The sequence below is a fragment of the Myotis daubentonii genome, chromosome 8 (assembly GCF_963259705.1).
Source record: "Myotis daubentonii chromosome 8, mMyoDau2.1, whole genome shotgun sequence".
Taxonomy (NCBI): Eukaryota; Metazoa; Chordata; class Mammalia; order Chiroptera; family Vespertilionidae; genus Myotis; species Myotis daubentonii.
Genome location: NC_081847.1, coordinates 55,136,564 through 55,344,202, shown reverse-complemented (window position 1 = coordinate 55,344,202; position 207,639 = coordinate 55,136,564). Strand labels below are relative to the sequence as shown.

Below are 207,639 nucleotides of genomic sequence, written 5' to 3'. Positions count from 1 at the left end.
TGATCGATCTTTCTAACTCTCTATCCCTCTCCTTTCCTCTCTGTAAAAAAATCAATAAAATATATTTTAAAAAAAAGAAGTGGTGAAAGTGGACATCTGTGTGTTATTCCTGATCTTAGAAGAAAGCTTTGTCTTTCACCACTGATGTTTGCTGTGTTTTTCACATGTGGCATTTATGATACTAAAGTAGTCTTATTCTACTCCTATTTTGTTGTTTTCATGAAAGTGTTGAATTTTGTCAAGAGCTGTTTCTACATCAATTGATAGGCTCTTGTTTTTCCCCCCTTCATTTTGATGATGTGGCATATTACATTGATTTTTTTGTATGTTGAACTTTGCATTCCAGGAATAAATCCCAGTTGGTCTTGGCATGTAATACATTTAATATGCACCTGAATTCAGTTTGCTAGAATTTTTGTTGAGAATTTTTAAACAATATTTTTTTTATTGACTTCAAAGAGAGTAAGGAAAAGGGAGAGATAGTAACATCAATAGTGAGAATCATTGATCAGCTACCTCCTGCATGCTGCCCACTGGGGATCGAATCCACAACTGGGGCATGTGCCCTGACCAGGAATCAACTCTGGCCTCCTGGTTCATAGGTCGACACAACCAGAGCCACATTGGCTGAGCTGTTGACAACTTTTGCATCAATATTTATTATGTTGGTCTGTGGCTTTCTTTCCTTGTAATGTCTTTGTCTGTCTTTGGTATCGGGGTTATGCTGGCCTCCTAGAATGAGTTAAGAAGTGTTTTTTCCTCTTCAAGGTTTTGGAAAAATTTGAGGAGAGTTGCTATTACTTAAAACATTTGGTAGAATTCAACAATGAAGCCACAGCTCCAGGGCATTTTTTGTAGTTAGGAGAGTTTTTATTACTGATTCAATCTTCTTATGAGTTATAGATCTACAGATTTTCTAATTTTTTCATGATTTAGTCTTAGTAGGTTCCTGTTTTGAGGAATTTGTCCATTTCATTGAAATTTTCCAATTTGTTGGTATACAATTGTTCATGCTCTTATAATCCCTTTTATTTCTGTAGATTCAGTAGTAATGTTCCTACTTTCATTTCTCATTTTAGTAATTTAAATTTTTTTCTCACTTCATCTATCTAAAGATTTGCCAATTTTGTTGCTCTTTTTGAAGAACATGATTTAGTTTCATTGATATCCTGTAGTTTTTCTATTATCTATTTCATTTATGTCTGCTCTGATCTTTATTTCCCTCATTATGCTAGCTTTGGGTTTAGTTTGTTCTTTTCCTAGTCACTTACATTGTAAAGGTACATTGTTCTTTAACATCTTATTTTTTATCTTTATTTTCTTTTTAAATATATTTTTTATTATGGATAGTATTAGGAATCTCCCATTTCCCCCTTTTTGTTTTTAATGTAAGCATTTATAGCTATAAATTTCCCACTTAATATTGCTTTCACTGTCTCAAGTTTCTATATGTTGTCTTTTCATTTCCATTCACCTCTAATTTCCTGTTTCTTCTTTGATCCATTGATTAAGAACGTGTTATTAAATTTCCAGATTTGAATTTCCATTTCTCATTTTATTTCTGTTGATTTCTAACTTCATAAAATATATTGTATGCTAGCTATGTTTTTAAATCTATTGAGATAGAATTTGAGACCAAATACTGACTTCTGCGCATGGGCCATGAGGTTTCAATCGCACTGTACGTGCGCGCCCGCACGTGGTATTTTGTGGAAGAGCCACACTCAAGGGGCCAAAGAGCCGCATGTGGCTCGCGAGCCACAGTTAAAATGTCCCATGTGCATTTGAGAAGAATGTGTATGTTGTTGAGTAGAGTGTTCTGTATGTCTGTTAAATATAGTTCATTTGTTGTAAGTCCTCTATTTCCTTACTTCTGTCTGGTTTTTGTATCCATTATTCTGAAAGGGGTTCTAAAGTATTCAATTGTTATTTTAGAACTATTTCTCTGTTGATTATGTCAGTTTTTCTTAATATTTGATGGTTCATCATGAAGTGTCTAAATGTTTATATATCTTGTTTTGCTGAAACTTTTATTAGTATATTATGTCCTCCTTTGTCTCATGAAATCTTTATTATTTAAAGTCATTTTGGTCTAATATCAGTGTAGCCAATTTTGGTTACTATTTGAATGGAATCTCTTTTTTTTAATTAATTTATTTTTTTTATCTTTAAATTATTTGTTAAGGAATTACAAATGTGTCCTCATTCCCCCCATTAACCCCCATTTTTTTTTAATTTTAAAAAATATTTTATTGATCTTTTACAGAGAGGAAGGGAGAGGGAGAGTTAGAAACATGAGAAACATCAATCAGCTGCCTCCTACACACTTCCTACTGGGGATGTGCCCACAACCAAGGTACATGCCCTTGACCAGAATCGAACCTGGGAGCTTTCAGTCCGCAGGCCGATGCTCTATCCACTGAGCCAAACTGGTTAGGGCTGGAATCTCTTATATCCTTTTACTTTCAATCAATTTATTTCTTTGGATCTAAAGTAAATCTCTTGTAGACAGCATATAGTTGGCAGTGTTTTTCATCAATTTTGTTGATCTCTCTTTTCATTGGAGAGTTTAATGCTGTTACATTTAATGACTGACAAGGATTTTTGTGATTTTGCTATTTCTTTTCTATATGCTGTATATATTTTTGCCCCTCATTCCTTGAATTACTCTTTTTATGCTTAGTGTGTGTTTTTTGTAGTTAAACATTTAAATTCCTTTCTCGTTTTCTTTTATATATCTCCTTGTATATATGCTATGGCTACTTTCTTTTTTTTTAAATCTTCACCTAAGGATATTTTCCCATTGATTTTTAGGTAGAGTGGAAAAGAGAGGGAAAGAGGAAGATAAGTATCAGTGTGAGAGACACACATTGGTTGCCTCCTGCATTTTGTTCATGCGTAATTTTCTTGACATTCTCTCTTTTTTTTTTTTTTTGCTTTTTGTGCAGTTTAACACAGTTTTAAAGTCTCTGTCTCGCCAAAACCGGTTTGGCTCAGTGGATAGAGCGTCGGCCTGCGGACTGAAAGGTCCCAGGTTCGATTCCGGTCAAGGGCATGTACCTGGGTTGCGGGCATATCCCCAGTAGGAGATGTGCAGGAGGCAGCTGATCGATGTTTCTCTCTCATCGATGTTTCTAACTCTCTATCTCTCTCCCTTCCTCTCTGTAAAAAAATCAATAAAATATATTTTAAAAAAAAGTCTCTGTCTAGTAAATCTACCATCAGGTCTTTTTCAGAGACAGTTTCTGTTTATTTTTTCTTTTGAATGGGCCATACTTTACTATTTTTTGTACGCCTTGTAATTCTTATGTTGAAAACTCAATATTTGAATCGAATAATGTAGTAACTCTGGAAATCAGACTCTGTCCCTTCCCTAGAGTTTGATGTTTTATTGTCTTTTGTTATTTTCTTGTTGTAGGCTGTCTCTGTGCCCAGAAACAGCAACATCCCTTCCATCAAACTCTCTCTCAATTCTGACACCCTCATGTCTTTCATCTTATCAAAACGCCCAAAGATGCCCTAGCTGGTTTGGCTCAGTGGATAAAGCGTTGGCCTGCAGACCGAAGGTCCTGGGTTCAACTCTGGTCAAAGACACATACTTTAGTTGCAGGGCCCTGGTCGGGGCTCATGCAGGGGGCAACCAATCAATGTGTTTCTTTCACATTGATGTTTCTCTCTCTCTTTCCCGCTCTCTTCCACTCTCCAAAGCCAGTGAGTGAGCCATCTTCATGCAGAGTAGAGGCATAGAGGAAATTTTATGTTTGGAGGTGAGTGGGGAGGCTTTATTGGACTCTTGAGAGTTCTACACATATTCTTTCCCAGAACATCTTACTTTAAAAGCTGTACCCAATACTCTCACACTCCATGTTGAGAGGTGCTATGCATAAGTGAATCTGAAAATATATATAGAAGATGATGTCACAGGGGCATGCCTTCCATAAAAGTTACCATTATCCAGAGCTAAATATTGTAGGTTAAAACTTCTCCTGCTCTGCCTTCAGTTGCTGAAAGTCCATTTTAAAAGAAGATAGATGGGCCCTAACCGGTTTGGCTCAGTGGATGGAGCATCGGCCTGTGGACTGAGGGGTCACAAGTTTGATTCTGGCCAAGGGCATGTGCCTTGGTTGCAGGCACATCTCCAGTGGGAGGTGTGCAGGAGGCAGCTGATCGATGTTTCTCTCTCATCGATGTTTCTAACTCTCTATCCCCTCTCCCTTCCTCTCTGTAAAAAATCAATAAAATATATAAAAATAAAAAAAAATAAGATAGATGGAAACCATATTGCTTCCATATTTACTAGGAACATTTGGGTTCTGGTCTTAGCAGTAGTTGTACAGTCACTGTCATCTCAGGTTATCTGGCACAATGAGATGTCCCACATCCATCTTCCACTAGATTCCTCAGAATTGTGAAAGGAGGTGAGGTTTTCTTGTCTAATATCCTGTGTGCACTTCACAGATGGGTAAAGTGAGACACTGAAAGGCTGTGAGTTAGAACTCCTGCTTCCTATGCTGTCATGCCTGGTTAGGCAAACTTGAGCATTTTTAGGGAAAGAAGCTGCACACAGGCTGCTTCTTGGATGTTTCTAGAGACGGGTCCTGATGCATTCAGGGCATCCATGACCTAGAGGAATGGAACAGTGTCTCCCATTTGCTGTGCCCTGCAGACACAGAGTAACTCTTGGCATTCTGCTTTGCCAAAATCTTGGACCAATTTTTATAGTTCCTGTTCTAGCAGAGAAAGAAGCAAGGCTGTTGCTGTTTTACTAAGATCCAAAGTTTGGATGCACAGGTGGTCCTAAGATTTCCAACTGGCCCTTTGGTATCACTCTTCAGGAAGTATATGTGGTGGGACTTTTGGTTGCTATCTGAAGGCCCACATGTAGATCACCAGCTTATTTTAAAACAATATAACTCGGGCATAGCCAGGTGGAAGGGCTACATGGGGTGAGGTGTTGGGAAAAAACCCAGAGCTCCCATGTCCTCCAAGCGTGCCACACCCCAAATCTCCACATGCCTACCAACCTGGAAGGTCCTTGAATGTGCTTGAAGTAACTAAAGTTCTAAGTCCTTTTAGTGAATTTGGAAGCATTCTTTGTATTTGGGAAGTCTGGTGTTTAGTTTTGTTTCTTTTCATATCAAAGATGAAATTAATCCTTAAAGATGTGCAAAGTGCTGCATTCCAGTTGCTAATGCAGATCCTATTAGTGTTATTTTTTTACCTAAATGGAATTGGTCCATGTCCACATGGCAACACCTTCCACCACTTTCAGGAAATGCAGGGAGGAGTCAATGACCAAACTACCCCTCCCTCGTGAATAGGGCTCCAGTAGAAACACTCTGAGAACCCACGAGTGGAAAACATCAGCCAGGTTCACATTTAGTCTCCCTTTCTTGACACAACCTTAATTCATTCCATTATTGGTCCAAGTACCATCTCTTCTCATTCCTGGCCCCTTTATTTTTGTTCTACTTAATACTATTATGTGGTGTTTTATCCATCCTTACAAATAGTCTTAAATCCTTCCTGTATGGAATATAAACAAAATTTCCTGGGTCTAAAAAAAATGTCAGCCCTGACCGGTTTGGCTCAGTGGATAGAGCGTCGGCCTGCGGACTGAAAGGTCCCAGGTTCGATTCCAGTCAAGGGCATGTACCTTGGTTGCGGGCACATCCCCAGTGGGGGGTGTGCAGGAGGCAGCTGACCAATGTTTCTCTCCCATCGATGTTTCTAACTCTCTATCCCTCTCCCTTCCTCTCTGTAAAAAATTAATTAAATATATTTTAAAAAATCATTCTTGCCGAAACCGGTTTGGCTCGGTGGATGGAGCGTCGGCCTGCGGACTGAAAGGTCCCAGGTTCGATTCCGGTCAGGGGCATGTACCTGGGTTGCGGGCATATCCCCGGTAGGAGATGTGCAGGAGGCAGCTGATCGATGTTTCTCTCTCATCGATGTTTCTAACTCTCTATCTCTCTCCCTTCCTCTCTGTAAAAAATCAATAAAATATATTTAAAAGAAAAATCATTCTTGCCATTTGTTACTTTTATACGGAGCTTGGCTCTGGAGCACAAATGGAAAGAAAAAAGAACAAGCAGCATATTGTACCAGCATTTCCTACAATCCCCATTTCTTTGATACGTGGAAGACATGGCACGCCTGCATTCGGTGTGTACTGACATCACAACTCAAGAGCCTTGCCACCACACTCACCTCTTGGCACTTGGGATCTACGTACCTTCTGCAGTGTTGATGCAGAATTAGTGGTCAGTAGAGCAGGCTTCTCAGTGCTGTGGGTCTAGTATTAATCAGGTCTTTCCAACCACTTCTTTTATCTAGCTCTTACACTCCCAGGCCAATATTTCCTCTGCCCTTTATCACCCCAGGACCAGGTACTGGGCAAGTAGAAACTACCCTTGCAGCCCAGAGTCTGCTGAAATTATTCCAACCATCCAATCCTAATCCTGCTCAAACTTATCTACTATGCCTTGCCCATTCCTTTCTGGAGAAACCACAGCATAGGCTCTGGACAATGCTCCCCCTCCCTCCACCCCAATTTGTTCTGCCTCCTGACCCACCTTACACTTCCTGGTGGTCCTGCACAATGTGGTTCCTTCTCTTAGAAGCTGCAAGTACCAAATATTTCATTCAAGGCAATTGTCTCCAAGTCTGTCATCTTCACATACCTGATTAGAACAAATCCCTCATACATTTTAACACAGGTTCAACCCCCTTCTTCAGTCAGGAGAGAAGCAACCTGTACTCCGAGGAAATGGCTCCCCACACAAGGATACACACATCCTTTGAAGGCGAATGGGATCACACATGTGCTACCCAAATATCAACATGCCTAGAGCATCTGCAGGGGTCTGCCTGTGTCCTGTAATCCAGTTTCTTCAGTCGGGCCATTGTGCTGGCAAAGGCAGAGCTGCTTGGTGCCATGTCCCTGCTGGGGCACTGCATCTGGTCCCAGATGCCTATGAAGGAAACAGCGTTGGGGGCTTGCCAGCAATGCAGAGATGAGAGCAATATTTCCTTCCTGAAACACTTTGCAAAAATGGAAATTATGTTCCAAGTTCTCTGTGCTTTATCTTAACAGTGCACCCGTCTCTGATTACCTAAATATCATTTTACTTTCCCCAACAGCTCCTTACTCGTGCCTGAACAATACTCATCTGACCTCTTTTCTTTCTCTGAAAGGCACATCACAGCCATCTTACACTTAGGAAAACTAGACAGCACTTTACCACCCTGCTTGGGGCCATTTTTAAACAGTGAAATCGCCATCAAAGACACAAAATCGTGGAAAATGTGGCACTAAGTAAACCTCGAAAAGCAGTTGTTTACAGTATGAGAGGAAACAAGAAGGTAGAGCTTTGTCTTGTCTGAACTTAACTAAGATGTGTGCACTGCATGATTCCAATTTTCATCTCTCTGGGCATATCTAAGAATGACTGTGAAAATGCTCCAAGTATTGATTTTGGGGTTACAAAGAAATTTTAGTGAACCCTGGCCAGTGTGGCTCAAATGTTGGATGCTATCCCATGCACTAAAAGGTTGCCAGTTTGATTCCTGGTCAGGGTACATACCTGGGTTGCAGGCTCAATCCCGGTCTGGGGTGTGCGGAGGCAGCCAATCAATGTTGCACTCTCACATCAATGTTTCTCTTTTTTTATTTCCCTCTCCCCCTTCCTCTCTGAAAATTAATTTAAAATCTTTAAAAAAAAGAAATTTTAATGAGTAGGCAAACCTAAAAATATGGAGTCCGCAAATAATGAGATCAACCTTATTGTCATCAATCTAAAAGGTTTTTATGCACTTTCCACAGGCCATCTTACTTTCCACAGTACCAGTAATAGCAGGGCTGAGAGAGGTAACTGGTGTAACTCAGCTGCACATCCTACAAAGGCTTTCCTGTGAAAAACTAGAAATGACTGTGCTTCTCAAAGCAGAATTTCCATCAGGTGCAGAGTTGAAGCCTCACACCCACACCCTTTGTGATCATTAACAGTCACCTCAGTCCTTTCTGTCACCTCCTCTCTCTGCCTTCAGTTCCTGCTCTGCTTCTCGGAGCTCCCACTCCTGTACTGGGGTGAACTCCTCCTGAAGGGCCCCATCATCGTCCAGGTCGTCTTCACTCACCAACCCCCACGGATAGTTCTTGGGGGAGAGATCATCGTCCACACGAGGTTTGGCCTTCTTCTTCCTTGTCATTTGCCTTGTCAGCTCAGCCACCTGCTCTGGCCCCAGCCATGCTGGGCTCTCGCCCCTGTGTCCTTTCTCTCTCCTCTTCTTGTACTCCATGATCTGCTTGTTGAGAGCCTCATGATCAATCCCATACAGACTCGAGTGCACGGCAGGGCCCAGGGCGTCACACGGCGATGGAGCATCTGCGGCCTCAGGGTCCCTGGAAGGGAGAAGCACAGATGAAGCGCCAGAGCAACTTCATGGGAGCTCCTGGGCTAGTGCTTCACCTTCCCACACCCATGGCCTCTGAACTGTCCTAAGGTCTACCTAATGGAAACTGTGGAGGATAGGACAGTGAGTTTTGGTTTTGGCACTCTCCAGTCCAGGACCACTCAACCAGCACTCTTGGTGCCTGTGTGTGGCACAGGCCTCGACAATTCTGATGCAGCCATTTGCATGGTCATTAGACACATTTTCATTCTCCTTCCCCCCAATTAAACATGCCCAGCACACTAGGCCATATTTGGGGCCGTTTCTTGATGCAAACTTAGTTCATTCTATTATTGGTACAGTGGCACCTTGGCCTCACCAGGTGCCACCAGAGCTGCTGCAGGCCACTCACACCTTGCATCTGCCCAAGAACTGAGCACACGTCCACATGTATCACCTGAAGTCACTTTGTGTGAGGTCTTCTTGTTCATCAGGGGGTCCAAAATCAGCAATTGCCAGTAACCGATCCACCTGGAAAAGAACAGAAGGCAGTTCAGCAACCACACCCGCAGTGCTGTGTCAGAGCTGCATGCACCCTGCACTGGGCCATAGGCCTTCCGGGTGCACTTTACGTCACTTCTTCCAGCAATACCTTCCCAAAGACGAGACCATACAATAGCCAGTGCTTTCAAACACCTATTATTTTAACAATCACATTTTCTTTGATGATGAACAGTTTTTAAAAACCATTGAAATTTGTAAATGTTAGTAAAATTTACTAACAACAATTGGATATTAATTGAATTATGTAAGTAACATTTACTGTTTTGTAAAATGCTTGTTTTGCCACAGGATTTGTGCTTGGGGAAAAAGCCGGCCAGCACCAAGTCAGCCTTCCTGGGGCAGTGTCCACTCTAGTGCAAGCCCAGACAGCCCGTCACTCTGCAGCAACTGAAAGCAGTGTCACCCAGGGATGCCGATAAAAATTATAAATGTGCAAAGCAGCAGAACCAGGAGTTAAATTAGTGCACAGAAAACACCAGAAATAAGATTGACACAAGAAAGACAAACTGGGAGAAAAGAGTCCCAACACACGCTCTGACAGGAACTTGGACCAGACATATAACTAATCTGTACAACCCGAAGATAAGCAGAAATAAAAACAAGCAGGACTGGCCCTGGCCAGTGTGGCTCAGTTGGTTAAGCATCATCCCATGTACCAAAAGGTCACTGGTTCGATTCCTGGTCAGGACACATGCCTGGGTTGTGGGCTGATCCCCAGTCAGGGTATGTATGGAAGGCAACTGGTTGATGTTTCTCTGTCTCTCCCCCTCCCTTTCTCTCTCTCTCTCTCTGAAATCAATAAGAACATATCCTTGAGTGAGGATTAATAATAATCTATCTATATAAAAGCCTAAGTGACCATTCGACCAGTAGCTATGATGCACAATGTCCACCAGGGGGCAGACGCTCAATGCACAAGCATGGAAACATGGGACAGACTGATGAATCTCAGGAGTGAAGGGTGAGGGGAGAGGGGGGAAGAGATTAACCAAAGATCTTATATGTATACTAGAAGCCTAGTGCACAGATTCGTACACCTGTGGGGTCCCTTGGCCTGGCTTGCACCCTCCCGCAATTTGGGACCCCTCGGGGGATGTCGGACTGCTGGTTTCAGCCTGATCCCCGCAAGCCAGGCCAAGGGACTCCACCAGTGCATAAATCCGCAACAGTGATAATAACCATAGGTGGATTGCAATCCAGGAAATGAGAGAAAACAGTAAGCACAGGAGGGTAGCTCTGGCTGCCTCAAGTTTATAAATCAAGAACTGGAGATTTGGTTCACTACTTGAGTTAGAGAGATAAGCATTAAAAAAATACTAAAGCCCAGGCCCAGCTGGTGTTGCTCAGTAGTTCAGCATCAACCTATGAACCAGGAGGTCACGGTTCCATTCCTGTTCAGGGCACATGCCTGGGTTATAGGCTCGATCCCCAGTAGGGGCAGTGCAAGAGGTGGGTGATCAATGGTTCTCTCTCATCATTTGTGTTTCTATCCCTCTCTCCCTTTCCCTTCCTCTCTGAAATCAATAAAAACATGGTTAAAAAAAATTAAAGCCCTAGCCAGGTGGCTCAGTTAATTGAAGTGTCATCCTGTATATTCAAAGGCTGCGGGTTCAATTCCCAGTCAGAGCGTGTATAGGAGGCAACAGATCGATGTTTATCTCACATCAATGTTTTCTTATCTTTCCCTTCCTCTCTCTCTGAAATCAGTAAGAACATATCCTGGGGTGAGTATTAAAAAGAAAAAAATTAGAACCAGAAAATAAGGTTACATCTGGTGACTCAGGCTGGGAATGAGCATGGGAATTTGTCTTTTCATTTGTGCCCTTTCAAGTATTACTTTGGTAAACAGTAAGCATTACCTTTTTAGAAACCTCACCTATGTAAAAGTTTACTTCAAAAGTCTATGATTTAAAGGCCTCACCTCAGCTAGAACTGCATGCTGTTTGTCCTGAACAAACACTATTGGTGGCATGTTCCTCAGAGTCTGCTGGGACAGCAAAAGATGCCTGGAAAGAGACAATGCAGATTAGTGCTGTGGCAGGTGACATTCACAGGAGAGGTGTGAGAGTGCCAGAAACAAAAATACGTGATAATCTCACAAAGACATAAGAAATAAGATTTGCTTATCACATTATTCAAGAATGAAAATGTCAGCCCAGAAAGGCCTTTAACCAACTGCACATTACAAAAGGGATAAGAAATGCATCATCACCACAACTGTTTTAATTCTCTAAATGCAATTATTTATTGAGATCCCTGTAAATACACTGACCTAAACTTAGAGGCCCTCGCCATAGCGGTCTGGCTCAGTGGAGAGAACGTTGGCTTGCAGAACAAAGGGTCCCGGATTTGAATCCAGTCAAGGGCACATACCTTGGTTGCAGATTCCTCCCCAGCCCAAGCCCTGACCGGGGCCCGTGCAGGAGGCAACCAATTGATGTGTTTCTCTCACATCAAATGTTTCTGTCTTTCCCTCTCTCTTCCACTCTTTCTAAAAAAATCAATGGAAAAATATCCTTGGGTGAAGACTATAACAAAAATATAATAAACCTAGATGCCTTCCTGGGCATCACTTTGGCCTTGGCCTCCATGGTTGGCCACTAACCACCCATCAGTGTTTCATCCTCTATCCAATGGACATGCATTGGCAACGACACCAACACAGTCCCCAACCACCCAGATGTCACACAGAAGTGATCTCTGTATTATTCAGTCATGCAACAAGCCGATGAAAGGTAAATAAGGGTGCAAGTATCCAGTGAAAATGTGGCTGTGACGTAAAGTGTATTTACTCAGTGACAGCAGATCTAGGTACACAGTTATGAAAAAACCTTTACACTAAACCCTGGCTGATCAGAGTTGGGAAAACATTATGCTTAACTAAATTTTCTAACTACCTAAAAATCAATTAGAAAACAATACTGTTATCTCAACACTTGTTGGAAATTTCTCACTTTCTTGTTTCTGTTAAATGTAAAAATCAAATTAACTGACCATTCTTTAGTACACACCTTTACAGACTCTTACGGATCACTGTGACAGGTGTCAGTGATCACCATGCAAGAGAGCTACACAGATGATGTGAAAATACCAGCTCCTTGTACAACTCTGACTTCTCAACATCTGCCTCCTTCTCCTGGCAACGCAGGATGCTATATGGTGAGAGGTAAGAGCCACAGAGAAAGCAGAGGGAAGCAGGAAGGAGGGATTCCAATTCTGAGTGCTGGTTGGGTGGGTTTCTGGACTTTTTATAAGCCTGAGGAGAAAACTGAATAACTTCTTTACTATCACCCAGCTCACCAGTTCTCAAAACTTCAGGATTCCTTTACACTAAAAACATTACTGAGGACCCCAAAGATCTTTTGTTTATGGGTTATATTCATCAATATTTACCATACTAGGAATTAAAATAAAAAATTTAAAAATATGTATTTATTAATTCATTTAAAGTAAACCCACTAGGCCCCTGACCAGTTTGGTTAGAGTCATCTGGTAAGTCATGCAGGTTCGATCCCTGGTCAGGGCACATACAAGAATCAACCAACGAATGCATAAGTGGGACAACAAATTGATGTTTCTCTCTTTCTCTTTCTCTCCCTCTCTCTCAAAAGCAATAAATAAATTAAAAATAAAGTAAACCCACCAAACATTCACATAGACATTTTTAATGGCAATAACTGTTATTTTCCAAAAATAATTACTGAAAAGAGTGGCAATGTATTACAGTTGCAAATTTCTTTAATGCCCCGCTTAATGAAAAAACAGTTGGATTCTCATATTTGCATCTGCATTCAATCTGTTCTGATGTTATTTTGGCTGAAATATAAGAAGAAAATCTGGCCCCGCATAGATTTGTTACTGAAAAATGGAGGACTATATGAACACCCTTAAGAAAAATGTGGATCTTTTTGATACTAAACAAAAACTCAACACATGATCGTTTTTTAAAGGTCAGTTGCAATGTGGAATCGGAAACCAATGAACATGCCTCACTGTCACACTAAACTCCCTGGTCTCTCTTGGACTTTGACCTTTCCCTACGCGTGGCTCTGTAACCTCACACGCACTGGCCATCTGGAAGCACTGGGTCAGCAAGGGACGCAGGTTGTTGGAAGGTTGACTGACACATTTCACCACACAACACTGCCTTTGTTGGCATCACCACCAATCTCATCAGTACTTAACAGTATTTATTGGAAAGCTGTCAAACTCACAGCGGTAGTTATGCTTTCTAAACTTCTGATTTTTACTTCAAAGCCTGAATTTTATCATTGGCAACATGTATGGTCAGTTGATTTCCCTGAAGTGACAGGTTCATTTGGCCCATTTGCAGAAAGTGTCTGTTAAATACCCAAATCTCAAAAACTGTAGTTGGTTCTCTTGCTCCGTCAAGTGAAAAAGTGTCTATTTCATCACCTGCAGCATTCTTCCCAGGGACAGCCACCCTACCTCAGCACACAGCAGGGGCTCCACATATACTTCCCACCACATACAATACTAAAAAGACAAGTATTCTTGCCCACTCAATGTGGCTCAGCGGTCGACTCATGCACCAAGAGGTCACCATTTGATTCCCAATCAGGGCACATACCCAGGTTGCGGGCTTGATCCCCAATCAATGTTAAAGTTTCTCTCTCATCAATGTTTCTTTCTATCTCTCTCCCTCTCCCCTCCTCTCTCTAAAATCAGTAAAATAACATTTAAAAAAAAAAAGACATGCACCGAAGGGTCAAAATTTAATAATATTAGTAACTTTTACTTACCCATCAAGGATATTCCCTTTTTTCTTTCTTTTTTTAAAATCCTCAACCAAGAATATTTTTCCATTGATTTTTAGAGAGAGTGGAAGGGAGAGGGGAAGACAGAGAGAGAGAGAGAAACATCGATGTTTCACTGATTGGTTGCCTCCTGTACGCACCCCAGCCAGATCGAGCTTGCAACCAAGGCATGTGCCCTTGACTGGAATTGAACCCAGGACCCTTCAGCCTACAGGTTAGCGCTCATGTGAGCATGTGGCATGAAGCTATGATGACTACAGGTCCTCTGGTGGCTTCAGTGCAAATGTCCACACAGTGAAAAAAGAAAATAACATCTTATTATGAAAATAGCTTTAACCTCATGAACCCCCCAAAATATATTGGGGCTCCCTAAGGATCAAGGACCACACACTGAGAAACACTTGCCTAGATTATGGCTTATATGAAAATGTAAATTATACTCTGAAGTTCAAGACAATGCTTCCAGCCCTGACTGGGTAGTGGTTAGTTGGAACATCATCCATACACCGAAGGGTTACGGGTTCAATTCCCGGTCAGGGCACCTACCTAGGTTGCAGGCTAGGTCTCCAGTCGGGGTGTGCACACCCGAGAGATCGATATTTCTCTTTCTCTCTCTCTAAAATAAGTAAATAAATAAAAACCACCAACAAATCCTCGGGTGAGGAAATAAATAAAGAAAGAAAGAAAATGCTTCCAAAATTTCCCTCAAAAGCAAAAATACATCATGAAACAGGCTGGTAAATTCCAGGTGCTGCAAAAGCAAACACACCTGGCAAGCAAAGCATCCTCACCTCATATGTGCTGAGAATCGCTTCAGGGTATCCTGGGTGTGTGCATTCTGCTCAGCAGAACCAGTCGTCCTCCAGTACACACGGCAGGCGGAGAAGTCTGAGGTCAAAGACACCTGACACCCCCCAACCCCCAGCAAATCCCTTTCAGTTTAAGTGGGTTTTCCACAAACAATGCACAGGAGATGGAAATTAATGAGATAGCATGTCCACCTCCTGAGATGCTAGTGCTCCAGCTGCACTATCACAAGCCACCATCTCCTGCACACACTCTCAGCTGAGGAAGCGGGGCCAGAAACCGAACCCTCACCTCCCCAACCCCGACCCCACAGCACTCACTGAAAACACCTGAACTGCCACTATTCTCCTCACTACTTCCCTTTGGCTAAACTCACTCTGAGTCAGCGGTTCTCAACCTGTGGGTCGCGACCCCTTTGGCGGTCGAACGACCCTTTCACAGGGGTCGCCTAAGACCATCCTGCATCAGATATTTACATTACGATTCATAACAGTAGCAACATGACAGTTATGAAGTAGCAACGAAAATAATTTTATGGTTGGGTCATAACATGAGGAACTGTATTTAAAGGGCCAGAGGGTTGAGAACCACTGCTCTAAGTGGACAGATGGCAGAAAGTCACCTCCTTCATCTTTACTCCAAGACAAAGGCAGACATATCAACTTCTCATCTGACCCACAGGTCTTCGATTGCTCCATGTCATCACACTTTCTGGGCGTCTGACCACACACTTGGTGCTATCTGGTCGGATACCTCCTTTCCCTGATTTGGTACCACAATCATCCCCTCTATCTGTCTTCAGTACTTAAATGGCCACCCTTAGCATCACTTCCACAACCCAAACTAAAGACCTTGTGAGTGACCTGGTGCCTTTTTCCCAACGGTTAGGCCAGCAATCCTGTCCCATTTCTGTTTGGCCCCTGCAGTCTACCTTGGACAGCTCCACATTCAGGTCGTAGATCTCTTGGCTCACTTCAGGGCTGCACAGCAAATCGCTGAGCGCTTTGTAGAGGAGGCCATTCAGGGCCCTCAGGCGCACGTGGTCTTCCTTCCTGGTTTTCTTTGAGGTGCTCTTTGTTAGGAGTTCCAACTTGGATGGCTTGTAAGTCTGCATTAAGAAGAACAGACACAAAGGCTAACATTAGATTATACATTAAACTTGTGCTAACTTACAATAAAGGCAGCTGGGAAGAATTTGAACACCTTGATAAACAAGAAACAAATATTACACTCAACCACCTTAGCTTTAAGTTTATTTTACAGAGCTGGATTCTTCCAGATTTTACCTAGCATTCCTCCAAGATAAAAATTACTGCCCGGCTCAGTGGTTGAGTGTCGACCTATGAACCAGGTCAGGGTTCAATGCCCGGTCAGGGCACATGCCTGGACTTGATCCCCCTGATCCCCTAGTGTGAGGCGTGTAGGAGGCAGCCGATCAATGATTCTCTCTCATCACTGATGTTTCTATCTCTCTCTCCCTTTCCCTTCCTCTCTGAAATCAATAAAAATATATTTTAAAGAAAAAAATTACTGCCCTGGCTGGTTTGGCTCAGTGGCCAGAGCATTGGCCTGAGGACTGAAGGATCCTGGGTTCAATTCCAGTCAAGGGCACATGCCCATATTTCAGTCTTGATCCCAAGCAGGGGGCATGCAGGAAGCAGTCCGTCAATGATTCTTTCTCATTGTTAATGTTTCTATTTCTCTCTCCCTCTCCCTTCCTCTCTGAAATCAATAAAAAGATATTTTTAAAAAATTACTGCCAGTACATATTTTTCAAGAAAAATTTTTACTGAAATATAATCCACCCATAAGATGCTCCCTCTTAACATGTACAATTCAATGGTTTTTAGTATACTCAGTTTATTTTTTTCTATCAGTGTCCCCAGAGTCATTAATTACATAAACTTGTGCAATATATCTATATAAATGTGTGTTTTATACACACACATTAAAAACTGAATGGCCCTGGCCAGTTTGGCTCAGTGGATAGAGTGTCAGCCTGTGGACTGAAGGGTGCCAGGTTCGATTCTGGTCAAGAGCACATACCCCGGCCCCTGCTGGCCAAAAAGTGGGTCTCATTGCCACTCGCCGGACTGGGCATCTACAGGAAACCAAGACTGTACAGGAGTAAGAGAACTAGAGCGGGGGCCTCAATAAACTTTGTTTTCCTGTCAAATAAAAAAAAGAGCACATGCCCCGGTTGTGGGCTTGGTCCCCAGTGGGGGGGGGCGTGCAAGAGGCAGCCAATCAACGATTCTCTCTCATCCCTGATGTTTCTATCTCCCACTCCCTCTCCCTTCCTCTCTGAAATCAATAAAAATATATTTAAAAAGTAAAATAAAATAAAAACTGAATGGACATTACTATGTCAGAATTTGATTACAGATAGGACCTTCTGGAAAACTTTCGTGTCAGTAATTTTTTTTGAAGGTCCAAATTCCATATTACCAATTCAACCAGTCCCACCCCTGCAGACCCTGTCCTTCCAACATGGAAATGGAAGAACTGCCAGGCTGGAGCCTTGCAACTTCTGGAACCTCATGCCCATCAAGGCTGTGAAGGTGCTCATTGCTGCTACTCTACTTACCAAGTGAGAGCCCAGGGAAGGGCCTTCATACCAAAACTTCTTTCTATGGTGAGAAAATAAGAATTATGTTAGGCACTGATAGTAAATTAGAGAAAAGTTACATATGCTAACTTGAGCTTATGATACCAGAACTATTTCTAAGGAGCTAAACTTAGACACTGATATTATGAGACTGGGAATCTACTGAATTGACAACAACATGGGCTGCGGGGGAGAGAGAGAAGACAGTTTCAATTCAACCTCATAATTTTTTTGTAATGTTTTTACTGATTTTAAAGAGAAAGGAATGGAGAGGGCTATAAAGAAACATCGATGAGAGAGATAATTCAGCTGGCTCCTGCATGCCCCTCACTAGGGATTAAGCCCACAACCTGGGCATATATCCTGACCAAGAATGGAACCAGGATCTCTTGGTTCATGGGTTGGAAGCTCAACCACTGAACCACATTGGCTGGGCTCAACCTCATAATTTTTACTCACAGTCTACTTGTAGTTCCAAAGGTAGAGAAAGAGGGTCTTAACAATACACCTCCCCAACTGCACAGGAGCACTGCACTCTACCTGATAAAGCTATCTCCAGGAGGTATAGATGAATGACTGGGGTTGAAAAACTAAGTAAACAGGTGCTTCTCAGTGGTGCAGGGGGAGGTTCCAGATGAGCAAGGAAAGGAAACTAGAATGGTCCATGTGATAGTGAGTTAGAGTTGGAAATTTATATGAATTCAAGTTTCACTTACAACAGATTCAGATGGTGACATACAGAAATGTTTACAGATGGTATATATACATGAGTTAACATAAACTCCGATTTTTTCTTTTTTGCTTCGTCAGCTGAAAGGGCCTAAAAGACTGACACCCCAATAGAAATGAACATACTCAGCTCTCAGATCATGGCTTCTAAGGTCATTCTCCATCAAGAGGAACCAGAACTCCTTGGAGAAATGGCTGATTCTAGAACTGCGGCTTCCTATAGTGCCACAAAGTAAGGAAGTGCTAAAAATAACCCTGATCGGTATCTCAGTGGTTAGAGCATTGGCTGGCACACCTAAGGGTTGCCATTTGAATTTCCGGTCAAGGGCATGTACCTGGGTTGTAGGACCGATCACCAGCCCATGTGGGAGGCAAACAACCAATGAGTCCCTCTCACGTCGATATTTCTCTCCCTCTACCTCTTCCCCACCCTCCCTCCCTTCTACTCTCTCTAAAAGTCAATGGAAGAAATGTCCTTGAGTGAGGATTACAAAAACCAAAAAGAATAAAATCCTATATAATAAAAGGCTAATATGCAAACTGTCCCCATGGGTGGGAGTTAGACTAACTGGGAGACACGCGCTGACCACCAGGGAGTGGCGGTGGCAGGCAGCCAAGGGAAGGGAGGCCCCAGCCGGCAGCCGCTAGGGACCCTACCTGTGCATGAATTTCATGCATTAGGCCTCTACTATGAAATAAAAAATGTAAAAGCCATCACAAACCCCATAATGATTATACCCAGGGGATATAGGATCCAACTGAAAGAACTTCCAATGGTCAAACTGGAACAAGTTGAGCAAAACAAAGGAGTACTGGATTATAACCTACTAGAGGCCCGATGCATGAAATTCGTGCACTTGGGAGGGGGGGTCCCTCAGCCAGGCCTGAGCCCTCAGGGGATATCCGACTGCTGGCTTAGGGGAGCAGGCCTAAGCCGGCAGTCAGACATCCTTAGCACTGCCGCGGAGGTGGGAGAGGCTTCCGCCACTGCTGCTGCGCTCACCAGCTGTGAGCTCGGCTTCTGGCTGAGCGGCGCTCCCCCTGTGGGAGCACACTGACCAGCAATCCTCATTGACCAGCTCCTGCATTGAGCGTCTGCCCCCTGGTGATCAGTGCACATCATAGCAAGCAGTCATTCTGCCATTTTGTCAATTTGCATATTAGCCTTTTATTATATCGGATGAGCCCATACTAACAGGATTCATAAATGTGGAAGAGACACATCACCCATGCAGAATTCCAAATAATTCATGAGCATAACTCCCACTCACGAGTGGGCTGCACAGGGTGACTTTCCCCAAAGACGACAGTATAGAATGGATGGTAAGTACCCTTATAGTGGATACATCTGATAGAACAAGCTCAGTCAGTGATCAAAGCTAACGTCAACAGTGATAAACCACGTGACAGCATGTGCCCCAGACAGGATGTTATGTAAATGGCACTTAACCTCTATGGTCTTCCTCCCAAAAACCTATAACCCCAGTATAAACATGAGAAAGACATCACACAAACCACAACAGAGAGGCATCCTACAAATAGCTAACCAGTATTTCTTAAAACTGTCAAGGTCTTCAAAAACAGGGGCAGTTTAAGAAACTGCCACAGTTAAGAGATGACAATGACCACGTTACCTGGTCCCTGAATGGGGTACTGGAACAGAAAAAGGACACTAGATAAAAACCGAAGGAAATGTAAATAATGCATGGACTTTAATTAATAACATGACAATACTGGTTCATTAATTATTACAAATGTACCAGACCAATAATGTAAGAAGTTAATACAAGGGTATGGTTTTATGGAAACTCTGTGCCATCTTTGCCAAATTTTCCATAAATCTAAAACTTTTAAAAAGCAGTCTATTAAAACAAAAAATTATCTACCACATATGTCTACAAAAGTGGGATAGGCCGAAACCGGTTTGGCTCAGTGGATAGACCGTGGGCCTGCGGACTCAAAGGTCCCGGGTTCAATTCCGGTCAAGGGCATGTACCTGGGTTGCGGCACATTCCCAGTAGGAGATGTGGGGGAGGCAGCTGATCGATGTTTCTCTCTCATCGATGTTTCTAACTCTCTATCTCTCTCCCTTCCTCTCTGTGAAAAATCAATAAAATATATATACTTTTTAAAAAGTTGGCATAGGTATTAACATATTTCATTATCTCTATCTCTTACCATAAAAATCTATCCTGACAAACTTTCAAATTTATTTCTCAAATTAAGCCCACCCGCAAGGAAAGCATTAACATGGAAAGAAAATTTTTCATGTTTTTCTAATTTTATTTTCTGATGAAACTACTCTCCTGAAAAACGGTACTGGTAACAAGAATCAACATAAACGTATAATATATATCATTTTGCTTCATACTACCGGCAATTTTTAGAAGACTATTATCTCAACTGTAAAAGAACAGATAAAAGGGCAGGAAAAACGCAAATGTTAACAAAGTGGAATTGCTGGTGGTCTTTCAATAATCATTCATTTAACGAGCAAAGGCTGCCCTTGCTGAAGGGGTGCCATGGACCCCGCCGTCCGCGGATCCCAGCGTAGTGGGGCACCGCCGCCCGTCCGTGGACTCCGCCCCCCGCCTCGTGGACCCCCGCCATCCCTCCGCGGACCCCAGTCCGGTAGGCACCACCCCATTCCCTGCTCCCTACCGTGAGTGAACCGCTCCCATCCCTCCCCCCCTCCCCCTAAACCCTCCCCCTCCCCTCCGCCCCGCACCAGGGACTCCGTACTTGGTTTTCGAGGCAAATTTCTGGAGCAGGTTCTTGCCGCAGGAGACCGGGGAGCCATGCAGGTCTCGGACACCGCCAGGAAGAAGCCCCGCCTTGCGGCCGCCGAGTACCGTCCAGAGCCCCGCAGGGTGTCCCCACAGCCCGCGGGCCGCCAGCCACATAGCCCCCGAGAGAGCCCTGGGGCAGAGCACCGTGAGGTGCAGCGACGTGGGGCGGGGCGACGTGCAGCAACGCGGGGCGGGGCGACGTGCAGTGGGGCGGGGCCCCGAGGTCGAATAGGAGGGACGTGAATCCGCGGTGCGGAAAAAGAGGTGGAGTGACTCGGGCGGGGCGGAATGTAAAATATGGGGCGGGGCTACGTGCACGTGGAGCGACGTGCGTGCGGAGTGGGGCGGGGCGACGTGGGCGGGGCAGGGCCTGGAGGACGGGTAGGCGCGATGAGAAGCGGCGGGGCAGGGCGACGCGAGGTGTGGTGACGCATGTGCGGGGCGGAGTGACGTTGGGTGGGGCGTCGCGGGGCTGGGCGACGCGCGTGTGAAGCGGTGTGGAGGGCGCGGGACGAGGTGACGTGAGGGGCGGGGCCTAGAGGACGGGCGGGCGGGACTTGAAGCGGCGGGCGGGACCAGACGGCAAGGTGAATTTTTACCTCTTGGAAGCGTGCAAACCAGGAGACGGCTGGGAGTACAGTTTATGCAACCTTCCTAAGGCCGACGCTCTATCCACTAAGCCAAATCAGTCAGGGCTCTTCCCCTCTCCTTTTCCCTGGTGGTTCTCAACCTTCCTAATGCTGCGACCCTTTAATACAGTTCCTCATGTTGTGGTGACCCCCAATTTCATTGCTACAAATTGAACATAATTAAAGCATAGTGATTAATCACAAAACAATATGTAATTATATGTGTGTTTTCTGATGGTCTTAGGCGACCCCTGTGAAAGGGTCGTTCGACCCCCAAAGGGGTCTGGACCCACAGGTTGAGAACCGCTGTTCTAGGGGTTTTAAGGATGGAGATCTTAGGGGAGGTCCCAGGGGAAGATCTCAATAGAATATTGGACAGCTTTCCAGTCATGTCCTTTCTGGGTCAAGGTCTCCACTGATTGGTCGGCATCAGGAGAGGGGGTCATTAGTCAACATAGCTGGTCCTGAGGTCAGCCGTAGCTAGTTTTGCTGCTTTTCTGGGCCTGGAGCTGAAATACAGCTAAGGCCTAGATATTATCTCTCGGGAAGAAAGGTCAGGGTTCCAAACCCATGGCCAGCCATATGCTAGGGAGGAAAGGTCACTCTGGGGACAAGGTCACCCTGGGGAGGAGGTCCCACGTGGTAGTTGTCCTTTGCTAGGCATCCAGGGCTTTCCGCCCTAGTGACCTTCTGTACCTGACCCATCGTCCTTGCTCTTCTAACATCTGTCTACTGCCTGCCACAAATAGTCATTGCTTGAATGTTGAAAGAAACAAATGGCCGAAACCGGTTTGGCTCAGTGGATAGAGCGTCGGCCTGCGGACTGAAAGGTCCCAGGTTCGATTCCGGTCAAGGGCATGTACCTGGGTTGCGGGCATATCCCCAGTAGGAGATGTGCAGGAGGCAGCTGATCGATGTTTCTCTCTCATCGATGTTTCTAACTCTCTATCTCTCTCCCTTCCTCTCTGTAAAAAATCAATAAAATATATTTAAAAAAAAAAAAAAAGAAAGAAACAAATGAACAGTGATTAGAATATGAGGAAGGCTACCTAATCCGAGAAGCTATGGGAATTTAACAAAATGGAAAGCAACAGCCCACTGGAAAACGCACAGACCTAGCCCAGGTTTTTAATGCAAATTCAAATATTTGCAGCTTCTGGATGTTAAACACATAACTGTGCTCAATTTCATTATGAATGATAACTTCCCTCATAGTGCTGCCTTGAGGATAAAGTGAGAATGCAATTAAGACACTTACCAGGCTCTCAATAGATGATCAGTATTGTTACTATTCTAAGTTTTTCAGATAAAATGAGAGTAAACCAACCTATGTATTGGACTCGAACATAAAGACAACACACAAAACAATATTTTTCTCATTAGCCATATTATGGGAAAGCCATAGTTAATCCCTCTGAATTCTCAGCCCACATAAATCACTTAAGTAGCACTTCATTAGGAATGGGAAGGCCATTGAGAGAAGCCAGGATACTTCCAATCAAATTTTCCATCATCTGCCATCTGGCTTGATGAGTTGCACTTCCAATGTGAGGTGTCAGAGTGACATTCTTCAACTTCAACAAAGGATGATCTCTGAAATACAGATGGGGAAGGCTACAGGAGGCTTATAGCATACTCTAAATTACACCTAGGTATGACCACCATTCATCTAACCCTAGTATGAGGAACCTTACATTTTGTGGTGCAAAACACATATTCTAACTGCATCCAGGCCATTAGCACATAACAGCACAACATGCATGGTGGATTAAGTGGTAGATCAATGGGCCCACAAGACAGAATAGGGCATTAGGGTCACAGGTGCTGGTCCAGGGTCATAGGACAAGCAGAATGCACCTTTGATAAGGAGTGGCATCCAGAGGGAAACTAGCAGATTAGAGGGAGTTTGTTCCCAGGAAGAAGGCAAAGGATGAGAATCAGCCTGGAAAGATGAGGTTTTTAGTGAAGTGGGTCAGGCAGACTAAACATAACGATGGATAACACTAGAACCCATAGTAGCCATGTGACCATCCAAGCTATTGAGGTTCAAGGGGCACACACTTGGGATCTATGGACCCCCAAACCTATGGAAGTTCTTTGGGGGCACTTGTCGCGATGACTGCCCCAGTCCCCAGGACTGATCCACTTAAGGCATATCCTGACGTACAGCTGGCAGGGATAAGAACTCTTCTGAAAACATTTGTCCTCCCCACAGGCAAGCGGTGGGCCCTGCTATCTGACAGCACACGTTAGAAAACACAGAGTGACTGGCTTTGTCCTAACTCAGTGGTCGGCAAACTCATTAGTCAACAGAGCCAAATATCAACAGTACAACGATTGAAATTTCTTTTGAGAGCCAATTTTTTTAAACTTAAACTATATAGGTAGGTACATTGTTATTAACTTAGTTAGGGTACTCCTAAGGCTTAGGAAGAGCCACACTCAAGGGGCCAAAGAGCCGCGTGTGGCTCTCGAGCCGCAGTTTGCCGATCACGGTCCTAACTGATTTGGAACCCAGAGATAACTGACTCATGACCAATTGTAACACCTGTCCATAATAATATCTGGGGTGGAGGCCAGAGCCAATTTTTTGTTTGTTTTGCTAATCCTCATCCGAGGGTATATTTTTTTCTATTGATTTTTAGAGAGAGTGGAACGGAGGGAGGGAGGGAGAGAGAGAGAGAGAGAGAAACATCAATGTGAGAGAGACACATTGATTGGTTACCTCCTACATGTGCCCCAACTAAAGCTGGGGGTCAAGCCTGCAACCCAGGTTATGTGCCCTTAACTGGGAATCAAACCCACAACCCTTCAGTGCATGAGCCGATGCTCTACCACTGAGTCACACAAGCCAGGGTGAGGCCAGAGCCAATTTTGTTGAGAAAGCATAGAAAATACCTCTGTAATTGTTATTGATTTGTTATGTGATGAAATTGAATTATACCATAACCATATTGTGATATGGTGTAACACTAGCATTGTTGATAGAATTTAACTACCTCATGCAAATAAGTCATATGATAATACTGATATTATTGATCAACTGTATTGGGAGATTGAGTTAAAGCCCCCTCAGAATATGATACCAATGGGAAATGAATGGCCCAAAGAAAAACTAGATTTAGCTAAATAGCAGCTAATTTATTCACTAATAGTACCGCATAAGTTCATCATAAGTTACAAATAGTGATAGATCAATGGGCAAACAAACTACTACAAAAATACAAAAATGCGTGTAATGGCTTTATAGGATGGGTTAGCTGCTGCTTAAATCTACCCCTGCCCCAAACTGGCTCTTCCAAATGTTAGGCATAGTCATACTAATACTCTGGCTGTATAGTATAAAAACTATAATAAATGTAGATGCTTCAATAAATGTGATCATTTTGCTGTAAGACAGCCTAGGTCAAGGATCAGGGAATGGCCCATGTAGTAAAGGATTAACTCAGCAAGCAGGCTTAGAGTGCTCAAACCTGCACACTCCAAAGATAGGCTCCTGGGAGATAACCTCTGAACGCTTGAGATATACTGCCTATATAAGTGTCACCTTATCCTTGGGACCTGGAGCACAGCAAGATAGCTTATGCTAACAATGGTATTTGTGGTGAACGCCTGTTTTGCTCACTTGGTATCCTGGCCCACTCTATGTCACTGTAACCTCTGGAGAGGCTGGAGACTAAGTCACAAAATGTCAGACATGTGGGCACTCCATGCCTATGTGACCCCTTGATACTGAGGCTTGGGTGTGCTGTCAAACGCCATTGCTGGAGTAACTACTATCCATACAACTCCACTGAGAGAGGACAACTGGAAGCTCACGCCTCCTTCTCCTGGACTCCAACTGATACACTGGTTACTTTTGCTGATTTTAATCTGTATCCTTTCACTGTAATAAACTGTAAGTGTGAGTATAAAAGAGTTTCTGAGTTCTGTGAGTCTTTCTACCAAATCATTAAGCCTGAAGGTAATCTAGGGGGCTCCTTACACTATTGGTGAGTGAACTTTTTCTTTTAAAAATAATCTTGTAGTAAATCCTGTGTAAGGCAAAGAATACTTATGGAGTATGATTAAATAACCCTAAAAATCCTTTTTTTACAGTAAGCAACAACAAAATGTCTCCCCCCCCCCCAAAATCAAGATGAAACCTCAAGTCTGTCTTATAAAGATAATATAGAAATTAGAAATTAATATGGATGTGTAAAGATTAAATTATTCATAAAATAATTGCTGAATCTTGTAGCCACAAAAATCATTTCACATGGGACGCTGGGAGCACCACCTATTGGAATAAATTGAACTTTGGGATATAACCCTGGTAGTTGCCCTGTGACTTGTTAGTGAAGCTAATAAAAACCTCATTTTAGCAAACTAGACAGTAGGGGTGGTCACATGACTTCTAGGTTTCTGACTGGACAACTATCTAAAATGTTCATGCTTCTTAATTTATACTGGAATTACTTTTTGTCCTGGATTAGTGGTGCTTAAACATTTGTTCTCAGGATCTCTTAGAAATTGAAAACCCCAAAGAACATTTGTTTATGTGGGGCCTATCAACATTTACTGTACTATAAGTTAAAACTGGAAAACATTAGTACATACAATAATACAGAAGCACACATTCCTTTAGCTGTCAGAGTGTCATTACATATCCATGTGTCATTAATAGTACACTTGTGAAAAAATATAAGTGGAAAGTAAATCACGTTTGACAGTATTACAAATATAGTTTTGACTTCCCCTCTAGAAGGGTGTCAAGACCACCTTTTCAGAACCTCTATAATGCCATTCAGCTGATAGGAATTTGCTTAGTGGATAGATATCAAAGTTGGAGGAATCAATGCGAGCTTAAAGACTAACAGCATCAAGTTTCAAAATAAATGACAGAATCAGGACTGTGGTCCTAACCGCCTGGATCGTTGGAGGTGTGGAAGCAGAGGCCAGACCATCTGCGGAACTGGACAGGTCCCCAGAGGCCAGTAGGCCCCTCCAGCCAAGACCCTACAGTTCTATGACAACACAGCTTCAAAAGCCAGAGCAGTGATTGTCTGAGGACCCCACCCCTCCATTTGGAAAGGACTCTAGATACTGTCTGGCTTCCTTACCTGGGCAGAGGCTCTGGGTACGACACATCCAGTGCTGCTGCTCCAATGACTCCAGTCTGAAGAGCTTCCACCAGGGCATCCTGATCGACTAACAGACCTGAGTTAACGACACAAGTCCTCTTCGATCACTACAGTGAGGCAGTGCTCAGGAAAGACACGCTGGTCACATTAGCTGCTATACCACACGCATCCTGACCCTGTCCAAGGTCTGACAAAGAGACCGTGAACTTCATTCTGCTGATTCCCTGTTGGATATTGTGAGCCTACCAGGGGCCATGCAGTGTGCTAAGCCCACACCGACAGAGTTGCACCAAACCCTCCAATAACCCGCAGAGTCTGTACTCATTTGACAGGCAAGGAAGCCATGTCTCCTCGATACCAACTGGCTCATTTCACCACACCACCTCCCCAAACAGTCCCCAGATACCCGTTTTATATTCACACCAAAAAACTAAACACCACAAGTGCAACCTATAACTGGCTACAAACACATACAGTACCACAAAAATGTCAAATAACTAAACTAGCACTACATTACTTTCTTAAAGTGAAGGCTCAGAAAATTCATCCTCCTACATCTGGCTTAATTACACCTAGAAGATCAAACTGTGATGTCCCCACCCCAAGTAGATGCCTGAACTTGGATTTGGAAACTCCCATACTGCTGTGTTCTCATTTTTTTAAAAAAAATACTAATTTGAGGTTCAAAAAGATGTGAAGACAAAAAGCAGACATATTTCTAAATAGAAGCTCACCACCCCACCAGTCTAAGTGGGTTTTTCAGCCACTCAGGGAAAAGGTTGACTAGAAATGCTGAGAGTCCAGCCTGGGGGTTCCCTCCTACGTGGTTTCCTAGCCACACAGACAGCAGGCCGGTACCTCTGCCGATGTTGACGAGGATGGCCGTAGGTTTCATCAGCCTCAGCTCCCTCCTCCCGATCAGCCGCTGGGTTTGGGGTGTCAGGCTCATGGCCAACACCACAAAGTCTGATCGCTGAAGGAGGTCATCCAGCCTCTCACAGTAAGTGGCCCCAACAGCTTCCTCCTCCTCTGATTTCCTATGAGAACAAGGAGGACAAATCACCTTCTCTAGTGAGAAATTCATCAAGTTGTGTGAGGGAGGACTTTCTGAGGGGAGCCGGGGATTCAGCCCCGGAAACCCCCCGGGCACCTGGCTTCTCAGAGCCGAGCCCTCAGTGTCTGCAGGATTTCACATCAGACCCACAGCTCCTTGAGGCCAGGACCTTCCTCTAGTGCATCTTTGAACCGCCAGAGTCTGGTACAAGCCTGATCGTGCGTCGGACGTGCTTTAAGTCATGTCAGAGCATCACTGAATGTGGGCAAACACATGGCAGTTTCCAGAAAAAACAAACAAAATAAAAACCAAACAGGAGAGTGCTGGGGTGTGCTGTCTGTTAAACCGGAGCGAGGACCCAAGGGTCAGATGTAGGCAAGACTGTGTTTTAACTTCAGTTCAATCTGAATTCCTGCTTTGGCCACCCCAAACAGCTACTTAATTCCTCAACAGAAATTCCAAGCTTCAGGAGGTCACAGCATCCCAGGTAGCCACCACTGCCATACAAATATGAAATATAAAATTATACGAACTTGTCCTAACCTATCTTAGCTGGGGACAGTTGGAGGAAAGATGAATGGCCAACCCACCCAGCTCCCTCCTCAATGCTCTGTCCACAGCACTCACCTTGTCCTGGAGAACTCTGGCCTCTGCCTTTGCCCTCTCATCACACTGAAAGTTGTCTCCATTTGTCTTGGTGCAATTCCCAGTCCATTGTGCAGTGATTGAAAAGGGGGATGGCCCTAACCAGTTTGGCTCAGTGGATAGAGCGTCAGCCTGGGGACTGACGGGCCCCAGGTTCAATTCCAGTCAAGGGCGTGTACCTTGGCTGCGGGCACATCCCCAGTAGGAGGCGTGCAGGAGGCAGCTGATGGATGTTTCTCTCTCATCGATGTTTCTAACTTTCTATCCCTCTCCCTTCCTCTCTGTAAAAAATCAATAAAATATATTTTTAAAAAAAGAAAAGGGGGATGGGCTTGCCCCGGCTGGTGTGACTCAGTTGGTTGGGCATCATCCCATTTGATTGCCAGTTCGATTCCCACCCAGGGCACATGCCCAGGTTGCAGGCTGGATCCCCATTAGTGGGCATGCAGGGGGCAGCTTATCAATATTTCTTTCATCAATGTTTCTCTCTCCCTCTCCCTTCCTCACTGTCTAAAAAAAAATCCAGCCCTAGCCGGTTTTGCTTAATGGATAGAGCCTGCAAACTGAAAGGTCTCAGGTTTGATTCTGGTCAAGGGCGCATGTCCAGGTTGTGGGCTTGATCCCCAGTGGGGGACTTGCAGGAGGCAGCCGATCCATGGTTTTCTCTCATCATAGATGTTTCTGTCTCTCTCTCCCTCTTCCTTCCTCTCTGAAATCAATAAAAACATATTTTTAAAAAATTCATACAAATATTTAAAAATAAATAAATAATGTTAACTCCTTAAAAAAGAAAAGAGAAAGGGGATGAACTCCGATATAAAACCTCCCAGCTCACTGTGCCGCCATGAATTCCTCATCAGCCAGAATTCCATTCCATGTGGAATTCCAGTCATGGGAAGCCACGCAAGGTGGTGAGCAATGGCCACCCTCTGGCTGATTTGCAGGGGGAACTGGGCATTCAAGAGCAGGCCACCAGCCCCTTCAGGTATGCGTAGCTGAAGTGAGAGACAACTTGGGTTGTTCGGAGACAGCATCAATAGGACTGAGTGTTGGGCTGAAGGAAATGGCTTTCAGATTGAATAAGTGAGTGGGTGAGCATATAGCTCAGTACTAAAGGAACCAGTCAAATTGCTCAGTGGTTATGGACTGCATTTCCCATGATCAAAAATCACTGGAGAAGTAATAATAATAAAATAACAATTATAGGTGAGTTAAAATCTCTTTCTGGTGAAATTTTTTAATGGAAACAAGTCACAGTCACATTTCTAGGTAATCGTAATAATACCATGATCCCTTTCTGGACAATCAATCCCACTTTCTGGAAGAAAGAGTAGGGAGTCTTATGAAACATGGGGAGTCATACACCCAAGCCACGTTCAAGGCAGTGATGGTGTACGTTTTGCTCCGTTCACCTCAAGTCCACTCTGAATCTCACCTGCGTTTCCTGTTGTGGTACAGAATGTTCATTTCAAATGCCCGGGCCCGCTGAGCGACCTTGTAACCAATACTGCCCATGCCGATAATCCCCAGGGTGGACCCCGTCACTTCCTGGCCCAGCCAGTTTGTGGAAAAGCTCTTTGTATCTGGTGAGGTGGCCAACTGGTGACCTAAGATACATGAGAAGACAGTGGAGAATGGAGATGGTGCCACACAAAAACCCACAACCCTTCCTGGGACCTTTTGCCAAAGTCACAAGGGTATAGGATGCTGGTGGCAGACCATGGCTGTCATGCATTTTTATGTGACAGCTAACAAACATTTCTGCAGGGAATCAAAGGGAACAAATGGCAGTGTCCTCATAGCAAAACCAGCACTTCCTGGTGAAATGCTTTAAAAGAGAAATTCTTTTCCCATCAAGGAAGCATTTCTGGTTAAAATTGTTTTTGGGCCCAGTGGTTGAGCATCAGCCTATGAACCAGGAGGTCACAGTTCAATTCCTGGTCAGGGAACATGCCCGGGTTGCAGGCTCGATCCCCAGGGGGGCCATGCAGGAGACAGCCGATCAACAATTCTCTCTCATCATTGATGTTTCTAGCTCTCTCTCCGTCTCCTTTCCTCTCTGAAATCAATAAAAAATATTTTTTAAAAAAGAAAAAACTTGGTTTTGGGGTGTGTGTGATTGTATATGTGTGACTATGTGTGTATGACTGCGTGTATGTGTGACTGTATGTACATGTGTAACTGTGTGTGGGACTGTGTACATGTGTGAATGTGTATGGTTGTGTGTATATGTGTGACTGTATATATTTGGGACTGTGTGTGGGACTGAGAGTATGTGTGGGTGACTGCATATGTATGTGTGTGAATCAGCATCAGAAACAGAAAGAGACTACATCCTGCTTCTCTCTCTTCAAACCCTTCACAACAAAGCTCCATCAGGAGGCTGGGCGAGTGTTGAGCTACCCTGCCTTTCCTGGGGATGCCTCTAGAGATGTCCAGTGTGTGGACAGATGGGATTCTGCCTACTCACATGGAGGCCTTCACCCCCTGGTGGCATGCTGACCAGTCAGTGAATGACCCCCTGGCATTTCCCAGTGGTGCTGAATTAGCGCGCACACACACACACACACTTCCCACCTGTTATGTGAGTGAGAAGCATTTGGTGGGGCTGCCAGCAGACAGACTGCTGAACTACTTGTGCCTGGGACTGGGCCTGGGCACTAAGTGGGCTGCAAATGACCAGGAGGGGCTCCAAATACCAAGTGCCACCAAGTCCTGGATGCATTGTAAGGAAATCAGGGCCAGGAAAGGATTTGAAGTTTGAAGGTAAAATTATATTTGTCATCTATAATAATAAAAGCATCATATGCTAATTAGACCGGACGACCTTCCGGATGAAGCCGGGGCTGCAAGGGAAGCCCAGGTCCTGGTTGCCAGGGGGAAGCCGGTGCCAGCAGCTGGGGGAAGAAAGGCCTACTCTTGCACGAATGTCATGCATCGGGCCTCTAGTGTATTAATTAGTGTCTGCCATCTGACCTCTCAGAAAAACCAGCATCTCCAACATGATTTACCTTCCACCACTCTCCGGGCTGCCGCCAGCAGTAAGGCCATGCCCATGTCTGCGGTGGGACTGGAAACAGCCTGCGGTGTGTTGGCCACCTTCACACCAAAGCTGGCGATGAGCTTCAGGTCCAGGTGGTCTAAACCGGCTCCTGCATTGGCAACAATCTTCAAGGCGGGCAGGCTCTGCAGGAGCTCCTGGTCAATAGCTGGCTTTCTGTTCCAGATATATGCAGCCTGGATCTTTGGACCCACTTGTGTTTTATTTTCTAGCAGGTCTTGCATGGTAATGAGATTAAAGTATTTCTGCAACTCTCCAACATGATCTTTACATATACCAGATGGCCCTTCAAATCCAGACACCAAAACCCCTGGTAGGTCCTGATCCCCCATGGCCTGCAGAAAGACAACCATGATTTCTGCTATCAAAATAGAGTCTGTAAGAGAACAACCCATGTGCTCTCCTGCTACTCTTCAGATTTTCTACATTACAACAAGGCTGCAATTCATCATGAAAGTCAATAGACCCAGAGCTCTGAAGACACCAGTGTCTCCATCACACCCTCCTGGTAACCATGCATTGGTGTAACCCCAATCCTGGAGTGTGCGTCTAGTGAAGAGAAATGGCAGAGTGATGTGTTGGGAGATCACTGCCTGTCTGCCTTCTCAATGCTGGGAGGCAGCCTGTGCAGAGGCCATGACTGAGCTTGGAAGCAGATCTAAGAGGCCTGCCAACAACGAGGTGAGCCTTGAGATGACTGCAGCCCTGTTCAATACCTTGTTTAAAGTTTCATGAAAAACCCTGGGCCGGAACCACTCAGGTAAGACACTCCCGGATTTCTGACCTGAACATCTGGGAGATAACAGATGTTTGCTATTTCCAGCCACTAAAATTTAGGATAATTTGTTATGTATGCAGCAATAACTACTAAAATTGTCTGTGAACAAAAATGGGGTTCTATAGAAAGTAACCTCACACAGTGATTGGGTCCTAAACTCCTAACTGGGCAGGTCACTGCAGTAGTCACGGGAAGGCATATCACTTTTTAAGTGAAAGGTTTATCTTGGCCTTACACAACCCTGTCCATTGTTTTTATGTGTCTAAGTTAACATACCTTTGAAATGCTAGATTAATCCTATTTTTGAGAACCCCTGAAGTGTGACCACCCTCAAGAGGGGCACAGTTTAGTCAACTCCCCTGTAATCCAATCCCCCACTTGCTCTCCCCCACCTTCATTGAATATTCCTTACATTCCCTCCTTGGTTCCAGATGCAAAAAAAAACCTGAAAACTGTCATTCTGGGGAGCACTTGAGATCTTGCCTCCAGCAATAGTCATTTTTGTCTCAAATAAACTCTTATAAATATTCTCTACAGGTTTGGAAGTTCTTATGTCGACATGACCTTTTTTTTTTTTTTTTTGTACTGTGACAATAAAAGATATTTGTTATGTGTCAAATGAATGAAATAAGGTTTTGCATTCCTTGTTACTGCTAAAAATAAGATATTTTTGACATTTCATAGCTTTCCTACAAAAGTAAAACCTGTTGTGTTTCAAGAATTGAGGTTAATGAATGCATCTTTGGGTCATGACTAAAAATGTTTAACATTTGTTTAAAGCTGAGAGTGCAATTGGTTTAAAAAAATTTTGGACTTCAAGATAAGATTTTCGTTTACTTTTGCAGAGAGGAAGCATGATTCCTGATCACTTTGTATTCAACTTTCCATTAGCATTGGTTAAAGAGCAATGACATATATCCATCACACCATTATTGTCAGTGGTTTTATGTGGAAAAGACTCAAGATTCTCCAAGTGCCTCATGGCTGCTCCAAATAATAAGAGGGGGTGAGATTCCCAGTTGAGAGAAATGAAAGTAACAGTGATGGGAGCATCAGGCAGATGCAGGGCTCATGCCTTTCTTGGTCTCTTTCTCTTGCACTGGACTTTAACCATCTCCAATCATGGGCCAGAGTCCAGCAAAGGAGCATGAGATATTTTATTCGACTGACAATTATCTGGTCAGTGCATGACTAGATAAGGGGACCCAAAAGATTAAAATATGCCAAAGGGTTTACAGATTCCTTGACAATTGTGAGGTTTCTTGAGTTACCAGGTATCAACAAATCCAATATAACTTAAAACCAATTCTATCACAATATATCTCTGCAAAAACAGGTGCTAAGCTCCTAAAAAACTGGATTCATGTAAGGGTGTAAACCAGTGGTTCTCAACCTTGGCTGCACATTAGAATCACCAGGGAATCTTTTTAAATCCTGATTTCTGGGCCTCATCCTCCGGAAAGTCTGTTTCTTTGTTATGGGGTGGGGCCACAACATTAGCAACAAAGAAACAGAATTTCCGGAGGATGAGGCCCAGAAATCAGGATTTTAAAAAGATTCCCAGGTGATTCTAATGTGCAGCCAAGGTTGAGAACCATTGGTGTAAACTATGAACTAAAATATGATGTGGGTACCACAAATTTTACCCATTTAAAGCTTAATGTGCCATTGCCTACAACTTAGCAAAAATAATAAACACCTGTCCAAATTTACCTCTAAATTCTGGCAGAGACCCTGAAGCCGCCTTCATCCTGCCTCAAATGAGGCAACGCTGCATTTCCCCAGTTAAATCCTTTAGGGTCCTGCTATGCAGGTCAGGATGGGTTTAGGATTTAAGTGCCTGTCACAGGGGAGGTTTGGGGTCAAAGCCGCCACGCCCATGCTTCAGAGCTCCATCCAGTCTTCCGCCCTCGCCACAACCAACTAGGGGCACACTTACCTTTCCAAGGACTCAAGATCTCAGGGACGCTCTGGTGGAGCCCAGTCTCCCAGGCAGGTTCCTCGCAGAGTCAGAGATTACAGTGACTTCCCACCTGCCTAACACACCTTACCCGCGTCCCCGCCCCCGCTACATTTAGCCCAACCCCAGTCCCGCCTCTGCCTGGAACAACACACACCCCCCTAAGCAAGGGTGCCAATGCAATTTGATGGGGAAGGAATAATCTTTCCAAAAAACGCTGTGGGACAACTGGATAGCCACATGTAATTGAATGAAGTTGGTGGAATGAGAAGTTAACTACATGAGGAACGTTCTGCCAAGAACAGACGGGGGCCAGGTCAGAACAAAGTCTTGCACGCAAGGTTTATTGTTCAGAGGCAGAATTTATTTGAGGTGATAAATAGTCGGGCCACGTCAAAACAAAGTCTTGCACGCAAGATTTATTGTTCAGAGGCAGAATTTCCTTGAGGTGATAAATAGTCCATGAGGGCATGGAAAGAACAAGGGAAGGAACAGAACTGCTGGTTGAGAGGGTCTTTGAACAATACTGGAAATTAATAGTTTAATGTATAACTTAGCTCAGATGATCTCATAGGCATGCCTGTTTACCATTGTCACTTGCTGTACTCCATTGTCGCTTGCTGTACTCCACTGTTACTTGCTGTACTCCCCAATAAAAGCCATGAGAACTTTGGAGGTTTTGCTACCTGCCTGAGCGAGCAGTAGCCCTCTGCTTCTCTAAACTCAATCCTGCTTGCCGAGCTCATCTCAGCGTCACCGTTCACCTGCAGACCACCTGCAGTTGGACACCTAACAACACACACAACAATTAACTCAAAATGATCATAGATCTAAATGTAAGAATTAAAAATATAAGGCTCGTAAGAGTAAACAGGAGTAAACATTCATGAACTCGGTTTCTTAGATATGACACCAAAAGCACAAGCAACGAAGGATAATTTAGACACATTGGACTTAATCAAAATGTAATACTTTCGTGCTGCAAAAGATACCAATAAAAAGTGAAAAGGCAATCCACAGAATGGGAGGAAATATTTTCATATATGTCTGGTGAGTCTTACGCGTGAGTTTTTCTGTTCATGAACTGCTTTTGCCACGTTTCTGTCTGGGAAGCATGACAGCAAAATGACTAACTTGGGGCCTCCGCGGTGAAGCTCGGCGCGGTCTGACACAGCACAGCCCCTCTGCACGGCGGGGCGGGGCGGGGCGGGGCGTCCGCAGGCAACCAGACCCCAGGCGACCACCTACGCCACGCACAGGCCCCTCAGCCCCGGCGCGCACGGCGGACGCACGCACGGCGGGCACGCGCACGCGCACGTCAGTGCGTTTGCACGCCGAGGGCAGTCGCTGCGCGGGAGGCCGGGTGTTCGAGGAGAGGAGGTAGGAGCGATCCGGCTCGGAGAGCGGGGTCCCGGGAGGGAGCCGGGGGTCCGGGCTGGGGGTGCAGGTCGGGAGCCGAGGTCGGGAGCCGGGGTCGGGGGAGGAACGGGGGCAGTGGGGTCCTGGGTGGGAGCGGGGGCCCGGGCGGGGGGCGGGGGTCGGGCCCGGGAGGAGGGGAGCGGTGGTCGGTGGCCGCTCCCCGGCCAGCGCCGCGTGCTGTGACTGAGCCGGAAGCAGCTCGTCCACCGAGTCCCTCTCCCGCAGAGGCCGCTAGAGTCGCCAACATGTCGTACATGCTCCCGCACTTGCACAACGGCTGGCAGGTGGACCAGGCCATCCTTTCGGAAGAAGACCGGGTGGTCGTCATCCGGTTCGGGCATGATTGGGACCCTACGTGCATGAAAATGGACGAGGTTCTGTACAGCATCGCGGAGAAGGTACCGCATGCGCGGCAGTCGGCTCGGTGTCTGCTTTCTTTTGCTTTGCCAGTTGACAGGAAAATTTAAAAGTGAGGTTAAAAGCTGGCTTCCACACTCATTGTTCATGCCCTAAATTTTAATGCGCCAGCAAATAAACAGAAGATGTAGGATTGACCTGGCGATGTGAGGACGCGCTCCCTGAAATTGTACACAATAGGTTATGCCTTTTTCTTCCGGGAGAAATTGCCATACGTTACAGAAAAGTTAATGGGCCCTCTCCCTAGATAAATCACTTAATAATTCCTAGTGATAGGTTGTTTTTTAAAGATTTGCATCTATGGTAGTAAGAACACAATATTTTTGCATACTTTGGCAAGTGTTGGAGCTCCTTTTAAATAGCTTAGCTTAAAAGGATTGTCCTTTTTTTGGTATCATGTTTGTTTGTTGTATTTATAAAGCCGAACATGTATGTTAATAGCATAGTAGCTCTTCTTGTCGTTTTTTGTTTTGTTTTATAACAGATGATTTAAATGCAGGGGCTTGTTTGCTGACAGTAAGTAAGGGTGCAGTTGTAGGGTGTTTCTGTGTAATCAGAGCCTTAATTCTTTTAAAAATTGCTCATTTTAAGAGAACTTTTAATTTGGATTTTTGCAATTCTAACATTAGGGCAAAAGGCACATATATTAGGGTGTTAATGAAATTATTAACTTACTACTGTTTGATGAATGATTTGAAAGGTCATTTGAAGAGTAAAAGTGGAAACACTGAAACCATCTTTTCTTTTCTTCCTTTTTTCCCCCAAATATATTTTATTGATTTTTTACAGAGAGGAAGGGAGAGGGATAGAGAGTTAGAAACATTGATCAGCTGCCTCCTGCACACCCCCTACTGGGGATGTGCCTGAAACTAAGGTACATGCCCTTGACCGGAATCGAACCTGGGATCCTTCAGTCCACAGGCCGTCACTCTATCCACTGAGCCAAACCGGTCAGGGCCCAACTTTTCTTTCATGGGAATAGGAGATGGTAATATTGGCTGGGTTAAAATAACACCTGTGAGTAAATCACAACAGAGTATATATTTAGTACTTAGGATGGAAAAGCTGATTTTTACTACCTCCTATTTGGAAGGAGAGGCAGAGTGATGTAGGGGTCATGACATTGTGGACCTTAGGGACTGTTCTTCCATATCTGTCATCATAAGTACCACTTGGCATACTTACCAAGTGCATTGCAGAGATTCTGATTGTATGGGTCTGGGTGAGGTTCAGAAACGGCTTCTTTGAGAAGCTGCTCTGGGAATTGTGTGACTTTCAGAAACCTCTCAACAGAGGCCTGGGACCAAGTATGAGTGCTGTACTTTGTCAGACATGCCCAGGACCCTGAGGAGCTTGGGGAGGTAGGTGACTGGGGAACCCAGGAGAGAGAGCCTTGAATGAGGTGGTGCCAGGGAATCATTTATTCATTGTTTAAGCTACTGTATAGTGGTCAAGGGCAGATACTGCTGAATTCAGTGAAGACTTTACCAAGCACCTTTCCGATAAGCAAATCACTAGCATGTTGACTTTGAAATAACCTAGGGTGTGTGTTCTGGATTCTACCTTACAGGTGGTGGCATAATCACCAGGTGATGTCCAGATCTGCTGCCCTCAGCGCCAGGCTAGGGTGGCTAGAGACGTAAGGGTTGGTTGGCTCTTCATGTCTGAGCAAAACTTGGCAAGATGTTCTTAGCTAGGAGACATATTTTATGTGTTAACGTAAGTTTTTAGGGACTTTTACCAGAGTGGTTCTTTTCTGATGCCTTTATGTCAGGGACTGAATTGCTGTGTCACTAGTGGACATACTCTTCTTGTATTGAACCTGTTAATAAGGGCAGTTTAATTAGACTCACTTTGACTATTTTCCTTTAGTTTTTTAAGTTACCCTTTTTTCTTTTGTCCAAAAATGTGGATTTTTATTTTAATAAATTTTCAATATTGTATTATAATATAGCTATTCAAAATGCAAACTTGAAATGCATTATAAGACTATTAACATTTTGCTTTCTTCAGAGTATAAGGGCAAAATATGAGTTTATAAATCTGGAAGTTCTTTTGGGGAAGCTCAACAGAAATTTTTGAGATTGAAGGTTTTAGTATAAAGAACAACTTAACTCTATTTAAAAATCTCCCTCTGCAGAAATGGCAGATAATGGGGGATCTTCCTCATCTTGTTACGAGCCCTGTTTGGATATCCCAGCTGTTTTAAAGTGAGTAAAAGTTCCTGGGTTGAGGCTGGAATGTGGTGTATTGACTTGATGCTCTGACAGTGCCAACCCCTCTTCATGCTGGTTAGTTTTGAGCTATACTGAAACAGAGATATGCTTACCGATTTTACAGCTGTCTGAAATTTGGCAGAGTGGTAATAACAAAGTTTCCTGTTTAGCAGCTGATTTTATGCACAGCTTTGAAGAGAGACTGTTTTGTGCCCCTCTGAGCTGTCTGCCATTCTGTAGGAACAGTTTGTCACAGCTCCGTTTCCTAAATTCCACGATGGTTAAGAATAAGTGAGACATTTAATTTTTGTGTTAAAAAGCCCATATAAGTAGAGTTTAAAATCTGTAGAACCTCAGTGATATTGATGGGTGAGCATACATTCTAGATGAAATTATATGTAAGGCAAATACATTGATGAAACTTTTTAGGAATGACGGGGGGTCTTACTGAAGCATCACGTCAAGTCAGTGAACCAGTGGAGTTGGTGCTCAGTCTGAGAAATCGATAGGAGCCAGCAGAAGGCATGTTTTTGTACTCACTCTGGGAGTTGTGTCTGCATATGATCACCTTGCAGCAAGCAGCTATGAGAGGCAGGATTGAGCAGTGGTTATGGGCCCAGACTGAGCTGGATTCTGCCACTTACTGCCTGCCTGACATTAAATAACTCGTCTGTAAGAAAGGGATACCAGTGCCGGACTCATAGGTGGTTGTGAGGGCAGAGTTAATATCAAGTAGTATATTCAATGACCATTAGCTACCATCATTATTACTATCTCACATCACAAAATTTGCAACAGTTATTGTAAATAGAGCTAATCAGGGCACATAGTTTTTTGTTTTATTTATTTGTATATATATATATATATATATATATATATATATATATATATATATATATATATATATATTGATTTCAGAGAGGAAGGGAGATAGAGAGATAGAAACATCAGTGATTGAGAGGAAGTCATTGATCGGCTGTCTCCTGCATGCCTCCAACTGGGGATGGAGCCTGCAACCTGGGCAAATGTCCTGACTGGGAATCCTGTGAACCATGAAATCTTGGTTCATAGGTCGATGCTCAACAACTGAGCAACACCAGCCAGGCAGGGCACATAGTTTTAGAAAATAAAGTTACCATGTAATCCTTGGATGGATTTGAAATGAATTAAGTAGCAGTGTAGTAATTAGCCAGTTGACAGCCCAGAACATTTTTCTGGTGTATTAGATAGGTTCTCAACTGAGGGAGGAGCACCATGAAAAGGGCCAAGTGGTGATTGATCACTGACTTGCTGAAGAAAAAGAAGGTGTGCTCATAAAATGTGTGGGCAACAGAGATGGAAAGGATATTTACTATTGTAGATGACCAAAAGAATATGTATTTCAAAAATAACTTGATAATAGAAATGAATTTGTACATATGATTCTTGGTTTAAAAAAATACTATTTAACAACCAGTTAGATTACTAATAGTAGGCAAAATGTATTTTAAATACGGCAAATACGTTTACAGTACTGTTTAAAAAGATGGTTCTTGTGAGTGAATGGGAAAAGAACTTGAAAAAATAAGAAATTCAGTGGTTAAGTAAACGTCAAAGAAACACACCTTAAAATAGTTCACTGTCGTTTTTTAGGTATATCAGAGACAAAAAGTTAAAAATGAGTTGAAGTGTGGGGTGTGCTGGATGTTGTGATGTTCAGGTGGTAGAGCTGGCATCACCCTGAGGAACATGGCTGGCATTGTGTGAAGAGCCTGATGAACGATAGTCAGATGGTCCTGCCATTCTTAGTAACTGACCCTTCAGGAGACCATTGCTGTCATTTATAGCAAAAGTGGAAACAACCACAGTGTCCAGTGATAGGGGAACACTTAGGCCAGGCACAGTGCCAGGTAGGAAACTGACCCTCTCGTGGTCCTCATGACAGCTCCTGAACAGGTGCTAGCAGTTATCTGTCCGGACTTGGAAATTGTTGGGAAAGGGAAACATTTACTCTCACTTTAAAACACTAATATATTATGACTGTCATGTTTTTTAAATTATATAACTTGTTTGAAAATTACTGGGCTGGATACAAAAGAGTGATTTTTCCATTTCATTTCTATATTTTCCAAGTGAACATTTTTTAAATGGAGAAAAGATAGACACCTAGCTTAATTTCAGTTGTATATTAAAAAAATACACAGGGGTTTTAGTTACCTGCAGATTCATTAATGGATGTGAACTGTTTAGGCCAGTGGTCGCCAACCGGTGGTCCGTGGACCACTGGTGGTCTGTGAGGTCCGGAAGGTTGGCAACCGCTGGTTTAGGCGACATAGTTCTCTATGTGAAAGGCATCGCAATACAGAAACCCCAATCCACGTGAGGAGTAGCTTTGTCAGGTGGGAGCTTTTCCAGAGGAAAACCTGGGAGGATTCAGAGTGAGGGGCAGCATGCTCACATAGCCGCCCCGCTGGATGTGGCATGGCCCCTTCCTGCCAGCAGTGGGAGAACCTTCTGTCAGGACCCCACCTCTGAGGAAGGGGGTTAGACCTGACACTTCCTAAGGCAGGTTTGAACTCAGGATTTTAGAGTTAAGTCCATACTGTCCAAAACCATGGTTCTTAGTGACAATAATGGGTTTCTTGAGTTTTGAAATATAAGTTTATTGTTAAAGTTCATTCATTCAACGAATATTTACTAGTGCCTTGAATGTGTCAGATGTTTGGATCCGAGGATACATCAGTAAAGACTACAGACGTGGTTCCTTGCCTCATGTGGCTTGGGATTCATCTGAAAAATCCTAATGTGATTTTAGCCTGACTGGCATGGCTCAGTGGTTGACATTGACCTATGAAGCAGGAGGTCACGGTTCAATTCTGGTAAGGGTGCATGCCTGGGTTGCGGGCTGATGCCCAGTGTGGGGAGCGCAGGAGGCAGCCAATCAATGATTCTCTCTCTTCCAAGGGAGAGGGGAAGAGAGAGAGAGAGAAACATGGATGTGAGAAACATTGACTGACTGCCTCCTGCATGCCCCCTACTGGGGGTGAAGCCCCAAACTGGGTGTGTGCCCTGACCAGGAATCAAACTGGTAACCTTTTGGTGCCTGGGACAGTGCTCAACTAACTGAGCCACACCAGCCAGGACTTGCATTATTATTGTTGTACTAGAGCAGTAGTTCTCAACCTTCCTAATGCCGTGACCCTTTAATACAGTTCCTCATGTTGTGGTGACCCCCAATTTCATTGTTACAAATTGAACCTAATTAAAGCATAGTGATTAATCACAAAAACAATATGTAATTATATATGTGTTTTTCCATTGTCTTAGGCGACCCCTGTGAAAGGGTCCTTCGACCCCCAAAGGGGTCGCGACCCACAGGTTGAGAACCTCTGTACTAGAGGCTTGATGCACAAAATTTGTGCAAGGGCCTTGGTCCCAGTCCCCGCCTGCCGCTGCCACAGCTGCCCACTGCGGCTTTGTCCGGAAGGAAGAACGTCCGTCTAATTAGCATATTACCCTTTTATTATTATAGATTTACTTGTATTACAACTATAAACCTGCTTTTGCCCACCCCTGTATTTATAAGGAGCCTTTAAAATGTCATGTTCTTTATTCTAGAAATTCTATTTTAGGAATTTAGCCTTAGAAAATAATGAATGTGTGCACCAATTTAAGGATTAGAATGTTCACAGGGGAATAATTGATATTAATGAAAATGAATTATTTATAGTCATGAAAAACCAGAAAGAAACAGAAGAAAGGTAAAGTAATGGCATAGACATTTGATGAACTAATTATTTAATACTAGAGGTCCAGTGCATGACATTTGTGCACGGGGCGGTGGGCGGTCCCTCAGCCCAGCCTGCGCCCTTTCACTCCGGGAGCCTTTGAGGGGGAAGTCCGACTGATGGCTTAGTGCTGCTTTGGAGGTGGGTGGCTGTACTCGCCTGCAGTCAGCCCGGCTTGTGGCTGAGAGGTGTTCCCCATTTTGGAGCACACTGACCACCAGGGGGCAGCTCCTGTGTTGAGCATCTTCCCCATGGTGGTCAGTGTGCATCATAATGACAGGTTGTTCCGCTGTTCAGTCAATTTGCATATTACACTTTTATTATATAGGATAGCCATAAAAGAATGCTTATATAAGAGAATGCTTGTAATTTAAGCAATGTAGTAAATATTGTAGTATGATCACTATATGATCACATTTTGTTAAAACAGTTTAAAATATATATACCAGGAGCCTTGGCTGCATGACTCAGTTGGAGGAAAAATGGGAAAGAACGTACTAAAAATACTTTTGCAGTAATTAAGTTTTTGCTGGGATTGAAGGTGATTTTATTTTTAGTTCTTTGGGTTTTCTAAATCTTCTCTGATGAATGTGCATTTAAAGAAAATTAGTTATATACGATATTATTTGGAGTAGTAGTTTGTTACTATTTACAAGAGTTCAAACCCAAGTACATGGGGAATGTATGACTTGTTGGAAAGCAGTTGTTCAATGCATGTGATTAAGTATTAGTAAAAGTATACATTTGGAAAAGATCATATAGATTATTGCTAGATCAGCATGAATAATATGTCTGTGGATATTTTGTGAAGGCTCTTGTAACTTGCTATTCTAAAAAAATGTTAAAGGGAGTTGTAAATAGCCAATTATTTGCTCGGTATCCTGAGCTTGTTGAATTATTTTTCTGTGTTAACTCTACTGGGAAAATGTTGGAGAGCTTGAAAATTGTTTTGTTATATACAGATAATTGTTTTCGTTTTTAATGTGCTTTTACAGAATTTAAAAAATTGATTTTTATTTTAAGTTTTTTAAAATATTCTTTACTTTTAGGTTAAAAATTTTGCAGTTATTTATCTTGTGGATATTACAGAAGTACCTGATTTCAACAAAATGTATGAGTTATACGATCCATGTACTGTCATGTTTTTCTTCAGGTACGTCCGCTTCTCTCAAACTTGTTATTTAAATTGTCCTCTTTATATTTTTATTGATTTCAGAGTGGAAGGGAGAAAGAAATAGAAATATCAGTGATGAGAGAGAATCATTGATTGGCTGCCTCCTGCACATCCCCCCACTGGGGATTGAGCCCACAGCCCCAGGCATGTGCCCTGACTGGGAATTGAACCAGTGACCTCTATGTTTCCTGGGTCGATCCTCAACCACTGAGCCATGCTGGCTGGGCTCCTTTTCTCTTTTTTTTTGGGGGGGGGGGGGGTACTCCTTTTCTCTTAAAGTTGTTGTTTAAATTGAAATTGTTGGTCTGGATATTTAATGTAAACGAGATGCCTTTAGATTCTCTTACTTGGAAGGAAGTCATTATGTAGTCATATCACATACAGATTGTATCACCAGGCAATTAATGTGATCTTTCAATAATTTTTAAACAATTGTAGTTTTATCATTTACTCAGTGATAAATTACCTTTTGAAGTAACTTTGCCCAGAAACCTAGATGAAGTGTAATTAAAGGGAAAACATTCTTATTAACTTTAAGGTACCTTTAAATAATCTGTTGATGAAAAATGTCTGTTTTAAAATAACTCTATGTCTATTTTAAAATATGATATCATGACACTATTTAATGTTCTTTGTGATACCTAAGAGGAAAAACCTGTTCTTAATTTATTTGCTTATAAACACAAGATCATTTTATCAGCTAAAACATTCTGTGTGGACCCTAGTCAATGAGTTATTGGCATGAAGAATCGAATTTCCCTAATTGCCTCAGACAAATTTGTATCCACAATGTACGGGCTTTGCTTCAAAGGAAAACGCAGGAATGTACTGGCTGCATACCCAGGGGTCTGATGCAGGTGCCACATATGTTTGATGGGATTTATGTAATCAAGTTAAGTAACATCATGAGTACAAAAATAACTCTGTTCTGGAAGGTTAATTAGGAAAGAAATAACCCTTTAATATTGCTATACTTGCCAAAATTTCATAGTTACTACAAAAGTTGGTGGGTAGCAGTATTAACGTTCACTTCACAAGTAGAGCCCCTGTTAGTGAGGAAGGTCCAGGTGGACTGTGTAGGGTGTGTATTAGCTTCATATTCTGTGGAACAAGTTAGCACAAGTTCTGTGGCAGAAAGCACCATTTGTGAGCTCAGGGTTCTGCAGGTCCTCGTCCGGGCAGGTTCTGCAGGTTTCCTTGGAGTCTCTCAAAGGCAGTCAGGGAAGAAGCCATATGGCTCACCTAGGTAGTTGGCTGAATCCCGTTTTGTGGTCGTGAGTCTGAGACCTCTACTCGCTGGCTGTGGCTAGGGCTCCATCTGCTTCTAGACAGGCAGCTTACTAGTAGTGCATTCTGGGCAGTGGAAACATGGGGGGCTCAGACAGACATGGCAGCTGCCCTGCTGGTTGCCACATGTCAGAGTCAAGTCTGAGCCAAGTAACCAAAGCTGTAACAGTGGGAAACAGACATTCTTCATGGGGTCCCTTGTAGAGGCTTAAAAAAAAATAGTGATTTTTAGTTTCACTTATTCATGCATGTGCACTGACTGGGTATCAAACCTGCAACCTTGGCATACTGGGACAACTCTCTAACCTACTGAGCTACCCAACCAGGGCCCTTCTAGACGCTCTGATAAGCCTTGCCTGTTTCCTCTGCAGGAACAAGCACATCATGATTGACCTGGGCACTGGCAACAACAACAAGATCAACTGGGCCATGGAGGACAAGCAGGAGATGATCGATATCATTGAGACCGTGTACCGGGGCGCCCGCAAAGGCCGTGGCCTGGTCGTGTCCCCGAAGGACTACTCTACGAAGTACCGATACTGAGTGCCTGTCCCCAGGCGCGGGGGTTTGCCCAGGGAGTCACTTTCACGCGGAGACACTGTGGACTCTGAAGCCTTTGAGGAGGAGTCTGGGGAGGGACAGGAGGGCTGCACAGCCTCAAGCTGGAGTTGGCCAGGCTACTGTACTTTTATATTCGCAAATATCTGTAAATATCTAGCTGAACTAAACAAATACACAATCATGGGAAAGTCCTGATGGTTTATTTTTTATATGGATTACTGGTTTTGGAAGTAAAAACTTGATTCTTTACCATTGGAGTGAAGTTCAGGGGGTCTGTGGGCTGCTGTTTTTTTTTTTTTGTAATACGTTTTTTCAGAGATTTTCAGAGAGAGGAAGGGAGAGGGAGAGAGAAACATCTATGATGAGAGAGAGTCATTGATCAGCTGCCTCTTGCATGCCGATCTGGGGATCGAATCCACAACTCGGGCACATGCCCTGACTGGGAATCAAACTGTGACCTCCTGGTTCATGGGTTGATGCTTAACCATTGAGCCACACTGGCCAGGCTGGGCTGCCCTGTTTTGCACACTTGGCAGTGGAAGCTATGTGTGTCCGGGGCTGCTGGAACAGAGGACCGGAAATGTGTGTCTCACCAGTCTGGAGACGGGACATCTGGGACCCAGGTGCCTCTTCCCTAACCCTGTCCCCACCCACACCGCACTGAGCCTTCATATTCTCCAGGCCTTTTCCCTGAGTTGTGTTTGTGTCCAGGTGTCCCCTTTTTATAAGGACACCAGTCATTGGCTCAGGGCTGCTCAACTCCAGCATGACTTCATCTTAACTGATTACATCTACAACAGCCCTATCTCCACATAAGGTCATTCTGAGGCCCTGAGGGGAGAAGGGGCACAATTCAACCCACAGCAGAATCTAATGGCTTAAGTTCAGAAGGAATACACACTACAAGAATAAAGTGCAATAAAATAATTGGGATGGGGGAGGGCCTTCCTTTTAAATACAGAGTAAGCTGCTGCCCTGTCCTATTTGGCTCCGTGGTTGGAGTGTCGGCCCACGGAACAAAGGGTTGAGGGTTTGATTCCTGGTCAAGGGCACGTACCTCAGTTGCAGGTTTGAGCCCCAGCCCTGGTTGGAGTGTGTATGGGAGGTAACCAATCGATGTTTCTTTCTCTCTCTCTCTCCCCCTCGCCCTCTCCCCCCACCTCCCTCCCTTCCAACTCTATCTAAAAATCAATGGGGAAAAAGTATTCTTGGATGAGGATTAAAAAGGAAGCTTTTTGTTCCTTCTGATATTACATCTCATGTACTTTAAACATACTGTATTCTCTGTGGAGTCTATGATCCATGACCCTTCAATCAGTCTTATCATTCTCAAGCTTCTCTTCTAATTCTATCCCAGAAGCATGCTGGTGGGTGGTTGGGATCATCCAAGCATGTGTTAGGAGCACTGGTGCTTGTGTGGGGAGCACACCTGGAGCAACCAGCCCCCCAAGGATATTTTTCCATTGATTTTTAGAGAGAGGGAAAGACATCGATTGGTTGCCTTCTGCACAAGCCCCAACGAGGGCCTAGGCCAGGGAGGAGCCTGCAACCGGGGTACATGCTCGTGACGGGAATCAAACCCAGGACCTTTCAGTCCAGGACCTCTCAGTCCTCAGAGTGATGCTCTATCCACTGAGCCAAACTGGCTAGGGCAGGGGTGGGCAAACTTTTTGACTCAAGGGCCACAATGGGTTCTTAAACTGGACCGGAGGGCCGGAACAAAAGCATGGATGGAGTGTTTGTGTGAACTAATATTAATTCAAAGTAAACATCATTACATAAAAGGGTACGGTCTTTTTTTTTTTTTTTTAGTTTTATTCATTTCAAACGGGCCGGATCCGGCCCGTGGGCCGTAGTTTGCCCACGGCTGGGCTAGGGCCAACTGTAGTTGATTTTGACTTTTAAATGAAGACTATGATTTATTTTATATGCAGGAATAATGTTATTTTTTACAGTAGAGCCTACAACTGACCCCTTTTGGGGGTGATAATGTTTATTTTACTCTGGCTCAGATAAAAGGGAATTGGATAATTATTTGAAAGCGTTTCTCCATAACCTACAAAGATCTAATTGCTAACTGCCTCCAGTGGGGTGAGAGGTGAGGGTTACCTCGGGAGTCAGCAGTGCTTCTGGTTCACCTGCCTTCTTGGTTTAAATTAGTTTGGTTTGGAGGGTGTTGCTATCAGAGCCTGTCTGGACTAGACAGATTAACATTAGTCTTCAATAAACACTGTGACTGGAAATGGTGACTTGATACCATTGTAATAATAACCTGGTTATTACTTAATAGGAAAGGAGTAAAGGGAAGACTAGATAATAGGCATGCCATTTACACAGCTTTGTTAATTTAATACTCTCCAAGTCTGTTCCCCACCGATTGATGGGGGAAGGAAATGGACAAAGGCAGTTGACACACATGCCCAGTAAAGTCTGAGTGACTTGGGAAGGTGTCTGTCAGTCACACCTGAGAACAAATTAGTGGCCAGAATAGGTGTGGCCACTACAAGGGCATGAAACCTGAATATTTAAACTTCTGAACAAAAGAAGTTCCCTCTCTTGGTCCTTGCCTCTGATGCATGCCTGCGCTCCTGCCCCTCCCATGGCAGGGGGCACCTTCCCCTGCATTCGCCCATGGGCCTCAGCACTGGGCTCCACACAATGGACTGACGGACTTTAATTAGCCTGATGCTGAACTGGACCAGCTGCAACATGGATCTGAAGCTTGGGACACTGGCCTTGCTCTTGGTTTTGCTGAACTCCCAGCTGTACCTTTTTCAGAATTAGGTTAAGGGACATGAGACTTTATAACACAAGGAAAGTAACTCCAAACACAGCTTTTTACCACATCTCATTCTCCCATGGGGGCTTCTGAAAATGCTATTTCAGCGGTACCCCAAGAATCTCATGCCCACTAGTGTCTGGGAAATCTGGCCCACTGATTTTCTGGTAACAAAGTGATGCAGCCATTTAAAAAGCAACTTCTGCTCAGCTGGTCTGCTCAGTGGTTGAACGTCAGCCCATGCACCAAAGAGATCACTGGTTCGATTCCTGGTCAGGGCATATGCCCAGGTTGCAGGCTCAATCCCCAGTGGGTGGCATGCAGGAGGCAGCCAGTTGATGGTGATGTTTCTCGGCAATGTTTCTATCTCTCCCTGTCTCTTCCTCTCTCTCTAAAAAAAAAAAAATCAATTAAAAAACATATAGAAAGCAACCTACACCAGAAAACTGCTTATGATCTTTAAAAAAAAAAAAAAGATCTATATAGAATTTAATTCAGAAAAAAATTTGAATCACAGCTCATGCTTTTCTTGTGTGATTTACAAAATGGTGTGGATTGAGGGAGACATTCTGCCATTCAGCAAACATCTTTTTTTATTTTTATTTTATTGATGCTAAGTGAAAGAAGATGGATGTAGAAGTCCTTATATTGTCTGATTCCACTTATTGGAAACATCCAGAAAAGACAAATCTACAGAGATAGAAGGTAGATTAGTGGTTGGTCAGGGTGGGAAGAGGTACTGACTGCAAACAGATAGGTTTGGGGTGGGTGGGTGCTGGAAATGTTCTAATATTAGATTGTGGTGAGGTTGTACAACTTAGTAAATGTATTTAAAAATCAGCGAATCATACACTTTAAAAAATAATGTTTTTATCGATTTTAGAGAGAGGAAGGGAGAGGGATAGAGAGAAGCACTGATGAGAGAGAATCAATGATCAGCTGCCTCCTGCATGCCTCCTCTTAGGGATCAAGCTCGGAAACCTGGGCATGTGCCCTGACTGGGAATAGAACTGTGATCTTCTGATTCATGGGTCGATGCTCAACCACTGAGCCACGTGGGCCAGGCAGCAAACACCTTTTGTTGTGTCAGTTATCTTTGGAATTACATTCTTATCACATTGCCTGTGTTTTTTTTTAATTTCTAATATTACCAAAATGATTTTTTAACTACGAAAATCAGAACTCAAGTTATGTAGGTTATAACTCAAAAAGCAGTTTTCATTTGATCACATTTTCAAGTGTAAGTGCAGGTGTAAGAAAAAAGATTGGAAAGAGGTAAGATTTACTTATATATGAATTAATGTACAGTTAAAAAAAACTGGAATCTAAGCTTTCAATGAATATACCTGTAATTACCAGAACATTTGTATAGGAAAAATTCAGTTTATAGAAAAACATAATGTTAAGTGACTTGCATTTTAGTCAGATGGAGTCAAGGTGGACTCACCATCAAGGTGAGTGAACAGTGTGCTTCGCATCAATTAGCATTGACATTCCATCACCCGGGTCACAGGTGTCCAGAGAGCTCACTCCTGTCTGTGTTGAAGTAAACATGGGAAAAGTGTTACATTTACTGTGGAAGGGGAAAACAGCCAGATCTTTTAGAATACAGAACAGTAGTTTTTAACATTTTGGGTCATGGACTCTCCTCCCAGTCACCACCCACCCCCAACAGGAACTTGTTTAGGGGGTTTGCAGAATCCACTGAAACCCATGACACGAGGCCTGACCTAGTGTCACCAACAAGCACAGATTTAGCCAAGCAGATTACAACTTATTTAGGTCTTTCTTTTAATGTAAAAAACATTAACAGTTTTGAACAAACATTTAGATACCTGGCCTTCTCTTGTGCTGCTTTAAATGATGACTATATGTGCATAAAAAGATGAAGTCTTGCCCTGGTCAGTGTGGCTCAGTTGGTTGGAACATTGTCCCATATACTGAAAGGTTGTGGGTTCAATTCCTGGTCAGGGCACATACCTAGGTTACAGGTTTGATCCCTGGCCCAGACACCTTTGGGAGGCAACTGATCAATGTTCTCTCTCTCTCTCTCTCTCTCTCTCTCTCTCTCTCTCTCTCTCTCTATCTATCTATATATATATATACCTCTGTCTCTATCCCTCTAAAATCAATTTAAAAATATTAAAAAGAGTGAAGTTTTGATACTTAACCATTTAATTTGATGCCTCATATTTAGTGGGTTTGACCAAATTTAAAACCCTGCTGGAGTGCAGGTGATGAAGGGAAGGGACAAAGTTGTCAAACAGCCATCCTGTGCCTGGCAGTGTGCCAACTCAGGATCCTGCAGAAATTGGCCCACTGGTCCTTCTTTCAGGCACTGGCTTATCACCAATTAGCCCTCAGATGTGGAGGGCTTAGCGTCCAGTAGGCCTAGACAGGACTGCTGGGCAGGTGGCCCTGTCTGATGCAACCTTAATAGGGAAAGGTGTATTTTCATCCTACAGGCAGAATTTCAGAGGAGTGCTCATGAGTAGCAGGACATGGGACAGCTATCTTTCTACTGGAATTCCAGATGTAGATAGGATAAGTGAACTAGCTCTGATTTAGCAGGATAGCTACAGATAATTTGCCAGATGACTTAGGATGACAATTGTCAAAGAAATGGGAAAACAAGAAAAACGAAGGCATCTAATTATTAAAATATGCTCATATAGTCAGAATAGTATGTCAGTAGAACATGCATACATATCTTAATAAAGTTGTGCATCTCCACATACATCACATGGACATAAATTCAGTCTGAGATCTGAAGCTAAGCATTTATTTGCATCTCAAGATTCAGTGCAAAATTCCACTGGAAAAGAAATGTTTGCATGGTGGGACTGGGTGGGATCCTCCAGACTCTGGCAGTGGGTTGAGGGCTTAATGCAACATTTCTTCTTTAAATGGTTCCATGAATATGTGGTTTCAAACAGAAACTGGTAGTTATAATCTCCAATGTCTAAATCATCATAATTTGTGTTTTGACTAAAGATTAATCTGAGGGGTGAGGGCCAATAGGTACTTGAGTAAAATCCAATATTTATTATATTTAAAAATTTTTAGATTCAATTTTTAAATAATAAAGTGTTTCATTTAAAATGTACACTTTTAAAGGAAGTATGACAGAGTGTTTAAGTGGGTCTATTTAGAAAGGAGCATTTGTGCGAGGCTTGTTCTTCCTGAAGGTTTCTCATCTAGTACAGAGGCAGAATTCCCACAGTGACCAAATATGGGATTGCATTTCTCAAGATGAAAGCAATCACAAGGTCTGCACGAAGTAAACTTATTTAGTTTCCTAGTAATGGTCTTACCGTTTGTTCTTTGATAGCATTGTTGATCCCAGCTTGCACCATTAAGGCATTCACATTCTTCTGCAAGTCCTGGAGGCGGTTTCCCATTTCTCCCAGTTCCACGTTAAGGAGCCCAGAGCCCGTGGCCAGAAAGCCCTGCTTCAACCTGCAGCCCAGCTGGGGGTCTGACACATACCCTGGGCGGGCAACTTGTAAGACATCTGGGGGTCAGTGCAGAGACTTCCCTGAGGTTTGTGTAGGATGTCTCTAGCCTCTGAATGTGAGCTTGGCTCTGAAACTTGGCTCCCCTGCGAGGACACAGACTCAGGGATGTGTGTTACTCTGGTATGTCTTAACTAAACTCTAATGAGGATGTAAACATAATGGACATTAACTCAGTTTAACTTTATCATATCTCTAAGAATCATTTTTTCCCATCTGTGGGAACCCAGCTACAGAATCAGAAATTGCAAGTTCCATGTGCAAATACTTTGCACAATTTTTAAGGAGCTCAAGTAGGGCAGATGTTACCCTTGTCTGAATTTGCTCCAACTGGAAACAAACATTCTATTCTAATTGTGTTTGAATTCATGTCTTAACAAAACAGTGAGCTGCTCAAGTTATAAAACCAAACCAAACAGATAGGGGAGCCAGGTGTAACACCCTATGTCGGAGGCCTTCTGTGTTCTGTCTGCCGGTTTCTGAGTACATAGAGTATGACATTACCTAGCAGACTGCCGATTTTTATAGGGCTTGGCCCACTGGGGAGTCATGTGCAGTGTGTCCACATATTTTATTGCCACACAAAATGCCCTGTTCTGCCGGTCAAGCAGGAAGAAATTACCTGCCTGGTAATTACATCAGGATGCAAGGAAATCCGAGGTCAACAAATCTCCACTGAAAAGAGATTCCATGGTAATTTAACAGTTCAAAGCATCTCAGTATTTGCTATAAGATGGAAAAGGATATTTCTGAGGTTTAATGTTGCAGTTAGAGCTTGAAAATGTTCTTGAAGTTCCTGAAATAGACTTTCTGCCTGAAAAAATAAACCATAGGACAACTGAATATATATAACATTTACTCTTGATATGGGGCATTTTAAGCATCATGGACTAGAATCGTCCACATATATAGTTAATTTCTGACAAGGAAAGTCTTTTCAACTAGTAGTGAGGGACATTGAGGACCAAGTACATAAATGACTAAGCAGGCCAGCCCCTACCTCACACCACACACAGAAACTCACCCAACAAGGATTCTACACCTACACGTGAGCACCAGGACTACAATGTCCGGAATACAACAGGCAACACCTTAGTCACCCTGGGCTCCTCAGAGCCTTCTCACAGGAGCGGACAGCCTGGACACAGGCGGCCTCTGCCCCCTTACTTACTAGGGGTCATTAGTTGGGATCAGCATGGCAGGAATGTCTCACAGAAATGCCACCACTGCCAGGAAGGCAGGCCACCTTTACATGTTGCTTCATACTTTGCAAATGAAATCTCAAGGATTATCTCCACAGAGTAGGGAACTGAAAGATCAGATGGAGGACTAAAACCAGGACTACAGGCTTTATTAGAGGAGAAGCACCCGCCGGGCTGCCTCACAAGGGGAAGACAGCAACACGTGCAGGGGTGGGCACGCCTTTTGAGGGGTGGAATGGGAAGGGGTGGGGGGCTTAGTGTACTCGGCGCACACTGATTGGTGGCTTACTGCATTGTCCATATAGGACAAGGGCTTAGGGTGTTTGGCAGGTGTGGATTGGTGGTCCAATGTATAGTCCATATAAGGTACCTGGTTAGTCACTCAGGTATTTCTGGGCTGCAGGTTATGTCATACCCCGCCCACCAGTTGGGGGAAGGGAGGATCTATCAGGAACCTGCAATCTAGAACCTGCATTTCTGTGTGAAGACTGCTGCCAGCTGCCAGCAGCTGTTTCCTTCCTTGAGTGGGTTTTGCCTTCCTGGGGAAAAAGGTTTAAGTACCAACATCTGACAAATTCTTTTTAACAAGACATAGGCACCAGCCTTTAATCAGTGGTTCTCAACCTTCTGGCCCTTTAAATACAGTTCCTCATATTGCGACCCAACCATAAAATCATTTTCGTTGCTTTCATAACTGTAGTGTTGCTACTGTCATGAATCGTAATGTAAATATCTGATATGCAGGATGGTCTTAGGCGACCCCTGTGAAAGGGTCGTTCGATCGCCAAAGGGGTCGTGACCCACAGGTTGAGAACCGCTGCTTAAATGTGCTTCCTGGTCTCTGCCAGCAGGAGTGTGGGTGGGGGGCACTGCCGGGCTGCCCCCTACAGCAGGGCACCCGCATGTCCCCACCCCCATCCCTGGCCCGGGAAGGGGTGAAGCACCGGGAGGGCCAGGAGGGAGGTGAGGGGGGCGGGGTCCCCACTCACCATTTCCCGCAGCGCGCCCCCCGGGTCTTCGTGTCCCTGCGCCTCCATGTGGTCTCGGGTGGGCCAGCGGTCCAGGGGGTTCAGGTGGCTCTGGTGGGTCAGCGCCGCCGTGATCCTATCTGGTACCCGCAGCGGTGGCCTCTGGCAGGGCTCTGGCTGCGGAGTGAAAACCTGAGAGCCTGAAGGAGCTGCAGCCGCCAGCAACTTAGGTGCCAGTGAGTGGTGAATTCCTGGGCGGGGCGCGGCTGCCCAAGCCGGGAGACGCTGAAGCTGCAGGGCAGGTCCTGGGAGAAGGCCTGGGAGGGTGGCGGCTTCATCCTGAAGGTCATTGTCATCGTCCCTGGGGCGGAGCTGGGACTCTCTGCAGGGACAAGGCCTTTGGTCTGAGTGGTCTCACAGCTCTGGTTTGCTTTTTTCATCACTTTGGCGATGAAAGAGGTAGCCATAGATCTAGCATGAACTCCTCCTCCCCCTCCCCCCCCCTTTTCCTCCTCCTCTTCCCTCTCCTCCTCCTCCCCCTCTTTCCCCCCTCCTCCCCCTCCTGCTCCCCCTCCTCCTCCTCTTCTTGTAATAATAACATATCCACAACATAAAATGTACCATCTTAGCAATTGTCAAGTGCACAGGTCAGTGGTTTTAGGCACATTCATTGTTGTGCAGCACTCACCACCGTCCACCCACACAGTCCTTTCATCTTCCCAAACTGAACCTCCTGTCCCATTAAACACTCACTCTCCCCCAGGCCCTGGCACCCACTGCCTACTCCGTCTTCATGTGAATGTACTTAATGCTACTGTGGACGGAAGGGGCCATATGCTGACCTGACAAGCTCAGGGGAGGCCTGCATGGCAGTCTTGCAAACTCAGAGACCTAAAGTAACCACAAAGGATGGTCTGAAATTAAACTTTAACTAAAAGCAGTTATGGTGGGCAGTTACGTCCTGGGCCAGTATCTTCACTGACAAGGTCAACCTTTACCTTAACTGAGCCTATCTGTCTTTTTGCATCTATAACATACGCTTGAAATGTCTGGGTAACTTGTGACTTCCCTTTATCTGGAGCCCCTGGGGCACAACCAAATGTGCTGGGTCCCAGAACAGATACTACAAATTCCTTCATTATCATGTTAATTGATCCTGCACCCACCTAAGTATGTGTCCATCATTTTACTTTTTATCCAATCCCAGGGGTTCCCCCCCCACACTTAATCCCTCCTCCTTAGTCTGTCACCAATGAATTTCATGTAACCCACCTAAGTCCCTCCTTTGATTGCAAATGTATAAATACGGATATAACCCCGCCATTCTCCGGAGCACTATCTCAATTCGTTGAGGTTCTGCTTCCCAGCATATGTCGACAGTTTGGCTCAAATAAACTCACAAAAATTCTTTACAGGTTTCAATGGTTTTTTTACGTTAACACTACTGAACGGTGCATATAAAATGGCTAGGATGGCCCTGGCCAGTATTAGTGGTTAGAGCATCAGCCTTTGCACCAAAGGGTCCTGGTCAAGGGCAGGTAACTGGGTGCAGGTTTAATCCCTGGCCCAGGTTGGGGCCTGTCAGTAGGCAACCAATTGATGTTTCTCACATCTATGTTTCTTTCTCCTTCCCTCTCTCTCTAAAAGTCAATGGAGTCCTGGCCAGTTTGGCTCAGTGGATAGAGCATCAGCCTGTGGACTAAAGGGTCCTGGGTTCGATTCTGGTCAAGGGCACATGCCTGGGTTGTAGGCTCGATCCCCAGTGGGGGGCATGCAGGAGGCAGCCGATCAATGATTCCCTCTCATCATTGATGTTTCTATCTCTCTCTCCCTCACCCTTCCACTCTGAAATAATTAAAGATATATTTAAAACATAATAATAAAAATAAAAGTCAATGGAACATAGAAACCCACACCTGAAACCTATATGTTCATGTTGACCAATGTAACCCCAATTAATTTAATAAATATTTTTAAAAAGTCAATGGAAAAAATATCCTCAGGTGAGGATTAATCAAAAAGTAAAAGTAAAAATAAATGGTTAAGATGGTAAATCTGCCCTAACCGGTTTGGCTCAGTGGATAGAGCATCGGCCTGTGGACTGAAGGGTCCCAGGTTCGATTCTGGTCAAGGGCATGTACCTTGGCTGCAGGCACATCCCCAGTAGGGGGCGTGCAGGAGGCAGCTGATCGATGTTTCTCGCTCATTGATGTTTCTAACTCTCTATCCTTCTCCCTTCCTCTCTGTAAAAACTCAATAAAATATATTAAAAAAAAAAGATGGTAAATCTGATGTTATGCATATTTTACTACAATATATCTTTTTAAAAGCACATCTTCCCAGCTAACCTTCTAAACCCTAGGCTAAGAATCCCTGTACCCATGATTCTTTCTCCCTCTCCCTTTGTATTTTAAAATATTTTTCTCAACTGTAATCTCTCTGGTCGAATGGGGACCTACTCAGACATTCTCTGATGACCCTGAGACCCAATCTCTACTGGAGAAATAGGATCTGTCATTTCACACTGAGCACCTGGATAGGTTTTCACCTACGCTGCCTAGTTAGGCATCGAATTCTTAATCCTGCATCTGTGGGCGGCAAATTCATTAATATGGAAGTGAGAATCACTCAACAGACACCCATTTTGTTAAGAATATTAAGTTTCAGGAACTAGGTTCAGGGGGAAAGTCCGCTACTGCAACTGACCTTGGAGATCTACAATGTGAGAATGTGAAGGTGTGCTGTGAAGCTGCAGAAAGTAAGTGGTGATACACTGTGCAGGACACAGAGGGGAGGAAAAGGGTCTGAGTAAGAAGTGCCTATTTGTGGAAGCAAAGACACATAACAATAGCAGAAGCAAAATGTGAGACAAAAGAATTATCCCCGCTAACAGTACTGTGTGTGTGTGTGTGTGTGTGTGTGTGTGTGTGTGTCTGTTCCTTAGGATGACTGACTGCCTTTATGCTTCAGAAACATCACAGGGTCTGAACCAAAAGAGACTTTCTCAAGGCCGTGGCACCGGCCTGCAATGACGATCTCCACCTGGGGAGCCCTGCTGCCTGTATTGCTTTGGCCATTTTTGTTACGCTGGTAATGGCAGCTCCCTTAACGTAGAAGTGACCGGGCTGGCTTTTGGCATGGTAAAAGCCCTGAATGCCACTTCCAGGGCTATATAGGGGTTAAGCCAAGAGCTGAGCCAGGTCAGGGAGGTAGTTCTAGAGAATCGGGCAGCAGTAGATTATTTGCTGCTGCAGCATCACCACACCACGGTTGTGAGGAATTTAAAGGAGTGTGCTGTTTTAATCCTTCTGACAATTCTCAGTTGATAGAACATATAGCCAAGATCCTGCATTTGGTGTATTCCATCCCTGGGAACTGCTTTCAAGGCAGAAGCAGATGTGGTCCAGCAGGATGAGATTTTTCATCTAAAACTAATCTCATAGATATGAGATTTTAGAAGTAGCAGTGGGGAAATGTTAGGGGCAAAGATAGGATATTGGGGACTAGCTATGGTTATGGGAAATATTAATCAGGCTCTGTTAACCATGATTGCCTTGTGTTGGTTAAAGAAAGGACATTCTGCCCTAACCGGTTTGGCTCGGTGGATAGAGCGTTGGCCTGTGGACTGAAGGGTCCCAGGTTTGATTCTGGCCAAGGGCATGTAACTTGGTTGTGGGCACATCCCCAGTGGGGAGTGTGCAGGAGGCAGCTGATCGATGTTTCTCTCTCATTGATGTTTCTATCTCTCTATCCCTCTCCCTTCCTCTCTGTAAAAAAAAAAAAAAATCAATAAAATATATTAAAAAAGAAAAAAAGAAAGGACATTCTGACCTGGCTGGGAGTTGTACACCCCCAGGACCTAGGAGACAACCTTGGAATCATTCTCATTCAAGAACTGCCTATTATCATGGAAAGATTAACAACCTTGTTGCCCAAACAATAGAGTCCCACCCAGCCTCCTACTCCCCCATGTAATCTTTGTCCTACCTTATATAAGCAGCTGGCTTATGGGGGAGAGAGGCCTGCAGAGCAGATTTTTGTGAATGACCTGCTGCTCTCCCATACTGCAAATGGTATTGGAATAAATGCTCATATATGATTTTTAAAAAAATATATTTTACTGATTTTTTACAGAGAGGAAGGGAGAGGGATAGAGAGTTAGAAACATCGATGAGAGAGAAACATTGATCAGCTGCCTCCTGCACACTCCCCACTGGGGATGTGCCCGCAACCAAGGTACATGCCCTTGACCGGAATCGAACCTGGGACCTTTCAGTCTGCAGGCTGATGCTCTAGCCACTGAGCCAAACCAGTTAGGGCTAGCTTTCATTTTTTAATGCAATATTATCAACTATTTTTATTTTTCAATTAAACTTAATTTATTTTGAGAGCGAGAGAGAGAGAGAAAGAGAGTGAGAGAGAGAAACAAACATTGAGATCAGTTGCTGCCCTGACCGGGGATTGAACCCACAACCTGGATATGTGCCCTGACGGGAATTCAACTCACCACCTTTTGGACAATTCTCCAACGAACTGAGTCACACTGGCCAAGGCTTATTTTTAAACTAACTTTTTACTTTGCAATTCTGGCCACATTGAAAGTAATGGCCTTTTTCCTGGAAGCAAATTATTTTGAGTCCTGAGGATTTCCTATATTGGGTATTGTTTTTTAAAACAGTGGCTCTCAAACCTGGCGACCCACAAGGCTGCCCAGACTTGAGTGGACTCTGGTGGTGCTCCCTGGTGTGGGTGCTCCTCCCCCCAAAAAAGCCTGATGGACTCAGAGTAGCAGGTGGCTTTGGGCTGGCCACCAATTTGCCTATATGTGCCAGGAAAACAGGGTCAACAGCCTGACCCAGATGCTCCAGTGCCAGAAGGGCAGCCTGTGTCCTTCCTCTAACCTCCAGAACAGAGAGAATGGAACATTCCAGAGCAGTGGTTCTCAACCTGTGGGTCGCGACCCCTTTGGGGGTCGAACAACCCTTTCACAGGGGTCGCCTAAGACCATCGGAAAACACATATATAATTACATGTTGTTTTTGTGATTAATCACTATGCTTTAATTATGTTCAATTTGTAACAATGAAATTGGGGGTCCCCACAACATGAGGAACTGTATTAAAGGGTCGCAGCATTAGGAAGGTTGAGAACCACTGTTCTAGAGTCTTTACAGCTGGGGAGGAAGTGGCTAAGTAGGAACACGTCTAGTTTCTTTCCAGCCCAATCTGGCTTCCTTCTCTGTGTTGTGTTTTTGTTTTCCTATTCATGCCTGGTGCTGTGCTCTCTGTCATTTCTAGTGGACAGTGAATTGTGATAACCCAGATGTCCGAGTAGAGTATATGGGGCGTTATCCAAGGCGTCCCTTGAGATAAACTTAACCGTGCAGGTATTCGGACATTAAGTAGTTGCTAGCGAAGAAACTACTCTAAGCAAGCAGGACCGAGGGTAGGCATTATTATCTGACCTAGAGGCCTAGTGCATGAAATTTGTGCACTGGAGGGGGGGTGTCCCTAAGCCCAGCCTGCACCCTCTCCAATCTGGGACCCCTTGGGGGATGTCCGACTGCCGGTTTAGGTCCGGAACATTCCTCTCACAATCTGGGACTGCTGGCTCCCAACCACTTGCCTGCTTGCTAGCCTGATCACCCCCTAACCACTCCCCTGGTTGGCCCCTAGCTGCCCTCCCCTGCCAGCCTGGTCACCCCCAACTGCCCTCCCCTGCTGGCCTGGTCACCCCCAACTGCTCTCCCCTGACGGCCTGGTTGACCCTAACTGCCCTCCCTTCTAGCCTGGTTGCCCACAGCTACCCTCCCTTGCTGGCCATCTTGTGGCAGCCATCTTTGACCACATGGGGGTGGCCATCTTGTGCAACGGGGTGAGGGTCAATTTGCATTTTACCTCTTTATTATATAGGATAGTTAAGACTGCCAGAGGAATTACGCCACACAAGAATATGCAGTTGCAAATCACACAGCACACTTTATTGCTCACAGGGTTCCTGGTGCAGTAGGCTCAAACTTAACGGGGTCCCCGGAAAAGAGTGGCGTCCTCTGCGGGCAGCAGTGGATCTGTCTTTGGGTGGCTGGCCGTCTGGCTGGGTCGAGTCAGCAGGAGGAGGGCGACCCAAGCCTCATGATCAGTGATCAGAGGTTTAGCCATTCTGCTGTCGGGCGTAGAGCAAGGAAGCGTGGAGCGTGGATCAAGAAGGTGATCAATGTCTGAAGTCGGGGACTTGTTTTTAAGCCTGTTGTAGCCCATGGCAGTCCAGGTGGCTATCAGTAACATATGTCATCACACAAGTGTTAATCAGAGAACAAGCTGGTTACCTATCACAGTGTCCCTCAGAAGGTGTCTATCATGTTTACATACGTCATTCCTAAGGGTAGCATTCAGCTATGGTCTTATCTATATGGTGCAGCTAGGGCTTGGCCAGAGGGGTCATTCCCTGTGCTCTTTAATATTTCACAAAAAATAATTTTTCTATGTTAATTTGTTACTAAGACACTAGACATACACGACGGCTGCCTCAGAGGATTGTGAGCAACCTGGGTTCTTTCCAGCCCCCCACCCCCTCCCCATCACACCAGGCTTGTTGGGGAGCTGCTCTTAGCCAGGCTGTAACTGTTAGGATTTCCCACAAAACCTACCAGGTAGGAAGCAAGCAGCCAGACCCGAGTGGAGGGGAAGATGGGGACCAGGTGTGTGCTCCTGGGGCCACCCGCTCATCCACCAGGCCTTTCCTTCTGGAGTGCTTAGGGTCTGCCATGGTTGAGGGGAGACCTCATAGGGCTCCTCTATAGACAGAATCCTGGGGTCCCTGAGCCCCACCTGCTCAGGTCCCTGGAGGGCAGGGTTGGCTGGCTTCATACAGGGTCCTCCTGCCCCACCACCCACCTGGGCCCCGGCCCCAGCGTCCTGGGCCCTGGGGCCCACTGTGGTCAGGCAAGACTGTGGGGCTGAGCTGGAGCAGTAACAGCGTATGTGATGCGGGAGCACTGAGAATCCTGGGCGGCTGCTGGGCTTTGTCCCCAGAAGAGCCACCTACCCTACCCCGTGAGACTCCCGAACTTCTGATCCTACTCGGGGGGGGGGGGGGGGGGGGGGGTGTCCCCTGGGTCAGGATGGGGCCCCGACTCCGCCAGAGAATGACCGCGTGGGAGGACCCCTGGAGTCACTTGGGGGCCGCTCCCTGGTCCCCACGAAGGGTGATGTCCCCCGCCGACACAGCCCCTGTCCCCACTAGAGGGGTCCCCAGGCCACGCGCTGACTGCGGGGCGATGACAGGACTCCCTCCTCCGCTCCCGGTGGCTGAGCGCCGAGTCTACATGGCCCTCGCCCGGGGACATGTGGGGACCGTCTACGCGGGCACCTGCCCCCGAAAAAGCGGCTCAGTCAGGCCGGCATCTCCTACCGCGGGCCGGGAGCGCGGCCGAGCGGTGTCAGCCCCCACCGTTCTGCGCCGGGTCCCCACCTCCCGGCGCGATTTGCTCTCTAGGACCCGCCGGCGCCCGTCCCGGCAACGGTGGGCGGGGCCCTGGCATTGTGACGTCACGAAGAGGCGGGACTACGGGCTCGGACCGGCCGACTGACGGACGCTAGCCGGGCGGGCGGAGCCGGCGCGGCTGGTGAGGCCCGGGGCGGGATCTGCGCTGCGCGTGGGACGGGGCGCGGGGCGGGCGCCGCTGGACGGGTCCCCAGGACCGATCCCTCTCCGAGACCGAGTTCCTCCAGACCTAGTCCGCCGTTCCCAGGGCCGTGCGCCCGCGCCTTGACCCCCAGCGATGCCTCTGCGCGCGCCCAGGGCGCCCTGAACGCGCGCGTCCGAGGCGGGAGTCGCGCCCCAGCTGGGAGTCCCGCGTGCCTCCGGGTGTCCCTGCGGAGCGCCGCCTCCCTCTGCTCGAGGCCCGGCCGCACTTCTTTCCCTCTTCTCCCCTGCCAGGCTCCGGCGGCGGCCATGTGGGGCTGACAGTCAGCGCGCGTTCCAGGAGTCCGTGGAGCGGAGGGGACGCGGCCAGGTGGACGCCAGCCCGCTGGCGGGGCGGCACGGGGGTTCGCGATGGACGCTCAAGGCTTGGATTGGCTTCTGGTCCCGCTGCACCAGCTGGTTTCCTGGGGGGCGGCCGGGGCCATGGTCTTCGGAGGGGTGGTGCCCTACATCCCGCAGTACCGGGACATCCGGAGGACTCAGAACGCCGAGGGCTTCTCTACCTACGTGTGCCTGGTGCTCCTGGTGGCCAATATTTTACGGATCCTCTTCTGGTAAGCCAGGGCTCTCCTACTGTGGGGCTCCCCGAGAGCTGGCTTCCTCCGAGGAGGCCAGGGGTGGAGGTGTTTGTGCTTCCCGAGGAGGTGGTGAAATGGATGAGATGATTTCCCAGGGAAAATGGTGGGATCGGAGTGGAGACTCTCACTGTGATCTCAGGTCTCAGTGTTCATGCCTTGTCACTCAGGTGTTTGTCAGTTGCTTAGCCCCAGGCCCCTGACCTCAAAGAATTTGCTTGGGGGACCAGGGGAGAGTAAACAACAGAGTAAATGAGCGTGAGGAACAAAACGCAGTGACCAGTAGGAAGGACATTGGCTGGCCAGTGAAGCCCTCAGGAGGGGACATCTGAGCCTGATGGAGCAGCGCTGGGGGGCCGCTGTGGGAGGGGCCATCCCCTTCAGCTTTCTCTGTGGTGTGGGGTTTTGTTTATTTTTTGAATAGGAAGTCCACTTTCTGGCTAAGACTGAAGAGGCTATTTTTTTCTTGCTCCTCCCAGCCCAACTTCCTCTTTTTATCATTTGCATTCCGGTAAGGAACTTGAAGTTAATTTTAACACTTGCTGAAGCCAGTCATAGTTGGGAGGGTGAATGTCCAGAGGAAATGGGAAGAGGTCTCATAGCTTCGTTCTAAGGTTTCCAAATCTGGAACGTTCCCTCCATCGGGGTGGTCCCAGATCCCCCTCTGTCAGCAGGAAGGCTGCTCAGGGGAGGCCTGGTGCCCAGGTGGGGAGGAGGACTTCAGGCCCCTTCTTTTGACTTTTGGTCACTGTTTGAGTAATCATGCTGTTTTGTTTTTTTGTTTTTTTTGGGTTTTTTTGCTAATTGATTTTAAGCCAATCTTATTGAGGTATGATTTTTCATTAAATAAAATTGCCATTCCAAATGTACAGTTAGATGAATTTTAATAAACAACCCTCCTCCCACCCCAAAATCATCATCATAATGAAGATACGAATGTCCTGAGCCTAGAAGTTGTGTCTGCTCTGTGCATCTGTCCAGCCCAGGCCCTGGCCTACTCTGATTCACTTTTCCTTGGTGTTAGTTTTGCTCCTGTCTGGGTTTTTAAAAAGGTGAGCCGTGAGTCAGTCACATCTTGCGTCTGTCACCTGGGAAGCCCACTTTTCAGGGAGGGGTTACAGGGGCTCATTTTTGTTTAGCACAAGTTGTAAACAGCATTTTGAAGATTCCTCCTTTCCCTTTGGCTGAGGGGCCTCGAGGCAGCGGAACACCTTGCTTTCCTTTGCTCAATTGACCTGAAGGCCAAGCTTGAACAGGAGCAGATGAAACATATTGTCTGACACTATTGTTGACTGAGCGCATTGGACCATTGGACGGTGTGCTGGGAGCCAGGCCCAGGCACGGTGTCAGGTGGGGGGGGGGGCAGAAAACTTATCGTGGAATAAGTTTTCTCCAACCGGGGAGGGAACTACCAGCGTTGGATTGCCTTATGGGAAAATAGCTCCATTTAGAGGCCTTGCCCCTCGGTGTGCTTGTCATTCAGCACTGCTAAAAGAAAACAGGCTCTCGAATCTACCTCCCAGTACCTGGTTTGGAGGAGTCAGAAATTACACCAGCTTCTTGAAGGCCATCTTGTCAGTGCCTCTGGATTTAACTGGCATTTGATGTGTTTGGGCCCCTGCATTCTCTCTTCACCGCAGGGCCTGAGCCCTTGAGAAAGTCTTGAGCTCTCTCCTCACACAGCATAGGGCGCCTTTGTGGAATTCTAACCTTGGTCCGCTGGCAAGTCTATTTCTGTACATCCGATTGGTCCTTTCCCGTAGAGTCAGCATCCTGAGCTGTCCTGGGTCAGAGGCCTTGGGTCACGGGCTGCCATGTGAGCACACAGGGCTGCCTGCAGTCAGCATTCTGGAAGGCTGAGGAAACGTGTGGGATGAAGGGAGGGCTGGCAGAGGTGCTGGTCCCTCCTCAAGGAGGGGGAGCATTGGCCTGGGGGTGCACTTTTCTGCATTTCACACCAGCAGGAGGGCAGGCCTCCATTTACAACTTGTCCTGATGTGCACCTCTCTGCCCACCTAAGACCCCACTGCTCTGAGGGCAAAGCAGATGTTCCCTTATATTCCTCTCACGCCTGTGTCCCTCTCAGGCTTTATGGGTTAGTTAGCAGTCCATTTAATTTAGTAGATTTTTTGAGGGTTTCCCATGTGCCAGGCGCTGGGCTAGATGCTTCCGTTTGCACTTTGGTGGAAGCGCTGTGTGGGTTGCACCATACACACATAGGTTGTAGGCGGTGGGGAGGGAGAGCACAGGTCAGGGACTGTGGCAGGCTCCAGGCGAGGCGGGAACTGGGTCCACACCAGAACAGTGCTGCAGTTAGCAACACTGGAGGGTGCGTTTCCCAAAGCAGGCTGGGACCACAGTCCTCAGAGCTCCAGTCCTCCTGGGACACCCCGAGAGATTTGTGGTGCCAGGATGAGTGGCTCTACAGGAGGGGCTGACCACACTATGCAAACCCGGGTTTCTGAAACTTGGGGAACTCCTATGCCCTTATTTCTTACCATCCTTTTGCAAAACTAGCATTCAGCAGATTCTACTCCATAAAATGCTGATGTACAGGATTTGGCCTTTGTGGTATTAGAAGCCAGGACAAGGACTAGGTGATACCTTGTACCTAATGTTTGCAGGCTGGTGATTTTGTAGAGAGGAGGGGGATGGAGGGGGCTAGGGTGTGTGGATGGTGCTGCAGAGCCTCATGCATTTATGGAGGTAGTTCTCAAGCCCCATCCCTATTGGATGAAAACACTGTATCAGAGATGCAGTGACATTGTTTTGAAAAGACACCAACACTGTATTGGAGGTCTGGTAACACTGTATTGAAGATTTAGTAACACTGTACCAGATATGTGGTAACATTCTGCTACTAATGGCCATAGCACTCAGGCCACACAGAGAAGTAGAAACACAACTTCTCTTCCACTCGATATATATATTTTGTTATTTCGAGAGGTAGAGAAGGTGTTCCTGTAGAAACGTTTGCTTGGACTTGATAGAACATCGCATGTCCTCTGCAATGTGCACTTCCCTCGGGGTGAGACAGGTGTACGCAACAACCAGGGGAGAACTCGCTTCGACTGGCTTCTCTGTAATAGAGGAGGCTGTGCCAACCCACATGCTCAGCAGGAGAGAAAGTGCTGTGGTGACATACCTGCCAGCACAGACTATTTAAGGAACAAAAAGCATTTAAGGAAGAAAAAGCTTTAAGTAATTTCCTAAGTAAGAAAGGTATCTTCCTATTTTGTTTGGCTTTTAAAAATTGTTAGTGATGTTGAACTTCGTTTCATCTTTGTTTTGTCCCTTGTGTATCATTTGTGGAAAGTTGTGCTTTTAGAAATGTTGTCTTCTTGCTCAGCCATCCTGCATCCTGAAATCATTTAAGTACTCACCTGCGCTCCATGTCACTCATGTTAAACGGTCTCGTTTTTACTGTGAACATTGAGTTCGTGTAGATTGGATTCTTGGTGTGTTGTGTAAGGAGAAGTGCAAACTTGATATTTCCTCCACCATTTCTCTGGTCACTCGTTGTTTCTGTTGGACATTTAGAAAACGGAACTGGCCCTTTTGACATCATGGCCCAAGTTGCACGATGGAGGGAGGGGTCCCTAATCTGACTTACTTTATTGTGATGCCGGCTGCTCAGTCTAACATGGAACCTTCACTGTCCCTCGTGTTACCTTCACCTCTGGGTGAGTCGATCTTCCGGATCAACTCGGGAGCCCAGTTCTGAGAAATGACTAGAAATGTCCTCCAACCGCCTTAGGGTTATAGCTGCAATTTATGGAAGAGAGGGCTTGAGGCCGTGGCTCACTGAGGCCAGAAGGCCTGGGGGCAGTGGTGCGCAGGAACCAGCCCCTGGCAGACCTCCCGCTTCTGGCTGAGAAAGTCCCTCGGATCACCCCTTTTCCCGCAGCACCTTCTCCTCACCTGGGCCTGGCTCCTCAGCTCTTGCTGGTCTTCCTGCCCCTTTGCCCTCCCCCCACCCCCCCCCCCCCAACCTCCTGTCCCCTCTGCACCAGCTCCGTCCACCATGGAATCTGGAGCCCAGCACTCGCAGCTGCAGGGGAGGTGGCTGTCCGGCCCTGGTGGACCTGGGCGGGGAGTGTGGACCAGGTTCTTGGTGCTGGCATCCTCCTGAGCCGCGGCGTCTCATCCCCAGGTTTGGAAGGCATTTCGAGTCGCCGCTGCTCTGGCAGAGCATCGTCATGATCGTCACCATGTTGCTGATGCTGAAGCTGTGCACTGAAGTCCGCGTGGCCAACGAGCTCAACGTCAAACGCCGTTTCTTTGCAGGTGGGTGATCGGCAACTTTGGTTTAAAGCCACCGAAACAGCAAAACTTGTCTGTAGGTGGAATGAGAGCCCCTTCCGCTCAGCATCGTCCCAGCGGCTCGTCTCCCCACATGACCCTGTAACGGATGGTGTTTGCAGGATGGGACGTGACTTTAACGTTATAATGTGAAACAATCCAAGATGATCGTTTCTTCTCTCGAGGGTGGGTGAGCTATTACCTGGTCCTGATGTTTTACTCTCCGCTGGGATCTCGCTGCCTGCGGAGCCTGGATCGGGTAGAGGCCCGGTCAGCTGGGCTCCTCTCTGGCTGGACCAGGTCAGGAGGACATTGGTGAGAAGGCCGTTTTATCTCTGACTTTCTGTGAGGCTTGTACGTAAAACCTTCCCCACGGCCGAGTGCACTGGGGTCTTCGCACATGCCTCGTTAAAAATGCCCCCCAGCCAGGATTTTGTGATGCAGGTGGATCACCACCCGGGTGCACGTGCCTGGGCAGCACGGACTGCAGGCGCAGCCCACGGCGCCGCTGGACTCTTTGGCTCTCGGAGCGAAGACTCTCTTCCTGTTTCTGCCTTTTCCTTTGGAGAAGCGCCTTCTGGGCTGGCTGCCTTGTTTGAACATCAGCCTTACTTCTGGTTTTCTTCTAATCACTAGAAGTGTGACAGCTCTCACTCCGTGTGGGATGTCTGTGGACTCGGGGTCTTGCTCGTGTTTTTGTTCCTGGTGATCATCTTTCCCTGTGAGTGGTTCCTCCCCTGGTGTAGCTCCTATGTTGTTTTGTTTTTATAATGTATTTTTATTGATTTCAGGGAGGAAGGGAGAGGGAGAGAGAGAGAGAGAAACATCACTGATGAGAATCATTGATCAGCTGCCTCCTGCACGCCCCCTGCTGGGGATCGAGCCCAAAACCTAGGCATGTGCCCTGACTGGGAGTTGAACCATGACCTCCTGGTTCCTAGATCAGTGTCCAACCACTGATCCACACCGGCCAGGCTGGCATGTTTTGTGCTCTCTTCCCATTGATGCCATTCTCTCCTCTGCAGATCTGTCCCCATCCCCCTGTTGTAACTCGGTAAGTCACCCCAGAGCCCGTGTAGCTGTCTGTGTAGCTGGTCTTGCCCTGGAAGCAGGGCTCAGTGAACAGGGCCATTACGAGGAGAGGCACTGGGCCTTAAACTTCTCTTGGACAAGAGCTTCCTGCTCCCATGGCTCCTGCCCCTTCTCTCTGTGATCTGTGCCCCTTGGAACCTCATCTTTCCGTTGGCACTGACCTCCTGGCCGGCCGCAGAGGGGCCGTGTGGGGGTATCTCAGGGCAGCCTAGCCTCACACAGGCGGGAGGAGAGGCCGTGTGTGCCCAGGCTGTACGCCTCTGCCTCTGGCTCGGAAACCTGAGAGCAGGTTTGTGACCTGTTTGAAGTAGTGTGATAGGTAGGCTGCCAGAGGTAGCAGGTGTGGGTGCCTCCAGGCCGCGCGGCCGCTGAGCTCGGACGTTTGCGTGGCCTCGCTGGCACGTAGGCGTGCCTCCTCAGCCGTGCCCGCCCCCTCCCCCGGGGCTTTGCCAGCAGGTCTTCACGTTGGTGCAGGGGAGGGCAGCGGGCGCCGTGAGCAGGGCGCCTCCCTTAGAAGGCTTCTTGATGAGTGGAGGGATGGCGGCCATCTGATCACCTCTCTTGATTTCCAGTGTTCTATGTAGGTTCTTCCAACAGGGATATTTCTGTTCTGTTAACTGGGCTTGAGTTAGAGCAGTGAGTCTCAGGGGTAGGGCTGGAGCCTGACTTGTAACACATGGCCTCTGGTGAGCAGGTGGGGACCTGGGAGGTGTCTCCTCCCCTGGCCAAGGGCTGTGCAGACGTGGTTAAGGTGGGGCCTTGAGGGGGCTTGTCTGAATTGTCAGTTGGGCCCGATGGCGTCACAGGAGAGGAAAGGAGAAGATCTGGTAGAGATGGACGGACAGATGGACGACTGAGGACTTGACCCTTGCTGGCTGTGAGAGTGGGGGAGGGGCATGCTCTCAATGGGAACCGTTTTCACTTACAGCAAGGACAGCAGCCCAGTCCTCCAGCCACTTGTTGAATTTTGCCAACAAGTGGAATGAGTGGAACCGAGTTGTCAGGAATCTGCATTTTGGGCAGAGCTTGGCAGGGATGGCCCTGACATTCATTTATTTTATTCTCTCTCTCTCTCTCTCTCTCTCTCTCTCTCTCTCTCATTAACTCCTTGCTCACATGTCTGGGTGGGTGCTGGCTGTCAGCTGGGACCTCAGTGGGCTCTCTGCTGGACCACCCACACGTGGCCTCTTCACGTAGCCTGGGTGTCCACACAATATGGCCTAGGTTTCAAGTGGCGTGTTGGAGAGAACTGGGTAGATACTGTGTCTTTTTAAAGATCAAGTCTTGGAAATCATACAGCTTCCCTCTGCACGGGTGTGGCCACCCCCCCTCCCCCCGACAATTGGGGACATGGACAAACACCCCTCCTGGTGGGGAGCAGTGAGGATGGAGGAGACTGTGGGCCTGGTCTGGAGTGGGTTCAGGGCAGATTTGTGGAAGGACAGCATTGTTGAAAACATTTCTAACATTGGTCTCCTCCAGTCTGTCCCACACAAAGAGGTTTTTCTAAAACACAGATCTGATCGTGTTGCTTTCCAGCCACGAAACCTCAGGTAGCTTGATGCTATGCAGGGAGGGGTCCAATGTGGGCTGTGCCTCTTCCCACCCTGAACCCCCACGTGCCCCTCACAGCCCTGCCCTGCTGCGCCCTGTTGTTCAGCACGTGCAGAGCTCTGCTTGGCTTGGGCTGATCTGGCCTGGACATGGGAAGGGAAAAGGCTGTTTGCATCTGAACTGCACGGGAGCTAAGTTGAGTTCTCACCTGTACCCACCCCACTCCTCACCCTCCCCTCTCCCTTTCAATGGTGAACTTGGTTTAAATAAATAAAAAAAAAAAAAATAGAAGAAAAAGCTGAGAAAATCCACGTGACTCTGGGTCGTCAGAGCCCAGAAGATCCAGGGGGCGGTGCTGGGGAGGGAGGCAGGGGAGGCGTGGGGCCGCAGCCTGTGTGGTGCTGTGAAACCCTCCACCGCTGTCCCCAGTCCTGGCAGCTGGGCTGGTATTTGCTTTTCGCTGTTCACTTGCCAATTTCCATTTTTAGGTGAGTCCACTGCCTGGGGCAGATGACAGAACCTTTGACCCACCTCTGCTTTGTGATCAAGTGACTCACTGGAGTCCTACTCTTCTGTCTCACCACCTCCCACCTGCAGGGACCCACCTGCAGGGACCCACCTGCAGGGACCCACCTGCAGGGACCCACCTGCTGCCTCTCTGCCCCGCGGTGTCTTCCAGGGTCTTGGGGGGCTGTCCCGGGCAGTGACAGTCAGGAGGTCTGGGGGGGGGGGGCTGTTGGCAGGGGAGGGGCAGGAGCTGGGTGCCTCCGACTATAAGGAATCATCACCCTTCTGTCAGGAGCTGCTGGGCTGGTCGCCTTGGTGGGATGTAACAGTGCCTCCCTGCTTCTCCCCGGCATGTGTTGAACCAGCTCTTGGGGAGTGTCTCCTGAAAACAGCTTTCTCGGGCAGCCCTCTTGGTGGCGCTGTGATCCTGGGCCTGTGTGGCCGCCTCCTGCACAAGGCTGAGTGTCTGGGGAGCAGAAGCAGAACCTGGTGACGGCAGACGCCACTCCCACCTTAGCAGTCAAATGAGAATGGGCGACTTTTCATTTTTGGCCCCAAATTCCTTCCCCCTATTCCAAGCACTTATTTGGAAAGAGGGAGGGTAGGTTCAGAGAAAAATAGCCCAAAGGTAGATTCCCTGATGCACAGACACCCAAATCTATGGTTTTCCTGTCCCAGCGGTTTTAAAAGAGAGAAGTGCAAAGAGGGCCAGAGACACAGCTGCTTATCTGCGTTAAACCCGTCTGTTTTGTCTCTCCTTCCTTTCTGTTTCTCTCCCTCTTTTTAAATGTAGCTGCAGATAATAAGGACGAGGAAGTCAAAGTGCCCCCCAGGCGGTCCTATCTGGGTATGTACCCCCCTTGCATGAGGCTGCTCACTCCCGTGTTTCATCTCATGGCAGCTTTGTCCCTCTCTGTCATCTGTGTTTGCATCCTGACCATGCATGTGACTCATTTTACCAAGTGTGGCCACGACTCCCGTAAACTAACCAGCTCATAGCTGCTGTTTTCAAGCATGAAGCAGTTCCTAGAAGCCTGCTGCTTTCTGTGTGTGGGTCTGTGAGAGAGACAGAGAAGGAAGGAAAGAAGGAAAGAAAGAAAGGAAAAAAGAAATGATCAGAGCACACGTTCTGGAATTCTTTTGTTAAATTTATTCTAAGTATTTTATTATTTTTGATGCCATGGTAAACGGATTTGTTTTCTTCACTTCACTTTGGACTGTTCATTGCTACTTTATAGAAATAAAGTTGATTTTTGCATATTGATCTTGTGTCCTACAGCTTTGATGAAATCATTTATTAGGTCTCAGAGCTTTGTAGCGGATATGTGTGAGGATTTTCTGTATATAAGATCTTATCATCTGCAGATAGTTTGACTTCTTCCTTTCCAATCTGAGTGCTTTCTATCTCTCTTTCTTGCTTGGTTACCCGGCTAGAAGTGATCTGGGTGGGTGCCCTTGTCTTTTCCTGATCTTAGTGACAAAGCCTTTAGCCTTTTCCATTGAACATGATGGATTTCACATAGATGCCTTTTATCAGGTTAAGTAAGCACCTTCTATTCTGAGTTTGTTGAGTGTTTTTATCATAAAAGGATGTTGAAGTTTGTTAAATGCTTTTCTGTGTCTGTTGAGATGACCATGTGGTTTTTGTCCTTTATTCCATTATTATACTACTCGTGCCTCAGTGCACGGATTCGTGCAGATTGAAAGGAAGTTAATTAGAAGGTGGCCATCGGGGTGGGACTCGGTGAGACTGGCCGGACACGCCCTGGAGCCACCCACCTGCAGTCCCTTCCTGCCGGCCGCACCTGGGGCAGCACTGTAGCTCAAAGGGCATCTGTGGAGTGAGCGGGGTCCCTCCTGCAGGTGGGGTCCCTCGGCCTGGCCTGTGGGGATCGGACCGAAACCGGTTTTCTGACACCCCCCAAGGGGTTCTGGATTGCGAGAGGGCAGTTCTTGGGTGATGCACCCCAGAATCGGGCTCCCTCCTCTCTGGTTCCAGTGTGTGTCACCCGAGAACCACATTTGCCTAGTCACTGCAGCTCGGCAGCTCCTGCGTTGAGCATCTGCCCCCTGGTGGTCATTGCACATCATAGCTACCGGTTGGACAGTCGCTTAGCCTTTTATATATATACTAGAGGCCCAATGCACAAAATTCATGCAAGAGTAGGCCTTCCTTCCCCCGGTGCCGGCACCGGCTTCCCTCTGGCACCCGGGACCTGTGTTGCTTCCCTCCTCTGGCTGCTGGAAGGCACCCGGGACCCTCCGGCCCTGGCTTCGTCAGGAAGGATGTCTGGTATAATTAGCATATTACCTTTTTATTATTATAGATATAGATATTATAGTGATTATTTTTTAAAAAATATATTTTATTGATTTTTTTACAGAGAGGAAGGGAGAGGAATAGAGAGTTAGAAACATTGATGAGAGAGAAACATCGATTCAGCTGCCTCCTGCACACTGCCTACTGTGGATGTGCCCGCAACCAAGGTACATGCCCTTGACCAGAATCGAACCTGGGACCTTTCAGTCCGCAGGCTGACGCTCTATCCACTGAGCCAAACCGGTTAGGGCTATAGTGATTATTTTTATATGTTGTACCAACCTGGCATTTTTGGGATAAATCCCATCAGATCAAGATGTATAATCTTTTAAAAAAATTTCCTAGATTCTGTTTGCTAGCAATATGTTGAGGATTTCTGTGTCCATGTTCATAAGAGATACTGCTCTTTTTTCCTTGTGATGACTTTGGGTTTAGTATCAGGATAGAACTGGTCTTATACAATAAGTGGGGAATGGGAACTGTTCCCTCTGCTTCTATTTTTTTTGAAGAGTTTGTGAAGGATTGGTATCAATTCTTTATTAAAAAATTTTTAATTGAAATATGACATACAACATTGTGTAAATTTAAGGTGTACATGTAATTTTATACATTTATGTGCCATGTTATGTTTGCCATCGTAGCGATAATTAGCACCTCTATCACATTACATAAAACTATTTATTTTTAGTGGTTGAAATAATTCATTTTAGTTTCTAAGCAAGTTTATGATTATAATGCAGTATTACTGTCTGTGTTTACCGTACTATACAGTGTTATCTCCAGGGCCTATTTATTGCTCACTGCAAGTTTATCAGTTCCTTAAATGTTTGGTGGCATGACCCAGGGAAGCCATCTGGGTCTGGGCTTCTCTTTGTGGGAAGTGTTTAAAATACTAAGGCAATCTCTTTATTTATGATACGTCTATTCAGTTTTTCAGTTTCTTCCCCAGTTAGTTTTAATAGTTAGTTTTTGTTTGTTTTTTTGTCCATTTAACCTAAGTTATGTAACCTGTTGGATTACAATTGTTCTTAGTGCTCCCTTGCAATTGTTTTTATTTCCGTGATGTTGGTGCTGATGTTCATTGTTGACGTTAGTAATTTGAGTCTCCTCTCTCTTTCTCTCTCTCTTTTCTTTTGGTCATTCTAGCTACATGCTTGTCAATTTTACTGATTTTTTTCAAAGAACCAACGTTGGTGGTGGTGATTTTCTCGGTTGGTTTTCTGTTCTGACTCCATGCTGATGACATCCAAATACTTAGTGTCTGTTTCTTAAAAGCGGGGACTGCGCTCTGTAACCACACTGAATGTCCCACTAGAGCAGCCCGCATGTCGCTGCTGTGGCCCCAGCAGGTTCATGGCTTCTCCCTACGTAGGAAAGGGTCCTGTCAGACCCACCCTTGCACTTCCTCATTTACAAATCCTGGATTTCCAGATGACCTGGGCAGAGCTCCGGGCTGGCCGGTCGGCGCCTCATTAACGCTGGACAACACTGCCCAGAGCAGATGCAGTGCCAGCCAGGAAGCCAGCCATGTGCGTGGTTTCCAGGCAGCACCTTAGAAAAGTGAAAAGAAACTGGTGAATTACCCTTAATCTGCTTTTTACCAAAATACTTTCATGTGATCCTATAACCACTCTAACAATTATTAACAGTATATTTTCTGTCTTTTCCGCATCAAGCCTTTGAGGTCAGGGGCGTGTCCTGCCCTCAGAGCACGTGTGCCCAGCAGCCTCGTCAGCGCTCAGTGCCCTCGCGGGTCAGCGCCCTGCGCTCTGCTCGCCGAGTCCGCCAGGGGAGGCCGGCGGCTGTCAGAGGCGCGTCTGAACTGGGCCTGGGGTTTGCACACACGAGATGTTTCCCTTGGTTCCAGGTGGGGAGACTTTCCCTGGCTGTCACTTTGGAAGGTGATTGTTCAGGTTTCCAGGATCCCGGATGTTTAGTTAATTTCCGCAGCTGTGGTGACCCTTTGCCAAGACCCTCAGTGCCCTCTTGCTTCCATCGCTGAACTGCCTAACTAGGAGGTTCACCTGTCTGTCCCTGTGGGTTTGAGCATACAGACAGTGGGAATGTGGGAGTCCTTGCTGCTGCCGTGGGCCCGGGACGGGTGGCCTACTTGGGGTCTGCAGTCCTGGCTACCAGGACTCAGGTGTGACCCGGCTTCCTCCTTAACCAGCCTGGGCTCCCTCTGTCCCATCACTCTGGGCTTCCCGGTCCCTCCTCCCTGCCCTGCCTTCCGTGCGGATTCCCCAGAGAAGTGGACTTGGATTATTTTTTGCTGCTCCCACCTCACCACCTGGAATTCCCCGTGGTTTTTATCGGGGTCGGCAGGTAGCTCTGCCAGGTGTGTGTAGGTTCAGGGTGGGTGTGGGCTCCCCTCTGTGGGGGTCCAGGCACTCAGGACCGACTGGAGCTCTTCTTCCTCTGCATCCTCAGACTCACAGATGAGACGCGGAGCAAGTTCCGGGAGGCGGGCTGGCTCACACTGGCACGGGGCCCTTCTTACCTTGTGTTGCAGGTGTGAGTGTCACAGCTACCACAGGAGGCGTGGGGTCATGGGGCAGTGATGGGAGGCCCTCTTGGAGCCAGTGCCTGTCCTCCTCCCTGGGTGTGACCCTGATTAAGAGAGAGCTGCCGGCCACATGGTTACCAGCTGGCCTGCCCTAATTATTGGTCCCAATCCTGAGAGGTGACTTGGAGCCATGGAGCCTGGTGTGGGAGTCCCTCTCTGGTGGCCTTTTCAGGACAGCCCTCAGCACTTGCAGCTTCCCCCTAGTTTCCAGGCACCTGGGGGCCAGCGGGGCTGGGAGGGCACAGGGGCTCGGGGTCCACAGGCAGCTTCTGTGAGAGAGGAGGGGGCTGTGGGGGCCTGAGCCCTCTGCACTCTCAGCGCCTATAGGGACACGTGGGGTCTTGTGAGAGCAGGGACGCCTGAGGGGGTTCTTACTGCGAAAGGGGAGCACGTGGAGGCCCCACTGTCTCCAGCGGGTTTCTGCCGTTGCCATGGCCACTGAGCGCTGCCACTGTGGGACAGCCATGCCTTTTCTGTCGGTGACCAGTGTTGGACCACTGGAGGGATGTCATTCTCTGAGCTGGAAAGACTTTGCCTGAACTGATGGGGACAGGCCACACGGGGGTGCTGGTGGGCTGCCTGGTCTGGAGCCCAGCGGTTGCATAACCTGTGTCATCAGTGGGTTTAAATCCTGAAGCTGTACCGAGGATGAGCCACCGGAAACCACCTGGGAGGCCAGGAGCTCCTGTGGACGGGGTTTTCTTCTGCCCCTGCCCGTCGGAGCGGAGCGGCTGGGGCTCTGTCGCTCTCGTCGGCTTGGGGTGCATGTCGAGCAGAGACACACTGGCCCTCAGCTAACTGGTACTGACACCCAGCTGCTGTTCTGAGGGACGGGCTTCGTGCTGTGTTGTCCTCCCTGCCCCTTACACAGCGTCTGGGGGCCCCTCGGTCTGCAGGGGTCACACTACTGCCTGGGGACCCAGCACCTGTCTGTGTGGCCCCTTCAGAGAGGCTGAGGTGTGTGGGCAGGGGTTGCTGTTGAGGGCTGTGTGAGGGTCCCAACCTCCATCTGAATTATGTGACAACACAGCCTCCACAGGGCCCCGGGGGGCGGGGCGGGCGCTGCCAACCTGAGGCTCAGGGAGGTCACACGGCTGGCGGGGCACCGTACACCGTCCTCTCATCCTTGGGTCTGCAGGGGCAGTGCATCAGGGTTCAGGTTCAAATCCTGTGTGTCCCTTCTGGCCAGTGGCTCTGCCTCGGTGTCCCCCACATTTGGGTTGTTGGGGTTCCAGGTGCTGACACAGGAGCCCTCTGGAGAGGGGGCGCGCACCTGCAGGTGGGCCTCCCAGATGGAGAGAGACACCGATGGCTCAGCTAGAGGGGCGGCGCCAGGGTCTCAGGAAGGCATGGTCCCCAGATGTGCCCCTTTCCCACCCCATCCTGGGTCTCGGCCCCCAAGGTCACGGCCAGCCCAGCCATGCGGCCTCATTGTCCATTTAGAGAGGTGCTCAGCGATGATCTCAGATGGCATCCTGGGGAGTGGGGGGCCTATTGCCTGACTTGAGGCCCCCGCTCTCCCTCTGTTAAAGGAGGAATGAGAGGCTAGGTGTGAGCGGCCTGCCCGATGCTGGTACGGGGTCCGAGCCCGTGAGGGGCCGGCCATGGACCCAGGAGCTGGGTGTCTCATCCCCAGACCACCTGTTCACTGTGGGCTGCCCTTTGGGGATGGTCAGAGTAGATGCCCCGTGAGCCCTGGCCCAGGGGTCAGCTCTGCCAGCTGCACTGTCGTCAGGATGAGTGTCTGAACTTCTGAGGGGACCTCTTCCTTCGTCGGGATGGAACGGTCTCTAATTCCGGAGCCCTTAGGTGTGGAAAATAGCTCTGCGCCTTCGAGGTCCCAGCTGCTGGGTAGTGACAAATGTGTCCCTGAGAACCTTTTCCAACGAGACCTCCTCGTCCTGCTGGGGGCGGGGGTGGGGGGTGGGCAGCAGGCATCCTCAGACATGGGGACCCAGGTGGCCCGAGATCATCCTGAGGAAGAACAGATGCCTTTCGGAGGCAGGTGAAGGGGGGTGCCTTCAGCAAGGGGTCCTTGCCTGGAGGCGAGTATCCAGATGAAAGGCTGTTCTCTCATGTGTAGAAATGGCCCAGGCCGGTGTGGCTTGGAGCGTGTGGTTTATGGCGGACGTGGGTTCCACGTGTTTGTGATGCAGTTAGTGGTTTCTCCTGTTTCCCGGCTGAGTGCCTCCTGGGACACATGGTACATGTGCAGCTTAGATGCCCTCTTCCAGCTCTTCCTAGCTTCCGGGACGGCCAGTCCTGGCACCTCATGTCCTCGCCCACCCGTGCAGCCCTTGCTGGGCCTTTTTGCTGGAGAGGTGCCCTGGCTCCAGACTCTGCAAACCAAAGGGCCGGGTCAGGCTTGGGTGCATCACACCCTCCACTTCCCTGACTGTCCCTGAAGCTGCCTCTGTCCCCAGGACCTGCCACAGACCACCATCTAAATGTAATTTTTGATTTCTGTGAGTTCTTCCACATTTGGTTTCTGCAGGACACATTTGTCGAGCAAATGGTAATATTCTATCAACTCAGGATGTAATGATAATAATTATATATCTTTGCAGGACCTTTATTATGGGCTGGACACTTTATAGGATTCAGAAGATTAACTACTTTAATCATTAAAACAACCCGAATTGCTCGGTAACATTATTCCTCTTCTACATCTAAAGAAATGGAGACACATGATTATTCTAAAGTTGTGGAGGGGAAGAGCGGGTATTCTAACCCAGGAAAGAGGTTCCAGATGTTCTGGAGCAGGGGTGGGCAAACTTTTTGACTCGAGGGCCACAATGGGTTCTTAAACTGGACCGGAGGGCCGGAACAAAAGCATGGATGGAGTGTTTGTGTGAACTAATATTAATTCAAAGTAAACATCATTACATAAAAGGGTACGGTCTTTTTTTTTTTTTTTTTTTTAAGTTTTATTCATTTCAAATGGGCCAGATCCAGCCTGCGGGCCGTAGTTTGCCCACGGCTGATCTAGAGTGATCCTGCACTATCTGAGTATCAGTACTATTTTAGGGTGAGTTGCAGGGTTAGCATCCTTTATGCTGAGTTAATATCTGTATGAAGTCTTCCTCAGAAGTTCCTTGGTCGAGAGCAGTTGGATCCTCATAGCTCACATTCATCTTCCTCATGGTGATCTTTTATTTTTAATATACTTTTATTGATTTCAGAAAAGAAGGGAGAGGGAGAGAGGGGTAGGAACACCAGTGATGAGAAAGAACCATTGATTGGCTACCTCCTGCAAGTCCCACACTGGGGATTGTGCCCCCAACCCAGGCATGTGCCCTGACTGGGCATTGAACCTGTGACCTTCTGGTTCATAGGTCGATGCTCAATCACTGAGCCACGCCGGGGGGCCTCGTGGTGATCTTGACCTCCTCACCTAGTTCACATCTTGCTAGTCATGCTGACCTTCATCTCCTCATTCATTTCACATCCTTCTCCTCACACTGATCTTGACCTGAAGTCTGGTTCATGTCTCTCTCCCTCTAGACTTTGACCCTCACCACTTCTGGCACTGGAGCAGCTTTGCGGACTACCTGCAGTGTGTCCTGGCCTTCACGGGCATCGCAGGCTACATCACATACCTGTCCATCGACTCAGCCCTGTTCGTGGAGACTCTGGGCTTCCTGGCCGTGCTGACCGAGGCCATGCTGGGCGTGCCGCAGCTGTACCGCAACCACCGCTACCAGTCCACGGAGGGCATGAGGTGGGTGGGCACGTGTCACTGTAGCTATCCCCGTTGGCACCAGGTGCACATACGTTCGGTAAAAGTCAAGTGGGTACAAATCTGGCTGCTTTGTGTTCAGTTACATTTGTGAAACAGCCAGTTAGAGAGCAGTTTAGATTTAAACACATTGATCCACTGACCTCTTTTTTTTTTTTTTAAATAATATATTTCTTTATTGATTTCAGAGAGGAAGGGAGAGGGGAGAGAGAGAAACATCAGTGATGAGAGAGAATCATTGATCGGCTGCCTCCTGCACCCCCCTACTGGGGATTGAGCCCGCAGCCCAGGCATGTGCCCTTGGCTGGAATCGAACCTGGGACCCTTCACTCCACAGGCTGACGCTCTATCCACTGAGCCAAGCCGGCTAGGGCTGATCCACTGACCTCTTGATGCGTGAGCATTGTGCGTGTGTGCGACAGGTGAGAAGCTGAGACCCTCCCCTGAGCAGGAAACAGGTGACGGATCGGAGAGCTGCTCCTCCCGCATTGTTGAGCCTGAAGCTTCGGAGTGGGAGGGAGGGCTGAGTGTGAAATAGGGATGGAGGGCAGCAGGCTCTGTTCACAGTAGCAGAGGTGTGCGGCCATTGGTGGGATGTGTCATGAGATGCATTCTCAGGATCCAAGTCCAGAACATGTATTGAATTTACACCAAAGTATTTCATTTGCTTTTGAGCAACTGTAATTGGTATTACATTTTAAATTTCATTTTCCATTTGCTTGCTAGTGTACAGAAATGCAATTAATTTGTATGTTTCTCTTGTATCATTCACCTTGCTGAACTCATTATTTTATGTATGTACTAGAGGCACAGTGCACGAATTCATGCACCAGTGGGGTCTCTCAACCTGACCTGCGGGATCAGGCCAAAACCGGCTCTCCGACATCCCCCGAGGTGTCCCAGATTGCAAAAGGGCGCAGGCCAGGCCGAGAGACCCCACTGGTGCATAATTGGGGCCGGGGAGGGATGCGGGAGGTTGGCCAGCTGAGGAGGGACTGTGGGAGTGCCCGGCCTGTCTTGCTCAGTCCTGATTGGCCAGACCCCAGCAGCAAGCTAACCTCCCTATCCCCTGGTGGTCAGTGCATGTCATAGCTATTGGTCTACTGTCTGCCCCTGGTGGTCAGTGCACATCATAGTGAGTGATTGAGTGGCCTTAGCATATCATTAGCATATTATGCTTTGATTGGTTGAACAGCTGACCGGACACTTAGCATATTAGGCTTTTATTATATAGGATGTATGTATATATGTATTTATTTATATCCTCACCCAAGGACATGCTTATAATGCTTGTTTTTAGAAAGAGAGGAAGTGGGAGAGGGAGAGAGAGAAACATATCGATGTGAGAGAGAAATATTCATCGATTGCCTCCCATATATGCCCTGACTGGGTATTGAACCCACCACCTAGGTTGTGACCTGACTGGGAATTGAACCCACAACCTTTTGGTGTATGGGATGATGCTTCAACCAACTGAGCCATCCAGCCAGGGCTGAACTCATTATTTTTAGGAGTTTTCTTATAGATCTTGGATTTTCTATGTAAACAATCTATATATATAAAAGGCTAAGTGACTGGCTGATCTGCCGACCTGCCGGTAGCTATGTCGCGCACTGACCACCAGCGGACAGATGCTCAACACAGGAGCTGCCAAGTGACAGCAACTTTGCAGAGTAACCTCTTGCACTCCAGGACCCCTCGGGGGATGTCAGAGAGCTGGTTTTGGCCTGATCCCCACAGGCCAGGCTGAGGGACCCCACCTGCCGGAGGGACCCCAGTCACTCCACAGATGCTCTTCGAGCCCTGGCACCGCCCCAGATGTGGCCGGCTGGGGAAGGACCACGGGAGGTTGGCTCCAGGGCATGTCTGGCTTGTCTCGCCCAGTCCCGCCCTGCTGGCCACCTTCTAATTAATTTCCTTTCAATGTGCATGAATCCGTGCACCGGGCCTCTAGTTATATATAAATGGGGATGGTTTTATATCTACCTTTCTGGTCTGTGTGCTTTTTATTTCCTTTTCTTGCCTTCTTGCACTAACTAGAATATCCAGCACTGTGTTTAACAAGAGCAGTGATAAGTGGGTGAGGTGTTTTTCCCAATCATAAAGAGAAAGCATTCAGTATTTCACCGTTAGGTATAATGCTAGGTGTAGAAAGTTCTCTAGTCCTGTTTTTCTGCAAGTTTTTATATTAAATGAGTGTTGAGTTTTGTCAAATGCCTTTTCTGCATTGATTGATATGATCATGTGATTTTTCTTCTTTAGCAGATCATAATTATATTGATGATTTTCAAATATTGAGCTAGCCTTGCATCCTTTGAATAAAGTTCCCTTAGTCACGATGTACAACAACAACTAAATAAATAAATAAATTGCTAATTTCTATTTGCTGATACGTCAAGGATTTTTGTGTCTGCATTCATGAGGGATATTGGCCTGTAATTTTTCTTTTTATTTTTCTGGTACTTTTTTGGCTTTGGTATTAAGAGAACACTTTCTTCATAAAATGAATTGGCATGTCTTCTATTTTCTGGGAGAAATAGTGCAAAATTGGTGTAAATCTTTTTAAGCATGTACTAGAATTCTCTGATAAAATCATCAGGACCTGGATATTTCTTTTTGGGGAGGGTTTAAATTATGGATTCAATTTATTTAAGAGTTATAGGGTTATTCAAATGATCTATTTCATATTGGGCGAGCTGTGGTAGTTTAGACTTGTTGAGGAATTGGTACATTTAGTCCATGTGGTCAAATTTAAGTATGTAGAGTTGGTCATAATATTCCCTTCTTGTCTTCTTGATGTTTGCAGATATGCCCTCTGTTCCATTACTGGTAATTTATAGAGGTTGGCAAACGTAGGTTTATAGTTGTTAACATGTGGAACACAGACTTTATTCTCGTATTATTATTAATTATTGTATTATTTACTTGTATTATTTGTAAATCTACTTCTGCCCACCCCTATATATATCTTTCTTTCTAGAAGTTTGTCAGTTTTATTGATCTTTTCAAAGAATCAGCTCTTTGTTTTGTTGACTTTTCTGTTTTACATTGCATGGATATTTGCTCTTATCTTTATTTAATTTATTAATATAAGACTTTCTTTTTCCTAATGTAAGCATTTAATGCTATATATACCCTCTCAGTACTGCTTTAGCTGTGCCTCACAAACTTTGATGTTTTATTTTTATTTTCACCATAACTATGCATAACTATGCATATGTTTATTTCAAGACTTTCCCTTTGATCTATAGATTCTTTAGAAGTGTGTTGTAAAATATCCATGTGGTTAGAGGTTTTTTTGTCTTTCCATTATTTATTTCTAATTTTATTCCATTATGTTTAGAGAACACACTCTGTATGATTATAATTCTCTTAAATTTATTTTTAATTAAAAAAATATTTTTATTGATTTCAGAGAAGAAGGGAGAGGGAGAGAGAGAGAGAAACATCAGTGATTCTCTATCATTGATTGGCTGCCTCCTGAATGCTCCCTCCTGGAGATCAAGCCTGCAACGCAGGCATGTGTCCTGACAGGGAATCAAACCGTGACCTCCTGGTTCATAGGTCAATGCTCAACCACTGAGCCACGCTAGCTGGGCTGTTCGCTAAATATTTATTAGATTATTTGTGTTGATGTTGTTAAGTTCTGATTGCTGCTTTCCTGCCTAGTTTTTCTATCACTTGTTGGGAGAGGGATGTTGAAGTCTCCAACTGTAATTGTGGATTTGTCTATTTTTAGTTTTAGTTCTAGTATTTGGTTCACCTTCCAATTAATGAAATTTCTGGGACCCTGCTCACTTGGTCTTGCTGCACTGCCCTTGAGCCCTGGAGCCAGCAGCTTGGAGTCTTGCTGCCTGGGAAATGGAACAGGTCTCCTGGGGCGGGGCCCTGTCTGCCTTACCTCTCTGCCCCCAGGCGTATGTCTTTATTCCTCCTTGACACGTAATAGGCCAGGTGAGTGGGGATGTTCTACACATGTGTGTGGTTAAGGGTGTGCACCACACTACATGCACACACACACACACACACACACACACACAGCCCAGTCAGCAGCCCAATAAAGAGGAGGGCTGGAATAATTAGAGTTCAACAAAAGCCCTGGAACTCTTTAAAAATTATTGAGATATAACTCACCATACAATTTGAAGTGTACAATTTAATGGATTTTAGTGTTTTCACGGAGTTGTGCAGCCGTCCCCACAGTCTAATTTTAGGACATTACCATCACCCCAGGAAGAAATATTGTATCCATTAGGAATCAAGCCTCATTTGCTCCCAAACCTCCCTCCCCCAGCCTAGGCCACCATGATCTGTCTGTGTAGGTTCATCTGTTCCGGACACTTCATAGGATCAGAATCACACAGAGCTTGGACTTTGTGTCTGCGTCCCCCCGTTTGCGTAATGACGCCCATGTGCGATGTTTCAGTGCTGCATTCCATTCTGAGGTTGAGTAATATTCCACTGCATGGACGGACCACACTGTGCTTGTCCATCTCCAGTGATGGACTTCTGGGTTGTGTCCACCTGTTGGCTGTTGTGAATAATGCTTCTGTGAGCATTCGTGTACACGTTTTTGTGTGGACAAGCGTGTTCTTTTCTCTTGGGATACACCCAGGAGCGGGACTGCTGGGTCCCATGGTAACTCTGTGTAACAGTCATTCGAGGATCTGCCAGACTGTTTTGCACAGTGGCTGTACCATCTGACATCCCCGCCAGCTCAGCTGTGGGTGGGGTTCTGTCTCTCCCCACCTTCACAACCTCATTCCCACTCACGTTTTCATTCTGGCCGTCCCAGTGCCTGGGGCGCATTGGGGTTATGCATTTTTCATTTGCATGTCCCCTACGACTAAGGATGCCGAGAGCCTTTTCCTGTGATTATTGGACATTTATGCAACTTTGGAGAAAGGTCTATTCAGATCCTTTGCCTGTTTTAAAAGTTGGCCCTTGGTCTTTTTATTATTGAGTCATAGAGTTCCTTAGATTTTTCTGGATACTAGAACCTTGTCAGACACACGATTTGCAGATACTTTCTCTCATCCTGAAGTTCATTTTGCACTTTCTTGACGTTTTCCTCTGCAGCACCAAAGGTTTCAATCCAAGAGCCCACTGTGTAATCCAGGGTCACTAAGACCTCCTTTGGGACATGTGTTGGGCGGATTTTCAGTTTTGGGAGAGCTCTTGATGGGTGGCAAGGAGGGGAAGGCCGAGGCCCCTGGGAGGTGGGCATGAGCCGAAGGCGCCTGTGAGGAAGCTGCGACAGGTGCAGGCGTCTGGCTTTCATCTCCTGGGCACTGGTCTGGGAGGCGCTATCTTGGCTGCCGGACAGGCCATGGATGAGGCGAGAGGTATTTTAGGAATAGTGATCTGGCAGCCCAGTTGAGGAGGCAAAATGGGGGTCAAGAATGAGGTCATGGGAGCAGGGATTGAAATGGTGGGTGGGGGAGGGGAAGGTCAGGTGTAGGATCCAGCGGCTAGAGTTGGGGACGTTATGAAGGGAACTAGACAAGAGAATCCAGCTCCCCGGTCACCAGCCTGAGCTGGGAAAACAGCCTGGGCCTGGAAGGTGACAGTTCCCCCTCCCACGCACACTGGCCCCCTCTGCAAGGTTCTCTGTGCCTGGGGTGGGCTTCCCGCACTGTGGGAACCTGCGGTGGCTTTATTTCCTCCCTGGAGGGGGCTTCCTTGGGTGGAACTCCCATGCCCAGGACAAGGCCAAACACAACCGCTTGCAGTGGCCAGGTCTGGACTTAGTGCCCATTAGGACATCCTTGGCATGCTGAGCAGTGAGAGCAGAGCCTCTGAGGCTTGCCCATCCATCCATCCATCCATCCATCCATCCATCCATCCACACCACACTTTCACTGAGGGCAAGGGTTACATAACGCCCGCGTCAGAAAGAGCAGAATTCATGGCTTGGTGAAAGTCCCTGTTGAACAGATTCTCAGGGACCCCGGCAGGAGGAACTTCGTTAATATTTGACTGGCTGCTGTGCCCCTGTCCTTCCTGAGCCCTCGCGTGGGCAGCTGGTCGAGGGGCCTCTGCAAGGCGTTGGGTTCCTGTCCCCACGCAGTGGCTGACTGAGGGCTGAGGCCAGGTGAGGCGTCTGGGCAGCTAAAAATGTCCCTGTGTGTCAGACAGAGCCCAGCCCCAGCGATGACCTCACGTCTGCACTTGCCTGGGTGAGGAGTGCACCTGTGCGTTCAGGGCCCAGAGGCACCAGCCGGCACCAGGCAGGCAGCCCCGGGACAGTGACAGGTGGTCCTGGGACCTCTACAGCTTTGTGCGCTGCCCCCTCCAGAAGCACTAGCTGTGTACCGCCAGGCACGTCGCTAAACCTGTCTGTGCCTCAGTTTCCTCTGTGAAAAGGGAGCCATGTAGCCCACCTCGTCTTGTTCGGGGCAGTGCTCGGCACGTACGCGTGAGGGTGCCGGTGGGTGGCTGCCTTTTTCCTGGGAGCCTCAGTTCTAGTTGTTGAGCAAACCCGGCCCCTGTCAGGTCTGGCTCAGGTCACAGCATGCCCCCTTTATGGCCCCTGTCAGGTCTGGCTCAGGTCACAGCATGCCCCCTTTATGGCCCCTGTCTGACTGACCAGGGCTGCGGCTGGTGGCTCCTAGGAGCTGAGAGCCCAGCACTTGCTTCCATTTGCATTTGTGGGATGAGCTCCTGCCCCTCCCCGATGGTGCCCCAGCATGTGAGTGGCCCCAGTGTGAGCCCAACTTTGGAGACCTAAGGAGAGATAAATGCAGATGTGTCTTTGTACTGATGTTTGCAGAACACACTTCCCATAAAACTGAGTGTGCTAGCTGTGCATGCAGCAGTCAGCACACCTGCAGATTGCAAAGTGGTGTAGCGGAGTGTCGGAGTGGATAAGGGGGTGTGTGTGTTTCTGTGGAGGAAAGTCCAGCATTAATGGTTTGCGGTGGGGACTGGGTGCTGTGCTCTTGTCCTCTACTTTGATTTCAGTTTGGACAAAACAGATGTGAAGGGTGGGGTGCTGTGCAGGTTCCTCCTAGGGTGTCTGACACTGCACCTTTGGGATCATTCCATCCATGCACTTCCTGCTACAGCTATGGACCAGGTGCTGGCTGGGGGCTCCATGGACCAGGGTAGAGGAGCTCCAGGTGAGAGAGCCGCCCCCTCCCAGCCAGGCTCCTCCTGCAGCTCACAGGGCACAGCCAGGCGGGAGCCACGACCTCTGATGCCAGTTCTGTGGGTCCCTGTGGCTGAGGGCTGCTCTCCTGAAGTTCTTGGGTGCTGCTGCCCCTGCCAGGCTGGCCCCTGGAGCAGGTGGTGGTCTTCCCTCGTCTCCCCAGGGCCCACAGCAGGTGCGTCTGCAGCCAGGAAGGACGGACCTTTGTGAGGTTGTGGGCTTGCCCTGTGCCGGCCCCGTCCCTGCCCGGAGGTTGAGGGTCCTCCAGCTGAAGGGCTTCCTGTCCTTCTGCCCACACACACAGTGACCTCACAGCGAGGGTGGGAGGGCTGGGAGGGACAGGCTGGGGCCCGGGTGCCCCCTGACCCTGGCTGGCCCCCTGACCCAGGCTTGCCCCCTGACCCTGGCTGGCCCCCTGACCCTGGCTTGTCTCTCCACAGCATCAAGATGGTGCTCATGTGGACAAGTGGTGACACCTTCAAGATGGCATACTTCCTGCTGAACGGTGCCCCCCTGCAGTTCTCCGTGTGCGGCCTGCTGCAGGTGATGGTGGACCTGGCCATCCTGGCGCAGGCCTACGCATTCTCCCGCCACCCCCCGAAGCCCACCCCCCACGCAGTGCACTCCACCAGTGCCAAGGCCCTCTGAGGCAGCCAGGAGGACAAAGACATATGACCGCTGGCTGCAGGCACCGCTGGCCACCTGTCGTCCTGCGTGGGCCCCTGGGACGGTGGACAGGTGGGCCCGAGTGCCGTGTCTGCACTCACTCGCTGGAGAACGGCCTCACCCCTACGGGCGGGGCTGTGGATGTTTTCAAGGTGATGAAAAAGCAGGTCTCGCTCTCACTTGCTCTCAGGGCACCTGCGGAACCTGGGAGACGCTCGCAAACCCGGGAGACAGCGGAGCAGGCCTCTGCAGGACAGGTCGTGGGGAGGCTTCTCTGTCTCAGCCTGGACGTGTCCGGTCAACCCGGGCCCGGGGTGCAGAATGAAAAGCAGCATTGGGAGCGCTTGGGGCCCAGCACCTCAGGGCCCATGGTCAGAACAGCTGAGGATGGATGTGCTGCTGGATGGCATGCGGTGAGGGCACCCTGTGCCAGAATGGGCCGGGCACAGAGCATGTGGCCCGGATCTCGTGTCCACGTGGAAGGGAAGCCACACCAACACACATGACCTATGTCCTGGTCCATCTGGCTGGAGTGGCCTTGCCTGGGCACCTTCAGTGCGGCCTCCTCGTAGGTACTCAGGACTCAGCCCTTGCCTGGGCTCGGTAGGGGGTCCAGAGGCCTTGTTGTGACACTGGCCTCCTCCCACTGGGGGCGAGGGGACAAGCCCATGTCCGTGCCAGTTGGGCAGGGGCCAGAGCAAGCTCAGGGGTGTCGGAACCAGAGTCTGGAGTTCACTCCATGAGTCCTATAGGGTATGGCAGGGTGCGAGCGCCGATGTGGGCCAAGCGGGCTGCGCGTGTATTTTTCCCCCTTTTCCTGGGAAGTGCGCACATGTGCAGCACAGCCTGTGATGTTCATCTTCCAGGACGGGGACACGCTGAGCAGCCCCACCCCCCACACAATGAGCTGATGGGCCTGAAGTGACCTTCCAGGGTGGTGGGGTGGCCTGGCATGGCCATCCCTGCCCGCCGTCTCCCGTCCGCGTGGTTCTCCATGTTCGCTGCGTGTGGCGGTGGTGAGGTCACTGGTCTGACACTAGTCCCCACATTTGTTCCCCTTTCAGTATTACATGAGCATCTCAGCCAGGCCAGCCCTGCACCAGCTCCCAGGCTCCCAAAGGCCAAGTGTTCCAGATGCTTCCGTGTGGCTCCCACAGGCATTGTTTTCCCTTCTGCTGGGTGGAGGGGTGGCTCTCTGTGCATTATCAGCACTGTCTGTGGCTGGTGCCAAAGCTCTTAAAGTGTCTGCGGTGGCCGGTGAGAAGCGTTTGAAGCGGTTTCCTCCTCCCGAGTTTTCCTCAAAAACTCCTGAATGTTTGAGGATTCTGCTTAGTTCTTTGGCCTGTAAGATGCTTTAAAACACTTATTTTTAAAAAATGAAGGGAGATGTCTGTAGCAGTAGTTGCCTCTAAATTAAAATATCAATGACTGTAGTGCTGACCGAATGTGCCATGTGTGGGGACGCTCAGGGTTCAGTCTATTCAGCGACTTTAAATCAATAAACTGCTCGAGGACCAAGCATGGCCTCGTGAATGGAGTCCGTGTGGGGCCCAAGGCACAGTGAATAATTGGTCCTGTGTTCTTATTTCACCTCTGGGGTCTCCAGGGGAGGTCCAGCCCTAAGCACTGGCCTCTGCCCAGAAGTGTCCATGTTCCCTGGGCTGGGCTGACATCCATCCCAGGGCCCAGTGCTGGCCCCTATCCTGTGGGACAGGCTCCCCTGGAACAGACCAGCCTCAAGGACAAAGACCCGCAGGATCCAGGGTAGATGCCTGACTAGGGAGGTGGGCATGTCTGGCTGTGCACACAGGTGAGGCAACAGGTGTCGAATCCACCTGGTCACCCTGGGCGCTCCATTTCCCCACCTGATATGAGCGAGCGGTGCAGGAGAGGTGGCACTTTTATTAGCTTTAGTAGCATAGCAGGGAAATTCTGCGGGAGGCCCCGTCCTGGCCCTGCCCCTGCCCCCCACCTCCCCTGGCTTGGTCTTCCACCGGGGACCGTGCCCAAAGCTGGAAGGGATGGTGGTGGATGGATGCCCTGCATCAGTGGGGCCTCTTGAGTGATGCAGGTCCTCCAGCAGGGTCTGTGGCAGCGATGTTCCAGGTGTCATGGCTCAACTGATTAAAGTGAAAAAGTGCAAAGCAGCATAATTGGGAGAGTTCCGTTCTTCTCCATGAAAACAGGCTTCTAGCACCTGCAGGCCTAGGCCCTTCCCGCCCCGCCCCCCCTGAACCGCCAGAGAAGTTCCTACAGGAGTCGACCATCCCAGAGGGTAGCACCCGGTCCCCAGGCAGCTGAGAGGACGGAGGCGTTTCAGGGGAGAACTGTGAGGGGGAGACCTAGGAAGAGGCCTGCCTGATAGTGCCAGGGAAAGAGGTCAGAGGTCAGGGCTGGACCCCCAAAGGACCTGGTGGGCTGTGAGCCTCGATGTGAGACCTGTGCCTATCACATGGCAGGGAGGTGGGCTTCTGCACAGCTGGGTGCATGGGGAAGGCCTTCCTCCCCTGGGGCATAGCCCACCTGGGTGAGATGGGTGGAGCAGGAAGGGGCTGTCCCCCCTCCCATAAACTCCTCCCCCAAGACTGTGCCCCACTGCGCCCCCCTCCCCCACTGCTCCCAGGACCTTCGGGCTGAATAGCAGGGAAGGGTTAGGCTGAGGTCTGGGGGACAGTGTGACCTTCTGGTATTGCTACAGGATGGGCGTTCTGGGACTTCCTGAATTTATTTTTAGCTAGCCACAGAGTCAGAACTCCAAAGTGAAATAAAAGGAAGGAGGACAGGATGGGGTGCCCTCTGGGAAATTTGCTCAAAGCACAGGTTGGCTTTTAACATCACCTCCGACTCCTAGGCCAAGTTCTGGGCCTCACTGGTCGCAGCAACATGCACTTGAACCGGATACGCGCCAATAGGAGCGAGGCCCCTTAGGGCTTTGGGAGCAGCTGCCCCTAAGTTGAGTTCCTGTCCCTCTGCGCAGTGGGAGGCCAGGGCTGTAGTTCTGTTTCTAAAGCTTGTGACAGGCAGCCTCCTGTGATGGACAGCCGCGGCCGCCCCTGAGCACAGGTTGTCCGTCCAGGTCAGGCTGGCCCTGTGCGTGCCCATGCGAGGTCCGCTGAGTCCCCAGTCTCACCGGAACCCTCGGGATCTTGCGAGCTGTCCTCCGTGGCACTGGCGCTGGCGGAGCGCGTGCTGTCTTCGCGCAGGGTCGGCTCGGGGCTGGCGGCGCGCTGTTGCTGCTCTTTGAGCTCCGAGTAGGAGCGCGAGAAGGTGTGGAAGATGGAGGTGACCGGGAAGGCCATGAGCAGGATGCCGCTGAGGATGCTGCTCAGCGCCACCACTTGTCCGGGCACGCTGCGGGGCACCATGTCGCCGTAGCCCACGGTGGTCATGGAGATGACCGCCCACCAGTAGCTGGCCGGCACGCTGGTGAAGTCGCGGCGCGCGCCCAGCTCGCGCTCGGCCAGGTGCACGAGCGGCGCGAACAGGGCCATGGCCACGCAGAGAAAGAGCAGCAGCAGCCCGAACTCGCGCGCACAGCGGCGCACGGTCAGGCCGAGCGAGCGCAGGCCCAGCGAGTGGCGCGCCAGGCGCATCACGTAGAGCACGCGCAGCGCGCGCAGCAGCCGCAGCACCAGCCCCGCGCGCTCCAGCAGCTTGTTGCCACCCGCGCTCGCGCCCGCCCGCGCCGTGCCGCCCGCCGCGAGGCCCACGAGCAGCGACACGTAGAAGGGCAGGATGGCCAGGATGTCGATGATATTGAGCGGCGTCCGTAGGAAGGCGCACTTGTTCTCGGCCTGCAGCGAGCGCAGCAGGAACTCCAAGGAGAACCAGGCCACGCACACCGTCTCCATCACGAAGAGGTTGTGGCATTTGCGGGAGCACTCGCCCTGGGGAGGAGAGGGACACGTGTTGGGGCAGAGAGGTTGGTTCCCCATGATGGAGGGATGTCAAACCCAGCTGCCCTGACTCCTGACCCCAACCCATGCAAGTGTGCTACTGCAGGAGTGCCAGGGGTAACCACAAAAATGCCCAATTCCTGTAAAAAAGATTTAATGGAAGCCCTGGCCGGTATGAATCAGTGGTTAGCGTGCACCACGGGCCAGCCCGCACCCCCACGAAGGGTCGTGGGTTCAATTGCTGGTCAAGGGCAGGCACCTGGGTTTCAGGTTCCATCCCGCCCAGGTCTGGAAAGCAACCGATTGATGTATCTCTTTCACATTGATGTTTCTCTCCCTCCCTCTTTCCACTCTCTCTAAACATCAATGGAACAAATATCCTCGGGTGAGGATTACCAACCAAAAAAGTTAATTGGATATTGGCTTCCCACAGGAGCTCAGCTGACCTGATCCCCAGCAAAACTGGTAAAGATCATTTAAAAACAAACAAACAGCCATTTAAAGACTCTGGAAACAGTCCTAAGGGCAAGAAGGAAATGCAGCATCTATTTAAGAAAATCTGAAAATCTGTGAAGGAAGGAAAGAGTTTGCTATTCGAACCAAGACCCCTTGCCCCCTAGCCCTGGGAGGAGACTCCACTCCAGAGACTGCAGCCAAGGGTTCTGGGCTCCAGCTTGCGGGGAGGAGAGAGGTTCAGCTGCTCAGCCTGCCTCCTGGGTGAGCCCCAGGCCAGTGGGATGGAGAAGAGGGGCTCAGCCGACACCATGTGCTCTGTGCTCTGAGTCCCGGGCCCACCTCACACTGGAGGTGAGACCATCAGGGGCCTGGCTGGGGCCACTTGGCCTCCCTGTGCCTTGCAGTGCCCCCCACCTGGCTCATGACCCTCTGGGCACTGAGGACAGACCCTCATGCCTGTCCAGCTTCCCGAGCCCTCAGTGGTGGGGGCCAGCAGTGGTGACCTTCCACCATGCAGAGACAGCAACTTGAGGTCACGCCTGACGCCTTAAATGGAGAACAGGTTGGGGGTCAGCAGTCAGTTTTTCAATACCTTGGTGCTCAAGGGCACAGAGGTGGTGGGACCCCACACGGCTGCTCCCCAAGTCCTGTCTTGAATCTTCAGGGCCAGGCACTGATGTATCACTGTCTGCAAGGAACTGGGCAAATTGGGCTCCCGAAACCCTTCCTCCGACTGGCACTCACTATTGGGTGATTTGTGTATTGAGCAGAGCCCGGCCTTCCCATTAATGAGCTGTCAGAACCCAATACCTTGGCCTCTATGTTAATCATTGTCCCTGTGGTGTGCCTGGAAACCCTGGCCACGGACTTGCTTCCGTGGCCTCCAGACACGAGGGTGGGCCGCATAGAGTCCCACAGCTTCTGTCTCCCAGCTCATCATTCTAGACCCCTCTGGGCTGGCAGAGGGCTGGGGGCCTCGTGGGGTGGTGTTGAGTCTCCTGCTCCACACCCTGGCATCATCCCTAAATAAGAACCCCTTCTGCACCCCTCCCGAGTTCAGCCAGTGAGCAGGGCTCAGAGGCAGGGTCCCCGTTCCCCTGGCCATGGGGAGGGGCATCTCCTCAGACCTACACCAGGCCCACTGAGCTCACAGCCATGTGAGACCTGTTGCAGCTTGTTGCTTCTAGGTTTGGGGTGGGTTTTGTTCCAGCAATTTTTGGTGCTTGTTCATCCCCTGAGGGTGGTAAAGTTTTATCCGCTATTTAGGGCTGGTCGCTCCATGCTGCCTGGGCCAGTGGGAAGGCTTTTGAGTCCAGCCCTGAGCCTCATGGGGCAGCAGGGCAAGGGGTGGGGGGCTCTGAGCTTGACCCTGGGTGAAACACTCCTTGGGGGGCTCTGGCTTTGTCACTCCTCTGTGTCAAGTTGGGTGTAAGCTCAGAGAGGTTGAAGGGCATTCCTGATTACCATGGCTTGGGGCACTGGGAGAGCAGGGGAGGCTTTCTGCTGGATCTGGGCCAGTAACTGGATTCGGGGAAAACCCGGATCCACAAGTTTTCAGTCAAGAGACCGCAGGGCCCGTGGGGACTGGGACAGACGTGGTTAGAAACCCACTCTCCACCCTGAGGAAGGGCTTAGGAGGGAAGCCGCCATCCTCAGGGACAGTGGGTGACGGGGAGGAGGGTGGATGGAGTCAGCCTCGACACCAGGTCAGAGCAGTGACGTATCTCTGCCGGGACACCACCTGATCAGGAGCCTGAGGACCTCAAGGAACCTGTGGTGGTCTCGTGATCAGCAGTCCCAGACACAACCCATACAACACCCCGTGCTGGGCTGACTGTGGGCCCGGCCCCAAATCTCAGCACAGCTGCCCAGCCAGGTTCTGTGTGAGCCCCCATGGGGGGTTTCCACCACTGCGTTTGGGGAGAGGAGGGCACAGACCCTGGGCCATGCAGGAGGAGACACCCCATGTGCCAACCTGCAGCCAGACCCATCCTGGTGGATTCGGGAGGAGACAGGCCTGTGGATTCCCTGGTACCCCCTCCTCCAGCCCTTTCCTTCAGGACCAGCTGTGCAGGTTAATTGGAGGGAGCTATTTCTGGACATTTTAACCCAGAAAACAGACCCCGAATTATCATACTTTGACACATCTGGCCTATTTGGCCCAAATCAGGTCAGGCATAAATCTCCCTTCAGCTGGCTCACCCGGTTTGAAGCCCCCGACCCCTATTTACTCGCCTGGCTTTTGCTTGTGTTTCACAGACACTCGGGGCTTTGGTGAATCAGGCCTCAGCAGGTGCCGACCTGAGTTTATCATGGGTTTGAGCACCAGGTGCAGCTGCCCCAACACCCTGGTGGCCCTGCCCTGCTCGGTCCAGCTGGGCGCCTTCTAAACTCCTTCTGCTCAGCCAGCTCAGCACTGTTTCTGCTCCCAGATCACTCTGCTCCCATCCGACCGACCACGGGGGTGGACAGGGCGACCTGCTGACTACTGCCGGGCCGGCCACTGTTTGGAGAGGACACAGACTCCAGCAGATGCTTCTGGAGGGAGAGAACGTGGGGCCTTGTGGGCCGTGGCAGGACCTCATGTCCATTCTTTCAGTGGTGGGGCCTGTCCACTCTTCAGGTCCCCATGGTGTTCCTCTGAGAACAGGTGTGTGCTCCCATCCTCACCAACTTTCATCCTCACCAACTTTCCTGGCAGGGCCTCCGGTCCCCATGCACTGGACACAGCCTTCCCTACAGGCACCAGCTCCCACACTGTGAGCACCACTATCACCCTCATCCTGCCTGAACCCTGGCTCCCAGACCTGCTCCCCAGGCTCCCCTGAGCTTCCCCAGCCAACACTGTGTACCCAGGGGACTGGGCCCTGGCCTGTGGTGAACATCTGGTCCAAGAGGCAAACTTCCCTGTTGGTGAAAGGCCACGAGACACTGTGCCCTCACAAGTGACCGTCCTGGACCTGGGTGCCCACCTGCAGAGTCTGGACAAGTATCCCAGGTGACTCAGCCCCTGCGTTTGGGTCCCAGCGCCTTTCCTTATAATTTGTTTTCTTTCCAGGATTGGAAGTGGGCCTCTTCCAACTACTTGTGGCTAAAGAACCAAAAGTCAGCTGCCCCCAAGGAAGCAGCTCACTGAATGTGAGAAGTCTGAGCTCATTACAGACACACTTATGAGGCCGTGGGAGGGTGGCTGCCCAACAGTGTCCCTAACCCTTATGTGGATGGCGTCGTCCACTATTACAAAACCCAACCAAACAGCACAACGTCTCGGAATGTTCTCCATGCCCAACGGGGCAGGTGGGCTGGATGAGCGCCAGGAGACCCTGGAGGGCACCGTCCACGCCAGGCAGAGGCGGCCCGGGGGACGGACCAGGCTGGTTCCAACACCAAGGATGGTGACAGCTGGTCCAAGCCAACTTGTGGAAAAGTGTTTTTGAAACTGTTGTTGGAAGGCATGGCCTCCCGCATGGTATTCACTTGGCATGTCCCTGTTTTTATTTTCTAGTGAAAATGAACGGAAGCTCAGGGCCAAGTCTTTTCAGTAACAGAGGCTGTGGGGCGGTCACGGCTGACTCTTGGGAGCGGCCTGGCCCCGGCATGCGTCCATCCCCGGCTTTGTTCTCATTTCAGAGCATCAAAAATTCAGTGGCGTGAGCCCTGCCAAGGACAACGCTGGTTCTATTAAGCCAGGAGATGGAGGGAGGCCAGTGGGGGTCCTCTCTGTAAGCCAACCGGTGAGGCACCAGCTGAGCTCCCCGGAGCTGCAGCCTGGTCCGAGGTTCTGGCTCAGAGTTTCATCAAGAATCCCGAGTTTCACAAGCTCCCCTCTGCATCTAATGCAGTGGTTCTCAACCTGTGGGTCGCGACCCCTTTGGCGGTCGAACGACCCTTTCACAGGGGTCGCCTAAGACCATCCTGCATATCAGATATTTACATTATGATTCATAACAGTAGCAACATTCAGTTCTGAAGTAGCAACGAAAATAATTTTATGGTTGGGTCACAACATGAGGAGCTGTATTTAAAGGGCCAGAAGGATGAGAACCACTGATCTAATGCGTAATTAATCCCCACGTTGTTCACATCCTTTTACTGCCTCTGTATTTTCTGGACATTGTCTCCATCAATCCATCAGAAATGTTGTGTAGCCAGCAAAATGGACCAGCAGGGCGACTGTGCACTAGACATGGTGCAGATAAATCCTACAGGCAGCACCTACTCCTATGGATCTGTTTACTCTTCATGACTGTGTGCTGCTCTGTGTTTAGCCCCCATTAATACCCAGAAGAAAGCACTCAATTCACTTCACTAACTACGAACTTATAATAACTTGACTTTGAACTGAATTGAGTTTATTTTTTCCAATTATCTATGGGAAAGGCTCCTGTAGTGCAAATATAGAAGTAGGAATATTCAATCCACGTTAGAGAACAGATTGTTTAAAAATAGCACCAGTCGTTTGCACAGCAGTGAGGAATGTGCTCTTTCAGTCACCTGTGCTGAAGCAGGTTGTCAATTGCTCTCCTGTCACCACCCTGCGGTTCTGTGCTGTCTCCGGAAAGAAGTAAATACAAGTGCCTTACACTCTCCCACAGCTGACCTGGCTGGTCTTCCATCCGCCCTGTGAGCTCACTCCTGGGGGAGACGTCCTGGACTGGGCACAAGAGAGAACTGGGACCGCCAGCCCCATGGGCCATATTTGGGCCCTGAGAAATGGCTGAGCCGACCTGATGCTCACGGCTGCAAACCCCTGTCCTACTGGGCGGTCCATTCCTGCAGGAGTGACCGACTCTAGTTGCTACAGACACAGGTGCACATGATGATTACAGGCGGCAGTGCCCCCGCGAATGCACGAAGAGGGCGTCCATCTCAGGAGAGAACGCTCCAAACCGCGGAGTTGATTCTGAGTCGCAGAGAACGGCACATTGGCAGCCGCTGCTCTCCATTCAGTTCCTTCACTTCGGCCGCATTTCTGTGGGAAAGCGCGGTGCTGCCTCCAGTCCTCAAGACTGTCCGCCTGCGCATGCGCACTGCTCCCCGCTCCCTGCTCCCAGGCAGCCTGAGTCCCACCTGCCCCACAGGGCAGAGCGTTTGCTTTTGGGGGGTTTCTGTCGTGGCTTCTCCAGAGACGCCCAGGGTTGGGGGGTCTCCTGCTCGGTGCCCAGCCAGGAATTCAGTAACTGCCACACTCAGGCTCCCCTCTGCACGGCAAGGGTGGGCACTTCCCCAGCCCCATGAACACAGCATGAAACCACCAGGGTGCCCACCGACCAGACACCCAGGCTTTCCGACTGGGTTCTACAGGAAGTGATTTTTTTCCAGGCAAGAGAGACTTCCCCTCCATCGCACTGAGCATTGGGCAGCCAGAGGCAGAGGGCACTCCACCAGCCAGTGCCCACGGGCCCACAAGACGAGCCAAGGTTTTCTGTAGGACTCTCAGTGTGGCCAGCTCTGAATGGATGTCCTCATGGCAAGTTCTTGAGCAAATTCAGTCCTGCAAAGCCCGGCAGGTGGCCGTGGGCACAGCAGGCTTGCTGGCTGCCCCCTCCATGTTCCCCTGGGAAGAATTCCGTTCCAGGAGCCTTTCCAGGAGCTCTGCCTCGCTGGTCCAGGCTGTGCGCTTACATTCGTCATTGGTGTCATCACGAATCTCACCGTATGGAGGACAACGGGTATAGCGGCCGAGTGTCCGGGTGGTGATGAAACGGGACCCACACTGGCTGACACCTGCAACCTCACCAGCCACGCATGGGAGACTCATGAAATCCCTGCTGGGCCCTCGGATCTTGTTTGCTCTCGTGTTCTTTACTGGAGCGGAGATATGCCACAGTAATTTTCAGGCCTGGAAATTTTATTTTTTCTTCTGTCAGCATCCACCCTGGGCTCTGCGCCCTGATGCTGCCTCTGGGGACAACACGCCCCCTCCACAGACCCGTCCCGAGACCAGAAGCTGCCTGCAACTTGGCCTGTCCCAAATGTCTGCTCCGTTTCCAGCAGCTGCTCAGGAATCACCTCTGAAGTGAGGACTGGCTATCCTGTCCCACGTCCACCGTCCTGGCTCAGGTCCATGCAGAGCCCTGGGACACGGTTGGCGCCATGAGTCACAGCAAGTGGTGCACGTTGTGGCCTCCTGTTCTTGACGACCAGAGTCTCATGTCGGTGACCTCTGAGCACTAACGGAGTGCCAGATGCCTGAGCGCAGTGCCTGTGCCTCTGGGCACCCCTGGAGCCTGCCTGCACCTCCTCGTTCTGTTTTCTCAGGGGGATGCCCGAATGCAGAGCATCATCCAGACAATGGGATAGAGTGACGTGGACTGAGAACAGGCCAGAGGCGGAGCTCCCTCGATGCTGTGACCACGAGCAATTTCCAGTTGGGAGGCTTTTGAAAACTGTTTTAATCCTGTTTTCGGTAGTTTCCCTAAAGGTGTTTAACTCCCGAGCACCTGGTCTGAAGGGGCTCTCAGCTGGCTGAGTGGGCTCAGGGCTCCTGTCAGAGCCATGTTATCAGAGACTCCGCTTTCACCTTCTCCCCCACACTGTTCTGCTCCCTTTGGGTCCCCGGCAGGGCCAGGGTGGGTGGGCGCTCCGGGAGCTTCCTGAAGGGGTGGGACTGGTTCCCTGTGCCCTCCAGGTGGATGGTGAGGAAAAGCAGGACTCAGGCCTGCTGGGCACACCGGCTCAGTCAGGGAGGCAGCAGGGAGGGCCCGTGGAGCCCAGGCCGAGCCTTCCCAGATGCTCTGCTCTGCAGTGGCCTCTGCTCTGCGGCAGCTGTGCCTTCATCCAGAGGCCACAGGGGTGTTGGGAGCTTCCTGCAGCCCAAGGATCCCAAGGCCACAGGAGGGAGGGTGAGGGCGTGACCCTCCTGCTCTGAGAGTCGCCAAGACTTGGGAGCAGCCAAGATGTCCCTCAGCAGGGGAATGGATAAATAAACCCTGGCCCGTCCAGACAATGGAATATTATTGTTCAGCAATAAAAAGAAATGGGCTGTCGAGCCATGAAAAGACCCAGAGGAACCCGAAATGCACATGACTAAGTGAAAGAAGTCAATCTGAAAAGGCTTCATATTGTATTATGATTGCAACCACCTTCTGGAAAAGGCAAAGCGATGGAGACAGTAAACAGATCAGTGTTAGCCAGGGGTTAGGGGGAGGAGGGATGAACAGGTGAGCACAGGGGATGTGTAGGGCAGTGAAGCTACTCCGTGTGACACTGTGATGGTGGATACATGACTTGATACATTTGTCCACACCCACAGGTTGTACTCCAGAAGTGACCCTAAAGTAAACCATGGACTGTAGGTGACAAGGTTGTCTCCGTGCCGATCCATCAGAGTAACAAATTTCCCACATGGTGTGAGACATGGATAATGGGGAGGCTGTGCAGTGGGGATAGGGGAATGTGGGAAATCTTAATACCTTTTCTCAATCCTGCTGTGACCCTAAAACTGCTCTAAAAAATAAAGTCTTAGAAAACGGGGGGGGGGGGGGGGGGGAATCCTACAGCTTCTATTCTAGGCATCGGAGCATAGGTCTTTTATTTTTCAGATAAGCACAAATCCAAAACTCAAATCCCTTCTTTTTTTGATGCCAAATTTGTGCAGAAAGTAGAGGGGAAAAAAATGTTCTGAGCTTCATGTTTATCCCTTGGCACATGCGGCTGTTTTCAGCTCCTCTAAGAGTCCACAGTGGGGTCTCCATGAAAACAAGCAGCGGTTGCTCAGACGTGGGCGCTGATGGCCGTCTGGGGCCTTGGACGACGATTCTGGGCGCGTGGCAGGGGCACAGGCACCAAGGACGGGGCTGATGCCTCGGAGGCCATGGGCACCCCTGCCAGGTGCTTGCCTCCCCTCTCTCAGCAGCAGAAGAGAAAGGCGAAGTGAAAGGACCTGAGCCCAGGCAGGTCTGGCTCCCGACAAGGTCCGGCTGTGGCTTGATATCGCCACTGGATTTTGCTGACTCGTGGTACAGACTGTTGCCAATAGGACACTCCAGGACTGGCAGCTTACCCAGCACATATTTAGTTCTCTTGGTTCCAGAAGTCCAAGATCCCAGGGCCCGCAGATTCGGGGGCTGGTGAGGCTGCTTCCTGGGTCATAGACATCGTCTGTTGTGTGTCCTTCTGTGGCAGGAGGGGAGCAAGCTCTCTGGGGGCCCTTTAATGAGAGACAATCCCAGTCATGGTGGCTCCAACCTCATGACCAAATCACCTTCCAAAGGCCCCACCTCCTAAGACTATCGGGGAGGGGGGGTTAGGTTTCAGTGTACAAATTGGGGCAACGTAACATTCAGTCCACTCTGCCTGCTCTTTCCCAAGAAATCGGCTCCTGATGCAGAAGCCCCTGCTCACCCACGGCTCAGCCCACATCTCTGTTTTCCGGGCCTGCGTTAGGGCAGGCTTCATGCCACTGCTCTCAGGAGGCCCTTCAGAGGGTGCCCCACAGATCCCCAAATGCCATCTGTTCTCTCTCAGGGCCTGGGCTTGAGGGGTGTGTTAGTGAACAGGACTTCCCACCCAAACCACAGACACATGGACCAGGAGATACCGAGGGCCATGGTGAATTTCATGTGTCAACTTGACTGGGCCATGGGTGCCCAGACATTGGTCAGACACGATTCTGGGTCTGTCTGGGAGGGTGCCTCTGAGTGAGGTTAATGTTTGAGTTGCTGGGCTCCAAGTAAGCCAATCATCCTGCTGGTATGGGTGGGCCTCGTCCAATCAGTCGAAGGACTGAACAGAGGAGAAAGGCTGACCTCCCTCAAGTGTGGGCCTCCAGCCCCAGGGCCGGGCTGGGACATCTTCTTTGGGTCTTCCTGGGTCTCCAGCCTGCCAACCCCGGGTCTCAGGTGTTCTCAGCCTCCCTCCTGGTGCGAGCCAACACTTCATAAAATGTATATATACAGGGTGGAGCAAAAGTAGGTTTACAATGGTTTGTATGTAAAGTAATACAATACATAATAAAAAAAATAATACAAGCCGAAACTGGTTTGGCTCAGTGGATAGAGCGTCGGCCTGCGGACTGAAAGGTCCCAGGTTCGATTCCGGTCAAGGGCATGTACCTGGGTTGCAGGCACATCCCCAATAGGAGATGTGCAAGAGGCAGCTGATCAATGTTTCTCTCTCATTGATGTTTCTAACTCTCTATCTCTCTCCCTTCCTCTCTGTAAAAAATCAATAAAATATATTTTAAAAAAAATAATACAAGAATAAGTTGTTTCGCATACTCACAATGTAAACCCTCTTTTGCCCACCCTGTATACGTCTCTCCCTTTGGTTCTGTTTTCTGAGAACCTGCTACAGCTCAGAGACAGCAAAGCTCTCCCCCCCAGGAGGAGGCTGGCAAGGCTCGATGTGTGCCCACAGGCAGCAGAAACTTTGTCACCAGCTTCCCATGCTGCTGCCAAATGTTCTCAGTGAATTCAATCTCTGAAATCCCAGTCGTGAAATCTATAACTAATTATGCAAGCCTTGATTTAATCACATGGGTTTAAAGGAAGAAAATCGACTCACAGAGCCAGACATCAGCTGCAGTGAAAAGGGCTTGATAGCTTCCGAGCAGCGCAGTCCCACCCTCGGACCCTGGCGTGCAGGGGAGGTCTCCCGAAGGCTGGAGCACACGGCCTGCCCGGCCACCCCCCAGACCCCGGTCTCAGCACGGGAGCTCAGCACGGTCTCAAAGCAGCACCCCGGCCACCACCCACAGCAGAATCCCTGAGCTATCTACTGGGACACCAGCGTCTGTCCACGCCCTCCGCTGCTGCGAGGCCTCTCCTCTAGGTCCTGCGACAACACCCACAACCGCCTGCCCCTGGCCGGCCTTGACCTCTCCTGGCATTGGAGAGAGCGCTAGACCCAATGACTGTGCCGCTGTCAACAATTTCACTCCAGACACACATTCTCAGGGGAATCAACACTCGCTTTCAGGCTATTCCACAGTCAGTGGGGTGCTTTGGTCACACATGCATGCTCACCTGGTGCCCGTCAAGGTGCCCAGGTCGAGCACAGCATGTCAGCCCTGGCCGTGTGGCAGGCAGAGAAGCGCAGGCTGCAGATGCACTGGAGACGCCACAGAGGCAGCGGGAAGTGGGGGTCTCCCCTCTGGCTTGGGGCTTCCTCAGTGACGGGGGCTGGGGGGTTTGGATCAGCCCTGCCTCGCTGTCCACGAGCCCGAGGAGCCCCTCCCACTGAGCCTGCTCTCTGCTCAGTGACAGGGTGACAGGCCCCACCTCCAGCTCTGACCCCAGGGCCTCCAAGCACGTGGCACCGAAACAGCGACTTGTCTGCCGGCTCCAGCCTTGGAGTGAGTGGCAGGACGTCTCCGGGTATCACTGCTGTGACGGTTTCTCCTGAGAACAAAGCAAGGCTCCCGCTGCGAGGGTTTTGTTGTCAGAAGGTACATTTTTGGGTCAGAAGACCTAGGAGAACTTCCAGTGGATGTTTAGGGTTTTGGTATTTCTACCCCAAGGCCGGGGTCTGGGAACCCCCAAGTTTTCCTTCCTCAGAAGCCATGAACATGGTGTGGATGGTCCGGCTGAGGACTGGCGCTGAGGAGGGAGGCCTGCACATGGCGCTGTGAGGTGAAGACCTTCTCAGACGGGGCAAGGTGGGTCCTGGGCACATGCCTTCCAGGTCCCGCAGGTGGAGGCCATGGCCCTGAGGGTCCCATGCAGCTGGGGAGACATGGGTGTGGTGGGGACGGGGCTGGTGGGCTGCTCCCCTCTCTCTGGGCTGGGGGTGCCCTGAGAAAGCACATTTAATTTTGTTGAAGATGCTTTGTTCTTGGTTCTGGGAGCTGCTGGTGACACATGGTAAATGCTTTGCCCAAAGATAATTTAGGATTGAGTGTTCCACAAGTTTTCTGGGCACTGTTCCCGTGCCTTCCCGTTATAGTCGGGCACATAACAGGTCTTCGCTCCTTAGACACTTCACCTTATTTCCAAGGGAAGCCACAGTTCTTCTCAGAGACTCCGCAACAGCCAACTCTGGTGTCACAGCACTGAGTCTCCGCTCTAGGTTGCCACGCCCTCAGAGTCCCCCAAAGGGGAGGTGGGACTCCGTGTGGAAGAAGAAACATTTCACGTCTGCTTAGTGTGAGATCATGAGCACAGCACAGGGTGTGTGGGCACGGCGGCGTCCCGGGGGCTGTCAGGGCAGCCGGTGCTCACTGTGACCAACAGTGTCGTGTGGGCAGGGCAGCTGACCCAGATGGGGGCCTGGAGGACAAGCAGCAGAAACCGAGCCTTTACATGTCATCATGTAAGCTGTGGGCAGCTCTATAAGCCAGCAAGACATCCATGTCCTGCCCCGTGACCGAGGCTGCCACCTCCTGTGGCAGGAGGGCCGTGCAGGTGGAATGAAGGTAAGGACCCTGAGCTGCGGAGAGTCCTGGCTACAGGGGGCCCAGTGCGGTCACAGGTCCTCCAGTGAGGGAGGCCGGAGGGTCGGAGGCGGTGATGGAGAAGGACCAGAGTGATGGCTCTGAGGATGGAGGAGGGGCATGGGGACAAGCTGAAAGGTCATGGGGGATTCTCCCTGGAGCCTCCATAGGAACCAGCCCACCAACTCCTGCACCACAGCTCCCCCACACCCCAAAACTCACCCTGTCTGACTGTGCAGAGCCAGGCGTTAAGAGGGATGCCCTAGCATCAGGTCTGGAGCCTTCTGTGGAGGTTGGGCCCCCTCAGGGTGGGAGGGGCTCTTCCTTGAAGTCCCTCAGTCCCACCCAGAACAGGTGAAGTGGTGCCTGTGATTGGCTGTGCGTGCTGCTCTCCAGGACGAGGCCCAGAGCATGTCATGTTCTTCATGCTGCCTCCCTCTCCCAGTCACGTTGGCAGCAGCACTTTCACACAACAGCCACTCATGCCAGAATAATGGACGCGCAGACCTCCCAAGGGCTGTGCCCCGGCCGTACCCATGTTAACAGCAGCATAGTCACAACAGCCAAGAGGAGGACGCAACCCAGTGTCCACTGGTGGAAAGGTGGATAAGCCCAATGTGGTCCATTTGCACAGTGGGATGCTGCCCAGCCTTAGAAAGGAAGGAGATTCTGACACATGCTACATGGATGAACCTGGAGGATATCATGCTGAGCAAAGTAAGCCAGTCACAACGGGACAAATACCATAGGATCTGCTTATGTGAGGTGCCTGGAGCGGTCAACATCACAGAGACAGAAAGTGGACGGTGGGCCCCAGGGGCTGGCGGGGGACGGACACTGGGGAGCTGTTTCATGGGGACAGATGGTGGTGGTGGCTGCCACCATTCTGACTGTACTTAGTACCACGAAACAGCATGCTTAAATATGGTAAAGATGGTAAATTCTGTGTATATTTTATCACACTCATACACACGTTGATGAAACATAAAACGTTTCCTTCCCACGGCAGAGACAACACTTACTTCTGACTCAGCACCTCGGATGAGTAGTGGCCCAGGTGCTTCCTAAAGTCCCCTCAAAAGGCCGTGGATGGCACACGTGCTCACCAACACTGGGTTAATGCTGTTCAGTCTGATGCCTGGACGGGTAAGGCAGTCCCCGGGAGTGTGAAGTGGTGCTTGGGGAAATGGGGACATTTAGGGGGACAGACCAGAATGGTGGGCGACTTGGATACATGTGCACACCCTGGAGGGTTCTGCATGGGCCGGCTTGGCCTCAGTGCTGTCACTGGTGGAAGCAGGCCTATGGCCTCCTGTTCTCTAGCCTCATCGAAATGGCTCCCATCCTGCATATTGTATGGCATTGTTGCTACTTCGAAAACCGAAATGTAAGTGCCTTCTTAGCAGCATAATCCGATACTTGGGCCTGGTTAACACAACTGGAAACAGACAGGAATCAGACAGGCAAACAGTGAAGGATGCCAAACCAATGTCCTGACATTTACGTTCAAATTTAATCTGCAGTCAGGGATGCCACAACTCGTGGTCAAGCCAGATAACAGCTAATGTTCCAGGAGGACACGGGACATCTCCCTTCAGCGCCTCACTGTCTTAATAATGAGTGGACTCCCCCGGTGAGCTCTGGCATAACCTCCCCAGCATTTGAGGCTCCCGCGATGAGCTGCCCTGCCTGAGGAAGGGCTCAATTCAGAGCAGTGCCCAGCTCCTGGCAGGTGGGAGCTGGGGACTGCGGAGGCGTTGGGGTAGGCTGATCCCAAGCCCTGCCCACCATAAGGAAATGCAGGGTCAGCTTTCAGGACAACACTCAGCAATGTCCTTCAAACCCTGGTGCGCCCTCTTCTCGCAACCCACCCACTTGGACAACACAAACCCAGGCTTCCCTGCCCATGTCCTGAGCATCGCAGCCTGGGTTCCTAGAGGCGGACATTTCCACCAACGTCCCGTGCTGCCATTCTCACAGGACAGAAGGGGGGTGGGAAATCCACCCTGTACTCAGAAATGACCCCGGGCGTCTGGACAAAGGCCATCCCTGAGGCGAGAGCCTGGTCCTGGCTCTCGAGCCCTCAAAGAGGCCACATCCTTTAGGTCCAGGATGACAGCACATGAGCACACAACTCTCCAGACCTTAAGATACTGAACATGCTAAGCCCCTTGTTGACCAAGCTTCCAGGGCCTGTGGGAGAGACCAGCCCAGCCTGGCTGAATTCTTGGAGATGGCTGTAATTGGAGTGTCTGCTGTCAGTGCACAGCCCAGCAGAGATGTCAGCCTGGGAGAAGGGCTCGCCCAGGGCACATTACGAGCAGGCCAAGGTGGGCCCAGCGCTGTGGGTGCAACCGCCAGAGACAGAGGGGTTTCCTAGACCCCGGTCACTCCGTAGAACTCCCTCCACCCAGCTGCCTCCAGGCCTCGGACCCCGTCCCAGACCCCGGCCTAGGCCTTGCCCTGGCTGCCCCATCTTTTGCCAGAGCACCCCACCCCGGCCCCAGCCCTCAGCCCAGCCTCGGCCCCGCTCACCCGCTCCTCCTCCGCGCGGATGTCCGGCATGGTGCTCAGGCAGAGGCCGACCGCCGTGACGGCCACGAAGGCCACAGACACGCAGGCGAAGAGCTTGCCGGCCAGCCCCGAGTGCGGGTTGTCCACCACGTCGCGCAGTCGCCGACGGCCGCGCTCCAGACGCCCGTGGGGCGCCAGGGCGCAGCCGGGACTCCCTGGCACTGCGCGCTCCGCCGGCCCCGCGCGCGCCTCGGCCGCCTCCTCCTCCCGGCGGCGCAGGCGGCGCAGGCAGCAGCGCTCCAGCCGCGCCTCGTCGATGCCCCAGTAGGCCAGCTCGTCGCGAAAGGCCAGCGCGCACGGGCCGCGCAGCAGCCGCAGCTTCCCGGCGCGCAGCAGCGCCACGATGGCGCGGAAGGCGCACGGGCTGCGGTCGAAGAAGAACTCATCGCGGCTCACGTCGTAGTCGTCGCACACGCGCAGGAGCTCGTCGTGGCCGCGGCAGGCGCGCAAGCGCTCGAGGCGCGCGAGGGGACAGCGTGCCAGCGCGGCCCAGGCCAGGCGCACCCTGCAGCCGCCTACGTTGATGATGACGTGCCGGGCGCGGGCCCCGCCGCCGCCAGGGGGCTCCGCGGGCCCGGGGAGCAGGGCCATGGCCCCATGCGCAGCGCTGGGGTCAGGAGGCTGAGCCTGCGGAAGGAAGGAACGGTTCGCGTTAGGGTTGGGGACACCTGACCACGCATGAGACCCTGGGCCTGGTGGCCCAGCGGAACCAAGGACTCCCTCCCCGCCCACTTGGTTCTTCCCTCCTGCATACCTGCCGCCTGCAGGGGGCCCAAACAGAGGACCACAGCCTTTCCTGCAGACCCAGGTTAAGTGGAGGCCTGCCTCAGTTTATCTCCTAGACTAGAGACTAGCTAACCTGTGGCCAAAGGAAGCCCGCCCTGCAGAGGCTGCCTCAGGAGATCTGGGCGGGGCCCAGACAACAGCTTGTTACCTGATCACCATCCAATAAAGGTCAAGGGGGAAAGAGGGTGGTTTTAAATCTGAAAGAGACTAACATCCCAGCCCGGGTGCACGAGGCTCTGACTCCAATTCTCATGTCCCCGCGGAGCCCCGTACTAAATTGTAGAACAGGCTGGCTGACTCCTTTTGTAGCCAAATCAAATTTGTGCTCTTTACAGGTAGGAATATTCACCACAATAATCATTAAAAGATCTGGATAATCAGTAGAAAATAAAAATCTCAACTTCCCACAAGGTATTGCAGATGAAAGTGCAAGGGTGTGGGGTCTCTCAAACACATTCATTTCTGCCAGGCAGTAAGTTGGACCACCCCATGACAGGAGGGGGAGGAGGTTCTGAACAAATCCTGCAGGAAGCAGGGGCCTTGTTGGGCTGCACCCTCCGTGAAAGGATGTCCAGGGGAAAATTTATCTATTGGTACAGAAAGGTTGTAAGATTTCTCTGCCTGGTTCTGGGTAAAATAGAACCAGAGTATGTAGATGAGAGTATGTGTCTAATTCCGACCTGCACAATGGGCTTGAGGTTGGAATTTTGGTCTATGAAACCACAAGCTAAGAAATTACCCCCATAAAAAGTAGTCTCAGGTGGGTGACATCTCTGCCGTGTGTGTTAGAACCAAACACATATGCGGTCCGGAGCAGTGCTTCTCAACCAAGTGACTCTGTCCCCAGAGGCATTTGGCGAGGCCTCGGCACATACTGATTGTCATGGCTGGGTGTGACTTGCATTTAGAGGGTAGAAACCAGAGTTCTGCTAAAACCCACAGTGTACAGGACAAAGGGCTGGGACCCAGCCCAAAATGTCAACAGTGCCACTGTCTAGAGCAGTGGTTCTCAACCTTCCTAATGCTGCGACCCTTCAATGCAGTTCCTCATGTTGTGGTGACCCCCAACCATAAAATTATTTTCGTTGCTACTTCATAACTGTAATTTTGCTACTGTGATGAATCGTAATGTAAATATCTGATATGCAGGATGTATTTTCATTGTTACAGACTGAACATAATTAAAGCAGTGATTAACCCTTTGCGGTCCAATTTTATTTTTGGAATTCAAACAGTCTGGTCCAAATTAATTGACGGGATTGCATGCTGAACCGGTTTGCATGTCGACCTCAGCCTCGATGTTGGACCTGCTCCTAGCGCCTGGTCTGTCGAGTCAGCCTTGACGTTGGACCGAAAAGGGTTAATCACAAAAACAATATGTAATTATATATGTGTTTTCCGATGGTCTTAGGCGACCCCCAAAGGGGTCGCGACCCACAGGTTGAGAACCGCTGGTCTAGAAGGGCATGCTCTCAATTCAAGCCTCATAGGATTCCCACAGATGAAGCCCCAAGTAAGCTGAATTTACAAACCCACATTAAAAAACAACAACACTCAAGGCAACAACCCACATGGGCAAATATCAGCAGACACATGACTAATAGGATTAGGTTCCTAGGGACTTTAGATGATAGAATTATCAAAATAAAGATATGGTAGAAGGAATTAAAAGCACAGAGGCAACATGAAAAACACGAGGAGGATCTAAATAAGTAACGAAGCTTCTAGAAAGCGCCAATACAGCCCGGAGATAAGACCCAGCCCGGAGGTGAGGCTGGGCCTGGGTGGTGCTCCCTCCCAGGTCTCCACAAGGAGTCAAAAGGAGGCAGACATCATGAAAAGGCCACACATGCGGAGGAGAAAGCAAACTTATCTGCTACCAGGAATCCCAGAAGAGGAGGCAACACTCAACCAAGGGAAAAAATGTGTCAGGATTTAGAATTTCCAGTGTTAGGGATGGTGCCAGACAGGATGAGGAAAATTCCACGCCTGGTGCATTACAGGGGGAGCCAGCGAGCTTTAATCCCTAAAATAAATGCGTGCAGTGGGACCTGATGGTGTTAAACTTGGGAAGTAAGATAGCTTTTGGTGGGGTTTTTTTGTTTTGTTTTTTTTTTACTGGTGGGGAAAGATGGGTTTGAGTGCTGGCGGCCGCAGGCCCTCCCCGGCTATCTTGGCTGTGCTATTTCCAGCTTGAATCCCCAGAATGCTTGATTATTGGGGCTGGGACACACTCAGCTGGTCACAGCAGAAGGTCTGGGTCCACTCCTTCCTGAGGCAAATGCCCTCAGAGGCCAGGAGAGGACTCTTCCCCATCACCCTGCTGTTTGCATCCTGGAGTTCTGCCCGGGGCAGGCTCACCACCCGGTCCCTGGAGCGGCTGAGCCCACCGCCCACGCAAGCCTGATGGAACCAGCACCTGGCCGGGAGCCAGCACCCTCAGCACCAGCACCTGCGGCACCAGGAGGCTCCCAGAGAACAGAGCAAACGGAGGGAGGAGGCGCCCGTTAGGGATGGCCTTTCCTGGGGGGACTTCGGAGGCAGAGCTGGCAGAGTGAGTGAGTGTGTATGTGGGCGTGCGTGAGTGTGTATGTGGGCGTGCGTGAGTGTGTGAGTGTGAGCTGCCTGCAGGGCTTCCTCATCTAGGCAAAAGGAGAGAGAGTGAAAAGGAGAACACACAGAACTGGAATGGGATCTCAAGTACTAGAAGGCTGGCCCCCAGTTGAAGAAATACTTACTCTGTAACTGAATTTTCCGTTCTGCATTTAGGCTTAAAAACATTGACTGCAATGGACTAAAACCTCTGTAGTAGACCAGGAAGTTTTAGATTTCAAAACTCCCCGAGGCAGCTTTTGGGGAGAGACCACACAGCCCCCAGCACCCGAGAGGGGGCTGAGGGTTGCTGGAGGCCCCACTCAGCTTACCAAGGAGCAGAGTGGGGTGGAGGAGGGGGATAGCGAGGAGAGGCAGCCTGCCCCTCACGGCCTTGGACTTCCTAACCTTTGGGGCAGGCGTGGCGGCGGGAGCTGGAGGGAGGTGTGGGGCTGGCAGGGAGGAGCTCCCATCACACACTTGGCCTTGCTTTTGAGGTGAAGCAGCTTCGGTTGCCTTCTGAGGGCCTGCCCTGCGGTAGGATCTCATGAATCGGTTGCCATTTAATGTGCACACGGACCCTAGGCAGCCATGTGAGAATTTTTTAGGAAAGATCACCAAGAGCAAAGATGCGTCATTAGAGACCGAGGCTAAGACCATCCACACCCGTATTCCAACGACCATGTGTGGATGCTAAAGTCGGACAGTGAAGAAAGCTGATAGGAAGGAATGGATTCATGTGAAATGTGGTCCTGGAGGAGAGCTCCACAGAGACCCTGGGCCAACAGAAAGATGGACAGGTGGGTCCTAGAGAGAACTGAGGCTAAACATCGCTGGAGGCAAAAATGACAAAACCGAAGCTATCGTGCTCTGGACACATCAGAAGAAGGCAGGTTCCTTGGAAAAGACAATAATGCTGGAAAAACAGAAGGCAGCAGGAAACAAGGAGACCAAATGTGAGATGGATTGACTCCATGAAAGAAGCCACAGGCTGAGTCTATAGGAGCTGAGCAGGGCTGTGAGGACAGGACACTGTGAATGCAGCCCACTCATGGGGTACCCAGGAGTCAACCCCACGGCAGGTAACACACACAGGACCCTAAGAAACAGATTCTGTTGGCTGCATCTTACAGATTGGTAAACCGACGCCCAGAGAGGTTAAGTAACTCCCCCAGCCACACACTGCTCAGTGGCAGCTAGGATTCCATGCCCCATTATCTTCCTCTCGGCTTCACGGAGATTAATCCAGTAAATAATATGGCCGAGTCACCCGCCTGCATCTACTTTTGCCTGATCAGTTACTATGTGAGGGAGTTTGGTTCAGCTGATTTAATAATAATAGTTCTTAATAATTAGAATGGCAGTTCACAAACTGGGTGATGAGTCTTCTTTTTAAGAAGGTATATTCCTGAATGTATTTAAAGTTTTTATTTATTGACTGATTTTAGAGAGAGAGAAAGGGAAAGAGAGAGAGAAACATGATTTGTTGTTCCACTTATCTGTGCATTCGTTGCTTGATTCTTGTATGTGCCCTGACCAGGGATTAAACCCATAACCTTGGTGCATCAGGACAACACTCTAACCAACTGAGCAACTCAACCAGGGCTGGGTGATGAATCCTAAAGCCGAGCCAAACTGCCCCAAATTACCATCTGAATGGAAAAAAAGAGTTTATCTTGTATATTTTGCTCATTCTCCATGATGACATCTCTGTACAGAGTTTACTGTTCAGAGGGATTGGCACACCTCCTCTCATGGTGGGCCATCGCCTCGCAGAATTGGGACGGTCCTGCCAGCGAGCAGAAATCTCCTGAACGGAGCCCGCGACGTGGCCAGGCTGCGCTGTGTCCTGCTCTGGCTCCTCAGTGATGACTGTCACCGGGTCAGGATCTCAACTGGGGTCCATTGTGTCCCCTCCTTGCTGCAGGGGACGTGTGGCCCCATCTGCTGACAGGGCTGGTCCTGACTGGGGGCTACCAGCATTGAGTGGGTGGGGGTCAGGGTGCTGCTCAGCACCCCACAGGGCACAGGACACCCACCATAGAGTCATCCAGCCCAGATGTCAGTGTGCTGAGGGTGCCCTGTTCAAACGCATCTGCCTCACTGAGTAAACAACTCACTAAAGAAGCCGTTCAAGGAAAAGAAGTGACAAAATGCTAGATATCCATTTAGAGGCTGGTAGCATCAGGAGGCTGTTGGGGGGCCATTCGCCCCAAGCTGCAAGGAGGCGGGTGGGCTGCCACAGCGAGGGCGTCACAGCGAGGAGAAAGCCCAGTGGCTTGGTCTCAGCTTCAAGTCCACTGCTCTACGACGTAAAAGGTTTCGCACTATAGCCGAAGCCGGTTTGGCTCAGTGGATAGAGCGTCAGCCTGCGGACTGAAGGTTCCCGGGTTCGATTCCGGTCAAGGGCATGTACCTGGGTTGCGGGCACTTCCCCAGTGGGGGATGTGCAGGAGGCAGCTGATCGATGTTTCTCTCTCATCGATGTCTCTGACTCTCTATCTCTCTCCCTTCCTCTCTGTAAAAAATCAATAAAATATATTTAAAAAAAAAAGGTTTCGCACTATGGATGATGCAAGATCCTTAATCCAGCACTGCGGGCTTTGATACGCTGTTCTCTGTCTCCATTTTGGTTTTCGAGCCTTTGCAAATTCGGTCACACTCATTTACCTTTTTCCCTCACCTCCTCTCTCCATCAGCCACCCCGGGACCAGAAGTGTTGGTTTGTGGGAAAGGGGCCGTGGGACCGGCACAAAGACGATTCCTCACCCCGACCCTCTGGCTGGTGTGGTCTCCCTCCAGGTGCTCGCTTCATTTTGCATTTGAAACGCTTGCCCGTGGACATGACCCAAGGAAAAGCGCAGGAAGCGGGCCGAGCGACGATGGATAAGAACACGTGACCTAAGTCAGCCGTGCTTTTCTTCCACACCCACCAGCACTGGCCGCGGCCGAGGGGTTAAGATGAAGATACACCCACCTCTGCTCGCTGTTCTCACTTCTTACGGTCCTCCCAGGGCAAACGTCATATGAATTACAGATAAAATCACCTGTGGGGTAAAAAAATAAAGAGCCAAAGTCAATAACTATTTTTAAATAAACCATGACTCTGTAGGAGCTTTCCAGAGTCTTAAAATAAAGATAAGGACTCTTAGGTCATTGCTATAATTTCTTTCTGATTGTTAAATGTATCTCTGTTCAATCATTTTGCTTTGAAATGGATTTATTTTCTATATGTCAAGGTTACAGAGATTACGAAAAGCTTCTGGAGTGTATATATGAACAGAACTGAAAACGTGCTAATTAGATCTATTTTTAGCCATGTTGCGGAGAGAAATTGATGATTTCTTTTCAGTTATGATTTATGAGAACCACCTATAATCCCCAGATCTATAAGACACATAGAAATTTGGTAACTAATAACTTATTCATGAAGCAAGGTGCACACTGCCCAGCTGCATATAATAGCCCTAAAGATTTTTTAAATTAAACTTTTAATTCTGAGACTGTAGAGATCCTGGTACCCTCTACCCAGTTCGCCTGACAGTGGTATCTTGCAAACTGCAGCCCAACCTCACAGCCAGGAGGCCATGCTGACACAGTCCAGACACGTTGCTGTCCGGTCTAAAACCACGCATCTGGTCTCCATCTCGGTACTTCTGCCGTTTTAAGAAAGGTATAGAATGGACTCACATGTTATGTACCCTTTCAGGACTGGCTTTTTTCACTCAGCAGAATTCTCTGGAGAGTCACCAGGTGCCTGCTGTATCGACAGCCCCCTCTCCCCGCCTCCCCGGTGATGCCTCCAGTATGGATGTGCCGGGTTTGCTGAACACCACACACGCTGAGGGACAGCTGGGCTACTTCCAGGATTGGGGTATTATGAACAAAGCTGCTATAAACACTTCCATAAAGGGTTTTCTTTCTTCTGGGATAAATGCCCAGTGAAGTAGGAGTTTTTTTTAATTTTTGATAAAGTCCAATTTATCATTTCCTCTTTTATTGACTGTACTTTTGGTTATCAAGAATAATTTGCCAAGTCAGACATCCCAAAGGTTTTCTACAATTTTACTTGTAAAATGTATAGTTTTACATTTAACCAGAAACCATTTTGAGTTAGTTTTTGTATAAGGTGTGGGACTTAGGTCAGGATTTTTAGTGTATGAGTGTCTGTCTAATTGTTCCAACACCATATGTTGAAAAGACTGTCTTTCCTTTACGGAATCACCTCTGAACCTTTGTCAAAAACCAGCTGGGCACGTTTGTGGGCATACATGTCTGGATGTTCTATTCTGTTCTAGTGATCTATGTAAACATCTCTCCGCCAATGAAACAGTCTTGATAAATATAGCGATATAGCAAGTCCCGAAACTGGGTGGACTGTTTCCTCTGACGTTATTTTTCCTTTCAAAGCAGTTTGACTCCTCCAGTTCCTTTCCATTTCATACAAATAAACTTTAGAATATTTAGTCTAAATTTACAAAAATAATCTCACTGGTCTCCTCACATACAATCCTGTTACAGTCGCCTGGGCCTCCTCACCCACAGTCAGGCAGAGTCTGTAGACTCTCAACATGCATACTCTCATGGACTAAGTGTGTCTCTCCGTGCCTGTACTCCAGTATAATACTAGCTGCTAAATCTGTTTTAACGTATAAGTAAGAGAAATATAATTAGTACGTGTGTTTGCAGATGTACTGCTAAACCCATTTTTGTCTGAAGTAACTATTTGCATGTGCAGTTTTGCTTCTGGAGCCCAGAACAGAAATTCCATCCACCCACCACCACCAGCTCCCAGCTGCGGGCATGGCCGGTGGGTGATGGAGTCACCCATCTGCTTACTGGTGGGCCCCGCCAGCCGTTTGTAGGAGATGTGATCCCAGAAGGAGAGTTAACACTCCTGGGAGTTCTGTCCTTCCTTCCAGCAACCCCCAAATCCATACTGAGCGTCTCTCCTGTCAGGCGGTCTTGGGGACAGTGGATGGACCCCCTGTGTGTCAAGGGACCCCAGGCCTGGGCCCTTAACGGCTTGTCCCACTGTCATCATTACTCACATGGCTGTACATACAACACACACAACAGCTCCTTTATGTCCTCAATAGTCTTAAGGCTGGGAAGTTTGAGAGCTGCTGTCCTAAACGACGGAGTCCCCAGCCTGCCCAGGGGTGGGGCCTGAGCCCGCTCTGGGCCCAGACGACTTCCCTCCAAGAAGTCTTGGAACATAAAGGAGGAATTCTCATTGCTCCAGGGGTCACTCGCTCTCCTGGCCGCTGTGCACCACGAAGGGGGTGGAGGGAGTACGCCCCTTTGTGCCTCAGTGTCCTGGCACCTGAGAGGGGGTGGGCTGCACTGAGGAGAGGGAAGTCTGGAGCAGCGCTACCCAGGATTCCCTGAGCCTTATGTGCGGGGCCCCAGGAGGGGCCCGAGACCTCCACGTGTCCCCATGAAAGACCAGCAGGCGCCCTCCCACCCCAGGAAGAACAGGCCGCCCTCCAAGGCACCAAATAGCACGTCTCAGGTACTTGAACACAAAGCGAGGGTCTGCCGAAGCACAAGTTCTGGATGCTGAGTTTTCACCTTGAAATCATGGCCATTCTTAATTGGTCACTTATCTTCAAACCCATTCTATTAAGCAAGTGTCCCTCAGGGCGAGGTGAGCGGCCGGCACAGCTGGCGGTCACGGCTCCGCCGTCCCCAGCACCGCGAGGGACAAGAGCAGAGCGGCCGGACAGCAGTCCGGTTTCTGTAGCCGTGACTCCCGCAGAGACGCAGCCACTGACTTTCTGTCGAAGTCAGTCTTCAATCGAGGCCTGAAGGGCTCCCTGCACGTGAAGACCTCCCGCTGCAGAAACCGTCTTTCCGTTTGCAGCGTTCTTGACTCACCCACCGAACAGAACCCCCGACGCTCTGCTCCCCGCCCGAGGGCCACTCCCCCCGGCGCTGTGCCAGGCCTGGGTGGGAGAGCAGCCCCGCGGGACGGAAGCCCCACGGTCCTGCGATTTCCTCACAAAGGGCCTGCGTCTTCTTCTGCGCACGTCCTCCTCCAGTCTGGGGCACGATGCCGTGACGTGGTGCCTGGCAGCAAAAGCAGGTTACAGCACAGACGTGGGCTGTGTGTGTACACACTGTTTCTCTCTGTGGGCGGGCAGGTGCTTAGAGCAGCTTCCGGATGGAGTAGGTGTGGGCAGTGACATTTTAGGTGATTTATATTTGTTATGTTTTTCTCTCCGGTGTTGTGTTTTTATTTTTGTTTTTTTAAACAAAAGATACAAGCAATTTTAGTATCTAAATAAAGGAATGAAATTATTCTGACTTTAGAGGGGAGATGACATCGTATAGTTTTTATATAATGAGACTGAAGTCCCATGAAATGACAGTATGCTAAATGCACCTTTGTGTTAAATCCTCATTGGCTTTGATATCCTGAGCATTAAGCTCTAAGGCTCAAATCGATGTCAGGAAGCCTGAACCCTTTCCACAGGGGGCAGCTCTCTGAGCAGCAGCCCAGATGGACGGAAGAGATACTTTTGTATCCACACATCGGCCACCTTACAAACCAGAGTGAGTCATACTCTGTAACATATTGCTTCGCAAACAAGAAGGCTCAGGATTCTAGGAGGAGATTTTCCAGTCACTCAGATGTTTCCCTTTTCCTTTTCCTCACCTCATGATTATATTAAAGAAATGAAACTTTTGAAACAGAAGGAATTTTAAAAATCTGTGACGTCAGGCAGTGAGAGCGCCGTGTCCCTGTGTAAGGACAGGTGAGGCCCTGCCTGTGAGGTGCCGTCATTCATTCCATACAGTCCCAGGAACCAGGGGTAGACTATTTCCACTACGACAACAAAGTGCTACTTTTACATTCTGGTGAACATGCGTCTGCCCTGTCGGGAGATGCCAGTTGGGGTGGGGACACGGGCTTGGGAATGCAGGGGGTCCAGGGGCTCGAGACCCTTCTTACCAATCCCACGTGTCTGGGGCAGGAAGAAACGCAGTGTTGAGAGAGCAGTTAGGTGAGGCTGCGCTTGTGGGAGCTCAGCAGGAACTTCGGTTCATCGGGGAGACAATCTGCTTGGAGTGAACCGGCGATCATTTAATTTTTATATAATTTGACTATAACAGCCAGGGTTCCAAAAATAAATAGTTGTATCACTTGTTTCAGGAACATATTCTCTTCAGTTCAAACAGTTTCTAACTTGAAATGCATATTTGTTAGGAAAAGTGCGGAGACCTGGCTCAGGATGATGAGGAGGAAGGAGGGGCGGGTGCGCAGCAGCCTCGGCCGCTGGCCAAGGCCGCATCGTGGGGGAGGACGCTCTTCCTGCCGCACGGCACCCCCTCACCCGTGGCGTCCTCGCCGTGGGTCCCGCCTGCGGCTTCCGCCTGCACTTCCGTGGGGATGACAGAGAGCTGCAGTCAGGTCCTCTTTCAGGGTGCCCGTCACGTGGCTGCTGGGTGGGAGAGCAAACTGGTTTGCAGCCACTAAATTCCCGCTGGGATGAGCCCGGAGCCTCTGTCCTTGGCCCAGTGACCCTCCCCTCTGACTGACTCACGGTCAGTCTATCCTGGGGGGGGGGGGGTGGCCAGCAGGGTCACGGGGCCGGCACCGCAGGGAGGAGGTGAGGTGGGGACCTGCTTCTGTCCCACAGCCTTCTCTCCTCGGAGGATCCAACGTCCTGCCCCCATAGCTTCACGGCACCTCCCCCAGGACCTGGTCCTTGACAGGTTCAAAACTGTGAACAATTGAAGACCGAGGCCACCACAGGGTGGAGGAGGTGTGTGGGGAAAGGCAGTGGGACCCAGGGCCCTGGGCGGGGAGGCTGTGGGCAGCTGTCCTGTTTCACTGTGGGGCCAGTGGGGTGCTGAGGGGACGACAGACAACAAGGCATCCCAGTGAGCTCAGTGTGACCACTGACGTGACACCACTGAACACCTGCTGACCGTTCAACAGTGTGTGACAGCCTGTGTGACAGCCTGTGTGACAGCCGTGATGGCCATGTGACAGATGCGTGACAGCTGCATTTGGAAACTGTGTGATAAGTGTGTCAGCGTGTGTGACAACTGCATGTGATAACATGGCTTTAAGGCCACAAACAGAGCCGACAGACACTGGAGCTTGGGAGCTGCCCACCTGCCTACACCGGGTGTCTGCTTTGCTCAAGAACAGAACCAGTGACTCCTGCACTAGCGAGCGTGTCCTGTGGTCCCGGCTTTCTCGCCACAGAGCCCAGGCCACCTCCCCGCTCACCCAACGCGCCCTCAGAGGTGTGCACGGCTTCACGCAAGCTCAGCCACCCCTCCCAACGCCTGCTCCACAGGCCCGTGAGAATGTCTTCACAGGCGATGTAACGTTCATGAGAAAGAGCAAATGACACATTGTGCATACCATGTGCACGTGCTTAATTCAACTTTAAATGGGCCCCTCAGCTACTTCTGGAAAGAAAACAGTGAACTGGGATCACCTGAACGTCTTGTTCCCACGCCATCGGCACGATAAGCAATAACGAGCACAGCACATGGCAGAGGGAGGAAGGGCCACCCAGTGGGCAGGTACGCGGCCGCTCCTGGTTCCCACAGTGCAGCTGCTCCGCTGTCTCCCAGGTCTCAGGCACTTCAGCCCACAAGCTCATGCGTCTGAGGTGGGTGTCCAATAAGGTCTAGAGCCTTTCAGGTGCGGATAAAAGTAAGTGGTTCCCAGTATCCTGGGCATCAGACTACAGCTGTGGGCTCTGCCTCGACCTCCTTATCAGCACTTTGGTCCTCCCCAAACCTGTCCCCTAAGCCCCCACAGCCCACCCCACGAAGACCGCTGTCTCACCAGGACCAGTGGGTTAATTCAGCCAAAACGCATCATCATTCAAACCCCTGAGATTCAGTCTCTACCCACAGAGGAAGTCTGCACGTGTCCACCCGGCATAACCCCCACGAGTTACGTCAGCAGCCGGGCACCAGAGGGGACCCTCCCAGGATGGGCATGAACTTCTCCCTGATCCTGTTAGGCCTCAGAAGGGAATGTATGGGTGTTTCTTGTTCTTCTCCACATTAATTTGCTTAAATGAGCCTTAGAGATTCATTGCCAGGAGAAATAATGTTCCGTTGATAAAACTAACCCATGGGAAGAATGGAAAATTGGACAGTACAACAAAAAATAAAACAGAAGGAAAAATACCTTTAATCCCATCACCACGGACAACCACCATCAATGCTGGTCTGTGGGTAGTTTGACTTGCTGGGCCAGGGGCACAGGGTGGGGGAGATGGACAGGGTGGGTGCAGGAGGACGGGCACCCCCATCACAGAGGCAGGGAGCTGTCCCGGGGCAGAGCTCACTCTCAGCGTCCTCAGTCTCCATTTCCAAAGCCCTGCTCTCCGCTCCCTCCCATGAAGTCAACAGTAAAACAGGCTTAGCAAGACCAACAAGGGGAAGAGTTTGGGGAGTGCACTGTCTGATTGGGCGGGGCAGTGGGTATGGAGGCATTAGAGAGCATGTGTATGCAAATCGGTGTGTAATTTGTATATAAACATTGACAGTGGTTAGAGCATCAGCTCTTGCACTGAAGGGTCTTAGGTTTGAGTCCCAGTCAAGGGCACATGCCTGAGTTGCAGGTTCTATTTCTGGCTCGGTCAGGGCGCATGCACACCTCCCTCCCTCTCTCCCTCCCACCCTCCCTTCCTTCCTCCCTCCCTCTCTCTAAAAATCAATGGAAAAAATATTCTCAGATGGGGATGAACAACAACAAAATACACTGAAAGAGACAGAAGGCAATACCACGATAAATTAGGATCCATTACCTCGGCACATAGCACTGCACAAGATAAAAAACAACACATATGCTTTTCCTTAATTGATATTCCCAAGTCTCCTATGATCAAAGGTACTTCTCTTCTACAGAGGACAAGCTATAACCGGTGGTTAAAATCACAACTGTTTCATCTGGAAAACATGACACATTCTCTTTCCACGTGTCCCTGGGGCTGGGTGCTGTTTTTCGATGGCACAGTCTCTTGCTGTGACAGTCGCCTCACAGCTCACACAGGGGCCCATGTTTCCTGGCAGGAATGAGCCCCGAGGAAGCCCCCCGCCCCCATCATTACAGGTTTCTCAGAAAAACAACAAGTCAGGTTTCCCAGAGATAAAACTCAAGTTGTTTATCCTGAGTGTTGCCCGCCGGCTCCCACACATCTGCATTTCCCGAGACTCTAGAATTTTCTACTTCTAATTGGCTGCGTATTAAAGAAGCCAATGATATATATTTCCTATCATTCCTCATCCAAACGATGTATTTTTTTTCTTTTAGTGGAAACAATTTCAAGGAAATTTGTTCAGTCAGAAACTGTCTTTTTCTTGAAGCAACTGTGAACCAGCACTCCGGAAAGGAGATGAGTGACATCAAGTCCCACTTCACCAAGGCTCATGCAAGATCGCTCGTCCTGTGACTAAGCAGCTAATTGGATAACGGGCAGTGATGTTAATGCATTTTAGTTCACATAAGCATTTCAGCCCATTGCATTAATTGCTATGATGTGAAATGAGATATCCAGACGTAAAACTTGACATGCACTATTTTTCCTGCTATTCTCCAGAGACACTTCCCCCGACCCCCCAAAAAGAAAGAAAACAGGAGGGGGATTCTCTTCCTGGCTGTTACCAGCTTCGTTTGATCCCCCTAAGTCCAAGGAGACGACCAGAATCCGCTGGGCAGGAGGGCTGCGGCTCAGCAGAGCACAAACACTGATTCTGTCACAGGGGCTGGGGCAAGACTAAGTTCTCTTGGAAATTTCTAGAGCTCACCAAGCTGAATTCAGAGGGAAGGAGATCTGAGTGCCTCTGCACGTACGTAGTGGGGCCCTGGGAGCCTGGCCAGCTGGAGGCAGACCCTCTGTTGCCCACACCCTTCCCAGGCCAGAGAGAACAGAGCCAGGAATGACTCCTTTACAGGAATAAATGCACCTCTTCAAGCTAGAACTTAACAGGAACGGCTGCATGGGTTCAGATTAGCCTGAGGGTTTTGAGGCTCTGCTGGCCCTACAGTTCCAGCCTTTGATTTTCATGTGCTCAATACTCCTGGAGTCTAAGATAAGACTTAAGTGCCACTGGTTAAATACCTGAGATGGTTAAAAATATCCAGGAAGGCCACTGCATTCTGGGAATGCTGCCCTGGGCTCGGTCCACTCCTGTGCTAGCCTGCCTTCCTCACCCAGCCCGCTTGTGCTAGTGACCCGAGCCCAGGTTGAGGACAGAGGAGGAGTGGCCTGGAGGGTGTGCCAGTGAGGCAAGGGGAGGTACCCCTAAATCAAAAGATGCCCTGGCTTCCAGGGGGAGAGGTGGAGGAAGCAGAGCACAGGGATCTGCCCCTTCCCCCGCCCACAGAGCACAGGGGACCTCGGAGCAGTGCTGGGAGTGGGCCAGGGAGCCCTTGGCCTGTGCAGTTTTGCTCTGTGAATTGTCAGGGTCTTTCTGCATCAATTTAATAAAGTGACATAGTTTTCTGTACCATTTATACATCACACTTCAATTAGTCTTTTTCTAAACACACAACCCAATAAAAATCTTGGGTGTTTGCATTTAGAACTGACGTATCCCTGACTTGTTTTTTTCAGGTTTATCATCTGCAAGTCAGGGGTCTGAGGTGGCAGTCAGTCCTCGTCCGACTCGGGAGGAATTAGAGGATGTGTGTCAACAGAGCGGCCCATATCTCACGGGGCCCAGGACGTTCCCACCTGCCTCACAGGAACACACCCATGGGCTCCGAGGGCACATTAACAACAAGGCCCCCAGTCTGTGTATCGCCGGTCAGTCTGACCTCACCCATCACATGGAGAGGCTGAGCGGGACCACTTATGTGTTGTTGTTTTTTAATTGATTTTAGAGCAGTGGTTTCCAACGTTTTTTTTTGGCCATGCCCCATCTAAGCATCTCTAAAATCCTGATGCCCATCCTGTGACATATAATTCTTATTATTCAAAAAGTGAGCTCCTATTCACATGGAGGAAGCCTAAAAGGCCATTAACTTGGTCTAAACAAGCTTCCAAAGAACATGGCATCCATGAAAGAGAAAAAGAAAAGAAGGAAAGGACAGTTGAAGTACTGAGGAAGAAATAACTAAGAAATTGTTTAAAAAATAATAATATGAAGTGATATGAAAAAACAGTAAACAAAGTTTCCAACATACAACAGAGAACTGAAATGCATAAATATGTCACAATATACATTTATGTACTATCAGACCCCTAGAACCATAAGAAATGCAAAAAATTCACTGTTAATAACTCATTCTCGAATTGTCCCCCTTGAAAATAAAATTGTCCCCCTGTGGGGCGTGTGCCCCACATTGGGAACCAATGTTTAAGAGAGAGAGAGAGAGAGAGAGAAACATTGATCAGCTGCCTCCTGCACACCCCTCCTGGGGTTCGAGCCCGAAACCCGAGCATGTGCCCTGACTGGGAATTGAACCTGCAACCTCTTGGTGCCTGGGACAACGCTCAGCCAACCGAGCCACACCGGCCAGGGCCGGGCTGTGTATGCATTCCTCCTAGAATTTCTTGACTGAGTGGATTCCGTGGCTTCTGTTTTCACCTGACATTTGGTTTGGTTGCTCCTCAAAGTTTGCTGATGTAGGTTTGTTCTTACAAACAAACCAGCTGGGTAAAGGGAGGCCAAGGAGGGCCGCAGGCACACACAGGAGAGATCCCAGAGGGGGCCGAAGAGCCAATGGGCTGCCCGTCTCTCTCTGCTTCACTTCAGCTCACCTTGAGAGAACGGCTGAAGCTCTCAGGAAAGTGCCGGATGGCAAAGGTGATGTGGCCCAAGTGAACCCCGAGTGGCCCTCACTGTGGCGTGCAGATCACAGTTAAAAGGCAGGTCCGCGACCAGCTCCAGAGGCTGTCCCTCGGTACCCTAAGCTGGCTGCCACCTGGCTCTCCTCACGGCACCGGGCTTGATGCTGGTGATGCGATGTGCAATGTGATGTAGAGATCTCGCAGCAGTGGGACCCTAAATTGTTCCTATCCCCCATGAAACTGCCATCAGTACCTGCATTCAGATGTCCAGACATGTGTGCCATTCTTCTCAGACCCCTGAGACCTCTACTGTCCTCATCACACAGTTCCTGGGCGCCCCTTCCGTTCATTCTGACCCCCAGCACCCACACACCCTGGCGCTGCCCCATCTGCTCCCCTTCACTGCCGCCCCCACACATCCGAAATCTGCAGAAGCGAGAACATCCTCCCACCGCACCACCCTCGCCCGCAGTGGTCCTGCCCTCCTGGTGCCTGAGTAAGAGACGCTTCCTCAGAAGAACAGCCAAACACCCGGACAGGAGGGGACCAGGCTGCACAGCCCTGGCTGCTGCATCGCCTGAGAGGCTCAGACCCACCTGCCTGGAAACCCAATATTTTGTCATTTCCTATCAACCTATGTGCTCTGTCCAACCTATTAATTACGGCACACACACCTGTAATTACGGTGATGCAGTGCCAACTGCACACTGGGTAGGAACTCTTTGTTATAACTCAATTAATCCACCAGTACATATTTCGGAGCATCTGGCTTGCGCGGGACTCTGTGCCAGGCATTGAAAAGAAAAACTGCACAGCCTCCCGCTCCATACCAGCTAAGAACTTGCTTCCCTCTTTTCCCTCCGTGCCTACAAAAACACCCAATTTTTTCTTAAATTATGGAAATCTCAAGGTATAAAAAAAAACTACTGCAAAGTGGAATATAGAAATTGAAGAGGAATCAGAACACTATTTGGCACTGGCCTCAGAAAGAATCTGAAAGTTGTTCTCACAATGTGTCCCTACTTAAGGTGCAGATATAACCGTCTTTCCTTGGCAACACTGTTAATCCCGAGTGTGTGCGCTGGTCTGCACCCAGCACCCAAGTGGACTGCACCCCCCAATGGGGCGCAATGCCTCCAAAATCCACAGTTTAAGAGAAACCAGAGCATTTCGGCCCCACGGACTGGAGGGAGTTATGAATGAAGTGGAGCCTTGGAGGCCAGCTGTACACGCTGCACTTCCTGGAGATGGGGACGGGGGGCCTCCTTTTGCTTAGACCTGCCTGGGGTCTGTGGGACCTGGCCTGCATTTCTCAGCAGAAATGAAAACTTGGCTTCGTCTGTGTGCTTCCATGGCCCGGGAGACAGGATGACCTTGGGGAGCTCACTTACAGGACACCCCCTTTAGCAGCTGCCCCTGAGCAGGGCTGAGGAGGAAACCAGCATGCGGGCACTTAGGGCTCCTCCGAGGCCACCTCCCAGGGAGTCATCTGATGCGCCAACAGAGTCAGAATCCGCTCACAGTCACCTGCTTAACACTGGCCTTGAGCACAGGCCGCAGGAAGCAGGGGTTTGCAGCCCCAGGAAGAAGGAGGAGGAGGAGGAAGCTGGGGGTGGGGGTGGGGGTGGGGGAGAGGATTTCTGTAAGGGTCAAGTGGAACCCACCCAGCCCAAACCGAGTTCTGGGCTGTGGTTTTGGAAGACGTGACAAAGACGTGAAAAGGGAGTCACAGTCCACGACCGTGGCCCTGCTCCAAGAGCCAGAAACCAGAAACTGAACCTGCTGAACCGAGGCGGTCTGGGTGGGGGCTGCACAAGTTACCCCGAAACCGCTGGAGCACAAACACTTGGGGGTGCACAGATGCCACGGATCCCCGGAAACTCTGCGGGCTTGGAGGAGTTTCAGAGGTGCAGAGAGAGCCCTACTCACGCTGCCTGTTGTCCCTGCCATTGTGCCAAGATCTGAGACCTGCCCAGCCTCGCCCTCCTCGCCCCCAGGGGCCACTGTCCCACCTTGGTCTGTTCTCTGCGTCCCCAGCCCCAGCCCCAGCCCCGGCTCGGCGGGCCAGTGTGGAAGCCCCTACTCTTCCTTGGCCAGCCCGGCTCAGGCTGCGAGTTTGTAGTATTCGGTGTTCCCTCAGCCTAATTCAGGTCCGCACCCTGGCCAGAGAAGGCAGGGTGCCCTGCGCGTGTGCGCGTGTGTGCATGTGTGTGTGCGCACGCGCGTGTGTGCATGTGTGTGTGTGCACGCGTGTGTGTACGCATGGGGGCGACGTTCACTGCCACAGGGGCGGCAGGAACGGGTGAGGAGCCGGCCCCAGCGCGCGGAGGACTCGCCCACGTTCCGCCTCCTCTTCACGGAGCCGGTGCGCCCACCAACCCAGCCAGGACCAGGACGCGCGCCAGGAGAGCCCACTCGGGTACTCCCCACCGACCTTCCCCCGAGGTCCCCTACCCCACGTCGCAGACGCCGCTTTGCCCCTCCTGTCCTTGCTCTCACCTGGGCTCAGGCAGATCCGACGCGGACCGACGGGGCGGCAGCGGGAACCGGTCTGCAGCCGCGGACGCTGGGACCCCCATGAAAGCGCACGGAGTGGCCGGAGCCCGCGCCTCGCTGACGCGGGTGCTTGGGGGCGGCGCCCAGCACAGCCCCAACCCCGCTCCAGTGCCCGGTGGGGGGTGGTAGGAGGGGGAGGAAGGCTCTTCCAGTGTCTCTCCCCAGTCTTCCCCCCACCCTACCGCACAGCCCGGGAGAAGCTGCGGCGCCTGCCCATCGCGCTTGGGACAGGTGCCTGAGCCTCCTCCCCCAGCACCCCTCTCCTCGAACCCGGACCCTACGGTGTAGACCCCGACCACCTCCACAGCCCCCGCTTCTTCCCTCCCCCCGGGACCCTGCGGTGTAGACCCTCCTGCCTCTGTCCCTGCTCCGGCCCCAGGACCCTCCGGTGTAGACCCCCGGCCCCATCGCGCGCGCAACTTTACCTCAAGACCGGACTCCGCGGGCTGCCGCTCCGCTAGCCCGGCCGGCGGCCTCCACGGGGCGGAGCGCGGCGTCTCCGGAGCCCGCTGCCCGCGGAGTCCGGCACCGCCCCGCGCGCCGCCCCCGGCCCAGCCCGGCCTCGGCGATCCACTCCGCTGCGGTGGCGCGGCGCCCCCTCGCGCCCGGCCGCGGGTTGCGAGGGCCAGAGGACCCCCGCGCGGCTGCCAGGAGGCCACGAGGCTACGAGTCCACGGCCGCGTCCACTGGGAGCGCACGCCCGGGGCGCACCGCGCCCACCAACGCGCCAGGCACACGCGCTCCCCCACTCAGTGGCGTGGGGGGCACAGAGCCTCCCCCCACACGGCTGAGCAACCCCAGGGAAAGGGCAGAGGAGGGCTCTCCACGTGGCGTTGCCCGAGGCCCTGGGGAGTCCGCTGAAGGGTCTGGAGACGCTGCCGCCACCAGCAGAGCCTGCTTGGGCCACGCTGCCGCCGGGTGGATCCCGATGACCAGGCTCGCTCATTTCATTTACCAGAAGGAAATGTTCTCTGCAGCCTGAGCCTGAACACCCAGGCCCGGAAAGACCGCTTTTTCTCCATAGAAACACTAATTGAATTTAGAGCCAGAGAGGCCTGGCCATCCCGGCCCTGAAAGGCCACCTCCCTGGGAGCGGTTCGGGGTCGTGTCTGTAGCATGGCCACCGTCCAGTGGACGTATGTGGATGCCTGGGAACGAGGGGAGATTCCCTTCCACACGAAGCCCTCCACCCGGAGGAACGCTCGCTGACACACACCAGCGAGCCAGGCACTCCAGGGAAAGCGCTCAGCAGTGGCTGGCACAGGGGTGCCCAGCCGCTGGTAGCTTTATTTACCTAGGTTGGGTGTGCACGCTTTCTCCGGTAAACATTCCCCAGTCCCTTACTGTTCTCCCGGGACGAAATGTCCAGCCCTAACTCCACCCTGGCTGCCTCTTGCAGGCCCCGTACCCTGAATCAAGTCCCTGGGTTGCTGTGACCATGCAGAGTGGACCCAGTCCATCACCCCCCAGCCTGGCACCCTATCACATTTTCCATCCACCCTGGCTTTTTCGTCAACAAAAATCTGAGATCTCTGTCTCCACTTGTGCAGTTGCTTGTAGGTTTTTCCTGATCCATAATTTTCATTTGTTTGGTTCTTTAAACTCTAGGTGCAGTAGATTACAGTTTGTTCTTATTCAAATATTTTTTTTATATTTTATTATTTATTTTAAAAATTAGATTTATTAGGGTTGGCATTGGTTAAAAGGATCATATTGTTCCTATTCAATTTTTGGTGAGCCTGTCAGGAACTTCAGAATCTTAACCCTATCATGCAACCTAGTAGTGCCTTCTCACCTGGAGCCGTTGAAACACCTGTCAGTCCAAGTCATCCATAAAGCCGGTGTTCTCAAAGGAAGGCCGCTCCTGGGGCCAGGGTAGTGCTCTCCTCGGATTGGTGTTGACTAACCATCAACCTGCCTTGGGCCAGATGGTCTGTCTCCGTCCAGACTGCTCTAGCAACTCACATTTTCCATTTTGTCTCAGAGGTGTCCATGGAGACCATCAAAGGCCTTTCTGAAATCGCATATCCAATCAGGCGTCTGAACTGGGCAGTCCACCAATGTTACCCCTTCACCCTCCCAAAAAGACAGCAAATGGGATCTGTTTCCTGACTTCTTTGCAGCACTGGACTAATATTCACCCCTTTCTTTCTGAAACAGTGGGGTGGAACCCTGTTGGCCCCGGCGGGTGCAAATCCTGGGCCATCCCTGAAGGTCTGTGTCTCCCTACCCTCTCTGTGCTTCAGTTTCCTAGTCTATAAAACGGGAATAATAGTAGAACCTATCTCACTGTTTGTTTTCACAATGCAGTGAGTTAATACTAGCACACGCATGGCTCATAGTAAACAAACCAAATACCATAGTTATTTTAGGTGCTTATGAAGCAGTAATGTCTAGAATGTCTCAGGGATGACTGAACATGTCTGCAAACCAAGGAGTTCTGAGGTACTGAACCCAGGTGACTCATGGAGAGGTCACCCGGTCCAGCTTCCCTGCAAGGGCTTGCCCTGGTCCCCACAGATGATGCTGTTGGCATTCATATAACCCTAACCCATAACCAAGGGCACACGCCCAGTATTTCGGTGACGGATGGGCCCCGTGTGCACGTCCTTTTAAATTACTCTTTGTGCCTCAGGAGACATTTCTCATCTCTCTAAACCTCTCATTTCCCCTCAGTAGGTGCGTCTCACGGCCCCCTTGGTTACTTTGGTTGCTGCATTTCTGGACTTCTGAATGTTTCACTCGACACTTCTGATTGTTGTTGATATCACAGTTACATGGCGTCAGTATGGGGCTAATACTGAGGGCCTGGCAGCCACGTGTCCTGGGATCCCAGGCCAGGTCACAGGAACAGGGCAACCCGGGGAGAAGATTGCAGAAGAAGGCATTCGTCGTTCCCAGTAGACTCTTTATTGCTTCTGCTAAATGGTGTTAAATCCGTGTCTGGTGGCCACAGCTGCACTGTGTGTAGCTTCTATTTTAGGAGAGGAGCAAACACTTACACAATGTTTTCTGTATGTAATAAATGGTCATTGTGAAAAATTAGTAAGCTTTCTGTGAAAAATACAAAGGAGAAAATAAGAAACTCCCTCTATCTCCTATTTCCATCATTCAAACTTTTTCACTGTTACTGTTTTGGTACCAAAACACTTTGGTCTTTTTATTTTTAAAAAATCTTTTTTGTTGGAAGTATTACACATGTGCCCCTTTCCCCCCATTGACCCCTTCCAGTCCGCCCCATGGTCTTTTTCTTTTTAATTAAATCTTTATTGTTCAGATTATTACAGTTGTTCTTTTTTTCCCCCCATAGCTCTCCTCCACCCAGTTCCCACCCACCTTCTGCCCTTACCCCTCCCACTGTCTTCATCCATAGGTGTGCGATTTTTGTCCAGTCTCTTCCTGCACCCCCACACCCCTTTCCCCCCAAGAATTGTCAGTCCACTCCCTTTCCATGCCCCTGGTTCTATTATATTCACCAGTTTACTCTGTTCATCAGATTTTTCATTCACTTGATTTTTAGATTCACTTGTTGATAGATATGTATTTGCTGTTCATAATTTTTATCTTTACCTTTTTCTTCTTCCTCTTCTTAAAGAATACCTTTCAGCATTTCATATAATGCTGGTTTGGTGGTGATGAACTTCTTTAGCTTTTTCTTATCTGTGAAGCTCTTTATCTGACCTTCAATTCTGAATGATAGCTTTGCTGGGTAAAGTAATCTTGGTTGTAGGTTCTTGCTATTCATCACTTTGAATATTTCTTGCCACTCTCTTCTAGCCTGCAAAGTTTCTGTTGAGAAATCAGCTGACAGTCGTATGGGTACTCCCTTGTAGGTAACTGACTTTTTTTCTCTTGCTGCTTTTAAGATTCTCTCTTTGTCTTTTGCTCTTGGCATTTTAATTATGATGAGTCTTGGTGTGGTCCTCTTTGGATTCCTTTTGTTTGGGGTTCTCTGCACTTCCTGGACTTGGAAGTCTATTTCTTTCACCAGGTAGGGGAAGTTTTCTGTCATTATTTCTTCAAATAGGATTTTAATATCTTGCTCTCTCTCTTCTTCTGGCACTCCTATAATTCGGATGTTGGTATGCTTGAAGTTGTCCCAGAGGCTCCTTACACTATCTTCATATTTTTGGATTCTTTTTTCTTTTTGCTTTTCCGGTTGGGTATTTTTTTTTCTTCGTATTTCAAATCTTTGACTTGATTCTTGGGATCCTCTTATCTGCTGTTGGATCTCTGTATATTATTCTTTATTTCAGTCAGTGTATGCTTAATTTCTAGTTGGTCCTTTTTCATATCCTCGAGGGTCTCACTAAATTTATCGGCGGTTTCCAGAAAATTCTTGAAAAACCTTATAACCGTGGTTTTGAACTCTATATCCAGTCGTTTGCTTTCCTCCATTTCTGTCATTTGTGACCTGTTTCTTTGTCTCCGCATTTTTTATGCTTCCCTGTGTTGGTAGAGTGGCTTTGTGTGCTAGGTGTCCTATGGGGCCCAGTGGCTGAGCCTCCCCAATTACCTGAGGTGGACACTCTTGGTGCACCCCTTTGTGGGCTTTGTGCATAGTCTTGTTGTAGTCTTGTTGTAGTTAAGCCTTGATTGTTGTAGTTATCACTGGGAGGAACTGACCTCTAGGCCAATTGGCTGTGAGAATCAGCTGTGTCTACGGTGGGAGAACTTCTGTGCTGAAGACACCCTTCTGGGGCAAGACTTGCTTCAGTGGGACTTTGGTGCTCACTGAGTCTGCGCCCTGAGTGTGTCCCTTATGGATCTGAGGAGTTGTAATCTGGATGGTCCCACTCTGACCACTGGGTACACTGGCTCTTGGATCTAAGGAGGTGCTAATTTAGCCTCTTCCTGAGGCTACCCATCAGGAGCTACGAAGAGATCTGCAGATTCCCCTTCTTTTTTGGGGGTTTGGAGGTGCCCAGATAAGGCCCAGCTGTGAAGCAATGCAAGCTGCTGTGGGGCCTTGGGCCTTCTTTTGGAAGTTCTGGGTCTGTCTGCGGTTTGTTAGGTAATTTTCAGATTGCAAAGGGCCAGACCATTCATATACAAAAGCCTCTGCCACAGCCTGTGTGGGGTGGGGTCTCAGGGAATCAACAGGGTGGAGCAAGCAGCTATGGCTGATCCTCAGCCCTGCCCTAAGCGGCTGTGTGTCTCAGTGTCCCGGTAATCGCTGCAAGCACCTTTGAGAGAAAGCCCCCCTTGAGTTCTGAGTTCTGCCGGCTGCCAGACAGTCCAGTTTCTCTCCGTATGAGTCCTGGGTCCCCAGAGACTTTCCAAAACTGGAGTTCAGAGCAGTCGGGAGCTTGTTACTCCCTCCCGATTCAAAAAGATAGCTGCCTCCTCAGGTACCAGCCCCTTTCCACGTGCGCACGCGCTCGAGCCTCTGTACCTCTGCACTTTACTTCTGCAGCTCCTCTGGGTCTCAGTGTGCTTTTCTCTTTCCTTCTAGTTGTAGAATTTCCACTCAGCCAGCCTTCCTGTAGTTCTGGATGATGTCCGTTTTGTCTTTTTGTTGTATTTTTGAAGTTGTTGTGGGAGGCAGCAATTTCCAGTGTTTACCTATACTGCCATCTTGGTTTCTTCTCTCTGGTCTTTTTCTTTTTAACATAAAAATATGTTTTTGTTTATGTACAAAAATACCATCATACTAGATATTGGATTTTTATCACTTAACAAGAAATGAACATTTTCATCATTTTCCAAGCTCCAACATCATTTTAAATGAATGCATAGGATTCCATCCTGTGGCTAGTACCTTACTTCAACTGAAACTATTATTTGACACATTTTCTACAATTTTTCACTATTATAATATGCTCTGCCTTGAACACCTTACAGGTGTATCTTTTTATATATATTTTATTTATTTCAGAGAGGAAGGGAGAGGGAGAGAGACAGAGAAACATCAATAATGAGAAAGAATCATTGATTGGCTGCCTCCTACATGCCCCCTACTGGGGATTGAGCCTGCAACCCAGGCATATGCCCTGACCTGGAATCGAACAGTGACCTTCTGGTTTATTGGTCGATGCTCAACCACTGAGCCATGCTGGCTGGGGCCTTTCAGGTGGATCTTTTTTTTTTTTTTTTAAATATATTTTATTGATTTTTTACAGAGAGGAAGGGAGAGAGATAGAGAGCTAGAAACATCGATGAGAGAGAAACATCGATCAGCTGCCTCCTGCACACCCCCTACTGGGGGATGTGCCCGCAACCCAGGTACATGCCCTTGACCGGAATCGAACCTGGGACCTTTCAGTCCGCAGGCCGACGCTCTATCCACTGAGCCAAACCGGTTTCGGCTCAGGTGGATCTTGATCCACTGTCTTGACCACAGTGACATGTTGGTGCTGGTGTGTCAGTGGCCTGGCCTGGTGCAGGGCAGGCTGCGCTTTGCTTCCTTGTCCAGCACCTACGTGTGTGAGCATTCACCAAGGGTGTGCAAGCAAGGAAGAGGACAGACACGGTTACTACGGAGATGCCTAATCACTTCCTTTACCGATGTTTTCCAAATTAGTAATTTTCTTCTCAATATTGAACTATGATTTTCATTTCTTGGCTGATTTTCAAAACAAGATGACACATTCTCTCTGTTTTTTGTTATAGCTTTAATGAGAGGGAATTCAGACACCATACAGCTCATCCATTTCACCTGTGCAGGTTAGTGAGTTTTAGGATGTTCAGAGTTGTACCGCCATCACCACAATAGGTTAAAGAACATTCACCACTCCATAAAGCAACCCTGAACCCTTTATCACTTCCAGCCCTCCCCAGTCTCTGCAACACGGACCGACCTCTGTCCGCCTGTCTCCTCTGGGCTTGCTGATTGACCTCAGAGCGGGAAGGAACAGGCGTCCTCTCCCCCATGGGCAATGCTCTCAGGGTCCCCACAGACCCCGCTCCTGACTCCTCACCCTTCGGAGGCGTGCATCCTTTCGTTTGTCTCCCTGCCTGGTTCTTAGCTTTCTTGTTTGTTCTTTCTTCTTATTCATGGGGGAGTCACTTCTGGCTCTGTCACCCGTCCTCTCTGCATGTGATGGCCAGCCATTCTCTCTCCTCCTCCATGGGTCCTTCCCACGGATCACACCCCTTCTCCACCGCTTCCCCACGCTCTGAGAGCAGCACCTTCCTGCGTTTCTCTCTGGTTTCCTTTCTCTCGGGGGTTCGCGGCATTTTCTGTCTTCAGGTCACTTTGCGGTCCCTCAGATGCCCATCGGTCCCTCTCGTCTGAGTCGTTCTCGTCTGCCCTGCCATCCGCTTTGATGGATCAAACACCTCCCATCATAAAGGCGACCGCTCCACCTGAGCTTCCTCTAATTTCCTCCTGAAAAAGCCCACTACTTTTCATCCTCTGCCCTGCGTTCCCTAGGCCCACATTTCTGTTATTCTGTTTCCTCGTCGTATTTTGAACTTCAAATAGGGAAGCAGTCACTCAAGTGCAGACCCTTTTATTTCGGTCGTCTTCCCGGCCGCCACACCCGCTCCTGGCAGAGCACAGCCCGCCCTGGGCCTTCGCCTCATGCCGGTCGTTGCAGGAGAGGACGGTGCCCGCTCAGGAAACAGGTGTGCACCCGAGTCTGTGCACATTGTGAGTCCGTCAATCAGCTCAAATGGAGAGCTTTTCAGGTGAGCTCTGATTAAAGGCACTCCGTGGTGGGTGCTCTCTCGGCTGTTTGCAAGGGAGGGGTGTCACAGTCGAATTTCGTACCCTGGGTGCGTGAGGCCCACCTTCCGCGCTTACATCCTTTCATCTTCCTGGCCAGCCCCCAGCGCGTGCGGCCCACTCAGAGTCCGTGCCCTAGTGGGCAATCTACATAGCACTTCTCAGTATTGCTTTGTTCTTATGTCCTGATGCAATAAGCAGCAGGGGATTTCTCCAGCAGTGCCTCTTAGCATGTAATTAACTCTTCAGTGGAACGTTCGCATCTTTACTACCTCTACCAATTCTGTGTGTATGAATTTAATATTCGATTTTGCTTGTGTCATGCTTCTCAGGATCTCAAATCAGATGCAACATTTTAAATTAATCGAATTGCTTCATACTGAGCAAGGCTTTGGATGACTGGGCCTTGTTTTCCTTCTGAATTATTTGGCACCAATGACATTCTGAAGAGCGATATTTCTCTCGCCTTTGTGAATAGCATGGGACCTTCAGCTGTCGTGTTGGGGACGGATCACTCGCCTCTCTTCAGTTCAGTCACATGTGTTCACACTGACAAGTAGGCTCCCACTCGGTGCCTGGCGTGCTGGGCGCCCCCACCTAAAGGACGTCAAACCTGCTGCTCTCGAGAGGCTGGGAAGCGCATTGGAGGAGAAAGCGCCCCACGCAGTTCGCTCCACCAGCATCCAAACCCGGGGGTGATTAAGCAGGAAACCCAAGATGGGAGGGGCTGAGCAGCCTTACACAGATGGCGGGCGGCTCATCCGTCTCGGCTTAGCCTTTAAGTGAGCTTTAAGTTCTTCCTCCCCAAACACGAGCCACCCCCACCCCCCACCCCTTCAGTCTCCACAGAAAGTGGGTGGCTCAGCCCTAGCTGGTTTGGCTCAGTGGATAGAGCCTGCGGGCTGAAGGGTCGTGAGTTGAATTCCAGTCAAGGGCATGCACCTTGGTTGCAGGCTTGATCCCTAGTCCCAGAGGCAACCAACCAATGTGTCTCTCTCACATTGATGTTTCTCTCTCTCTCTTTCTCTCTCCCTCCCTTCCACTCTCTCTCTAAAAAAAAAAATAAATTCAATGGAAGAATATCCTTGGGTGAAGATTAACAAAAAGAAAAAGAATGGGTGGTTCAGATCACAGAGGCAGGAGACAGTAGTGAGAAAAAGACAAAGACACAGAGAGAAGCGGTCGTCTCCTGCACACAACCAAGGCAGACATCCTCAGTATGTGACCCGTGCATGCCCACAGCCTACAAATGTCGCTGTCAGTGCCCACTCTCCTGCAGTCCGCCACCGTGCCCAGAGGCTCATGGTCCTTGCCTGCTACTCTCGCTCCCTCCTTCACACGACTGTTAGCTGGCCATGCCAGTCATATCTCACCTAGTGTCATTATTCTTGTACTTACCTTTTAAAAAACATGCTCCATCGCCCCAAATAAACAGCAAGACGATTACTTGTACAAATGGGTAGCATTTTAGGTGGAAATGCCCTTTTGTTAGAATTTTTCCTGGATAAATTTTCACCTTGCACCCTTCCTGACGATTCCCTTGCGCAATTTCAACCTTACAACATGGGGCGGGGTGGGGGTGGGGGTGGTGGAAAGTGGGGCGGGGGGGGGGCGCGTCGCATGAGGCCTGTGTCTTAGATCTGCCTGGTCTTTCATTATTGCATTAGCGAGGGCGCCCAGGGCTTCCGCCAAGGCGCTCACGTAGGCGTGAGCTTCGTGCTCCACATGTCAGCTTTGGTTTTTCTTTGCTGAGGAATAACATTCACAGCCCCCAAGGCCTGATTTTAATTACAAGGCGTTCCCGGAGTTCTGACAACAGTTCAATCTGTGGCCATCCCGCTGGCATCTGCCACGACACACACGGCTCCCCACGTGGCTGTCTGCCAGCCAGGCTCAGGACTCACGGCGGGCGGCTCCTTTCCTGGTACATAGAGCACATCTGAGCCAGAGACTGGAAGGCGTATGGTCACCCTGGCTTGGAATATTGAGGACAAGATGAGGCAGAGGACATGTGGTGATGGGTGCCGGGGACTTCCCCGCAGGGGCTCCTCGGTGGGGGCGGGGACAGGACAAGACTTGTTATCAGTTCTTTCTGCCAAAGAGCTCTACTCACGCTGTCCTGGACCTGAGACCTCAACCTCCAGGCATGGCCCCAGCTCTGCAACGACATGTAATCTCTGCTATTTGTCCATCTCTCCACACATGCCGCCCTCACCGTGCATGTGCGTGACCTACAGCCGTGGATTCCATCAGCTGCAAACACGACTCCCTGTTGGTGGGTGGCTGAGGACTCAGGGTTCTGCTTTGCTTCCGCAGTTGGGACAGTCACCTGGCTCGGATGGTGGTGCAGGTGGGGGCCGCCTGTGTCTGAGGCCGCGGGTTGGCTGGAGCAGGGGGTCAGCTGGAGCAGGTGTGTGGATATCCTGGCCCAGGCAATGCAGGCAGTTTCCTCTGCGGTCACCCGCTGCCTTTTGTGTGCTGTTTCCACTGAAGTCCTTTTCCTCAGATTAATGAAAATGTCCTGAAACTGTTCCTGGCCATTTTCTCTCTCCCCGGACTTTGGAAGCCACCTCACCGTGTCTTTTAACCTCCACCTGTCCTGTCGCTGCTACCAAAGATCACACTGAGGCCGAGCACAACTAGAAAAACCCAAGAGCGCAGAGACACCAAGGTGCTGCCCGGGGAGGGGAAGCAGACACCTCCGTACGTGCACCAGGTCTCCATCTCGGCTCCCTGGCATTTGGGTGGATCACTGCTGGGGGGTCTTGTATTTGGCAGTCATTTGCTGGAAAAGAGGGGGGAACTGCTTATGGGGGGCACTGGCATCTCATGGGTGGGACCAGGATGCTGCCAAATACATGACCCCAACAGTGATCTGCCCCATCCTCCCCGAAGTCCCAGGCTCTTACAGTGGGAATTGTGGAGCTGAAAACAGGTGTTTGGGTAATGAATGCAGCCTGTCTGCTCCCTTCTCCAGGCTAAATTATTCCAATCCCAGCAGCAGTTTTCCATACGCTGTGTCTGCCAGGATCTCCCTCATCTGTGCACACGGAGGATTAGTCGTCTTGAGTCCTCCCTCTGGTGCTCGGCGTCCAGAGCTGAGCCCACGCTTATCCCGAGCACAGAGTCAGCGCTGAGGCCCTGGGGGAGCAGCGTGGGTCCTTGTAGAGGGAGCGAGCATGTGTCGGGATGCATTCAGGGATGGTTCTCAGACAAAACATGCTCATCGCATGGCACAGATGGGACACGAGGTCATGCACCGTTTGTGGGCAACTGAAATCGACAGGCCCTTCTGTGGAAACCGCTGCTGAGTGATATGGGCTGCGAGAGGTGCAGCAAGTAAACAAAGCTTGATCAGGTGCATGTAACTGAGTAGATTCGAAACCCACGAGAACGTTGTAAACATCCTGACCACACCCTTACTTTGCCTCATGGAATCTGGCTATAGAACAAAGACGTGGCTTGCAGGCCATGGCACTGTCTCTCTAATCAGAGGGCAGCGTCCCACCCAGACCCAGCTTTATTCTCTTGTCTGTCTTTCCTAATTCTTCACTGCGACCCCTCATGTTCACCCATGGCCATACTGGTGCGGAACCCTTTCTTATCAGCAGCTGAATCATCTCACTCAGATGTCACATCCCACCCCGAATCCACCATCTTGGTCCACAAGGACAGGTGCCAGCAACTGGATTTCCCATCCCTGTGAAATACTTTCTTCTCTCTGGCCCAGGAGCTTTCCCGGATCACCTTCTCAGTGTGAGGTCTGTGCTAGGCACTTGCAGGGCAAAGGGCTCCTGTCATCGAGGAGCTTCTGCTCTTACGGGGGACACAGGCCAGTAGACAGGTGTGAGGTGCAGGTAGGCAGGTGTGATGGTCGGGTAGACCGGGGTGGCGTGCTAATGGTAGAGGGAACGAACAGAGCCTTGGGGACACCTTGCTTTATGCAAAGGCATGTGCTGGCGGCATGGGGACCTGTCCTGCTGGTGGGAGGCCGGTGGACCCTGGGGTGACGTTGAATGGATGGAAGAGCAGTGACTGAAGCTGAGCCATCCAGCCTATGACTGTGTTAGAAAGGGGAGACTTCTAGGAAAGCTCTGCTTTCTCAGATGGGCCATGAACACGTCATCTGTCTGCTGCTCTCTGATCCTCTAGCCGGGCGTGCCAGGGACCGACACTGTGCCGGGAGCCATGGCCACTTGCCGACAGCCAGTGCTAAAATACAGCCTGCCCCCCAGGGGCTTGCAGCAGCGGGGATGTCCCACAGCTTGTAGGGGCCAGGCCCTGGTTCCCCTGTACCCTGGTTAGTACGCAGTTCTGGGAGCAAATGCGACACGGCAGAGGCCTGCATTTGAATGGTGTCCCTCTCGCTTGTTTTCCTAGAGCTGCTGCGGACTGAGTGGAAAACTCCCCGTCTCAACACCCACGAAACACAGTTACCAGAACCAGGAATAGAAAGACACCCACGGCTTTTTAAGCAGGTCAGCGGGGTGACTGAAAGCCCCAACTTCCCTCAGACACACTCTCGGGACACTGGGCCGGCAGAGCAATTAGAGACACAGTTGCTACTGAGAAAAAAAAGTAGCAAATGCTGCTAGATTTAAATTTTTCTTGTTTGTTAAATTGGACTCTGGCCAAGTTATAAAACTGAAGATTTAGATTTTAGAAGGAAATGCAACAGCCTGCTGGTTCCAGAGTGACAGCAGGTCTCGCAGAAACCAATGTTGTTATGCAACACTGACGAGGGCAAAGAGTCCCTTGTGCGAATCTGTGCCCTGCACTCTGCTCAGATACAACCGGGGTGAGATCTGAAAGCTTCCTGGGTTGTTACTGTCATCACCACAGCACATGTGCCCCTGGGTCCACTCCCCCATTGAGACAGAACTTGGTGGGGTCTGTATGCTCCCAGAGACACCTATTATTTCCCTCCAAGATAAAACATCTTTAGCTAAAATTGCTGAAAGTGAGATTGCAGGTGACCAATTCTGTTCGCGTCTCCCCATGGGTGGAGCAAATCTCATCTCTGTGGGGACCTGCATGACCAAAGGAGCCACTGCTGTGCCCAGAAAAGGCAGGTGTCTGCTTCAGTGAAGAGTTTGCTTAGACACATGGGGACTGCACCGGGGGTGGGGGGTGGGGTGGGGCATCCACCAAGGAGACTCACAGGGGAGGGTCCTGAGCCTGGACGGTCAGTTGGATGTAGCTGGAACATCAGCTCAGCAGCATGGCTTCCTCTGCAAATGAGCCTTGCTTACCTGTGCCGTGTGGTGCTGTGTCCTGTTCACCCGGGTGGCTGTTTGCTCAGTTCTGAAACCAGGGATGTTAGCAAATTTGACAAACCACAGGTTGGGAGCTGCCTGGGGCGGTGCTGTGAGAAATGATTCCACCACGGCTCCCAGATTCAGGCCTGATCACAGCCAGCCTGAATCTGGAGCAGCAGTGCAGCTGTGACGTGTTTGCTAAGACCCTGCACCGAGGACGCAGCCCAGAGAAACATGGGTGTTGCTGGTTTGTAGCTGCGGGCAGCAGGTTTCGTGTTGTCATTACACAGCTGAATATTCTGGGGCAATTCTCTTAACAGGGACTTCTCACCAGTCTCATGGTTTGCTATGTAGGTGCTTGTGTGCATGTGTGTGTGTGGCCATAGTAAGTGTGTATAGGTGACTGTGTGTGAGCGTGTGTGCATACATGTGTGCATGTGTGGGTGCATGTGCTCCCAGGTGAATGTGTGTGTAGGTGAATGCAAGTGTGCACACATAGGTGTGTGTAGGTGAGTGTGTGCATGTAGGTGAGTGCACTGAAATAGCTGAGTCTGTAATGTTTAGTGAGAAGAGAGGTGAAGGCCAATTGACAGAGCAGGTGGCAGGAGGGTGGGTTAATGGTGGAGTCTAACCAGCGAGTGACATGATTTGGGGGAGTTCTGAGGCCTCTCTGACAGCGAGTCCCTCACCTCAAATGGAGGGAGGTGGACGGGGCTGTGCTGCCCAAACCTGTTGGAAACTCGGACTCAGGGCCCGCTCCCACCCCACCCCCTTTACAAGATGCCTGGGATCCATCCTAGAGAAAGTTCCAGAAGCTGCCCCCCATGTCTGTCTCTCCTGCTCTGCATTTATTGGATTCTATGAAAAGAACAGAGGCTCTTAAGAGGCTATAAAGGGACCGGCTGAGCAAGCGAGCATCGCGCCAACGTTAACGTTGGCTCACCTAGCGATTGCTGGGGGCCAGTGCAGGTGGGGGCGGCGGGGCGTCCAGGCTGCTTCTGGGCCGAGAGAGCAAGGCAGCTGTTAAACAGCCATTATTAAAGGTGAACTTCCATGAACTCACCGTGACAGAAACACATTACAGAACAAAGCTCCTCAACTCCCAGGTCCTGCATGTTGTTCTCATTGCTGGTGAGGTCACTGTGTCGGTCTGAAACTGGCCCAGGTGGGGGTTCACTCCACAGAGGTCAGCAGATGTGACAAGTCAGCCCCTGCTGATGGCGGGGGCCTCACCTGCGGCCGCCTGTCTACCTGTTCACCTGCCTGTCCACCCGCCCTTCCCTCCGGCCTGCGTGCCTCCCTCCCCCGGGAACCTGCTGGGCGCCCTGCTTCCCCCCGTCTTCCCACAGGGCCAGGCTCAGCTGGGCAGAGCCCCAGAAAGCTAGGTCAGTGGGAGGTTCAGCGCCTCAGGCCATCTGCACATCTGGCTGCCACCAGGAGGCCACTTACTGTCCCCACCCCAGAGGGGAGGCAGCTCCTCAGCAATAACGTTCACGGCTGTGAACCGGGCAGCAGCTGTCGCTCCCAGACATGCAGCTGGGCAGGACCGGCCTCCGTGGTCTCTCCCTGCCCTGTGCACCCAGGTGGGGCGCGTCTTCCAGGGACCCAGCGCCTGGCTCAGCGCTCAGTGAATGTGTGGTGAACTGGACGCTTGGTCCTCACAGGGCGGCTGCCTCGTCTGGGATTGAGACCATCCACAGAGAGAGGGAGAGTCAGCTGCCCCCACTCACCTCGATCTGGTCCTCCACCTGGTGGGTGCTCACAGCCCTCTCCGCAAGGTTGACCGGGCATGTCGGGTGAGCGCCAGGGTGGGGCTCCCTGAGGCCCCAGTCCCTGGTCTAAGGTGGCAGGAGCCACAGCCTCCACCCTCCAGTGGCCTAAGCTCCTGTCTGCCCCAGGCTTGCTGGGGGCAGGGCTCCAGAGGGTGAGCGCTTCCCGTCCGTCTGCTGAGGCGGCTGAAACTCACCAGGCTCCCATGGAGGCTCACACGCTCTGTGCTGCAGTTACAGCCTGAGCCCCAGTTGCCCCCTGGGTGTGTGTACATGTGTGCACATGTGTGTGCGTGTGCACATGAGGTGGGAAAGAGGCTTACTCCCGCCTCCTCTCCGCTGGTGTGTCCCAGAGGGCCTGGAGCCGCGTCTGGGGTGCTGTTTGTCTCTGCGGCTGAGACGCAGGACAGCAGACAGTGTCCTGCCTGGGGTGAAACAGCTCCACCCAGTCATATCTGAAAGGGCGAGTCGTCTCGGGGCCTGACCACGCTGCTGGCGGCCTCGGGCACCGACTCCCCAGCCCACGGCGGGAGCCCGGCGCAGGCTGCCACCCGCCCGCCGCCCCCGGACCGGACCGGACCCACGCGGCAGCAGCGGCGGTGGGGCGCGTGCCCTCGCCCGAGGAGATGGAGGAGGAGGCGATCGCCGATGCCCCCGGGAACGAGACGGAGGACGTGGACTTCCTGCCTGGGCTGGAACTGGTCGATCTACTGGACCCCCAGCAACTGGACTGGCCCCTGGAGCCCGGGCTCAGCTCGCCCTGCGGGGGGCTAGGACTGCGCCCTCCATCTTGCCCTGGGTCCTCCATTTTTGGGGCAGCCGCCATGTGCTCAGGAGAGTGCCTTCTTCCCGGAAGCCCAGGCCCCTGCTGGCCACGCCCAGGATGACCCGACTCGCGCCTGGCCAATCGGCGGGGCCCACAGTCCCCTCTCCTGCCCTCACTCCACCCCCCTTTAAAACCCCCTGTCCCATCAGGCCTCTCTCTCTCTCGGCCACTGGAGCTTACCGTTGCATCGGTGAGTGTGGCAGGGGAGCCAAACCCGGGTTTGAAATAGATGACTCTTTGCTTTTGCATCGGACTGACTGGCTCCCTGGGGGTCTTGGGAACTTTGAAATCTGGGCACAACAATATCAACGGGTCACAAAACTGAAAACAGAAGACGCTCTGAGGACCGGCTGCCCCACCCCGAAGCGCTGGGACCTGCTCTCCTGCTCGGGCTCCTTCCCGGCTCCCGGCCTGCGTTTGAGCCAGGAGCACAGGCAGCATTGCTGGCGTTTGCCTGAGCCCCTCAGGAACAGGGGCTTCTCCAGAGACACACCCAGAAGAACAGGGACATGGACACCCTGGAGTTGGGCCAGCTGCCTGGAAATTGTCAGTGAGACCCACACTTGGCCTCAAATAATGGCACTGGAGCCACCAGGCCTGCCACGTCCTCCCCCAAGTGTGGAAGAAAGGAAATGACCTTCGTGCAAAGTGGAGGGCTTCTCTGGATGACGGTCTGGAAGTCCCACAGTCACACCTGTGGAGGGGAGAGTTCTGCATGGTGTCCGGGGCACGACGCTCACAAACGCGACAGCCTGAGCAGCCTGGGAAGGAGCCCCACAGGCTCTTAGGTGGGAGAGCAGCCTGGTCACGGTCCCTCGTGCAGCCGCCCTGCCGCCTCGTGAGGCAGGAGCATCACCGGCCACATGTTCCTGGTCTCTGGTGTCCTCCACTGTAGCCACTGCCTGGCAGGGTTCACAGAGGAGGACGTCAAGGGGCTGCCTCAAAGGAGGCGAGAAGGTTCACTCCAGAACCCGCCGGTCGTGCTGACCAGGTCAGCCCAGAGGTCTGGGGACAACGGGATTTGAGGACAGGCCACCCTATGACTGCCGTCTGGCTGCCACGTGTGCACAGCGAACCCCGTTCCACAGCTTGCTAGCGAGGGCTGCCCTCTGCTTCTGTAGGTTCTCACATCTAGTTTCACAAACCAAATAATCAGAAACCAGTGGCCTTCCACATTCTTCGTGCTTGCTGCACACAATGTCCCCATAACGGAGACCCTCAGCCATGGCTGCCCAACAACCAACTCCCAGGGCTGGGACCTCCCGGCACACCAAGTCCCCTGCTCTACAAGCTGGGACAGGGACAGGGACAGGGACAGGCTGGGGTGGCGGAGCGCCCCCTGAGGCATGGAGGATAGCCCGCTTGCTGCCACAACACACCAGACAGAAGAGCTTACAAAAAGGGCTTTTATTAAATGGAGGAGACACCTGTTTGGTGGGTCAGATATGAAATATACAAAACTTTACATCAGATCTGAGGAGCAGGAGCGGACGCCGGACTGTGCTGGAACCTGGTCCCGGAAACATAGGGACACAAGTTTCAGGGACCCGGGTGTCGCTCAGAAACGAGCCCTGAGGGTCGCAGAGGCAGCCCAGGCCTGTCCACACGTGAACACAGCCTCTCAGGAACCCCTGCACATCTGGTAACTCAGTGTGAAAAGCACAGGACGCCAGGTTCTTGCCACGTCTGCCTTGTCAGAGCCCGCCTTCGCCCTGAATGGTATGGTGTGGAATTTAAAGGAAAACGCCCTCCAGGCCCACAGGAACCACAGTCCTGTGTGGCCGAGCTCCACAAGATCTTTGGCATGGCCCACGCTTCCTGTCACGGTCACGAAAAAAGTAGACTTTCTCGTAGTAAAACTTCTCAAAACACCCATTTCTGCAAAATAACGTTTCTGTATATGGAGCTTTGCGAATAGACACGTCTTCCTGGAGAGAAGGAAACCCCATGTGAGGGCCAGCACAGGACGTCGAGGAGTCACAGGAGGGGAGGTGACGTGTGCGTCCACCCTGGGGAGCCGTGCAGGTCACATGAGGTCGAGTTCCGCCTCCAGCGCCGCGGCCATCTCGTCCGCCTCCGAGCTGCTCCCCTCCTCGTCCTCACAGCTGGACTCCCTGCTGGACTCGCTGGCCGCGTCCTCGTCGTTCAGCTTCCTCTTGTGGCCCCTGAAAGAGGAGAAGCACCTGCTGTGAGATGCTCCCACACCGCACCCGCCCGTCTGCCAGGGGCTGGCAAATGCCAAGGGGCTTCCAGCCTCAAAATGGGAGCAAACCACAGTCCCGAGGCGGAGGACACAGGCAGGGGCACCGACCCAGGACCACAACACAGGCTCCCTCTGCTGCCTTCATGTGCATTTCAAAGGACCGCGATGTGGGTGGACAACAGAAGAAACAACTACAACAAAAGACCCACTGCCGGCGAACAGCAAACATGCTCAACCCCAGAGAACACAAAGACGTAAAGAAAAGCGGCAGAGGAGTGAGAGGCCCGTGCTCCCTGTCAGCTCCAAGGCCTTGGCTGCTGTGGAGCAAACCGGCTGGAACAGGGCTCAGGACAGGCCCGCACCTGCCCCGGCAGGAGCTCAGGCGCGAGCAGGGCCTCCAGTCACTCTGGGTGGCTTCAGGCCTCAATCGGCCCACACGGCGTGGGTCCAGTTGCAGACGGGTGGATGGTAGGCAGGCAGGCCAGGTGCTGTGCCAGGATGAGTGACGTGCTTGTCCAGCCCACCTTGGAGCTGCCACCTCTCTTCCTAACACACAGCAGGCGCTATGCACGGCCATGGGGCCCAGGACTACCTTCCACCTAAGAGCCGGGACAAAGTGCTCTCCACAGGGCTCCAGACGGTGTTGGCTCTGATTATACAAAGAGCCACACACACGGCAGGCCACCAGGCCCCGGGGAAGATGGGCGAGTCTTACAGACTCAGAGACAGGCCATCCCAGGTGGCGCCCTGGCAGCCCACTGTTTCCTCAGGCAGCTGTCAAAACTACTTGGATAAACAATAAACTGCAAACACACCGGCACATTATATAACCAGCCAATGCCATCATACTTCTTTTTAAAAATTTTCATTTTTTGCTAATCTTCACCCGAGGATATTTTTTCCATTGATTTTTAGAGAGAAGGGGAGAAGGGCGGGAGGGAGAGACTGGTTGCCTCCCATACTCGCCAACCACTGAGAAACACCGGCGAGGGCGCTATCACCCTTGTTATGGCCCTGACGACCACTCAGCTCCCTGACGAACCTGCAGACTTGAAGAGGATGCGGTGAGACGTGAACAGCGCGTGGCTCTCCCTGAGGCCTTGCTGGCCCAGAGGTCCCACTGCGCCGAGACGGACATTCAGCCACAGCTTGAAAACGGTACCCGAGGAACCCACCTTGTCCTGACTTTACCCCGACACAGGACCGCGCAGCGCAGCTCGTGTCACAGGCCCGAAAGGTCTCCTGGAGAGACTGCTCAGATGGTGATTACCTGTGACAGGTACGGTACAGAGCTAGGCAAACACAGCATGTGTGCAAGAACAGCATGCATGTAACACAACAATGTAACATGTTTCAATCACACGCAACACGTAACTATATGCAGCATACATGTGCAGTGTAAGCAAACACACACACTGCAGCAGCTCCACAGTCTGAAACCACAACTGCTGATGTTAGGAAAACCTTGTAATTTATTTACGAAACAGAAGAAACACTACCAGCAAGGTCAGAAGGCTTTTACCGAGGGCTCTGCACCTGCAGAGTAAAGAACATGCCCTGGGTGGATGAGGATCCAGGCATCTGTCCCCATCACAGATCTCGTTCGAGGTCCTGGCCCGCCCACCTGCGGTGGGGACATGGGACCCACGAGGTCACTTTAGTGTGACGCATGGCCACGTGGTCTTGTGAAGGAAAACCCCTATTCTGTAAAACTACTGTTTGGAATTCTCTGCTATTCTTTGGACGGCTTCTTAGTCTGAAAAAGTAACTTTGCTTTCTAGCCTGCTTGAATAGTGAGGGAGATAAACTTAGCTCTCTGACCTTGTAGGCCAGAGACTAGATACATCCAATGCCATGCCAGGTGCATTTTTTAATTGGATAGAACTATAGTTTTCAAGGCCGCTGCCAGCAAGCACACAAAGGGCTGGCTCTTCTATAAAAAGGGAAGTTCTGCTTGTAGCTTTGCTTAGATTTAGATTCATTTCCCTGAGCCCGCGGCGGTGAATAAAGTGTAACTCCAAACTCTCAGAGCGCTGTTTGGTTCTGGTCCGGTTTTTCTGTAACATAATTGGTTCCCTGACATTTCGGGAAGTCTGGGTAACCACCCATCGTGGCCTCTTGGCCTCCGGTGTGGACTGGGTTTGAGGACCGGGGGAGGCAGATAGGCCCCCGGGAGGCGCCGCTCTGCTGATTTAGCAGAATTGAACCGGGGGAACTCCGGGCACTCCCAGACCTCAGCCCAGGACCCGGCTGGCATTTGGAGGGCATGGACGGACACACCTTGGGACCTGTTGACAGAATTGGTAAGGTAGGGGCCCCAATCCCCTACCATTTGGCCCACTCGGAATGAGTGGAAGGGGAGCTTGATCACCTCCCGGGAAGCCACAGAGCTCCCTTAGGAATTGGGGATTTATTTGGAATTTGTAATTTGTTTTGGAATTTGTTAGAATTTAGAATTTATTTTATTTTTTTAAAATATATTTTATTGATTTTTTACAGAGAGGAAGGGAGAGAGATAGAGAGTTAGAAACATCGATCAGCTGCCTCCTGCACATCCCCCACCGGCGATGTGCCCACAACCCAGGTACATGCCCTTGACTGGAATTGAACCTGGGACCCCTCAGTCCGCAGGCTGACGCTCTATCCACCGAGCCAAACCGGTTTCGGCTAGAATTTAGAATTTATTTGAATTTGGGAATTTGTTTAAACTCTGAGTGAACAGCTGTTTGTTTGTGTGGGACTAGCCAATTTGCTGCCGAGAAGGGGGACTGGACGCAGTCTTAACTCCTCCGGTAGGTTCTCACCAAGACGTTGGTAGAGAATTCTGTTCGGGACATGGGTGCCAGGAGTGCCCCCACACCCATTTGGGGAGTTGGGCATTGTTTTGTTTATCTGCTCAGCTCCAGTCTGGGCTAGTCTACTGAGAGAGTGTGAATATGAGTGCTTATCTATTTTGGCTGCTCATTACTGGTCTGTGTGAAGTGAAAGCTACTTTGATTTATTTTGCATTTCTGTTAATTCATCTGGCTAAACGTTTGGACTGGACCCGCGATGGGCTGCAAAAGTCTCTAATAGTTCTCAGAGTCTTTTGCTCGCCATTACAGAAGGAATCAGCCCACTTCGCTAACAAAAATTTCTATCAGTTGCTCTTACCTGGGTTGAAAATTCGCTGTATTAAATTGAAATTTTGAAGTGCTAGGGTAGATTTAAAGGCTAAAATAAAGGCTGGATAGGTTCCAAGATTGCTTAGTTCTGAGACTGCTTGTAAAAAGCAAGAGAGAAGTCTTTTCAAGGTAACTATTTGCTTAGCAAATTAACGAAGTAATAAATTTCAAAGAACTTGTTATTTATGGTTTTCTTATCTCTTTGGTGGACACGGGGGCCTTGCAGCTCCACAGGACGGAGAGATTTACTGGCCCTGACCCTAAGGCTGAAGTTATTATTAACTGTCTATAGACCCCGTTAACCCCTGATTGTGTGTCTAGCGTGGTCTGTTGTCTTTGTGATTATGTGTTTTATTTAACTTGCCGTTTTCAGTCATTTATTGGAATCCTCATGGAGGACATGGCCTGGTCTTTCCCTTCCTCCCTCATCCTGATTCTGAAAGCATCTGTAACTGGATTTCAGGTGGTCTCCAGGCTCTCTGTCTGCAAAAAAACCTCCCTATGCACCCATTATCTTTCCAGGCCGACTAAGAGTCATGATTCCCCACAGGTCGGACCCCAGCCTCTGGGAGGGAGGACTCTATAGGAGCAGTCTAAAGTTTTCTTTGAAACTCCCACTGTTTAAAGGAAGACAAACAACTGGACTGGAGGACAGGGGAATTGGTCGGAGAGATCAAAAGTAAAAAGAAAAATCTGTGAGGGAAAGAAACGGGCCTGGGCTGAGACAAAAAAAGGGGGATGTTAGCAGTTATGTTACTGGCTGCAGACTGCTAGCAGGTGCGTTATCAACTAACTTCAAGGTCACAACAAGTTTTCTGTAAGCACAGTCTTTCTCTGCCCTGGTTTATTCTTTTTAACCCTTCCAATGCTAAATTAAACTGATACCTGTTCTTAGTTTTGTCACAAAAGGTCTAGATATATCTTAAGAATAAAAGTACTTTAAAATGTGTTCATAAATATTAATCTAAAATTGCTGACTGTTCACTTTTGGTAATCATTAAAAGATTAAGGTTTCTAAGAATAAAAAAATTCTAATACATTAAAAACAACTGAACTCCCAGGAGAAAAGCGGAGGAGAAACAGACCTGAAATCCGCAGCCGCCCTGGTGATTTAGAAGTTTAGAACTGTTTACTAGGCAGACTCAGCCCCTGAGAGCCAGGTCAAAGAAGGGGGTAATGGCTGCCTGAGCTGCCCGCTGCCCTGAAAGAAGCAGCAGCGAGACAAGTAGGGAAAGCTGTGGATAGAGCTAGCGAAAGCTCCCTGTTTGCAAATGTACTGAAAGGGTTCAGTACCTGTTGCTGCTGGAAGAGGAGGGGCTAATATCCCCTTCCAGTGCACTCCCTTGGAGGAGGCCTGGTTGTTGCTTTGCCACAAAGGGGACTGGTGGGAAGTCAAGGATAGCAGGGCCCTGTAACTAATAAACAGGGTTAACAAAAGGGCAAAGAAAAGAGCACTCTCCCTGGACCTGGGAGCCATCAGGACTTTGAAATTCTCCAAGAGAGGAGAAGTCTGATTCAGAGACTGGCCGAAACCTCCTTGGGTTAGGAGAACTGGAGGCTGCATATTGAACTTATAGACTGCAGTTTTCTGGGCAGATGTCCAAGCCCAGTTGTGTAGAGGTTAGCTGCCACTGTGCAGCGAACAAATTTCTCCTGTTCCAGAATGCATTTTATGGAGATTGTTCAGACTGTGTTTGCGGCTAGAGAGGAGAAAAATGACCGCCGTACACAAGCCCTGACTGTGGCTTGCAGAGAACTGGACAAGATGATTCCCCTGCTACATTCCCAGGTGCTGGTTGCAGCCAAGACCATGAATCACCCTTTATGGCATTAGAGCAATGCCCTATGTGATGGACTTGGCTGATGCCTTCTTCTCATGGACATGGCTCCAGAAAGTTTTGTTTTGTGTAGAAAGGGTCAACAGTGAACTTTAGTTGCCCGCCCTCAAAATTATTTGTATAGCCCTACCATGTGTCATGTTTGGTAGCAGGAAATTTGGCTCCTGAAGTGGCTATGCTGCCAATATTATATTTCATTGTATTAATATGTTATATTAACCTTTGATTCTCTTACAGGTTTGAATGTAGCTGTATCTGCCAAGAGGGCAGGTGCCCAACTGGGCAAAGAAGAATACCCATCAGATTTTGGTATCTATTAAGAGACAGTTAACAGTTGGCAGCCTATATACTGTCTTGCAGGCCTGTGTGACCATGCCCATGTCAGGGGTGGTACAAACCTCAACTGTAGGAAACTGGGGAAGGCCTGTTTGAAACAGAAGGAAGTAGTAAACGGGTAAATAGTAGCCCTCTGTTACAGGAATTACAGACCCTGTGAGGTCCTGTGACATGTGAGACCCTGTAAGGAAATAGAGCTCCTTTAGTCCTTTCTGAGAAAACAAGTCAAGTGAGGGGAGCCCTACTACAGGGGGAGCTATAACTATCTATTTGAACGTAGACATACTGTAAATTTCTTCTTGCCATTTGAAGACAGTTATATTACTCTGAAGAGTCCATGAAAAGGGACTGGCAAGGAAAATCAGAAAATCTTGGAGCATATCAGGTCAATATGTTTTTCTCCTTATATAATTCCTCTGAAATTTGGCAATGCTTAATAAATCATGGCAATACATTTCTTTACATAGATTAAATAAAACTGGTTCCTAATAGTGGTTTTATTAATGGAAAACTTTGACTGGAGTATCATGTTTTAAAGAGACCTGTCTGGACTCTGAAGACTTGAAGCCAATAAGAGTGCCACGGGAAAAGCCTGGTATCCTGCTTGGGAGCCCTGAAGATGGCTGGTGCTGGAGCGTCAGGTCCATGCCCTACCATCACTGGCAGTTGGTCAGAATAGAAGGGGAGCAATAAGGACGCCTCTGCATCCCTGCAGAACCCCCACTCACTCTGGGCTGCAACGAGTAGAAGGCCTACTGAGATGGGCCTTAAAGCCTAGAGCGTGGGCTCAGGTGGAGTTGCTACAGGTGAGGGATTCACCTAACTCAGCAGATACTGCAGGCAGGCCTGATGGCAGTTGGATGGCTTGGCTTCCTGGCCCTACGGGGCACATTAAGATTCCATCATGAAATTCCGGCCAAAGTAGTCAGTTACCATTCTTGTTGTGTTTATGCAAACATCAGGCCAAATTGAATACAGTAGATAAATTAGTCTTGATTTGGCTTTTTGATAACCATAGAGGAATTTTAAGGAGAAAAATCCTATTTCAATAGAGGTTGTTAAGACTAAAATGTTTTCTTTCCCTTCCACCGGACCATTTGTTATAGTTTGTCTCTGCCAGGTCACAAGCCCAGCTCCTTCTGTGCCCAGGACAGCAAGGAGCCTGACTGGAAGGTGCCCTCTGACCAGACACACCCGCTGCAGATCACCCCCAAGAAGACAACGGACCTGGCTAATCAACCTGCTCCAAAGGATTCAGAGAACACCCTGCTGAAGTCTTCCTTACACTTCGTTTCTTATCTTCTCTTAAAGGCAAAATGCTCTGGTATTTCTGGATAATCATTGTTTTTATCTTTCTAGTAATTCTCATTTTGTCTTTTTATGAGTGCCGCAGGAACCCGAGGCTAGTCCCAGGAGGAGAACTCTTCTGCCCTTGCTGGAATACAGAAGAACCATAAAATTACTGCTTCCTACATAAAAAAGAAACAAGATGAATAAAACAGGAGTTATCTGAGACCTGGACTGCAAGGGGGGGGGGGCGGGTAATCTGGATATAGCTCCTTCCATTGACAGGACAACTGTTAATGCTACTCATGGCCATAATCCTAGGACCATGTCTTCTAATTCTGTTAATTTGCTTTATCTCATCCCACTTATATGCCTTTAAACTTCAAATGGTCCTACAAGCCAGAAGCATTCCCTACAAACCTCTCCAAGAGGAAGAAACGGTATGTCAACCCCTTGGACGTCGCCCTTTTTCAGCAGGAAGTAGTAAAAGATTGGTCAACACCCCTGTTCCACCTTAACATCCCATGGTTGTTGTACCACAAGGCTGAAAAGCTTGTGGGACAAGGTGGGGTAATGTGAAGGAAAACCCCTATTCTGTAAAATTACTGTTTGGAATTCTCTGCTATTCTTTGGACGGCTTCTTAGTCTGAAAAAGTAACTTTGCTTTCTAGCCTGCTTGAATAGTGAGGGAGATAAACTTAGCTCTCTGACCTTGTAGGCCAGAGACTAGATACATCCAATGCCATGCCAGGTGCATTTTTTAATTGGATAGAACTGTATAGTTTTCAAGGCCACCGCCAGCAAGCGCACAAAGGGCTGGCTCTTCTATAAAAAGGGAAGTTCTGCTTGTTGCTTTGCTTAGATTTGGATTCATTTCCCTGAGCCCACGGCGGTGAATAAAGTGTAACTCCAAACTCTCAGAGCACTGTTTGGTTCTGGTCCGTTTTTTCTGCAACAGTCTGTCTCCTGTCTCTGGGAGGCCACGTCTGGGGCAGAGGAAGGACCACCTGAATCTGACGGGCAGGCTCTGCTCCCGAGGTGGCACTGGGCAGTGTGTTTGCTTCTGTGGATTTTGGATCCTGGTCGATTCCATGTGCCCACACCTGAGTCTGTGCCTTTTGATCACATGATCTCCATCGATCCATCTCCAAGTCTGCTAATCCTTCTGCAGGTTCAAATCAACGCTGGGGCCCTCTGGTGGATTTCCATTTACGTGTTACACTTTTCATTTGCAGCGCTCCTGTCTGACAGTGTCTGCTAGATGAGGCCTTGTCAGTAATTCATTGTCTGAAGCCATGGTCTGTGACCTCTGACACCTGCTTGCCTGTGGTTGTCTTCCTGTGTGGGTCAGACTCTGCTGTCTCTATGTAATGTTTTTGCTAGAAAGTGGACATTTTAGTTCCCATGTTGTAGCAGCCCTGGGTCCTGGTCTCCCCTCCCCCCAGGCTGGTTACTGTTGCTGTTTAGTGACTGGCTGGACTGTTTTGGTGAAGTCGCTGTCCCCAAAGTGTGGGCTCTCTGGGCTCAGCCTCGGGCATGGGCACAGCCCTTAGAAAGACAAAGGCAGAAAAACAACGACACCACTTTTTATCTGTCGCGCTGAGCAGGTGTGGACAATGAGCACAGTCACGTGTTCTGAGGGGAGTTTGATTGGCACCACCTTCCACAGAGGACAACTGTCAGCAGCTTACAGGTTAAAAGCGCAAACACCTTTCGACCGGCAATTCTGCTTTCAGAAATCCACCGAGTGATGCGCTCAAGTGCATGGGGCAGGCCCCACAGCATTGCTTGTGACAGAAGAGACTGGACACAGTGCAACTGTGTCCACAGATGTGATGAATGCCCAGGGGTGCACTGAAGACGGCAGGGCAGGGCAGGAGCAGGCACGATGGTGTGTAACCACGGCTCCAGTGGGGGAGCAAGTGAGAACCTCACTGAGGAAATGCTGTGTTTCCTCCATTTTAGAGATGACAAACCCCCAGTGTATTAACGAGAACCTTCCAGGTCAATCCACCACCTGGAACACCTTCCACACCTGTGTCCACATGGAAACATGGGGTCGGTGCTCAACCGAGGTGGGTGGGCTGGACACGCGCCAGGAATTCAGCCCCTGAAGATGGGGCAGTTTTCCTTGTGCGCCACCGACCGGATGGGATGGCCACGGCGCCAAGACTGACATTTCCTGGCACTCGGAGAACAGTCTTTGGTGAGGGAAACGGCTGTGACCACTGTCCACAGGTAACGATGGAAACTGCTCCTTCCTACCCTTCTGACCCGACGTCTTCACTCAGCCGCCGACTCTACAAAGAATCGGAAGGAAGTCTTACATGACCTTCAGGTCACCCTGAAGCCACGCCTCCAGGCAAAGGCCAGTGCAGCGCCCACTGGAAAAGCTCTGGTTTGGGCAAATGCTTTCCAAATGCACCGACTTATCTCAGGGACTGACCTCCGGGAGCCGAAGCCCGGCTGCCGTGCGCACAGAACAGGCATGTGGTGGCTGTTGATCTGAAGGAGGAACGAGTCAGTTCCTGGCAGAGAAGCAAAAACACACCCCTTTCTACTTCCGAGAAAACACACTGTCAAGCTCGGTGGCATTCAGATTCCTCAGAACAGCTTGGCCCACGGCATTGGCACGATGTCCTGCCAACCGCACGTGTGGCACCAGCACGGGCCCTGCCATCGCACGGGGAAGTCGTCATGAACCGAAACAATTCACACGCAAACAACAAAAACCCCAACAGCACTTTTTACTGAATTTCAAATGAAACACAGTGTGCTCAGCTCAGCGGCACTCGGCCCAGTTGGAGCACCCATGTCCACTTCCGCCCCAAAGGACAGGGCCTGCAGCCACGCCAGTCCTCTCCGGGTCTTTGAGAAAACACTGTTCCTCTTTCTGAGAGCGAAGACAGCGCCAGGTTAAAAACGCCTAACGGGAGCACATGCCACAGATCGATGAGATGACACCTCACATTGGGACACCACTCGGCAAGGCCCCGTCCTCATGCCCCTTCCCCAGAAACGCAGGGGATGCTCGCAGAAACGGAGACGCAGCGAGCAGAGTGACTGTGTGTGGCTTGTCGTCACCCAGCACAGATTTATCACGTCAGCTGGGCAGCTCGGCCTCAGAGCCGCTCAGCTCAGAGTGGCCACCTCGAGGGAGGTGTGTGTGTGCTTGAGAAACTGCTGAAGCTGGAACAGGGACAATCTGCCCCCACCTGTGGCTGGAATTCCTGCCTGGCCATGGCTGTCACTCACCTGGGCACACACAGCTTAGGGGTCAGACCTGAAGGGCGTGAAGGGACTCAGCCGATAAAAGGCCCGCAGAATCAAATTCCGTTCTGGGTGAGCTGGTGGGACGGTGGGGGCGCCATGAAAAACAGGAAGTGTCACCACGTGTCATCCATGCCATGGGCCCAGGCCCGCTACCTGCATAGCAAGGTGCTCCTGCCAGGGCTCGGGGGAGGCTGCTGCGGTTGACACACGGGGCCCGGAGCCCCCTGGTGAGACCAAGACGGAGGGGCGGGCTGCCTGGATCACACGGTAAACGCAGCAGCATGTGGGAGAGACACGGCCCCTCCTGAAGGACAAACAGCTGCCTGAGCAACAACCGAAACCAGAGTCTGGATAAAAACCACATCTTCACGATGTGATCCTCAGAAATGTTCACGTGTAAAGAAGCTGTGTGTGTGTTGTTTCAGAAAGAGGAGAGTGACCCTGGCCCTCAGGACCACGCAGCACCTTCGGGTCCCCGGCCCCCGACTGCTACGGGTGACAACAATCCCGCCATCTGGTCTGTGAGCCCCGTGGAGACCTGCCTGCGGTTGTGGAGTGAGCATCATGTCTGAGCAGAAGGTGCCGCCACTCCCGGGGAAAGCGTGGGGGCCTGGGCCCTGTTCCTGCCGAGCCCTCCCCTAGGGCCACCCTCCTCCTCATCCAACCCTCACTCTCACCCACCCTCCCCGGGCCCACCCTCACCTGGGCCCCCGGGCCTCCGCTGCACTCCTCTCGCTGGGTGACTTCGACTGGAGTGTGTGCCCCCTCTGGGCTGCTGGGGCCTTGGGCTCCCTGGGCTGAGGTGCCCCATCCTGCTCCTCCTCCTGCTCCTCCGGCTTCTTCTTCTCGCTGTCGCTGTCATCACTGCCTTCTCCTAGGATGTCGTCCACCTGCCAAAGGGCCAGGAGTCAGCTTACAGATCAGCTCACTAAAGAGCCGCGCGGGTCCCTCCGGGGAATGCGTTACCAAGCAGACACACTTTCAGCACACCCTGCGGCCACGTGTTCCTCGTTACTTTACCCTCCCACGCTGGGTCCTGTGGTGAGCTTGGTCCAGTACCAGCTCTGAGGAACGTGGCGAGGCTCATGGGGGGGGGGGTGCTGCTGAGGGGGGTGTGTGTGGGGCACAGCCTGAGGGTCACTTTTGGGTGCATGACTCTGACAGGGATCTCACATCTAGCGCACTAACGGACTTTATGGTGAATGACCGGGTGTTCAGACTGCAGAGTCAGTGGAATCTGTGCCTGTTTTTTTCCAAGAGACCTCAGGTTGAACCGTTTATGGACTTGCTGCGTGAGGGTGATGAGAGCAAACAGTCTCCGGCTGGCAGGGCTGGCCCCTGAGTGACTCGCCGACACCAGCACAGGCAGCGGCGAGAAAAGGCCAGAGGCCGATGTCTGCAGCATTCACACCGCTCCACCAGCACTGCCAAGACCCCGCAAGTCATCACGCCAAAGGCCAGGGCAGGGGGCTCAGCGCACAGAGCAGGCAAGGGCAGAGCCAGGCACCCCCGAACTGCACTGTTGGCACCATTGGTGCCAGTAACCAAGGGGGCTGTTGGCTCACCTCCCAGCTCAGCTCTGCTCCCATGCACATGGACCTGGCTGCTTCCAGTCATGCAGGGGTGGGGAACCCTTTCCTGCCAAGGGCCATACGGATGTTTATAGCAGCATGCATGGGCCATACAAAATTATCAGCTTAAAAATTAGCTGCTATATTTGGTCAAACATTTAACTAACTCACCCCTGATGCCTTGGCAGGCCCAGACCAAGTGGTTTTGTGGGGCCTTATACGGCCTGAAGGCCAGACGCTCCCCACCCCTGCTGAGTAACAAAAAGCCACTGGGATAGGACTGACCTGCTGGACCATGGGAATGACCTGTGAGCGTCTCCCAGCCCTTTAACTGGGAAGACAGGAGTAACAAGCGCAGATTCTAGCCAGCGCTCTGCTTTCCGGTGAGGACTGGGACACTGCCATGGGCTCAACAAGTCTGCACCGGGACCCGTTTTCTCTGTCCTAAGTTAACCCTCGACAGAAAAGTGTGTGCCCTCTGCACTGAGCCTGCCTCGCCGCGATTCCAATGGAGCCCTGAGCAGGGAAGATCCCTGGTGGCCCCTCCTCACACAGGGTCGTGTGCGCTCCCTCCCTCCCACCCCACACCTGATCTGAAGAGGTCAGGAGGCATTCTGAGGGGCCCAGGAGCTTCTCTGAATGACGTAGGACAATGGGCTACAGGGCTTGCAGGGACACCAAGTAAAGCACCCCGGAGGGGTCAGGAAGCTAAAAAATCTGATTAAAGAGAGTTCCCAACACAGAGCAGCCTCCACCACGAACCAGCTCGCATCAACGTCAACACCTTCCGGCTCTCATCTCCCGCTTCTGACAGACAGACTGCAGACCCAGAAACAATAGCAGAGCCCCCAGACCCACCGACGTTGCTACACACAGTGGAGGCTTTGCTCGCAGGTTCTTAAGCATCACCCACGGTGCCGCTTGCGGACTCACCGGAGACGTCACTGACACTTACCCTCCTGGTATATTTAATGGGTATATTTACCCTGTTTTGATAAGCAAACCTCTTATGAGAATTCTGTATCCTGAGAAGAGCCATCATTTGGGCAAAGGATCATGAATGCATTATGAACAATCCCAAACTATGACGCAACTGGAACGAGGCCATGAGTGTGTGGCATCCCAACGTCCGTCCCCAAAGCTGCTGGGGAAACCCGCTCATCTCCGCAATCTAAGGCCAGTGGAAGATGTGCTATTTTATTCAGAGTTAAGACAGCCCGGCATTGTGGCAGCGCCGGGAAGCAGCTCTTCGAGGAGTTCCCAGGAACGCCAGCCCCGCATCCAGCAGGGCTGTGTGGTGTGACACTGTCAGGCTGAAATCACCCCCCGGGGTCCCCAGGACCTCGAGAAGGGCCAGAACCAACAACACCGATGAAGCTGCACACAGACAGACTCTCGCCCATGCTGGCCGCTTGGGGCCGTGTGGCCACCTCAAGACACTTCAATTGGCTCATCCCAAACTTCCCTTTAACTCACCAGATAGCAAATCTATGTATCACTTTCTCTAAGGACACGTATTAACACATGCAGACAGGACCAGAGGCACGAGTCACGGTGCTCACAGAAAGAAACAAGTTCAGCAAGTGCCCATCCTATAAAATACAGGCCCTGGTCTCAGGACGGCAGAAGGTCCTCTGCTGAGCGGGAAGGGCTGCCTCTGCACAGCTTGGGGCTGGGCACCTCCCACTGCCGAGCCCCACAAACACCGATGACACTAAAAAGCTCTTTTTCTGAGTAAAGCACTATACACAATTCCTGGTTATACACACAGTATAACCACTTGGCACCAAAATGACTAATAGAAAATCATACTTCACATGCATTTACTTTATAACTTTTAAACAAAAGCAAGTAGAGATTCTGTCTCAGACCTGGGTTTGCAAGGACGCGGCTCTAAAATGCTGGTGTGCTGCCAGGTGCACTATGAGGACAAGTGTCTAAAACAGCTCTGGCGTCAGAAGGAAGTGAGCACGGAAATAATGGGACCGGGCTGCTGGGGCTGGAAGAGGCATCTGAGCTCCGCACCGGGGCTCTGGAGACACCAGATGTGCTGTTGAGTTCACAGCAGGAGAGTACACTGCAATCTCAACAAGATCCCAGCCTAAGAGCCCCCTCTGGTGGACTAACAGTACAACAAGCTGAATCATGGCATAGGTGAGCACTTCAGGACAATGCACAGGTATGAGCACAGGTGAGCACAGGGACCTCTGGACAATGCACAGGCGAGCACAGGAACCTCAGAGCAATGCACAGGTGAGCACGGGGACCTCAGAGCAATGCACAGGTGAGCACGGGGACCTCTGGACATGGCACAGGTGAGCACGGGGACCTCAGAGCAATGCACAGGTGAGCACGGGGACCTCAGAGCAATGCACAGGTGAGCACGGGGACCTCAGAGCAATGCACAGGTGAGCTCGGGGACCTCTGGACAATGCACAGGTGAGCACGGGGACCTCAGAGCAATGCACAGGTGAGCACGGGGACCTCAGAGCAATGCACAGGTGAGCACGGGGACCTCAGGACATGGCACAGGTGAGCAAGCTCATGTTCAGTCACACTTCCCAGGATCATCCATTTACTGAAACGAATAGAGTGCCACCAGGTAACTATACAAAACCATGCCAGGTGACCTGGGTAGATGCCTAGAACTTAACTGTATTTGCCATGAATGTTTTGCAGAGTCAACATAAGGAATTCATGCAAAAGACATTGTGTCATTCAACTAACAGGTCACTGGCAGCTAAATCAGGATGGAAGGCGCCCGCAGTGGTGAAGCTGAAGCAGCAGGTTTCCTGAATCACCTCTAAGAACTGAATCTTATCTGAAAAAGGACCCTGGCAATAGGGGGGACGCAACGGCTCTGATCCCGGCTTCCACCTGTTCCAACCTGTCCTCCCCTAGTGACCGGTGCTGGGAAGCAGTGTCACTGCCTCTGGGTCAGGACGCGCCTCGCCGTCTGCGTGTAGAGTGGGTAGTTTGTGTTTATGCGTCTCACAGGACTGTTGTGACGCCTCTCCCATCTGAGGCTCCCAGTGTGTGATGCAGGAGGTGGCCGGCAGACCTCAGGCTGCACCTTTATGGCCAGCACTTGCCAATAAGACGCGACACCTACACTTGGGGGGAGAGGAGGGTTTCTCTGAAGCGCCCCGAGTGCTGGGTGTTCAGGAAAGGAGTGCAAACCCCCAGGAGGCTGACTCACGGTGACAAATAGCAGACACGCCCGCTGGATGGTGAGAGGGTCTTCTGACACCCTGGAGTCTCACGCGTGTCCCCTCCTAGGGAACAGACTCTGAAGGATGGGCCCCTCTGATGGGGCCACTGGCTGCCATCGATCCAGGGTGACCAGAGAGCCAAAAGCAGCTCTGCCCTCACTGCCCCTGCACAAGAGCCACCTGTCCCTTCAGTGGGTGCCAGCTGGGGCACGGCCATCATGTTTGACGAAATTTCAAGGAAGAGCAGACTTCCCTCTGCTCAGCTGCTAGGGCGGCTCCCTGGGGCCTTCCCTGTGGATGCAGCCTGGGGACAGCAGCCTAGAACAGCCTGCCACTCCCAGCACGCGCACGCCCCCACTTTTCCCAGCCCTCTCGCCATGCCGCGGGGGAGGATGAGGCCACGCCCCAGGCTCCCCAGGACCGAGGAGCCCCAGAAGAGGAGCGTCAGCTCCCACTCAGTCAGGAAGCGCGGACCACACCCCCACTTCCCAGGTCACCTGCCGCCCACAGCACTGGCGTGGTTTCTTGGTGGAGATGAAAGAGAACCCCCAGTCTCCTGACACACCCTCTATCCTCACTCCCGTGCTCTCTGGGAGAGTCCAGAATGTCTCTCGCCTTCAGTTCTTCCTGTTCCCAACAGCAATGTTTAAAGTTTTAAGGCTAATTTTTATTTCTGTAAGAAAGATTAGGTTTCAGAGAGAGTCCTATATAACACTTTTATTTGACATTAAAATTTCAATCCCTTTGATATGAAACAAACAAGAGTTAAAAATGTTGTCACTGCCTGACAAACTGGGCAGTGTGTCTGCACGTCACAGCAGTGGGGTCACCCGGGACTGACCAGGGGGGTGGCCAGGAGGAGAGCAGCGAGGGTTCCAGGTGTCCTCCTTCTAAGTGGACAACACGCCTGTGGAAGGGACATCTAGATCTGGGCTTAGAGAAGTAGAGTTAAGGAAATTTTTTTTTTAATCCTCACCTAAGGACTTTTCCCCACTGATTTTCAGAGAGAGGGAAAGACAGAGAGAAATATCGATGTGAGAAAAACACATCGATTGGTTGCCTCCTGCAACCCTGACCAGGGCCTGGCCAGGGAGGAGCCTGCAACCAAAATACGTGCCCCTGATCGGAATCGAACCCGGTACCCTTTGGTCTACAGGCTGATGCTCTACCCACTGAGCCAAACCGGCTAGGGTGAGGAAATTCTTTTAAAGAAAACATCTTCATGAAACAGCTTGTGTATAGACTCAATGTTCTCAGAGGAATTGGGCCTGTACAAAAGGGGTTTAATGGTCACAAAAAAACTATCTCTGAGGATGATAATCGGAGGCTCTGGTGAGGTTCTATACCAGTGGTTCTCAACCTTCTGGCCCTTTAAATACAGTTCCTCATGTTGTGACCCAACCATAAAATTATTTTCGTTGCTACTTCATAACTGTAAGGTTGCTACTGTTATGAATCGTAATGTAAATATCTGATATGCAGGATGGTCTTAGGCGACCCCTGTGAAAGGGTCGTTCGACCGCCAAAGGGGTCGCGACCCACAGGTTGAGAACCGCTGTTCTATACAGAATAAACCATTTACATTTTCCTGCTGTTGCTGAAAATAAACTGAAACTCTGTATTCCTCCTCAGCACTCTGACCAGCACTCCCAGTGAAACCAAGTGATCTGTCGGCATGGCACCATGGTGCCAGGCGGTGAGCACTGAGGCCAAGGATCTGTCTCAGCGTCTGTCCCACCCAGGGGCGCGCTGGGAGTCAATTGCTGCTCTGTTTACTGGAGATGTGTGACATGGTTCTCTACATCAGCCCTTCAGACAAGCCAGCCCAAGGAAGATGCTGTGCTAACAATGTACAAACGGAGACCCCGATGGGCAGGACCCTTCCCCCAGGGGGCCTGGCCCATGACAGGGTGTGGGGCATAAGGGACAGGGGAGGACCCCGGGCCATGTGGGACCAAGGACAGGCTGACGTGAGAGCTGTGGTTTTTAGAGTTGAACCAGGAGACAGACAATACTGAGTTACATGGCTGTTAGGCACGAAACATCCCTGGCCTTCACCTGCTTGATGCCAGGAGCACCCCCTTATCAATGACAAGCCCAGACGCTGTCAGGTTCCCTGGGTGAGGGAGGGTTTGGGAGGGCCCACTGACGGAATCACAAACCGATGGAATCACAAACCCGAGTTAGTGTACTTATTGCCGAATGTTGCCGACACACTGATACATCGCTCAATACCGTTGCCCATTTTGTTTCCTAGAAACAAAGTGCTAGTCCCAACCCACAGGTAGGACGCTGGGCCCCAGTGGAGCCGGCTGAGGGCACAGGCCTTGGCACGCCGAGGGTCTCACCTCTTTGTCCATACTCTCTAAATCCTCCTTACACAGAGTGTACAGCGGCATGGTCTCTGACATGCTGGGCTGTCGCTTTCTTCTAGAAGGACCAGGCTGTTCTCCATCGGGATTATCTGGCAGCTCTTCACCAAACATCTGCTGCTGATGAGGCTGAACAGCTCTGAAATGAACATTTTAGGTCCCACATGAGGGAAGGCACTTTTCCAGCACTGAATCAGATTCCTGACTTGGGACAGGTAAGCACACATACACGCACGCACACACGCACGCACACAGAGACCATCCTAGTTATGGAACATGCTGCCTCATCTGCTCACTAGCTCGAGGCTGCTGGTTTCCTCCTGTGAAAGCCAACACCCACGGCCACCCCAGAGCATCCACTGGGCTTCACTGGTCTTAGAACAAAGGGCAAAGAGGAAGAGTGATGACGAAAAACTTCCTAGAGACCAGCAGGAGCTGTTATTTATCCTCAAAATAAGGTTGAGCAAGCTATAAGATTTAAAAAAACAAAACTAACTACTTCTATACTATCCAGGCTCTAAAAACAGGAAATGTGATGGTGAAGAAACAGATGCCACCTGTCCACAGAGAACAGGAAAAGGTACCGTGAATTCTATATCCGAAGTCGGGTTAAACTATTAAATATTAATACAATAAACCAACCAGCAAAGACCAAGAAGCTCCGCCCAAGAGCCGACACCACGCTCATGTCAGAGATGTCCCACTGCGTTACAACTGGTTCTGTCTAAAACGGTTGGTTTCTGAAGCTTCCCCCTACACACACTCGTCTCAATGGTCAGATCTCATGGACACTCTCACACCTGTCACGGCCGAGGGAATTTCAGGGGCTTGTGAAAGCTGCCTTTACTCTCCTCTGGGCACTGTTTCTGGAGTCAGCTGCTCTGTGGGGCCTGGAACCGGACACCACAGGTCCAATCACTGGGACACTGACGACACTGTAGTAAAACTCATTCTTTTGAAGAAAAATGGGGTATTAAGTCTAAACCACAAAATCAAAAAGCAGCAATTGTATTAGGCTAATCAAATACTATCTAAGGAAGGGAAGTCTTTTAAACCCGGAAACATAAAGGACAACCTAAAGAGTGCTGATCGTGGCTTTTTCAAGTCAGACTAAGCTGGCCCTTGAATAACACGGGTGTGACCTGTTCGGGTTCACCTATGCTCAGGCTTCCTTCAGTGAACACCTGCTGTTTCTGATCTGAGTTGGGAATCGTGGATGCAGAGGGGCCGGCTGTGTGCACTGATCTAGGCTATTCTATAGACGGGACTTGAGCACCTCTGGACTTTGGTATCAGCCCTGGAACCGATCCCCTGTAGGTACCCAGGGACAATTATGTTCTGGGGAGTCAAAAGTTATATGTGGATTTTCAACTGTGCAGGTCGGCGCCCAATCCCCCCACGGTTCAAGGGTCAGCTGCATATTGCCGGCCTTGTCAGCGGCCCACCCACCAACACGAGTGCTTGGTATTTACTGCCCGATGGAGACACCAGGCCACACTTCAGTTCATACCCACTTACTGGCAGTTCCAAACACCCAGAGCTCCAACATGAATATGGAAAAGCAGCAAACGAATCTTTTTACTAAAAATAAAGATATAGCCTCCCTTCAGAAAAATGGTTCCAGAGTTTTAACAAAAACTCGAAAGGTTGAGAATAAGCACAGGGAAGAAAGGTTGAGAACAAGCCCCGCTGGTTCTGACTGGTCCCTGAATTCCAGTGTGTGACCAGGCATGACCCGCACCCCCCCAAACCCCCCAACCGCTTCAACCCTCGGACTCTGGATCACACACTAGACTAGACCTAAAACCTCTTAAGGTGAAAGGTAAGGGGAAACCTCAGGACCTGGGATGAGGCAGAGCTGTTAAGTTGACACCAAAAACATAACTCATGAAAGGAAAACTGACAAATAACCTCATCAAAGTACGCACTTGTGTTCTGCCAACGACTGTAAGACGGCGGGAACAGGGCCAGAGTGCAACAGTCTCTGCAGCCACAGAAGTGACGAAGGGCTTGTAACCAACTCTGAAACTTGGCGGCAGAAACAAGCAATCCAGTCAGAAACGGGCAAGAGAGCGAGCCGCTCTTGCCGAGGGCGCACGGAGGGCAGGCCCTCACAGGCTCCACACACCGACCTCGAGGAAATGCCAGTAAAACGAGGAACACGCCTCATGCTGGGCGACGCTGAGAAGGGAGAAGCAATGTCACTGCTGAGCACCCAACCCGGCAGCTACAGCCCGCAGTCACTCCGGAGAAACACGGGGCACACCCCGACGTCCACATGGGTGGTGGTCACCAGGAAGCAGGGCCCAGGAGGGAGGGCACAGTGACGGCACAGGAGTCTCAGAATCCCAGGGATGGCAACTGGATCTGTGGCAGCTGGGGTGGGTGGGGACATGCCTATGGCTACATGCACCCCCGGGAGGGCCTGGGGCAAGGGGCACCCGTGTATGCACTATGTCCCTGTCCCCATTCTAGCTGTGAGGTTGGGCTGCAGTTTGCAAAATGCTACCGTTGGTGTCAGCTGGATCTTTCTGTATTATTTCCTACAACGGCGTGGGATTCTGTAACTGTCTTAAAAGAAAACCTTGCCCTAGCTGGTTTGGCTCAGTGGATAGAGCGTTGGCCTGTGGACTGAAGAGTCCGGGTTCAATTCCGGTCAAGGGCACATGCCTGGGTTGTGGGCTTGATCCCCAGTGGGGGGCATGCAGGAGGCAGCCTATCAACGGTTCTCTCTCATCATTGATGTTTCTCTCTCCTTTTCTCTTCCCCTCTGAAATCAATAAACATATTTAAAAAAAGAGAGAAAACCTTTAATTTTAAAAAATCAAATGTTCACAATGAACCACACACAGTAATGATGGATAAATAAAAAGGAATTCAGAATTTCAGAGGATTTGCAATGCCGAGTCCTGGTGTCTCCACACCCCCAGACTAGGACCTCTCACCATCTCTAAGCTTCGCCCATCACATGGCAACTCTTATTGGCCCTGGCCTCAGCACAGGCGAGCTGTGCACTGTGTACTGTGCTGGCTGCGATGGAGGCTGGCTGTGTGGACCGCTCTCACCCCCATTCCCACACAGACCTCGTGGGTGAGAGGGAAGGTTCTCACACGCTGCCAGCAGCCAGGAGAGTGCTACCTACACTCACCCAGACCTGACTTCACCTTCCTGGATGGAGCAGCCTCCGAGCCCAGAACCAACAGACACTCAGTTCTCAGGGCCTCCAGGGAAATGAGGTCCAGGTGCCTTAGGGTTCTGGGCACAGAAGAGGTGCATCACCATTCTTGGGCTCCCTCTCCCACAGCCCTCAACACACAGGAACCACAGGGGTACCTGAACACTAGGACCAGTAGGAGCCGAGAGCTGGCGAGTGCCCAGAGAGGGGGGTGGCATGGGCTCTTGAGGTCCACAGCCCTCCGTTTCCGGACGTGGCCGTCTGCACACCTTGCATCTGAGGTGCTATCCAGACAGGGATGAGCTCTAGGTGCCGGGCAGCCAGGCATGGACAGGCCCAGATACTTACCCGCCAGGACTCCATTCTCTCTCCTTATCTAGACCACCCCCCAAGGTGCCATGGCATCCCCACTGGGTCCAGGGGATGCCCACATGGGACCACCACTCAGCCACTCTTGGGCTCAGCCACCATGGCCACTGGGCTCTAGCTGTCTCACCACAACAGCAGCCAAGTCCACACAGAGGGTCACCCTTCCCTCTTCTTGTGAGAGGGGGGAGAAATCAGCGCATCAGTGACTTCCTGAAGGAACGCTGTCCTTGACCTGGCCCCACCCCGTCTGCTGCTCAGGAAGCCTCTGCTGGTACAGCCCTTTCTCAACCATCTCCCTGCCCGTGATCGAGGCTGGGAGGGGCAGAAACACATAGCTGAGGTGTGCCCAGCACTCCGCCTGGGTCTCCTCTTGAATGGGGAGCCTCAGAAAGGAGGGCAGCCTCGCCACGTAAGAATGATTCAGCAACAGAAACACACACACACCACACTCTATGTGGTAGCGGATAAACACAGGCCCATCCCGAACACCTGAAAGTCTATGCACATCAGAACCGAAGCAAGAAACCACGCCCCTCTGAACCTCTCAGGGACAGTAAATTACAGAGCTGGAACCACACTTAGTTTTTTGCAGGATGACCTGAACGAGAGTTACTGTGAAATACCGAAGAAGCCTTTCTGCCTCGGGAACACATCCTCCACGAACGCGGAGGTGAAGTCCATCACCGCTTTAGCGGAACCTTTAATTGAGCAGCAACCGTCTACCTGCTGCTCTGGCGACAGAGAGGATGCCAAACATTTGCTCACCTGGGTGCTAAGGAAAGGCTATCCTTTAAAAAATATATACCTGAAATAATATTGGTCACCACAGAATTTCTAAAGAGAGGGTGGAATACAGACAAAATCCATCGTGAGAAATATTCCAAGGAAGGTCTGAGAGTGAACACTACACATTATAGACGTTTGAGCCCTAAGGGCTGACGACAAAGGAGAACACCCAGCCCTCCATGTGTCCACAAAGGGTGAGGGATGCAGTCCAGCCGGGAAGAACCAGTCCTCCTTCATTTCAACGGCAGCAATTACAGGAAGCTTTTCTAACTCAATGAACACAAAAAGGCAAAAATTCACAAAAACCCAGGAGGAAAAAAAGGGTAAGTTAAGGCTACAAAGGGCAGCTCGCTTAAGTGAGTCGAGATGAGAGAAGGCAACAGCCTGGTGACATGGCAGATGTGACCTGACACCTGCACCTGCTGGTGGGACCGCAAGTCCCAGCAAACGTGGCCAATCACTGACACCACTTATTAAAGGGACGCAGGACCTTTCCTGGATATTACCATGACTGGTGGTCACAGGAATGCAAGCAGCAGCACAGAGGTCAAATGTAACTCCTTAACTGGTGGGATTTAACAGTGACGATGCTTTTAGTTACAAACAACCAATCATCACACAAAGCCCAACCCAGGGCGCCTGTCCACTCACACCTGGGGCCCCTCACCTGGCCTTTAGGGGGGGCTCTATGTCCACTCTGAGTGGCTCAGTCGGGCTCTGAAGTGTCACCATGTCCAGGGGAAGGCCAGAGGGAGGCATCAATGGCCACTCCCAGCATGGACAGCTGCTGGGGGAAGGGGGAGGGGCGCGGAGCTTTCCAGAAGGAGAGGGGACATGATGCAGGGCCACACGTCTACCATAATGCCACACCATTGGCAGCTCTTTAAAACACCAGCCTCAGACCCCTCATTTAAATCTCAGACACCGCCCCAAGATTGTTTACACAGTGGGGTGTATGGTCCTCAAACTCAGGATCCTGTCAGCACAGAGGAAATGGAGGGCGCACCTGAGACTCAGAGGGACGGTTCGCGCCGCAAGTGCCCTCCCGCCTAGGGAAGCGCCGGTGCAGGTCCACTTGGGTGTCTCTCCTGCATGTCCTGCTCACACCAGCGCCATCTCCAGCCCATCTGGGCTGTGTGGAAGTGGGCAGGCGGCCAGGGAGGCTGTGCTGCTGAGCTGGGGCGGCATAGCCCAGCACAGGCCCAAAGCTGCCCTTTTCCCTCACGACAACTGTCTGTCCTATGGAAGGGACAGACCGGGTGGGCCTGAGGCAGTCAGGGTCAGGCCCAGCACCCCCGGCGCATCGTCTGCTGGGATATGGCCAACAACGGCCCATGTGAGGTCAGCAAATGAAATGGAGGGCGGCACTGAGCCAGCGTGAGCGAGCCAGTGCACGTCAGCTGACACAAGACAAAAAAGTATGCAGAGAGGTCCAAAGTGGAAGTGGGGCAGGCTTTTCCACACCAGCAGTCAGAGCCCTCAGCAGGCAGCCAAGTCCAACTCAGAACTGGACGCACCAGCCCACCCAAGGGAAGCCCTGCCAGCAGGCGTGCTCCGCGGTGCGGCAGACATACCTGAAGGAGGAGTGTCCCGTGTGGATCTGCAGGGAGCCGGGGGGCCCGGGGCTGGCAGTGCCCTTCCGGATGAGCTTGCCCGTGCTGGCGTCGTAGATCCGGACGTCAGGGCCGGGCTGGGCCTTGGCGTGCACAGGTGTCGGATGGAACAAGGCAGCTGGCAGCGCACCCTGCCTGTCGGGAAAGGCTGCGGGACTGTCCTCCCTGCGGGTGAGAAGAGGCCATGAGACGGAGCCAGGCCTCACCGGGGGATGCAAGACGCCCTACACAGGCCCGTGAACTGGTCTCCCTCCATCTGACGCTCAGAGCCTGTGCGGATGCAGACGTGGACACCACTCATCTTAACTTCTAGGGCAGAGCCCTGGGCAGGACATCACACAGCACCGGGCAGAGGTGTGCCCACCATGGACCTCAGTGCAGGCTGCGTTTGTTGTTTCCCTCATGTCCGTCCCAGGATTTTCCCTCTAAATACAACATTCAAACTTTAAGAATAGGAAGCATTTTTCAAACCTTTATGGATAAAAAACACAACAAAAACCAGGCTCTCTTACATATTCCTTGCCACGGCTGAGCCTCTCCCAGTGACTCTACAGCAGTCGTGTGGCTCATATAACTTCTAGCAGTCGTGAAAGAAACACGCAAACTAGATTCACCACTGACAGCCCTACTGCACAGTCACAGGAAAAAACCTGTACTTCTTCCCTAGGCAGCAACGGTCACCTTTTCCAGATAACCTGCGCGTGATGGAGCCTGGAGGAGCCACAGTGGGGCAGGCAGGGCACAGGTGAGAGGGCTGAGGAAGCCACGCACTGAACACGGGGGATGCCGTGTGGGGCTGCGAGCAGCGAGGCTGGCGGCCAGGGGTGGGCTCTCGAGGGGACGGGACCGAGTCTGCTGGCAGCTCACCTCTGCACTTTGCCGTAGTCCTCGCTCAGCGGGAAGAGCTGCTCCTCCACCTTGTCCCACCGCTCTAGGCAGCTCCACAGCCAGTCGGGGTTCACCACGTGCAACTGTCCGCATGCCTGGGCCTGCCGCACCTTCTCTGTGCCTACAAGAGGGGAGCAATGGCCCAGATACTCAGGGACCCAGGACAAGCCCACATGCATACCTAGGCCCAAGATGGGCAGACACAGAACCAGTCCAAATAGGATTTAGCCATTATGCAATTGCCAGAAAGATGCTTCTGAAAATTCCACATGAAACAGGAGCCCTGCTAGTTTCAAAAAATGACTGCAGAGGCCGATGTAGATGCATTCTACTCCATGAACTCCCTCGGTTGTCCTTGCCCCAACCCCAGAGCAGGACCCAGGGAGGCCTAGCGGCTGGCTGGCCACTTACCTGCCTTTGCAGCAATCAGGTGGGTGGCCCTGTCAGGGGCGTCAGGGTCTAACACCAGCTGGGTGAGGATCTTGGCTCCGAGGGCCGTGGCATGGTAATGCTCCCGTGTCTTTTCCACCGGGAAGTTGGTGGGGTAGAGCCCACTGAAGATTATGGCCACGTCCGCCAGTACTCGGCTCTTGAGCTCAGGGACGATCTTCCGTATGTCGGGTGCCTCCTGGGTCTCACCGCGCAAGTAGCGGTCATACCTGGCGTAGTAGTCGGAGTGCACGCGGGCGAGGATCTCCTCCAGGTGGACCAGGTGGTCATCACCATCATCATCCTCCTCCTCCTCGTTCTCCTCCTCCTCCACGCTCTGGTCCAGGGACTCGCCCACTGTGATGCCTGACTGCTCACTGTTCTGGGACTCCGTCTCAGCCTCCTTCTTGTCAGCAGAGCCACCCGCCAGCCCACAGAAGCCGTCTCGCTCGCCCTCCTCCTGCAGGTCAGGCTGGACTCCAGGCACAGGCTCTCCACAGTGATTTGGCCGTGTGGGCCTCTCCCCGCCCGGGCCGGGGGCCCCGCCCCGCTGCATGGCTCTCCTGGTGTCCTGCGCAGCCTTAGGCTTCTTCTGGCTCTTCTTCTCCCCACTTTCGCCATCAGAGGTGGTGGAGGACTGACCCTCCGACTCACTGCTGCTCTCACTGTCACTGGATAAGTCAAAGTCCAGGTCACTGCCTGCTGTGCCCTGTGCGGGCTGCTTCTCCACTGAGGTCCGACCCTGCTGCTGAACACACACTGGGGGCCTCCTACCGTCCACCAAAGGGGCTCGGGCAGCAGGTGAGGCCCAGTCCCCGTTGAGTTCCCTCATGGGCTTCCCAAGGCCGTTACTCTGCTCGACTGCAGAAACCGGCCTTCCCTCCTCAGGGTCCTTAATGGACGGAGCTTGATCTGCGATGTCAGCACCTTTGGGAGGATAATTCACTGCAGGTGCACATAAAACGAGAGGTTACCATGATTTCCAAGAAATGGGAAAACGCAGGACGCATCCGCTATACCCTGCTTCAGACAGGCCATCGAGCTGCCCACTGCAAGGACCCTGCTGGGTCCCACTTTCTCCCAGCCCAGACCTCTCAGTCCTATTTTAGTGGCTGCAGCACTAATTGCATACCTCAAAACATTTTATTTAATCCTACTCAACTGGAAAAATGTTCAAATTGTACGATTAAGAAACAGAAACATAATATCATGCCTTTTAGAATAACATAAACACAATGGCCTCTGTAATACCGAAATACAAACAAGCAGCAACAAAGTGAGTCCTGAATTCAGAGCAGTCACAAGGCAGGTGAGAGGCGGAGGAGACAGTGAAGCAAATGCTGATACTTCTCTGAGGACTAGAAGGGAGCTGCCCACCTTTCTTTCTCGCCGGAGGCTCCCGGGACCCTGGGGGAGCATTGATGTCCCCTGTGCCCTGGAAGTAGACGTATTTCTTTACGGTGATCAGATTGGGGGCGAACTTCCAGACATCTTCTCGGTCATCGATAATGCAAACCATCGAGTCTCCACAAGGAAAGAGATTTCTGGAAGTAAAAATGTATCAGAACTACTAGCATGATTTACAAAAAGAATCACCAAACAAGAGTGACAACTATCTCACTTGGAACCACTAGACAGCAGACGAATGCAAAACAGATGCAAACTACACGAAGGACTTTTGTTTAGCTTGTGTTTAAACTGTTTCCAGAAAAGGTAACATTAAAACAGTCCCAGTTCCCTCCACTGTCTCTGCTACTTCTCAAGGCAGGAGTCAGCACTCTCTTTAGAAGACCAGAGAGGAAGGAGAAAGCTCCAGTCCTAACAAAGCCTCAGGACAAACCTAAGTCAGTGGCCATGTCCCAGTACAACTTCATTTACAAACACAGGTTATCTGCCTACAGGCCAGAGTCTGCTCCCACCTGTTCCCAGGTGAGGGCTTTCAGAGAGAGAGGTAGGAAGGCTCAGCCTTGTTCAAACTCAGCTGTTTGAAAAAGCTGTTCCCTGAAGTTCCCAAAAGGTGACTTGTATTCCCCAAAGCTACTAGTGTGTGTGGGTGAGCAGAAATATTAACAAGGGTCTAAAGGCCATCCCTGGGTGCAGGCATGCTCTGCTACCTCACGTGGTCTCCTTAAACTTCATTTCTGTCCACACCCCTGAGATTCAGAGAGCTGGCTCATAGCACTCAATACTCAGAATGATGACTGCTTCTTGCCTGTCTTCAAGATCAGGGGATAAACCCAGGAAAGATGCCTACCACTGTTCAGATTCTCTACTGCTAATCTATCTAATAAAAGAGTAACATGCAAATTGACCATCACTCCAACACACAAGATGGCCACCCCATGTGGTCAGAGCTGGCCGCCCCCATGTGGACACAAGATGGCCGGCAGGGGAGGGCAGTTGGGAGGGATCAGGCCTGAAAGGGAGGGCAGTGGGGGTGATTAAGCCTGCAGGGGAGGGCAGTTAGGGGCAATTGGGCCAACAGGGGAGCAGTTAGGCATTCATCAGGCTGGCAGGGGAGTGGTTAGGGGCAGTCAGGCTGGCAGTCAGGCAGGCAGGCAGGCAGAAGAGGGGTTGGGAGCCAGCAGTCCTGGATTGTGAGAGGGATGTCCGACTGCCCATTTAGGCCCGATCCCTCTGGGGTTGGACATCCCTCGAGGAGTCCCGGATTGGAGAGGGTGCAGTCTGGGCTGAGGGACACCACCTCCGTGCATGAATTTCATGCACTGGGCCTCTAGTAAATAATAAAGGCTACACTACCCAGGAAAAAATGTTTATGTGTCCAAAATTAATATTATTTTCTGAGTCCATTTTCCAGAAGAACATAAGGTAGCTAAAACACCTCAGTGGCAGATGCCTTCCAGCACATTTAATTCCAGATGGGGGACTGCCATGTCCACTGTGGAGCAGGCTCCCTAACAGTCACTGACACGCTTGCTCATTTTCTTTGTCCACATCACCCTGCTCACTCTGACTAAGGAGCAAACACACAAGGTCTGTTTCTGAAACAAGTGCTTTCAGACTTTTCCTAGTGCACATTGACTTGAATGGGTTGCAGTTATGTGGACACCCCAAACACGAAATGTTAGCCCTAACAGGTTTGGCTCAGTGGATAGAGCATCGGCCTTTGGACTGAAGGGTTCCAGGTTCGATTCCGGTCAAGGGCATGTACTTTGGTTACGGGCACATCCCCAATAGTGGATGTGTAGGAGGCAGCTGATCGATGTTTCTCTCTCATCGATGTTTCTAACTCTCTATCCCTCTCCCTTCCTCTCTGTAAAAACTCAATAAAATATATTTTAACCCCCCCCCCCCCCCCCCCCCCACGAAATGTTAGATGCAGGTGGCTAACACCAGCCAGGAGGCCACTGAGGCCACAGCTGGTACTGCCTTACTATCCAATCTCGTTAGTTCTACCTGACACTGGGTAGAAAGTGGGACAATGCTCATATAGAGAAGACATTTCTGAGAATATCGAAGAGCCCTGTGATTGGGTGGGATGGCCCAGTCACAGAGGCATAGACAGGACAAGATAGGAAGGGGGGTGGTGACGGGAGGGATGGGAATAGCAGAGGGGCAGATGGAAATGTGACCTAGGCTCTCCTAACACTCCCAGCGTTAACAGCAAGCCAGCTCTCGAGGAACGTGAACCTGAGATGCCAACACCGACGTGAAACACCTTCTTTAAACTTGTGACTTGACGGACAGCCCACTTTGTACTCGGGGAAGCTTTGGGTGCTTTCCACTGACACTGTCACCTGAATTTCCTGTGCCCCCCAGCCCTGCTCTCCACACCCCCATCCTCCCAGGCCCCTGCCACTGCCTGGACATTCAAGGAGAGGCAGGAAGTAGGGGTCTGGTTAGAAGACAGTAGCAGAGACAGTGGCAGAAATTTAAGAATAAACACAATTACTGCTCAATGCTCCCAATGCATCTTCACAATGGGCACCAACAGCAAGCCTTGTGATGAACAAAGCAGGTACGTACCTGAGGTTCCCTGTTTTAGAAAACGGGTCAATACACTCGTCCCTCGATAATATTCGGTGAGAAAAAAGCTTCTTCTCAGGGTCTAAAAAGCCTTTGAAAAGAAAGCAGGATAAAGGTCATGTGTGTCTAAGAAGCACGAACGCTTCACTGTGCGTACAGTGAAGATCTTACTGTTTCTTTAGAATCTGAGACACAGAGCATCACAGAAAATTCTATGAAGTAGTTACATTAACCTTCACATGTCCCAATCACATATCCCAATAGCCACAGCAGCCACATGCTAAAGGCAAATATGTTGAATTTTAGTTACAAGATGAATTACTTTAATATGTTGCCTACATGTCCATAATTAAAATTTCCTACAAGGGCATTAAATGTAAACAGGGGATGAGAAATTCATTTCTCCAGCAACAATAAAAGACCAAGACCAACCAGTAAAGAGAATTTCAAGGTGCTGAATCTAACCATTGCACGTCTAATACCGAGCTGTGACCATGTCATACTGCAGGTACTAGGTCTACCCGCAGTCAGTGGGGCCGGATCCCAGCCATCCCCAGGGAGGTAAAGCCCACGCCCTGCACGGCCCCCAGCTGTGGCCACCGTGGGCAGTGCTGCATGACCCAAGGGCTACTGCCTCCATGCACTGAGCTCAGCCAGCACAGCCCGACGCCTGCGTGCTCCTAGTAAGATCGCCTGTCTGCACCTTAAGTGTTAAGTGCAGACAGACATAACCAATGTGGCCCCACAAGTGTTTCCAAACCAACCAGTAAAACATTTTAAGTTCACTTATATATAAGACTAGAGGCCCGATGCACGAAATTCATGCAAGAGTAGGCCTTTTTTCCCCCGGCTGCCAGCACCGGCTTCCTTTTGGCACCTGGGACCTGGGCTTCCCTCACAGCCCCGGCTTTGTCCGGAAGGACGTCGGGTCTAATTAGCATATTAAGCTTTTATTATAATAGATGTTTCTTTTTCCAGGTACCTGTGGTCCTGACCAACTTCTAAACTGGCCTGTGACAGCAGCCAGTCCATCCAGACTGGCTCTGGGGTCGCAGGCAGGTGGGGAGGGGCCGCCCAAGAGAGCAGTGGCTGAACTTCAGAGACAACGCTGCCTGGCCACTCCAACTGCCAGCTCCTAAGGAGGCTGACAGGGAGCTTCCTTCACCTTCAAGAAAGCATGGTGGGCCTGGCCGCAGTGGCTCTGTGGTTGAGCGTCAACCTGTGAGCCGGGAAGTCACAGTTTGGTTCTTGGTTGGGGCACATGCCCAGGTTGTGGGCTCGATCCCCAGTGTAGGAGGCAGCCAATTAATGATTCCCTGTCATCATTGATGTTTTTATCTCTCCTTCTCCCTTTCCCTCTCTGAAATCAACAAAAAATATATCTATATAAAAAAAAGAAAAAAAGAAAGAAAGCATGATGGACAGTAAGAAGTAACCCAGTTTCAGTGTTCAGGTGCACCACACGCAGCTCAGCCTGAGCCGCACGCTCACCTGCAATCGTGTGTGCATACAGCCGGCTGCCGAAGGTGAAGACGTGCAGCTCGTACAGCCTGGCGACCTTCTCCAGGAACTCCCTGCAGTGCGGACGCAGGCGGGTGTGCAGCATCGGCTCGCCCCGGCCCAGCTGGAAGTGCAGGATGCCCTGCGGAGAGCAAATGCCCAGTCAGCAGAGGACCCGAGGGCACGGGCTCCACCGTCAGGACACGGGTCCAGGTATCCTGCCAACTTACCTGACACTCACGATTTCTTTACGCATGCTCCACGGGAGTGAGCTCAGCCCCCTCTGCTGTGGCCACTCACACAGCAACTACCGATGACAACACGTAACTGCCTACAAAACCACTGCAAGTACCTATAGTAACTACCTATGGCAGTGATGGCGAACCTTTTGAGCTTGGCGTGTCAGCATTTTGAAAAACCCTAACTTAACTCTGGTGCTGTGTCACATATAGAAATTTTTTGATATTTGCAACTATAGTAAAACAAAGACTTATATTTTTGATATTTATTTTATATATTTAAATGCCATTTAACAAAGAAAAATCAACCAAAAAATGAGTTCGCGTGTCACCTCTGACACGCGTGTCATAGGTTCGCCATCACTGACCTATGGCAATAGGGCCACTATCTGTCTTAAGTACAGAGACTACCTGTGACCAACACCCACAGGAACCAGCTATGACGACTAAGGCAACTACCCAGTCACTGCTGTGTCACTGAAGGGCTGCAAGGACACCAGCAGACCCTCACACATCCTGACTACTGTGCCCACTCTTGTTGATGATGGATAAAGCAAAGTGCCCAGAAGTAATGTCACCCATGTCTTTGTTCCTTCAAATACTGACATTGGTCAAATAGCAGAATCACAGTCGGCTTAGAACAGGTTCCCATTAATCTGCTGACAGTGTCTTCCCCAGTTATCGATGAAAGCAAGCCACAGGTTCCCACACAAGCTAGTCTACTTCATGGACTATTTTAAGACACAGCTTTATTAACTTATAGACACATCACAGAAGCTGAAACAGCATTCTAAACCACCTCAGCAGACAGGTGAAATTAGTAATACCAACCTGCTTATACACGATTAATAGGCAAATAGGCTCCCTCTCCTCAGGAAGTAAACTCTGATCTTTTTAATCCTATTTATCATTAATTTTCTCAGTAAAAATGCTCTAAACAACAACTATAAAGGAAAAGTAACCAATCTTAGGTTTAGTTAACTTTTCCCAGTTCTAAGTCAGTCAAAGCCCTTGTGATCAGGCTAATGTTAGAAGACTAGGAATGAAACCTTATAAACAACTTCCACCCCACTCAACAGTTAAATAGTCCATGAATTACAATAAACATCCTTAAAGGCACACGCTAAGAAGTGTCTTTCTGAAGTCGCCAGCAGCGTCCCGGGTCAGCAGCAGCATGTGGTGGGCTCTGGGTGGCTGGCAAAGCCCTGTCATCACGCTGTTCCCGAGCCAGCAGAGGGATGGGCCCATGAGCAGGGTGTGGTAGCACTGAAGCCCTAGCAATAGCTGAGGACTAGCCGTGCAGAGGCTGACATTTGCCTTCTGGACCATATTAGCTGAGAAACTGGCATGTTACAACTAGTTCAACTGTCTTATAAATGCCTGACTTCAAAGGCATGATAAACCCATAAGCCAGCCTGGCTTGGCCTGGTCCCTCTGTCAAGGACAACTTCCCATAGTGCTGTCCTAACCAGACTGATGAGCTCTGTGGATGCGAAAATCCAAGCACTAACAGAGGGCTACACAGCAACAAAGAAGTGAAAGATGACGATATCAGCGACGCTGGTCTCTAGGTAATGACAGCAGGAGCTGACACCTGCCTGGGAACAGCCACCTGTAACAGGCATGCAAAGCCTTCTGAAAGGTCCAGAAATTCAATTTCTCAGCTCCACAACTTCTGAGCACAAAGTTGAAGTAGCATTCTGTCCTTGACCCATTCTCTGTATTTCACTGGAGAACTCACGCAGGGTGAGGTCCAGCCTCACCTACAGCCCGGGTGCACTTGCACTGCCCCCCATTGCAGACATTCCTGAAGAGCACACACATCTGCTCCTCTCCCCCAAGAGCGCCCCCTTTGCCATCCACTCTGCCTGCCCCCTCGGCCTTCCAGGCTTGCAGTTCACGGTGCCGAGGACCGTGGGGCGCCTGCCTGTGGCACAGGCTGAGGAAGCCCCGCGGGCCGCCACACTCACTTTGTTTGACATCTGCTGGCACTGCTGCTCCGTGGTGTGGATCAGGGTCTGGTCCAAGTCGACCATGAGCACCAGCTTCCTGTTCCGATGCAGCCGTTGCTGGTCTTCCCTCCCTAACTGCTCCGCTTGCTGAAGTTAAAACAAAAAAGGAAAAATGACAATGCAAGTCTATCTGGATCCAAAATTATTTCAGTTTTATTAAGAAAAACAGGTGGAAGCTGAGCATATTCTTCACTACCCTCTGCACTGCCTGCCAGTGGACCCATTGCTGTTGAGACCACGTGGGGCCACAGGGCTACTCCCCTGCTGCCTGGAGCCTGCAGTGTGTACCACACCCTGCAAGGCACTCTGCCCTGTGATCCTAATTCTGTCATTTCACGAAAGGTGTAAACCAATGAAAAAGGAGGTAAGATTAAGTGATGGTTCCTATAAAAGTTTGGTTGGATCCTGTGGAGCAACCCAACACCATGAACTGCAGAAGGAATGGGAAAGTGGGACGGTAGGCTGGGACAAGGACAACTAGGACACGAGGTGCAGCAGCAGGCATGTGGGATGCATCTCAGGTGCCCGCCGCTCGGCTTCACCTTGGAAGAGGCACAGGTGGGCCCTGGAGCCGGCAGGGCCCAGATGTTGCCCTCGAGGGCCAGCGGAGACACTGCTCTTGGAAGGGCCCGGTCCTACCACACTCAGCGATGAGGGGACTGATGTGGGCCCATGACAAAGACTTTGGGGCCTGCATCACTCCCATTTCTCACTGCAACTCACTGTCAACAAACGCCGGCTCTCATTAGGTTGCACAGAATTCTAACCTCTGATCCTGAAGGGAATGAAGCCAACAGTGGTTCCGTGATGGCAGGAAACAGTGGATACTTTCTTCTCTTTAATCCTCCAGCTCCCTAGTTCGTTCTCGTTCTCGTTTTCCCTCTCTCTCTCTCTCTCTCTCTCTCTCTCTCTCTCTCTCTCTCTCTCTCTCACACACACACACACACACACGTATTTACATTTGTTTAAAGTCCAGTAATTCAGAAAAACCTGAATCATGTATCTGATATTTTGTCTTTCTCAAAAAAAAAAAAAAAGTAGGTATCACTTAAAAGCACAAATCTAAAAAAACCCTGTAACAATGTATCACCTATTCACACAGATGTAGAACTCTGAAACTGCTTTATAACTGATCTTTTATACTACTCCACAGACGCGTTCCTGTGCTCTGTCCTGATGATGCTCACTCAAGCCCATTAGACTCAGACCACAGAAACATGAGGTGTCAGGGTTCTTGGAATGCATAAAGGGAACAGATCTGGTAAAACTCCAAACTTCTTATTTGTGCAGACACCTTCAATTCCTGGGCAGCTGGGCCTGCTGGTACACAAATGCACAGGGGCCCCCCTAGGAGCTCTGAGGCCTCTTCGGGGTCCCTGCACCCATGTCCATTCCACAAGCACCCCTGATGCCCTTGACTCTACCCAGGTCACCTCTTGCACAGCCACCTGTCCTGGTAGCAGCTGCTCGTGGGCTCTAACCCTGGCCCTCAGCCTCCCGACTAGATCTGCTGGTCACAGCATGTGTTCGCATGTCTAATTCCTCCAGCCCAGACCGGGCCCCAGGGGACTGGAACCAAAGCCCTAGACAGCAGGGAGCCGGGTGCCTCCCAGGTGGAATCACTTGGGAAAGAGACAAGTGCAGCCCCCATACTCGTCGTCCTCCCAGAGGTCACTTGAGAGATAAAGGTGACCAAAGCCCTGCATGTTCTCCGGCTGCCCTCTCCCTGCTCTGGCACCCACAAGCGCACTCACCTCAGAGCTCACCATCAGCTCCGGGACACTGTGCACCATCGACACGGTGGCTGTGGACAGTGGCATCTGCTGCCTCCCGTTCTTGCTCTGCAGCCTGCGGAACGAGAGGGCTGTCAGGTGGTGGCCTTCGGCTGCTAACCAATGCAGCGAGCACTTTCATTTCCATTGTGGTCGATGTGCTGCTGGCAACTGTGGAACGTTGTCCACTTAAAACACACAGGAGACTGGCCAAACGATTACGTTCCAGTCCCTCACAGAGCTCCGCTGAAGACACACGGATGCCACCCTGACACGAGCACTCCATGAGGAAACAGCCAGGCACAGCACCCCCTATGCACACCGTAGGGTCAGAAATGCATCTCTACTCACTAGTGCTTCCCTCCCGCAGCGGGTGGCTGGGCGAGCTGACCTTAAAGCAGTCAGGTTCCCAGCCCCCACCCGTCACCTCTGTACCCACCGCCCCCCTTCCAACATAAAAGGCACTATGCTCACGCCGGGTCGGAACTTACTGGGTCAGGTCTTGGCCACACTCGGCACACAAACCCTTCATGACCACCGGGTGGCTGCATCCTTCGACTCGCACCAGAACCGCTCTAGAAATGGGGGGCAAAAAGCAGAAATCAGAAGGGAGACACTGGGACTCTGGTTTCTCACTCCTCTCCCCGAGAGGGAGGAAGACCGGCTGCTGCACGCCTCCCGGGACTCCTGTGCTCTGGCTGTAAAACGAAGGACGGACGTCTCACCTGTGGGCTCCACTCGCCTAAAACACCAAACCACACAGAACAGGTGCAGGAACTGAAAATGTCCTGTCAGGAGGGGGACTGGGGGAAATATGAAAACTACCTCAAATCCTCCTACCTCTATGATAAACAATCTACAAAAACTGAACCTTTGTTAATACAACAAGGAACAATAATACCAACAATAAGTGGCTGCCTCCCCCGTGTTCCCAGTGCAGAGAGAGGCTGCGATGCATCTGCACTTCTGATAGACTACTGCAAAAGCTCCAGTTTCCACAAACTCAGAAATTACCATTTTCTTTGCATGGGTGGGGCTCAGGCGAGGGCCTCGCTGTCCCGTGTCTGCAGCCTCTAACCCCAGTGCTGATTTGTCCCCATCACCTTATTCCTCTGCCTGGAGCATGCTCTCCCCTGCCATTAACACCATCTAAGCCTCTAGCCAAAAATCTGCTCCAGTTTCCTGTCTTAAAGGAACAATAAGAGGAACAGACCAGCCCCTGCACTGGACCCCCCACAGCTTCTCACCCGACCTTCCCAGAAGCCTTTTGCACCTGTCCCCAACTTCCTGTCCACCCCCTCTGGGCACCCTGCATTCCTCATCTCTCACCAATGGTCTGCCTCTGCTTTCCAGAACTGGAGCGCTGCCACCTCCCCTGTGTGGCTCCCCAGCACCCCACCCATACCCAAACCCCACCCTCAGCACCCCTTTTTCCCGTAATCCAGGCTCAGTGACCCTCACAGGAGCACCAGCACCCTCTTCTCCAATCCCACCCACCTCTCCCAGTCCCTCCGGGTCAGCCCTGAGGACACTTGCCCAGCTGCTGCAATAAGGACACACCCTCTCTAGCTGACAGGGTCCCGCCCCCTTCCCAGACCCCCTTCAGTGCTGACTCGGGCTCCATCCCCACTGGGGCCTTCCCTCACCGGAGAACATGTGGCAGAGTTAGCAGAGAGACTTGAGGCCTTTCCCAAAAGTCAAAGGTGCATTTTGATCCTTGGCTAATGGGTCTTTTGAAGGAAGCTTGTGGGGTCCTGGAACCTGGTAAAAACCTGCTGTTTGAGGCCGGGGAACATGGTGGCAGGTTTTGTGAGAAACTGAGCAAACGGGTTCATTCGCCCGTCTACAAGGTTTAGAAGTGCAGATGCTGCTTACATTCACTGCAGGTTTTGCGGTCCCGCTATCCCGTGAGAACATGTGGGCCACACACCACTAGTGAGGAAGGGCACTGAAGTCTGCATTTATTCACTTTACTTACTTTTAAACTAAAACTTAATACTTGGACGATATTTTTTTCAGGAATTCCCCCCAAAAAATGTACCAGGATTTCATCAATTGCCCCTAATAACATTAACCTGAAGACATACTTGGTGTGTCTCTAGTTCAACCAATAAACAGGTCGAAATGCTTTACAAGGTATAGGTTTCTAGTCTGTAGCCTGCATTTTCGTTTTCTTAACTGTGTTTTGAAGACAGAGTTCTTAGTTTTGATAAAGTCTAATTTATCTGTATATTTATTAAGAAGACTATCTCGTCCAGGATCACTAAGATTGGATGGGAACCCAGAGTGGGACCACTAACTATAGACCAGTGGTTTTCAACTTTTTTCATCTCGTGGCACACAGAAGCTAATTACTAAAATTCTGCGGCACTCCAAAAAATACCCGATGGCTACCGTTGGTTGCTATCATTTTTTTGTTTGACAATCTAAGGGAAAAGAGGTCAGTGCCTCTGACTAAACAGTCAGGTATTGCATGTTTTAAAAATTGTTGGGGCACACCAGTTGAAAATCGCTGCTAGAAGATTAACTCTGAGGTGGAAGGAAGGTCTTAACAGATGACGAGGAAGCTGGGAGAGGCCCTGGCTTGAGGCTCCCGAGGTCAGAGCAAGAAGAGCATAGAGCGGTGGCTTTGAGACCAGAGGGTCCAGCTGAAGCACTGGGCACAGAGTAGGCAGGTAGACAAGCCCCATGGCACCAGAGCAGGTGCTCCTGCCAAGGGAGCCGGCCCAGAGAGCAGAACACACCGAGAGGGCCCCACGCCCCAGAGCAAACCTGCCTCCTGAAGCCCGCCAGGACCCAGGGAACATGGAAGGAAAGAAACGAGGGAGATACAAACAACAGGAGGTTCTCCTGGGAACTAGCAAGCGAGGGACAGGGGAATGCAAGCCAGGAAGTGGACGGGGCCAGGGTGTCACCAACAAGGAAACAGACAATGATGGGCCTTTGGGGAGCCCCAGCGATTAAGGATGGGCAGGAAAAAGAATGACAATTAAAAAGAAATCAATGTCACAGACTGCACAGCCAGGCCCGTGACAGACATCAGGGAGGTACCGTCTTAGAGAAAGAGAGTGTCGATGTTAAATGCCCCCAAGAGGAACCAGATGAGGTTAAGATACATGTCTGGACGAGGGAGATGTCCTTATCTTGACTGAGTGGTTGTTTCCAAGGCACATCTGTCAAGACTCACCAAACTGCACCCACAACACATGCGCTGTACTTGCTGGCCACAAACACACGGGCCCAGGCCATTGGATTCATCGATAGAGTGTCGGAGTCCTTTCAGAAAGACCCTCGGGCAGAACACCACAGGAGAGAGAAGGGCCCAGACCGCTCCCAAAGGCCTCATGCCGGCAGCCTCAGGTCCCCTCCCATCTTCCCCCCACACCTAGCCGGCCCTGCCCCCTAGCCAGCTTCTAACTTGTCCCCTTATGACCAAGGGAAGCCCACACAAAAACCACTTTCCTGTCACCCTGCAGATCCCTGGGACCTCACCATGCCACTCCACAGCCTGAGACTCAATGATGTGCCCCCAAGCACGGCTACAGGTCCCCTTGGCACAGGACGCACTCCACCTGGACAACCCCTGCCTGACCCTTCTGTGTGAAAGCCCCGGCCACGTGCCCCCCACGCCCATAGCTGCACAGAGGGCAGAACATCGTGGAGAACGGCTCTTCACTGGTGTTGAGCTTAGCCCCCCTGGCCTGATCGCGGGCCGTAATTTGCCCACGGCTGCCCCAAGAGGTCAGGTGAGATGACTTCAAAGCAGTGATGACAGCAGACAACAGTGAGCCCCTCCCTCTAAAGCAGTGGTTCTCAACCTTCCTAATGCCGTGACCCTTTAATACAGCTCCTCATGTTGTGGTGACCCCCAACCATAAAATTATTTTCGTTGCTTCGTAACTGTAATGTTGCTATTATGAATCGTAATGTAAATATCTGATATGCAGGATGTATTTAGGCGACCCCTGTGAAAGGGTTGTTCGACCCCCAAAGGGTCGCGACCCACAGATTGAGAACCGCTGCTCTAAAGGAAGCCAGGCAGCCGGCTTCAGTGGAGGGTGCCATCCTGAGGCAACATCCATACCCCCCGCCCTCCCTGCTTTCAGGGGGCAGGCATAGGCACCTGAGCTGAAGGAGCGAGGAGAGTGGATGCAGGCGGAGACTCCCGGGATGGGATAAAGGATGGCCTTATCCCATCCTGTCCTCATCATTAGCTTCCGGGAGGGGACACAGACCAGCGTGCAGCCCCAGGGGGAGGGGAGGAGACCAGAGTGAGCAGCACCACCTGAGGAAGGCAGGAGTGGACAGAAAGCTGAGGGGGGGGGGGGGTGCGGGTACACTGTGGCCCCCATAGGGAAGCTGTGCACTATCCACTCCAGCCGGAGGCAGGAAATTTCACCTGCCCCCTTTGTTCTTGACAATGAAAACCATCAAGAGTCATGTGCGCACACACACCTGTGTCCACTTCAACTTGATCTCAAGACCACACAAACTGCGCGCTGACAGGTTCACACACCTCAACAGAGGAGACCGTCCCTTAAGAAGGTCAAAACCAAGGACCCGCAGCTGAGCCAATCCTGGGAGGGTGTGCTACCACCTGCGCCCAGGTGCACCTCCTTCCTGAACCATGATGCAGAACCGCACCAGGTTTTACAACCGCGTTCCGCAAAGTTTATGAGAATCTGAGGTGCACACCCCCAGGAGTTTATAGCGCGATGACAAGCGTGGAGCACGCGGATTCGTTCCATACTCGCTGTCGCCCCCAGTTTTCCTAACTTACAAACAAGGCGTCTCAGGGACAGGCACCTACTGCAGAAGAGGGGACACAACCGAGTTCTAAGGAAGAACCACAAATCGTGGCTGCCGTGCAGCAGAGTCCTACCCTGCAAAGTTCTCCCCAAGCGCAGCGCCCTAGACCCTCTCCTGCCTTGTGCCTGGCCCTGGCCCCTCTCCCAACCCGAGACGCTCGCCCTCACCCCGACTCACTCACCCGGGAGCCACCACCTGGCCCGGCTGTGCGCACAGCTCCCGCACCACGCCGGCGCGCTCCGACCTCAGCCTGCGCTCGGCGCGCACGCAGCCCCCGGAGCCGGCGCGGGCAGGGGGGAGCCCCGAGGGCTGCGCGGAGGCGGCGGCGGCCTCGAACACAGCCAACACCGAGCCGATGCGCACGGTCTCGCCCGCCGCCACCCTCCACTCGAGCAGGCGTAGCGGACCGGGACCCGGGCAGCGCACCTCCGCCACGGCCGCCGGCGGGGTGCCTTCGGCGGGAACGCGGTCGGCGGGAGGCGCCTCCATCGCGGCCAACAGGTTCGCTGCGGAGATGCGGCGGGAGGGCGCTCAGGGCCCGGTGCCCATCGCGAACCGGCGGACCGGCGGGCGGGCGGGCGAGCGACCCTGGCCCAGGCGGCGGCGGTGGCTGCGCTGCGATTCCCACTCTTGCACCGGCTTCCACCCGCCGCCCAGGTCCGCGCCGACTTCCGGGACAGCGTGTGGCGTCACACTACGCCACGTGCGTGAGCCAGGGGGCCCGCGTGTAAACACTAGCCCACGCGGGGCCCGAGACGCGCTGCACCAGCAACGGGTACCGTGGCGTTCCAGGACCAAACCCGTGAGCTGGGCCCGGTGGGAACAGTGTTACTACGCCCTGTTTACTCTGTGAACACCGGACCCAGCATGCAGCGCGCGCCGCTGTCCCACAGGTCCCTTTAAGCATTGAGGCCCGGGGGTGGGGGGTGGAGGGGTGGGTCTTTAAACCATGAGTCCCGGCATGCACCGCGCACTGCCTTACCGCGGATCCCCATCAGGCGTTGCGAGTTCCAGCACGCAACGCGGGCCGCCGTCCAAACGTTCCCCTTTCGCGCTAAGGCGGGCGTCCTGTGAACTACGGGTCCCGGCATCCCACGCGCGCTGCCGACCTACTGTCCCCTTGCGCGCTAAGGCGGGCGTCCTGAGAACTACGAGTGCCGGCATGCAACGCGGGCCGCTGAGCCGCTGTCCCGCAGTCCCGCGTGCCAATGCGGGGTCAGGGTCAGAGGGGTTGTGTTTGTATAGAGTTGTCAGAGCCGCCCGCCCACGGGGGGAGGCCTCGGCGTCGTGGCGGGTTCCTAGTACGGAGAGATAATGGAAGTCGTCGTGGTGACCTTGAAGGGCACTCTTCAGAGCGGGGTGACTGCACGCCTGCTGTTCCCGGGAGCTGTGGACGGAAGCACCTGTCCTCGCCGCCCCAGAGGTTGGGTTCCCTGGCCTCAGGCAGGACAAAAAGTTCTCAGAGTTTAGAGGAGCCACACCGAGCTTGTTTTGTGTCCACCATAAAGTTAAGTTATATATCAACGTGGAAAACTCACAGTTAGCTGGAAATTAAACAATACCGAGTAACCCGTGCATCAAAGAAGTCACACAGCAGTAAGAAAATGTGAGTGAAAAGAACAAATAGACTAAAACTTGGGTGCTCCAGTGCTTGGAATGTATGGCTAACATGTCTGTGTTTAAAGAAGAAATATAGCAAGAATCTAGCTTTTGACCGTAAGAAATCAGAAAAAGAAGAGCAAACGAAACCCTAAGCAAAAAGGCAAGAAATAATTATTAGAGCAGGAATAAATGAAATATAAAAACAGAAACCTAAAGAAGTTGACAAAACTCGCTGGGTTGACAGAGGGGGCGGGGGTGGGAGGGGAAGGAATTACTAAAGTCGGGAATGAAGAGAAAATGGCACTGCCGACCGCACAGAAACACAAAGGATTCTAAGGGAATAGCATGAACACCAAGTTAGATGAACTAGATCAATCCCTAGAAGAACAAAAATGCAGAAACTGAAGTAGAAATAGGAGCAGCCTGCAGCACGTACGTAGTTAGCCCCGATCTCACTGTGTCTGAAGGTTACAAAAGTCTTCACACCTTTTACTCCCCGCCTGTGTCCTGGCCCCACCGCGGGTCCCCGGACTTTTCTCTAGAACAAGCGCGTGGCACTTGTGGCCCTCGGGCCGCCCGCCCTTTTATGCGGCCCGGTTAGCCTTTGAGTTAAAGCCCGGGTCCCGGGGGCAGGTGTTGAAAGAAGCCACCCAGCAGCAGCAGCTGTTGCTGATTTCTCTCCCCTGGTTACCCAAGAAGCACGTCTCACTAACAGAAGCATTGCTGTTCTAGAAGTAACACAGAAGCACGTATTTCCTATTAAAGCTCCTTAAGAAACAGCAGCACGATTTTCACGCTGCTGCCGTGAGGGGCAGCGGCCTCTTCCCCATCCTAACATACAGGATGGGGCAAAAGTGGGTTTGCAGTTGTTCAGATGGAAAGTGATACAAGAATTAATAAAAATAATACAAGAATACACTTTTGGCCCTAACCGGTTTGGCTCAGTGGATAGAGCATCGGCCTGCAGACTGAAGGGTCCTGGGTTCGATTCCAGTCAAGGGCATGTACCTTGGTTGCGGGCACATCCCCAGTAGGGGGTGTGCAGGAGGCAGCTGATCGATGTTTCTCTCTCATCCATGTTTCTAACTCTCTATTCCTCTCCCTTCCTCTCTGTAAAAAAATCAATAAAATATTTTTTAAAAAAGAATACACTTTTGTGTACTCACAACTGTAAGCCTACTTTTGCCCCACACAGCAAGTGAGGGGAGCATGCTGGGAGAGGAGCTGCAGAGACGTGGGCGGTGAGCCCGAGCAGTCGGTCAGTGTGTCCAGCGCCGTGGAGAGTTCAAGTGAGACCAAGGGCTGGCTTTCCAGTGCGGAGCCAGGGTAATGGGAGGTCCAGGCTAGGACTGAGTGGGGCTTGTCTGGGAGGGGGTTGGGGCAACTTTGGGAAACACGTGATGGGAGAGGAGCACAGACCAGGGTTGCCAATTCTTTTTTTGCCCCATCAGTGACATCTAACAGCTTTTAGCTGGATCTCCATCTCTCTTTGTTCATTCTCTCCCCATTTAAAAATTACATAAATTATGAATGTAGCAAAGATCACGTGTAATCCTAAAATGAACCCATCAGCCAGTCTAAAGCCTAGCCCATTGCCAATATTGTTACAGCTGCCAACGGGTTCCTCGCCATCTCATCCTGTCCCCTGGGTCCCACGCCGGAGGGGTCCACCACCCCAATGCCATGTTTGTCATCCTCCTTTCATGTTCTGTTTGCTGCATGTGAACATGGCATAGGTATAGGAAGTCCTCACCTAGTGTCCTTGATGGGTTCTGCGGCTTTAAGCAACATGGAATGGAATGATGCCATTTGAGGACCTGCTATTTACGTTGTTTAGTTTGCTTGTTCATGAAAATGCATCATATATGTGTGCCTGTCACAGGATGATGCACCTACCCATTCTCTTGTGGGTGGACGCTGAATTGTGTTCCAGTTCTGGTGTGTGGAAGGTGCTAAGCAACCCCCTGTGTGATGGTCTGTCTTGGGGGCAAGGACCCAGGGGTGGACTTGCTAAGCCATAGAGGGTGCATGAGCTGATGTTTTCACAAATGGTCCTGTACTCCCACCACACCCTGGGCAATGTCTTAATCTCTGCCAATCTAGATGAAATCTGTGATTGTAATTCGTATTCATCTAATGACCATTTGGCTTAGTACCTTTTCATATCCTTTTTTTTTTTTTTTTTTTTTTTTTTTAGTAACAGGTAATTTACATATTAGGAAAGCTACAGTCCAACGAAAAGAAGGTGGTTCTACTAAAATAATGCATATTTAATATTTATGTAAGTGTGGTAGGTACTGTATAGCACGTATTTTTGTGTGACTATCCTTATGGAATGAGTGTTCACCTTTGGGCAGCGCATTCTGTGGAATTCCTTCAGTCAATCTCTGTTGGAGCTAAGCTCAGTCCCTGTTTATCGGAGAATGCTTTATTTTGCTCTCATTGTGGAAAGATAGTTTTGAGTTTTGGGAGGCATACTCACAGATGGCAGTGGTATTTGTCATTTAGAAGACGTTAGTGCATTGGATTCTGGTCTCCATTGTTGAAACCGCGTGTGTCTGAGTGTTGTCGCTTCGTGGGTTATCTGTCCTTGTTTCTGGTGGCGTGATCGCCTCGAAACGTGTCTGAGGGTGGGTTACTTTTTGTTGGTTCTGTTTTTCAATAATTTCATTAGTTCTTGAAAATTCTCAAGCATTCTCTCTAAAAATTTCTTCTTCCTTTTAGTCCCTGGAGTGCTGAGTAGTTATTTGTTAAATCTTCTGGTTTTATGATTTTCTTCTTATTTCTCTGTTCAGCGTTCTGGAACAGCGGTCGCCAGCCGGTGGTCCGTGGACCCCTGGGGGTCCGTGAGGTCCGAAAGGTTGGCGACCGCTGTTCTGGAGGATTTCTTCAGATGTAGCCTCTGGCTTATTGATCTCTCTTCATCTGTGTGTAATCTGATAACTCATCTTTTGAGGCTTCACTTCAAAAACTGTAATTTTTATGTATGAAAGTTCTATTTGGATATTTTTCAAATATGTATGTTTATTTATAGTCTCTTTTTATTCGCTCATTTTTTTGGTAATTTACTCTTTTTTCTTTCATAATTCACACCTATTTTCTAAGATTCTGAATCTGATCATTTGAATAATTGCTATCTTTGTGGGTACAAATCTGTTTTATGTTTCTTCCTACTGACTCTTGTTCGTAGAAGTGCATTTCCTTTTGTGGCTGGGGCCCTTGGGGAGCTCACATTGGGTTGATGTTAATCTGTTGGACTCCTGGTGACATTTGCTATGACAAGAGCCGGTGGGCCAAGGTGGGGGCACTAGTGACTCCTCACAGGGCAGGAGTTGAGTTCACCTGTGCTGCGGTGCCGGGAGCCCTCAGCTCTGATACTGGCAAGTTCTCCGAGGCAGCCCCACTTTGAGTTTTTCTGACTAGTTTCAACTCATCAGGGTTCCCTTGGTTTGGGAGCCTTTAAGACAGTGGTTCTCAACCTTCTGGCCCTTTAAATATAGTTCCTCATGTTGTGACCCGAACATAAAATTATTTTCGTTGCTACTTCATAACTGTCATGTTGCTACTGTTATGAATCGTAATGTAAATATCTGATATGCAGGATGGTCTTAGACGACCCATGTGAAAGGGTCGTTCGACCGCCAAAGGGGTCGTGGCCCACAGGTTGAGAGTCGCTGTTCTAGAGCATCTAGATGCCTATTGCCCAAAGTGGAAATTCTTGTCTTTGATTTTTCTGTTTTTAACTGGATTAAGTCGATCAAAGAGGATACCCCCCTCCCCCTTTCTTCTTTTTCTTGGGCCTGTTTTTCAAGATACGGCACTGATCTTAGAGGAGCCGTGTGCTCAGGGTCCTCTTTATTTTGATGAGGGGGCAGAGGAAAAGCTAGAGATAGGGCAGTTCCTGTGAGGGGAAGAGCCTTGCTGACATGTCTGGGAACAAGAGGCACTTCTGACATGAGAATCTTTTTTGAAAATATATTTTATTTATTTTTTTACAGAGAGGAAGGGAGCGAGATAGAGAGTTAGAAACATCGATGTGAGAGAAACATCGATCAGCTGCCTCCTGCACACCCCCTACTGGGGATGTGCCCGCAATCCAGGTACATGCCCTTGACCGGAATCGAACCTGGGACCTTTCAGTCTGCAGGCTGATGCTCTATCCACTGAGCCAAACCGGTTTCGGCTGACATGAGAATTTAAAGTCGCTTGGAGGGGGGAGCTCCATGAGATAAGGTGTCTGCAGGCACATTACACGTGTGGTACAGGATGTTATTACATGATAGGTCAGGTCCACGACAGCTGTACTGTGTGCAGTCGTACAGAGCAAGCCCTTCTGTTCTGCATGGTGCCGTGTGAGTGCCTGAGCACTCCGGCTCGCTCAGGTGCTCCCTGCCTCTGCTACCGCCCCGGGGGCTTGGCTGCAGCCCTTTGTGCAGTGAAATGGCGTAGGGAAGAGAGGAATAATGGAAGCAAAGGTGTTTAGGCTGAAGGGAACGTGCTGCTTCTCTTTAAGGTGGCAGTAGTACACGTTGTGTGAATTTTGGGTGGAAAAGACAACTGGGAGCCTGAAACAGGTGGTGGGCTCTCTGGGAGGAGGCAGGGTCCTCGGGGTGAGGACACCTGTGCTTGTTTCCCTGACAGCAGCTGCTGGCTGTGTGGGGCTGACTTGAATCAGAATGGAACGTGCTGATTTCCAGCCATCAGTCAGAAACAGCCCCTTTAAACAACCCCACAAATTGACCAGGATAGAGATGTTCCGATGAGAAAACTGACATCAGGAACAGTTAGGTGTTGCTTTCTACTTTCCACACCTGTGGCTGTGTGTGGCTGGGGCTGCAGCTCAGCTGGAAAATCAATGCTTGACTCCTAAATAGTAACAATGACTGTTTCTGGGTGTTTAGCCTCCAGTGACAAAGACCGTCACCGAGTGATAGCAGTGATCCGCCCCCGAGAGTCACGGGAGATTCTGCGCTGGTGCCTGGCGGGACGTTGGGGGCTCAGCACTGGTTTCTAGTAGGGAGCGTAGCTGGGAGGGGGGTGCCTCGTCACATGCCTGACGCAGTGGCTTGTCACAGCACACGGCTCCACCGAGCGCAGATGTTCCTCAGCCTCCCCTTCGAAGACAACATCACAGTCTCCTCTACGGACAGGAGCGAGCGAGCGCTGCACAGTTGCTGCTCGAAGCTCGTTTTAGGGAGAAATGGCCTTAAAAAGAAACCACTTTCTAGAATATCAGATAAATGAATCTTGGGGAAATTGTGTTTAATAGGAACTGTAGCCATGGCTTACACATGAGAGAATCAATCTCCATTTTTAGGACTTCTGGTCTCTGGATGTAAATTTCCTGTCCCCAACACACAGGAGAGAAAAAGGTGCCCTCACCGTGGTCTAGGTAATTTCACCGTAAGGAGGCGTGAACAGTGTTTTCTCTTTCTGTTTATATAGAATCCTGTCACAGTGGTTCCTTTTTAGAAATTGAGATACAAATTCTAAATGTAAGTTTTTCCTTCCAAGTGCACAATTTAAATGAGAAAGGGCCTTTCCATTCCCCGTCTCCCCTCACAGGCATGCATCTCCTAAACTCTAGGGACCCCATGAGACTTGCAACCAAGGGAGCAATGGAGCAATAAGTACTGGCAGCTTGTCCTGGGAACCCCCCCGCCTGAACCTTTCTCCAGGCCCCCTTTCCTCTGACTTCCCATGAGCAAAAGCAGCCCTACCTAGGCTCTCTCCTATCGCTTCTTCTGTCGTAGGTCCTTCCTTGTTTCACTGTCCCCAGCTTTAATAAATGTACTCTCAAAAAAAAAAATAAAGTGCACAATTCAGTGGCTTTTAGTATATTCACAAAGTTATGCAACCATCACCCCTCTAATTCCAGAACATTTTTATCCCCCTAAGAGGAAACCCTATAGCCAGCACTGTAGCAGGAGCTTGCTTCTCGGTGTAATGAGAGTGATAGTCACTAGATGGAGACATTCCACCAGTGAATTTCTCTGCACAAGTCTTGTCCTAAGGCAGGGGTGGGCAAACCTTTTGACTCGAGGGCCACAATGGATTCTTAAACTGGACCGTAGGGCCGGAACAAAAGCATGGATGGAGTGTTTGTGTGAACTAATATTAATTCAAAGTAAACATCATTACATAAAAGGGTACGGTCTTTTTTTTTTAGTTTTATTCATTTCCGGCTGCGGCAGTAGTTTGCCCACAGCTGTCCTAAGGGGTGCAAGGCTGGGCCCCTGAGCAACAGGTGGGAGGGGAGAGGCTTTGTGTTGGGCTGATGTCAGAGGTGTCCGTAACTCCCAGGACTTCTCCAAAGGCAAACACTTGATTCCAGTTTCCCAAAATTGCTACATTGAATCCTTTAGAACAGAGAGGCTTTTGTGGCATATGGACGTTTTCATCTTACTTGTTATATATAGACTAGAGGCCTGGTGCGTGAAATTCATGCATGGGTGCGGTCCTTAGGCCTGGCCGGCAATTGAAGCGCGAGCATCTGGTGTGGAAGGACAGGTCCCAGCTGACCTCTGGGCCCTGGGCAGTACCTGGGCCCCCAGGCTCCTGCATGCCACCCTCCACCTGGGTCATTGGGCCCCGCCCGGCTTCCTCAGTGCCTGGGAGCCAGGTGGCAGCCCCGCCCCCTGCCACTGCTGCTGGTTGCTGCCTGCAGGCGACTGGGCACCACTTGCCTCCTCCTTGGCCTGGCACTGCTCACTCACTTGCTCCCATCGGGGCAGCAGCATCTCCACAGCTGCCTGCTGCCAGCACCGCTATGTTCTGCACTGCCCCTTGGTGGTCAGCACATGTCATAGCGAGTAGCGAACTCCCGGTCAAACTCCTGGTTGAGGAGACAATTTGTATATTAGGCTTTTATTATATAGGAGGATTAGGGGTGCCCCCCAAATGTATATACACTTTGAATAATTATAAGATCAGAGTTTATTAACATACAGCTCATTTTCAAAATTTAAAAGCATCTACAGAAATGAATAATTTTTACTGTCAATGACTGTTTTCAAACTGATAACTGTTCTAGTCCAGGCACTGCTGATAACATGAAGCAATGGAATGGCAAACATCAAGAATCATTTCATTCAGAATTTGTGTGCCCTCAATTCATCAACTGTTTCTGGTTTTGTACTGTAAACTTTATCTTTTATGTGTTCCCATAAAAAAGCCTAGTGGATAAATTTTCTTTGTTCAAAGCTTAGACTGGCTTCACCCATTATTTCAAATCAAACCTGAAAGGAGTTAAAATTAAGTCAGTTATCAGTTGCTTAAGTGTCTATACATTATTGGGGACATTGTACACACTTATAATAATTAAAAGGGCAATGCTTGTACTTCAACTGTGTTTTCAAACTTCCAGTAGCATTTTAGGATGAGTTTTCTTTGTTCAGAGCTTAGTCTGGCTGAAAAGAAAGAAATATCAATTGAGCTATCAGCTGTCAAAGTATGTATACATGCTTTGGGGACCCTCTGTAGTTATATTTGTTTGAATGTATAATAGAACAAATATATTAAGCTATCATGTTATTTGTTTTACTTAGGATAAGGCTAAGTAAAAAAAAAAAAAAGGATTAAATTTAAAGTTAACTTAAAGAAAAATATTAAGTAGCTGTTGTACCAGTGACGTGGATATAGTGTAAGTCCTGTGGGGCCACAGCGTCGAGGTTTGGGACCAGGGCTGAAAGAATGATTGGGAGAGGAGTCAGAACACCCCACCTCCGCCTCAGTGCGAATGAGACACAGACACTGCGTCTCACATGTGGTTTGGGATCCTCCGCTGGCTGATCAGCAGGGAAGAATTCCAACTCCTTTGCTCTTCCCCAGCTTCTGACGCAAGAGCCCTGGGGTTTATTTTATTTTACAGCTGTGGCGGGGGGGGGGGGGGGGGGCGGGGGGGCGGGGGAGCGGCCCTCAGGAATTTGGAGCTTCCTCGTGCCAGATAATGCAGTCAGGAGCTGGCCTTTCATGGAACTAGCGGTCCAGGTGCCTTGGGAGTCAGCCTGTCCTCGTGCGCACAGTAGCAGCGGGGAGGATCTTCGGGCGCTGATAACCATTAATGGGGCTGGACTAACTACTTTGAATCCTGCGGGGTGGGATTTGGAAGTAGACTCCAGCAGGGTGAGTCACGAAGTGTCCTCCAGCCTCTTTTTGCTCCATCCCACCTTCCCCAGTGAGCCCCTTGCCCTTCAGCTGTCTGCCCTCAAGGAGGTCCCACCCTACCCTGTGTGGTGGTGACTGCGTGCGAGGTCAGAGCTCTTCTGTCCCTCTGCTCCTGATGCAGAGACTGACATTCAGGGCAGTTAGGTGACGTAACTGAGTAACTCTGGTCCCTGGAGAGATGGCATTTGGGTTTTGGTTTCTAACTCCAGGTTTTCTTTGACTAAATTACACTTTCTCAGACTTATTTTTACCACAGCAAGATAATGACCTTGCTTGCGCAAATACACTTTGCCTCCTCCTGTCATAGTAAGTGTCAGCTCTTTCATGGGGGAAAATTGGAGTGAAGAAATTCAAGACATCATGTGGCTTCTTTTTATAAGGAGTGGCAATGTTTTGGGAGGGAATTCATGTGCTAATTGACTTTGTGAGGACAAAGTGTGGTCTGGTACAATCATATTGCATTAAGGGGTGCTATTTCTTTTTTTAAAAAAATACTTTTTATTGATTTCTTACAGAGAGGAAGGGAGAGGGACAGAGAGCCAGAAACATCGATAAGAGAGAAACATCAATCAGCTGCCTCCTGCACACCCCCTACTGGGGATGTGCCCGCAACCAAGGTACATGCCCCCAACTGGAATCGAACCTGGGACCTTTCAGTCCGCAGGCTGATGCTCTATCCACTGAGCCAAACCGGTCAGGGCTAGGGGTGCTATTTCTTGTTAAGCATCTGCTTAATATGCTTGCGGGATAAGAAAGGTCTTAAATATTCGTTGAGGAAATGAATTAATGAATAAATATGATAATAAACATAGTACCTGGCCTTAAAGAATTAAGCAGCTGATAAGGTCTACCAGGCATTATAAGAACCAGAGTTCTGCAGAGCAGTTGAACTGGCAGCCCATCATCTACCCAGTACACTCATGGATCTGAGGTTCCCTGGTCTGCATTCTTGTGTGTCACCACACGGGGACGCAATTGGATCTTTAAATATTATGTATTCAAGATGAAACTTATTTTTCCGTTTTTATAGCATCCTCAAAAAAAAAAAAAAAAAAAAGGCAAAGCCCAGTTAAGGAGGCAGGGGAAGAATGGGCCAGGCTTTCATGTGAGGGAGGCGGCACCACTTTATCCAGAAATGAAGTGGAAAGAGGTCAGGCAGGAGCTGGAATGCACGGAGAGGTGAAGTGTGAAGATTTTGTGTCCTTTATCTGAATGGGAAGTGGAGTGGTGACTGGTGCCAGAAGTGACCGAGGAGCCGTGTCCCGTGCACAGAGGCTCAGGTTTTCAGGTGAGGATCTTGGGGACCTCACTGAGGTCTGTCACGTTGACCTCAATGAGGTCCCCAAGATCCTCACCTGACTGCTGGTGGCAAGGGTTGAGTGACAGCACCTGGGAGGCACAAGGTGAAGGTTTTGGAAGGTCTCCTAAAGATTAAAGGTGCCCAAGCGGGTAATAGGCTCCTATGAAGTCCACTGTTTTCAAATCTCGATAGGAACTTGGTTATAATCAGTTGTTACTGATCAAGAACCAGAATTCAGGTGGCAGCAGTGAGACTTAAGGACAGTGTCTGCGGGTCACGGAGGACTCAGCTAAGGAAAAGCGAAATCAGACCAAAAGCATGGCCCTGGGAAGCTGGAGAAGACAGTCTAAGCTGCCCTGCCCTGCCCTCCTCTCTCTCTCCCTCTCTGGTCTCTCTCTAATCACAGATGTTTATTAGCACAAAAATTATTTGGAGGTGACATTGGTTATCAAGGTCAAAAAAGGGTACTCACAGGTATATCTCGAATGAGTTAAATTTTACAAACTTGTGTAAAAAGTGGTTTAGAGGGAGACAAAGTCATATATTAAAATGCAGTGAAGGCTGGGCATATAACCGAAAGAATTGACAGCAGGACCTCAAAGAGGTATTTGCATACCGTGTTCACAGCACATTATCCAGAAACAGCCAAAGGTGGATGCAACCCAGGTGTCCACCCACGAGTGAACGGATTAGCAAAATGTAGTCCATCCATACCAATGGGATGTTATCTGTAATAATAAGAGCGTAATATGCTAATTAGACCAGACGTCCTTCCGGATGACCTTCTGGATGAAGCCACGGCAGAGGTGGCCGTGGTGGTGGGCCGGGGCCGAGGCAGCCACCGAGCTGGAGGGGGCCAGGCCCCTTGCATGAATTTCGTGCACCGGGCCTCTAGTTTAGTATTAAAAGGCAGGAGATTCTGACACCTGCTACAACGTGTGCTGAGTGAAATCAGCCAAATGCTGTGAGATTCCCCTTAGGCGAGGTGCTGGAGACCATCACGGGACATGTGCTCGGCCACTGCTGACCCTGGTCCCTTTCTGTTCATTTTACTCCACGGTAGTTGGCAGAACACCTTCCATTCATCCCATGAAAGGAACCTACGGCATGATGGAAGCGGGCATTCTTTTTTGTCAGATCCAGTGAACCCTGCTCTCGTGGTCCAAGGTGGTTTCCTCCCACAGGAACTCCCAGTGGAGAGGCCCCGACAGGCAGGAGTGTCTGCATGTGGACCCGTCCCTGCAGACTCCGGCTCCTCCCAGGGCATCTGGCCCTTTCAGCCAACGTCCTCCTCTTGGGGAGGGAGGCAGGGTCCTCACTAGCCCGTCGCTGGGTTTGAGGTTCAGAAAGCATACAGCCCAGGAGGTCCAGCTGCTGTTTCAGCAAAATAAACGCTCTCTCCTTGTGCCAGAGGAGAGATCGCAAGATGCTGCCACCCAAGTGTTTTCACGGACACTATCCAACTTAGAACATGTTTAGGTCAGAGTTCCTTACTTACGGAGTCCGAACATTGGCAGAGTTTGCCAACGAGTGGGATCAGAAGAGAGCCGGACTTCCTCACTTTAAAACAGAGACACATTTTCAACTTGGTTGGTAACAATTCTAGGTGGAGATGGGCTTCCAGCCCCTTTTCTCCCTTCTGGCCCAGAGAGAAGAAGGAGGCCTTCGGAGAGGTCATCCCAGAAACCTCTTGAGAAAAACCCGACACTCCCCTGCCCCAAATTTCAGAGCCTTTGGAAACCTCACTCAGAAGTTAGGCTTTTCATCCAAGCGCCTCTCCAGACTTGGGTGTGATGTCAGTGTGGTTCATTCTGATTGGGGACTGGAGCCTGGGTCTTCCAGGGTCCCTTGGGGATCCTCTCCAGAGCCCCTCCCTGGCATCTGGCGACTAGGGTGGACTTCAGTCCTTCAGAGGACGTGGCACCCTTGGGCCTCTTGGCCAAGGCCCACCACCACAGGCCCTGGGCAGCCATTCCTCATCCCTGTGGGCTCATGGCAGAATAGAAGGCTAGTGGGCCTGCATCTCGTCCTCAGCTTGGTCACTCCTCCCAGCTGCCAGGAGCTGCCAGCCCAGCCCCTTCTCCTGGCTTTTCCAGACCAAACTTAAATCTTCCAAGAGGATAGCCCCATTGTGTCAGGCTCTGTCTCCCCTCACCCACAGGAGGCCTTGCAGGTGTGTGTCCAGGCTGACCGGTGCGGGGAGTGTGCTATGCATTTTCACAGAATGTCAGACCAGGAATGCTCATTCCAGATTATGAACAGAAGTCTAAGGGTGACTCCTGTGCAGCTGGTCCTGACTGCCTTGGGCTTAGCCAGGACCATGTACCAGCGTGACCCCAGATCCTGGCTGACCCCAGGCCTGGCTCTGGGTGGGCTCTGTGTCTGTCCAGTCTTCACTAGGTATCAGTTCTCCAGGTCCAGAGGCCTCAGGACTGTCCTTGAGACATTAGAGTGGGAGCCCTGAATCAGATGTGGGTGCCTCAGAGCAGATTTCAGCCCAGCGCTGGGAGTCTCGCTGGGCCCTCGCCGACTGGCAATGGTCAGCCATGTTTGCCTCCACTTCTTGGGTGAGTTTCTTCAAGCTCAGTCCTTGCTTTTACCAGCTCGTCTTCTATCAGCATCACCTCACCTGAACTCGTGGGCCGTTGCACGTCAAGCAGAAGAGAGATGGTTCCAGCTGGATTTAGAATTCTAGCGGGAAGACTGACACCTGCTTATTTGGGTGTTAGAGACGAGTGTCAACTGGATGGTCACTCCACCCGCCTCCCCCGAGTTCCTGGAGCTGCTTCTGTGTGGCCAGATGGCCAGTGCGGACCCGCTGGGCCTGTCAAACTGGCCTCATGTCAGGCCGGCTCCGGCCAAGTGGGCATCACACTACCAGCCGTCTGTTAGGAGCCTTTAAACACAGGCTTCTCCCAAATGCAGATTCTGAAAGTGGGTGGAAACTCCAGTGACTTCCTGATGGCTGTGGCCACAAACCGTGGTGCGGTTATTCTTAGCACGGCATGACAGCGCCCTCTCGGAGGACACCGTGGGCGCTGATGGGTACCAGCTGTTGCATCTGAACCTCTGTTCTGGTGATGCGGCTCAGGACCTTTCGTGTGCCCTGGGAGTCACAAACAGAAATAAGCCACCCACTGCCGGTGAGGACCTAACGCTGCAGCCTATCCCAGCTTCCCGAGGTGACTTCAGGACCTGAAGAGGTTAACAGACCAACTCTAGCCCATTTCCAGAGAGGGTTAGAGAGCGATCATGGGCCCAGTGGGAAACATGGCACTGAGGTTTTAGGCCCCAGGTGCCTGTGGCAGGTGAGACCAGGAGCAGGGCTCACAGCCCATGTGTGCTCACGGAGGAGAGCATGTCCCCTCACCCCGGGCTTCGCTGCCCTCCGCACGCACCTCGTCCTCACAAGCACCCAGCAAACTCGGGGCTGCGCCTCCAGTCAGCTGAACACCCTGAGAATGGAGGGCAGACCCCAGCGCCCACCCAGGAAGGTGCTCCTGCAGGAAGAGGACTCCCTGCAGAGCCCAGAGTCCAGGGTTGAGAGTGGGGTCCTCTGCCGGCTGTCCTGAGTTTTGTAGCAGGTGAGGCAACGAGCACCTGCAGGGGCAGGACGTGTGGGCTCGGTGTTCCACCTCATGGGGACGCTGGGTTCTCACGTGGAGCCTGGAGGTGGGTCAGGAGCAAAGCACAGTGCACCTGCTGGCCTGCAGGCTGCTTGATTCTGGTTGAAATTTATTTTGACAAATGCTGTTCCCTAAATTAATTTTTCAAAATGGTCTCTATGCCATTCATTGGAAAAGCCGTATTTTTTGCTGGTGATTGGGGATGGTACTGTGTAACAGTCAAGCATTCTCAGCAATCCTCAGGTCTGACTGTGGCCCTCCCACCCCGCACCTTCGTCTGTCTGCCTCGGGCTAGTAGTCCCTCAGTTTCTGTGGCAGGGTCTTTGCAAATCTATAAACGTGTTGGTAGCGCAAATCCTTCCTATAACTGGAGGTTGTTTGTTTTATTCAGCTTTGCTTTTCTTGTACTTTCCCAAGAAGAAACATGGATTTTTTTTTTTTTCAAGTTCCAATGCAAAGGAAGGAACCCACTCAGGTTTTAATCACCGTCTGCAGCTGTGAGTATGCAGCACCCTGTGCCCAGTAACCAAAACGTGACTGCAAGTCACTCGTCGGCAGGGCCAGCCTGTGAGTCAGTGGACAGCAGCGTCCCGGGGGCCTCGTGTCCCAGCACCTGGAGGGTTCCCACCAGAATGCAGAAGGGCAGACTTCCGAGTTTTCTGTGAAAGAGGAAGCTTGGATCGATCATGAGTATCGTCAGTGAGCCGGCTGTTTCTGCTTTCCCCAAAAATAGCTCTGTTGGCGAGACACGGCAGCGCTGCAGGCTGGACACTCACTCGGAAAGCCCCGTCCATCCCGGCCGTCCGCTAGTTCTACATTTGCACCTAAAACTCCTTCACAGGGTCATTGGCCTCTCCAATTGGAGTTGGAGCCACTGTGTGCTCTCAAAAGCATAGTTTATGATTATTTTAAACATCCTCTTTCATGGGGAGAGTTAGGCTTTAGAAAGAACTGACTTTCCTGTGCAGGAATTGGGTTCCCCCCCAAATGTATACACACTCTGAGTAATTATAAAGGCGGTGTTTATGAAAATACATTTCATTTCCAAAACTGAGCTATCAATTAAGGTGTTATACATTTTAAAGTGTTAAAGTATGTATACATTTCTGTGAGCACTGGGGCTGCGAGACAGCGGGTCTCCCCGGGGGCCAGGTCAGGAGGGGCACTCTGAATGGGCCAGCCTCGCCCTCACCCAGAACCCTGACAGCACTCCTGGGCTCGGGGGCAGGTCAGGCTTCCCCCACCCAACACTGCTGTGTGTTGCCCATCCCCCCTCCTTCCCTAACACAGCTCGGCTAGGTTTCACCTGCAAAAGTCAGCTTAATATCATTTCCCAGGGTTATGGAAACATGTTTGACATATGACCAGATGATTCGGGCTCCGGACAAGTCTTGTCAGCTGAGATGTCATCATAAAACCTTGCTGGCAGCCCGAGTGGAGAATGCTGGGTCCCTGTCCTGTTCCCTACTGATCCGAATTAAGATTTTCCACATTACACAGACCCAAAGTGGAGTGCCTTCGAGGCCACCGCGATGTCCCCATTACAAAGGTAATGGGCACGGAGCTAACCGCTGTGCCCTCTGTGCCCCCCTCGGTGACACGGAGCCTTCGGAACCACCATCCCAAGCCAGGCCACCCTGTGAAAGAGCACACGGGGCCCCTGAGTGCGGTGGCAGGATGGCGGGCAGGACCGGCATTGAATTACATGGGCTCTGTGGCCGACCTTGGCGTTGACGCCCTGGTTTCCCTGTGGCCTTGGTCCCTGTGCTGTGTCATCCAGTGTCCCTGCGGAAACTTTGCCCCCAGAAGGAGGGAGATGTGCTTGGTGAGCAAGACCTGCTTCTGTTGACAGACGGAGAAACAGTACATTGTTTATTTTGACCCATTTGGGAAATTATTCCCCCTCAGACCAAGCAGCCTCCCATGGCATCTCTTCCACCATCAAAATTTAATGCAAGCCCATCGTTTACTTCAAATCCATCCCTAAACCGTCATTCCAGGCTTGTCTTCATTACTCTGCAAATGTACCGCCCTTGGGTCAAACCATTCATTCGTGCGTTTAGAAACATCGACGTGGTGCTGTGATGGTGGCATCCTGGGGGCCCCGCGGGCACCAGGGAGCTAGTCCCCGCTCCTCTGGGGTCTGTTCGCCACCACGGGGTGCTGGTGTCACCTGAGTCGAGGTGTCCGTGGGGGACCAGCGGGAAGATGTAGACAAGGAACCTGCTCACCACCCATCAGGCCCAACGCAGGCGTGGGCACATCTTCCTCCTCTTGTCGCTCCGTCTGTCTGGGTCTCATAGAAGACTGGTGTGTGTTGTAGAGACTGTTGGCAGGTACAAGGAAGAACCGGGGCGCACAGCTGCGCTTTCCTGTTGTCAGCGCTCGTTTCCCAGTGAAGGGCCTGCTGTACCTTCCTCTGAGAGCACTGGGCACGAGGGGACGTCTGTCAGGCCGCCACCGGCCTCGCCTGGGCTCCTGGGCTCCGGGATCTGCCTCCAGATTCGAGGCTGCTCAGCTCCTGGCCAGATGCTTCTCCTCGGGTTCTTAACGGCACGCCGCTGGGTGCATGAGGACAGCTCGGATGGGCTTGCTTCCCTCTTCCTGTGGCTTCCCATCCTTTCCACGGTGAGAGCACGCTCAGCAGGCAGACAGGTGTAGGGGCACCCTCCTCCCCCGCCCACCTTGGTCGCGTGGGGTTGCCCTGCAGCTGGGTCCCAGATGTTCTCCGACAGCACATCAGCTCCAGGCTCTGAACTGGATTACTGCTTTTGTTCTTCCTTTAAAAATGTGTTTTGACCTAAATATTAATGGCAAGACATTTCCATTGCCAAAAATTTTGGAAATGCAGAAAAGGTATTCTAACTTTCGATGCTTAAAAAGAAGTAAATTCTGAGTGGATATTATGTCAGAGTTAAGCCTTTAACATGAGAAAATAGAGCAGCCCCAAATCATCACAATCCAAGAAAAATCACAAGGTATGTCTGGTGCCACCCCCAGAAGGCACTGCGTGAACCTGAGTGGCTGACGTGCTCCCAGGCGGGGTGGGACAAGGCACCGCTCAGACTGTAAACGTGTTCTTTCTGTCCATACAGTGCCACGTTCTTCACATTGTGTCCCAAACCCAAGGAGGCTGCGAGGTGCCTCCCAGAGAAAACACCTTGGGCAGGTGAGCTCGGTGCAGGCGGAGTCAGAGCTGCTGGCCGCGAGTTCAGTGTTAACAAATCCAGATACGCATCAGATCGGGCATCTTTAAACATAAACACACGTGCATCAAGGTTGATGAAATCATGAACATGTGAGCAGAGGCTCCCGGCACCTCACCTGTGTTTCCTCTGGAGCCTGAATTCAGTGTTTGTAACTCAGGGTTCAGGGTGACCTCGTAGAGCAGGACCTCCCTGAATACCGATGATCGACCAGAGACCTGCCCTGGAAGAAAGCGAACTCACACACGGTGCAATTACTTCCTAATGTATGTGCATAATATATGTCGTTATATGTAATTTATATAGTGGTATAAATACACGTGAATAAAATGTGTACTCTCTATGAAGATGACTGTATCTGTGGGCGTACATTCACGTAGACATATTTTAGAGCAGTTCTTTGTTGTTGTTTTTCATACAACAGATACGTTTTTCTGCTGGCTTGCAGGCAAGAGGCCGGTAAGACTTGTAGCGAGATCTAGGGCCCGAATCTCTGCCCTAGCCACCCCTGGGATACCCGCGTGGGCGAGGGAGGCTGCTTTTGCCTTCCCGGAGGTGAGTGTCTGGAGAGCTAGCCGAGGCCGGGTCTGAGTTCCTGAGTGGCCGTGACTTCATTCAGCCCTGACCCTGTTCTAGCCAGTCCGGCAAGCTGAGAGCTCGGGCGCTGGGGCCTTGTAGTCAGCAATATGTTCGCCTAGAAATAAAAGGCCTTTCAAATGAGAGGCAACAAGCGTTTCTGTGGGATCAATAGGAACAGCTGTTCAGGAAGCACTGATTCAGGCAGAAGCACAGGTGATGTTCCAATGAAGCACAGGTGATGGGCGTCATGAGAAAGGAGAGGGGACAGTGACATCCATGGCAGGAAGGCATCGCTATTGGTGCAGACAACAGTGACGCTGATTCCAAACAATACAGTGGGGCCTTGACTTATGAGTGTCCCGACTAACAAGTTTTTTGAGATACCAGCTGTCTCTCCGCCGATTTTTTGCATTGAGTTGATAGAGTAATTTGAGTTAACGAGCTCGGTCTCAGGACGAATTAATCTCGTCAGTCAAGGCCCCACTGTGTTGTAATTTTCAGTCGTGTGGTCGTCAGACCAATAGCCACGCTATCTGCATTCTCTTCATCTTTACAAACGGCTCTTTGGAGCACAATGTTGCCGTGGGCCCTGCGCCAAGGCTGCTCTGTCCTGTTTTGACATCCAGAGGTTTGAGGACCAGTTGTGCAGGGCAGGCCCCCTGCGATGGCAGCCCCGGCTCCATGTGGAAGGGGCTCCAGTTATTATTCATTTGTTTTGACACTTGAGCAAATGTTGTGAGCTGACCCGGGAGAAGAAACTTCATGTTGTTCTGGAGTCGACACAGGCGCACGGGAACCACAGCCCACACCTCCCGGGGCCCCGTCTCCCACCCCCACGGTATCCCCAGTGCGCCCAGAACATCCTCCAAGCTTAACAACTGTTGACTCCCTTTGAAAAAAATCAAGCAACCTGCAAATGCATCCTCAGAGCTCACTGTGAGTTCATTAATGCGGCTCTTGCTGTCTTATTATTCTCAGATTCAAAGCTAATTTGGAAAGCTCCACGTTCCTTTAAAGTTGCTGGTTAAATGGTCTGGTAGCCGAGTAAATGAAGGGAGAGCAGCTTCGCGTGCGATCCTGTAGTCAGAGGCAGATATTAGATTATGGTCCCGGCCCTCCACCCACAGCTGCTCCTGGACACCGAGGGGATGTGCGTTGACCCCTCGTGAACTTCTCGAGGCTGCCGCGGGCCCCAGGTCCTGACGGATATCCACCAGGCACCACTCTGTGGGAGGGCACTAAAGGAGCCCTTGGTCCCAGGAGTCTGGTAATCAAGGTGAAGGTCGGTAGTGATGAGCCGTGATGACAGATTGCTCTGGGTCATCCACACGAGGAGAGTCTGAGGAGCTGCCACAGCCCAGAGGAGCCTGAGGGGACGTGCCACCAAGTGCCACCTGGGGTCCTGGCCCTGGGGCCGAGGAGAACATCAGGGGAGGAAACTGCGGAGTTTAGTTAACGATAAGGACAGCGTCAGCGGTTCTAACACGGCGGTAACGTGAGGAGTTGGCGAGGGGCCGCTACCTGTGGGTGTGAGAACTCTGCATCTCACACCGCTCTACTAGAAACGCTCATCAGAGTTCACAAGTGAATCCAAATAATGGCATAAGAGAGAATAGAGTCTCTTCCTTCGGGCAGATTTAAAGAGAAAAATATTCCCCTCGGTGGGCTCCTGGGCGCCGGCCCCGATGGTCCCAATGAGAGGCCTGTGTCCAGTAAGGAGGAGGCTTGATGGGCTTGTGGGCTTTCCCGCCTCAGGCCCCGCAAAGGAGTGACTCTCTGGTGGCTGGAGCGGCTGGGGGGCGGCCTGGGGGCTCCCCGCTGACCCACTTGGACCATTAGCCCCTCAGAACGGGCCTCATTTGGAAACAGGGTCTTTGTGGATGTGGCAAGAGGAGGTCAGCCTGGATGGGGTGGGCCCCAGGCCCCTGGCTTTGTCCTCGCAAGGAGAGGGGGCATGATGTGAAGACACAGAGGGGCCACGGGACCAAAGCAGAGGTTGGGGTGCCACAGCCACAAGCTGGGCTGCCGGCTCCCCCAGAGGCTGGAAGCAGCAGGAGGACCCTCCCTAGATTCTCCAGGAGCCCGGCCCTGGGTCCCCTGATCCCAGACTCAGCTCCAGATGGTGGAGAGTGAACGGGAATCGGGCTGAGGGAGGGTGGGCCAGGACCTTGCCTGGGAGGTTGTGGGGCTGGGGCTCCAGTCTGCCTCCCGGAGGGTTAGGGACCGCTCCCCCCTCAGGCCCCGGGAGGTGAGATGGCAGCTCCAAAGCTGGGCCTCGGGACCCGACCGAGGGCGCTGGGCAAACAGCGGATGGGTGTGCCCAGGACTGGAGCTTTCCAGGCCACGGACCCTCCGTGCCCAAACCACCCAAGTCCCGGGGAAACCAGGCGCTTGGTGGCCCTCTGGGGGCTCCAGCGAGGGGGCAGCCTGTGGGATGGGGCCAGCCCCCATTCCTCACTGGTCTCAGGAGGATCTTGGGCTGCTGCCTTCGGGAAACCTGTGCTGAAACATGGTGGGGCGGGTGTTGGGGCGGAGGCCCTGCTCACACGCCCAGGCCGGGACACCTGGAGGATGCCACCACCTGGTGGGCCTGCGGGGGAGGGGGTGGGAGGGGGGTGGGTGGAGCCGGGCCAGGCACTCAGGGTGGCCGCCTGGTGACATGCTGAGACGTCAGGTCTGTGCTCAGCGGCTTCCTCCCCTCTCACTGCAGGAGGGCACGGCCTGGGCCTTTGGTGACTTTGTGTCTCAGCCCCAAAGCTCCCGAGGGGCCTCTCTGTCCCCCGTGGGGGTGGAGCTGGAGGGGCTGAGGGGCCTGGGGTTTGGGTTAGGGCTGGAGCCTCCTCTACAGGCCCTGGTCAGGCTGCTGGGGGCAGGACAGGAGCATGTGCTGGTGGTCAGGGATGGGGTGGGGAGGCCACGGTGCCCCTGCTGAGCGTTCCTCCTGCAAGGCCCGCGGGCCCCCACACGGCCGAGAGCAGGGGCTCAGCCACTGGGGTCGGAGATGCGAGAGGAGCCTGGAGTCTCCAGCGCTGTGTGCATGTGCGTCCAGCTGTGCAGGTGCCGCATCCCGTTTGCCTGGCATCACTATGTCAGGACTGATGTGTGACTGTGAAAGGACACGGTACCATCTCATGGCTGTGTTTTTATTTTTATTTATTTATTATTTAAATACGTTTTTATTGATTTTAGAGAGGAAGGGAGAGGGAGAGAGAGATAGAAACATCAATGATGAGAGAGAATTGTCAATGGGCTGCCTCCTGCATACCCCCTACTGGGGACCGAGCTCACAACCTGGGCATGTGCCCTTGACCAGAATTGAACCTGGGACCCTTCAGTCGGCAGGCCAACGCTCTATCCACTGAGCATACCGGCCAGGGCTCGTGGCTGTGTTTTTATTTTTTATTTTTATTTTTTTAAAATATATATATATTTTAAAATATATTTTATTGATTTTTTACAGAGAGGAAGGGAGAGGGATAGAGAGTTAGAAACATCGATGAGAGAGAAGCATCGATCAGCTGCCTCCTGCACACTCCCTACTGGGGATGTGCTTGCAACCAAAGTACATGCCCTTGACTGGAATCAAACTTGGGACCCTTGAGTCCGCAGGCCGACGCTCTATCCACTGAGCCATACTGGCCAGGGCTCGTGGCTGTGTTTTTAGAGAACTATCTGCATCTGTGTCTCGATGTGTGTGGCTCTGTCACCATCATCCCACGTGTTGACTCCACACGTTTGCAATCACTTCCCTGAGGAGGCCCCGTGGGCACAGAGGTCAGCAGGTCTGCATGTGGTGGGCACAGGTGCCTTGTGTGTGCGGGGAGGGGCATCTTCTTGGAGGCTCCAGGTTTTCCTCCCTCCAAATGCGCAGCTACCACCCATCTGTTTCCAAAAGGAACCTGAGGTTGTTTACAAGAAAGAAGCCACAGTCAACGGGAGGGTGACACATGGCAGAGAGAAATGTTACGTCGTTCAGAGAGGGGTAATTATGCCGTGGACTCTGAGCCTCCCAGCAGACAAGGCAAAAAGGACCCTCAGCCGTGAAAGGAGACCGATTCCTGGGGGCCAGCTGCTCTCAGCACAGGTGCGTGTTCAGGAGGCTCTTCTGACGTCAGATAGAGAACGTCCTTCCAGATTGCCTCTAGCTGGGTGCTCTTCCCCGCCCCCCCCAGCAGGGTCCCTGCACAGAGGAGGCTCCTCAGGGCAGCGGCTGCTCCATAGGCACCTACTGGCTCTGAGTCCACCCTACCCCAGCCTCGCTCTACCCCTCAGCCCCAACTTTCAATCTCAAGCCCATTTTAAAACCTTTTTGTATTAAAAAAATATATATAAATTCATATATCTTAGAATAATTGTATTGGGGCCAAAGTGTCCCTAACAGTACAAAGTATCAGGTTCCAGTAATACCCTTCGATTGAAACATACCCACGCACAGCAGAAGCCATTCCAGTATTTGTTTCTCTTTTTTTCCTGGACGTTTGTACTGTGTGACCACCATCACCATCACCAGCCCACCTGCCGCTGCAGCCCCCAGTCTGCCCTGTGTCTGTGAGTTCGGTTATGTTTTTGTGTTTTTAGATTCCACACGTAAGTGAGCTCACGCGGTATGTACTTCTGTTGAAGAAGATAAAGGGCAGATTAGACGGGATTTAGCCACATTAGATTTGAATTGTTCAGTTTTACCTGCATTTGGAAAAGATCCATTCATACAAAGGCCTGAGAAGTTTTCCCAAACGTGCTCTACCTGTTCTCCGAGGGGTCCTGGGCTGGCCGTGGGCAGCTGCAGGGTCAGGGTGAGCCTAGGGCTGAGGCCTCTGTGGAAGGCAGGCCTGGACAGACAGACCGTCCCTGAACACAGAGCATCCTGGACATACAGAGCGTCCTGGACAGAGCGTCCTGGACAAACAGGTGGACCTGGGCAGGCCCGTGGGCTGGGCCCTGCAGGGCCAGCCTTGCAGGAGCTGTCGCTATTGTGACATTGCCCTGGAGGTTGATGAAGATGTAACCCCACGGAGCACACGCTGACATGCTGCCTCCTGCAGGTGTTTGTTTACTTGAAGCCATTTCACAGCACCGACCTTGAAGTGAGGAATGCGTGCATGTTGCTGGGTGTTTAGAAGAAGATTAATAGATTATTTGTAACTCCTTAATGAAAACATTACGCACGCCTCGCAGCCGGCTCTATCCTGCTCATTTCCAGGCTGCTAATTGCCGGGGCATATACGCTCTATTGAGAAATGCAGGGCCATCCATACTCTAAGCCACATTCATTAAAATATAATTGCTCTAATGAAATTCTTATGGAATAAGGCATAGTTCAAACAAAGCATTGCCTTCCTAAGGGTTGATTTTCCTGGCCAATTACGGAAATGACTGTGGAATATCTAGCGTTACTTCAATGGGTTTCTCCTGGTAAATCCATCAGAGGGAACATTCCAGAATCTCCTGGGGCTCACTCGGGCTGTTGGGACCTCCCAGTTTCATCTTAGAAACTCTCCAATGGTTAAAAACTCCACAAAGTAGCCCTGGCAGGTGTATCTAAGTGGTTAGTGCATTGGCATACAGACTGAAGGGTCTCAGGTTTGATTCCTGGTCAAGGGTATGTAACTGGGTTGCAGTTCATTCCCTGGGCTCATATGGGAGGCAACCAGTCAATGTGTCTCTCTCACATTGATGTTTCTCCCTCTCTCCCCCCTTCCTTCCTCCCTTCCAATAGCTCTCTTAAAAAAATAAAAAAACTGGAAAAAATATCCTCAGGGGAGGATTAACAACAACAAAAAAACCTCCAAAAAACTCCACAAAATAATGCAAACCCCAGTGGCTCTCTGGCTCCCCCTGGAGGTGAGAGCTGGGGCGGCTCTGCTTGCTGTGAGGGTGTGTCCAGGACAGAGATGGGTACTCTGGACGGAGTCCCCAGACCTCTGACCAGACTCCCTGGCTTAAGGAGGCCGGAAGCTGGGTCGCCTCAGGTGAGCTGGTTTGTGATGCAGCCAGGAGGCCAGAGAGCAGCTGCCTCCTCTCACCAGTGGACCTATTTTTAAAAAAATATGTTTAAAGAACTGATTTCAGAGGAAGGGAGAAGGAGAGAGAGACAGAAACATCAATGATGAGAAAGAACCATCCATTGGCTGACTCCTGCACGACCCCCACTGGGGAATTGAGCCCGGAACCCAGGCACCTGCCCTGACCGGGAATCGAACCTTGACCTCCTGGTTCATGGGTTGACGCTCAACCACTAAGCCACACTGACTGGGCTCCCCAGTGGTCTTTTTAAAGCAAATTAATGAGAAAGGAGCTGGACAACTGCATGGTGTTAAAATTGACCTTTCACACCAGGATGGAGCCCTCTTCTCGCCTCAGCAAGGCCCTGGGCTCCTCTGGGACTGTTGCCCGCCTATAAAGAGGGGGACAGCACACACTGTGAACGGGGTCAGCCTCAGGTACTCCTTCCTTGCTGGGACAGATTTGATCATATTTGCTACGGGATTCCCATTTTTGAAATCTGATTGAAATGATTTGGCAAATGGGTGGGTCATCCTTTGTCCCTGTTCCTGCTGTACCCGTGCCCCATGGCCCCAGGCTGTCCCCACAGAGCTAAAGCACAGACTAGCCACCCCAACTGTTCCCCCCCGGGGCGCCCTGTGAGCCCACTGGGCAGGTCCTGCTCCCGTGGTGACAGGCCAGCGTCACAGGGCAGGAGCTATGCACCTGGTGCACCGTCTTCATCTCTGTCCACGCCAGCGGGGTAACAAGTTAGACTGTGACCATCTCCCGCTGGTCTGAATCTTGTCTGAGGCCAGGTAGCCGGCAAGTGGCAGGAAGAGGGTCGGCCATGCCAGCTGCAGGTGAGGCTGGTGGTCCTGGCTGTGGTCTTGCTGGCTGGGACCCCTGAAGGCAGGCCTCTGGCTTGCTCCTTACGGTGGCCTGTACTCAGCCAACTGATGGTCTGAGGCCAGGACGTGAGAGGTCCCCTGCAAGGGCACCTCTTTACCCAGCTGCCTCGCCCTCGAAGGCTCCCTTGTTGGTCCCCGTGGTCCCCGTGGTCCCCGTGTGCATTCCGGGCTCCAGGAACTGCAGCTTGGCGGCCTCCTTGGAGGACAAGCTCAGAGACTGTCTGCCTGTGAGCTCAGTGCTCAGGCTCCAAGATGACCATGGGTTTAAGCACACAGCTCTGGGACGTGCTCCTAACCAGTGAGCCCAGGTTTTGCCTGGGAGGTGCCAGCGGCTGTCCCCACGCCCCACGCCTGCCCCCTTTGGAGTCCGACAGCCACACTGAGCACACACGGGGGCCAGGCCCTCAGGGACAGAGCCCTGGCCGCTGTCTCCTGGCAGAATCTGGACAGAGAGCCCAGTACCTGTAGAAGCCCGGATGTGACAGCCCGAGGGGCCCACCGGCATCTGCGGCATCTGACCCTGCAGTGGGGCTGGGTGCTCCCACAGGCTCCCAAGGGCTTTCCCCCACAGAGGGCTCCTGGACATGAGCTTCTCGGGGGAGCCCTCTCTGAGGAGGGAGGGAGGGTAGGAAGGAGCTGACCGGAGTAGCAGGTGGTCCTAGTCAGGTGACAGGTTGATGGTTTCCTCTACCCCCCTGACAGGGGCTGGGCTGGTGCCCGTCCTGGAGGCCTGCAGCCAGGCTCTGGTCTGTGGGTGGATGGAAGACGGTGACCCGCAGCCTGTGCCCAGCCCTGCCCGCCAGGGAAGGCTCCCGATCTGCACTCCGCCCCTGGTGACAGCTACGTGCTACGTGCATGGGCTACACCATCCCACAGAGATTTGAACAGAGATCTTGGGCAGCAAGATCTACAAAAGTCTGCCCCTCTCCTGGAGCAAAGAAGGGGTGTTAAGGGCAGTTCTGGGCTGGAATCCCCACCTCTAGGCTCATGTCGGGGGGCGGGGGGGGACCATTGATCGGGGGAGCGTCACAACCAGGCTCCCCAGGTCGATTGTGGAATGCGGGGGTCCAGCTCCGGTGCAGCCCTGGGGCCCAGTGGCTGGTCTGGGGCCACAGTGCACACAGGCTGAGGTCTGTCTGGAGTTTGCTGAGCAAACACGTCACTGTTCTCAGGTTTCTGTTTCTCTGGGTGGTGATGCCCTGCCCTGGGGCCAGCCCCCAGCCCGCCCCACGCCTTGGCTTCTCCCTCCGCCAGTCATCACCTCCCCCGCCCTCTTTTTATGGAAGGAAACTGAGGCCCAGGGACATTGCCAAGGTCACTGCTAATTAGTGGCGGAGCTGCTGTGGTTCCATTACGACACCGCCTCCCACAGCAGGGGCAGGGCTGGGACGCCAGCCGAGGGCCTGTGCCGACGTCTCAGCAGATCCCACACTCCTCACACGTCTGTCTCCCACCTCAGGACCCCCCAGCCAGGCGTGGGTCCCGGGCCGGCCTCTGCAGGGAGCCCTGTCCACCCCCTGCCCCCTCAGGGGGAAAGGGTTCCCGTGTCCTGGCAGAAGAGCCTGTGGGCTGTGGGCAGGTGTCAGTGAGGGAAGCCCCGAGGGTCTTAGGGCTCCCTGGGGAAGGGGTGCATGCCTGCTTGGGGGGTTGTCACGCAGGGAACTGGATGGAGGCGCGGGGCCGTGCCTGGCTGCGTTCTCAGCCTCCGCGATGTGCGGCAGGCCCTTCCTGGGGGACCAGAGCTCTGGGGTCATGGTGGGGGTGAGGCGCTCCAAGGGCACCCGAGGGGCGGGGTGTCTGCTGGGCCGATTGGGCCAGACCCCTATAGGGCCAGTGGCCCACAGAGCGGCCTTCGCGCTGGGTGGGTGGGCAGGAGCCCTGCAGGGCGTGTGCCCCCGGTGGGCAGGCCCCAGGTGCTCCGTTTTTCTCAGCTGCATCCACCCCACCCATCTCTTCCCACCCGTTTCTTCAGGAAATGGTTTGAAGCGAAAACCTGCGTCTTTTCACCAGAGCTGGGAGGGCAGGCTTAGGTGGGACTCCCCACCCTCACCGGCGAGGGGGTCGGGAGCCACAGGAAGGAGGTGGCCTCAGGAGGCAGGGGCTGCCGATTCGAGGCAGTCCATCCCTCTGTCCCTCGGGCAGCCTTCCTGCAGCCGGGCTGCGAACCTCCCCCTTCTCGGGACGTGAGCGAATCCAGGCTGTGAGTGCGGGGCGGACACGCCGGCAGGGGGCTCACCGGCAGTGGGCTGGGGCAGGCGGCTCGGCCTCACAGGAGGATCTGTATGTATAGGGACCCGGTCTCTGGCCCTCAGAGGTGGGCGAATTTCTGCGCCAGGTGCTGGGCCAATTTCTGCGCCAGGTGCTGGGCCTCGACCTCCTGCAGCCACGGAGGAGCAGGAGGTTCCCAGGGCCCTGCTCCGTCAGGCACTGCCACCGCCTTTGTTATTTATGCCCCGCCCTGTTCCGAACAGGGATGGCATGCTCTCAGCAATGCAGGCCAAAGTCAGCCCCACAAGGTGGCTGAGCCCATTTCCGCTCCGCCCTGCTCAGCACGGCTCCGGACCCTGGGCCAGAGCGGGAGGCACCAGAGGAATGCAGGAGGGACAAGAGATCTGAGCCCAGGACTCCAAACATGAGGACGAAATACCAGCTGGGCCCTCATAGCCCACCGGCCACGGGCAGAGCGACCAGCCCTGCCTTCTCCAGCCCAGGTGGGCTCCTCCGCCCTGACTGACCTGCCTGGGGAGAGATGCCCGGAGCCAGGCCAGGAGAGGGACGGGCCGTGGGGCCCCGGCACAGGCTGGGCGAGGGACCCATCACAGGCGGTTACCAATAGGTTCTGGTTGGGTGCAGACAGGATGGGGCATGGGGAGCTGAATATGGGGTGCCCTGGAGACACCCCAGAGGAGGAGCCAGGTGAGCAATTGGACACACGATGGGGGTTAGCTGCATCTAGGTGGTGGGCGAGCCCTGGACATGAGTGAGACCTGCTGGGGACCGGACCGGCAGAGGGGTGGAAAGGACAGGCCTGGGCCTGGACGGAGCCAGCGTCGGGACCAGGGGGACGGCCACAGGTGCGGGGCTGGACCCCTCCGCCCGGGCCTGCAGTTCAGCTGCCCCTGCGACGAGGGAGAGGCAAACCGAGTCAGGACACAGGGAACATCCCTCCGCAGCTGGGAGGCCTGCCTCCTGGTGCTTTCCCCCAAATTAAGGAGAAAACAGAAAATTTTCAAAACCGGCATTTGTCCTTTGTCTTCCATTTGTTTCTCCGTTTCATTTTTCTTTTTCTTCAAAATCTTCACCCAAGGATATTTTCTATGGATTTTTTTTTTTTTTTGAGAAAGAGAAACATCGATGCAATAGAGCAGCAGTTCTCAACCTGTGGGTCGCGACCCCCTTGGGGGTCGAACGACCCTTTCACAGGGGTCGCCTAAGACCATCGGAAAACACATATATAATTACGTATTGTTCTTGTGATTAATCACTATGCTTTAATTATGT

The 207,639-nt window shown here is 50.7% G+C and overlaps 7 protein-coding genes across 29 annotated transcripts; 2 read left to right on the top strand and 5 right to left on the bottom strand.

Moving 5' to 3' along the window:
- Positions 1-4,257: 4,257 nt before the first annotated feature.
- Positions 4,258-20,853, bottom strand: RBFA (ribosome binding factor A). 3 transcript variants are annotated; one of them, XR_009454122.1, is made up of 8 exons: positions 20,623-20,853; positions 17,131-17,173; positions 15,475-15,651; positions 14,528-14,640; positions 10,880-10,964; positions 8,852-8,925; positions 6,042-8,404; positions 4,258-5,588 (listed from the first exon to the last, which is right to left on the bottom strand). XR_009454122.1 is itself a non-coding variant. In XM_059706461.1 (7 exons), the coding sequence occupies exons 1-7, from the start codon at positions 20,781-20,783 to the stop codon at positions 8,014-8,016; spliced, it is 1,044 nt and encodes a 347-aa protein (XP_059562444.1). In that variant the 5' UTR covers positions 20,784-20,853; the 3' UTR covers positions 6,021-8,013. The 3 variants fall into 3 exon arrangements, 1 of the variants encoding a protein (XP_059562444.1); XR_009454123.1 differs by lacking the exon at positions 4,258-5,588 and having other exon boundaries at positions 6,021-6,455; positions 6,510-8,404; XM_059706461.1 differs by lacking the exon at positions 4,258-5,588 and having other exon boundaries at positions 6,021-8,404.
- A 1,804-nt stretch (positions 20,854-22,657) lies between these two features.
- LOC132239713 (glyoxylate/hydroxypyruvate reductase B-like) lies at positions 22,658-35,131 on the bottom strand. Of its 3 annotated transcripts, none has more exons than XM_059706443.1 (7): positions 34,981-35,131; positions 34,508-34,694; positions 31,132-31,516; positions 29,556-29,727; positions 27,280-27,458; positions 26,401-26,488; positions 22,658-22,891 (listed from the first exon to the last, which is right to left on the bottom strand). In XM_059706443.1, exons 2-7 carry the CDS (start codon positions 34,508-34,510, stop codon positions 22,735-22,737), a joined length of 984 nt encoding a protein of 327 aa, XP_059562426.1. In that variant the 5' UTR covers positions 34,511-34,694; positions 34,981-35,131; the 3' UTR covers positions 22,658-22,734. The 3 variants fall into 3 exon arrangements, with proteins under 3 accessions (XP_059562426.1, XP_059562424.1, XP_059562425.1); XM_059706441.1 differs by having other exon boundaries at positions 22,660-22,891; positions 26,401-26,497; XM_059706442.1 differs by lacking the exons at positions 34,508-34,694; positions 34,981-35,131 and adding an exon at positions 33,899-33,976 and having other exon boundaries at positions 22,660-22,891; positions 26,401-26,497.
- Positions 35,132-35,190: 59 nt separating this feature from the next.
- On the top strand, positions 35,191-44,941 carry TXNL4A (thioredoxin like 4A). 3 transcript variants are annotated; one of them, XM_059706449.1, is made up of 4 exons: positions 35,191-35,299; positions 35,564-35,736; positions 42,788-42,891; positions 44,571-44,941. In XM_059706449.1, exons 2-4 carry the CDS (start codon positions 35,584-35,586, stop codon positions 44,740-44,742), a joined length of 429 nt encoding a protein of 142 aa, XP_059562432.1. In that variant the 5' UTR covers positions 35,191-35,299; positions 35,564-35,583; the 3' UTR covers positions 44,743-44,941. The 3 variants fall into 3 exon arrangements, with proteins under 3 accessions (XP_059562432.1, XP_059562434.1, XP_059562433.1); XM_059706451.1 differs by having other exon boundaries at positions 35,275-35,366; XM_059706450.1 differs by lacking the exon at positions 35,191-35,299 and adding an exon at positions 37,896-37,965 and having other exon boundaries at positions 35,598-35,736.
- HSBP1L1 (heat shock factor binding protein 1 like 1) lies at positions 39,946-53,435 on the bottom strand. 8 transcript variants are annotated; one of them, XM_059706459.1, is made up of 5 exons: positions 53,246-53,435; positions 51,802-51,868; positions 50,854-50,948; positions 48,987-49,075; positions 39,946-40,373 (listed from the first exon to the last, which is right to left on the bottom strand). In XM_059706459.1, exons 1-4 carry the CDS (start codon positions 53,291-53,293, stop codon positions 48,989-48,991), a joined length of 297 nt encoding a protein of 98 aa, XP_059562442.1. In that variant the 5' UTR covers positions 53,294-53,435; the 3' UTR covers positions 39,946-40,373; positions 48,987-48,988. The 8 variants fall into 8 exon arrangements, with proteins under 8 accessions (XP_059562442.1, XP_059562437.1, XP_059562435.1 ...); XM_059706454.1 differs by lacking the exon at positions 39,946-40,373 and adding an exon at positions 43,181-44,359; XM_059706458.1 differs by lacking the exon at positions 39,946-40,373 and adding an exon at positions 44,269-44,406.
- Positions 53,436-60,772: 7,337 nt separating this feature from the next.
- Positions 60,773-86,918, top strand: SLC66A2 (solute carrier family 66 member 2). Of its 4 annotated transcripts, XM_059706445.1 has the most exons (6): positions 60,773-60,848; positions 61,163-61,482; positions 65,657-65,790; positions 69,752-69,805; positions 77,349-77,565; positions 85,174-86,918. In XM_059706445.1, exons 2-6 carry the CDS (start codon positions 61,280-61,282, stop codon positions 85,379-85,381), a joined length of 816 nt encoding a protein of 271 aa, XP_059562428.1. In that variant the 5' UTR covers positions 60,773-60,848; positions 61,163-61,279; the 3' UTR covers positions 85,382-86,918. The 4 variants fall into 4 exon arrangements, with proteins under 4 accessions (XP_059562428.1, XP_059562427.1, XP_059562430.1 ...); XM_059706444.1 differs by lacking the exon at positions 60,773-60,848 and having other exon boundaries at positions 60,855-61,482; XM_059706447.1 differs by lacking the exons at positions 60,773-60,848; positions 69,752-69,805 and having other exon boundaries at positions 60,855-61,482.
- A 1,094-nt stretch (positions 86,919-88,012) lies between these two features.
- On the bottom strand, positions 88,013-123,105 carry KCNG2 (potassium voltage-gated channel modifier subfamily G member 2). The gene is given in 5 exon segments (XM_059706440.1): positions 88,013-89,286; positions 103,661-104,269; positions 104,272-104,326; positions 110,055-110,124; positions 122,835-123,105. Coding segments are annotated over 3 exon segments (1,446 nt in total). The 5' UTR covers positions 104,299-104,326; positions 110,055-110,124; positions 122,835-123,105; the 3' UTR covers positions 88,013-88,476.
- A 16,218-nt stretch (positions 123,106-139,323) lies between these two features.
- Positions 139,324-179,621, bottom strand: CTDP1 (CTD phosphatase subunit 1). Of its 7 annotated transcripts, none has more exons than XM_059706432.1 (13): positions 178,948-179,616; positions 174,449-174,532; positions 173,940-174,033; positions 172,144-172,272; positions 169,926-170,076; positions 168,435-168,525; positions 165,825-165,991; positions 164,430-165,392; positions 163,998-164,139; positions 163,092-163,295; positions 157,164-157,326; positions 150,735-150,922; positions 139,324-140,096 (listed from the first exon to the last, which is right to left on the bottom strand). In XM_059706432.1, the coding sequence occupies exons 1-13, from the start codon at positions 179,253-179,255 to the stop codon at positions 139,958-139,960; spliced, it is 2,823 nt and encodes a 940-aa protein (XP_059562415.1). In that variant the 5' UTR covers positions 179,256-179,616; the 3' UTR covers positions 139,324-139,957. The 7 variants fall into 7 exon arrangements, with proteins under 7 accessions (XP_059562415.1, XP_059562418.1, XP_059562417.1 ...); XM_059706435.1 differs by having other exon boundaries at positions 179,193-179,613; XM_059706433.1 differs by lacking the exon at positions 139,324-140,096 and adding an exon at positions 147,703-149,059 and having other exon boundaries at positions 178,948-179,619.
- Between the last annotated feature and the right edge of the window lie 28,018 nt (positions 179,622-207,639).

Bases quoted from the DNA above. Each gene is read 5' to 3' on its own strand.
- RBFA (XM_059706461.1), bottom strand. From the start codon at position 20,783: ATGTGGCTGGCGGCCCGCGGGCTGTGGGGACACCCTGCGGGGCTCTGG. The intron at 14,641-15,474 runs GTAGACTGCAGG...GGGGGGTGTCAG, and splicing joins TGAATGTGGAGCTGTCCAAG to GTGTCTTTGACCTCAGACTT. The intron at 8,926-10,879 runs GTGAGGCCTTTA...GTTCTTTTCCAG, and splicing joins AGCATGCAGTTCTAGCTGAG to GTGGATCGGTTACTGGCAAT.
- LOC132239713 (XM_059706441.1), bottom strand. The intron at 29,728-31,131 runs GTAAATCATGTT...CATGTATCTTAG, and splicing joins AGCCCGGAGAGTGGTGGAAG to GTCACCAGTTGGCCACCTCA. The intron at 27,459-29,555 runs GTGAGATTCAGA...TTGTTCTCATAG, and splicing joins TACCACAACAGGAAACGCAG to GAAATCAGAGGAGGAGGAAG.
- TXNL4A (XM_059706449.1), top strand. From the start codon at position 35,584: ATGTCGTACATGCTCCCGCACTTGCACAACGGCTGGCAGGTGGACCAG. The intron at 35,737-42,787 runs GTACCGCATGCG...CTTTACTTTTAG, and splicing joins TGTACAGCATCGCGGAGAAG to GTTAAAAATTTTGCAGTTAT. The intron at 42,892-44,570 runs GTACGTCCGCTT...TTTCCTCTGCAG, and splicing joins ACTGTCATGTTTTTCTTCAG to GAACAAGCACATCATGATTG.
- HSBP1L1 (XM_059706452.1), bottom strand. From the start codon at position 53,293: ATGGAGGCGCAGGGACACGAAGACCCGGGGGGCGCGCTGCGGGAAATG. The intron at 51,869-53,245 runs GTGAGTGGGGAC...TTATTTTTTCAG, and splicing joins GGGGCGCGCTGCGGGAAATG to GCAGAAAGTCTATTTCAGGA. The intron at 50,956-51,808 runs CTCAGAAATATC...GGGCTCCTTAAC, and splicing joins CTCTAACTGCAACATTAAAC to GTGGAACTGGGAGAAATGGG.
- SLC66A2 (XM_059706445.1), top strand. From the start codon at position 61,280: ATGGACGCTCAAGGCTTGGATTGGCTTCTGGTCCCGCTGCACCAGCTG. The intron at 65,791-69,751 runs GTGGGTGATCGG...TTTTAAATGTAG, and splicing joins CAAACGCCGTTTCTTTGCAG to CTGCAGATAATAAGGACGAG. The intron at 69,806-77,348 runs GTATGTACCCCC...CTCTCCCTCTAG, and splicing joins CCCCAGGCGGTCCTATCTGG to ACTTTGACCCTCACCACTTC.
- CTDP1 (XM_059706432.1), bottom strand. From the start codon at position 179,255: ATGGAGGCGCCTCCCGCCGACCGCGTTCCCGCCGAAGGCACCCCGCCG. The intron at 174,034-174,448 runs GTAAGTTCCGAC...CTCGTTCCGCAG, and splicing joins TGTGGCCAAGACCTGACCCA to GCTGCAGAGCAAGAACGGGA. The intron at 170,077-172,143 runs GTGAGTGTGGCG...TGCTCTCCGCAG, and splicing joins GCCAGCAGATGTCAAACAAA to GGCATCCTGCACTTCCAGCT.